The sequence below is a fragment of the Hyperolius riggenbachi genome, chromosome 6 (genome assembly GCF_040937935.1).
Source record: "Hyperolius riggenbachi isolate aHypRig1 chromosome 6, aHypRig1.pri, whole genome shotgun sequence".
NCBI lineage: Eukaryota > Metazoa > Chordata > Amphibia > Anura > Hyperoliidae > Hyperolius > Hyperolius riggenbachi.
In genome coordinates this window covers 56,719,543-56,937,946 of record NC_090651.1, presented here as the reverse complement: position 1 = coordinate 56,937,946, position 218,404 = coordinate 56,719,543, and the positions used below count along the sequence as shown (strand labels likewise).

The 218,404-nt window shown below is 45.4% G+C and overlaps 2 protein-coding genes and 2 long non-coding RNA genes across 10 annotated transcripts; 3 read left to right on the top strand and 1 right to left on the bottom strand.

The window, feature by feature from the left end:
• The first annotated feature begins 36,693 nt into the window (after positions 1 to 36,693).
• On the top strand, positions 36,694 to 98,932 carry LOC137520856 (uncharacterized). Its single transcript, XR_011021953.1, has 4 exons — positions 36,694 to 36,759; positions 47,045 to 47,121; positions 91,080 to 91,155; positions 98,826 to 98,932. It is a non-coding gene; the product is annotated as an uncharacterized lncRNA (long non-coding RNA).
• ITGB3BP (integrin subunit beta 3 binding protein) lies at positions 56,748 to 114,749 on the bottom strand. Of its 3 annotated transcripts, none has more exons than XM_068239329.1 (7): positions 114,462 to 114,749; positions 106,766 to 106,808; positions 96,700 to 96,823; positions 78,928 to 79,000; positions 66,601 to 66,679; positions 60,809 to 60,902; positions 56,748 to 57,752 (listed from the first exon to the last, which is right to left on the bottom strand). In XM_068239329.1, exons 1-7 carry the CDS (start codon positions 114,464 to 114,466, stop codon positions 57,709 to 57,711), a joined length of 462 nt encoding a protein of 153 aa, XP_068095430.1. In that variant the 5' UTR covers positions 114,467 to 114,749; the 3' UTR covers positions 56,748 to 57,708. The 3 variants fall into 3 exon arrangements, with proteins under 3 accessions (XP_068095430.1, XP_068095432.1, XP_068095429.1); XM_068239331.1 differs by lacking the exon at positions 114,462 to 114,749 and adding an exon at positions 113,575 to 113,682; XM_068239328.1 differs by lacking the exon at positions 114,462 to 114,749 and adding an exon at positions 113,394 to 113,511.
• Positions 113,755 to 192,993, top strand: EFCAB7 (EF-hand calcium binding domain 7). 5 transcript variants are annotated; one of them, XM_068239325.1, is made up of 15 exons: positions 113,781 to 113,880; positions 113,954 to 114,243; positions 129,575 to 129,762; positions 140,253 to 140,464; positions 144,628 to 144,714; positions 148,196 to 148,367; positions 150,708 to 150,829; positions 163,998 to 164,136; positions 166,733 to 166,842; positions 175,379 to 175,536; positions 178,443 to 178,576; positions 181,646 to 181,794; positions 186,489 to 186,698; positions 189,079 to 189,186; positions 191,920 to 192,993. In XM_068239325.1, the coding sequence occupies exons 3-15, from the start codon at positions 129,576 to 129,578 to the stop codon at positions 191,992 to 191,994; spliced, it is 1,863 nt and encodes a 620-aa protein (XP_068095426.1). In that variant the 5' UTR covers positions 113,781 to 113,880; positions 113,954 to 114,243; position 129,575; the 3' UTR covers positions 191,995 to 192,993. The 5 variants fall into 5 exon arrangements, with proteins under 5 accessions (XP_068095423.1, XP_068095422.1, XP_068095426.1 ...); XM_068239322.1 differs by lacking the exon at positions 113,954 to 114,243 and having other exon boundaries at positions 113,755 to 113,880; positions 150,711 to 150,829; XM_068239321.1 differs by lacking the exon at positions 113,954 to 114,243 and having other exon boundaries at positions 113,755 to 113,880.
• Positions 192,994 to 193,095: 102 nt separating this feature from the next.
• Positions 193,096 to 195,770, top strand: LOC137522434 (uncharacterized). The gene is made up of 2 exons (XR_011022296.1): positions 193,096 to 193,946; positions 194,103 to 195,770. It is a non-coding gene; the product is annotated as an uncharacterized lncRNA (long non-coding RNA).
• Positions 195,771 to 218,404: the final 22,634 nt, after the last annotated feature.

Genomic DNA, 218,404 nt, shown 5'->3' with positions numbered 1-218,404 from the left:
AAATAAACTTATAAGATAATGAATTGTATGTGCCGTACAGCTCATGCCTGGTACACAACATGCAATTTTCTGGCAGATCGACGGGTCGAATTGATTACATCCAACAGGTCCGATCTCATTTCTGATTAATTTTTTTTTTAATCAATTCTATACAAAATTTATCAGAAAAACGATTGGAAATCAGATCAGACCTGTCAAAAATAATCAGTTCGACCCCATCTATCTGACAGAGAATTGCATAGTATGTAAGAGGCATAAGAAAAAGAAATTGGTATCAAAGAAAAGAGTCTCATTGTTTTCCTGTACAGGAAGAGTTCAAAAACGTCAGTTATCTATGCAAGAGAGCTTCCACTGGGTGGAATACAGTCCTGTTTTCTGAAGCACTTAAACAGTGAAGAAACAGTGAGAGGCAGCTTGTGGTAAGGTTTTACTCCAGGAAAGTTCAAGGGCCATTATTTATGCTTTGTTTTTATAGCTTAAGATAGCGTGTGGTTTTAAAGATGCAATTGTGACAGTATGATACAATGTTCTATAAAACAAAAAGCTGTATGTAATGGATTGCGGAGACACCGCCGCGCGGTCTGGCAGCGGGGCGGCTGTCTCCGCATTCAGACCGGCGGTTTCCGCACAGCAGCATGCGTCTGGTTTGTCTGAGCCTAGTAGTGCACACAGATGGAGAGCTACGCGCGCGCACGCTAGGAGGCAGGGCCTTTATGCCAATAGGAGAGGGATCAGCTGATCAGGACGATCAGCTGATCCCAGCGCAGTGGGTGATTGGCTGAGTGGGACTGGGCGGCGCTGAGGAGCGCTGCACTAAATATACTTCTTGCCTGTCAGTTGCTGGTTGTCTGCCGTTGCGAATACTAACGTGTGAGCACTCAGACCAGTCAGATCTCACAGTGTGTTAGAACCAGGAGGACCTGGGAATTCACACTTAGCCAGATTACGTTTGTGTTATATGTTAGACCAGTTCCAGGGTGTTGTGACCACGGACCTCACACCCAAGCTTAGGGATACTGTGTCATTGATGTGTTATACTTTAGGCCAGTTCCAGGGTGTTGTGACCACGGACCTCACACCCAAGCTTAGGGATACTGTGTCATTTGATGTGTTATACTTTAGACCAGTTCCAGGGTGATGTGACCAAGGACCACACACTCAAGCTTAGGGATACTGTGTCATTACTGTGTTATACTCTAGACTAGTTCCAGGGTGTCGAGACCAAGGAACTCACACCCCAGTCTAGGCCTTTGTATTCTTATATGTTATGACCATATGCTCTGTCGAACTTTCTCTTGCTTTCTGATTCGGTACCTCTGCATAATTGCCTACCTGTTGCCAGACCCTGCCTGTACCCGGTTACCGAATCAGTCTCTCCATCTCTGTACCTACTCTGCTTGTGTGTTGCCGACCTGGCCTGCCTGACCACCCTAGCTGTCACTCTCCCTGAGTGCTCAGTCTAACTGTACTAGCAGTAACACCATTCTACCAGGTGTTGGCTGCAGTATAGTCTGATTCCCAGTATTGAAGGGAATCATTTGGCTCCCAGGTTATCTCTATCCCCTCTCCTAGGAGATATTACCCACACAGCCATAGGCCACCTGCTTCTCAGGTGGTCCATGCTCATAGTTTCTGCGTCTTCCGCCCCACGGGAGACAGCCTACTGTTGCACCATAACACTTACTCATTACTAGGTGACCAGAGGTTAGTCATACTTGTATTATCGGTGATTCTGCAGATCATCAATAATCAGATTCTCTCTGTGTGCTGACACAGATCGTTACACTGTATAACTGAAAATACCAATATGAGACAATAAAGAGACTCAAACCCCCCCCCCCGTGCAGGCTTCAGGTGTGCTTTGAAGAGAACCCAAAGCATCTTATTAGGACACAGAGGCATGTCCTGTGCACAATGACATGCCCCTGTTCCCCGACCCCCCCCCCCGGAGGTCTGATGTGTTCCATGCAGGCGAGGTCGGCATCTGTAACGGAGGTGATCCCGGGACACTGGAGCTGCGGCGAGGAACATATCGGCTGCCAGGGCCTGGAGGAAGCCCCGATAAGTAGATTTCATTTTTGGGAGGAGCTCGGATGTATCCTTTAATGACCCCCATGGCTGAGCGTTACCGATCGCAATGCTATTTTCACCCCCTGGAGACTGATTGAAGCCGCTCTTTTGTCCACCAATTGTCTGTGTCCCCGCCCCCTTCCATAGCAGCAGAACACATTGCTAGCCTCAAGGCTAGGGATACGTCTGTACAGCATCGTTCCCCTAATTGTCCCTCGAGTGATCATTTCCTGAACTCTGATGGGCGACAATTGTCGCATGTGTGTACAGAGCTTAACATCTGTGTAAAAGTTTTAGCAACAGTGAGCAACAAATCGGGTAATGTCTTTAAAAACAACCTCTTGCATGGACCTGAGTTCCTGCATGCAGACATAAGACAGAGCTATAAAACCATCTTCAGCATTCATCATCTGCCTCAGAGTTCAGCTGAGGGGGACCTCCGCTGGTGTTGGGTTTATTGACACTTGAAGAGTGTTGAGATAAGACTGTATTTGCCATGTAATTATAGATAGTGCAGCTGTGCCCACATGGGGACGATCAGTGTTCTGTATGTCGGACACATTCTAGGCCTGAGCCCCAAATGCCATAGCGAAAGGCTAGAAGGAGGATGCCCTGCAGTCACGCATAGCCGCAGAAAGCTCTCTCCTACTGAATGGCTCATTTACTCTCCCTGCCGCCTATAGACATACACAGCATGTTACCCACGGCAACTACTGGTGGTTTATCTGCCACATGCTACATGGCAAGTTACCCATGGCAACTAACAGTGTTTTATCTGCCACCTATTGACATACACGGCATGTTACCTATGGCAACTAATAGTGTTTTATCTCCCACCTATAGACGTACATGGTATGTTACCCATGGCAACTGATGGGTAGAGTTGGGCTGAACGGTTCGCCTGCGAACGGTTCCATGCGAACTTCTGTGGTTCGCGTTCGCGTCCCGCAGGCGAACTTTTGCGGAAGTTCGGTTTGCCCCATAATGCACCATGAGGGTCAACTTTGACCCTCTACATCACAGTCAGCAGGCCCAGTGTAGCCAATTAGGCTACACTAGCCCCTGGAGCCACTCCCCCCCCCTACTAAAAGGCAGGCAGCGGCGACCATTACGGTCACTCGTGTGCCTGCATTAGTGAGAGTAGGGCGAGCTGCTGCACACTCTCTCTCATAGGGAAAGATTAGTTAGGCTTAGCTTGTCCCTGGCTGCATACCTGTTCTGTGAACCCACCACTGCATACCTGTACTGTGAACCCACCACTGCATACCTGTTCTGTGAACCCACCACTGCATACCTGTTCTGTGAACCCACCACTGCATACCTGTTCTGTGAACCCACCACTGCATACCTGTTCTGTGAACCCACCACTGCATACCTGTTCTGTGAACCCACCACTGCATACCTGTACTGTGAACCCACCACTGCATACCTGTTCTGTGAACCCACCACTGCATACCTGTTCTGTGAACCCACCACTGCATACCTGTTCTGTGAACCCGCCACTGCATACCTGTTCAGTGAACCTGCCACTGCATACCTGTACTGTTCAGTGAACCCGCCACTGCATACCTGTTCTGTTCAGTGAACCCGCCACTGTATACCTGTTCTGTTCAGTGAACCCGCCACTGCATACCTGTTCTGTTCAGTGAACCCGCCACTGTATACCTGTTCTGTTCAGTGAACCCGCCACTGCATACCTGTTCTGTTCAGTGAACCCGCCACTGTATACCTGTTCTATTCAGTGAACAGTTTGGTGTGTCAGTGTGAAGCAGTACCTTAATTACACTACCTGATTGATGTATACACATGCAAGATGTTTTAAAGCACTTTAGGCCTGTCATTTAGCATTCAATATGATTTCTGCCCTTAAAACGCTGCTTTGCGTCAAATCCAGATTTTTCCCGGGGACTTTTGGCGTGTATCCCACTCCGCCATGCCCCCCTCCAGGTGTTAGACCCCTTGAAACATCTTTTCCATCACTTTTTTGTGGCCAGCATAATTTTTTTTTTTTCAAAGTTCGCATCCCCATTGAAGTCTATTGCGGTTCGCGAACTTTACCGCGAACCGAACCTTTCGCGAAAGTTCGCGAACCCGGTTCGCGAACCTAAAATCGGAGGTTCGGCCCAACTCTACTGATGGGGTTGCAGCAGAGAATATCAGCTAAACATTACATAAATAAGTGAACAATATACTGTTTGTATCAGTTTTAATATTGCATAACGGAAACATTTATAGCTAGAAAATTCTTATAACTTGCATAGTCGCACTTCAGTCAATTTGAATAATTTGTCAATGTTCACAAACTGCTCTTTTATATGTATTTTTCAATTCACGTGACAACTTTATTGAAAAGAAATGTTAACGTAAGTGTAACCATGATGATCAGGCTGTAAAGCCCTATGGGGTATCTGATGGCTAAGCACAGCGTAAGCTACCTGACAGGAGGCAGCTCTTAATTTCAATGGACAAAATGCCGAACCATATATTTATTGGCCAATCAAAACTGGCGCGCAAAGTCCCATAGGGCTTAATGGGAGCTTCGCGCGAAGTGCCGGGTGATGCGCGCGCGCAAAACTTTGCGTGCGGAAAATTCGCGCGAGTTTCTTCTTATCATGCCTAAACTGAGTTTAGGCGTGATAAAGGGGTTTTCACTCGCTTGCAAACACTTTGCACCGCTTTGTGAATCAAGCCCTAAGGGCGCTTTCGCGGTTTTTTAAGAGCGGGCGATTTTCACAATCACCCTAAAAGCGCTTGTGCAATGATTCCCTACGAGAGTGTTCATATCAGTGCGTTTCGACTGCTTTCCACTCACCAAAGTGCTGCCTGTACCATTTTCTGAGCGTTTTGGCTCAATGGAAGGTATAGGGAAATCACTAAGCACTTGAAAAAGCGCTTTGTATAGCTATCTTCCGAGCTCTTTTAAGAAATACATTGTATTTATTATTTTCCGAGTCAAAGAGTTCACTTCCTGACTGATGTCAGGAAGTGTTAAAACTAATCGCTCATAAAAAGCGCTTATAAAAGCACCAGCCTAACATCGCTAACGCACAGGTAAGCATTAAAAAAATGTGTGCACAAAATGCGAGCGCTGGCGATTTATGATGTAAATAAGGTCTAAGGGTTGGGACCCACTAGAGTGTTTTTGGCAGTGTTTTGGGATCGCTTTCAATCGCTAGCGATTTCCCAAAATGCTTTGCCAATGTAAGTGGATGGATAAGATCCCACTGGAGCGATTGTGATTAGGGAAATCCCAATCGCAGGACATGCAGCATTTTTGGACCGTTTCCATTCTAATGTATTGTATTGAAGCAGGGAAATCGCTTCCAAAATTGCTTACAAAGCGCTATCCACAAATGGCTAGTGATTGCTACCAAGCCTCCAGCGACATCCTGTAGCTCCTGGTGGCTTTCTGGCGTCGTCCGTGTACGGCGCCATGTGTGTCACCTGACCCACGTCAAGTCACATGACATGCTGGGAGCCATGCAACAATGCAGAGAAGACGCTAGGAGCTACAGGGTGTTGATGATTTTTTTTTTTTTAAAGCTTACCTGCGTGATAGCGATTTTACGTTGGTGCTTCTTTAACCCCCCTAGCGGTATAATTGCCGCAACTGCGCAGCCGCGGGAGGGTTTTTTTCACCTTTTTTTTTTTTTTTTTTTTTTTTTTTTTTTTTAGCATGTAGCTAGCCTAGCGCTAGCTACATGCTTCCCCCCCCCCCCCCCCCCCCCTCCCTGCGGCGTCCGCCCGTCCCCTCTGATCGGCGCCGCTTGCCCATAAGGAAATCCCGTTCTGAACGGGATTTCCTTGAGGGCTTCCCCCGTCGCCATGGCGACGAACGGAGTGACGTCATCGACGTCCTGACGTCACAGGGAGTCCCGATCCACCCCATAGCGTAGCCTGGCGGCGATTGGCCAGGCTGCGCAAGGGGTATGCGGGGGGGCTGTATCCGCGGCAGGTAGCGGCGCATCGGCGGCGGGCGGCGGCGATCAGACCAAACACGCAGCTAGCACTTTGCTAGCTGCGTGTTTGAAGAAAAAAAATTATGTACATCGGCCCAGCAGGGCCTGAGCGGCACCCTCCGGCGGCTTACCCCGTGTGACACACTGGGTTACCGCCAAGGAGGTTAAGCGCTTTTGATGAGCGATTCGTTTTTTCACTTCTTGACATTAGTCAGGAAGTGAACTCTTTGACAAGTATTTTAAAATATTGGTGAGTATTTTATGGCCAGCAAAGCCCCCACAATGCATTCCTTGTTATCTCCTCAGGCATGCCGGTTAGTTGAGATTTTTAGTTGCCTGAGTTCTGGATAACAGGGACTTTGTTCTGTACATCTGTACAGGGAATGCTAAAAGCATTCCCTGTGTGATAGCAGAGTGGCGCAGTGGAAGTGTGCTGGGCCCATAACCCAGAGGTTGGTGGATTGAAACCATCCTCTGCTAGTTATGATTTCATTTTTGCACCTCGCTTTATTTTCCTACAATGAAGCATTCCCTGTGTGGCAGCATAGTGGTGCAGTGGAAGCGTGCTAGGCCCATTACCCAGAGGTTGATTTATCGAAACCATCCTCTGTTAGGCATGGTTTCATTTTTGCACTTCGCTTTATCACATGGGCAAAATGGTTTCCATAGCCCTGTAAGAGAAAGTATAATAAGGGCCCTGCCGTAACATATATATTACGGTAGCTAAGACTACTCCTGGGCCTTTCTTGTAGTTGAAGAGATGAGTGAACTGTGACACCACACTTAAAAAAAAACAAAAAACAGCAAACAGAGAAGCTTCCCCATATTGGAGCATTGGATTTGGTAAAGTCTTACGCCAATGTGTTGTAAGACACAAGTAAGCTTTAGGTTAGCAGGAATGGTTGCAAGGCCACCTAGCTTTTTATCCTTCCCACCCTTACCCTGGAATCTTTCAGACTTCAAATTGCTGTCCTTTGCTGTGTGTGTTACACCAGCATCATCTATGGGGGCACATGATCTTTCTGAAGTCATTTTTCTGTTGGGTATATCACAATAGTACATGCTAGGCCGGCTTCATGCTAGACAGGCTTTGGTAATATAATGGTGAGCACAGCTGCCTTCCGAGCAGGTTACCTGGGTTCGATTCCTGGCCAATGTATGTGAGCTGGTTCTTAACATCCTAGGAGAAGGAGCTTCTAAAACGGTTAAATGGTCTGTAAAAGACTATTACCGGTTTGCAATCCGAATCCGGTCGAATATCCGACTTAGATTCGGATTGAAAAATGTTTGATCCAGATATCTGACCCGGATCAGATAGAGGGGTATCTGGATCCGAATTAGTTCCAGATAGTGAAAAGTGGTATCTGAGCACCGCTGCTGCATGCTTGTTCAGGGGCTATGGCTAATAGTATTAGAGGCAGAGAATCAGCAGGGCTGCCAGGCAACTGGTATTACTTAAAAGGAAATAAACATGACAGCCTCCATATACCTCTCTCTTCAGTTCCCCTTTAATTGCTGTTGTTTATCCCCTGCTTATTGCCTGAAGAAGTGGGCTGTGCCCGCGAAACGCGTTGCATCTTTGGGGTATTTTCAATAAATGTGTATATCTATACATTTACAGTCCTTGGTGTCTGCTTTAACGGAGGCGAGTCCACCACTTCCTCCCAGCAATTTTTTTAAAAATGTTATGTACTTTTATCCTTCTGGCGCCTCTGTTCACCTACCAATATATTTGAGTCCACCCCAGGTAAAGGGGTGATCTACCCCCTTTCTTCCTATCTACAGAGAGCGACTTCTTAATCCTGAGTGAGGACAGGTCTAATCTCCTCACCTGCCTAATGAGTGGTTACCTAGGTGGTAACCCGTGTTTGTGGGTATTACCATCTCACTGTTTCATTTATCCAATCAATTTTGACATACTACACCATATTGGGCTCTCGATTTCTCTTCAACTTTATGTCATTAGTTATGTAGCCCTCCATCATGCTGCAATCCCTACCTCAAATGACCACCCTGGTTCCACCACTCTCCTGTCAGGATATTGCCAGCTCTGTTGGGACTTTCCCAGTAAAACCAACCATTTCACTTCTCCGGCAGCCCCTGTGTACAGACTCCTACGGGCCACAAACAGCGACAGCATTGTGACTCGGAGCAGCAGAAAGACAATTGTTTAATCTGCACCCATAAACAGGCCTTTGTGGTGGAATGTACATAAACAGCAGGCCGGTGGGCTGTGTGATCTCAGAGTCATGTATTGCTGAGACACAGGACAGTACAGAAACAGTAGAAGACAAACACCCTCTGCTACGCTGGCTCAACACTCTGGGCAAGGGTCTCCCACTGCCAGCCTTTCATCTACAATGGCCGCCATTGTGGCCCGGGGACGAGGGGGCGGATTGTGTACCATTCTGCAGATACTGAAGCTGGGCATGATTCACTGGCGCTGGCGGATTTGTAAAATAATAAACTGCATTTACTGTAAATGATACAGAGTTACAAAGGAGGGAGTGAGTCCCCAAAAACTTGCTGCCATGTACCGTTCTTCAACTGAAAAGAGGGTGCAGAACCTTTTGATTTCAGAATCCAGGCAAGCCTTAAAAGAAAGAATATGTAGAGACAAAACGGAAGATTTGGGAGCCCCAATAGTGTAAAATCGATGGTATACAGGTTAATTGCTAATGGTATTCTCACAAACACAGGTTGCTGCTGAGCTAGGTAACCACTGAAGGCACCAATGGGGAATATTTCTGTCCCCACTCGGGCTAAGATGTGTGTGTGTGTGTGTGTGTGTGTGTGTGTGTGTGTGTGTGTGTAATGGTAGACTCCCCTCCCTACAAAAAAGACACAGTAATGTGTAATATACAAATTGCATTTAATTCTTACTCCAAAAGATCTGCAACGCGTTTCGCGGGTCTCACAAGGATCTTTCCTCAGGCAAATGTACAAGAAGGAGCAACTCTAAGAGTGTCTATACTGTATGTGGTATAGCGCCTCTGTGAGAAGTTAGAACTTAGAACAGGCATGGGCAAATTCGGCCCTCCAGCTGTTACGGAACTACAAGTCCCACAATGCATTGGCCTTTATGAGTCATGACTGTGGCTGTCAGACTCCTGAAATGCATTGTGGGACTTCCGTATCAGCTGGAGGGCCGAGTTTGCCCATGCCTGACTTAGAAGAAAGAAGACCAGTTATCCTGCTGTATATGCAGACCATGCACCATGGTCTGGTGACTAGTAGGGATGATCAATAATATGCAAATATGGATACGCAGAGACGTATCAGACCATAGCTATGGCTGGCAGATGTGCAATCACATGGTCATGTGTGGATGTGGACATCAACATTTTTTTCTGCAGTTGGGTTATCCCCAGTTTTGGCTCACGGCCAGATTTTTGTGTGAATTACATTGTGGATATTCAACCAATAATTTTGGCATCTATGCAAATTTTCTGCATGCTGCATGCAGCAATTTGCATAAAATTGACCATGGCTGCTAAATGTCCTATCTTAATAGGTCAGCACTCCAGGAGGTGGAGCACAGACTAAACTCTTTGAGAGCACTGCAGTCCTGCAGGATATGGCTGGGTAAGGGACTCTTTACCACAGGCACTTTAAAGCCTCTTGCAGATGGGGAGCTGTCAGGTAGTCACGTGTCAGCGCTTGACTTGCGTGGTGTTTACAACCGCTGCCATTCGGCTGCATTCAAATTGCACCCAAATGGGGCTTGTAACTGGCAGACAGGACACTGAACTGCTTGGCAACCGCACGGTTCATCCTCCCATCTGAAAGAGGCCTAATAGTAATACAAGTGAGAGGTATATGTAGGCTGCCATATTTATTTTCTTTTAATCCCAGTTGCCTGGCTGTCCTGCTGATCCTCTGCCTTTAATACTGTTAGCCATAGCCCCTGAAGGCATACAGCAGATCAGGTATTTCTGACATTATTGTCAGATCTGACAAGATTAGCTGCATGCTTGTTTCAGGTGTTATTCAAACACTACTGCAGCCAAATAGACCAGCAGGGCTGCCAGGCAACTGGTAATCCTTAAAGAAACACTGAAGCGAAAAAAAATATATGATGAATTGGTTGTGTAGTACAGCTAAGAAATAAAGCATTAGAAGCAGAGACATGAGTCTAATATTTGTTTCCAGTACAGGAAGAGTTAAGAAACTCCAGTTGTTATCTATGCAAATAGCCATTGAGCTCTGCGACTTTGAAAGTTGGGGAGAGTTCTGACTTCTTTAGAATGCTGAATAATGTGTAAACTGCAAGTATTAAGGTAGCCATACACTGGTCGATTTGCCATCAGATCGACCAACAGATAGATCCCTCTCTGATCGAATCTGATCAGAGAGGGATCATATGGCTGCCTTTACTGCAAACAGATTGTAAATCGATTTCAGCATGAAATCTATTCACCATCTGTGAAGCTGCCGCCCCCCTGCCAGCTATACATTACCTGCTCCGCCGGCGCGAGTACCCCGGTCTCCGCTGTCTTCTTCTCCGCTCTGGGCTCAGAGTCCGGCTGGCTTCACTGAACTTCCTGTCCGGGGAACAGTAGAGGGAAGTTCAGTAAAGCCAGCCGGACTCGGAGCCCAGCGCGGAGAAGAAGACAGCGGAGAGAGCAGGGACACGTGGCGGTGGAGCAGGTAATGTATTGTAGCTAGCGTCGGTCATCGGGCATTCGAATGCCGCTATCGATGCACTCCCGACCCGCCGGCGATTGAGTGAAATCTTCCGCACAGACGGATCGACGGGAACGATTGATTTTGGACGGAAATCGATCGTTATGTCAGCGTTTGCGCAACAATTTCACAGCAGATTCGATCACAGTGATCGAATCTGCTGTATATCGGCGGGAAAATCGTTAGGTGTATGGGCCCCTTTAGAGAATGATGCAATGTTATAAAAAAAAAAAAAAAAGCTGTAAAACTGAAAGTAAAAATATGAGAATTTTTTTTTGCTACCAATGTACTAGTAATTACCCCTACTACACAACCAATTCATAATATCATATTTTTTTTCCGCTTCAGTGTCTCTTTAGGGCTAGGTTCACAGAGGGATGTTATGGCCCACGTTATAAAGTAATATAAGGTTTTTCTACTGCACTGCTATGATAAGTCTATGCGACATTCACTGTGCGACATTAGCGCTGCGTAGTAATTGTTGCATTATGGTAACACACTGCTGCAGTGCGTTACTTCTAAATGCAGGCATTAACAGATACAGGGAAGCATACTTTTCATTGCCTGTGTGCTTCACTGTATCTACTGTGTGCAACGTTAATTCTGCATTGATGGGTGTTACTAGTTTTTTGTTGTGTTGTATATTAGCGTTGTGACATTGTCTCATATCAAAAAGATAAGAAAAACGAGTGAAGAGAATCAAGCGTAGAATCGAGTGGAAAAAAACGATCGGGTGGGAAAATCGAGCAGAAAATTGTAATGTGTGTACCCAGCATTAGATCGATTTCCAATAGATTTCAGAATCTGTTCCTAGTGTGTGGCACACATCAGATAGATTACACTTCACAGGCATCTGACAGAAATCTATCTGATGGTCGAATCTGCTGCAAATCTATAAGTGTATGGCCATATTTAGCCTAAAAGGAAATAAATATGGCAGATTTCATATACCTCTTAAGGGGCCCATACACTCAGCCGATTTTCTGGCCGACCGATTGATCCCCATCGATCGATCGATTGCAAATCGGTTGGCCATTTTCGATCGATTTCGATGGATTTCCATCGAACTGGCAGGATGGAAAATTTAGGTCGATCTGATGAGATTGCTTATCAGTTTGCATTGGCCTTAATGGAAATCTGATGGCAAAAAAATGCCATCAGATCGAATTTCAATAGATTTCAAACTGAAATCTTTTGGAATTCTATCCTGGTAAAACATGTTCTAAAAACGCATCAGATAGATCATCAGATGCATTTCTTATCTATCTGCTGCCAATCTGACGAGTGTATGGGCACCTTTACTTCAGTTGTCCTTTAAAGGCATCAGCTTATCAAGGAGGTACACACCTAAAAATAAAAAATAAAAAATCTGCTGCTAACTTGGGCTTTACTTGTGGACTTGAGGTGAGCATTTGAAAGACACTTTAATTTGAAGATGAAATTTCAGTCAAAAGTATGGCTGAGAAAAAGAAGCACATTTTCCATGACAGACAGCAAAGTTCTTAGTGCTCAGACCATTATGTGGAACATTATCCTGTCACAACGTACAGTGTAGTTTTATTAGCACCAGATACGCTATATGCAGCCTACAACCTTTCAGTATTACTTGTGACCTGCAAGGTCAGGCGTGAGGATTCAGCCACTGACAACTGACACTCCAGTTAGTGTAGCCGGGGCCTCACTCAGCAAGCAACTTACTGAGCTACTGTATAGTGTATCACACAGCCATGTTTGCAAAAACTAATTAACGGAGTATGCAAACATTTGCTTTCTCTCTGTAAACCTGTTACAGTGTGCAGAGGACAGCAGCAGGCTTTAACATAAGCCCCTATCTCCAGGATGGTGCACACCAGAGCAGTTCTGGAGCGTTTTTAAAGCCAATGGTTACCAATTTAAAAATAAAAAAGTCAGATACTCACCTAAGGAGAGGGAAGGCTCGGTCCTAATGAGCCTTCCCTCTCCTCTCCCGGTGCCCTCGGTGCTGCGCTGGTTCCCCCGTACGCGTCCGCCGCCGCAGGAACTTCGGAGGTCTTCGGGAGCACTCGGGCTTCCGAAGACGGGCCGCTCCATACTACGCATGCGCGATTGCGTCAGAGGACGCTCGCGCATGCGGACTATGGAGCGGCCCGTCCTCGGGAGGCATTTGAAAACCTCCCTTAGGTGGCGGAAGTGGCAGTATTTGACTGAACTGGTCGAATACTGCTACTGGGGATCCTGCGCGGGACCGGGCACCGGGAGAGGAGAGGGAAGGCTCATTAGGACCGAGCCTTCCCTCTCCTTAGGTGAGTATCTGACTTTTTTATTTTTAAATTGGTAAACATTCACTTTAAAAACGCTAGCTGTTTGAAAAAGGCTTGGGTAATGTATTTCAATGGGCTGGTGCACACCAGAGCGGTTTGTTTTTTCCCCAAACGCAAACTCGGGGGCTGCAGCTTTTCTTAGATTTCTGAGGCGTTTCTGCCTCAATGTTAAAGTATAGGAAAGTGGAAAACCGCTCTGGAAAACTGTTTTCCAGGCGTTTTTGTTACAGAAGCTGTTCAGTAACAGCTTTACTATAACAATATATTAGATCTGCTACACAAAAACACTCCAAAAAACGCTAGGCATGTTTACAAAACCTCTCTGAGACCCAGTGCACACCGAGCGGTTTTGGATGCGATCCGCCGGCCGCATCCGCCTATAAAACCGCTTGGCTAATGTATTTCAATGGGATGGTGCACAGCAACGGTTTGAGGTTTGTAGCGAACCGCAAACGTGCCTCATGCTGCACGTTTGCGGTTTGCAGAAGCGTTTCTGCCTCAATGTAAAGAATAGGGAAAACGCAAACCGCTCTGAAAAACGCTAGATCAGAGCGGTTTGCCGGGCGTTTTTGTTACAGAAGCTGTTCAGTAACAGCTTTTACTGTAACAGTATAAGTAATCTGCTGCACAAAAACGCACCCAAAACCCGCTAGGTATGTTTAGAAAACCTCTCTAAACATGCCTAGAATCGCTTTGAAATCCGCTCCAAAAACCGCTAGCGTTTTGTGGATCTGCTAGCGGTTTTGGTGTGCACTGGGCCTAAGGGCCCAGTCACACTTGCAAAACGCTAGCGCTTTTGCTAGCGTTTTGCTCAGGCGATTTTTGGTGTTTAATGCTAAAAAATTGCCATTCACACTTGGTGGTTTTTTTTCGACGATCGCGTTTAGCGCTTCTATACCACTGAAACGCGATCGCCGGGAAATCGCCTGAAAATGGTGCAGGCTACAAATTTGCGTTTGATGATTTGTGTTAATCGACGGCGATTAACGCAAATCACCTAAGTGAGAACGGGCCCGCTAGCGCTTGAGCGCTGTGCCGAAATTGCTGGCAAAGGGCTCAAGTGTGAATGGGTCCTAAATATGCCTAGAATCGCTCTGAAAATCTGCTTCAAAAACCTCTAGCGTTTTGCAGATCTGTTAGAGGTTTTCGGTGTGCACTGGGCCTCGCTATCAGCAAGGGCACACATGTAAGGGCTCGTTTCCACTAGTGCGGCGTGCGTCTCGTAGACGCACGCCGGCACTGAGCGGGTGGGCGGGATCGCAGGCAAATCCCATGAGCCGTGCCATGCACGGCTATGGGAATCGCAGCCTCCGCCGCAAATTCTGTAGGGGGTTCCGGCCGAATCGCTACTGCAAGTTTTTCACCTTTTGGGCTAGGAGGTTCACAGTGGAAATGCGCGTTGCTACACAACACAGTTAAAACGCAACGCAAAGTAGCAAGTAATGTGGTTGCGGTGGCATGCGATGTAACGGAGGCATAAGAATGACAATTGCATCATAGGTGTGAGACATTTGTGACGCACATTTAAGAGTATTAAGCTCCGCCTACTTTTAAAACAGATTTGCGCATGTGCAGTGCCTATAACGTAGTGCGAAGCGATGCAAATATCCAAACATGCCAGCGTTACCACAGACTAACATTGAGCGCATCAACGCATATATTTGCTTAAACGCAGAGCAGGAGCTGTGTTATTTTGACGTGCCCTGTTGACGCACATCGCACTGTGAACGTTGCATTTACTTTTCATTGCTGTGCGATTTTCTCCGTTAAAAAAACTCTGCTGTGACGCAACGTAACTGAGCACTGTGAATGCGGCCTTAGGCTAAGGTTACATTTGTCCATGCATCAAACCACCAGTTTTCAGCTATGGGAATTATTTTCCTGCGTTTGCATTTTGCCGTGTGCAGTTTTCTTTTGTTTGTTTTTCAAGCGTTCCTGTTTAGTTGATACTCATCAAAAACGCATGCTTTTTTTTTACTACAGGAAAGTATTGCATGCAGAGCGCATGCGTTCTGCTTAAGGCACACGTCTGACTGAAGCCGGGCAGATCGCTCAGAAACAGCCTTATCAGTCCGCCGACATACTGTACACACGCTGTACTGTCTGCTGAAAACCCGCCCAGCGGGAGGTGCCGACGGACCCGTCGTTGGCTTCAATCAGATGTGTGTACGAGCCTTTACAGTATGCAGAAAGGATGAACTTGTTGAGCATTTTAAAACCCCTTTTTAAAAACGCATACCAATGTGTTTTTTGAGCGGCCCATAGACTATCATTATGTGCGTTTTCTAAATGCATGCAATTCAAATAAATGTGAACTGGCCTTACCCAAAGCCTTAAAGGACACCTGTAGTGAGAGGGATTATCTTCATAGGCCCCCCTCCCCAGCTCTGGAAGCCAACGCCCCCCCCCCCTCCCAATTACAGTTTGGATTTTAGATTTTTAGATGCATCCAAGTATTATTTTACAGCACATCTAAAGTGAGTTTTTCCACAAACGGAAATTGTGTTTTGACCTGTAGGTTGACTATAAATGTACAGTTATGTCTCTTGAACTGTTGATGGAAGTATAGTAAAGTGACTAAGTACTAGTTAAGTGTTTCTGCTAAGAATCAGTGACCTCATATATACAGGGCCGGTTTAAGCAACAATGGGGCCCAAAGGCAAAATAAACCTGGGGGGCCCCCCAACAGATACCCCGGAACAAAAATCAGCATTAAGGGACCTTTTTTGCAGCTGGTATAGTCAGGGTGACCCCAATCGGTTGGAGCTCCACATTCTGGCTATCACAGCCTGCATGGGGGACAAGGGGAAAAAAAATTCCCACACTCTAAACATAAATAAAAAAATTGGGAAATCAGGAAAAAATGCCAGGGGATCTTCATACAGCCATATTGCGCTGTATAGCGATCCCTGGCCAAAGCGCTGCGGCTGCGTATGGACCCCCTGAAAACCCTGTCAGGAAATTTGCTCTTTCTTCTGATACATGTAAAATTACACTACCGTTAGGTTTGCTACTAAAAGTGACATTTACCGCATTTAAAAGTATACTTTTTTCCTTAGAAACTTTAAAATCGATTTTCTCAAAAACGATAAGGTCTTTTTAAAAAATTGTTTTTTTTCTCTTATTCCCAATGATCTCCTTAATATATCCTGCAAATTTAGAGTTTCTAGCATTTAAGGTGGATTTGCTATTAATCGTTAAAGTCGTCGGGTTTTTAAATGTGTATTTTTTTTCCTTTGAAACTTTAAAATCGATTTTCTCAAAAATTATAAGGTCGTTTTGAAAACAAAATTTCCTCTTGTAGCCACTGGGGGCCCCTACAGGCTCTGGGGCCCTGGGGCAATTGCCTCCTTTGCATCTATGGTAGCGCCGGCCCTGCATATATACAGTATATTGATGCATGGAGCAGAATGTCCCTTTAATTCCAGATGTTATGTAAGATGAGGGTAGAGGATCCAGAGCTGCCAATCCCTGAAATGTGTTATTTACATTGAGATTATCTGCTTGAGGAGGGTGTAAAGTTTAAATTAGATTCAAGAAACCGAATCTCGGGCTGCACCTGCCCCCTGGCCTCTGTTACTGGTATTCCACGGGCAGATTGATTTACAACTATTCCAACTTCTCTTTAAAGATGATCGAGGCAGATGCGGTTTTATGTCCCAGCGATCACCCTCGGATTTTTTTTTTACCTTCTTGGATCTGTTTGATATAAAATATGGGAGAGAGAAAATTGTCATTACAAGCCAGGATAACATATGGGTCTGATAAAGAATCCCTGGAGATCTCCAAGCCTCTCCAGTGGAGATATCATTAAAATGGACCTGAACTCTTGCAGAGGACAGAAGGAAAAAGTAAAAAACATAATGAATAAAAATGCTTATTTTTTTTACTGAAACTGTCAGGACCATGGCCATGACATCACACTGTGGGAGGAATTTTTACCTCAAAATCAGCCATACAGACCACCATGATGATCTATTCGAGAAAAGCTAAAGATTTCTCATGGGAAAGGCGATATCAGCTACTGATTGCCACGAAGTTCAATGCTTGGTCAAAGTTCCTTTTTAAACATAGGGCCATATGCAATTTATTTTTTCTCCTAAGTTTTCTCCTAGGTGATATTTTCATACCTTAGCAATAAAATGCCTTGTAACCATCTCCCGACCGCTTAACACCGATCGGCAGTGGTAGAGTGGCATTCACAGGACCGCCTAACGCCCCAAATCCTGGAGACGGGGCTAGCAGGGAATGTGTGCACGCTCGTGCGTTCCCTACAAGTAAACAAAGCAGGGCTCCGTCATCAGCCTGCCAGCCACGATCGGAGCTGGCAGGCTGAAATGAAGAAAAGGCAATAAACATTTGTACAGCCTTGTCCCTTAACTTTCCCTCCCAACGGCTCACAATGTAATCCCATACATAGGGTGATGCCTATGTATGGGTAGTGTAGTGTATGTATTTCTCTCAAGGGCTAATTTAGGAGGGGGAGAGGGGAATAAAATAAATAGGGATTTTAAAAAAAATCTTTTATTAATAACAAAAAAAAATTAAGATCGCAGCAGCAACCAGAGACCACCAAAAGAAAGCTCTATTAGAGGGAAGAAAAGGAGGTAAAATTTGGGTGGAAAGTTGTATGACAGCAATAAACTGTTAAAGCTGAGCAGTGCTGAATTGTAAAAAAAAGGCCTAGTCACTAGGGGGTATAAACCTGTGGTCCTCAAGAGGTTAACCTCGAGGACCACAGGCTTACACCCCCCTAGTGACCAGGCCATTTTTTACAATTCAGCACTCTGCAGCTTTAAGGCTATGTTCACATTATAAATCACAAGTGCTGAGCATTTTCGCGCATATTTTTTTCAAGCGATTTCTCAGCTTTTTCTTAGTGTTGGGCGATTTTGTGTAAGCGTTTTTAATGAGCGATTTGATTTTCACTTCCTGGCGTCAGTCAGGAAGTGAACTCTTTGACTCGGAAAAGAATAAATACAATGTATTTATTCTTAAAAGCAATCGGGAAATCGATATACAAAGTGCTTTTTCAAACGCTTAGCGGTTTTCCTATACCTTCCATATACCGCCATGCTTGCTGGAAGCTGTACACACACTAGATTGTATGCAGAGGCAGTCTGACCAGCCACCTTGGCTGAAAACCATTTAGTGTACAAGGCCTTCGTTTGGATAGTTTTGGAATTGATGGAACATTACTGATCAGTTTTGTGTAATCTGATGTATTTGAGTCCAGCTACTAGCGTGTGGCCAGTTTTCTATCTCCATTCATGACAGAAAGACAGCACACTGGTACTCTTTAATAAAAACAATGGGGATTTGGGGTCATGCCTATATTTGGTCAGCGTGGCCCAGGCAGACCAGTGCACAAAAAGCTGCTTTGTGCCCCAGATATAGCCTCCTGCTTTACTACCCACGTGTGTCTTGCATGATATTTTTAGTGGTGCTCTTGTGTACGCTGTTTGTTGTGCTGTCCCGGCAAGGCAGAGTAATAATATCACCGTTTACAATCATCCCAGGTTAGGGAAATAGTTGTTTTTCCAGGAGACACTTTTTCAGGCTTGTAGTTTATTCAGTGAAAAGTTTGTGTTGTTGAACCTGCTCTGTGACAGCTGATAGTGACCTCCGTGCAAGAACAAAGAACACAGGGACATCAGGGACATGGGGCTTAATGAGTAAAGGACTTGACAGAAAGAAGGAGAAACCCTGGGATGAAAAGGGGAGAGAGCGCAACCAAGACAGAGGTAGCCAACAGCGACTATATTTTGTGCAATGTTTAGATTTCTGACTCAATAAAAATTTAAATTCAAACAAAAATCTATTAAAAACCAGGTAAGACCTTTCTTAATTTTTGAAGTTTTCACCAAAATAGGCTGGTTTTTTTGGAAACCTTAAAGGGACTCCGAGCAGTGCAGAAACTATGGAAAGATGCACATCATTTTAAAGCTCTCTTTCTTCTCTTTCCAATGATATATAAACCACCACCCTACGCCTTTTAGTTTTCGCTATTTTCGCGATTGAATTTGCCCCGGCCGCGATTTCGATAGCGAAAATAGAGAAAACTAAAAGGCGTAGGGCAACGATTTAGGTGTCGTCAGAAAGAGGAGAAAGAGAGCTTTAAAATGATATCCATCTTTCCATAGTTATATTGTATTACACAGGGCGACTTTTTGTCAAAGTCAGCAGCTGCATTCAGCAGAATGGAGCTGCTGACACTGGGGAAAGTGTCGTCCTCTGTAATACAATATAACTATGGCTTGATGGATATCATTTTAAAGCTCTCTTTCTCCTCTTTCTGACGACACCTAAATCGTTGCCCTACACCTTTTAGTTTTCTCTATTTTCGCGATCGAAATCGCGTCCGCGGCAATTTCAATTGCGAAAATAGCGAAAACTAAAGGACGTAGGGTGGTGGTTTATATATCATTGGAAAGAGGAGAAAGAGAGCTTTAAAATGATATGCATCTTTCCATAGTTTCTGCACTGCTCGGAGTCCCTTTAAGTTTGGGCACTGCCATAAGCACCCATGCTAATTTCGGCTACAGGGGGAAATTTGCGCCCAATAAAATACGGTAGCACGCACAAGGAGTGCCTCCTGTGCAAATGATGGAGGAGAGCCCATCCAAACTAGGGGACTGGTATTACAGTTACACATGGGCAGCACCATGGCGTAGTGGTTAGCGCTCGTGCCTTGCAATGCTGGGTCCCCGGTTTGTATCCCAGCCTGTGTCTGTGTGGGTTTCCTCTGGGCACTCTGGTTTCCTCCCACATCCCAAAATCATACAGTTAAGTTAATTGGCTTCCCCCTAAAACTGGCCCTAAACTATGATACATACACTACATGATACATACATAGACATAGGACTATGGTAGGGACTAGATTGTGAGCTCCTCTATAGGACAGTTAAGTGACAAGACAATATATAAGATGTCGGCAGTGTATAAATACTAAATAATAACAATAATGTTACCATTACCATGCATATTTTAATAATTAACAAGTCAGTTCAGGTGTTCTTTAGCCTCTATCTTCTGGCTGGTCACCATGTAAAGGAGAACTCTAGACTCCTGGTGTGTGTAAGTTATGGGGAACTTTGTCGGTTGTACATGTCAGACATGCCAGTAATCGCTGTTGTACACCGATGATCTAGCAGTCGATGGAAGGTGTGTAATACCACCAGTGGTGTACCTAGGGAATTTGATACCCTGTGCTGATTATTTAAAGACACCCCCCCCCCCCCCCCCATTTTATTGATGGGAGGGTTGGCGGGTTGGGGCGCCGAGCATGTCGCTGCAAATTTTTGCGGATTTGAAGATGTCATTGCTGTATAAATACACAATAATAATATTGTAGGACATTATACTATGACTATGGTAAGACATACCTCCCAACATTTTGAAATGAGAAGGCGGGACACTTAGGCCACACACCCCTGACACACCGCTAGTCAAGCATACATTTCATATGATTTTTTTTTTTTTTTATTAAAACCACAATGGGCCTTTAAATGTAAAAAAAATAGACAATATACCCCGCCCGTGGGTGGGGAGGAGGGTGATGGTGCCCGTGCGTGGGCGAGGAGGGTGGTGCTCCTGGAGAGGAGGGGAAAAAAATGATCGAGGCGCCAGCCGTGCGGATGCAGTGTGTGGGATGCGAGTCCAGCATCATATTCTCCCTCCCTCCGAATGTGCTCCCGTGTCCCTCTGTTCGCAGAGTAAAGTGCACAGCGGAGCGGGCTGTCATCTTACCGTCCATCCTCGCGTACCGGCATCTGGCTCTTCTCTTCTTCCTGCTTTCTGTGATGTCATAGGAAGTAGAGTGAAGCCAGATCCCGGTATTCGAAGATGAATGGTAAGATTAAATGACAGCCCGCTCCGCTGCCCACTTCACTCTGCAAACAGGGGGACACAGGGGGCCACATTCGGAGCCAGCCGGGACACTGGGGGGTCATAACGGGATAGCGGGAGAGCGCCCCCAAATCGGGACAGTCCCGCAGGATTCGGGACAGTTGGGGGGGTATGGCAAGATTACATTGTAAGCTCATCTGAGGACAGTCAGAAAAGGGGGACATACGAAAGAAGGGGGATGCATAAGTAGAGGAGGGTGATGAAGAGGTAGAGGCACAAGTCAGAGAGCCTGGTGGGAGAGGAGAAATGGCAGGGAGACCACTCACCAGGACTGTAGACATTACCAGTGCTGTTTGGCAGGGGCATGCTGTTAAAAGAAGCCACAAAAATCTGAAAAGAGGAAAGGGTGATGGGGGAAAACAACAGTATGGGAGGGCGAGCTGGAAGAGGTAACATTACTTGCAATCAAGCTAATCTAAATTGCCTGGAGCTTGCTTCTCTGCTCACTACAGAAGTCAGCTGTCAACACCTGTATCACTGGCTTCTGCAACAGCAGACTGCCCTGCATTATTGATTTATTACTCTGATCAGGATAACAAATCAATAGTCTAGGGCACTCTGGTATTACAGCAGCCAGTGAACATGGCTACTAATGACGGGCAACTTCTGAAGCACTAAACACATCCTGCCACCTCTCCCTGCTAATGTCCCAGCTGCAGCACAGCAATCATCTTCTCTACCCACCCTGCTGCTCTGCACATTCACTCACTGCAGGCTGTGTGTAGAGAGCGAGGAGTCACATTGCCCACGGGACAGGAAGGGGGATGGGTGCTACATCTAGTGCAGGAAGTAGTACTGTCCCCTGCACTACCTGCTGCTATTTTCTCGAATGTTGCCCAAACTATGAAAAAAGGTCCCAGGTGGAAGAACACGGTGGCACCCCTAGCCATGGCTACACCCGATGCTATGAGCACCTGCAGCCCTATGGTAGGTACGTCACTGAATACCACCGCTAATTTTCTATGACAATGTAAAATTTCAATAGGAACTGACTGGATGATAACGGTGAATAGGGGATTATTACAGAATGAGGTTATGGCCTTCTGACATAGGTGGTGCAGGATGGGGAGAATCATGCTGTCTAATTATGTTATTTGGTAACTTGCTGCCTAATGTTGTTTACAGAACATGACACACAATTTTATTTGTGGGACAGAATGCCCAATTGCTATCTGGGAAACATGCTACTGTAGTTATTTGGTGTACATTCCTGCCTGATTTTGATAATTGGGGCAGTGGCATAGCAATAGGGGGTGCAGAGGTAGCGACTGCATTTGGACCCTTGGACCAGAGGGGGCTACTAGGGACCCTCCATCATCCATCTTATTAGCTTTTTATTGGTGCTTTGCTGATCATGAACTCCTCTATATGTGCATTGAATAATGGTAATCCATAACAGGTTTTGGGGCTCCACATTAATAGAATGTTTGGGGCACCATGTAAAACTCGCACCAGGGCCCTAAGCTCTTTAGTGATGCCACTGTTTGGGGGGCATGTTGCTGTATTATGTTATTTGGGGGGCATGTTGCTGTATTATGTTATTTGGGAGGCATGCTGCTTAATTATTGTATTAAGGTGACAAGCCTGTTTAATTATGCTGTTTTAGAGACACTGCCTAATTATGCTCTTATTATGCTCTAAGATTTCTAGAAGTGGTTGCTGTGAACAACAGTACATTTGATGCTGCCTACTCTTGTCTAATGTATTACATTTCGTATGGCTGTACCTCTCATACACATCCACAACCATGTAATAAATTAAACAAGTGTAGGGCCTGATTATTACTGTACTGTGAAGGGGGAGGGGGCAAAGCAGGTAAAAAGGGCACCGGAAGCGCCCTTCTAAAAATTGTTGCACCAAACATGGCAATGTCAAAAAAAACAAGATTAGTGGCAATACATGGTAATTTGGGCACCGGGAGGCGCCCTATATGCAAGCTATAGCTATAGTGGCCGTGAGGCTATTTTATCAGGCAAGCAAATTACCGATATTCTACTAGTGGCTATATCAGGCGCCTTTTTGACATTTACGTGGGGATTCAAAGTTTTGCTCCTCTGATTTCTATCTATGCCACTGCATATCAAGTTGACACGCTGAGGACGCATTCATCTGATTAAAGCAGGAAGGAAAAACCGCTCTACCTCTGATACCTGTGCAGGGTGCTGGAAGCCAAATGGCAAATCAGGAACACAGTGAAGATGAAATCCGCACACCCGCAGGTAAAGTCCAAGGGTTTTAATTTGAATCCAACTCACAAATACAGAAAAACAGCTGACATGTTTCGGATCATATCCTTACTCATAGCCTAAACAAACTGACATCTTGGTGGGACATATATACTGCTAGGACCGCCCATAAAGGGCGTATGCTCCTAACTCAATGAAGACAAAGCCTCAATTTGGATTTAAAGGTGCAGAACTAAAGCCTGCAGAAATATGTCCACCATCAAAAACATATTACATTTGTAAATTATGTACATAGAAATTGCAAAATTACAGAAGCTAAAATTACAAAAGTACAAAATTACAATACAAAACAATTAAAACGATATCAATGTATAAAATTAATATCCCACCTAGCATTCAGCCCATTTGGTTCCCTGGTACCCATCTGCAAAATCCAAAATGCTTCTCTTATTCGCAATTTTTTGTATGCATCACCTCGTCTAAATGAAACAGTTACCTTCTCAATCCCTTGAAATGTAAATCCCCTCATGTTGCCATCATGCTTCTCCCTTAAATGTCTCGCCACATTACTAATATTATCTGTCTTCCACGAGGCCCCATTGTAATGTTCTGAAATTCTTTGTCTTAAACAGCGTGTAGTGCAGCCCACATATTGTAGGCTGCAAATTGTGCATGTGACCACATAAATGACAGATTTCGTATTACAATTAATAAATTGTCGTAAAGTAAACGTTCTCTGATTAGTAACGGAAAAGACATCACGCGAGGGATGGTGGCAAACACAATAATTGCAAGAGGAGAAACCACACCTGTACGACCCAACAGTAGATAACCATGTGGACCGCACAGGTGCAGTAGAGGATTAGAAAAGACTAGGGGAAAGGGTGGATGCCAAGGATGGGGCCTTTTTTTTTTTTTTTTTTTTATATGCAAACCTGCAACCTGGCTCAAGTACTTGTTGTAATTTATCATCAGCATATAGAACTGGGATATATCTCTTAATAACCCCTATAACTTTATCATATTGTTGGCTATACGTTGTTATAAAGTTAACAGAACTCGCATTGGGCTCCTGCGCCGATATAATATCGGGGTTAGTTTTCAGAAGTTTATCCCTATCTCTAGAAGCAGCAATTTTCTGAGCCCTATCTAGATCAAAATCAGGGTAGCCTCTTAGTTTAAACCGTGATCTGAGGGTGGAAAACTCCTGCGATGTGAACTCATCTGTAGAGCAGTTCCTTCTTGCTCTAATATATTCGCCCACGGGGACACCCCTAAGGGTATGTTTTGGATGGCAACTGGTAGCTTGCAACAAAGAGTTCCCACCACAGGACTTTCTAAAAGTCCTAGTTTCCATCCTGCCAGTTTCACCAAATCTAAAAAGAGTGATGTCAAGAAAATCTATCTGTGTGTCGCTAAATGTGTGGGTGAAAGATAAATTAAAGTTATTTGTATTGAGATATGACACAAAGTGTCCCAGAGTCTCATATGTCCCCTGCCAAATCATCAGAAGGTCATCAATAAAGCGACCATACCAGACAATAGAATCCAAAAAGGGGTTCATCTCTCCAAAAATGCGGAGCTCCTCCCACCACCCCATATAGAGGTTCGCGAGAGAGGGCGAAAATAGAATAGAAGCTCCGCACTTCAGGAGATAGAACCCCCCATCAAAGGAAAAATAATTGTGGGTAAGGAGAAACTCCGTCACCACCATAATATAGGCCTGTAATGAAGCCGAAAATGAACTATACAGTATCTGGAAAGATGAAACTCCTGGGCCACACCGGCCAGATCATGGGGGATAGAAGAATAAAGCGCTCTTACATCAAGAGTCACCCACTTATAATGTGGTTTCCACTGTACATCATCAAGGCTAGCTAGAACATGTTTGGTATCCTTGATGAGTCCAGGTAGTCTCAGGACCAATGGTTGCAGGTGGGAGTCCAGCCATTCCCCCAATCTCTCCCCAAGGGAGCCAATGCCAGACACAATGGGCCTGCCCTCTGGTGGAGAGGCAGGCTTGTGCACCTTGGGGAGATGATGAAAGATGGGAATGACCGGACTCCGAACCCTAGGAAAATTCGCCATATTCTTTTTAAGTAACCCCATAGATTCCCCTATAGAGATAAGCTGATCAAATTCAAGCTTAAAATCAAAAGTAGGGTCCATAGGGAGGTGCATGTAGGTGTTTGGATCCTGGAGTTGGCGCAATGCCTCTGCCCTGTAGTCACTCGCATTGAGTACAACTACAGCCCCCCCTTTATCCGCATTTCTAACAACAATATCTAATCTGGATTTTAAATGATCCAGTGCCTGTCGTTCCAAGGGGGTTAAGTTGTACCTAATTCTACCGGTTTCTGCTAGGGATTTCAGATCTTTTTCTACCAAATCCTGAAAAATTTCTACTGGTGAAGATCTACAATAAACTGGGTAATATTCACGATTAAGTGGGGTAGGTAAAACTACATCATCTATGTTAATTAGGCCTGTACTCTCTGATGCTAGTTGTTGTGCAGTGACAAAAGTGCAAGTGTCCTGAAACAAGGAAATCCGTGGTAACGGAGTGGGGGTACGGGAAGGTAATGTATTAGATGTGGTTTGTGATAGAAAGTGTTCAATAAAAGTGATCTAATGAATCTATTAACATCCATGAGTGTATCAAAAAGATTAAATTTACAAGCAGGGACAAAGTTCAAGCCCCTGGATAGAAGTGAAATCTCCTCCTGTGAGAGAGTAGCATCAGAGATGTTAATGACATTAGTAACCGTTGTGGACTGGGTCAGTATCTTCTTCCTGTGCTTCCTCCCCCCTCTCCGCGTCTTCCTCCTACCGCTCCCACAGGAGTTTGCTGAGGCCTGTGCCATCTCCGTTTGGATTTTTTGGGGAGCTTTGAACGAGTCGTCTGGTCCAAAGGGAGGGAATTTAAATTTGGGTGTAATTTCATCTGATTAAAGCGCCGGAAAATTTGGGCACAGGGCAAAGCTGAAAAAACGCTCACCCTGCTCCTTTAAATGTCCCGGCGGGCGGCGGCATTCATTACTATTCCCCCACCAGGACGCTGTGGACTCCGGCCAGCTATTTTGACGCCAAAAATTACTGTCTGAGCGCCACTATAGCCGGAAAGTCAGATTACGGCCTTTGGCGGTGTATAGTGCGCCCAAATTTCCCTGCACGGTTTTGTGCTGATTCGCTGAGAACTTTCACATTTATACTATCTCAGAATTCCACCAGCGTTACATAATAAAAGGATATTATGAAAGTTTGTTATTGTATTTGTTTCTTGTGAGTGTGACTAATGTATTTCTCTAAAGTAAAATTTCCCTGAATTATCCCATTTTAGCCACGGCAGTGCAGCTGTAGATCATGAGACTTGCTCTGTAAAATGGTAACAAATTGACATTTCTAATAACACAACTCCCATTCAGGGGACTGTTTACCAGTACAGTCCAGTACAGGAAATTAGCAGACTCCATCTCATCTTGTTAAAAGGCACATGCTGGTTAATTGTGAGCCACAAGCTGCACACAGACACTAGACTTCCATTCCCACAGACCAGGGGTAGGGAACCTATGGCTCGGGAGCCAGACGTGGCTCTTTTGATAGCTGCCTCTGGCTCACAGTTAGGGGTTGATTCACTAAGTTACACTGCTCAAGAAGCGCAGCTTAGTGTGGCAGCGCAAGTACAATTTTCAAAGTAGGTACGCTACTCCTGTAGCATGCACTACTAACTTATTCATGCTCCCCCCAAAAATGAACAGCTGCTCCAATTGTCCCACTCTGGACCCTGTCAGGTCCAGTAACTTTGTAGGACGAGTTACTCGCACTTTGATTGGCACAATATATTGCCTGTCAATTGACAGGCAGCCTATTGGGCCAAAGTGCAGGGATCTCATCCTACAAAGTGAATCAACCCTCAAGTCAGCTAGCTAATTGTACAAGCTGTTAGTCGGTATTTCTCCTGTCTGGCTCTTGGGGAAATTGCTGATGTTGATGAAATCCGACAGAAACTGAAGATGTGTTTGACACTTCCGCTGCCCGGTGAAGCAACTGTACACACATCACCATGGCAACAGGGACGTGAGCCCTCTGCTGTGCTTACGCACTGTCCCAGTTTGAAACATGGCTCTCACAGAATTACTTTTTAAAATATGTGGCGTTTATGGCTCTCTCAGCCAAAAAGGTTCCTGACCCCGGCCACAGACAATCACGAGTAATCATCTTGAGAGAGAATCCAGTGCAAGTTGAAGAGTTTCACAGTGTTGTTGATGTGTTGTAGTGATGCACTGTTGTAGATTACTCTTGTCTGGCCGCTGCTGTCTTTCTTTCATCCCACCCTTCTGCTCCCCATAGAACCGATCAGGATGATCAGCAACAAGCCAAGGGGTGTCTGTATAACCATCATTCCTAAACTCCCCCTGCGATCGCAGGTGCAGCTCCCCTCTAAGTTATGTCCCTGGCTTCTACCTACACCCTCTCCTGTTTCTGAATTATTTAAAGAGGATCTCCAGTGAAAATAATGTAATAAATTACAATAATTATGTATAAATGATTTAGTGTGTTTGCTCATTGTAAAATCTTTCCTCTCCCTGATTTACATTCTGACATTTATCACATGGTGACATTTTTACTGCTGGCAGGTGATGTCTGTGGAAGGAGATTCTGCTTGCTTTTTTGGCAGTTGGAAACAGCTGTTATTTCCCACAATGCTACAAGGCTCCCACAGTGTGATTTCAGTACCTCAGTGCTGTGGGGCGCTGACAACACACTGTGGGAGGGGTTTTCCCACAATATCCGCCATACAGAGCCCCCTGATGATCCGTTTGTGAAAAGGAAAAGATTTCTCATGGGAAAGGGGTATCAGCTACTGACTGGGATGAAGTTCAATTCTTGGTTACGGTTTCTCATCCCTTAATGGGTTTTCTGCCTCTACCAGGGAGAAGGAATTACTATTTTCTTTTTAGGAAGATGTCGATAATTTTTTTTTTTGGTGGAATACCATCTGAGAACCTTCTCACAATTAGCAGTGGGGGAGAAAAACGTTATTTGCTTATCAAAGTTGAAACAATTTTAGTTTTTTTTTTTTGGAGGGCGCAAACCACGGCTATTACTAGCTGCAAAACTGGCACCGGCTAAATATCTCAGACTACAAAAGGAAACCCTACCTATTCCACTGACAATCGCAAAATGTTTTCTAGAGTGCCAGAGATTATGTGTAAAAAAAAAAAAAAAAAAGTTTAAAAAAACCCCAAAATTTTAACATATACAGTCAAATACGTTCTGCCACTGTACATTACATTCTGCCAATGATCTTTAGCAATTGCTAACAACAGTATTCAGCAGCCCAAAACGACTTTAAATTGAATGATGTTGATCTCAAAGTTGCTTACAATAGATCCTCCCAGAGCCAGATAATCCACAAGGCAACCTAAGCAAATACCTAGGGCCTGGACGGTATTTAGGGGCCTGGTCCAACCTTTGCTGATGCCACTACTGTTGTAAATACAAGCAATATAAATAGAACAGTGCTGTCTACAGGCCAGATGTAGGAACATCACATATTTGAAACACAACTAACCAGACAGTCAGAAGACCACCTGTGTGGACAAAACAATGATGTAACTTAGTTAACTTGCAAGGTATTGCTTTGGGTTATAATTTGATATTAGCACACTTGACATTTGTTAAAGAAGCTTTTGTAACAAGAAGGGAATATGTGGAGTTCATACATCTGACCTTTAAGGGAATACAGTATGTGGAGTTCATACATCTGGCCTGTAGATGGCACTGTTCTACTTGTATTGCTGTATACGATTATCTAGACTGTAGTGGGTTGTTGGTTCCTGTTTTGCCCTAGCTAGGAACACTGTAAAGACACCGTTTATATAGATTGCTTGTGAATCCTGTAAATAAACCTAGGTTCAGTAATTCTGCGTCCTTGACTACTGAACACCTACCCCATTCATCTTGTTATTGGAAAAAATTAGTTTGACTGTTTGACTGAATGATCCTCAAATCAAACTGTCCGGGGCGTAACTAGAAATCACTGGGCCCCTCTGCGAAACTTGGGATGGGGCCCCCTCGCTTTCTGCACAGGCAAACTGAGAACCAATGTTATTCAATTGGCCAGTGCACACTTCAATGTGTTTTCCTTACGCAGGTAAAATCAGACAGCAGTGAAGCACTGCATGTGTTTTCTCTATCGATTTAATTAACTCCTGTGATAAAACCTGCATGTTTTCACACATACAGAGACACATAGGGCCAGATGCAATTCATTTTTTCTCCTGACTTTTCACCTAGGAGATATTTTTTTATCTTCAATTTCAATTAACTTTTTAGCACTTTGCAATGGAAAAAGTAGACAAGACAAGACAAATAACATTTATATTGCGCTTTTCTCCTTGCGGACTCAAAGCGCCAGAGCAGAGCAGCAGCCACTAGGGCGCGCTCTATTGGCAGTAGCAGTGTAAGGGAGACTTGCCAATGGTCTCCTACTGAATTAGTGCTGGCTCACTGAACAGGCAGAGCCGAGATTCGAACCCTGGTCTCCTGTGGGCAGAGCCCTTAACCATTACACCATCAGCCAACTGCCAAAAAGTACCATAAAGTAGGTGAAAAAGTACTGCCCAAATTATTTTGAGTATTTTTTTGCTTGCTGGTTGTGTGAAAGGCATTTTATTTACAAGTTGTTAAAATATAACCTAGGAGAAAACTCACTTGAAAGAAGTGAATTGCATACAACCCATGGTGTACAAAAAAAACAACAGATGAGTGTGCTCCCAGCCTCAGCTTATTACACTCACTCTGTCCATCTCTGGTGGAGCAGAACTGGCTCTGCAGACTCTTCTAGCATCACTACAATACAGAGCACTTGGGGAGGGGTAGAGAGGTTGGGGGCTGGGCACTGTACACAAGAGTCTGCTGCACACTGAATGGGGACTGTCTATAAATCTTTGTCTACAAAACTTTGTATGATTCCTTATCAGTGGCTGAGCAGATGCAGTCATTAGATTAATTGTGCAGAGAGATGAAAGTTTTTTCTCTCTGTGCCCTCAGTTGTCAGTCTCTCAGGACAAGAAAAATAGACTTCTATCCCCACGGGGCCCCCTGCGGCTTCTGGGCCCCCCTGCAGCTGCATCCCTTGCAGGGTTTATTGTTACGCCCCTATGAACGGATGTAGAACTGAGCAATACTACAAGTCATTTTATCTGCATTTTCAGCAAAGGGCTTATAAGCCGCCACAATTAAACTAAGCTAATATTTGCCTTCTTGGAATGGCAGCGGTATTGGCACCGTAATGCCTCCATACCGCCGGTAAACACCCGTCCCCAGTATTTTTCACGTTCTCCTTTTTTTGTTACATTTGCAGATCTACAAAAGAGAAAAAGAGAGAGAGAGAGAGAAAAAAACTGGGCCGTAAAAAGTCTGGAGCCGTATAAATCCAATCTGACTCTTAACTGCCTGCGAATAATTTTTCTCCACTTCAGCCTCTGTTAAAAATCTTCCAGTCTATTCATTACTGCCTTTTATAGTATTTTTATTTAATAAAACCTATTAGGTCTCCCATACAAATCTCTTTGCTTATGCCTTTATCTCTTAACTGATCAATTTTTACTCTGCTGACATCTCATCTTAGAGATTTGCCCATTTAAAAATTCATCGTACAACGAGATGGGTCTCCGTGGGGCCTGTCTGTAAAATTTGTGGCCGCTGCCGCACGCCGCGCCGCTCCGCCACGGCGTATGACTAAATGCTTCAAAGAAAATAAAATTTGTTTCTGTAGTAAGCAGAACTGTTTACATGTTATTTATTTTTATGCTTGGAAGGAAATATATTGTGAAGTGGCGCATTGATTTAATACGCATCAATGTCTGTGTACACGCTGCGGGGGGAAAATTTATGAAACCTTTGCTCAACTTCTTTAATTGAATTTTCCAAATCTCTCACCACACACAAATAATCAATATCTTCTGCAGTGGAAACCGGTCAGAATTATTACCTCTTCTCTTTCCAATTCTGTTGTCATCAGCACATTGCCGCTACCTGGACGTTTGTAATAACCAGAGGAGCATAAATGGATCTGTCTCGCGGAGAACGAGAAGGTGCTTGTCGCCGTGATGCCGCGACGGGTTGATCTTGATGGATTTCCGCTACTCCCGAGTTTGTGCGTCTGTGAAAGTCACAGCAAACACGTTTAATTATTTGTCTCGGGACGCAATGGCGGCAACTTTGAGGGGCTGTAGGCCGGTTTCGATTACGGTTATTAAAGCAGACCTGTCACAGACAAGACAAGAGTGACTTCCGCAATAGACAAATTCCTGCAAATAACTTACTTCTAACTCGTCTGCAGTGGTCACATGACTGCCCGGCCTCTCCTTGCAATGCATACCTTCCAAGTTTAGAAAGAAGGACATTATTACTAAGATGCGATCGCATTTCTTTCTGTTTCCACCAACCGCAAATTTGCGTGTGTACAGTGTGATTGAAGTGTGTTTGCCCTTGTGATTTATGACGGGAGGGGAAAAAAAACTTGCTGGGAAAATTATTTTGAATTGTCAAATCGCAGGGAAAATCGCACAGTGGCACAATTGCTATGTGATTTTTCTGAGCGCCTATACTTTATATAGAAGTGCAAATGGACCACAAATGCAGCAGACCGATAATTGCAATTCAGGGAATAAAACAGATCGCACCAGTGGAAAAGCAGCGCCACGATTTAGGGTTGGTGCACACCAAGAGCGGTTCTGAGCGTTTCTAAAAACGCTTACGGGTTGAAAAGCGCTTGGCTAATGTACAGTATTGCAATGGGATGGTGCACACGAGAGCGGTTCGTTTTTTCCCCAAACGCAAACGCGGGTCCTGCAGCATTTTTGCAGATTTCTGAAGCGTTTCTGCCTCGATGTAAAGTATAGGAAAGTGGAAAATTGCTCTGAAAAACGCTACATCAGAGCAATTTTCCAAGCGTTTTTGTTTCAGTACCTGTTCAGTTACAGCTACTGTAACAAAATATAAAATCTGCTACACAAAAACACTCCAAAAAACGCTAGGCATATTTAGAAAATTGCTCCAAACATGCCTAGAATCGCTCTGAAAAACCCGCTTCAAAAACCGCTAGCGTTTGCGGATACGCTAGCGGGTTTTGGTGTGCCCTGGCTCTTACATGTTTGTCATGGTGCTGTGCTAATCCACAAAACGCGTGCAATTCGATTTTTGGGTAAAATCGCAGCTGGTGGAAAAGAGCCCTTCCTCACTGCAAGCTTTTTTTGGACCAGATGTGTCCCAACATTCCTTTACCCAACACCCCCACCTTGTTACTAGTCAGACTTCCTGTGAACAATATGAGATATTTTAACTTTACAGTGATCCTTTCTATTAACACTACTGATTTATCTTTCATTTGGCCTCAATTCTGGTAGCTATGTGAGGTAAATATTCTTTTGTAGGTAGGTATTTTCCTTTTTTTTAGCGATTTCTGCAAGATTTTTCTCCAACATGAGGTAAATGTATAAAGTGTGGTAAAACATGCTGTATTTCAGCGGTACACATGCAGTAAGTAAAAAATAGTAGTCTTTAATTGTCTTCCATAAGTTAGGATAGTCTTTGGAAGATGTTTTTTTTTCTTTTGAGGGGTGAATGTGTATTAGATTATGTAGCAACCTATAAAAACTATATTTATAGACATCCCGTATATAAAAAAAAAAATCTACTATTCTTTTTCTATTACACAGCCTGAATAGGAACACAGCAATAGGAACTCCACTAAAATCTGCAAAATGCATACAAATTGACTTTACCTCCAGGTACAGGCAGGTCTTAAACGGATGGGTAAATTACGTGCTGCTAACATGCCCCCTAATTTCCATGAGAATAGCTATTTTCTGTAAATTACCTCATAATTTACCTCATGAGGTAAAAACATGACTAATGCTGGGAATACACCTTACGTTTTTTTACGGAGAATCGTTCCGATAGATGCCTTCGATGATAAATTTCCGACAGGTCCAATTCTCCGCTCGATTCTGTTCCGCTCGATTTCTCATAGAAATGAATGGAAAAAAGATAAGAAAAACAAGCGGAAGATAAGAGAATCGCGCAGAGAATCGATTGGCTAATAGATCGCGCGGAGAATCGAACGTGAAAAACGTAACGTGTATTCCCAGCATAAAACCTACCACAATTGCTAAATGTCATTACCTCATGAGGTAAATTACCTCACATGAGGTAATTTGTTTGTTAACCCTACAAGAATTGAAGCCATCTCTCTTATCTCCTGATTTATCTCTCCGTAGAGTTGAGGTGAAAAATAAGCAAAAGAGAAAAACTTTGTGAATATCTGAGAACACTAATATTTTCCTGATTGATGCTTGTTGCTGCAATTTGTAGAGCAAAGCATGAAACAGTCAGAACAGCCGCATTAGAGAACTTATTTAGCACGTGAATAGCGTATCTGTGAAGCTCCGCAGTGAATATCTTTCTGCCCATACTGAGAGATCGCACCAATGCCTTCCCTGGAGTCACACCCTTAAAGTGTAACTAATCCCAGCAAAAATGTTTTTAGTGCACATTCATACAAGGTCCATTGTAGTGTCCAGTCCACAGAGTTGGACAACAGCACCACTTGGCTGGAGTGTGTGTAAGCTGGTCATTGTGCTCTGCTCACACTTCAGCAGAACTCCCAGAGCCACGGGCATCAATAAAATACAAGAATTAATAGGGTATTATAGGCTAAATGAGAACACTCATTCAGTAGTAGAAGCTGGAGTAGTAGAGATGAATTGAAGTCACTCTGGATCTCAGCTTAGGCCTCAATCACATTAAACAACGCAGATGGCAATGTGATCGGGCGCATTGCGTTTCGAAATGCACGGCCATGTGCGGTTTTCTTGGACCGCGCATGCTCAGGACACTCCCAGGGACGTGATCGAGGACACACCCGGCCAGGGCCTATTTACCAGGAACGAAACTGAGTCGCTGCGGGGGACCGGAGGATCGTTTTGTCCCGGCGCGGGCCCAGGGCAGCTGCAGGGGGCTGGTAGAAGCCCCAGGTAAGTTAGACTGGCATTTTTTTTTAATTAGTTTAGGTTTCCTTTAAAAGTAGACAAATATGGAAACCTCCATACCTAAACTGAGAAGGATAAGGATTTTCCCTTTTAAAATAATGCCAGTTGCCTGACTCTACTGCTGATCCTGTGTTTCTAATACTTTTAGCCACAGCCCCTCAACAAGCATGCAGGTCAAGTGCTCTGACTGAAGACTGGATTAGCTGCATGCTTGTTTCAGGTGTGTGATTGAGCCACTACTGCAGCCAAAGAGATCAGCAGGACTGCCAAGCGACTGGTATTGTTTTAGGGCGCTCTTTCAGACTTAGACGTTGCGTTGCAGGGGACGTTAAGGTCACATAACGTCCCCTAACGCAACGCTTGCTGGTGGCAAAGGTGGACGCTATATAAAGCCGCGTTATGCGGCTCTCGGTGCGCCGTTAAAATCATTGTGGAGACCACGTGATCGGAACACTCCGCATCACGTGGTCCCGCCAGCCAATAAGCGGCCGCTCCAGGAAGTAAACACTGCAGTAGTGATGTGAAGTCCGGCCCTTTTCAATGAATCGATTCATTGAAAAGAGCCTTCCCATCACTACACTGCGGTGAATATCAATTAGCCATGTGGCTGGCCACAATAGCGGACTCTCCCCTCCGCCTCTCCTGCACGAGTAAATTAAAAAAAAACACATTACTGAGCATGTGCAAACAGTCTAACGCGGCTAAAACTGCTATAACGCACAGCACGCTGCACTTTCATTCAACGTGTAGCGTTACACTGTAACGCAACGTGGGCACTGTGAACAGCCCATTGATTTTTCATTACTGTGAGCTGGGCTGCGTTACAGGCTGCTCTAACGTGCGCCTGTAACGTCCCACTCTGAAAGCAGCCTAAAAGGAAACATCCATATCCCTCTCAGTTAAGGTTCCCTTTAAATCTAAAACTGTGTATGACTGTCATAGTTTTTATTTTTTATGGACACATCAATGCCAAAAAATAATTAAAGTCATGGAAATTAGGTTCAAAGTTGGCACGGTAATCTGTACGTAGACACCATGTGATACGGCACAATGCTGATTTGTGCCTCAACTGGTTTGTTACTTGTTAGCCGACACACTGTAAAAAAAAATACAAAATTGGCCGATTCGTGTGGCTGCCCCCATTCTGTGTAGAGAACAGGTTCTCTTAAGGAAAAAATGAATGAAACGAATGGAGCGTGATGTCCTGCCGGGTCCCAGAAGGCAAACGGTGAGTCCAGAATGAGACGTGGAAATCTGTGGAGATAAAACTTGTGTACGGCAATCAATAATTAATTTCTGAAAATAGAAATGGATATTTTCTGTGGTGTGTGGAGGGTGCGGGCTCGTGTAAATCTTCCAAATGGAATAAAACAGATGAAGTAACAAGTCTCACTCGGAAGCTCCACAGGGCAGAGAGGAGATCTGTTAATACAAAAGATGATGGCAAAAAAAGTCACGCATAATAACTTTTAGGCCCCTTGCACACTGCATTGCACCGTGTTCAGAGGCATAGCTATGGGGGGGGGGGGGGGGGCAAGGCGGGGGACATTTCCCCGGGCACAGTGATATGAGGGTGCTCAGCACAGCCGCTGCACCCGCACTGCGCGAGAGGTGGGTCGCTGGCTGCCCAAAGTGCCCCTGCTGCTTTCCCTCCCTCCCTCCATCTGCAGAGGAGTGCAGATGCATTAACAGCAGAAGAAAAAATGGGGCACATCTGGCTATCTAAAGGGGGGCACATCTGGCTACCTAAATGGGGGAAGGGGGGCTCATCTGGCTATCTAAAGGGGGCACAACTGGCTATCTGAACAGGGGAAGGGGGCACATTTGGCTACCTATAGGGGTTAAGGGAGGCACATCTGGCTATCTAAAAGGGGGAAGGGGGCTCATCTTAAGGGGGGCACGTTTGACCATTTAAAGGGGAGCACAACTGGCTATCTAAATGGGGGAAATTTGGATACCTATAGGGGGGAAGGGGGCACATTTGGCTATCTAAACAGCATTTGTACATTTGACTCCACCCATGACCACATTCTGATGCATGGCCACGCCCAGTTTATCCAGCGCGGGTGCACAAACTGTCTTGGTCCACGGGCACTGAAAACCCTAGCTATGCCTCTGACCGCGTTACTCTTCCCCGCCGCATCCCCGTCTCAAGGACCATGCAAGACTATGGAGACTTCCAACGTGATTAGACGCGGCACGCCGGGAGTATTCAAATCACCACGATGCCCAAGCAACGGCTGCAGCGCGTTGCCACATGATCCATGTGCAGTAATGCAAGTCAATGGGCAACGCAGTAAGTGTGCACAATAAGAGCACGGTGGTGCAATGCGACCAATGGGAATCCTAGCGACGTACTTCCTGCCCAGCAGCAGGAAGTATGTCACTAGACGTGGGGCTAGCCCTATCCAAAAACACTTCACTAGCTCAAACTTGACCATAACACAAACCGACTTGCACCGGATGAAAACAGCCAGTTTGGATCAGACAGTTCAACATCTCTTTCTTGTCCAGTCTGCGTCCGGAGCAGATGGATTTCAACCACAGGTTTCTATAGAACATGCATCTTCTATCCAGAAAAGTGCTACAGGTCAGTAATTTGCATTTACTGCAACGTATAGAAAAGATCCACTAAAGATCACAAGTGGAAGCGAAGCGGACTTTATTTTTTAACATTAGATTTATTTGCATGTCCATCGCTGAGCTGCAGAAAATGTACAGAGCAGGTAAGCTTTCTTATGCCTTACGCCTTAGTCAGGTGTCACAAGTGAGGGTATCACACAGGGTTCCCGCATGCAGGAAACCTGCAGCATAACATTGCACACTATGTGCAATTCATATACCTGTATTGTTGTATCTACTGTCTATTACCTGTATTGTGCTGTCGGTCACCCTGTTATTATTGTCTGTAATCCTATGTATTGTACAGGGCTGTGTAATATGTTGGCGCTATATAAATCCATTAAATAAAAAATAATAATATAGATGACAGTCTGCTGCTGCCAGCTGTCTGTGGATTTTTCAATTACAATTGAAAATTTGCAGATGTAAGTGTGAACCCTCCCTCAAACTACGCTAACTTAAAGGACACCTGAGGCGAGTAAAAAAAAAATAAAGTTTTATACATACCTGGGGCTATCTCCAGCCCCCTTCAGGCGGATCGGTCCCTCACCATGTTCCCACGCCGCCTGGATCCTCCGCTAGGTGGCCCGGTATTTCCTCAAGTCGGCGCCAGTGGGCGGGGCAGAACTCTCAAGGCAACAGGAGTACGATGGGATGTGCATGCGCAGTACACCCCGATTTGCAGAATTTACCCGTCTCAGGTACACATTAAACCACATCTTCTCAGATCCTCCTAAATTTTTAAAGTACCAGTAATTACTAACTGGTATCCTGATAAACTCATTGGACTAGTGGGGTGTCCAATTCACCAGGAGGCAAGTTTTTCTACATTGGACAGTTAACTCAAAAACAAGGGTGGACATGCCTGAAATGAATACAATTCTTAAAAACAGTCTAAATGTTGGTCTTACCTCTCCTGAAGAACTAGGCCAGTCTAACTGGAAACAGTTTTATTGAAGCACAATGAGCAAGCCCCCGCAAAACGTGTTGTCTTGTTTTTGTGCTTCCATAAAACGGTTTCCAGTTAGACTGACCTAGTTCTCCAGGAGAGGTAAGACCAACATTGCCTCTCCTTTTTTAGATTGTTTTTAAGAATTTTACTCATAACCACCTTAGTTTTTGTGTTAAACTGTGGAAGTAGTCATTTTTTTCAGTTTATCCTAAAATAATGGGACAACAGTAGTTGAATTGTATAATAGTTCTGGGAATTGCTCTACCTGCTATTCAATTTCCATGAGAAATCCATGAAACGCCTCTGATCATCGAGCCTGGCCATAGATTTTATCTTCTGGGAGCTGAAAGGAAGTTTTGCTTAGATTCTGTTTGAAAATATTTTGTTTACAGTGAATCCTGGTCATGGGCAGACAATGAGCCTGTTTTCTCTGCTTGTACAAGATAATGATATACATGGCCAGCACATAATGCTGCCCATTCATGCGGCCATCTTCTGCTAATAGGTTGTTTTAAGAAGAGCTTGTTCGGGTAAAGTAAATAAATTTCATGGCTCGCCATGTGACGATAATGTGACATGCCGGCTCATGCTGGCCGCAGAATGGTCATGAGTTTAACGTTTGCGAGTGGAACTAATTAAAAGTAATCACAAAGAAACCACATCCAAAAGCATTTGTACGCCAGAAGGGCTCTCGCTAGACTTTCCCATCACCTTATTCATCCTCTTTTATCATATTATACAACATTATCAGCAATTCTTATTCCTTTTTGCCTGTATGTTACATTAAAGCTAACCTGAACTGACAATTAAAAGTCAAAATAAGCAAACACACGTCATACTTACGGTACCTCCTGCAGGGTCTACTCATTAATCTCTTTCTCCTCTCCTGCGTCCTGTTTGTCAGCACACGGTTAAATTGTAATATCGCCCACTTGAGCCATAGGGAAACATGGACACTACCTTGCACATCAGTTGACCTTTCAGTTATAACTGACAGCAACTGATAGTTGGTGAAAAAGGACCATAAGAGCCTGAACCCACTGACGCAGTTGTGTCCACTTTTCAGTTACACATCAATGTTACAGATGCTGAAAAGTGGACAGAAGCGGACACAACTGCATTAGTGGGCTCTGACTCCCTAGACTCCAGGAGGGCTGCTTTCTGACTTGTGTGAGACTGACAGGGACTATTACAGGCAAGTAGCCTCTGTGTGATGTGAGACTGCAATACAGATAAGCTCTCTGCTCTATCTCCTCCTTCTCTGGGCTAGTGCACGCCAAAATCACAATAGCAATCGCTAGCAATTTGCGAGTGCGATTTTGTGAAGCAATTTTCAGAGCGTTTTTTGAATGAATCGCTCAAAAAAATGCTACATGCAGTGTGCTTGTGATTTTGAAAAGATCATAACGCTGCTGTGAGAACGCCGTCATAGGGTAACATTAGCCAAGCGCTTTTCAAATCACTGTCGATTTGAAAAACGCTCAGAAGCCCTCTTGGCGTGCACCAGCGCTCCTTCATTCACCTTTGTTTCCCTCTTCCCCTAGTGTTAGATGTTTGTGTCTTCTTGTTATACAGGAAAGCTAAATAAAAGTGCAATCCTGGTGAGGCAAATTATTATTATTTAGTAATTATATAGCGCCGCCATCTTCCGCAGTGCTGTTCAGAGCATATTGTCGTCACTTAACTATCTTCTTCCGTCAATTTCAGCATTTCTGTCCTCACGGTTTCTCCCCTTCTCTGCATAATGGCTCAGACACACTATAAGCGCTTTTCTGAGCAATTTTACCGCAATCACGATTTTACCATGTTTTTAATGTAAGTCAATGGAAGCCCTTTTTAAAAAGCTCTCAGAAAGTTCTAAAGGCTAAAAAGTGCTCATAAAAGCGCTTATAGTGCATCTGAGCCCTTAGTATTTGTACGCTGCGGGTAAGTTGGGAGCTGGGAGCGCCGAATGACGGCTCTTCCTGCTGCCACTAAACTCCCTGGCAGTGTTAAATACTATTCGCCCCTCTGAGTCGTTGCAACTCGGACGGAGGTGTAATTTGGGGTACGGCGATCACCTGCACCCTGAATTACCCTTACGGGCCCCACGCAGCTTATTATTGCTGCTATGGGGCTCCTGGTTTGGGTAACAGTGCTGAGCCAAAACCACCTGCTTTGCCTTCTCTCTCCTCTCTCTAATCTTGTTATTAGAAACCATAATCTAAAGCTGGTCATACATGCATCAATTGTTACTGACAAATTCTTTCACTATGATCGAATCATAATGGCTTTTCCACCTGTCAGTACTGAGTATGGATGTGGCCTACAGTGTTTCATACAATAGTGAAGTGGGTCGTGATGCACTGCCACTGACCACCAATAAAAAGCAGGTAAGCAAGGCATGTTGGAAGGGGGGGGGGGGGGGGAGTGAAAGTGATTAAAGGAGGGGTACCGAAAACTTTGGAAATTAGTATTAGTGAGGCAGGGATCATGGTGCCAGGAGGGAGGTCAGTAAAGATGTGTTACCTGACTGAGGGAGATGGTGATCTGGTAGTAGGGGGCATATTTGAGGGATTAGTAGAGATGGAGGTGAAGAGGAGGACATGGGTGTTTGTGTGTGGAGAAGGGGGGAGGGGGGTATGAGCCTTGGAGAATTAAAGTGGCCATACATCTGTTGACTTGACAGCCAATCAACCAACTGTTTTGATATTATCTAATTGGATACAAATTTTGGGTTGAAATTGGTTGAATGTATCGATCTGAGATGTTGGGAAATCTTGGGCCTATGTGGTTGTCAGGTGCGATAATCACGGCGTGCGATAACCACGAATGATAGACATGACGGAAACCCCGGCCAGTCCCTCAAAATGTATTATGTGCCATCCGGTGCCTGTACTTTACCAGTCACACTGTTCCTCGAATGTCCTTGCTGTATTTCCGCATTGGCGCTCCACGTGACTACTGGCATATACGACGTGGGGTGCGTGTGTGACGTCATTTGGGCTGGGGCTGCCATGATAACGGGCCTCTAGTTTGTGTTTCCCCCCAGGCCAAAAGGTCCCAGTCCTCCCCTGGCTCTGGGTCCAATGCTTTCAGTTTTGACAAGACAACATTCAGTTATATAAAGGCATTACAACTGGTTACATTCCATTTAAAAATGGCATGACCTCCTCTAGAATCACCTCCTTGTATTCCTGTATCCAAGATTTCACACGTGCTTTGCCCCTCTCTTGAATACCTTTCCACAACGCATCCTTCACTCTCCAACCTTTGATATCTTTAATTCTCCCTCAAAAAAATGTTTTTTTCCCAACAAGCATATGCTTTACCTTAGCCATTTCCTCTTTGACCTCTGGCCAAGTTGCACTCCTACTAGGTATTGTATACTATAATAATAATAATCCTAACAATTGTATAGCGCTTTTCTCCTGTTGGACTCAAGTGCTTAACCGCTGGGGGAGGGGAGGATATGGTGTAAATAAAATAAAAGGAAGATGGCAATGTAAAAAAATGACAGTGCAGCAGCAAGCAGATGCCACCAACAGACATTGGCCTCAATTCACTAAGATTATCTCCTGTCTTTAACCATGGTGATGAGACATGTAGTATTCAGGAACACATTTTACCTCAGGCAAACCTAAAGTTAACTCTTCTGTCTTTAAGTTAACTCTTCAATCCTTAAAATAACTCCAGAACTCTAAAGTTAAAGACAGGTTGTTAATTAACTGTGTGTGAAAATAACTACAGAGGAGGTAACTTGAAGAATGGAGAGATAAGATAACTCTCTCACTGTGTGGTGGCAAGTTATCTCTTGCCTTATTATCTCCAGCATGATCTTAGTGAATTGAGGCCATAGTGTGTTCATTTGAATGGCCAAGTAATAAACTGTTAGGCTACTTGCACACCAAGATGTTGCGTTAGGTGCTACGTTAAGGTTGCATAACGTGCACCTAACGCAAGGCCTGGTGCTCTTCGATGTGGACGTCAGAGTGAGCCGCGTTGTGCAGCTCACTCTGGCGTCCGTGATGCCGTGATGCGTACTCTTGGACGCATGCGGCATCACGTGGTCCCGCCGGCCAATCACCGAACAGAGCGGCCGCACCAGGTCACAACGTGCAGTGAATATTAATTAGCCATGTGCTTGGCCACTCTCCGCTCCTCCCCAACATGACTGAGCATGTGCAAACAGTCCAACGCGGCTTAAGCCGCTGTAACGCCATAGCATGCTGCACTTTCGGGAGAAAGTGCAGCGTTACATGTAACGCAACGTGGGCAGTGTGAACAGCCCACTTGTGTTACATTGCTGTGCGTTTGGGGAGCGTTACAGGATGCACTAACGTGCGCCTGTAACGTCTTAGTGTGTAACCAGCCTAAAAGTAGACCCAAATAAAAAATACAAGATTTCAGATATAAAATCTATTTTCTAAATTATAATAAGAAATAGCAGCCTTTTTTCAGCTGTATGATGACAAATATAAAATATTTTACATTTATTGGAGGAACCCCTCCCTTCCTTTCATATTGCCGGGAGAGAATTCCGGCAGACTGGTGGAGGAGATAAAAAACAAAAACAAAACACAGGCTGCTACTGATGATGTCACAGGGGAGGTGATCTCCGCTTGTGTGAGATTTCACATAGACGACTCCCCTGTGAGGGAGGGTAGCTGATGACAAACACACCCATGATCTAAAACCTTCTAAGCTCAGAAGTAATAGCTGCCACCTGTATAACCCTAGTTATAAAAAGAGAAGGGTTATTTATCTTTGTATGTGTCAGACTTGTGCAACTAAATATTGTGAATTAAAAAAATGTTTGGTTTGGGTCCACTTTAATGCTGCAGAGCACTGAATTGTAAAAAAAAAAACACCTGGTCACCAGGGGGGTGTAAGCCTGTGGTCCTCAAGCGGTGGTAAAAAGTTTTGAAATGATTGTGGTCTCATTTATTACATAACAAAAAACTGGCATTTTAACAGGGGTGGTTATAAAGAAGCTTGAATAAAAGTGGAGTAACTCTTTGAACCAATGCTATTACTATAGCTAATGAATAATATTTATATTAAAATGATTGTGTGTCATTTCTCGTATCTTGCTATAGTCTAAACTCGGCAATATCCAGTAGTTTGCGTGAAAATACATTGAAATAGGGTACCAAATAAATGTTGCTACTATTCACACTATTCACTCACGATAGGCTGTGTATTAGCTGCAACGTTTTTAAAAATCCTCTAAAGTAGGGGTCAGGAACCTTTTTGGCTGAGAGAGCCATAAACACCACATATTTTAAAATGTAATTCCGTGAGAGCCATACAATCTGTTTCAAACTGGGACAGTAGGGCTCACGTCCCTGTTGCCATGGTGATGTGTATACAGTTGATCCGCCGGGTATTGGAAGTGTCAGACACACCTTGAGCCTCTATTGGGTTTCAGCAACATCAGCAATTTCCCAGAGAGCCAGACAGGAGAAATACCAACGAACAGTTTGTACAATTAGCCAGCTGACTTGGGGATTTATTACTTTGTAGGACGAGATCCCCGCACTTTGGCCCATTAAGCTGCCTGTGAAGTGCCTATTGGGCCTATCAAAGTGTGGGGATCTCGTCCTACAAAGTCACTGGACCTGACAGGGTCCAGAGTGGGACAATTGGAGCAGCCATTTTTTGTTTGTGGGAGCGTGAGTAAGCAGCAGTACTACTTTGAAAATTTTACTTGCGCTGCCACACTAAGCTGTGCTGCTTGAGCAGTGTAGCTTAGTGAGTTAATCTCTACTGTCTGTGAGCCAGATGTAGCCATCAAAAGAGCCACACCTGGCTCTTTTGAAATTGATGGATCTGACTCTTTGGGCAATTGATCCCCAGCAGATGAATCAAATCTGCAAAGAATCGAATAAGAAAATTGATCAGTGTATGGCCACCTTGAGGGCTCGTTCACACTAGGGGCGGTTTTTAAAAAAATTTTTAAGCACTGGCGATTTTCAAAATTGCCCTGAAAGGGCTTGTGCAATGATTCTCTATGAGAAAGTTCACATCTGAGCGGTTTGTTTCCGATCCATGAAGAAAAGCGGTGTATGGGCCATTTTTGAGGCGATTCCGCCTCAATGGAAGGTATAGGAAAACACAAAACGCTCACAAAATCGCTTTGCGCAGCAATTGTGTGAGCATTTTTAAGCATAAATATATTGTATTTATTCTTTTCCGGATCAAAAAGTTCACGTCCTGAGTGACGTCAGGAACTGAAAAAATGCAATCGCTCTGCAAAAGCGCTTAGAAAAGCGCTTAACAAAAACGTCCAACGCACAGAAATTGAAAAAAAAAAAAGTGTCAAAAAACCGCCAACGCGAACGGCCTCGCAATGGTAACAAGGCCTTAGTGAGCGTTTAAAACAAATTGCAAGGAAGGGGTGTACAGTGGGATGCAAAAGTTTGGGTAACCTTGTTAATTGTCATGATTTTCCTGTATAAATAGTTGGTAGTTACGATAAAAAATGTCAGTTAAATATATCATATAGGAGACACACACAGTGATATTTGAGAAGTGAAATGAAGTCTATTGCATTTACAGAAAGTGTGCAATAATTGTTTAAATAAAATTAGGCAGGTGCATAAATTTGGGCATTTTATTGATTCCAAAACCTTTAGAACTAATTATTGGAACTTAAATTGGCTTGGTAAGCTCAGTGACCCCTGACCTACATACACAGGTGAACCCAATTATGAGAGAGTATTTAAGGGAGTCAAATGTAAGTTTCCCTCCTCTTTTAATTTTCTCTGAAGAGTAGCAACATGGGGGTCTCAAAACAACTCTCAAATGACCTGAAGACAACTATTGTTCAACATCATGGTTTAGCGGAAGGATACAGAAAGCTGTCTCCGAGATTTCAGCTGTCTGTTTCCATAATTAGGAACATATTGAGGAAATGGAAGACCACATGCTCAGTTCAAGCTAAGGCTCAAAGTGGCAGACCAAGAAAAAATCTTGGATAAACAGAAGTAACGAATAGTGATAGCAGTCAGAGTCAACCCACAGACCAGCATCAAAGACCTACAACATCATCTTGCTGCAGATGGAGTCATTGTGCATCGTTCAACTATCCGGGCGGCACACTTTACACAAGGAGATGCTGTATGCAAGAGCGATGCAGAGGAAGCCTTTTCTCTGCCCACAGCACAAACAGAGGTATGTTAAAGCACATTTAGACAAGCCAGCTTCATTTTGGAATAAGGCGCTGTGGACTGATGAAACTAAAATTGAGTTATTTGGGCATAACAAAGCAGTGATGAGCAAATCCGATCCGGATGCTACTCGGATAGTAGCTATCCGGATTTCTCCCAGTAATGCATTGCGGCCTGGGCGGGGGGTTTAATCCTTACCCATCATGACGTCTTTTTCGTCCGTCCTTCGGCGCCTCCCACGATGCGTTCCACTCCGGTGTCACGTGACTACACACTTCCTCCTTCAACCCGGAAGGAGGAAGTGTTTTTTAGTCACGTGACGCCGGAGTGGAGCGCATCGTGGGAGGCGCCGAGGGACGGACGAAGAAGACGTCATGATAGGTAAGGATTAAATCCCCCGCCCAGGCCGCAGTGCATTACTGAGAGAAATCCGGATAGCTACTATCCGAGTAGCATCCGGATCGGATTTGCTCATCGCTGTAACAAAGGGAGTTATGCATGGAGGAAAAAGAACACAGCATGCCAACACACCTGCTACCTACAGTAAAACATGGTGGTGGTTCCATCATGCTGTGGGACTGTAAGGCCAGTGCAGGGACTAGGAATCTTGTCAAAGTTGAGGGACGCATGGATTCCACTCAGTATCACCAGATTCTGGAGACCAATGTCCAGGAATCTGTGACAAAGCTATGGCTGCGCCAGAACTGGATCTTTCAACAAGACAACAACCCTAAACAGTGCTCAAAATCCACTAAGGCATTCATGCAGAGGAACAAGTACAACCTTCTGGAATGTCTATTTCTATCCCCAGACCTGAATATAATTGAAAATCTGTGGTGTGAGTTAGAGAGCTGTCCATGCTTGGAAGCCATCAAACCTGAATGAACAAGGAGATGTTTTGTAAAGAGGAATGGCCCAAAATACCTTCAAACAGAATCCAGACTCTCATTGGAACCTACAAGAAGTGTTTAGAGGCTGTAATTTCTGCAGAAGGAGGATCTACTAAATATTGATTTCAGTTCTTTTTTGTGGTGCCCAAATTTATGCACCTGCCCAGTTTTGTTTAAACAATTATTGCACACTTTCTGTAAATACAATAAACTTCATTTCACTTTTTAAATATCACTGTGTGTGTCTCCTATATGATATATTTAACTGACATTTTTTATCAAAACAACCAACGATTTATACAGGAAAATCATGACGATTAACAAGGTTGCCCAAACTTTCGCATCCCACTGTACATTAACAACTAATAACATAACTTGGTGGCTCTTTTGCACTGTAAATTGTGATCATGTTCGCAAACACGCTGTGATCTCATTGTAATTTACCAAACATGATTTTGCTTGCACTGTGAATTGTTGTGCGATCATCAAAGTTCAACATATGATATTCTCCAACAAGGGAGGGAGGAAATCACAAGAAAAATCACATAGTACCGCATTTGCTATACAATCTGCTTATGCTCCCATAGACTTAAAGGACAACTGAAGTGAGAAGAATACGGAGGCTGCCATATTTATTTCCTTTTAAGCAATACCAGTTTCCTGACTGTCCTGCTGATCCTCTGCCTCGAATACTTCTTGCCATGGACCCTGAACAAGCATGTAGCAGAAGAGATGTTTGACATCATTGTCAGATCTGATGAGAATAGCTGCATGCTTGTTTTTGGTGTGATTCAGACACTACTCCAGCCAAACAGATCAGCAGGGCTGCCAGGCAGCTAGTATTGTTTAAAAATAAATAAATACGGCAGCCTCCATAAACCTCTCACTTAAAGGGACCCTGAACAGGGTTAATAAAAAAGCAAATCTGGATTTACCTGGGGCTTCCTCCACTCCTCCGTAGCCCACAAGATCCCTCGGTGTCCTCTGGGTCTCCTCTGTGATCCTGCTGGCGGCTCTTCAAATCTGGTGACTTCGGCGCGGTTCAGTCTTTCGAGAACTGCGCATGCGCAGGACCCTTACCGCGACAGGCACGATGACACTCCCGATGTCTGGACAGGCCGCACATGCGGGACTAAATAGAACATTCGTAGCAAAGAAAGAGTCTCATATTTTTTATTTTCATTTAGTTTTTGTTTTTTTTATAACATTGCATCATACTGTAACAACTGCAATTTTTAAAACCAAACTCACCCTTACTAGGAAACCATGTGGGGCGTGCGTGAATGCAGAGGAGGAATCCCAGAAGCCAATGGGGGACAAGTGGAGACCGCGGACAGGTAATGTATATTTTAACACTGGGCACTGGGGGGGGGGGGAACACATCTTTCATTAGGAGAAAGCGGCAGACGCAACGCACAAGGCTGATTCCGGATCGGTTTCAGCATGAAATTGATCGGGAATCAGCCTGTGGTGTGTGGGCAGCCAACAGATCTCTCTCTAATCACATTCGATCAGAGAGAGATTTGTCTCTTGGTCGAATCTGCCCATCATCGTATGTATGTATGGCTACATTTAGTTAAAACAAAAGATGAAAGATCTCCTAGGAGTAAACTTTGGAGATAAAGTAAATTGCATAAGGGCCTCTGTCTTTTAAAGGAAAGGTCCAAGCAAAAAAAAAAAATGAGTTTCACTTACCTGGGGCTTCTACCAGCCCCATGCAGCCATCCTGTGCCCTCGTAGTCACTCACTGCTCCTCCAGTCCCCCGCTGGCAGCTTTCTGACCTCGGAGGTCAGGGCCGAATTGCGTACATTTTTACACATTCCCGCTAGTGCAGGAACATTAACACATACATTTTTACGCGTTAGTGGTGCAACACGTACATTTTTGTTCCTGCACTAGCTGGAATGCGTAAAAATGTACGCAATTCGGCACTGACCTCCGAGGTCAGAAAGCTGCCAGCGGGGGACTGGAGCAGCAGTGAGTGACTACGAGGGCACAGGATGGCTACATGGGGCTGGTAGAAGCCCCAGGTAAGTAAAACTCATTTTTTTTTTTTGCTTGGACCTTCCCTTTAAAGAGAACCTGTAACACACAAAAGTTCCCCTGGGGGGTACTCACCTCGGTAGGGGGGGGGGGGGGGATAGACAATCTCCGTCTGGTCCGCTCTACTACGCAGGTGCAGGAGACTTGTGCCTGCGCAGTAGAGTGGGCCAACAGCGATCAGCTATTTCCACCTATCTCCGAGCAGAGAGCCGATACTGCGCCTGTGCTGGAGCCGGGAAGGTAAATATTTACATCTCCGCTGTTCGGAGGGCCAGAGCAATATCGCTGTGGGACACAGGAGGACGGGGGAAGCCTCGATAGGATCCGGAGGCTTCCCCCTACCAAGGTGAGTACCCCCCATGGGAACTTTTTGCCATTACTGGTTTTCTTTAAGCTATAAAACAAAACAGAAATAATGAACGTTTGAAGTTTCCTGCAGTATAATCTTATCTCAACCTGTCTCTCACTGTTTCTTGGCTGTTTAATTGCTTCAGAAAACAGCACTGTATTCGATCCAGTGGGTCGTATAGCCCAGAGAAGCTCTTTTGCATAGATGACAGCTGATGTTTTTCAACTCTTCCTGTACTAGAAACAATATGAGACCCATATATTTGCTACTAATGTTCTATTTCTTAGCTCTACTACACATACACATCATTATATCATAAGTTTATTTTCACTTCAGGTTTGCTTTAAATAAAACAGGTTAAAACTCTTTATAATGCAAATTCATACTTTTGAAGTAGAAAGTGTACTCTGCCAATGACTAACCTCTCGGCTGGCAGCGCGGAAGTCCTGCGCGATGTTTGCAAAGTGTTAAGCAGCAAGTTGGAAAGCTGGCTGTGTCTCATCTCTCATCGCCGGAGCGGGCCGTAAATTCTGGGCCAGTTCCTGAACACAGAGCGAGCAGAAATAAATATTGAATTTTCTGTTAAAGTGCTGGAATCAACAAAACTTCCAGATCATTCCAGATTCTTTTTTTTCCATAAGTTTTCAGCGACAAGGCTGCGGCTGACAAGAGGCCGGGGCTGCTCAGGCTGTATCTCTCTTGCTTTTCCCAGGCAAGGTTAAGGTGCTCTGGGGTCATGATGAATGGCTGCGACTTGTCAATGGGCCTGGTTATAACTCCATCCTAACAACTGCTAAATCACACAATGGCCCGCTCCAGCAATGTGAACAGGCAAGCAGAAAGTGTGTTGGCAGAGGCCCGCTCTGCACGGGAGGCAAATTCAACCGGTGGCCTCTGGCATGCAGCTCATTGCAGGTTCATGAAATTAAAGGACAACTGAAGTGGAAATAAACTAATGAAATAAACGATTGTATCTATCTTCCTTCACCTAAAAATGACTTTTTAGGATATTCCACAGTTATATTTTATGTTTAAATCTACTTTTAAAGTTTTAACTGTTTTATTGTTTTTGGCTCAATGACAAATTCATTGAATTATGCCAGAGCTAAAATCTATGAACAATTGTCCCTTTTTATCTCTTTCCTACTCTCAGAAGCCATTTTCTGCTAGGAAAGTGTTTTATAGTTGGAATGTCTTATCAGTGAGGGTCACACTGTAGTCACTTCCTGTCTAAGTCAGGACTGAGTCAGCCACTTACATACCTGATATTGAACTCTTTCAGGCAGAGAAAGAAAAAAGGAACCTAGCCTAGTTATTAGTGTGCTAAGCACTGTACATACACATGTCTATCTCATCATGTCACATGTCACTTCGGGTAGCCTTTAAGGGTGAACTTTACAGCTTGGTACACACTTTCAATTTCGATTGGCCAATCTTATCATCTCCATGTAGAATAAGGGTCAACAGATTTCGATACTATGAACAAATTGTGTAGGAACTCTCACGCTACAGTACATAGAGCTGTTAAAAATTGTACAGTGCTTGGCCAATCAAAATTTGATGTGTATACCAGGCTTTAGGGTGCTAACACACATCCAATTTGATCAGCCAATTTTACCACCTTCATGTAGTATAAGGGTCACTATATACGAAATACTATGAACAGATTGTGTAGGTAAGCTCTCATACTACATGGAGGTAGTAAAATTGGTCAATCAAAATTGGATGTGTGAATGCACCCTCAAGCCTGGTACTTACTTTCAACTATGACTGACCAATTTTACCAACTGTAGTATGAGGGTTTGCCTACACATCTGCTCATAGTATTCAATATCTGTTGACCCTCATGCTACATGGAGGTGGTAATTGGTCAGTGATTGGCCAATTATAATTGAAAGTGTGTACCAGGCTTTACATGTAGTATGAGTATTTGAGTATTATGGACAGATTGTGCAGGTAAGCACTCATACTACATTCAGTGGCCAATCACAGTGATATGTGTGTGTACGCGATTTTCTGAGCGTTTAGGGAGTAATTTAAATCGCTAGCGATTTCCCTAAACGCTCAGCTAATGTTAATGGATGGGCCAAATTCCACTGGAGCGATTGCAATTACCAAGTCGCAAAACACAGGACATGCAGCATTTTTTGCGTTCAGCTTTAGCGGTTAGCGTTTCTGCAATGTAAAGTATATAAACGCTGGCGTAATTGCTCATCAAAACCTGCACAGAGCGATTTTGCTAGCATTTTGAAATTACTGCACACGCTGTAAACAAATTAAAATTAATTGAAAAGACCAATCAGAGTTAAAAACGCTAATCGCTACACAATCACTGGCAAAATGCTTACACCTTTTAAAATCGCTACCCAAAATCGCCAGAAAACGCTCATGAAATCACTTACAAAACACTCATACAAATCGCTAGCGATTGCGATTAGCGACAGCGATTTGTAGTGGGTTCTAGGCCTCAATTATGATTGGCTAATCACTGACCAATTTATCACCTCTATGTAGTATGAAGGTCTACAACTATTGAATACTATGAACAGATTGTGTAGTTAAACCTTCTTACTACATGGAGGTGATTAAATTGGTCATCGATTGGCCAATTATAATTGAAAGTGTGTATCAGGCTTAAAGCCCAAGACACACTTTCAATGATTGGCCAATCACTGGCCAATTTTACCAGCTCCCTGTAGTATGAGTATTGATTACTATGAGCAGATTGTGTACGGAAACCCTCATACTACATAGAGGTGGTAAAATTGGTTAGTGATTGGCCAATCAAAATTGAAAGTATGTACCAGGCCTTACATGCCTCCAATTTTAATTTTCCAATTTTACCACCTCAATGTAGTATGAGGGTAAACAGATTTTGAAAACTATGAACAGATAGGCCTCAATTCACTAGCTTTATCAAACGTTTGATAATTTATCTCATGGGTAAAATCTAATTTTAAATTCACTTAAGTGTTAAATTGTATTTATCGAATGTTTTACCGATAAAACGTTCAATAAATCTATAACACCCTAGTGAATTCAAAATTAGATTTTACCCATGAGGCAAATTATCAAACGTTCGATAAAGTGTTTGATAAAGCTTAGTGAATTGAGGCCTATTTGTGTAGGTAAACCCTCATATTACATATGCAGGTGGTAAAATTAGTCAGTGATTGGCCAATCAAAATTGAAGGCGTGTTTAGAAACAACCTGCACTATGATGGAGACGTATCATAATGCAGGCCATTTTATAAATGAACGATTTCTCAATAGTGTAAAGGTAGCCGTACATCTAGCGATTCTGATTCAATCGACAAAGCGATCGACTTTATTGAGAAATCAACTTCAGTCTGGTTGATCTTAAAGTCAGTCGACTAGTGGCCCACACACTACAGGTGACATCCTATGCGATTCACCTTCACTAATCGATCTGACCGATATTGTGCTTCCATGCTCTGAACGCAAAAACCGATTCAGAGTCGATCGAATGATATGTGAACAGTAGCCGATTCCTGTGCAATTGACCGATTTCTTCCATCCTGCTCGATCAAGCTGGTCGATTCAACATGATATCTGCCACTTTTCATTAATGGGCAAACTGGAACACACTTGTGTCTCTTACGATTCGTTAAAGTGATAGAATCTAATGGTCGATCGTACAGAAAAAAAATCACTAGATATATGGCCATCTTAACTACCTTAGCGGTATAGATGAGCTCAGCTCGTCCATGACCGCCGCGGTGGATTGCTCAGGCCCTGGTGGCTATCTGCGTGTTTTAATCGATCGCCGCCGATCCGCCACTACCCGCCGTGAAAGAAGGCCCCCGCAGACCCCTTGCGCAGCCTGGCCAATCACTGCCATGCTGCGCTATGGGGTGGATCGGGACTCCGCCTGACGTCGATGACGTCATTACGATCGTCGCCATGGCGACAAGGGAAGCCCATACAGAAAATCCCGTTTAGAGCAGGATTTCCAGTTAGGTATGATCGCCGGCGGCGATCAGAGGGGTGGGAGGGATTTGGCAGGGAGGGAGGAATCATGTAGCTAGCGCTAGGCTAGCTACATGATATAAAAGAAATTTTTTTTTTTGAAAAACCCACCTGCGGCCGTGCGCTGCAAATAAACGCAACGCCAGGGTGGTTAAGTGCTCGTTCACACTAGAGGAGTTTTTGGCCAATTTTAAGCGCGGGCTTTCTTTCAAAAATGCCATGAAAGCGGCGACACCATGCTTCTCTAATGGTGTAGTTCAGATTGGAGCGTTCCGTCTGCATTCAGGTCAGAAAAGCAGTGCCTGAGCCATTTTTGAAGCGATTTTGCCTCAATGGAAGGTATAAGAAAAACGCAAAAGCTCACAAAATCGCTTTGTGCAGGTAATCGCCGGGAATCAGAAACAAAAATGCTTTCAAAATTGGCCAACGCGGACGGAACGCAATGGGAACAAGGCCTTAAGCCTTTAATTTATTGTAAAAAGGCTAGTAGCAGCAAAGATTGACACCTGATATAATATTGATTATATAATATTGATTGTGCATGATAATATCTAAATAAACGACTTATATTAATCAGATGAAATCTGATGATATTTGGCAGTCACCGGTGATATGAAATGTTTGAAATGGGCAGCACGGTGGCCTAGTGGTTAGCTCTCTCGCCTTGCAGCGCTGGGTCCCTGGTTCGAATCCCAGCCAGGGCACTATCTGCAAAGAGTTTGTATGTTCTCTCCGTGTCTGCGTGGGTTTCCTCCGGGCACTCCGGTTTCCTCCCACATTCCAAAAACATACAGATAAGTTAATTGGCTCCCCCTAAAATTGGCCCTAGACTACAGTACTTACACTACATAATATAGACATATGGCAATGGTAGGGATTAGATTGTGAGCTCCTTTGAGGGACAGTTAGTGACAAGATATATATATATATATATATATATATATATATATACACACACACTGTACAGCGCTGCGTAATATGTCGGCGCTATATAAATACTAAATAATAATAATAATAATAACTCTATAAAACGCTGCATAAGAATGTCAGCCTGATATAAATACATAATAATAATGATGTTAATTTATACATCAGCCCATCAGATGTGACCCATGTACAGATCGGAGGGGAGGGGGGACATCTGTGGCCTGTGAGAAGGAGCTCAGGTGCTGGTCAAGTTTGGGAAACTTGTGTACAGGAACTGGCAGCCAGCCGCATCACAATCCAGCAGTGGGGGGTCCGGCCGGCCCCTTTCACACCCCCAGGCTCAGAGGCTCATGCATATGGGGCTCAGAGCAGGAAGGGCACAGCAGGTGAAGTTGACTGAGCTGTTTTTGAAACACAAAACAAAAACTAACACTGCTATCATCTGGCCAGTCTGTTTAAATGCATTTGTGTAGGCAGAAGCACAATATAAGGGCTGGTGTTAGGTAATTAAGATGACACATTTTAAAGAGCACCTGACATTCCTACATAAACTAATAGGGCAGAAGTGTCGGGAAGGGAAAGTGGACAGAAACTTGCCTTTATCAGACTGGGATGTGAGCTTTACACATACACCAAAACCTTTATAATGAACAAATTACAATGAGAGTGCTGATTTCTCCTTGGATGAGGCCTTAAGCCAGCCAAACACAGGGCAATAATGACTCGATATGGCAAGTGATTCATCAGACAGTGGTGACTGATTCTCTATCACTTTACCCACCTGATCTGAATTAGGGAGGGTTCACACTTGTGTCTGCGGGAACAGCAGACAATTCCCTGCACTATGGGCCCCATCCAATTCCCTCGTTTTCTACTAGGTGATATTTCAAATCTTATCCATAAAATGCCTTTCAACCACTGAAAGAGTTAAATATCAGGTATGTAAGTGGCTGACTCAGTCCTGACTCAGACAGGAAGTGACTACAGTGTGACCCTCAATAAGAAATTCCAACTATAAAACACATTTTACTAGCAGAAAATGGCTTCTAAGAGCACGAAAGAGATAAAAGGTCAATAGTTCATAGATTTTAGCTCCAGCATACTTCAATGAATGTGTCATTGAGCAAAAACTATAAAACAGTTAAAACTTAAAAAGTAGATTTAAACATAAAACTGTGGAATATCGTAAAAAGTCATTTTTAGGAGAAGGAAGATAGATACAATTGTTTATTTCATTCGTTTATTTTCACTTCGGGTGTCCTTTAAAGTTTTGAAAGCTTTCACACACACACAACTGGCTTCAGCCAATACAAAAAATTTGAATTTGCCGCCCGATATGATGTACTGCGTGCGCCCGAGACCAGGGGACACACACAACATAATCAGAGTATCCGCTGATCCGCTCAGCCTTTCGGATCAGGTAGCCTACTTTTTCTGAGCCCACCTCGGGCTCTCTTTAACGCTAGGGAGGTTAAGCTACCAGCAAGCAGGAAAATAGTTAAAATGTTGCAGAGTAATGGAAAGGTATTTTAAACAGAAGATGAAAATTATCTCCTATCTTAAGGGAACCTAAACTGAGAGGGCAATAGATTATTAGATCCCTGCCAGATTCAAAGAGATTGAACTGGCCAATAATAGTCAAGACGTGGTTGTCCAGGCATTTACGGAACAATCTAAGTAAATGAACATCTTTTTTTATACTGCAAATCACAATACAGTAGTTTGCAATTTTTGGTACTTATCCGTTAGCCGGGCGCATCCGGCAGGTGGCGCTAATTACTATTCCCCCTCCAGGCCGACATGGATAGTAGGGAAAGATGTAACTCTGGTGGAGTTTTGTCGCCACCTAGAGGATGCGCCCGGCTAACGGATAAGTACCCAATTTTTTTCTATTTATGCCAAAGCAAGACAATTGCATGGTTTCATGTGTGTTATGAGATTTTCTTGCACTGAAACAACGCTGTACTCATGCTAGCTTCTCAGCAGAAACAGCCCTGTGTGTATGAAGCTTTATGCCTCCCCTTCAGCTGCTGCATCAACTCTTCATTAGTGTTGTGCTGGTAATAATCACCTCTATTTGTGCTCTGAATGGCAGTAATCATTAGGCAATTGGTCCCTCCTCCCCGCTCAGACCAATGTCAAGCTGCGGCTGTTTTAGGAATCAGCTTTTTGCACTTTGTATCATATCATATAAAGAGTGCGTGAGTGTAAAAATTAATAATAATAGTATATTCTACTTACAGAAACACACTGCTGGGAATGGTAAGAAGTACAGGATAGAGCCACTCTAGTTAGCACTAGCCTGGTATTTTCCCGTTAGATAAGGTTTGCGTTTACAGCACAGCTGTATACAGGGAGTCCCTGACTTACAAACCACCCCTCAGTACAAATGGCCCGAAAACTCGAAATTTGATTATGTGGGAACAAGTCAAATTTTTTTTTTTTTCAAAAAGACCTTGTAGTTTTGGAGAATTAAATTTTCCTGCACTGCACTTTAATATACAATATACAGAGTTTTGCATACATATTTTATTCATTTTAGGCTGCTTTCACAGTGGGACGTTACAGGCGCACATTAGAGCAGCCTGTAACGCAGCCCAACTCACAGTAATGAAAAATCAATGGGCTGTTCACAGTGCCCACGTTGCGTTACAGTGTAACGCTGGACGTTCTATGAAAGTGCAGCATGCTGTGCGTTATAGGTGGTTTTAGCTGCGTTAGACTGTTTGCACATGCTCAGTAAGGGGAGAGTCGCTATTGTTCCTAGCCACATGGCTAATTAATATTCACTGCACTGTAGTGTTGTCCAGATCATGAACGATTTGGATCTTTGATCCGGATCTTTTTTGTGAGCCGAATCATCCGGATCATCACAATGAACGATTCGGTTCACAGTGGATGTCTGGAAGAAACAGGAACTGCAGCTTCTGTGCACAAGCACAATCTTCCTGCTGCATCTCTCAATTCCCCATTAGCACCCTCAATGTGCCTTCATTCTCCTGCACCTCTCACTCTGCTGCACCCCTGCTTCCTGCTTCCCTAGTAAAATGATTCAAAGATTCGGTTCAAAGATCCGGATCTTTTCAATGATCCGATTTGAATCATCCGAATAATTGAAAAGATCCGGACTTCCCAGTATAGAACTAAATGGTGCACCAATAACTGCATAACACAGCTCAATCTGATGTCCAACTTCAACACCACCATGCGCTGCGTTAGGGGCACGTTATTGGACCTTAAAGTCCCCTAAAAAACAACGTCTTGGTGTGAAAGAGGCCTTAAAGCAAACCTGTGACTTTGGGTGAGACAGTGGGGGGAGGGGAAGAGGGCAGGGGTGGCACAGAGGAGGACACTGGAGATATAGAGCAGCACAGAGGAGGTACAGGAGACAGAGATGGCACAGTGTTTCACCTTATGGAGATTCATGGTAAGAGCAAACCTACAGTCCCTATCTCGTTCGTTAACCGGGGACTGTCTGTATATAAGTGATCAAATCCATTATTTGATCATTCACTGTCAATCCTGATATCTTCATGTGTGTGGCCACCACTCAGGTTGCTCTCATCTCCAATAGTCCTGTACTGTATTATCTAGCTGGTGTGGAGGATAAGAAAGAAAAAGTATAAGAACTCACTAAAACAAAGGACAAGAAGAACATTTTATATAAACTTTATTGTTACATTGCTTAACAATATTCAGAGGTTACAAAATCTTATAAAAGAAGAAAAGATAAGATTACTGGTAGTTTGATTAGTATTTAGTGGCAAAGGATAGGGAATGAAACCCCAACAGCCCTAATCTTATCTGAATAGGAATAACAACAGATTCAAGTGTTTATTGGTTTTCATCTGGTTGTTTTTTTTTTTTTTTTTTTTTTAGGAATTCAACAAAGTTTTAGTAATCTTTCAGTAAAAGTGGTATTTTGGCGCCTGCCACGTAGTGTGGAAGCTTGGCGTGGCTATGGCAGTAATGCTATAGTCCGCGCCCCATGCATGGATAATTCGGGGATGTGGCAATTGCCGGACCCCAAATGACTTCTCCCTCCAAATTGCGACGACTCGGAGGGGGAATAGTATTTAACATCCCCACCAAATGTGTGCGGCAGCAGGGTCAAAAAGCCCTGTGCGCCAAAGTGCCTTGTATGCTTTACCCCCCCCCTCCCCCTCCCCTTCCGAATCCCTTGGTTTATGACAAAATATCTTGGCGGAGCTCTCCTTTAAAAACAGTTGTGGCTTTCTATATGAAAATTTAGCATAAAAAAAGTTCACAACATTTTACTTATATTTTCCATGTTGCCTGGCTGAAACTATAAGAACTGCTGGACAGGAAGTCAGCTGTGCTAAGGAAAATATATTCCCTGCAATCATGCTTTAGTGAGAAAAGCATAGGGCCTGCCATCATTACTCTCTTCTGGCAGTTGTCTGTCTGGCTAAAACACAAGAGATCAGCAGAGTAGAGTCACACATGGAAGAAGCATGCAGCCAGTGGAGACTGATCAGAGACAGACCACCTGATCTTCACATTACTGCTCCTCAGGCCCAGCATAGCATTATAACCATTCTTGCACAACATAAGTGTCTCTCTGGATGAGAAAGTTGTGCAGCCAGATCATCGCTAGCTGGATATCAGCTGTCTCTTCCGTCTTCTGGCTTCACATACTGAAAGAGAACAGTGGCCATTACATCACAACCATAAGAAATCCTCATTATTAGCATTGTTGAAAAGATTACCTAGAAATAAGGTAAGGGTGGATAGCAGGAGCTAGTATGGTTGAGGTAAAACAGTGTGTTAAAGTGGACCCAAATAAGATTTCAGAAATAAAATCTATTTTCTAAATTATAATGATAAACAGCAGCCTTTTTTCAGCTGCATGATGACAAATATAAAATATTTTACATTTATTGGAGGAACCACTCCTTTCCTTTCAAATTGCCGGGACAGAATCCGGCAGACTGGTGGAGTAGGAGGTGTCCAGCAAAGGAGGAATTGCTAATGGCTGCCACCTGTATAACCCTAGTTATGAAAAGTGAAGGGTGAAAAGCATGCACTGAAATGCTCATAGGCTGGAAGGAGTGTTTATTTATCTTTGTATGTGTCAGAGTGGTGCTACTAAATATTTTGAATTAAAAAAAATGTTTGGTTTGGGTCCGCTTTAAGTCCATAGGAAACAGTTCTCCAATCGCAGCGATGTCTACAGCTTGAAGCAATCTAATTGGCTGAATAGTGTGAGCGTATTAGACTGGTTCATGCCATTGTTTTCCCCATAACCATGTATGGCTGCGAAAGTCCTGCTGAAAACATTATGAGACTCATATCTGTGCTGCTAATGTTCTATTTCTTAGCTGTACTACATATACAATTCTTATCTCATAAGTCAATTTTCACTTCAGATTCCCTGAAAGTAAAGGTATGTAGTTAATCAACATTGAAAAACACTTTATTTAAAAAAGAAAAAAAAATGTTCAGGTACATTTTAAAGTACTGAGGCACACAATCTAAGGTCCCTAGCCTACTCTAGCGCTTTTTCCCCTCTTTATTTATATATTTATTTTTGTACAGGGTTTTTATGCAGGTAGTATAATTGCTAAGATTCCAACCTAGGACTGCAAGTGATAGTGACTCTGCAGCCAAAGCAGCATGTGTGAAAATGCCTTCTTACCCTCCTGGCGGTATGAAAAATTCCGCCAAGAGGCAGCGCGGCAGTTTTTTTTTTAATCATGTAGCGAGCCCAGGGCTCGCTACATGATAGCCGCTGCTCAGCGGCATTCCCCCGCCCGCTTCGATCGCCTTCGGCGATCTCCGATCAGGAAATCCCGTTCAAAGAACGGGATTTCCTGGAGGGCTTCCCCCGTCGCCATGGCGCTGGGGCGGGATGACGTCACCGACGTCAGCAACATCGTGACGTCATTGGGAGTCCCAATCCACCCCTCGGCGCTGCCTGGCACTGATTGGCCAGGCAGCGCACAGGGTCTGGGGAGGGGGGGCCCGCGCGCCGCAACGGATAGCAGCGATCGGGCACAGGCGATCAGTGTGCTGGCGCAGCTAGCAAAGTGCTAGCTGCGTCCAGCAAAAAAAAAAAAATTAAGAAAAGCGGCCGAGCAGGGCCGGAGAAAACCTCCTGCGCGGCTTACCCCGAACTACGTTCGGGGTTACCACCAGAAGGGTTAATGAAACCTGAGAGTTTATACAGAGCTTCCCCGGGGTCCTCTGCCTAACAATGCACAGGAGCTGGCACACCACTGCCAGGCTTAGCTTCATTGGAAGAGCTGAGCACACAGCTGAATCATGTGTGAAGGGGCTGCTTTACCAGCCAATACATTTGTAAAGCAACACAGACAATTGTGATCCCTCCACTCCCTGCTGTGCTATTTAGCTGCTGTTAATGTCCACAGTCTAGAGTTCTGCACACTGTCATAATGGTCATAACTAAAGTAATACCCTTCCTGAGCTCTCCGCCTCCTAGGAATCCAGTTATACTGTATGTGTACTAAACTTTACTACCATAAGCAAACTTGCCTGGCATTGGCACATCAAGCCTGATTTCATCTTTCAGCTGTGGGGTCAGGGCCAGGCCGAGACAGAGGCGAGAGAGGCTCCAGCCTTCGGGCGCAGTGTAGGAGGGGGTGCACAACTCACTCAACTATCATTTCCCTATTGTGTTTGAAGCACACAGAAATAAGAAAAAGGAATACATGGCAGTGACTGCAAGCCAGATAACTGGAGATTAAGGTGTTGGGGGCCCTGGGGTGCCTCTTAGTCTAATAGCAATCAGTGTGTGATGGCTGGGGTGGGAGGGATGGAGGGGCGCACTTTGGTGTCTCAGCCTTGGATGCTGGAGGACCTTGTCCCAGCTCTGTGTGGGGTAGCAGCCCAGCACTAAAGTAGTCCTTCTAATGTTTACTGTTTTTGTCACAATATTTGTGCTGCTTGGAACTCTGTTGTACATTTTGTATCTATGTTCCCCTTGTCATCTTATTGTGCTTTGTAAAGCGCTGCGGAATATGTTGGCGCTATATAAATAAAAAATAATAATAATAATAATCTGCAATGATGAATGTTAACATACAGCAAAATTGATTATGCATGTTTACGTTATGCTTTTGTCAGCAAAAATTGTTGATACAGTATAAAAAACAAACAAACAAAAAAATTGCATGTTCAATTTAGAGTAGGCTTGAAGGAAGGGGATAGAAGAGTCAATGTGTACATTATAAAATGAATACTTACCTGCTTACGGATCCATTCACACTGCATCTGTTGCGTTCTGTCGCAAAGGACAATAAATCATAGCACCCCAGCATGATGCAATGATATTCCTATGGTACATTCACAGTACTACATGCAAGTTTAGAGTGTCAGTGAAGCATGCTTTCAGTATACTCTATGCTTCACACCGCACATTCAATGCGAAATGCGACTTCACCACCATTGCGATGGTATTGCAACAAAATGTGCACAGTGTGAAAGGACCCTTAACCACTTGTTGGTTTTGCGACCGCATATCTACGCCCCCGGGGACTTCATCTCAGCTCCATGGGCATAGATATACGTACCTCGCCGCTCCCATGCTCGTTCACGATGCTCATTAGTAGACTGATCAGTGAATGGGAACGCATGTTCCCATTCACTGATCAAAGTGCCTGTGATCAATATCACCAGCATCAATGAGATGGCGAGATGGAAACTTTATGAATCACAGTTTATTTTCACTTACTCAGTACTTTTGCTTTCTGCATCTCTTTTCTCAAGTCCAGGGTTATGGGCCCAGCATCTGATACAATCTGCAGCTCACTGCTGCTCTCTACAGCCTAGAAGACAAAAACAATGTTAGTAAATCCTATATGCTCCTCTAGATTAGAGAACTTGAAACCAAGCTAAATATATCACTAAATATATAATAGTTTTCAGCTTGACTAGATCTCTAGTTGCTTTCCAAACTCCTCAATGTATCCCATCATCACCCACATGAGAAGTCAGGGAAGAGTCAGGAGAGGGCACCAGTCTCTCCCTGTGTGCTTGATGATCAGACCCCACCCACCTCCACACTCTGCAGGTAAGATATCAGCACTTTATGGACAGCACTGCAGCTCAGTAGAGTCACAGTTCAGTGAGAAAAACAGTATTTAATACTTGCCACACCCTCTCCCAATGTCTTTAGAAAGTTAAATAAAAGAGCAGTAATAAATGGTTTCTCACTGCAGGCAGAGCAATGAGAGGTACACATGGCTTCATAAACATACTGGGAAAAATTAAACACTTTATTATACAGAAAACAGGAGGGAAACAGGCTGGAAGATAATGAAGCTTCTGTGCTGCAGTTCTGGCCACTGTGAGTTAATCTCTCAGTAGCAAATGGAGGAGGTTGGCAGGGTCAGGTAAAGGCTCTGTGCTAGAGCTGATCAATGAAATGCAATTGCGTCAAGCCCAGGGCTGTGGCGTTGGAGCAAGTTTTGGATACCTGGGGCCATATGCAATTCAGATTTTCTCCTGAGTTTTTTCCTAGGAGAGAAATTTTCATCTTCGATTTAAAATAACTTTCCAGCACTGTTCAACTGAAAAAGTACCAAAAAGTAGTGAAAAGTACTATCAAAATTATTTTGAGTATTTTCTTGCTTTCTGGTGGCTTAAAGGGCATTTTATTGACAAGTTTAAAAATATCACCTAGGTGAAAACTCAAGAGAAAAAGTTAATTGCACATGGGCCCTGGAGTCAGTCGGAGGTTTCATAAACTGAGCAGTCAGATGATTCTTGTACCTACTCCACAGCCCTGGTCACGCCGCTGCCTCATGCTTCACCTCCTGGGGACACACAGCTGCATCATGCTCCACCCCTACTAGGGACACACCGCTGCATCATGCTCAACCTCCTGGGAACACACCGCTGCATCATGCTCCACCTCCTGGGGACACACCATTGCATCATGCTCCACCTCCTGGGGACACACCACTGCATCATGCTCCACCTCCTGGGAACACACCACTGCATCATGCTCCACCTCCTGGGGACACCACTGCATCATGCTCCACTTCCTGGGAACACACCGCTGCATAATGCCCCACCTCCTGGGGACACACCATTGCATCATGCTCCACCTCCTGGGGACACACCACTGCATCATGCTCCACCTCCTGGGAACACACCACTGCATCATGCTCCACCTCCTGGGGACACACCACTGCATCATGCTCCACCTCCTGGGAACACACCACTGCATCATGCTCCACCTCCTGGGAACACACCACTGCATCATGCTCCACCTCCTGGGGACACACCACTGCATCATGCTCCACCTCCTGGGAACACACCACTGCATCATGCTCCACCTCCTGGGAACACACCACTGCATCATGCTCCACCTCCTGGGGACACACCACTGCCTCATGCTCCACCTCCTGGGAACACACCACTGCCTCATGCTCCACCTCCTGGGAACACACCACTGCCTCATGCTCCACCTCCTGGGAACACACCACTGCCTCATGCTCCACCTCCTGGGGACACACCACTGCATCATGCTCCACCTCCTGGGGACACACCACTGCATCATGCTCCACATCCTGGGGACACAACAATGCCTCATGCTCCACCTCCTGGGAACACACCACTGAATCATGCTCCACCTCCTGGGAACACACCACTGCCTCATGCTCCACCTCCTGGGAACACACCACTGCCTCATGCTCCACCTCCTGGGAACACACTACTGCATCATGCTCCACCTCCTGGGGACACACCACTGCATCATGCTCCATCTCCTGGGGACACACCACTGCATCATGCTCCACCTCCTGGGGACACACCACTGCATCATGCTCCATCTCCTGGGGACACACCACTGCATCATGCTCCACCTCCTGGGAACACCCTACTGCATCATGCTCCACCTCCTGGGAACACAGCACTGCATCATGCTCCACCTCCTGGGAACACAGCACTGCATCATGCTCCACCTCCTGGGAACCTAGCACTGCATCATGCTCCACCTCCTGGGAACAGACCACTGCATCATGCTCCACCTCCTGGGGACGCACCACTGCATCATGGTCCATCTCCTGGGGACACACCGCTGCATCTAGCTCCACCTCCTGGGGACAAACCACTGCATCGTACTTCACCTCCCGAGGGCACGCCACTTCCTCATGCTCCACCTCCTGGGGACACACCACTGCATCATGCTCCACCTCCTGGGGACGCACAGCGCTGCATCAAGCTCCACCTCCTGGGGACACACCATTGCATCATGCTCCACCTCCTGGGGACACAGCGCTGCATCAAGCTCCACCTCCTGAGGACACACCACTGCATCATGGTCCATCTCCTGGGGACACACCACTGCATCATGGTCCATCTCCTGGGGTCACACCACTGCATCATGGTCCATCTCCTGGGGACACACCACTGCATCATGCTCCACCTCCTAGGGACTCCGCTGCATCAAGCTCCACCTCCTGAGGACACACCATTGCATCATGGTCCATCTCCAGGGGACACACCACTGCATCAAGCTTCATCTCCTGAGGACAACCCACTGCATCATACTTTACCTCCCGAGGGCACGCCATTTCATCATGCTCCACATCCTAGGGACACATCACTGCATAATGCTCCACCTCCTGGGGGCACGCTTCTTCATCATGCTCCACCACCTGGGGATGCACCACTGCATAATGCTACACCTCCTGGGGACAAATCACTGCATAACGCTCCACCTCCTGGGGGCACAACACTGCATAATGCTCCACCTCCTGGGGGCACAACACTGCATAATGCTCCACCTCCTGGGGGCACAACACTGCATAATGCTCCACCTCCTGGGGGCACGCCTCTCATCATGCTCCACCTCCTGGGGGCACGCCTCTCATCATGCTCCCTGTCCCAAATTTCTAGGAGAAAATGGAGTGGCCCAGACTGAGGCTCTCACAGAGTCCATGATCATGATTGGTGGTTCAGGTAAAAAAAGAGCAGAACACAGCCGCGGTCACATGACTGTGGGCTTGGTATTAAATATATATGTTTAAAATGTATAATACATACTATTATTGATGTCCATGAAGAAGACGGGCAACAAAAAAAACTGAAGCTGTACATTAAGTACAGGAATTACTATTCCTTCATGTGGAACTTCATATATATATATATATATATATATATATATATATATATATATATATATATATATACACCCAAACACATAATATATACGCACGCGCGCACAGTATCGATTAGCTTCCAGGTCATTATTAGTTGGGAATATGAATTTGGACATTTGATGAGAAATCCATTTTTATGGAACTTGGTACCAAACGGTGGTAAATCCATAAATATTTCAATTTCTGTCAAGCGTCAGGTTAAGTAATAAGGGATGGATAGCTGAGTAATTATTTATTTGACACTGTTCACAATGACAGGGACATGACCGTTCTCTGGTAGAGGATCTATACAATGGCTGTCCTTTGACCCTGTGAGTGGGGGTGGGAACAGGGCATAGCAATGATACAAGGCCTTCTACACACAGCAATGTCAGGGGACTCTGGCAGCATCACCAGACAATAGAAAAGAATAATAGAGCTAAGATGAATTCTGGAACAAGCAATTAAAACCGGGCTCAGGGCTCTACTAATAGAAGTGCACAACCCCAACGGCAACTCAATGCAGGCACCAATTTCATCATGTGGTGCCTGGTCTTGTGCTCTTTCATGCTAAGGCTGCTAAAGAGGAACTGCAGTGAAGAAAAAATAAATGAAAAAAAGTGCCCAATTTTTACCATAATTATTTATAAAATATTTAGTCAGTGTTCTGTCGCTCGCCGCAGCTCTGGTAACCCGGGATCCCCTACGTTTCAGATGGCGACCTCACCAGGTCGGCATCTACTGCGCCTGTGCGAGTGCCACTGTCATTCAACTCTCATGCGGTCTGGAGTGTTCTGTGCAAGTGCAGAATTGCTGCGCATGCGCAGAACACTCCAGCCCACATGAGCGTGATTGACAGTGGCGCTCGCGGAGGCGCAGTAGATGCCGACCTGGTGAAGTCGGCATCTGAAACTGAGGGGTCCCGGGACTCCGGAGCTGCGGCGAGGGACATAGCGGCTGCCAGGGGCTGGAGGAAGCCCCAGGTAAGTAGGTCTAATTTTTTTTGTAGCCTGGATACTCCCTTTAAGTAAAAAAAATAAAATAAGCTGAACTTACCTGGGGCTTCTTACAGCCCCCTGGAGTCCTCCTCTGCCCACAACGCCATTCCAAGTCCCTCCGGCCAACAGCGGCAACCTCCACAAAGATGGCCTGCCTGCCGGCAGCTACTGCGCATGTGCGGCCCCAAGCTGAGCGCACCCTGATCGCGCTCCTGAGGCTGGAAGCGCTCTGCACATGCACAATAGCGAGTTTCACATAATGCGTGGCGGAAGTGCGTGGCCAGCAAGTTTAGCAGGGGTTGCCGCTGCTGGCCGGAGGGACTTGGACCGGTGTCGTGGGCACTGGAGGACTCCAGGGGGCTGCAAGAAGCCCCAGGTAAGTTAAAAAAAAAAAAAAAAGTTTAAGTTAACTTGAAGGGGAACTTCAGCCTAAACAAAAACATACTGTCATTAAGTTACATTAGTTATGTTAATTAAAATATTTGTGATTTCATGGGGGGCAGCCATCTTTTTGGTTGAAAGGAGGTGACGGAGGATGAGAAACAGTTCCAACTGTCCTGTGTGCTGATCACCCCTCCCAGCTGCGCGCTAGGCTTCAAATCTCAAATTCAACATTTGAAAAAATAAATTTCTGCCAAAACAGTAGAAGGAGAACAGCAACAGCAGAAATCCCATCATGCTTTGCACAGCATCAGGTGAAAAATGCCCGGGCAGTTTTCTTCTGTGCACCTAAAAATGAGGCTTGGGTAAGAAAAAAAAAATGTATGATGCTGTGAAACTGTTAAAGAAACAACAAGCCTTTTCAGTGCTGCTGAGTAGATTTTTAGCCTGGAGGTTCACTTTAAGATTTCCTTTACTATGTAAACCAAGCCTAACTGTAATATGGAAGTAGCTTTGAGCTCCCAGTGATAATTATTTATTGGTGAGCTGGAAGGACTGACTCACATGTATGCGAGGCTGATTTAGGACACACTACACCATTCTACAAGCCCATCCCCGGGACGTCTCAAGTTTTACCAACTGTGTAACAAGCGATAATCTTTGGGAAAACAATACAGCCTTCATGCCACATAAATATTTGCGTTGAGGCCTCCGACTTAAACTATATAAACCACCCAGCTTGCGGTGCAAGTGTCACCCATGAAATTCATCCGTGTACATACTGGTGGCGGCTGTGAAATGTCACAGCATGTGTTGTTAACTGTTAAGGCACATTAAAGCAGCTTCCTCCTAAATGAGGGAAACAGAGGCACACATGTCCGGGGCCACAGATTGCTGGCTCAGGACGTACAGCTGAAGGGATGGTGGCTACAGGTCATGTACATAGGCACGGCCGGTCCCACCCACAAGGCACAGTCTCCACGGCTGTCCCCACTGACCTGCACATTCTTCAGATCTCCTCTCAGCTTCACAAATACATCCAGTGACTTGTCCACAAGAGAGAACAGCTCCAGAATGCTGGTCACATGGAATATGGTAAAAGGAGATTAGAAACCGAACACAACAGGGAAGACAGACACTTATCAAACAATTATACAAACCTATTTTTTTCAGTATTCTTTAAAAGGGATCCCAAGGTGAGAGGGATATGAAGGCTGCCATATTTATTTAAGCAATACCAGTTGCCCGGCTGTCCTGCTGATCCTCTGCCTCTAATACTTTCAGCCATAGACCCTGAACAAGCATGCAGCAGATTAACCCATTCAGGTTCCGTCGTTTTCACGTGAGAAATGTTCACCTCCCATTCATTAGCCTCTAACTTTATTACTACTTATCACAATGAACTGATCTATATCTTGTTTTTTCCGCCACCTATTAGGCTTTCTTTGGGGGGTACATTTTGCTAAGAGCCACTTTACTGTAAATGCATTTTAACAGGAAGAATAAGAAAAAAATGGAAAAATTCATTATTTCTCAGTTTTCAGCCATTATAGTTTTAAAATAATACATGCCTCCATAATTAAAACTCACGTATTGTATTTGCCCATATGTCCCGGTTATTACACCGTTAAAATTATGTCCCTATTACAATGTATGAAAACAAAGTACCTCAGCGCAACAACAGACAATCCTGCTGATTAGCAGGGGTTCAGAGACAGTGGAAAACAGTACCTGTCTTGATGGTTTCCCACCTCAGGATCCACGTAGAGTGCCCCACATTACTTGCTGTAATCCCGATATCCCAGGGCCAGCGGTATCACCGTTAGCCCGTACGAGCTCCGCTCTCTGATTACGGCCGGGCAGTTTCCCCGATCACGTGACTGCCCAAGATTTCCGGCTTCCGCTATCCTGCGTGTCACGCTGGTTGTCGGTGGCTGCTGACTGGAAGTCAGAGTAATGCTGCACGTATGCTGTAAGACAATAGACGGCAATAGTGCACACTGCTGAATAAAGCCAGCCACACACGGGGGAACTACTTACTGGATACTTTCTTGTTTATTTAGCATTATTGCAGCGTAGCCTCCACAGCCCGACTCGAGTTTCGGCTCTCGCCTTCGTCAGGGGGCCCCGGGGAAACTGCCCGGCCATAATCAGAGAGCGGAGCTCGTACGGGCTAACAGTGATACCGCTGGCCCTGGGATATCGGGATTACAGCAAGTAATGTGGGGCACTCTACGTGGATCCTGAGGTGGGAAACCATCAAGACAGGTACTGTTTTCCACTGTCTCTGAACCCCTGCTAATCAGCAGGATTGTCTGTTGTTGCGCTGAGGTACTTTGTTTTCATTGACTGTCACTTTGGGCATTGGAGCCAGCCCACCTCATAGCTGCACTACCTTCATTCTGCGCTCCTTTTATTGTCTATCACAATGTATGGCGACAATATTTTATTTGGAAATAAAAGGTGCATTTTTTCCATTTTGCATTGATCACTATTAACAAGTTTAAAATAAAAAAAATATAGAAATATTTCATCTTTACATTGATATTTAAAAAGTTTAGACCCTTAGGTAAATATTTACATTTTTTTTTTATTGTAATTTTTTTTTTTTTATAGTAAACATTTTATTTGGGTAGTTTTGGGAGGGTGGGAGGTAAACAATACATTTATAATGTAAATGTGTGTTAATTTAAAAAATTTTTTTACATTCAGTTGTAGTATTACTTTTTGGCCACAAGATGGCGGCCATGAGTTTGTTTACATGACGTCACTCTAAGCGTAACACACGCTTAGAGTGACGCATCGGGGAGGGAACAGCCAGAAAAAGCACAGCTTCCGAGAGAAGCTGTCGCTTTTTCAGCGGGGGAGAGGAATCAGTGATCGGGCACCATAGCCCGATACATTGATTCCGTGGCTACCGAATCCGCGGCCCGGAGTGCACGTGCGCGATCGGCCGCGGTAGCGCGCATGGTTCCTGGACGTAGTTTCTACGTCCAGGAACCAAAATAGGTTAAAGGGGCACAATGGCGAAAAATTGTAAAATTTAAATTATGTGCAAACATAGACAAATAAGAAGTACTTTTTTCCAGAGTAAAATGAGCCATACATTACTTTTCTCCTATGTTGCTGTCAGTCACAGTAGGTAGTAGAAATCTAACAGAAGCGATAGGTTTTGGATTAGTCCATCTCTTCATGGGGGGATTCTCAGAGCTTTATTTATTTTAAAAGCACTTAGTGAATGGCAGTTTCTCTGTCCAACTGCCAAAAAACTGTGTAGCGAGCAGGGAAGTTGGCCAGCATCATTGTTTAAATCCTTTTTAGGGCATATGTTTATAAAGAATAAAAGCCATGCTGAGAATGCCCCCATGAAGAGATGGGCTAGTCCAAAACCTGCCGTTTCTGTCAGATTTCTACTACTTACTGTAAGTGACAGCAACATAGGAGAAAAGTAATTTATGGCTCATTTTACTCTGGAATAAACATACTTCTTATTTGTCTGTTTGCACATATTTAATATTTTACAATAACATATTTAAAATGTTTCTATTTTTTGCCATGGTGCCTCTTTAAGTACTCTGACTCAGCTGACTTAGGTTTTACTGGATTAGCCATATGCTTGGTCCAGGGTTTTGACTCACACTACTTATGCCAGAAAATAAACAGGAAATAAATATGGCAGCCTCCATATGGAGGGTGCCATATTTATTTCCTTTTAGACAATTGCCTGCCTACCCCGCTGATCCTCTGCCTCTAATACATTTAGCCATGGACCCTAAACAAGCAGGCAGCAGATCAGCTGATTTTGACATTATTGTCAGATCTGATAAGATTTGCTGTATTCTTGTTTCTGGTGTGTGATTTAGACACTACTGCAGCCAAATAGATCAGCAGGACTGCCAGGCAACTGGTATTGTTTAAAAGGAAATAAATACGGCAGCCTCCATATTCTTCTCACTTCAGTTTCCCTTAGACCATTTTTAGGCCCATATCAGCATCCCAGCTCTGCGACATTTCTATAGCCAAAACTCCTATTTTCTAGATATCGGTAATGTGACCGGATGTTCCTCAATTGCAGGAGTTAAAGGACATCTGAAATGAGAGGGATATGGAGGCTGCCATATTTATCGATCGCGAATTTTCACACGAAACGATAACGTTTTCGCACACAAACTAGAAATTTCATGCAAAAACGATATCGTTTCTGTGCGAAAATTCACGATCGCGCGCAATGTGAAAATTCGCACGAAAACGGCCGTGCTAACAGTTAGCACTCTTTTGTGAATCAAGCCCCATGCGTTTTTTGGCAGATAGATGGTTCGATAGATGATTTCCGACATATCCGATCGTTTTACCGCTTGATTTCTCATAGAAGTGGATGGAAATTGATAAGAGAATCGAGCAGGAAATCGAGCGGAAAAACGAATCGAAAATCGATTGCACGGTAAATCAACCGAAAAATGCACCATGTATCCCCAGCATAATATTTTTAGCCATAGACTCTGCATGCAGATGAAGTTTATGACTGAAGTGTGAGTGGATTTGTCACAGGCCTGTTTCAGGTGTGTGATTCAGCCACTGATGCATGAAAGATCAGCAAGACTGCCAGGCAACTGGTATTGTATAAAAGTAAATAAATATGGCAGCTTCCATATCCCTCTCACTTCAGTTGTCCTTTAACTACAGGCTCCGATAAGACAGCTGCTGCTGCTTGGCCTAAAATCATCAAGCTGTTCTGACTGCCAATATGCCCAGTATACAGGCAGAGCTCTCCGTGTCGCAGGAGTGGCCGGTATCTGGGCTTCTGGTCAAGTTGAAGGAGCACTTTGACAAAAAAACTGTAAAATGTCATTTACAGACATATAAGACATATTCTTTATTAGACTTCAGCAATTCAAGACGCTACCATGCAGAGTTAAATAAGCCCTTACGCTGTAGACACAAAATGTTCCCATTGACGTGCATTAAAATCATGGTAAAATCGCAGCGACCACGATTTAAAAAAAAAATCCCGATCACATCGATTTTACCACGATTTTAAGTCAATGGGAGCGTTTTTCAAAATCGATTAGTAAGGGCTGCAAAGTAGTGTGAAAATGTTTCTGGCGGAAGTTGGGTGAGCCCAGTCACGCTAGAAGCACTTTTCTGAGCGTTTTGCGATTGATTAGTGTTTTTTTAAATCGCTCCCATTCACTTTCATTAAAATCGCTGGAAAAAATCGCAGCGATTTTTGCATACGCAACTGCGAAATTGTGGCGATTTCTCTGCGATTTTTACAGCGATTTTAATGAACGTGAATGGGAGCAATTAACCTGCTGAGCGGTCTGGACGAGCTCAGCTCGTCCAGTACCGCAGGAGCCTGCCGCTCAGGCCCTGCTGGGCTGATTTGGCTCAAATAAAAAGCAGCACACGCAGCCGGCACTTTGCCAGCGATCCGCCGCGTGCAGCGGCGAAAGAGGGTCCCCCCAGCCGCCTGAGCCCAACGTAGCCGGAACAAAAAGTTCCGGCCAGCGCTAAGGGCTGGATCGGAGGCGGCTGACGTCAGGACGTTGGCTGACGTCCATGACGTCACTCCGCTCGTCGCCATGGCGACGAGGTAAGCAAAACACGAAAGGCCGCTCATTGCGGCCTTCCGTGTTACTTCTGGCCGCCGGAGGCGATCAGAAGAACGCATCCGGAGCGCCCTCTAGTGGGCTTTCATGCAGCCAACTTTCAGTTGGCTGCATGAAATAGTTTTTTTTTTATTTAAAAAAAAAACCTCCCGCAGCCTCCCTGGCGATCTTAATAGAACGCCAGGGAGGTTAAAAAAATGCTAATCAATCGCAAAATGCTCAGATAAGCGCTTCTAGTGTGAATGGGCCCAAGGGAACCTGAACTGAGAGGGATAAGGGCCCATTTCCACTTGAGCCGCACGCATCTGCGGGACTTCCGGGTCTGCGGATATGCAGACGAATCCCATCAGCCATGCCATGCACTGCTATGGTATTCGCACCAATTTGGATGGAAATGTTGGCCAAATCGCTAACGCAAGCGATTCGGCCGGCGGTACCATTGTTCCCTATGGCAGAGTTTCCCCGAGCGATTTGCCTGCGGGGAATCTCCTCGAATTGCGCGAGAACGGGCCCTAAGGGTTAGCCATCAGCAGAGGAAGGGCTTGTGTGAAATTAGGGTTAAGTTAAGCGATAGTAAAACATGGGTACATTTTACAACTGGAATTACCATTGCCCAATAGTGGAATAACCGATATTATACTATAGGTTATCTCTGGCTCCCAAATGACCATGGCACCCTTTTTACATGTATGCAATCCCCTCCACCCCTCCCTCCCCCCCCCCACAACACATCCACCACTCTCCACCTTTTGATATCTTTTAACGCTCTGTCAAAACTTACTTTTTCCTGACAAGCATACGTAAGGCCATTCCCCCTGTGACCTCCGGCCAAGTTGTACTTCTACTATATATACTAAAACACACTGCCTCTAGGTATGAATTTTGTATACTATTACTCCTATTGTTCCCCCCTATTCCTTTAGATTGTAAGCTTGCAAGGGCAGGGCTCTATCACCCTTTTGCGTCTTGGAAATCGTTACACATTTTATTCATCATGTTACTTTTGTCACTGTAATTACCAATTCTGTATTTTGTACAAGTCCGATGAAGGTTTATTAGCAGAAAGCTTACTGTTTATTAATCTCTAAGTTAGCCAATAAATGGTATCATCCTAATTCAAAATGCCTTTTACTGATGGCTAACACAGTACAACGCTCTACTGCATTTTGTACCAATTCTGTATTTTGCATATTGGTGTATGCCATTGTCTGTATTATTATGTAACCCATTATTATTATTTATTGGATTTATATAGCGCCAACATACTACGCAGCGCTGTACAATACATAGAATTACAGACAATGATAACAGGGTGACCGACAGCACAATACAGATAATAAGCAATAAGATACACAACACAATACAGGTACTAATACAATGCCAGATCATACACTGGAGTGGTAGAGCTGATAATACACGTTCATATATTCTGAGTAGGGTACACAATCAAGTATGATACACAAGGGGAGAGGGCCCTGCCACAGGCTTACAATCTAGAGGGAGAGGTGGTGACACGAAAGGAGGGGGGTGCATCAAGAAGTTGTCGGCAGAGTTAGGGCAGTGGTGAGGTAGGCCTCCTTGAAGAAGTGAATTTTGAGTGCTTTTTTGAAGGTGTTGAAAGTGGGGGCAAGCCTAATGGGCAGTGGGAGAGAGTTCCACAGGATGGGGGCAGCTGTAGTGAAGACCTGTGGTCGTGCATGGGAGTGCGAGATGCGTGGGGGTGGTTAGGAGGAGGTTGTTGGAGAAGTGATTGTGGCCGGCCAGGTGCATTTCTATTCCACCTGCAACGAAACAGTCCTTTCCTGTCGTTGTTGGAGACAGGACTTAGGAATAAAAGGTACTATTGGTTTCCGTATTCTGCGCAGAGCTCTTTGCCCTGTTACATAAAGGCCCAGATCAGCATAATGAATGGATGTAATAAGTTTCTGAGTTTGTCACTGTACCATGTGTGAGGTCATAGGTTACAGTATCCCTCTCGAAAGTGATTCCTGAAGTGGCCCGGAGCCTTTAAATAACCCGCTGTATGATATACTGCAGGCGCTCGCCGCTCTCGCTACAAGAATAACAGTATTAAGTTGTAAATGGATACGGAGGCCTGGAAACCGGAGCCAGGCAAGCGGTGGTTTCTCCCATTTTGATCCCACAGAAGGGCCGATTACAAGTGCCATTTACCAGGCACTTGGGTCTGCTGTTTACTGCATTCCCATGGCTGCGACAGATGGCTGCCAGGAGAGGAAATGTCAGCGCGAGGGCATTATACACCACGGGAATTGCTTTCGGCCTGGAAAGTTCACACGGAATGGCTGAATTTGTGTTATCTTATGCTCCAGAATGCTATACGTTTAAAATGTATCTTATTCCGAGGCACACCTAAAGAGCTGTTCCATTCCCGACATGCGGCGGGGATCAGGTGCAGCAAGGATTGTGCTGATGTGGCTGCGATGGGCGGGGCTCTCATTAAGCTGCGTCAGGCTGAACCAATCAGAAAAAAAAAAAAATCAGGTGCTTCACTGGGCATCCCTTTCAATGAGAAGATGATGCAGAATGGGAGCGCTTACTTTAATATAGAGGCTCTTTTCATTAGCTTTTTTTTTTTTTTTTTTTAAACTTTATTGATGCCAGTAGCCAGCAAACTTTTTCATACATTGCAGATTTGAAATATCACTAAAGATACACAAAATAACTTCACAAATATTCTGCAAGTAGAACATCTGAAGAACAAAACATAATCTTCTTAATTTTTCTTAAAGGGAACACGAGGTGAGAGACATATGGAGGCTGACATATTTATTTCCTTTTAAAGTAAACCTGTAAAGGTAGCCATACATCTAGCGATGTATGGGCGGATTCCACAAAGAGACAAATCTCTCTCCAATCGAATCTGATAAGAGAGAGATCTGTCAGCTGCCCCACAAGCCGATTCCCGATCGATTTCATGCTTAAAATCGATCCGGAATCGGCCTTGTGCGCCGCACCTGCTGCTGTCCCCTAATGAAAAATGTCCCCCCTGTGCCCAGTGTAAAGTATACATTACCTGTCTGCGCTCTCTGCTGGTCCCTCCGCTGCTTCCGAGGATTCGTCCATTACATCACACGCGCGCCCTTACTGGAAAACCCCATGGGGCGCGCGTGTATGTAGATCAGAGGAATCCTAGAAGCCAGCGGGGGACAAGCGAAGGCAGGTAATGTATACTTTACACTGGGCAAGGGGGACATTTTTCATTAGCCCTTTCCACTCGTATGTTCCGCATAGCGGGACATCGCTAATTTCCAGTTGCACTCGTATGTCCCGCATCAGGACATAAATATAGTGGCGATTTGCAGGCACATCGGTCCCCCAACAATGCCCGATCTCTCTCACCTAGTGTGCCCCAGCATGTAGACTACATGCCCACACCGTTAGTACCCCCCTGGCTGAAACCGGAAGTGCGCGATCAGCGCTACCAGGAAGTGACCAATGCATTGAATTTTCCTTGCATTTTTCTTGCTGATTCCTTGCAGATTCCTTACTGATTCCTTACTGCTGATTCCTTGCAGATTCCATTGCAGATTGCTTGCAAAGTTGCATAGAGGATCAATGGCATCCTATGCAATGGACGTGGAGGAGCTTCTAAATAGTAGCCAGCATTTCATTGCTCTAATTCCCAATCGAAATACCAAAGATTGTATCGTGTGTAGTCACATGAAGACACCGGGTGTCAGGTATAAAACCACCTATTATTGCGAAACTTGCTCACGCAAGCCAGGATTACACCCAGGAAATTGCTGTAAAATGTACCATACCTTGGATTTCTTCTCTGCTACCAGCCAATAGAAGATGCCAAACTGTCCAAATAAGGTATTAAATTAAATGGTATAATGTGTTCTTTAAAATAAGATATACCATGTTACTGTGTTATGTTCCATGTTAAAATGGGAGAGAGAGTAAGAGGGAGAGCGCATTTCTGTAAAAAAAAAAAAAACTCTGAGCAGAAACGACTACCTTAATGAAAAGGGATGGGAGGCACAGTGCCGGTTTCGTTGTGCTCGTCGATCATTGCGAAATTGCACGCCGTTCCCAACACGCACTCGATTGAGCAAGTTGGCCCAAAATCTTGCAGCATACGGGATCGTCAATGCGACCAATTTTTGGCCGAAAATTGGCCGCATTGTCGGTTGGACATGCACTTGGTGGCACAGATTTTCATCCAATTTGATTATAATACTCAAATCGGGTGGTCGATCTGCCGCCAAGTCGTCTGATGTATGGCCACCTTAAAGAGACTCCGTAACAAAAATTGCATCCTGTTTTTTATCATCCTACAAGTTCCAAAAGCTATTCTAATGTGTTCTGGCTTACTGCAGCACGTTCTACTATCACAGTCTCTAATAAATCAACTTATCTCTCTCTTGTCAGACTTGTCAGCCTGTGTCTGGAAGGCTGCCAAGTTCTTCAGTGTTGTGGTTCTGTGATGCATCTCCTCCCTTCAGGCCCCTCTCTGCACACTGCCTGTGTATTATTTAGATTAGGACAGCTTCTCTCTTCTCTATTATCTTTTACAAGCTGGATAAATCCTCCTCTGAGCTGGCTGGGCTTTCACATACTGAGGAATTACATACAGGCAGAGCTGTCTGCATTCTGCAGGAAGAAACAGCCTGACACTTCAGTGGAAGATAGCTGCAGGGGGAAAGAAACACACAAATGATCTCTTGAGATTCAAAAGGAAGGGTGTATACAGCCTGCTTGTGTATGAATGTATTTTCTGTGCGTGGACATACTGTACATCAACCTACTTCCTGTTTTGGTGGCCATTTTGTTTGTTTATAAACAAACTTTTTAAAACTGTTTTTAACCACTTTTAATGCGGCGAGGAGCAGCGAAATTGTGACAGAGGGTAATAGGAGATGTCCCCTAACGCACTGGTATGTTTACTTTTGTGCGATTTTAACAATACAGATTCTCTTTAACCCTCCTGGCGGTTAATTTTTTTTGCCATATAGGCAAAAATCCTTTAAAAAAAATAAATAAATAATGTCTGTTTCATGTGAAGCTACCAGAGTGGTAGCTACATGAAACACCACTAGAGGGCGCATGTGTCCCTCTAGTGCGATCGTCGCCGGCATCAATAGCAAACAGGGGAACGCGTATATAACGCGCTCTCCTGTTTGGCTTCTCCTGTCGCCATGGCGACGATCGGAATGACGTCATGGACGTCAGACGCCTTCGATCCAGCCCATAGCGCTGCCCGGAACTCATTGGTCCGGGCAGCGCAGGGCTCTGGCGCCTCTTGTGCCGCTGCGTGCGAGCGATCGTCGCAGAGCGGCGGCGATCAAGCTGTACGCGCGGCTAGCAAAGTGCTAGCTGCGCGTACAGCATTTTAAATGGAGCAAATCGCCCCACCAGGGGCTGAGATATCTTCCTGCGCGGCATAGCCCAAGCTCAGCTCGGGCTTACCGCCAGGAAGGTTAAGGATAAAAACCTCCCCTAGAGGGTACCTAGCTTCTGGATCCTAAAGAGGCTTCTCTTGCCATCCCTCACAGACCCCTTCAATCGTAGGGACCCCTGGGAAAACAAAAAAACATTTAAACTAACAGTCACCACTGCGCACATACGCAGTAGTGGCTTTTCCCTCGGGCTCTGGCAGAAATAGACTAGCCTGATCAGGTCCGCTCAACTGCGCAGCTGTGTGGTGTCTGCGCAGCTGTGTGGTGTCTGCGCAGCTGTGTGGTGTCTGCGCAGCTGTGTGGTGTCTGCGCAGCTGTGTGGTGTCTGCGCAGCTGTGTGGTGTCTGCGCAGCTGAGTGGTGTCTGCGCAGCTGAGTGGTGTCTGCGCAGCTGAGTGGTGTCTGCGCAGCTGAGTGGTTTGGATCAGGCTCGGCTATTTCCAACAGAGCCCATTGGAAAGCCACTGCTGCGCATGTGCGCATGGCTGAGAAGCCTTTGTCGGTGAAATCTTTGGGGGTCCCAGCACTAGATCCCCTCTAATGAGGAAGACGGGGGAAGCCTCTTTAGGTACTCTTCAGGTACACTTTAAATGACACACAATTCCTGGCTGTTTTGGCGAGCCTCTGCCTTTAATATTTTTACCCATAGACCCTTAACAAGCATGCAGCAGATCAGGTGTTTCTGACAAAAATCTGACAAGATTAAGGCCATACATCAGGCGACTTGACGGCCGATCAACCATCCAATTCGATTATTATAATCGAACTGGATGAAAATCGTTGCCGCCAAGTGCATGCCTGACCGACAAAGTGACCAATTTCGGGACAGAAATTGGTCGCTTTGTCTATCGCGCATGCTGCAAGATGTCGGGCCGAAGTTGCTTGGTCAGGTGTGCGGCGGTATGGCAGCGATTTCCGAGCGAGCGGCATGATGATGAAAGCCCCACCGCAATGTATAAATGTGCCCCCCCGTGTGCATTTATACGTTACCTGTCCTGTTGCACCCTCCGCGCGGTGTCCCATAACTTTCAGGCGGCTATCCGTATGCGCTACTGGCGCATAGTGTCTGACGTCACTATGCGCCGATGACAGATGCTATGCGCCAGTAGCGAATACGGAAAACTGCCCGGAGGTTTCCCGGGACACAGCGTGGAGGCTGCAACAGGACAGGTAACGTATAAATCAGGGGTCTCAACTTCGCGGCCCGCGGGCCATTTGCGGCCCTCAATGCAATATTTTGTGGCCCTCGCCGGCAAAAGCTTCCTTATAGTTCGCTTCAGTGCTCCCAAGTAATCCGCCACTAAACAAGGGCTGCAGAGGCCCCAAATCGCCCAAGGGGCAATCCGCCGGCATTTCCTGGAAGGGGCAGAGCGGGCTCAGGAAATTCCATGAAGATTTCATGCTGAAACCGGACGGGAATCGGCCTGCAGTGTATGGGCAGAATTGACAAATGTACCTCTAATAAGATTCAATTAGAGATAAATTTGTCTCTTTGTCGAATCTGCCCATAATCTTTAGGTCTATGGGCACCTTTACAGGTGTGTGATTCAGACACTGCTGAGCAGAGAGATAAGCAGGACTGCCAGGCATCTAGTATTGTTTAAAAGGAAATAGATACGGCAACCTCAATATGTCTCTCACCTCGGGTTCTTTCCCCTACTGGCCATTGGTGGTGGAAAGCGACTATGCGTGCAGAGACTGGAGTCAGTTCACCTGACCTACATCCATCTTCTGGGTCAGTGACTCAGAATGCATTAGAGGCAGAAGATTAGCAGTCAGGAAGTAGCATATTTGAAAAGGAAATGAAAATGGCAGCCTCCCCATCCCTCTAACATGTTTCCTTTTAAAGTGGACCTGAACTCTTGCACAGGACAGAAGGAAAACATAGATAAATGCACCCTGTGTGTTTTTAGAGAGTTTAGCCTGTCTAATTTGCCCTCATTTGTGACTAATCACCTCTGTATTTCGATCTCTCAGCTGTGTCAGATGGCTGCCACTGCAGAGCAGCTAACATGTAAACCCAGGGTGTTAAACCTAAGTCTGCTTTCTTGAAAGCAGGAAGTACACACACTTCAGATTTATTGCAGGATTTGTATCAGCTGTTAAAAATAAATATTTTCTTTAAAAGTTATTATGCTGTTGCTCATCTTTTAGAGCAGAGGGGAAGTTCTGAGTTCAGGTCCGCTTTAATTAAAATCAACATTAGGATTTCAATTCATTTTAACAGTAACTAGGAAATGTAGGGTAAGGATCCCAGAACTTCATTGAAAACAATAATCACTTTAACAACATACTCATTATCTTCTTCAGTAGAACACTGCCCTCTGGTGGTGCTTTCTGGCTCTGCGGATTTCATAGCCTTTGCATCTGCACAAAAACAGAAAGCAAGAACATTGTGCATCAATCCATTTTGGGACAGTCTAAATAAAACGTCCAAGTGGGATTTTTTTTTGGGGGGGGGGGGGGGGGGGGGGTTGTCCTTTGCACTGCAAATCTGCATGTATAAATTACTTTTGTTCCATTATCTGTAAACTCATAGGGGCAGTGCTCACTCCCCTGTTGCTTCTTGCAACAGATGGTTATGCTAGACAACGACCTGTTTTTGTAAAGTGCAAGAAAGGACAATGACAATAAACTGGATAATTAAGCATTGATAACAACTGCAGTTTTGTAGGATTGTGTATATTAATACCCTGTCTCCTCCATAAATAAAGTCTCTGTTTGTAAAGCCTTCATTCTTGTACCCCCCTCCCCCCCTTTCCAATTATAGTAAACACTATCGGTGTTCCCGTTAGAGTGCTCAAATTATGATGTTCACCATTATCACCACCACATAAACTCAATCTGCTGTGGGTAAACCCTCCTTCTAGGTGGTAAAATTGATCAGTGATTGGCCATTCATATTTTAACGTGTGTACCAGGCTCAACTGTGTGGCACATGGTCAGACTAAAGCCTGGTACCCAATTTCAATGCTACATGTTACAGGCAGATTGTGAAGGTAAGCCCTCATACTACATGGAGGTGGTAATATTGGCCAGTGATTGGCCAATCCTAATTAAAAGTGTGTACTAGACTTAAGGGTGCCCACAAACCTCGGATTTTGATTGGCCAATCCCTGGTCATTTTTACCACTTCCCTGTAGTATGAGAGCAAACAGATTTTGAATACTGTGATTATGCAAGTAAGCTTTCATACTACATGGAAATGGACAAGCCCCTGATGACGCTTATGCGAAACCTGGTCGGGCAGATGAATGGGAGAGCAGCACCCCACCTATTTGATATATGCGCTGTACTGCTGTGGTTCCCTGTCAAAAGGGCCCAGGAGTGAGTATTTTGTATATGATCTTTTACTAAATAAATGGTAATCCTTTTAGACGGAGTACACTTAGATCTTTTTATTCACTTATTGTGCATATGTTGGGAGTGTCTACATACTGAGGAGAGGACGCTTTGCACAGGTGCATGGAAGAGTGAATTTGGAACCAGTGATCGTGGTGGCTAATACTAATGCGCTTCAGACCTTATAATTTGGGTCTTATAAACAGCCGGTAAGCCTGCACTTTGAAGGGTGTTGGTGGAGGAATGCAGTTTTGAAGTACCTTTAGCGACGAAGTTTGTGATTTGGATGTATATGGAGTCTCTCTGAGGACTTTGAACTTGGCATGCTTTATGGGACTTTGTATTGAATGCAGTGGCGTACCTAGGGCATTTGGCACCCGGTGCTGGGTATTAAAAGACACCCCCCCTTAAAAAATGGGCGTGGCCACAACCTGCGGCGTGCTGCGTGACAAAAATGGGCGTGGTCAAGACCGGATGAGGGTGGAGCTAACTGTAATTTAAAGTATTAGCTAGTATAGTTGCCCCAGTATAGCTAGTAGTTTCCCCTCAGTATAGCTGCCCCCAGTGAAGCTAGTTGCCCCCAATGAAGTTAGTATAGTTGCCCCCAGTATAGCTGGTATAGTTGCCCCAGTATAGCTAGTTTAGTTGCCCCAGTATAGCTAGTTTAGTTGCCCCCAGTATAGCTAGTATAGCTGCCCCCAGTATAGTTAGTTTAGTTGCCCCCAGCGTAGGTAGTTTAGTTGCCCCCAGCGTAGGTAGTTTAGTTGCCCCCAGTATAGCTAGTATAGTTGCCCCCAGTATAGTTGCCCCAGTATAGCTAGTATAGTTGCCCCCAGTATAGCTAGTACAGTTGCCCCCAGTATAGCTAGTTTAGTTGCCCCCAGTATAGCTAGTACAGTTGCCCCCAGTATAGCTAGTATAGCTGCCCACAGTATAGCTGATATAGTTGCCCCCAGTATAGCTAGTATAGCTGCCCACAGTATAGCTGATATAGTTGCCCCCAGTATAGCTAGTATAGCTGCCCCAGTATAGCTAGTTTAGTTGCCCCCAGTATAGTTAGTTTAGTTGCCCCCAGCGTAGGTAGTTTAGTTGCCCCCAGCGTAGGTAGTTTAGTTGCCCCCAGTATAGCTAGTATAGTTGCCCCCAGTATAGTTGCCCCAGTATAGCTAGTATAGTTGCCCCCAGTATAGCTAGTACAGTTGCCCCCAGTATAGCTAGTTTAGTTGCCCCCAGTATAGCTAGTACAGTTGCCCCCAGTATAGCTAGTATAGCTGCCCACAGTATAGCTGATATAGTTGCCCCCAGTATAGCTAGTTTAGTTGCCCCCAGTATAGCTAGTTTAGTTGCCCCCAGTATAGCTAGTTTAGTTGCCCCCAGTATAGCTAATACAGTTGCCCCCAGTATAGATGTCCCAGGAGGGGGGAAGCAACGCTAGAAGGAGAGGCAATGGGGGCAGCGGTGGGGAGGGGGGAATATCCCCCCCCCGTCCCTCACCTGGGACCCCTCCTTCTGCCTCTCTCCCCCTCCATTTAGCGGTGGCAAGTGCGGGCTCGGCGGCGGGGAGACTTGCGCAGAATTACTCACCACTTCCACGTTCCAAGCGCTGGCAGCGTATGTCGTCACAGATCTCCGCCTTCAATGCCGCCCACTGTGCTTTCGCTTATCAGGAAGCACAGTGGGCGGCTTTGAAGGCGGAGATCTGTGACGACAGCCAGCGCTTGGAACGCGGAAGTGGTGAGTAATTCTCCGCTTGTCTCCCCGCCGCCGAGCCCGCACTTGCAACCGCTGAATGGAGGGGGAGAGAGGCAGAAGGAGGGGTCCCAGGTGAGGGAGGGGGGGGGGGGATATTTCCCCCCTCCCCACCGCTGCCCCACTGCTCCTCCTTCTAGCGCTGCTTCCCCCTCCTGCTCTGCTGCTGTGGGGGGTCGTGGCGACACCCCCCTGGCTGTCTGTCACCCGGTGCGCCACGCCCCCCTGCGCACTACAGTAGGAACGCCACTGATTGAATGTAGTTAATTTGACATTACTTTTGCGCGGATATAGAGTCAATTCATTGGTACTGAAGCTTTCATACTACTTGGAAGTGGTAAAATTGGCCAATCAAATTTGGATGTGTGCGTGCACACCTATGTGGGATGGAGTGAGTATATGGACCAGGACACACCTGGACTAGGCTTAACCACTTCTCTACCACAAGGTTTTTCACCTAAAAACCACAGCAATTTTCACATTTAAGGGAGGCAAGGGCTAATGGGCTTAATGGGGGGGTATAATTTATTTTAAAAAAACCTCACTGATGCTGATCAGTCACTAATGCTGTGCTAGTTATCTGAGATCCTCTCACGAGTGATCTCAGTAACTGTAACAGCATAGTGACTGATGCAATGTTTACACACATTCTGCATGAATGAGCACCGTCATTGGCTTTGTGAACACATGTTCACATCAGCCAATCACGGACCAGCGGGTGCCCCACGCGTATGCACATCCGCGTGCCCGCAGACGCGAACGCGCACGCGATCGCGCACAGCAGCAAAATAAACAGGAGTTGCCTATCTACACCCCTGTGACTCAGGTGAAGTTTAAAGGGGCGTAGATAAGCGTGGCAGAGGTTGTTAAGTGGTTAATCTGAACTGGCAGTATAGGACAGGTGAGCCAATGGTCCTGCAATGTGTCCCAGCCAGCTACCTGGAATAATCTACAGTACACAAGAAAGATGGGGTTCACAAGAGGACACTGAATATGGGGCTACACAAGAGGACACTGAATATGGGGCTACGCAAGAGGACACTGAATATGGGGCTACGCAAGAGGACACTGAATATGGGGCTACGCAAGAGGACACTGAATATGGGGCTACGCAAGAGGACACTGAATATGGGGCTACACAAGAGGACACTGAATATGGGGCTACACAAGAGGACACTGAATATGGGGCTACACAAAAGGACACTGAATATGGGGCTACACAAGAGGACACTGAATATGGGGTTAAACTGGGATGATGGGAGTACACAAGAGGGTACTGGGGAGATGGGGTAACACAAGAGGGTACCGGGGCATCTGTCCCAGGCTCAAACTGAACCACAAACATACCATTCTCTGTCCAGGGCTGTTTTTAGGCATAGGCAAACCAGGCAGATATCTGGAGTGACAAAAATAGGAAGGGGCACCACAGAGCTAGTCTTAGCACACTGGACTTAATGGAATTCTTATAGCCAACTGCTAGTTCCATTAGGGAAGAGCTGAACAGTCATTTTAACACCTAAATGGGCACTGCTGTGTTGGTTGTTACAACTCTAATTGGATTTCCAGGACAATATTCTAATCTGTAAAGACCTGGCTGTATATAAACAGAATGTTGTTTATAAAGTGCATACATACATACACTTCAATACAGTGAGATCGGACTTTGGACTAGTGAGATGTATATGTGATAATGTCTTTTTTTAAGCCAAACTATGTAACCATGTACTGTATCCTTTACAAACTTATTTTGAGAAACAACAGTATTTCAATGCAAACTATCAATTTCTTACTGGTGCCCACAAAACTAACTGATGGAGGTTATGATATTGCTGTTCACTAGATTGGGGTAGGGCGACAAAAGGTTCCTTGCCAGGTGTGCCACAATGGCCAGAAACATCCCCGTCCGCTCCCGCTGGCCATAGGAGTCTGGCTCTAGTGGGAATCCAGCCTAAACAGAAGTGTGGAGACTGATATAACAACAAACAGGGACCAACTCCATAATAAGGACTATTGGTCTGCAGGTGCATATTTGACAGGATCATATTGTCCTGCGACTCCCATCTAGCCAGAGGTCCACCAGGATCTCAAGACATAGAAACCCTCTTTCCCCTCTGCGGTCAACCTCATGAACTCTCTCCGTGCCCTTCCACCCTGCATTTTCCCCCCTTAAAGGGACCCTGAGCAGACTCTTCAAATGAAAATCTGCACTCTCCGGGGCTTCTTCCAGCCCCTTCCTTCCCCCCCCCGTAGTCCAAAAGGTCCATCGGTATCCTCTAGGACCCCTCCGTGGTCCTGCTGGGGGCTCGATTACCCTGACGACTTCGGGAGAAGTGGTGCGCAACTGCGCATGCACAGCCCATCCGTGCACCTGGCTCGATCCCGCCCGTATCACTATAAGCCTCCTGCGCATGCACAGCCCATCCGTGCACCTGGCTCTATCCCGTCCGTATCACTATAAGCCTCCTGCGCATGCACAGTTCAAGGACAACTGTAGCGAGAGGGATATGGAGGCAGCAATATTAATTTCCTTTTTAAACAATACCAGTTGGCTGGCAGCCCTGCTGATCTGTTTGGATGCAAAAGTGTCTGAACAACACCCGGAACAAGCATGCAGCTAATCTTGTCAGATCTGGTGTAAATACATAGTTCAGCCGCGCGGATGCAGCGATTCATCTTTGCTCATACTGCTGAAGAGGACTACATAGTAAAAGGAGGTAATTTTATTCACTACAGACTCTCTTTAAAAGGAAATAAATATGGTAGCCTCCATAACCCTCTCACTTTAGTTTTCCTGTAAGTCTTTTCAGGACCACGGATGTGCAGGAGGCTTACAGTGACGAGCGTGTGACTGAGACGAGTGCGTGGCCAGGCAGTTGTGCATTTCTTATACTGAAGTCGCCAGGCTAATGGGGCCACCAGTGGGACCATGGAGGGGACCCAGAGGATGCAAAAGGACGGGTACGACCCAGTCGTGCAAATGATTTCTTATTCTCATATGGCTGTGGTGGTGGGGGGTGCGCATAATTTGAGCCATGTAGTGTGTGTGACAGACAGATTGGCAGGATGGGAGTGGCCACACCATATGCCCTGAAGCAACAAGTTAGCAGCCCGCCCAGCCAGGATTCCCAAAACAGCCTGACAAAAGCCCAAATAAAAGGGACTATAGAAAGCTGCAAGGAACAATACCTGGAGGAATGGAGAAGTGACATGAAACACTCACAGAAAGTCACAGTCTACCAATCACTACAGAGGGAGTACACAATGGCTCCATATCTGGAGGGGCTACATTACCCCAAAGACAGACCCTGAGCCTGTACCGTCTAAGTGCCCACCGCCTGGAGATAGAGACAGGGAGGCATAGAGAGACAAGGAAGCCCCAAGAGGAAAGACTGTGCAGGGAGTGTGACCAGGGGTCCCTCGAGGATGTGGCCCACTTCCTGCTACACTGCAGCAAATACGCACCCGTGAGGACTGCCTACTTCCAGAGACTCTCCGCCCACATCCCGGATTTAACCTCCATAGTTGAGGAAAGGAAACACTACATCCTCCCGGGGGAAGAGGAAATGATGATGCAAATAGCGGCCCGATAGGTCACTGTCTGCCACCAACTGAGAGGAACACAATACCCCATGGACTGTTTACTCCTTATACCATTACCCACCCCTATGAAATATATAACCCTTATAATGCTGCCTATACCCTCCCCATGCCTATTATCCCACAACCACCCCCTCCAATGCTAATGTTAATGTTTTGCTTTGGCAATGTTAAATATATTTGCTCCTGCAAATAAAGTTTTTTTGGATTGGATGGGAGAAACAGACAGACAGATAGACAGACAGATACCCTATAGAGTAGATGAAGGAGACAAAGGACAGAGGCATATATAAGAATAAAAAGATTGGGACGCAACGCTACCCCTGTACAACGTCCACACTCTGCAGCTCTAACGAGCGTCTGCAGGGAGGAAATGAGAGGAGCACACTTAGGGAAAGTAATGAGACTCCTGTCAGGCGTGGATTACACACTGACACACTCAGATGGAGGAGAACAGTTAAACACGCAGCTTGAACAAAGTTTATTAAAACCAATATCATTTACACTTTACATTACCGGCTCCTCTGCCTCCACACACTCTGCCAGCATACAGATCACTCACACTAAATCTCACGCATCACATTACTTTTTCTATTTATTTATTTAAAGAGCACCTGTCACACAAAACCAGGCTCAGTTAAAGGGCAATTTAGATTTATGCAATAAACAGGTGAGCTGAAGCTTCCTCCAATGACAGAGTTATTAACCACTTCCCTACCTCTGCCACCGTTATCTACGTCATTGTAAACTTAATCTCCGGCACAGGGGCGTAGATGAGCGTCTATTGCGGCGAATGGCCACCTCCCACGTGTGGTCTCATCGCTGCCCATTAGTGGGGAGATCAGTGAATGGGAACACAGTTCCCATTCATTGATCTAAGTCCGGTATCAGTGATCACCGGCATCAATGTGCTGCCTGTGGTCATGGTAACAAATACAGTAACACAGCCACGCGTTACTTCTTGTTTGCGTACTAACAGTACACAGGAAGAAAATGCGTGAGGACATCTTGTGGCCAAATAGTAAAATTACATCTTTTTTTTTTTAATAAAGACACAAATACCATTAGAATTAACTCCTTACCTCCCCCACTCTCCCATAGTAACCAAAGTTTAATATTTGCATATATATATGCAAATATATACATAGCAATGACAAAAATACAGTTACCTTTGGGATTGAACTTTTTTTTAATATGTATGTCATGGGGGCATATTACTGTTTGTAATTAGTGATGGGCGCAAAACAGAAAAAAAACGCAATTATTTTAAAATAAAACATTGTCGCCATACATTGTACTAGGGACCCAACTGAAATGTTGAAATAACTGGGAGAAATGGGCTAATAAAATGTGTGGGTTTAGAACATTTTTTTTTAAAACTATAATGGCAGAAAATTGAGAAAAAAATGATTTTTTTCAATTTTTTTTATTCTTCCTGTTAAAATGCATTTAGAATAAAATAATCCTTAGCAAAATGTGCTGCGGTGGCTGCCATGTTCATTAGGTTATAAACAATGCCAGTTGCCTGGCTGTCATGTTGAGCTGTTGGCTTTAGTAGTTTTTGCGTCACATGCCTGCAACAAGCCTGCAGCCAGTGGAGTCAGAGCAGAGTCACAGCATCTGATCTGCATGCTCATTCCGGGGCCAGGGACTTCTAGTATTAGCGGCAGAGCATCAGCACAGGAGTCAGCGAACTGGTATTGTTTATTGGAGAATGAATGGCAGCCTCTCTATTCTTTTCACTGCAGGTTGTTTTAAAGAGAGTCTGAAGCGAAAAATAATTGCTAAATTTACCTTAGCATTCGCTTCAGAACTCTCATCAGACGCAAACCGCCGCATTCCCGGCGAAAAACGAGGGCTGCAGACCCCTCCAAATCCCCGGGGAGGTCTAAAGACGGCACTTCCTGGAAGGGGGAGAGCTCTCTTTTGTAGCTCTGCCTTTCCTGCTGTCAATTGCCGCACATCGCCGCCTCTCCCCGCCCCTCTCACTCTTCCTTCACAGAGAGGGGTGGGGGAGAGGCGGCGATCGACAGCAGGAAAGGCGGAGCTACAGCGAATAGCTCAGCCTCTCAGGGCAGCACAATCCACGACCAAGTTGGTCGTGGATGTTCGCCCGGGGATTTGGGGAGTCTGCAGCCGTCGTTTTTTGGCAGGGATGCGGCGGTTTAGCACTGGTGAGACTTCTGAAGCGAATGCTAAGGTAAACATAGCAAAACAAATTCACTTTAGAGTCTCTTTAAAGGCTAGTTAAACATATATTGCCTTGCAATCATCATGTGAAAAGTCACATAGGGCGAAACGTTGTGTGCATTTTGTGCTATGATAATTTGAATAAAGCAATCTACAATTGCAAAAATTCAGGTGGAGACTCAGTCATCTTGTTATTTAGTATTAATATAGTGCTAACATCTTCCAGAGCGCTGTACAGAGTATATATAGGCTTCAATTCATCAAGGGCTGTTCGATAACAATAACCAAGTCCTTAAAATACCGCATTCGGTGTGCTAATTCATCAATATTGTCACACATGTGGAATTTCTCTTTGTCTGATAGTCGACTCCTCCTCTATGCGGGGTGGCACTTAAGGTCGCAACTGCCTGCGTCACAGCAGAGACTCGTCTCGGAGAGCCGCCCGAGGAAGAAGCGGTCATGTGACTGATCACATGACCGCTCGGTCCTCCACGGACCAGGAAGCAGCCGCAGCGGCAGAGCGGCTCTGATTTGAGGGGGCAACAAGTCTATGAGGGGGCTCTGCCCCCTCTTGCCCCCCCCTAAAGCCGGCCCTGGCTCCCACTAGCATCTCTGCATATGCAAACAGGCACTCAAGGAGTTACACTAACGAAGGGTGCCTGGAAAATATCTTTTATTCTTTTCTCTCTGCTTGCTGCCTGGATGGTCTGTTCCACCTGAGAAGCCTGGCCAACCTATCAGCGGCACTTGCAAGGGACGTTTTTATTGGCTGCCTGCTGCTGTCAATCACGGGGACATCCACACTGAAGGCATTCCAAGCTTGTTATCGACATGGAAGAGCTGGAGATAATCACCGCACATGTTATCGAATGCTGTAACCTTGATGAATTGACATTTGCTGACATTTTACTGACAGGTGTTGAGGTAATCACTCACTGAACAAGTCGGTAATTTATCTCACTGCTCCATAATTGCAGCTTTTCATGCGGTAACTGCTTTGATGAATTAACATTTTACTAAGTGCTCCGGAAAGTCAGCTGTTTTCAGCATTACCGAATGCGGTAATGCTTGATGAACTGAAGCCAGTCACTAACTGTTTTTTTTGTTTTTTTTTTTACTTAAAAGCCAGTTAACTCATCTGTATGTGTTGGGCTTATGGGAGGAAACTGGAGTTCCCGGAGGAAACCCACACAGACACGGGGAAAACATACAAACTCCTTAAAGATGTTGACCTGGCTGGGATTCAAACCAGGAACCCAGTGCTGCAAGGCGAGAGTGCTAACCACTACTCCACCTTGCTTCCTTGCATCTGGGCGTGGACTGGTCGACCCCCCCGGGAATTAATTTCAAGCAGTGTGAGCAGTGGGAGTATCTGTTGTGTTTGAACATAGTGTGAGCCTAACTATACTCAAGCTCTCAAAAAGAAAAAAATAATAATAAAGTATAATCACCAGCATCCAAATTTGTCTCCATGTCAAGATGAGCCTGCGTCCAGCAGTTTATGTAGTGAGACCCAGGCCTGAGTTGTAAAGTGTGCATGATTAGTGGACAGCATCTGGTGACAATGGCAGGCAAAGTTTGCAGTTCAGACCGAAGTGTCACTACATAAACAGTTGGACACACTTTAAAAGGAGGCAAAAGCCTAAATCTAGCTTTACTTAGCTGGGGCTTCTTCCAGCTCCTAGAAGTCATTTGGGTCTCTCGCCGCAGCTCTGATGCTCCCCGGTGTCCCACTGGCCACCTGCAAGGATCAGCAGCTGTGGGCGAGGCTTCTGTGCATGCAAGCGCCCGCGTGCTTACGCGTCCATGTCACTGGGCAGTAGTGTGTGCAGGCACAGTAGTGCCCATTGACATAGACGTGGTCGCGTGCGGGCGCATGCGCAGAAGGGACGGCGATCCTTACAGACAGGACACTGGGGAGGACCAGAGCTACGGTGAGGGACCCAAATGACTACCAGGTGCTGGAAAAAGCCCAGGTAAGTAAAGGTAGATTTAGGTTTTAGCCTCATGAGCCCTTTAGGGCTCTTTCGCACCAAACACCAAGTTAAATGCGACGTTAAGGTCGCATAATGTGCCCCTAAGGCAACGCATGTTAGCTTTGAAGTTGGACGTTATATAGAGCCGCGTTAGGAGTCTCTTCATGCTTACGTAACGCGTACTATTGAACGAAACCGGTGCATGCGTCAAATGTAAAAAAAAAACAAAAAAAAACAAACAGTACTGAGCATGTGCAAACATTTGAACGCAGCCACATAAGAGTATAACGCACAGCACGCTGCACTTTCATTTACCGTGCTGCGTTATACTCCAATGCAACGTGGGCACTGTGAACAGTCCATTCATTTATCATTGCTGTCAGTTGGGCTGCGTTACAGGCTGCTGTAACGTGGGACTTTAACGCCCCACTGTGAAAGCAGCCTTAAAGAGAACCCGAGGTGTGTTTAAAGAATGTTATCTGCATACAGAGGCTGGATCTGCCTATACAGCCCAGCCTATGTTGCTATCCCAAACCGCACTAAGGTCCCCCTGCACTCTGCAATCCCTCATAAATCACAGCCGTGCTGTGAGGCTGTGTTTACATCTGTAGTGTCAGTCTCAGCTGCTCCCCCGCCTCCTGCATCGCTCCGGTCCCTGCCCCCGTCCCTTCCCTCCAATCAGCAGGGAGGGAAGGGATGCAGGCGGGGACTGGAGTTCTGCAGGAGGCGGGGAGAGCAGCAGACTGACACTATAGAGATAAACACAGCAAGCTCTGACAAGCTGTTTGTCAGCAGCGTGGCTGTGATTTATGAGGGATTGCAGAGTGCAGGGGGACCTTAGGGGGGTTTGGGATAGCAACAGAGGCTGGGCTGTATAGGCAGATCCAGCCTCTGTATGCAGATAATATTCTTCAAACCCACCTCGGGTTCTCTTTAAAGCACTTTGTTATCAGCAAGGTGCACTTAGAGGATACCAGAGCCCAAAAAAATATGAGAAAAAGGGGGAGCAGGCATGTATGGTAAGCTGTCCTGATGCTCACCGCAATACCAGGCAACTGGTATTGCTTAAAAGGAAATACATATGGCAGCCTCCATATATCTCTCATTACAGTTGTTATGAGAGTCTGTACAAGCTATTGGCATGCTATAAACCAATAGTTCTGGGTGTGGCCTACTGAGATACACCTGTGACATATATGGATTGTATGTATGCATTACTGTTCACATCCCTTCTGATCTATAAAGTTACACTTGAGCACCTGGAGTTACCCTCGAGCCTCTAGAGGTAACTTTAGGTCAGTATAACATGTTTGTTACATTGCAGTTCCACCTTTATCTTGTTCTAACTGGTTTTATCTGGTTTTTGAAGGCCGAAAACCATACTGTCCATTGCCTGTGCACAAGGTGTCCATGCTTGGCTGTGTTGTATTGCGCAGAAGCGGATATCATAGGTTTGCACTGTGATCACGGACCTATGACAGCGACCGTGTATGCGCTTGCCTGTGTTATGATTTAGGGGGTATAAATGGGTTGGGAAAACACCTACACTTTTGTGTAGAAGCAACCAGTAAATGTACTGAGTGCCGTTCCAGGTATCTTCCCCATCGAGGTGGTTGAAGTTTCCGGATTCTCCCTGGGTGATGTCGCTATGATAGCTACGATATCTTGGTAATGTATATCGATGATTACTCATAATTACTAACCCTTAAAACTATGATTCTGCAAATACCTTTACATTTATAACAAAATTATAGAACAATAAATACAATTATTGATTTGTATTTAGTTTTGTCAGCAATTTTTTTTCTTGCCTAGTATAACTAGAGCGCGAAGTTAGAGGGTTTAAAAACCCTACTTGCTGAGGCAAAACAACTACGGTACCAGAGTAAAAAAAAAAAAATGGATTTGCATGTCTCTGTCCACTGTCCTGAAATTTAGTAGTATGGCTGTTGCTTCTTGCAAATATGGAATCAATTTCTGTAAATTCCTTCTTTAAGAAATCAAAGCTTGAAAACAACAAATGACACATTTATCTGAATTCGCTGGCTAATGTCCCTCTGAACTGGTTATCAACATAATTTCTGTACGGGGTCCGGGGACCTGCTTTACTGTTTTTAAAAAGTCCAACTAAACTGGCATCTGATTGGAGATTCCCCTTCTGATCAGTGCTGGCAATGGAGCAAAAGTGGAGCAGCTACACAGAATAACGAATCAAGTCTCAGTTGTTAAACAACCAATCACGTCTCAGTTGTTAAAGGAACACTATCATGAAAAATTGTAAAATACAGTAGACAATACAAATCTGACAGGTTTAGGACTGGTCCATCTCCTCGTGGGGGGTTCTCAGTATCCCCTTCACAAAACAATCCCTAGAAAGGATCTATACACCACAGTGGCTCCCCTCTGTGAATCCCTCCAACTGGCTTCCTATAACAGTCCAGAATCAGATTCAACTAGATACTGGCCCATATGTAATTCACTTTTTCTCCTGAGTTTTCTCCTAGGAGATCATTTTTCAGCTTTGATTTAAAATAATTTTTTAGCACTTTGCAATTGAAAAAGTACCAAAAAGTAGGTGAAACAATACTGCAAAAATTATTTTGAGTATTGGTTTGCTTGCTGGCAGTTTAAAAGGCATTTTATTTACAAATTGTGAGAATATCACCGAGGAGAAAACAGAGGTGGAAAAGGGACTTGCATATGGGCCACTGTGTCTGGCCTACAAATCTGTCCACAAAACCTGCCCAACCTCCATTTCCAATCGTGTGCACACCTAGAGCGCTTCTAATCGCTTTTTAAAATGCTAGTACTTTGAAAAGCGCTTGGCTAATGTATTTGAATGGGATGGATCACGCCAGAGCAATGTGATTTTTCCCAAAACGCAAACGCTAGTCCTGCAGCATTTCTGAGGCGATTCAGCCTCAATGTTAAAGAGACTCTGTACTGAAAAAAAAGTCCCCTGGGGGGTACTTGCCTCGGGAGGGGGAAGAGTCATGGTCCCAATGAGGCTTCCCCCTCCCCTGTAGTTGCAGGCAATACAGCGCTGGCTCCCCCAGAGCGCCCCGCAATCATCCCTGACAAGGCTTGCTATATTTACCTTCCCTGGCTCCAGCGGTGGCGCTGTTGCAGCTCTCAGCACGGAAATAGCTGATCTCTGTCGGGTCCACTATACTACGCAGGCGCAGGAGACTTGCGCCTGCACAGTAGAGCGGCCCGACAGCGATTGGCTATTTCCGCCTATCTCCGAGGCGGAGAGCCGATACTGCGCTGGAGCCGGGAAGGTAAATATATACATCCCCGCTGTTCGGAGGGGCACAGCGAGACCGCCGTGGGACACAGGAGGGTGGGGGAAGCCTCTATAGGATCCGGAGGCTTTCCCCTACCAAGGTGAGTACCCCCCAGGGGAACTTTTTCTTGTTACAGGTTTTCTTTAAAGAGAATCTGTACTGTTAAAATCGCACAAAAGTAAACATACCAGTGCGTTAGGGGACATCTCCTATTACCCTCTGTCACAATTTCGCTGCTCCCCGCCGCATTAAAAGTGGTCAAAAACAGTTTTAAAAAGCTTGTTTATAAACAAACAAAATGGCCACCAAAACAGGAAGTAGGTTGATGTACAGTATGTCCACACATAGAAAATACATCCATACACAAGCAGGCTGTAAACAGCCTTCCTTTTTAAAGGAGAACTGTAGTGAGAGGTATATGGAGACTGCCATGTTTATTTTCTTTTAAGCAATACCAGTTGCCTGGCAGCTCTGCTGGTGTATTTGGCTGAAGAAGTGTTTGAATCACACCTGAAACAAGCATGCAGCTAATCTTGTCATATCTGTCTAATTTGTCAGAAACACCTGATCTGCTGCATGCTTGTTCAGGGCCTATGGCTGAAAGTATTAGAGGCAGAGGATTAGCTGAATAGCCAGGCAACTGGTATTGCTTAAAAGGAAATAAATATGGCAGCCTCCATATTCCTCTCACTACAGTTCTCCTTTAATCTCAAGAGATCATTTGTGTGTTTCTTTCCCCCTGCAGCTATCTTCCACTGAAGTGTCAGGCTGTTTCTTCCTGCAGAGTGCAGACAGCTGTGCCTGTATGTACTGTATTTTTCGCCGTATAAGACGCACTTTTTCTCCCCCAAAAATGGGGAGAAAAAGTCCCTGCGTCTTATACGGCAAAGGCAGGGAATCCCCAACTTAATAACGCCCGCCGTTCCGAACCGCCGACCCGCCGCCATGTTGGGGATTCCCTGCCTGCTTTCCCTATGCCTGCCCGAGTCTCCTGGCCCCCCCGGATGAAAATGTCAATAGCAGCGGCAACTTACCTTTGGCAGGCTCCTGCGCTGATCCTATATCATTGCGCTGCCCCCCGCTAGCCTCCTCTGCCTCCCCCCTCTGTATCTGGCCCCCCCGGGTGAAGGAATAAGTATCGGCAGCTTACCTCCGCAGTGCGCCCGCGATGACTGCAGACGTCCGTCTTCAGGGCACTTCTTGCTCTAGTGGCCGGCTTTGAACTGCGCGTCATCAGTTCAAGCCGGTCACTAGAGCGAGAAGTGCTCTGAAGACGGACGTCTGCAGTCATCGCGGGCGCACTGCGGAGGTAAGCTGCCAAAGGTAAGTTGCCGCTGCTATTGACATTTTCATCCGGGGGGGCCAGGAGACGCAGGTGGGAGGGAGGAAGGCTGGGGGGCACTGGAGGACATATGGGGGGCACTGGAGGACATATGGGGGCACTGGAGGACATATGGGGGGCACATGAGGACACATGGGGGGCACATGAGGATACACAGGAGGACACATGGGAGGCACAGAAGGACACATGGGGGCACATGAGGACACATGGGGGGCACATTAGGATACACAGGAGGACACATGGGAGGCACAGAAGGACACATGGGGGCACATGAGGACACAGGACACATGGGGGCACATGAGGACACATGGGGGGCACATTAGGTCCCACAGGAGGACACATGGGGGCACAGAAGGACACATGGGGGCACAGGAGGACACACAGAAGGACACATGAGGATATGGGGGGCACAGGAGCACACATGAGGACACACAAGGTTATGTACAAGACGCTCCTGGAATATGGACGCACCAGGTTTAGTATTTTTTTTTCCCTTGTTTTTGCCCTCTAAACCTGGGTGCGTCTTATATTCCGGAGCGTCTTATACGGCGCGAAATACGGTAATTCCTCAGTATGTGAAAGCCCAGCCAGCTCAGAGGAGGATTTATCCAGCTTGTAAACGATAATAGAGCAGAGAGAAGCTGCACTAATCTAAATAATACACAGGCAGTGTGCAGAGAGGGGCCTGGAGGGGGGAGATGCATCACAGAACCACAACACTGAAGAACTTGGCAGCCTTCCAGACACAGGCTGACAAGTCTGACAGGAGAGAGATAAGTTGATTTATTACAGAGATGGTGATAGTAGAACGTGCTGCAGTAAGCCAGAGCACATTAGAATAGGTATAGGAACGTGTAGGATGGTAGAAAACCGGATGACATTTTTGTTACGGAGTCTCTTTAAGTATAGAAAAATGGACTATACACACTTGCAGCTCTACCTAAAAATAAATAAATAAATAAATAAATAATAAAAAAAATTAAAAAAAAAAATAAATAAAAATAAAAATCGCTAGATATAAATAGAAAATCGCTAGGCACATGCCTGTAATCGCTTAGAAAAATCACTTCTAAAAGCGCTGAGCGTTTGCAATTACGCTACCGCAGTGGCGTAGCTAAGGAGCCGTGGGCCATGGTGCAAGTTTTAAATTGGGCCCCCCAGCACTCTATAGATAACAATTCATACGGCGCACGAAAACCTGCCAATAGCAACTACAGTGTCAGAGGTGCAAGAAGGGGATGGAGAACAGTTTGTTAATAATTACTACTATTCAAAGCATCTATAGAATTAATTATTACCAGCACAGGACCAATAGAGAGCTAATACTGCAGTTCAGGGAGGGCCCTACTGGTCCCCTCTGGACCAAGGGCCCTGATACAGTCATAACCTCTGCAACCCCTATTGCCACGCCACTCTACTAGCGCTTTTAGGTATGCATTGGCCCTTACTTACACTAACACTAAACACCTAGCCGCTTACTCCGCTCCTCCAATGAACTTCGCCTGACCGCCCCCTGCATCACCCAGTCCCATGCACACCTCCAGGACTTCTGAAGAGCTGCTCCAACACTATGGAACTCCCGACCTCCCCCCATTAGGGTTGCCCTCTCCTTCAACATCTTCAAGAAGGCCCTCAAAACTCACCTTTTCACTCTGGTCTACCTTCCCCCCTCCCCGACTGGAGCTCTAAACCCACAGCTGAACTCTGGTCCCCTACCTTTCGTGTCCCTACCTCTCCCTCTAGATTGTTAGCCTTCACCAGAGTCCTCCTTGTGTCTCCTACCTGTTCACGCACCTCCGTACACCCATCCTATGGATCTGAGTGACCTCTTGTGTGAACTCGACTTGCCTAATCTCCATGCTCCCATCCAGTGACTATGCATTGCCTTGTACTCATAACGTGCTGCGTGACCTGGTTTGCATGTATTCCTGTATAGTATTATTGCTGTATGTCACTCTAAATATTGTCTGTAACCTTAACTAATGTACAGCGCTGCGTAATATGTTGGCGCTTTATAAATACAATAAATAAATATATTATAAAATAATATTAATATAAGTTGTTGGACAGCCTGTCATTTGCACACAATTCTGGCAGTTGACTGAGCAACTGCCATTCAGTAAGTGCTTTTGAAAAAAAAAAAAAAAGAAAATCCTGAGAATCCCCATGATGAGATGCACTAGTCCAAAACATGTCAGATCTGTCAGAATTTCATTGCCTATTTTAAGCGACAGGAACATGGGAAAAGGTAATTTATAGTGCATTTTACTCTGGGAGTAATGTACGGTACTCCTTATAACTATATGCACACAAGTACTTGAAATTTTAAAATTTTTCGCAATAGTGGTCCTTGAAATGAAAAATGACTATGATTGGTTGCTCTGGATAGCTGACATTGTTTTCTTTACACCCGTCTTCATAAGGTAACCCCACTGTGTGCTGGCTTCCACTGGGCACTTAGGCTAACCATGTTTGTCATCATTTTGTATTGATCAGAGATTTTCACAGCCACCTTCTCTAGAGAAGAAGAGTTGTTTTTGTGGTTCTGCCATATGTGACTGTCAAAGAAATCGATTCACTGACCTCTTCCTTCTCTCCTGAGAGTGGATGCGGTCTTCTTTTTTGAGGCCGGGCTCATCCGCCGAGTGCCGGTGACAGGAGAATAGGCACTGGGGTCCTGTGTGGTCATCATGTTACCCTTTTCAACCTATAAATCAAGGCATAAAAACAGATTACAAAAGCTCACAGTAACAAGAATACCGTCTCACCAGTAGAGACCAGTGACATCACTGAGAATGCAGCCTAACCACTCATTTCCATTCATTAGAGACCAGTGACATCACTGAATGCAGGCTATCCATTCATTAGAGACAGGTGACAGCACTGAGAATGCAGGCTATCCATTCATTAGAGACAGGTGACAGCACTGAGAATGCAGGCTATCCATTCATTAGAGACCAGTGACACCACTGAGAATGCAGCCTATCCGTTCACTAGAGACCGGTGACACCACTGAGAATGCAGCTTATTCATTCACTAGAGACCAGTGACATCACTGAGAATGCAGCCTATCCATTCACTAGAGACCGGTGACACCACTGAGAATGCAGCCTATCCTTTAACTAGAGACCAGTGACATCACTGAGGATGCAGCCTATCCATTCACTAGAGACCAGTGACATCAATGAGAATGCAGCTTGTCCATTCACTAGAGACCAGTGACACCAATGAGAATGCAGGCTAAGACGCTAGCATGTTTCAGACCACATGTCCTTAATCATAGTCCACGATTAAGGGCATGTGGCATCCAAAACATGCCAAAATGGATAGGCTACATTGTAATGATGCCACTGGTCTCTAGTGAATGGATAGGCTGCATTGTAGTGATGTCACTGGTCTTTTTTAAATAGACTGTCTACATTTTCATTTATTTTACAGTTCTCTAATAAAATTAATAACCCGGATTGTCATTGATCTAACTAGTCTGTAATAAATGGATAGCCTGCGCCCTCAGTGATGTCCCTGGTCTCTAGTGGGTGCATAGGCTGCATTTTCAGTGATGACACTGAGGATGCAGGCTATCCATTCACTAGAGACCAGTGACATCACTGAGAATGCAGCCTATCCACTAACTAGACACCACTGAGAAAGCAGCCTATCCATTCACTAGAGAATAGGGATGGCCCAGCCTTGGAGAACTCACGGAGAAGCACATGATCAGTTTGATCAGCTGATAGATTTGTAAGGCTCTGATTTGCTGGTCATGATCGTGTGTTAAACAGGAAGTCATCACAGCAAATCAGCTGATCAAACGGATCATGTGCTTCTCCATGAGTTCTCCAAGGCTGGGCCAGCTCTACTAGAGACCAGTGACATCACTGAGAATGCAGCCTATCCAATCACTAGAGACCAGTGACATTACTGAGGATGCAGCCTATCCATTCACTAGAGGTGGGGTGGGGGGTGTCCTTTGGGTCCCCTTCTCATTTGTCACTAATGTATCATAGGTTCTTTTGCACATTTTTACTATGCATTATTGAACTAGGGGTGTTATTTTATTTTATGGGTTGAGTCCAGGTCATCTATTGATAGCATTGGGCATGCGTATTTTTGTCTGTGTCTGTTCCGTATTTTTATACGCGTACTATACGTCTGTTTTTCCGCATCGCGGTGGCAATAGGACGCCAGTAGAGGCATCATTGCGTACGTCCTTCCGCATTGGTTGTCATGTGACGGTGGTTGCCATGGTGACGGCGGGCAGCGCTCGGTGTTTGTTCGTTTACAGTTTTACACTGTATATGACACATCCAAACCCATGCCCTCTGCATCAGGATGCCCTGGATTCCTCCCAGGATCTTTTTAGATGTTCAACAGGTGCTATAGATCAGAGTTAGAAATGTTTCTATTTATATGTTTATGTTCCTGCTGTGACATCACACATTTCAAAATGTTTGACCAATGGAGTGGGAGGGCGGTACCCTTTGTGGACAAGCCCTGTAGTTCCCCATCAGGTCCAGTCAATTGCATAGGTTCCTCTGATTGGTTGCCCTGTTGGAGCTTTGACTATATAAAGAGCATGTCTGCAGTTGTTCATTTGGCTGTGTGGCGTGAACAAGGACTGTGATGGTCCGAAATGGTGGACCGTAGCCACTATGCAGCTTTAATGTTTGTATTTTTATGATCCAATAAAATAATCTTCTGATTAAAAGAGCTGTGCTGGATCGTCTTGGAGAAATATCTATTCACTAGAGACCAGTGACATCACTGAGGATGAAGCCTATCCATGTACTAGAGACCAGTGACATCAGTGAGGATGCAGGCCATTTATGAATGTTCACTGAAATGTCACGTGGATTAACTGCAAACTTGCCAGCAACCATTTTGGGCGGAGCTTACATTTACTACATCAGAATAAAAATTATGCAAAAATGTCACAAAATCTCTCATCATAGCTGCGCCGTACTGACCACTCTCTCAACTGACGCTCACTGCAGTCTCCTTACTATTAATACCCACGTTCCACCCAACGCTGGCATGAGAGAGCCATCATCTACTATACCATAATACATTTGGCACCGCGGCCGATCCATTTGGCACCGGCGGAACGCTGCGACGGGATCTACAAACATAACAGTAATAGTTCAGTTTTATTTTATACCGTACTAACGGCGGCATAATTTATCGAAGCCGTGCTATTTTTATGGCTTAATTACGGGAGATTAGCCGAGGTAAACAATTATGTTCTCGGCATAAAAATGCCTGTCTGGGTTCCATCTCCCGTCCGCGCACTCTAATCTGCTCAATGTAACATTATCATAATTCCATATTGTTTCGAGTGGTGGTCGATGACAAGACGGCTGCCGGGGTAATTACACAGCTCAGAGCTGACAAATGACTCCCCTTCAACTTCTAACACATTCTATTTGGGAAATGACTACGGGCTCGGAGAAATACACTTGTCTTTTCGGTGATTACGGGTCCGGCTTGTCGACAGCCCTTAAATCCTGCATGCCGCAGCCCCCCCTGGAGCCAGGCAGGGCAGGCTTGTTATGTCAAGCTACTAATGCCATCCAGATTGATTAAAAAAAGCGCGGCAGATGTAAAAGTTCCGGGATCCTCTTGCGGAGGATTTGCAGTAGAGCTTTGGGGATCTGTTGTTAAACAAACACTCCGTCTCCTGCCCCCTCCCCAATTAGACTGAGAAAAGGGAAAACCAGTGTTTGTATTGAAGTTAGAGAAACTGATTGTAGAAATGCTTAGCCCGCGATTACTACTACTACAACAACAACAACATTTGTAAAGCAGTGGAGGTAGAATAGGAGGTGCCCAGGAGTATCAAAAACAGTTGTGGAAGGTAGTAGCAAGCACCAAAATAGAATCGTATGAGAGTAAGATGAAAACCTTTATTGAGTACTTAATTTATACAACGCGTTTCACGGCACAGGCCGCTTCCTCAGGTACAACACTATTTGAATGCACTGCTCAGAGTGGCAGCGTTACAGGCGCCCAAGACTAGCTGTACACCACCGGAGGTACAAACACTCGACCTGAGGAAGCGGCTTACACCGTGAAACGCGTTGTCCATATGAAAGAGGAACTTCAGCCTAAACAAACATACTGTCATTAAGTTAGAATAGTTATGTTAATTAAAATAGAATATAATCTCTCACCCACCATGTTTTAAAAGAACAGGCAAATGTTTGTGATTTCATGGGGGCAGCCAACTTTTTGGTTAAACGGAGGTGACAAAGAGCATGAGACACAGTTCCAACTGTCCTGTGTCCTGATCACCCCTCCCAGCTGCACGTGCTAGGAAACGAGCACAACAACATCAGAAAACCCATCATGCTTTGCACAGCATCAGGGGAAAAATGCCTGGGTAGTTTTCTTTGATGGGGCAGAGCTTAGCTTCTGTGCAGCTAAAAACGAGGATTGGGTAAGAAAAACAAAGTTCTGATGCTGTGAAACAGTTTAAGAAACCCCAAGCCTTTTCAGTGCTGCTGAGTAGAATTTTAGTCTGGAGGTTCACTTTAAGTGCCCAATAAAGGTTTTTATTTTTACAAACTCTCTCTCACTAGAAGACTACTTATTCAAGGTAGGAACAGCATACTATTTTATATTATACTAGTGACCTAAGCCCATTTAAAAACGGGCTCTAGGTCTGTCACCGCCTCGCACACACGCGCACCCGCCCAGCCAGTCTTATGGCCCATCCTGTCCCAACGGCTGTGTCAGCGCAGGACATGCGCAGTAGCACAAAAGCACTGACACAGGGACATGGGACGCAGAGACACTTGTGTATTATTACGTAGGATTATCTTATTGCTGTATGTCATCCCTAAATATTGTCTGTATGTCCAGAGCAGTGTACTATGTTGGTGCTTTATAAATATAATAAAGAAATCAATTTGGGTGTTTGCTACTACCTTCCATACCGGTTTTTGATACTCCTGGGCACCTCCTATTCTACCTCCATTACCTAACCATCCCTGACCAGGGATTCCACTATCCACAATGGACTTTTCCTGAGGAGCAGCGACCACCATCTCACCACCTCAAGGAAGAGTGGAGACGGTACTTACTCACATGTTCTTTTGAGTGGTTGCCTCTTTTGCAACCTAGCTTTGTGAGTATAACTACCTTTGTTTTGCATATGACGTCTGGTATCTACGATAATACACCAGATCAGGCTCCTGGTGTCCCTGTGTTTTTTTTTCCTCCTCTACAAGTCCTTATATTTGTAAAGCACTTTTCTCCCATGGGACTCAAAGCACATAAGCATGGCTTAGACCAGTAATTGGTAAATTGTGTGAGGCCCAGTGCACACCAAAAAGTGACAGCATAATCGCAAACGCTCAGGGCTTTTTGAAGCGATTTTTCTAGGCTATTCTATGCAATGTGCCTAGCGATTTTCTAATCATGCCTAGAGATTTTTGGAGCGTTTTGGTGTAGCATTTTTTTTTTATTTTTGTTACAGTAGAGCTGTAACTGAACAGCTTCTGTAACAAAAACGCTTGGAAAAGTCGTTATGATCTAGCTTTTTTCCAGAGCGATTTTTCACTTTCCTATGCTTAACATTGAGGCTGAATTGCCTCAGAAATCAGCAAAAATGCTGCAGGACCCGCGTTTGCGCTTGGGGAAAAAAACGCTGAGCGGATCAGTCAAAATCAGTCTGCCGACAGCGCGTACTCACGTGCAACTGTTGGCAGAACGACTGCAACGCGGGAGGGTCTGACGGGCACGTCGTTTGAAAAAGTAAAGCGCGTGTATGCGCCTTTTAGCTGCGTACACACGCACTACCGCCGGCAACGACGGGTCCGCCGGACCCTCCCGCTGGGCGGACGTTCAGCCAACAGTAGCACGTGTGTATGCGCTGTCGGTTGACTGATAAGGCTGTTTCTGAAACGATCCGCTCAGTGGATCGTTCAGAAACAGCCTTATCAGTCTGCCCGACAGACTGTACACACGCACTACTGTCGCTGGAACGCCCGCCCAGCGGGGGGGTCCGGCGGCCCTGTCGTTGTGTATGCACTTTTAGAATCAATAAAGATTGCACACATAAGTGCTCTGCTGTGTTTGCTTAACCTTATCTCCTTCAATTAGTGATCAGAAAACAATCTGGGAACTCTCTGCAGCATCAGAATAATAACAGTGACTGACAGATGCTAAGGCTTGCATGTAAATTTAATGCAGCTTGGAATAAGGCAAAACAAGTGCATTCTCTTTTTTTTCTTCTGATATTGATAGGTCTATTTCCAAGCTGTAGAGTATTAGCTATTTTTTGTCACAATACGCTGGCCACACAAAAGGATGAATTACAAAATAATCGCAAAAGAATAAACTGACCATTCTATAGCTGTAAAATGAGTTGCCCGGCTGAGCTTTAGGCCTCGTTTCCAGTATCGCGAATCCGCATGCGTCTTGCGTATGCGGATTCGCATAGACAATATACCGGTAAGTGAATGGGCCTGTTTCCACTTATGCGTCTACGGGAGCGTTTTATTGTGCGGAGAAAATCTGCATGGAACACCCTGCAGAATTTGCCTGCGTGTGGAATGCAGGCGAATCGCACACAATGTATTTAATAGGGAAATCGCATGCGTTTTCCCCATGCGTTTTTTGCCGTGAATTCGCATAGGTACCAATGTAAATTCACACAGGCAGTGACATGGTTAAAATCGCATATACCCTCACCTTTGCGAATTCGCATGCGAATTCGCGGCAAAAGACGCATGGGGAATCGCATCCGCATGCGATTTCATTAGCGGTGGAATCCAGGCGATTCCGCACCGCAATAGTGGAAACGAGCCCTTAGAATTAAGTTGCTTTTGAGTCACACATCTGCAGCCTGTGGAGTCACACCAGAGTCAAAACACCTGATCTGAACACTCAGACCTTTAGTATTATTATTACTACTTTATATTTATATAGCACTGACATCTGTTACAGAGTGTGTCATCATGTCACTAACTGTCCCTCAGAGGAGCTCATAATCTAATCCCTACCATAGTCATATGGCCTTTGCAGTCAAGGGCCAATTTAGGTGAAGCCAATTAACGTATCCGTATGTTTTTTGGATGTGGAAGGAAACCATAGTGCCCGGAGAAAAATCATGCATCCTATGTGGATAGGATAGGTGAATGTATTTTGCAACTTCCGTGCGGAATTTTGAGGAAAACAATGAGCCAATGACTAGGGATGGTCAATGAGACGTACATTTTACGCAGCTTACAACTGGACTGATCATATTTAGTAGCAGGCCTAGTTCCAAACTGCATAGATTTGCACAAAATTTGCATAAAATCTGCACCAACATGGAATTATTAGTACCGGTAACTCAATGAGCATCCCTGCAAATGACATAAGCAGAGAGCTGACAATGTGTGAAGTTTAAGGCAAGCAGGCGTGCTCTGGCATTCCTGTCATTTTAGAAAACAACAGCAAGCTCCACTCCTAAAGTGGCTTCCAACCCGCATTGATCATTGTACTAAAATCATACTTCAGTCCCAACTGAAGCATGTGCTATTTTTCCAGCTTACCACAAGGTGGCACTGGTTGCTCACGTTTCAATGTTTGTTTATCTTTCTCAGGTCAGGTTTGTAAACCACTGTAAACATTATATTTCTTCAGCTACGCCAAAATAAAAAGGTGCGCCCCGCATAGCTAAAATTGGATTTCTTAAAGGTAAAATAAATTTTTACATGTGATTATTACTGATTTTTGTCATTAAAGGAAACCTAAAGGGAAAAGTGCCCAGATACTTACCTTAGTAGAGGGAGGCCTCTGGATAATCTCAGAGATTCCTCCGTACCCCTAGCCTCCACTGATCCAGCACTGGGCTGCCCTGAAACCCCGAAAAGGGCTTGCGGGAGAGTGACCGTGTACTAGTGGCCACAATGCGCAGCTATTGCATGCCTCACGTTTCACCAGTAGCATGGAGCTGTTCCGTGCCAGGATGCAGGCATGGGGCGCTCGGCGCCAGGGCCGGAGCTACCATAGGGAAAAATGGGCAATTGCCCTAGGGCCCCAGAGCCTGTAGGGGCCCCCAAGGTGTCCCTCCCCCATCTTAACTGTTGCTCCCCAGGGACTCTGCAGAGTCTGTTAAGTTGGGAGGTGATTGGGGGAGGGTCAGCAGCCAGCTCTTGGGCCCAGGAGGAAAATTTGGCTGCAACAAAGGGCCTCTAATGATGCTTTTTGGTTGGGGGATGTCTGTTGGGGGGCCCCCAGGCTAATTTTGCCCTAGGGCCCAATTGTTACTTGAACCGGCACTGCTCGGCGCAGAATGGCCCCCTCATTCACGGATGCAACCGCAAGCTTCCAGGGGGTCCTGGAGTTCAGCAGTGGTCTGGAATAGGACCTGAGAAGCCTTTGCAGGCTTCCCTCTACTGAGGTATTTGATTTGCTCTCCTTTTAAAACGTACAGGTTAGCTTTAAAGTGGACCTGAACTCTTGCACAGGACAGAGGAAAATATGGAGACATGCACCCCGCATGTATTTAGAGAGTTTAGCCTGTCTAATTCCCTTTCAGCTGTGACTAATCACAACTGTATGTTGATCTCCCAGCCGTGTCAGCTGGCTGCCTTGGCAGAGCAGCTTATTTGTAAATACAGGATGTTATCCCGATGTCTGCTTCCAAGGTAGCAGAAAGTAGACACACTGCAGATTTATTGCAGTATTTGCATCAGCTGTAACAAAGAAATATTTTTCTTTAAAGGTTAATATGCTGTTGCTTATCTTTTAGAGCAGAGAGGAAGTTCTGAGTTCAGATTCGCTTTAAGGGCTAATTCACACTACAAGAGTTTTGATAAATGCTTTGCGACTTTAAAAGCTCTTGCTAATGTTATCCCATGTGTGTGTTCACACTGGAGCGACGTGATTTTGTAAAAATCCCCCATAGCATTGCATTAGCAAGAGCTTTTAATATCTCTAAAAAGCTCTTGTAGTGAGAATCAGCCCTAACTGCGTTCTCACAGAAAATGAAGTTAATAGACTTCAGTTTCACATTAAAAAGTGTTTTTAAAAATAATTTTACGTTACAAAATGGCTGATGTACGGTACGTTATCTCACTGGTTTAACAAAGAGATGATTTGCATATTCAGCAGTGATGCATTGTGGGACACCTTAAATTGTACCTGAGATGTGGCCCCTTAAAAAAATGTACACACACCTGGGGCTCCCTCCAGCCTGATCGCTCCCTAGTCGTCCTTCGCCTGCAACTGACCACGACAAATCCTCCAGTCGGGGCCAGACGGCGCATGTGCTGTCCGGCCAGGCGCACTACCATCCCCAGGAGAGTTCTGCACCTGCGCTGTACTCCAGAGGAGGTGAACGTGGCGGGAGCGCTTAATTGGTCAAGCCACACATGCGCAGTTAGCCCTAGCCTGGAGGATATTCTGGTGCCAACTGCGGAAGAACGGGGAGTCAGAAGAGGACGGCATTGTAACGATCACACCGAAGGGGGCTGGAGGAAGCCCCAGGTATGTATGTTTTTATCTGTGATCCCATCTCAGGGTCACTTTTAACCACTTCAGCCCGAGAGCAATTTTCACATATAGGCGCTGCTCCCATTCATTTGCCAATAACTGTATTACTCCTTATCACAACTAAATGATCTATATATTGTTTTTTTCAGGACAAATTCGGCTTTTAGTGTGCGTTCATTTTGTTTAGTAATCACCTTATTTTCTATGCATTTTAAAGGGAAAATAAGGGAAAAAGATGAAAAAAAATCTATTCCTCCATTTACATCCATTATAGCTTTAAATTAAACAGTGCTGACTATAAGTTAAACCCACTAATTTTATTTGCTCATCCATCCTGGTTTTTGCAACATTTAGATTATGTTCCTAGCACAATGTATGGAGAGAATATTGTATTTGGAAATAAAGGTGTCTTTTTTCTGTTTTGTGTTTTTTGCTTTTTCATTGTACACTGTCAATTATTACAAGGCCTTATTTTGAAAACTAATAGTAATATACCCTTATGGCATACATATTTAAAAAGCCAGGTTCCTAAGGTAACAATATATGTTGTTTCTTTCATATTCTGTCACTTTGTTTTCATTTTACAAGTCTTTTATTTTGGTACAGAATATGCAAAAATGTAATTTCTTTTGATTCAGTTTGTGACTAAAAAAAATACAGGAGATATGCGCCTCAACCCTAAAACTCTTTAAACTCTATTCTACTACTTATCACGGTTAAAATGATACCACATATGTCTCTTGTAGTGTTGCTAAAACTTTCCCAAGTTTGATCATAATTCTGAAAATGACTTTTTATATTTGATTGAGTTTGTCCCTACCTATTTTTCATGTGACGTGGTTCACAGGTTTTAGACACACCAAAATGGATTCCACAACTCGTCACGGTTAAAATGATACCACATGTGCCTCATTTAGTAGCAAACTGGTGGTGCACTCTCCACAACAACACTGGACAAATATATTTGTCCAGTTGGGCTTAAGTGGTTAAGCTCATTTCAACCTGAAAAATTGCAAATACCTTCTGTTTTTAAAGGGAAAATGCTGTTTTAGCACATGTACAGTACAATTTTCCTTTAACTCGTTAGAAAATATGATAAACATCATCCACCGAAGAGGTAGAAGGGTACTTCATGGCCACTTGTTAGAAGACATAGGGTACATACCTCTCCACTTTTCGCAGCTGGCAGATGTAATGCTCGCCGGGCCCTGGAGACAAGAGAGACAGGGAGAATTTAGACTGTAAGGATTGTTGTGATACAACAGCATCCAGCCCAGAAAGAAGCGACATTAAATACTTTTAAATACCAGTTGCCTGGCAGTCCTGCTGATCTATTTGGCTGCAGTAGTGTCTGAATCACACCAGAAACAAGCATGTCGCTAATCTTGTCAGATCTGACAATAATGTCAGAAACGCCTGATCTGCTGCATGCTTGTTCAGGGTCTGTGGCTGAAAGAATTAGAAGAAGCAGGATAGCCATGCAACTGGTACTGCTTAAAGAGAAACTCAGACCAAGAATTGAACCTTATCCCAATCAGTAGCTGATGCCCCCTCTACCATGAGAAATCTATTCCTTTTCACAAACAGACCATCAGGGGGTGCTGTATAACTGATATTGTGGTGAAACCCCTCCCACAAGGAGCTCTGAGTACCGAGGTACTTCTGGCAGTTTCCTGTCTGTGAACCTTGTTGCATTGTGGGAAATAGCTGTTTACAGCTGTTTCCAACTGCCAAAACAGCAAGCAGCAGCTACATCACCTGCCAACAGTAAATATGTCACCATGTAATAAATGTCAGAATATAAATCAGGGATTTAAAAGCTTTTACAATGGGCAAACACTGACTAAATCATTTATACATAATTATTGTAAAAATGGAGCACTTTTTTTTTATTACATTATTTTCACTGGAGTTACTCTTTAAAAGGAAATAAATATGGCAGCCGCCATATCCCTCTCGCTTCAGTTGTCCTTTAAAGTGTACAGGAGACGGGGAGGGGAGAAAATGTATACATATTCTGGGGCTTCCTTCAGCCCCATCCAGGCTTGTCTCTTCCTCGCCTCCTGAATCTTCTGAAACTGGCCCCCGAAAAGTCCTCCAATTGGCGCAGGCGCAGTCCGGCTGCGCTCGCTCCCGAGGCCAGGAGCATTCTGCAGTAGTGCTGCACAGGCACAGAATGCTCTGGCTACAGGAGCGCAGCGGGGCATTCACAGTGCACCACTAACCAGAGTACGGTGGTGAGGGAGCGATCTGCGTGGAAGAGGATGGAGGAAGCTCCAGGTAGGTATAAAACTTTCAGTTCATCTCAGGTTCTCTTTAAATCCTCTACATGGCGATATATGCCCTGCATGGCGTACATATGTAATCGGCGCCGGGAGACTTGGGCACAGGATACAGCCGGTATATGGCTGATCCTGCTTCTGCACAAGTCCCGGCCGTGTTAATTACTATTCCCCCTCCAGGCCGCCATGGATAGTGGGGAATGATATCATTTGGTTTCCAGCTATTGCTGGCGGACGAATTACAGTGTTTTAAAATGTAACTTCTGCTCCGTCTTCTGACGGCGCCAAAGTTACTCGCTGTGCGCCTAAATCTCCTGCACTGCGATTACAGCGCTCTCCTGCATGTGCATCCTGACCCTGCCTATATAATGAACATGTAATAAATGGGACAACGGGGCTGCTGTTTACAAAAAACTATTTCTTGGCAAAAAGTATTGCTAGCATATCTTGAGCAAAACCAAAAATCCATCAGAGCCTGTACCGGTAATTCTCAAATTGAAATCACTTTAATTTAAAAAAATTGTATCGTGTGTGGCCACCTTAGGGCTGGGAGCACACCTGTCTGTGCGGAAAACCATGAGTATTTCTGTGTTTTTCTCTGCGTTTTGTTTTGTGTTTGGCATCTTTGTATAAGTTTGTGATTGTCTTTTTCGTGTGTTTGTTTCTGAATAATCTTCTTTTTTGATGGGCAAAAATACAGCACACATGGGAAGCATTGTTTGCACAGAGGCGCTATATCTGGATCCTGAACCGACTTTGCTCCCTCCAAAAATGGTTTGCCTGAAGAAGCGGGACAGTTACCCGTGAAACGCGTTGCACTTTTGGAGCTCATAATAAATGTTACTTTAAACTTGAAGTAACCTGCCCGTTGTCTGGCCATTTTTTCAGAAGGGAGGTGAGTCCATCCACTTCCCCCTTTTTAACAATTTTACTCTACTTGGCGCCTCTGTTGTTATATTACATAATTGTATGTAAATCACATCGGATTTACATACAGTATGCAGTAAGATCCACTACGTTGTACGATTTTTAAAAACGGTACATTGCAGAGAGCTGCAATTTGTAATATGGCCCATAGAATTTCATTAGGTGAGATTTTGTGTTTGTTTTTACGCTATACAGCAAAAAGGCATGCGATTCAAATTAGTGTGCTCCCAGCCTAAGGCCGGTTTCAGACTACCGGCTTGCGTTAGCAGTCCATGGACTGCACCGTCAAAAAAACATGCCTTTGGGGATTACTGCGTTAGTACGCGGTAATCCCCTTCTGGCTCACTGCCAAACAGGAAGTGACCCTCGCTTGCACTCACTTCCTGTTTGGAAAATACGTAAGTGCATGGAAGCATATTGTAAAAATATGCTTCTGCGCCGCAACGTGAATTTTTAAAATTCCCTGTGACGCCATAGACTTACACCGCATGTCGCCACAGAACTGTACGGTAACGTAGATCTATCCTTGCATCGGGGATGCAGCGAAAACGTCACTTCCGTTGTATCGCACCACACTACGTCGGTATGAACGGGCGCACAGACTTTCATTGGGCTGTGATTAACAAAAACAGCCCAGTGTGAAATCACCCTAAAGGTGGCCACTAACGATACAATCTCTTTCATCCAATTTTACCAAATCTATGTAGTATAAGGGTAAACTGAGTGAATATATTGAATGGATCATTTAGGCAGTTACCTTATATTACATAGAAATGGTGAGATTGGATGAAACAGATTGTACAGTTAGTGGCCAGCTTTAGGCTACACCACTGTGTTTCACCACACAAAGCCAAAGAAGAACCCATAAATTAGCCGTTGTACTTATTTCAGACTGGTTCACACCAAGAGCGCTTTTAAAGGGAAGGATATGGATTTTTCCTTTTAAAATAACACATGTTGCCTGACTCTCCTGCTGATCCTGTGTCTCTAATACTTTTAGCCACGGCCCCTGAACAAGCATGCAGGTCAGGTGCTCTGACTGAAGTCAGACTGTATTAGCTGCATGCTTGTTTCAGGTGTGTGATTAAGCCAATACTGCAGCCAAAGAGATCAGCAGGACTGCCAGGCAACCGGTATTGTCTAAAAAGGAAACATTCATATCCCTCTCAGTTAAGGTTCCCTTTAAGAGTGCCAGCCTTTCAAAAGCCGTGTGCCTAATGTATTTGTATGGGTTAGGTTACAACGTGATTTTTTTTCTCCCAAATGCTGGTCCTGCAAAATTTTGGTGGCGATTACACCTCAATATAAAGTATAAGAAAACTGTAAAATCGCTTAAAAAAAAAAAAAAAGGAAGGAAAAAGAAATTGCTGAACAGAGCAATTTTCTAAGGGCCTATTCACACCTGAGCGGGATTCCCACTCATGGCAAACCGCTAGCGGTTTTGCAAAAACCGCTACACATTGTAGCAAGTGGAAGTGTGCTCACTGCCGCGTTTGCGGTTAGTGATAACTGCAAACGCGCTGCATGAAGCGGTTTGCGTTTCGCAATTAGCGTGCAAACCACGCTAATCGCGATCGCTCCAAAACCGCCACAATGTCCATTGATTTTTCCACGTTATTCACGTGAAAATCACTCCCGCGCGATTATAGGTGTGAACAGGTCCTACATTTCATTTTTGTGTGCCAAAAACTGCTCACACCCAGGTCAAAGGGTCCTTTCTGTTTTGCCACAAGAATTACAAAATCACTAAAAGCAACCACTTCAAAATTGCTAGGCATAAATAGAAAAATGGCGGGAATAGCTACTGCAAATCGTTAGGAACCTAAATTGTTTGCGATTAAGCTCAGCAATTTTTGGGGTGAACTAACCCTGCCATCACAAAAAACTGAGGACATATTAAGCCAAACTCTCAAAGTAAGTTAGTGATGCCCTCTCTAATGGCTTGTGGCAGAGGCATGTGCTGGACATGGAAGCAGATGCAGGATCCCGCATAGTAAAAGTCACTGACCCTTAAGAAACTCTGCACTGCCGTGCGCCGTTTGAGACATGCCAAGCGCTCGGCCGCTCTTGCCAAAATCTGTTCCTGAGCTGGATGCCCAGCTGTTAATAGCAAAGTTGGAACCGGAGCGGGAGGAATATTTATAATGCTTTCAATCTCACAGCTGTCACCTAAAGAGCAGACATTAGCATTTTATTACATGACGACTAAATACCTACAGCAAGAATGATCTCCAGCGCCACAAAACATGCCAGCCCTGCCAGGAAATTACACAGATCCAGCCCGATATATATATACCCGGACCAGCCACAAATTGCACAGATCCTGTCTGATATATATACCCGGACCAGCCGTAAATTACACAGGAGCAGCCCGACATATATACCCGGGACCAGCCGCAGTATTCCTAAAAGACCAAATCTGTCTAAAATCCCAATTTTTATCTCAGTTTGGATAGGATTGGGAGGGGATAAAAAAATACGTTATTGCTACTTGTGTTCACTTTAAAGTGGACCTGAACTCAGAACTTAAAGAGGCTCCAAGTTCCAAAAGCTATTCTAATGTGTTTTGGCTTACTGCAGCACTTTGTACTATCACAGTCTCTGTAATAAATCAACTTTTCTCTCTCTTGTCAGACTTGTCAGCCTGTGTCTGGAAGGCTGCCAAGTTCTTCAGTGTTGTGGTTCTGCTCCCCTTCCAGGCCCCTCTATGCACACTGCCTGTGTGTTATTTAGATTAGAGCAGCTTCTCTCTTCTCTCTTATATTTTACAAGCTGGATAAATCGTCCTCTGAGCTGGCTGGGCTTTCACATAGTGAGGAATTACAGACAAGGGCAAAGCTGTTTGCAGGAAGAAAAGAGCAGCCTGAAACTTCAGTGCATGAGAGATGCAGGGGGAAAGAAACACACAAATGATCTCTTGAGATTCAAAAGGAAGGCTGTATACAGCCTGCTTGTGTATGGATGTATTTTCTATGTGTGGACATGCTGTACATCAACCTACTTCCTGTTTTGGTGGCCATTTTGTTTGTTTATAAACAAACTTTTTAAAACTGTTTTTAACCACTTTTAATGCGGCGGGGAGCGGCGAAATTGTGACAGAGGGGAATAGGAGATGTCCCCTAACGCACTGGTATGTTTACTTTTGTGTGATTTTAACAATACAGATTCTCTTTAAGGTGCCCATACACTACTCAACTTGGCGGCCATACAACCATCCGATTCAATAATCATAATCAAATCGGATCAAAATCAGTGCCGCAAAGAGCATGCCCGATTGACAATGTGACCAATTTCAGGTTGAAATTGGTTGCATGTATCGATCGGTCATGCTGCAAGATGTCGGGCTGTAGTGGTCGATCGGATGTGGCGCGGTAACGGCAAGTGAGATCAGGACGATCAAGGAACGTGACGAAAACCCCCGGGCGCTGGTCCCCCTAGTGTATAAATGTTAATTCTTGTGGCCATACTCCTGTCCATGTACACGTGCTGATGTACTGTGCATGAGGAAGTACAGTCTGCACCTGTGCAGTAACATCAAGCTGCTCCTGCACAAGTAGCTTTGTGGTACTGTGGAGGCATGTGCCATAATCTACTCACGCATGCACATAATGGGCTCTATTCACAAAAATTCTCAGAAATGACTTATCACCTAATTGATAAAAATAACCTTTCAACACATTTACTAGCAAAATAATCACTTGAAGTAAGTAATTCCTGATTAACTTCATTTCAATATTACTTTTCTTGCCTTAAAGTGGACCCAAATTAAAAATACAAGATTTCAGAAATAAAATCTATTTTCTAAATTATAATAATAAATAGCAGCCTTTTTTCAGCTGCATGATGACAAATATAAAATATTTTACATTTATTGGAGGAACCCCTTCCTTTCCTTTCATATTGCCGGGACAGAATCTGGCAAACTGGTGGAGTAGGTGGTGTCCGGCAAAGGAGGAATTGCTGATGAGAGGGGCGGGGGAGAGGCGGAGATCCGCCGCTGATAGACACGTGTGAGGCAGGCCTGCAGCTCATAGCCCTGCCTCACACGGAAGCGCTCCCCGGAGGTAGCAGGGGAGATTTGGGGGGTAAAGACCCCTCGTTATGCCACGGGATAGCGGAGTTTTAGCAGGGGCACACATGCCGGAGCAGTGCTTTTCAGCGCTGCTTCAGTCTATAGCGGCGCTCAGTGAGTAAAGTCGGAGCCGAAGTTGCTTAAAAAACACAATAATTCGGCCTCCAGCAATCGCTGGAAGTCGAATTATTTCATTCCCCCACTATCCATGGCGGCCTGGAGGGGGAATAGTAATTAAAACGGCCTGGACTTGTGCAGAAGCAGGATCAGCCATATACCGCTGTATCCTGCGCCCAAGTCTACCGGCGCCGATTTCAAATGTACTCACACATGCCCCTGCTGAATATAAGCTAAAAAGTCATTTTTAATATGGCTTCAGACTCTCTTTAACTAAAGTTGGCTTAGGTGGCCGATAACGACCAATCAAGCATGTGTATTGAAGCTCTTGACCAACGACACGCAATCGATCCACCGTACTCAACCCCAGCGACCCTGTAGTCCAAACTGCTCACCGCCCGCTGCGTGATGTCATGTACATGGCTCCTTCACCCCGCTGCCCCAGCGCATAGCAACAGAACGTGTCGTCAGCTGACTCGCGTCTGTGCAGGCCAGCCCAGCGATGTCGACACCCATCAAAGGTGTGTACGCACTTTAAAGCGGACATGAAGCGCCCTAAAAAAAAAAACACTTAACTGGGGCTTCTGCCAGCCCCCTGCAGCCGTCCTGTGCCCGAGTCGTCCTGGAACAATCCTCCGGTTCCCCGCCGTGGCTCACTTTCTCTTTCATCGACTCAGAAGTCACCATCCACTGCGCCTGCACAGCCCTGGCAACGCGCGTCCACGGGAGCATCCTGCGCAGTATGAGAAAATGTCTACTGTGCCTGCGCAGGATGCTCTCGGCGACAGGAGTGCAAATGAAGACAGGGCCATAAAGAAGCAGTGGACAGTGACCAGTGAAAGAGAAAATGAGCCCCAGTGGGGAACCGGAGGATCATCCCAGGTATGCGCAGACACAGGACAGTTGCAGGGGGGCTGGCAGAAGCCCCAAGTAAGTAAAACTTTTTTTTTTTTAGGAATCTTCAGGTCCGCTCTAAAGCTGCCTACTCACCGCCCGACAGGTCCTGCGACATCCCCTTGATGATGGTCATCAGCAACGCCTCTTCCTGGTGGCGGGAGTGAACGAGACTTCAACCGATCGCATTACATTGCGTGGGAGTCATCTTGTATGTTAGCGATCTGATCCACTGTGACAGTCGTTATTGCGATGCGAAGTAATGTTCATGTGCCTCTACAAATGTCGCGATATCGTGGAAACGACTGATCGGCGCTGAAACAAATCGGCGGTCGGCGGGAGAATCGCGAGGTGGGTACTTAGCTCAAGACAACAAAGAATGTTTCCACTTTCTAGAAGATCTGACAAGCTAACATAGCCTTACAACTACAGTCATTTAACTGCTATGAAGTTAAATTCTTGGAATAAATGGAATTGGGAACGGTAAATGCTAAGTCCCTGGCCATAACAAACAAAGGCTGACACAAGCCAGCAGAGGGGGCTACAAAGCCTAGGCAGTAGGCACTCACGGCATCCTGCAGACTGTCAGCTTCCCCGCTCCACACTGGTGCTGAGCCTGTCAGTGGTCCTACCGCCCTATTCTTTCCCGAGCAACATGAACAGTGACACCAGTTCCGGCTCTTTACTTCGCCATGCTGATCCACAACGAGCCAGCTCATCCCTCCAACAAGGACATCACTAGAACCCCTATTACAGACTCAGTACCCACATGGGAAACTGAGGTTTAGATCTCCAATTGCTGTTCATGCAGTAAAGCATATTTATTTGTCATGTGGAAGCTTGTGCCGCCATCTTTGTTTTGGGAAAGCGCGTCACTTCCCAGCCAGCGTTCCCCTAGTAACGGTGCAGCACAGAGGCGAGCTGTCGGGTACACACACTGAGGTGAGGGCTACATTACTGGGGATTTTTTTTCCTATACGTTCACATGTGGGGGAGGATGGAAGCCAGACGGGTGTCTAGGAACAACTTTAGGAATTGTTGTTGTTTTTTTCTGTACATCGTAGGATAGGATTACTGTGACTTTGTTGTTTACTGGTCTGATATTAACAAAACAGCTCCAGGATAAAATGTTTTAGCTTAAATAGTTAAAGTGAACCTGAAGGGAGGAAAGTCCCTTCAAGAGGAACTCCACTGAAAATAATGTACTAAAAAGTGCTTCATTATTTTTTACAATAATTATGTATTAATGATTTAGTCAGTGTTTTGCCCATTGTAAAATCTTTCCTCTCCCTGATTTAAATTCTGACATTCATCACATGGTGACATTTTTACTGCTGGCAGGGGATGTCACTGGAAGGAGATGCTGCTAGCTTTTTTTGGCAGTTGGAAACAGTTGTTATTTACCACAATGCAAAAAGGCTCCCACAGTGTGATGTCAGAACCATGGTAATGACATCACACTGTGGGAAGGGTTTCATCACAAAATCAGCCATACAGAACCCCCTGACGACCCGTTTGTGAAAAGAAAAAGATTTCTCATGGGAAAGGGGGTATCAGCTACTGATTGGAATGAAGTTCAATTCTTAGGCCAATGCACACCGGCCGGATCCGCCGGCCGAATCCGCCTGAAAATCCGCATGGCTAATGTATCTCTATGGGCTGGTGCATACCGGCGGTTTGAGGTTTTTAGCAAGCCGCAATCGGGCTTCTTGCTGTACGTTTGCGGTTTGCTAAAAACCTCAAACCGCCGGTGTGCACCAGCCCATAGAGATTAGTGATGGGTCGAACCGTTCGCCTGGCGAACCTCTCTGGGCCTCTTACTACTTCCGGGTCGCAATGACCCGGAGTAGTACGCCTGCGCTGCCCGGCGGAGCGCGTCCTAGATCGCGCTCCTGTTGCCGGGCACTCTCTGCGCATGAGCGTGACGTCACTCATGACGTCACGCACATGCGCAGAGAGTGCCCGGCAACGGGAGCGCGATCTAGGACGCGCTCCGCCGGGCAGCGCAGGCGTACTACTCCAGGTCATTGCGACCCGGAAGTAGTAAGAGGCCCATGGATTTAGAGATGTTCGCCGGCGAACGGTTCGGGAACCGTTCGCCACATCTCTAATAGAGATACATTAGCAATGCGGATGTTGATGCGGATGCGGCCGGTGAACACCCGGCGGATCGCATCAAGATCCGCCCGGTGTGCACTGGGACTGATTTCTGTCATCCACACCCAAAACCGCTAGCGTTTTGTGGATCTGCTAGCGGTTTTGGTGTGCACTAGGCCTTAGTTATGTTTCTAGCTCTACTAATCAACTCATTTTATTGCAGTGCTTTGGGCACCGCTATAGAATTATACGAATTATGAGAATTTGGGCTATAGCATCACTCAGTGACTAATTTGGTGCCGGGGATAGTCGGAGCTCAAGTTAAAAATAAAGAAGTAATTCAGCCGCTGGCAATAGCCGGTGCCCAAATTACGTATTCCCCCTTAGTTGCAACTACTCGGAGGGGGTAATAGCATTTATTTTTATTTATTTATTGTATTTATAAAGCGTCAACATATTACGCAGCGCTGAAAGCGCAGCATTGACGTCACCCAGGAGTTTGCCTGCAGCAGGGTGAGCTGTTTTTTGGCTTCACCCTGCACTGAAATTTGGAAGCAACCATTTCTAATGTACATCTCACCTCGCCTGTGGATCCCAGGCCTAATGCCTCATACACAACATGTAATTGCCCATCAGATAGACGGGTAGAATCAATGATTTCTGACAGGTCCAATTTGATTTCCGATCATTTTTCTGATCAATTTTGTATAGAAGTGATCGGGGAAAAATTATCAAAAAACGATTGGAAATCAGATCGGGCCTATAGGAAATAATTGATTCGACCCCTCTCTCTGATGGGAAATTGCATGATGTTTAGCAATTTACACTAGGCAGTTTACTGTGCGTTTTGGTTGGATTTTAGTGCTTGCCTTTATTTTGCATAGCACAGGGTTTGGTATGTAATGTTTTTCCGCTTTCATTAACGTTAACCCAAGTGCAGGAAAAATGTAGCAGGAACTATGTTTTCTTTTGGTTAAAAGAAATTGAATTGCACCAGTGAAAATGGGGCACTGCTATTACAATGATAATAATGGTGCCCCTGCATTCCGGGCACAGCACGGGCGAATCACAAGTGATCCAATGCTTGGTTTACAATGCGGTCAATGGAAAAAGGCCCTTTGTGACATGACTATGTACTCTTTAAAGAGAACCCGAGGTGTGTTTAAAGATTGTTATCTGCATACAGAGGCTGGATCTGCCTATACAGCCCAGCCTCTGTTGCTATCCTAAACCCCACTAAGGTCCCCCTGTACGCTGCAATCCCTCATAAATCACAGCCATGCTGTGAGGCTGTGTTTACATCTGTAGTGTCAGTCTCAGCTGCTCCCCTGCCTCCTGCATAGCTCCGGTCCCTGCCCCCGTCCCTTCCCTCCAATCAGCAGGGAGGCAAGGGATGCAGGCGGGGACTGGAGTTCTGCAGGAGGCGGGGAGAGCAGCAGACTGACACTATAGAGATAAACACTGCCAGCTCAGACAAGCTGTTTGTCAGCAGCACGGCTGTGATTTATGAGGGATTGCAGAGTGCAGGGGGACCTTAGCGGGGTTTGGGATAGCAACAGAGGCTGGGCTGTATAGGCAGATAGCAGTTTATGGCAGATAGGTAAAAGCTAGCTTTCAGTCTGTTTGTGCATATACAGATTGAGCTAAAATGCCTACCTGATGTTAGGAGTTCAAAGGCTTTCTAGGGGGAGTGTTATTCTTGATGACGCTTTTGGCCATTTTCATACAGCGAGTCTTATGCTAGAGTTTGAGTGATGTTGCTTATTACAGCTGAAATGTTATCAGCCCAGGACAGGTCATCCCAGATTGTGACTCCCAGAAACTTAAAGCAAACCTGTATCCCTATATGTATGTACAGCAGAGTCCCTGGTATCCAACAGCGGCAGAGATCCCATAATGTCGGATACATGTGCTTGCTGGTTGCTCAAGCAAAAAAGCACAAAGTTCCCTCAGAAATACTCATTGATCCTCCAGTGATGTCTTGTAGTAAAACTTTGTTTGGCTACAGGGCTGAATTTTTCCTACTGCTAAGGAATAGAGATGTCGCGAACATAGGATTTTCTGGTTGCGATCGCTAAATTCCGCAAAATGTTCGCGAACAGGCGAATCTGGAGAACCGCCATAGACTTCTATGGGCAGGCGGATTTTAAAACTTACAAATACTGTTTCTAGCCCCAAAGTGATGAAAAAGTTGTTTCAAGGGGTCTGAGGCCTCGTTCACATCATTTAGCGCAGATGGCTGTGCGATTGGAACGCAACGCGTCCGATCGCACGCCATCTGCGTTCCTATGCGCTGCGCTGCAGATCCCATTCATTACAATGAATGGGATCTGCGCTGCGATTCCCAAAAATGCGTGCAGCACGCGATAGCGCAATCGTACTGCTGTGCAGCGCATATGATGGGAACGGTAGAAGGGCTGTCTATGCCCTTCTACCGTTCTTGCGTGTCGCACACTATACGCGCTGCCAAAATGCGGACGGCAGCGCGTATACTCTGAACGAGGCCTAACACCTGGACTGTGGCATGCCAGAGGGGGACCCATGCCAAATGTCTCGCCAAAAATTACGAAGTTGACGCAAAGTCGGGTTTTAAACCCTAATGGGCAGAAATCACATTATGCACAGCTCTGGGTGTCGGTGGGCTGTGGAGCGTCACAAACAGAGAAATGCAATAGTACTATCAGAATGCAGTGAAATACCGTATATACTCGCATACAAGCCGACTTTTTGACCCCCAAAAAGGGGGCCAAAAGTTGGGGGGTCGGCTTGTATGCGAGTCTTGGGTGGTCTTGATCCGCGGCGCCCCCCGCCCGCCCGCCCGCTCGCTCCCTCCCTCCCTCCGCGGCCGCCGCTGCTATTACTTGTTCAGCCGGCGGCCGCTTCCTCTACTCCGGGTGCCTCTCGCTCTGCTCTCCATGTCTCCATCACGCGTATTCTTCGTGTATCACAGCAGCGCGCCCGGCGCTGCTGCTGTGACGAGGCAGGAGAGAGCAGTTCCCCTGGTAACGGCGATGACGCCGTTACCAGGGGAACCGCTCTCTCCTGCCTCGTCACAGCAGCAGCGCCGGGCGCGCTGCTGTGATACACGAAGAATACGCGTGATGGAGACATGGAGAGCAGAGCGAGAGGGGCACCCGGAGTAGAGGAAGCGGCCGCCGGCTGAACAGGTAATAGCAGCGGCGGCCGCGGAGGGGGCGGGGGGGAGGGGGGATCGCTATACTGAGCACTATACTAGCTATACTGAGCACTATACTAGCTAAACTGGGGCACTTTACTAGCTAAACTGGGGCACTATACTAGCTATACTGAGCATTATACTAGCTATACTGAGCACTATACTAGCAATACTGGGCACTATACTAGCGATACTGGGCACTATACTAGCGATACTGAGGAACTATACTGGCTATACTGAGCACTATACTAGCTAAACTGGGGCACTATACTAGCTAAACTGGGGCACTATACTAGCTAAACTGGGGCACTATACTAGCTAAACTGGGGCACTATACTAGCTAAACTGGGGCACTATACTAGCTATACTGAGCACTATACTAGCTATACTGAGCACTATACTAGCAATACTGAGCACTATACTAGCGATACTGGGCACTATACTGGCTATACTGAGCACTATACTAGCTATACTGGGCACTATAGTAGCTATACTGGGGCACTACCTACCCATACTGGGCACACTCGGGGAATAAGGCGGCCAGCATTTCCTACCCCCGGCTTATATGGGGGTCAATCATTTTTCCCTGTTTTTTCAGGGAAAAGTTGGGGGGTCGGCTTATATGCGGGTCGGCTTATATGCGAGTATATACGGTAATAATGCACAGGAGTGGTTCTGTGCATGTAACTTAATGAGGCAACAGCAGTAGTGTGCACACAGCTCTGGGTGTCCGTGGGCTGTGGAGTGTCACACACACAAAAAACCCACAGGAGACCGATGTGCTAGCCCTCAATAGGGCTGTTTGGGATGCTTTCACATCAAGTGAGGAACAAAAACACAGGCCTAGCTAATTCTTTCCCTACCTATCTGCAGCAAGTCTGACCCTTCCTCTCACTAACAGGCAGCAGCCTACAGAGAATAAATCCAATATGACCACCGCAACTGCTTTTTGATAGAGGGGTGGGGGGTCCAGGAAGGGGTGCTAGCTGATTGGCTACCATGCATCTGCTGACTGTGAGGTAAGAGGTCAAAGTTTAGCTCAATGATAATGTATAGGGGGCGAATCAAACACGCCAAATGTCCGCTGCGAATGTGAACAGCCGATGTTCGCAGAATACTGATCGCCGGTGAACTGTTTGGGCCATCTCTACTAAGGAAGTGTGCCTTCCCTAGCCTGGCAGGATATGCAGAGTGAGCGGCAGGGAGCTTTTATAGTTACATGATCAGACGGCTGGATCGGCTTCTCTCCTCCACCGTGGCAGCGATGTAATCCTGACATGTCTTCTTGGTTCCGATCACATGATATGGCATGTGATCAGGATCCAGGGTTCCCTGTCAGCATTACAGCACCGACTCAGGAGACCTGTCAGAAGTTGCCGGTGGAGGAAGAGAAGAAGCCGTCCAGAACAGGTAACTCTAGCTGCTCATTGCCACCCACTCTTTTGGCTGCACTGGGCAGTCAAATGAGATTTGCTAGCAGAGGTTTAGAATGCACCAGCAGCTTTCAAATGAAAAATTTTGTTTGAAGGTGCTAATGGGTTAGAGAGAACCCGAGTTGAAGTTCACGTCAAAAAATGCACACTTAATGAAGAAGAACGAAGCCTCGCTGTCCGCCTCGCTGCTGCTCTCTGTGACCCTCCGGAAGATGCGGTGCCACACTCCTCTTCTTGCGGAGGTGCGGCTGCACTAGAAAGGCACAGGACTGGCCATTCCTGAAGAGGAGGACAGACATGACCTTGAATGTTATAGGCCTGAACGATTTTAGGGAAAACATTTAATTGAGCGATTTCTGCCCAAAATCACGGTTTCGTTTTTAGTTACGATTTCCTTCAAATCAAGCTTTGTTCCCCCTCTGTGCCTGTTTGTTCCCCCTTTGTGCCCCTGTCTCTCTTTGTTCCCCCTTTGTCTCCCTCTGTGGCCCCCTGGGTCTCTCTGTGTGCCCCTTTTGTCTCTCTGTGCCCCCTCTGTCCCCCAAGCTGCGGCAGTGTTAGACATACCTTCCAGCATGAGTCCAGCAATGCCCATCTATCCACCCCCCCCCTTTGTCTCTCTTTGTGCACCCTCTGTGTCTCTTTCTGTGCCCCCTCTGTGTCTCTCTCTGTGCCCCTTTTGTCTCTCTGTGCCCCCTCTGTCCCCCAAGCAGCGGCAGTTCTGGACATACCTTCCAGCACGAGTCCAGCAATGCCCATCTATCCACTTCGCCTCCTGCAGGCTCTAATGCATGACATACTTCCTGCATGTCAAGTGACATACAGGAACCAGGAAGTATGCGGTGCACAAGAGCAGACGGTGATAGAGGACAGACAGTGTGGGACTTGTGCGGAAGGTATGTCCAACACTGCCGATGCTGCAGGCCGCACATGCCGGGACTTGGGGCAAGTTTGAAGCCACTTCTTCAAACTTCACACATATGGAAATAACCTCATCACGTAAATCGGTGCTTTGACAATTCAAAAATCGTAATATTGGTGATCATGACTTCGGTTTAAATCCAATTCATCGTTCAGGCCTACTGGGTTAGATTTTTTTTTTTTGGGGGGGGGGAGGTGCCCACTCTTGGCAATGGGGGCACCGGAAGATGGCATGAGAAGCCTCTAAAGGATCCAGAGACTTCCTTTTCTTTCACTTATGAGCAAGAACATTTCAGAAAAGAATTCAAAAATAATTTCTGCAGCACTTTTTCGCCTACTTTTTGGTACTTTTTCAATTGCAGAGCTCTGAAAAGTTATTTTAAACAGAAGATAAAAAATGATCTCCTAGGAGAAAACTTAGGAGAAAAAGCGAATTGAATAAGGGCCTATGTCCCTCCTATGTGCACCCCCCCCCCCCCCCCCCCCTCTGCAGTTTATATTCCTGCCTTCAGTTTCGGGTAATTGTGGCGGTACGTCTGTAAATATGTTTTTTCAGTTGTTTCTCAGTGCGTACCTTTTCCTTCTATTTTATTGACTGTTTACAAATAGTAAAAAGAAGGCAGCGTGGCTCGGATGGTTATAAAGCACTCCGCCCGCGCGTTGCGCCCGTCTCCGGCTTGTAATGACACCAGTTAGCGGCAGGCTGACTGTGACATCTCTTCCCCATGGGGTCTGTTATCGCTGCAGTATAGGGAAAGTGCCAGACATGCAGCAAGCTTAATACAAATGGAATACTCCATCCATGAGAGATGGTTATTATCCTTTTCCCTCAAGTGTAAAAAAACTTCATCGCTCAGAGGAGGCGCCTGTGATGGAAACCTCCGGAATGCAATGAGTCCTGAAGGGGACGGGCGGGGCGTCGACGCCGAGCGTGGTACACTTGTCATTATGCAGAGAGATATTTCAGCACTTATCCTGATAAAATAATGTTAGGAGCGGTAAGAGCAACATCACAGGGAAAATGGCTGTGTCGCCATCTGGGGCTGCTGGAATACACAGCGATTTCTCTGTCTCCTCAGAGGTGACAGTTTACAGCCATAGCTTCTGTACTGTGTCAGGAAACATGCCTCAGGCTAGCCCCTCTTAGGGCCACGTGTGTGTGTGTGTGTGTGTGTGTGTGTGTGTGTGTGTGTGTGTATGTATCTATATATATATATATATATATATATATAAAATATATATATATATTACCAGGGTCTGGAAACATATATGTCAGCTCATATCTGAGCAACAAGAGTGCACAAATCCTATTTTTTGTGTCTTTTGAAGCAAACAATTTGCCATTTACACTAGATGCATTCAGAAATAGAATATCTCTGACATGGCAATACACAGAGGCAGCAGAGACTAGGTGTCTGAGATCACTGCAGGTAGTGGCTGGTACAGTGGGTTACTGATCAGGTATGTTAAGTGACTTAGGGTGGAGTTGAACAGTGTTTGTTGAATGTTAAAATAATTGTATAAATTTTAATTATGTCACCATACTGCCCACTTAAGGATATACAAGCTCTGTCACTCAGTGAATGTACAGAACTTCAACACATGTGTGACAGTAATATGCGGCTGCCATATTTATTTCCTTTTAAACAATGCTAGTTGCCTGGCAGTTCAGCTGATCCTGCCTCTTTAGTACTTTTAACCATAGATCCTAAACAAGCATATGCAGATTGGGTACTCTGACTCAGCTGACTCAGGTTTTACTGGATTAGCCATATGCTTGTTCCAGGGTTTTGACTCAGACACTACATATGCCAGAAGATCAACATGACTGCCAGGCAACTGGCATTGTTTACAAGGAAATAAATATGGCAGCCTCCATATCACTCTCGCATCGGGTTCCCTTTAAAGTGGATCTGAGATAAACTTATTCATTGCATAGTTGTGTTCCTTTCATATGGTTTATAGGGCATTCCTCAAACCAAATACATTTATTGTTTTGTTTTAATACTCTAAATCCTTATAAACTAAACAAGCCTCGCCCACAGCTTTTCACAGTGCCTTGGCATTTTCAGACAGTAGCAAGGGCTTATGGGAGCTTAGTCTGGGCAGGTGTTACTAGCCAGAGATTTCAGAGGCAGAGGGGAGGAGGGAGGAGAAGAGGGGACTGAATTTACACGCAGGCAAGCGGATAGCATCTCCAGCCCTCAGCCTGTGACAAACAGAACATGGCTGCCCTCATTATATCATAGGAATAAATAATCATAAACAGTTGAAGCTGTTTGCAGATAGATAGCCTGTGTAAACTATCTAAACTTTAGATAAGATATATAGACAAGTTACTTGTTATAGTTAGTTTTTCATCTCGGATCCGCTTTAAGGATAAAATGTATTTGCAAGATTTGTAAATAGCAGGAATGGTCCAGAAGAGCTATTGATAAAAGGGATCGGCCTCTGAGGGCTCTGCTGCTAAGAGATCAGCTCCTGAGGGGTCTGCCACTGGGGTCCGGCGATCGACAGGAAAATTGAACACGCCTACTGCCACGCTCCCGACTAAGCTCTTTCGAGCGAGATCGTACCAGCATTCTGGATCAATTGTTTCAATCGATTTCAGCCAGGTCACGCTGCAGAATCAATGCAGAATCAATCTCTGCCAGGCTCGATCATTATTGGCATCAATTTTCAACATCGGTATCCTGCAGATTTGATCATTATGATTTAATCTGCGGGTTAACAATGCCACAGATTGAGTAATACATGGGCACCTTGGGCACCTTTAGACAAGACACAGCACTTGTATATCGCGCCTTTCTCCTGGCGGACTCAAAGCACCAGAGCTGCAGCCACTAGAGCACGCTCAGCAGGCAGTAGCAGTGTTAGGGCCCTTTTCCACTAGCTGCGTTTTAGCCAAAAATGCAAAACACATGCGTTTGCTGGTTCTTAAGTGCAGCCTGTTTATAATAAGAATCTTGGGTGGTCTTTTCCATTGCTGCGTTAATATTTTTTAAAAAACGCAAACGCATGTCTGTGCGATTATGATGCGTTTTGCGTTTCAATGTAAAGTATAGGAACGCAAGAAAAATGCATAGAAATGCGTTTGCGTTTTGTTTTGATTTAACCACTAGTATCTATTTTCAAAAATCAAGAGGACACAATCAGAAAAACAGAAACGTGAACGCATTAAAAAAAGCACATCAAAATAGGTCAACCGTTTTGCAGTGGAAAAGGGCCCTTAGGGCCCATTCACACTTGAGCATTTTGCGGGCGATTTCGGCAAAACGCTCAAACGCTAGCGCTTTTAAAAAGCGCTAGTGTAATGAAACCCTATGGGCCCGTTCTTACTTCGGCGATTTGAGCTAATCGCCGCAAATCGCCCAAAAACGCTAAACGCAAACGTTTAGACTATGAATGCAATTTGCAGGAACGGATCTTTTGCAGGAACAGATCTTTTGCAGATACTGATCTGTTGCATGTGTGCAGCATCTGTGTGTGCAGCATCTTGCAAAGATTTCTGTTTGATGGGGAGTTCAACTCCATAGAAAAGACTGTGTAGAGTATGGCTCTCATACTACATGAAGGATGGTAAGATTGGTCTGTGATCTTTCATTTTCCAAAGACTATGGTCTGGTGTGTGTATGTGGCCTAAGTCTATGATATCTGCAGATCTCATACACACCTTGTTTAACAGACAGTCATCTGCAGATCTGAAAATCCATCCTGGTGGATCTGATCTGCAGATGAATGAGGATCTGCAGATATCATAGACTATGAATGCATTTTGCAGGAACAGATCTTTTGCAGATACTGATCTTTTAAATGTGTACAGCATCTTTGTGTGCAGCCAGGGGTGTAGCAATAAGGGGTGCAGAGGTAGCCACCGCATCGGGGCCCTTGGGCCAGAGGGGCCCTAAAGGGTCCACCCTCTATCCCAGTATTAGCTCTCTATTGGTCCTGTGCTGGTAATAATCACTTCTATAGATACTTTGAATAGTAATGATCACTAACACACTGTTCCCAATCCCCTTCTTGCACCTCTGACACTAGTTGCCATTGGCAGGTTTTGGTAAGTATAGAGTGCTTGGGGGGCCCCATTGTAAAACTTGCATCGGGTCCCACAGCTCCTTAGCTACGCCACTGTGTGCAGCATCTTGCAAAGATTTTTATCTGATGGGTAGTTCAGCTCAATAGAATAGACTGTGTAGAGTATGGCTCTCATACTACATGTAAGGGGGTAAAATTGGTCTGATAGCTTTCATTTATCTTTCAAGTGTGTATGTAGCATCCAGTTTTGCATAATCATTTCTGATCTTTGGCCAGGGAGAAAGTTCCTGGAAAAACCATTGAAACAATTTGATTCATGTGTGAGCTATTGGTGGATTTGTAACGGCCTTTCCAAGATATCTGAGCCAGTGACTTAAAGTGATATTAAAATACAATCAAAGGGGACACTTGGTGGCTTGATGAAGCTGAGGGGATCACAGGGCAATTCCCTAGATAAACAGACAACAAACACTGTGAAGGAACAAACACAGGGAAGGGGGATCAGACAGTACATATGGTACATCAAAGCGTCAGCTTGGGAAAATGTTATCTCTGCAACATCACAGGACTTTGTGGACCACAACAGATGCAGGCCTGTCTAAGCTAGCTGACCATCCCACTGGCTCATCTAACATGCTTTGTACTCGTGGTCAGCAATGCCATTTCTTTTACATCTACCAGTGTGGGCAGCTTAGTAAATATGAACTGTAAATAGTTTATGCAGCTAGTATTCAAACGAAAACCCCACACATCAGCCGGCACAAATGTGCTCAAATGCTTTTCTGCTACCGAGCAGAAAAGCATGTGCCATCATTTCACATTGGTTTGTCATTTGCAGTTTAAGGCCCCTAGGGCAGAGCTGGGCAAACTTCAAGCAGAATGGGCAACATTCCTCTCCTCTTTTTCCTCCCTCCCTTCCTGCACAGTTGCAAGTGCTGCAGTAATGACTGAGTTAACTCAACTAATTCTAGCTACAGTTAGGTGAGTTAACCATGGCATGAAAGCGGACTTGAACTCAGAACTTTCCCTCTGCTGTAAAAGATAAGCAACAGCATGATAACCTTTAAAAAAACACACATTTATTTGCTACAGCTAATACAAGTCCTGCAATAAATCTGCAGTGTGTCTACTTCCTGCTTACATGGAAGCAGACATCTTGTTAACATCCTGTGTTTACAAATTAACTGCTCTGCGGAGGCAGCCAGCTGAGAGATCAGAGATCAAATTACACTGGTGATTAGTTAAAGATGAGGTGGAATTAGACAGGCTAAACTCCTTAAATACATACAGGGTGCATTTCTCTATGTTTTCCTTCTTTCCTGTGCAAGAGTTCAGGTCCACTTTAAGCACCATTTGCAACTCTGCAGGGAGAGATGGCGCTTACGGGTTGGATATGGCCCACGGTCCGCAGTTTGCCCATCGCTGCTCTATGGGGATATGGAACCACTAATGCTTAAAGCTACATGCAACATTTCAGAAAACTCAGTCGACTTCTCTTTTGCCGATTTGCAAGTTGACATTCAATGCGCCTGCTCTGGCCATGCGCGTCCTTTCTTACGTTCCCATCACCGGGAGCATCCTGCGCAGACGCAGTATGGAAAATGTCTACAGCGCCTGCAGTGGGTGGCGACCGGTGAAAGAGAAAGTGAGCCACGGCGGGGACTGGAGGATTGTCCCCCGATATGCACAGGGGAGCTGCAGGGAGCTGGGAGAAGCCCCAATTAAGTTAAAAAAAAAAATTTTTTTAAGTATTTTTATTTATTTTATTTATTTATTTGTTGTATTTATAAAGCGCCAACATATTACGCAGCGCTGGACATTAATTTAGGTTACAGACAATATTTAGGGGTGACAAACAGCAATATGACAATACAGGAATACAAGAAAACCAGATCACACAGCACAGTATGAGTACAAGGTAATGCTTAGTCAGTCACTGGATGGGAGCATGGAGTTAGGCAAGTTAGGTTCACTCAAATGCATAGCATGGGTGCACAGTAATAGAGGTGCATGATCAGGTAGGACACAAAAGGAGTGAGGACCCTGCCCAAAGGCTTACAATCTAGAGGGAGAGGTAGGGACACAAGAGGTAGGGGACCAGAGTTCGGCTGTGGGTTTAGAGCAATTGTGAGGGGTGGTAGGCAAGAGTGAAAAGGTGAGTTTTGAGGTTCCCTTTAAACTTCCATCTGACATGGCGAATCCCAGCAGAAAGGGCTGGTGCACACTGAGCGGATTCTGTGGCATTTATGCAGCCGCTTGTGGCTGCGGATACGCTTGGTCAATGTATCTCAATGGGGTAGTTCACACCAGAGCGGGAGGCGTTTTGCTGAAACGCATACTCCCGGGGTGAGGCATTTTTTGGATTGTGGAGGCGTTTTTGCCTCCAATGTAAAGTATAGGAAAAACGCAAACCGCTCTGAAAAACGGCAGTTCAGAGTGGTTTTGCAGGCGTTTTTGTTACAGAAGCTGTTCAGTAACAGCTTTACTGTAACAATATATGAAATCTACTACACCAAAAACGCTTCACAAAACCGCAAAATGCTAGCTGAAACGCTACAGAAAAAGCGTTTCAGAAATCTGCTAGCATTTTGCGGATCTGATAGCGGGTATTGGTGTGCACCGGGCCTAAATGATGAGGATGGACACCGGCAGATTTCCCTCTGAACCACAGAAAGTGCACATCTTTTCTGTATACCAATATACAGACAAATACAGTTCAGCCTCCAAGCTGCCGCTCACGAGAGCCATTTGGGTGCAATTAAAATGCAGCTAAATTGGCAGCATTTGTAACTCCACACGGTGGCATTACCTAGCGGCAGATAACTGCGACATGTTGCGTCAAGCTGTGGTCAGATGTGACTCCATGGTTGGTGCAGGAGAGCAGCTGACAGGCTGTGAATTCACTGCCTTTATCTGCCCATATGAAAAAAAGCCCTTAGATTTTCATTGGCCAAAACAACCAAGGTCCCCAAACTTTGTGACTGGCAACTTAGCACTAATATTCTCTATGGAGTCATCTTTTCTAGAGCCTTTCAGCCGAGGTGGGATTTACCATAAGGCACTGTAAGCACATGCCTACAGGCGCCTGATGGTGGAGAGGCGGCTCACTCCCCTCCCACCCACCTTACCTATGCAGAATCCCGAGAGGTTGCCCATCCGGGTCTCAGCATTCCACTGACCACATCTCGATTCAGTCAGGGGCACCTCTAGACTTAATATTGAGGGTACTTCTGGCTACCTAATACTAAAGGGCACTTGTAGCTTCCTATGATTGTCAAGGGAAGTAAGGGAGAAGTGACAGCTGGACCAGCCAGCACACTTGCGGTGCGGTTCGCCAGGGGGTTTGTAGGTTCATGGAGGGTGAAGTCTAGGGTGCCTGGACATGTGTGCCTGTAGGCTCCTGCGAGGTAAATCTGGCCGTCTGTCAGTAAGGGCTCGTTTCCACTATAGCGAATCCGCATGCAGGCACTGCATGCGGATTTGCATAGGCAATACAAGTGGATGGGATTGTTTCCACTTGTGCGTCGTGCGGGTGCGTTTTGGTGTGCGGGGAAAATCTGCACGGCAGAGCCCGCAATGCTTTTAATAGGGAAATCGCATGCGGCTTTGTCATGCGGTTTTCCCCGCGATTTCGCGTACGATTTCGCATGTAAGGCTATGGAACTTTACACAGGCAGTGACATGGTTAAATTCCCCTGCATCCTAGCCATGCGAAATCGCGGGGGAAAACTGCATGCGGAAACGCATCCGCATGCGATTTTGTCCGCGGTGGAATCCAGGCGATTCCGCACCGCAACAGTGGAAACGAGCCCTTAAGCTTTGTACACATGCTGGATCTGTGTTTTGATTCCTGAAAGAGGGACAAATGAGAAAGAAAGAGGGACAGAGGAATTTAGTTCCCAAAGAGGGACTGTCCCTCCAGGGACAGTTGGGAGCCATGATTTGTGCATGAGCTAAGCTAATCATGTGACACTGACAGAATACATGAACAGAAGCTGACTGATTTGCTTTTTGTTTGTAGGATGGAGAGTCTGTATGGAAGTTCTGCGTCGCTGACCAGTAAGAGGTACTCATCCAGTGAGCCTGCTGAGAGCCAGAAAGCCCAGCAAAATGAGGAAGAGGGCTTCTATACAGCTTGCCGAGCTGCCTACCTTACCGTCTTCAAGAGCAGCCTGGAGCCAATCACAGACAAGCAGCAACTGTGCACAGGTACTGCTGAAATCTAATAAACCACTCCTCCTCCCAGTTTCAAATGGATTTTGGCAAACCTTATTTTTGCATGCTTACTTTTAAGACAACTTTTACCGTATATTGTGCTTTTCTCCTGGTGGACTCAAAGCACCACAGCTGCAGCCACTTGGGCGCGCTCTATAGGCAGTAGCAATGTTAGGGAGTCTACCCCAAGGACTCCTTACTGAATAGGTGCTGGCTTACTGAACAGGAAGAGCCATGATACATTGATCTTTAACTGCAGCCAAAAGTAGAACTTCAAAATAGGGATGCTCAAATCCGTATCCAGATGAAAGCCGGATAGTTGTTATCTGGATTTCACCCTGTTAATTGCAATCACCTGGGCGGGGGGTCAAGCTTACCTATCTGACGTCTTCTTAGGTCCGTCCCTCTGCGCCTCCCACGATGCGTTCCACGTGCGTCACGTGAGTACAAACACTTTCTTCTTCCGGGTTGAAGGAGGAAGTGTTTGTACTCGCGTGACGCGCGTGGAACGCATCGTGGGAGGCGCCGAGGGACGGACCTAAGAAGACGTCAGATAGGTAAGATTGACACCCCCCGCCGCCCAGCCCGCCCAGGTGATTGCAATTAACAGAGTGAAATCCGGATAACAACTATCCAGCTTTCATCCGGATACGGATTTGAGCATCCCTGCTTCAAAATTTGCTAAAAAATCCTGCGACATGGGTGTGTCTACTGCAATCACTTGCTGAGTGAGAGTGCTTTCCCTGTGTGGTTATTAACTCATTCAGATGGAAATCTGCAGTCTTTATTCCAAGCAGAGTAATGTGACCATGGTTGCAAAGAAGTGCATTGTAAGTTTCTTGTTTACTCTACAAATTCATGGCTAGCTGTAAACTGAAATAGATATGTTTTTATGTCATTAAAGTGTACCTGAAGAGGAATCAAAATGTAATAGTTATTTACAGGGCTTTGGAGTCTCGGAGTCGGAGCAATTTTTGGGTGCCTGGAGTCGGGGAAAAAATGCACAGACTCTGACTCCTAATGAATTTTAACTGTAATTAAAATAGAATATGATAAAATGTTCTATTTCTCAGATAATAGTCATCATACATTATATATACAGTAATAGCTGTGCTTAGTCCACAAAAATGAAATAAACCAATCAAAATTAGTTACTTGTGCTGCTTCAATAAAGCAGTCCGCGTATTTTTAAAGTCAGATATACACATCTGATTGTGACTGTATATATGATGTGTACACAGGAATCTCTTATATATACTAAATAACATCTATGCTGTAAGAATAAAGCCTGATGTGTAGCCGTGTCACTAATAGAGATGGTCAATGAGATGGAAATAATTCTGCATTGATGCTGATTTATGCAAATGTATGCACTCCCTTTGCTCATGAAATCAAATAATTTGATATGTTGTTAAAATTTGGCTTGGTGACTATGAATTAAATGGTACCTGAGAAGGATGAAAAGAAAAGTTTTTTTTATACATACCTGGGGCTTCTACAGCCCCCTTTAGGCTAATCAGTCCCTTGCAGTCCTCCTCAGCCACCTGGATCTTCTGTTATGAGTCTCGGTAATTCAGCCAGTCAGCGCAGTCCAGCCACGTGCCGCTTTCACATCCAGGAGCATTCTGCACCTGCGCAATAGTGCTGCGCAGGTGTAGTACGCTCCCGGCGGCGGAGCGTGTGCATGCGCACTACGCCAGACTGGCTCAAGTACCTGGACCCATAGCAGAAGATCCAGGTGGCGGAGGAGGACAGTGAGGGACTGATTAGCCTGAAGGGGGCTGGAGGAAGCCCCAGGTATGTATAAAACTTTAATTTCATCTGTCTCAGGTTTTCTTTGTTACACAGTAGTACTATACTCTACATATGCACTCCCCACAGAGCTGCAGGGAATCCACTGAGAATGTTGTGCACATTGAACACAAAGGTGTTGTCTATCACCCATAAATCTGGTTCAGATTGTGTAACAATGTGTAATAGAGGAAGAATCGGATTATTCCCCTGCAGAGCATCTGCACATCACTTACATGTACCCACAGTCACATTGCCTAGGGCCTGATAGATGTTCCTTGTTCTGGTCTGTACCTTCTACAAGTACTCTTACCAAGGACTAGTTTTAGTCTATGACTAAAAGTATTAGAGGCAGAAGATTTGCCAGATAAAATATGGCCACCTCCATATACCTCTCACTTCAGTTGTCTTTTAAAATTCCTAAGCATTGGCAGTTAGGAGATGCATTTCATGTTGCATACTTTCAATCAACAACATTGTAATATGCAAATTAGAGGAGTCGGAGGAATCCTAACCTGAGGAGTCGGAGCCGGTGGATTTTTGTACTGACTCCACAGCCCTGGATATATACTCACCTTAGTAGAGGGAAGCCTCTGGGTAATCCAGAGGACTCCCCCACCCCCCTTGGCCTCGCTGTTCCAATGCTGGGATCCTCTGAACCTATTTGACAAGAGCTTGCACATGCATGGTTCATGCTATTGAGAACCGCGCATGTACAGAACGCTTCTGGCGTCAGGAGCGCGATCAGTGAGGTGCACAGAAGGGACCGTGCATGCGCAGTAGCCTACTATAGCTGTAGTCACGGATCTTTCTGAGCTGATAACAACACAACAGAGGGGACCCAGAGAATACCGAGGGACCTGACAGACTACAGGGGGCTGGAAGAAGCCCCACGTAAGTAAGTAAAAATCCCTTTTTTCCAGTTCAAGTGTGTTTTAAAGTCTAATCCCAGGGTTTCCCCCTGCTTGGGGAGGGGTTGTTATTTTGTCCATGGCAGAGATCGGCCTCACTTCATCTTCATGGGACCTCCTTGGAGCTCTGATGCTTGAATGTGAATGCAGGTAGTCCTCGGGAAAGGAAATAAGGCGGGGGAGCAACAAAACCAAGCGTGGATTCTGACTTTTCCCTATGCTACCAAGCATTTTTCTTTTTAGCTGTCTATTTGAAAATTCTCAAATACGGTGAGCAATACAAATCCAAATGACGTGTGCCCAAGACTAACATACAGATTTTTTTTCTGGAGCTGTGCTTTAAATTGCAGAAAGACTTGTGTAGCACTGATCTATTTTTATAGCATTTTTACTGTAAATGAAATAAATGGAATTTCACTAAAAGCAGGACAGAATTCACTGGATGCAATACTGAATGACAATTAAAGTAGCAATTCACTCATAACGTTTGTTTTGTAGAGAGTGAGAAGGACTTGAGCTCGTTTAGTGTTGAAAAAAATAAGCAAAATGTTTTAATTCAGTCTAGATTCGCTAAGCAAAAGGCAGTTAAAGGTAGTCCCTGGTCGGCGAACAACCAAGTTACAAAACACTTGCTGTGCTGTCACAAACCTTGTGCCGGCCTAATGACGTCACTTCTGCGGGAGGGGGACTGAGATCGCAAAGAGTTTCCTGGTGTGGCGTGGGGCATTGTCAGAGTTGAGAGGGGTCACTGGTGGCACAGTGAAGTGGGGTCAGTGACAGGGGCAGGGCACAGAAGCACAGGGCGATTCACAGAAGGGGCATGGGGTGACAGGATGGGGGACAGGAAGACAGGATGAGGCACAGAAGGGGACAAGAGGAGGCACAGAGGGGGAAACGAAGTACATAAGGGAGCACAGAGGGATAAGAAGGGGCACAAAGGAGACACAGGGGGACAGGAGGAGGCAAAGAAAGGATAGCAGGGGGGACAGGTGTACAGTGGTAAACAGAATTACAGGAGGAGGCACAGAGGGGATACTGGGGGCTAGGAGGAGGCACAGAGGGAGCCTGGGGCAGGATGTGTGACAGGAGGAGAGACCAGTGGGGGGGGGGGGGGGGGCACAGGAGAGGCATAGAGGGAAGAAGCACAAAGGGGGGCACTGTGGGCACAGATGGGACTGCCTGTATAACAATGTATACAAAACAAGAAGAACTTATAAAAAGCTCTAACCTGCAAAATATGAGTTCAAAACCTTACTCAATATCCATCATAATGTACATATAAAAAAGTCATCCTCCTGTGCACAATGTGCCATCTATTACTTAATAGTTTACAAGTGATAACCAAATCTGCCAAGAATAAACATTACAATAGTATCACATAGAAAAGAGAACAGGGATGGATAGTGCTGCCTCTATATTAGGTTATCATTGTGCATAAAATGCTAAAGTGCAGATATATAGTAAACCGTTATACAGAGCTCAGAAGGCTAATGGATACCAAGTCAAACCTAAACACAGAAAAGAATGAGTGACGTATAGTGACAATACAACTGCATCATTATAATGCCAAACTAGAAACTTTATTAAATTAAAATGATTGCTGTCACCACCCTATACAGAGAAGAGCAGAAATCAAGTGCTAAAAAAGGAGATGATGTGATCCAGAAATATCATGATGTCATCAGAGATCCAGCAGGTGGCACCAGTAAGCTCAGTGCTGTGATGGTATGCCTGTATGAGACACGGCTGCCTTGCAATACAGAGGCAGATAAGCTAATGGTCATGTACCATCATAGGCATGATTGAGGGTGAGGGGCCCACAACACCAAGTGGATGATGCATCCGCCAGGAAAAATGTATTCCCAGGAAGTGACACAGCCAGGCATTTCCAGAGCTCATATTTGGATCTGCAGTGTTGTTTGAATTGTGCACTGATGCCTGATTATGTTACCTGCTGGCATGACATGTTTTTCTGCAGAATCTCCATCTGCCTGGCATGTTGGGCTGCGTCTCTACTATACTCTGTCATACATATACCTGCCACAGCTTCTAATGCAGGGAACACACTTGACAGTTTTCATACGCGTTTTCTGCACAGAAAAACTGAGAACTCATGTTAATCAATGTGCTAGTTCACACTTACGGTGTTGTTCGCACGCAGAAAAAAAAACTGACATTCTGCATGATGACTCTGCACATTTTGGCAATTTTCTCTATCAATTACATCAGCTGCTGTGGAAAAACGCGCGGGTTTTCCTGCATAGAAACACACTTGGTGTGCAGAAAAAGTATGCAGAAAAACGCGCGCGGAAACCTGAAAGTCAAGTGTGTTCCCTGCCTAATTTTTGCGACAGTGGTCCTTTAAGGTTAGGCATGGGGGAGTGGTTTAAGGTTACGTGTCAGGAAGGAGGGTTTCAAGGTTAGGCGTGAGGAGGGGGCAATCGAGGTTATGCATGGGTGGTTTAAGTCAGGCATCGGATGGGGGTGGTTTAAGTCAGGCATCGGATGGGGGAAGGTTCAGTGTGAGAGTTGAGTTAGGTTTATCTGTAGTAAAATATCTGTAACATTTACCGATATTTTCCTATGATAATTACCGTTGTAAATTGTAGAATATTGATATATCCTACCGGTATTCTACTGTCAGCTATTCTACGGTTCCCATAATTCCTTGTGCCTCTTTTTCACGTATGTGGAGAGGTCCTCCTCCATCATCATCTGGCTCTTCATGACATACATTGAATGCCACATGGTGATTGGCTGCATGGCATGATGATGAGCTACACTGAAGAGGAGTGAGGAGGTCCTATTCAGCCACCGAGAGCAATGTATGACTCCCTGCTGCCTCTGCTGCTCTGCCTATTGGGGGATGAGGGAACAACGACACCTGACTCTGTGACTTTTTTGGGGGAGGGAATTGGAAGCTACTGTCACTTGAGGGGTAATTGGTAGATTGGAATGGGCAATTTGGGTAATTTGAGGCTGTCCCACAACTGGACTGCTTAGGTTTTTGGAGGGAGACTTTTCATACCACCAGAGCAGATTTTTTATATACATAAAAAAAAAATGTTTTTAATCTTCTGTAGAAGTACCTGATTAGCTGACATAAATAGCTTGTTAAGTGCATGGACAGGAGCCCTGTAACTGACCATTCCTTGCACTCTGGCCTTCCAGAGTGACAGGCAGCAATCAGACAGCTAAGTTTGTGGTCCGCCCCCTTGCACTCTGAACATCATAATGATATGACATCAAGAAACATCAGCAGCACCACCCACATGGCCTGTCATTGACTTCTTCAGATGGACTGCTTCTTGCCATGAGACAAAAACTTTACTTTCTGAACATAATTAATGTTTTATCTAGTCAGGCTTTAACAGGTCATTTTGAGGGATTATACTCGCAAAACAGAAATTTCAGTTACCACTGTTAGTTACATAAAAGAACATTTAAAAGCATTCCCAAGTTTGTAAAATAATTTATTTTCACTGCAGAGAACCGTGCAGGCTTGCTTATCTTTGGCTTATCAGCAAATGCAATCATTACCAGCAAGAAGATACTCTCTACGGCCTAGTGCACACCAGTGCGGTTCGGCTGCGTTTTGTGATCCGCTTGCGGCTGCGGCCACGCTTGGGTAATGTATTTCAATGGGCTGGTGCACACCAGAGCGGGAGGCGTTTTGCAGAAATGCATACTCCTGGGATGAGGCATTTTTTGGATTGCGGATGCGTTTCTGCCTCAATGTAAAGTATAGGAAAAACGCAAACCGCTCTGAAAAACGCCTGTTCAGAGCGGTTTTGCTGGCGTTTTTGTTACAGAAGCTGTTCAGTAACAGCTTTACTGTACCAATATATGAAATCTACTACACCAGAACCGCTACACAAAACCGCAAAACGCTAGCTGAAACGCTACAGAAAAAGAAGAAAAAGCGTTTCAAAATCTGCTAGCATTTTGCGGATCTGCTAGCGGTTTTTGGTGTGCACCAGGCCTATCTGTGTCTTTATTCCACTCCCTCCCTGTGCTGAACAACATAGCCCTGGCAATAGCTGAGTCACTTCACTGGAAAAGGAGGAGGGCAGAGTGAAGACACAGGCAGAGAGATTCTTGTCAGCAATTATTACATTTGCCAATTAGCCAAAAATAAGCATTCTTCTACTGCTCTCTGCAGTGAAAGTAATCTATTTTATACACTGAATACTAGGGAATGCTTTCAAATGTTCTTTAATGTAACTCAGAATGGTTACTGAAATTTTAGTTTTGAGAGTATAATTCCACTTTAACCACTTTGTACCCAGAACTTGTTTTCCCCCTATGGACTAGAGCAGTTGTGAAGTTTTAGCTATGTCCCTGTTTAGTCAGCAATCACTTTATCCCTACTTAAGACACCTAAGTGAAATATATATCTTTTTTTTTTCCAAGACAAATTAGGCTTTCATTGTAAGGCATTATTCCCCTAGAACAATTTTTTTTCTATGCATTTTAATAGGAAAAAGAGGAAAAAATTAGGATAAAAAACAAATTTCTCAATTTTACCAATTCCTGTATAAACATTAAAAGCGCCATTGTAGATAAAAATTGGCTATTTCTGCCGTTTATTACAAATCTTAGATTATGTTCCTGACACAATTGTTGCTTAGGATATTTGATTCTGAAAAATGTTAGTGTGTATTCTTCACTGAGAAAATATAAGTATTTTTAAAGAGAACCTGAAGTGAAAATAAAAAGTCAAAATAACCATACACAGGTCATAATTACCTCCTGTGTAGTCTACTTCTCAATCTCTTTCTCCTCTCCTGCGTCCCATTTGTCCACTGTGATTGATAGAATTCTCCGTCCTCAATTTAAAAAATTACCATTACCCCATAACTGCTTCCTGGTCAGCTGGTCAGCACACTGTTAAACTGTAATATCACTGCTTGAGCCATAGGGAAACATGGACATTACCTTGCACATTCAGTTGTAACTGACAGCTGCTGATATATAACTGACAGCAACTGGTATATTTCAGTTCTGACAAAATATTGTCAGAACTGGAAGTGATCACTGTAAGAAGAAAATGGTGAGATTCTGAGAGGAACTGATAGTGAGGTAAGTATGTAATATTCATTTGCAGGTACGTCATGTGTTTATTTTAAATAATTTTACTTGCTTCAGGTTCCCTTTAAGGGTAAAAATCAATTGTATTAGCTCAGGGAACATGCATTCCCTTTCACCAATTGGTGCTATAGCAGATAGCGCTGGAGGTGTGCACAGGAGCAATGCCCAATCGTGCACAGCTGTGCTTCAGCTACAAGACGTATATCTACTTCCTCGTGGCTTAGATGAAGTCACAGAGGATGTAGATATACTCTAGTGGGGGATAAAGTGGTTAAATATTGTTAAGTCTGTGACTTTGCTATATCACCAACTGCTTAATTTACTCCACTTTAGCTGTGCTTTTAAAAGGCGCAGATGGTCGTTCCCCATTAACCAGGGATCCGGAGCTGTGACAATACACCTGCAGCATGTCGGAGTCCGCCCCGGCACAGCGGGAGTTAAACTCCACCGTTCTGCTATGTTGACGGAGGGATAAATCCTGATGACATGTTGGATTTTTTCAGTCGTGATATCCTAATTACGCCACGGCCAGTTTAACAGGCGGTCACATTCAGCAGATGTGCTTGAGCTAATGAAGGCTTTCAGCATTACAGCCGAAGATTTTTTTTCTCCCTTCACCCCCCCCCCCCCCCCCACCCCAGCAGCTAATGGCAGGTTCCTCATAATCCTGCTTCAAAAATAGTCACTGCAAGAACAAATGTTATCTCCTTTCGGCTTGTTATGTCTTTCATCTCTCTCCACCACCCACTTAAGCAATTGACCAATTATTATTCTGCAAGCGGCGGTGTCAAGGTCGACGGGAACAGGCCGTTAGAATACCAAATATTTCCCATGGTTAAATGATGATTAAATCTCTATCATCTGCGGGGAAAGCGTGTCTCAGGACCACGGGCCAAGGCGGACGGGGCGATCGGGGCCGTGGCGTTCTCGTGAGACCGCGTGCTGGAATGATAATAATGTCCCCTCTATATAATTTACACCGTATAACATGACAAGATGGAGATCGTGTTACTAAATACATTCCGCAAATCTGATTGTGGTGATTAACTCTTTCATGTCAGCCTAATAGTAAACTGATAGCCAGCGTTTTTGTTGACCGTTGAAGAGAGCACAGCCAGACTTGTGATATCTGTTCTTTCTGATCTGGTAGTTTCAGTCCAGATGAACATTTTGAGACCCAACTTGCGACTTTCCTCACAAATAATCCCACATGCAACTGTATAAAATAAAAGAATATGTCATATTGATATACCTGCTCATTATTAAAGGGTACCTAGAGTGACATTTGACATGAGATAAACATCTACATATAGTACCAATCCTACCTAAGCGTCGGTTCACATTTGTTTTAAAAAAGTATCTGTAGCTCAGTTTTTTGTCCCGAACCAAAACTGGAGCCATGGATACCAATGTTAAAAATTGTGTCCGTCTTCAAAAAGTGGATCCGTGGGCGATCCGGGATTTGTCGGGATTTCACAGATCCCCGTGGATCCCGGATACACGGAGGGGTAGTGAAAGGCAATGCAAAAACGGATCTCCCTCTAAACAGAGAACTTAGCACACAGAAACGAAGGGAGATCCAGATTGCCTACTGCCTGCTCCTCCCCTCAACGTCACCCCTGTAGGTGTTCCCAGGTAGCCTGTATAGCTGATATTGTAGTGAAACCCCTCCCACGGTGTGATGTAAGGACCTAGGTCTTGACGGTTTCCTGTCTGTGAGCCTTGTTGCATTGTGGGAAATGACAGTGGTTTCCAACTGGCAAGCAACCAGTATCTCCCTCTGTGCATATGTATATCTATAAAAAAAAACTTTTAACCACTTGAGGACCATGGGTCTCCGCCCCCCGCCCCCCCCCCCCCCCCCCCCCTCCCCCTCAGGGTCCAGGCTGTTTTTTACAATTTAGGCCACTGCAGCTTTAAGGCCTTGCTGCAGGACCATACAACTCAGCACACAAGTGATTCCACCCCCCCCCCTTTTCTGCCCACCAACAGACCTTTCTGTTGGTGGGCTCTGATCGCTCCGGCATGGTATATATATATATATATATATATATATATATATATATATATATATATATATATATATATATATATATATATATTTAATTTAAATATGTAGATCTATATGCCATAGATTGCAGCGCTGTACAGTGTAAATAGATGGCAGTTTTGCCGTCTAACAGTCTCCTAGCAGCGATCGCCGCTGGGAGACTGATGACGGAGTGGCGGAGATGCGCGCATTGGCTTGCACGATCTTATGCAAAACCCTGCTCCAGGACTTCACGCCAATTGGCTTTTAGCGGTCCTGGTGCTGCCGTGGCGTCCACGCCAATTGGCGTGGAGCAGTCTTAAAGCAGTTTACCTACCGCATTATTGGGGGGTGTGGGTATAGATAATGGCAGTTGGTGCTGTCTAGTTTTTTTCATGTCTGCCAGTAGTAAGGGGTGATTACGTGTAGGCTCATTGTGGATCAGACAATATGAACAAATTACATGGTGAATATCAATCATTTCTTGATCCCTATTTTACTATTTTGTAACTTCTTACTTTGCAGTGTATTGATTTATTTTTTCTCCTTATTGCAAAAGTTCCTGAACTTAACTGAAAGATAGTAGTTGTGTGTGTTTTCCTGCTGGTGTCTTATGCGTCACACATCTGTGTATTCACGTCTTCCCCTCTGTGTGTGTTCAGTTCTGCAGCGGGCTGGACTCAATCCATCCAACAGGACTCTTGGCAAATACTGGACTGCAAAAACCAAGGAGTTAAACTTCGATGACTTCTACACCATCATGAAGCGAGAGAAGCCAGCCGCGAAGACCGAACTCCTGAAAGCCTTCCGAAAAATGGACCCCGCTAACAAGGGCTACATTTTACACGATGACCTCTATAAAATCCTCACCACAGTATGTAATGATCACATTACTAAAGTAGTGATGTATGTAGTGATCACACTACTACTATGTAGCGATCACTACGAAAATAACTGAAGCTGAATTGTGGGACAAAGGTCCTTTATTCACCTACTGTCATTACACAGCATACAAATATAATTTCACTTTTAAAATTAAATTAAACCTAAAAAAAATGCCCCTTAATGTAGATGATCTTTGTTAACACATGACCTGACAGATTTCCGGAAAGGCCAGAAAGGCCTAAGCTTGGGTGGCTGCTGCCCAAGGGGTGGCTGGATATGGAAGAAAAGGCTTAATCAGCCTCCTGTATCTCCCCGCTAGTTCTTCTGTTACCCATAGTCATGGACACTCTGACATAACATGCTAGCGGGTTACAGGAACAGAGGCACTGCTGTGGGAAGCCATGGAGATGGGAAAATGCCTTGAGGAAGGAAGTAGAAGGCGTGTTCAGGCTGGAGAAGTCCATTCTGCATTAACTTCTAGGTTTCAACCATCTGATGGTGACCTGGGCGCCCCTATAAGCTTTGGGTCCTGGGTAATTGCTTAGTTCGTCCATATGGAGGCACCTGCCCTGCCTATTGCATAGCAGGATGGTGGGAAGAGAAAACAACTTGTAAAGCTGAAATTTCACACCTTAAAGTCCCCCTCACCTTTTCATAGTCCCTAACCATCATGGCAGGATTTAGGGCAAGGCCATCTAGGCCATGGCCTAGGGCACCACAGAAGTAAGGGCACCAAAGCCGCAGGCTAAACTGGTGCAAGCTTGCAAATTCTCCAATGCAGGGAGATCAGTACTATGCTACCAGCGGCCTGTGCAGTGGCCGCCCTGCTCTCTGTGCACGTTTGCATTGTGGCAGGAGGCTAGAGGAAGCTTTTGTACTGAAGATGAGCAGAGAAATTAGTGACACAGATGGCTGCTGCTGTGTGAAGGAAAGCTGGCTATCTATACTGAAAGGGGGTGGAGAAGGAGGGATTAAGGGAGTCATCTGGCTACCTATACTGGAGGGAAGGGGTCATCTGGCTACCTATACTAGATGGAAAGGGGGAGGGGTCATCTGGCTACATATACTGGAGGGAAAGGGGGCAGGGGTCATCTGGCTACCTATACTGGAGGGGGGTCATCAGGCTACCTATACTAGAGGGAAGGGGTCATCCGACTACCTATACTAGAGGGAGGGGGGAGGGGTCATCCGGCTATCTATACTAGAGGGAAGGGGGGAGGGGTCATCTGGCTACCTGTACTGGAGGGGGGGTCATCAGGCTACCTATACTAGAGGGAGGGGGGGGGGTCATCAGGCTACCTATACTAGAGGGAAGGGGGGGAGGGGTCATCCCGCTACCTATACTAGAGGGAAGGGTGGGAGGGGTCATCTGGCTATCTATACTAGAGGGAAGGGGGGAGGGATCATCTGGCTACCTATACTGGAGGGAAGAGGTCATCTCGCTACCTATAGCGAAGGGGGGCGGCTGGTGACAAGGCCTTGGGCGGTAAAGATTACAAATCCGGCCCTGCTAACCATATAATTGTATAGTCAGGAGTTTTCTAATCACACAAGCAGAAAAATTAGATGTTAAATTTCTCTATACAAATCGGTGCTATGGTTGCAAGAAGATGTTTAATAATCCGCCATGACTGTGAAATCAGAACTGGCTGCAGACAAGTATAGTTAAGGCTCGTATAACATTAATGTGTTTTGTCAATTTTTTAATAAACATTTAGGGCCCGTTCACACCTGGGCGGTGCGTCAAATTGCTGCACTGCTACCGCAGCCTAATGCAACCCTATGGGGAAGTTCATACTTAGTACGCTGCGCCGGAAGTCCATAATCTAACGCTAGCGCATAACTACGTTACCATGCGGGATCCGCGGCGATCTGCATTGGCCTGGAGGTCATGTTAGTCTATGGTGACGTGGCTTTTTTTGTTGACGTCGTGGTGTCTATTTGCTTCCATGCACTTCCACATATCCTGAAACAGGAAGTGATCGCAAGCACGCGTCACTTCCTGCTTGGCTGGTGGCCAGACAGGGAACACCGCGTACTAACTCGGTGTTCCATGAAGGCCTATTTCTGGCGTACGCGACGCACCCCATCACGGATGCCGGTTTACAGTGTGAAACCGGCCTCAAGGTAGCCATCAATCACTCAATGTATGGTCAGATCGGCCATTAGATAGATCCCTCTATGATTGAATCTGGTTAGAGAGGGATCTATTGCCTGCCCACACACTGCACAGCAATATCATCACACTGCTGTCTCGAAGTGTATATGTCGTCGTCGTCCGCAGCCCCCGCCACATTGTGCAGTGTTGAAGGCTCAGCGGTGTGAATCCTCGCCTCCCCCAGTGTCCGGTCTCACATATAGTGACATTGTCACATGCACCGATGGCACGTGGCACAGGCGCTCGTGGTAACGCTGGACACTGGAAGAGGCCAAGACTTGCACTGGGGGACAGGTGAGCCTTCAGCACTGCACACAGGCAAAAGGACACAGAAACACACACATTTAGGGGACACCGGCTGGGGATCCATGATATCAAATGCCGTTACTGATCGAGCTCTTACAACCAAGATTTTCCAGCATTCCTGATCAATCCTTTCAGCCAAAATGTTATTGAAAGATTGATTGAGCGGCATGTTGTGATACAGTTTCTCTTTCGATCCAATAAAATTACTGCATCAAACGGTCAATCGGCCTACAAAATCGAATCATGTGTGGGCACTAGTTCTGGTCAATGGGATACAAATAATTTCGAGTTGATGCAGGATCATGCAAATTTTATCTGCAACTTTATGCAGCTTGAAAATGGACCAATCAAATTTTACCCCAGCAGGATTTGATTGGTTCATTTTCAAGCTGAATAAATTAGCATAAAAACCATCCCTAATGGGCATCCTTTAGTTTGTATTGGTGGGTGACAGGTTCACTTTAAAGGGAACCTGAAGTGAAAGTGATATGGAGGCTGCCATATTTATTTCCTTTCAAGCAGCACCAGTTGCCTGGCTGCCCAGCTGGTCTATTTGGCTGCAGCAGTGGCTGAATAACACCAGAAACAAGCATGCAGATAATCTTGTCAGATCTGACAATAATGTCAGAAACACCGGATCTGCTGCATGCTTGTTCAGGGTCTATGGCTAAAAATATTAGAGGCAGAGGATCAGCAGGGTCTCAGGCAACTGGTATCACTTAAAAGGAAATAAATATGGCAGCCTCCATATCCCCCTCGCTTCAGGTGTCCTTTAACCACTTAAGGACCAGGGGTGTTTTGGTTGATCTGTGCTGCGTGGGCTCTTCATCCCCCAGCACAGATCAGCAGGCAGGCGGGGCAATCAGACTTCCCCCCCCCCTTTTTTTTCCCCACTAGGGGGATGTCCTGCTGGGGGGGTCTGATTGCCGCCGCTCACGTGTGCCTAGCGGGGGGGGCTCCTCAAAGCCCCCCTCCACAGCGCTATTCCCCCTCCCTCTCCTTCCCTCCCTCTCCTATTCTCTGTGGGCGGCACAGGACGGCGATCCGTCCTGTACCGCCTCTGATAGGCTTCAGCCTATCAGATGCTGGCGATCCCCGGCCAATCAGAGGCCGGGGATCGCCGATCTCCTTTACGGTGCTGCTGCAACAACAGCGCCACGCGACGTAAACACTGGGGATTTCTTCCCTGGGTGTTTACATTTCGCCTGCGAGCCGCTATCGGAGGCTCGCAGGCTGTTCACGGAGACTCCCTCCGTGAACTGACATGGAAACACCACTGCGACCAGCCGACGCCTGTCGGCGTTAGGCGCTCGTTAAGTGGTTAAGTACAGATCTGGGTAGCATGAATGTGTTAATAAAACACAATAGATGCACAAGATGGTGCGAGATTGTCCAAAAGCAGTTACCGCTTATCTATTCCGTTCCATGCATAATAGATGCCCTCTTTTAGAATTATTAAGCAGCTTGTTGATTTGTGTACGTCTTTAATAACACGAGCTCGGCCGTTCATCACTCACACGTCACGCTGTGTATGTATATATCTTTACATCAGCGTGCAACTATTGTCACTTCAATTTCCCGGCATTAAATATTCATTCGAGATTGCGACTCTGCGGAGATGAACAAATTTGTTACACTTTAAAATTTTAATAAACTGAATAGTAAAGCTGAGCCATTGTTGTTTGCAGAAAGGGGAGAAGATGTCTGCGGAGGAGGTGAGCGCGGTGCTGCGCTTAGCAGACGTGAACAGCGCTGGTAAACTCGACTACAATAAGGTAAGTGACATACTTATGGGGAAGGGGCTGATGGACTGTGATAAGGATAAGTGCACGTATAAAATAAATATGTGAAATCAGTCAAAACTGTCTGCTGATCAAGTCTGACAGTGATGTCACAAACAGGAAGTGATCAGCTTAGGCCTGATGTGCCGATAACACAGATATGTAAGTAGCGCTGTTACACACACGAATAGCTAACATACTCAGCATCTGCAGAATTCTCCCCATGCAACTGAGTTAAACAGCCCAGACAAACACCATATCCCCAGCGTATTTATTTGAGAGTAAAGCTGAGAAGTCTACTGATAAATAATCATTCAGCTCACAGTATCCCCACCACCTCCTTCCAAACCTGGAGAAGGAGAAAACCGTCTCAGTGGTCATGTAGCTGCAGGTAATGTTTAAACCACAAAGGGTGACTAAAGCTGGTCACACATCACTCAATGTATGGCCAGGTCGACCATTAGGTAGATCCCTGTCCAATCAGCAGGGGAGCCTCTAGGCATAGGCAGTACAGGCCATTGCCTGGCGTGCCATTGGTCCTGGGGGGCGCCATGTTGCTGGTTTAAGCCCCACCTCCTCAAATTAAGCCCCACCCCATGACTAAGCCCCGCCCTGTGGGTGTTCTATTACTTGCTTCTAGTACATCTACTTAGCGTAAGTTGGAGGCAGCTGCCACCTCTGTGCCTTGTGCATCCTTCTTTCCCCCTTTGTGCCTCCTTCTGTGCCCCTTTGTGCCTCCTTCTGTTCCCCTGTGCCTTCTTATGTCCCTTTGCCTTTATTTGTTCCCTTGTGCTACCTCTGCCCCCTGTTCCTCCTTCAGCCCACTCTACCTTCTGTCCTCCTGTGCCTCTCCCTTTGTGGCCCTTCTGTCTCCATGTGCCTCTTCAGTCCCCAACGGCCACCTCTGTCCCCTGCGCCTTCCTCTGTCCCCCTGTGCCTTCTTCTGTCTCCCTGTGGCTCTTTCTGTCCCCCTCTGCCTCCTTCGGTCTCCCTGTGCCTCCTTACATCCCCCTTTGCCATCTTCTGTCCCCCTTTGTGCCCCCTACTGTCTCCCTGTGCTTTCTTCTGCCCCCCTTTGTGCTTTTTTTTTTTGTCCCCCATCGTGCCTCCTTCTGTCCCGTGTGCCTCCTTCAGTCCCCCTGTGCCTTCTTTCTTTACCCCTGTACCTCCCCCTGTCCCCCTCAATCTGTTCCCATTGTGCTGCTCCTGCTCAACTCCTGCCTCTGCCTTCTGCCACTCTCCTCTTGTGCCTCCTTCTGCCCCACTTTCTGCCTCCTTCTGTCCCCCTGTGTGCCTCCTTCAGTCCCTCCTTTTGTCCTCTTTTGTGCCTCCTTCTGGCCCTCATGCCTTCTCTTTTGTGCCTCCTTCTGGCCCTCATGCCTTCTCCTGTCCCCCTGTACCTCCTTCTGCCCTCCTGTGCCTTCTTCTGTCCTCCTTTGGGTCTCATTATGCCCCCCATTGTGCCTCTTTTTGCCCCTATTGTGCCTCATTATGTCCCCCTGTGTACCTCTTTCTGTCCCCTTGTGCCTCCTTCTGTCCTCCTTTGACTTCTTCTGAACCTCGTGCCTCCTTCTGTCCCCTGTGCTTCCCTTTGTCGCCCTGTGTGCCTTCTTTCTTACATGTATTTTCTGGTGAAACGCTGCTCTAATAAGTGTAATTTCTGGTGAAACGCTGTCGTATTACAATAATTTTCTGGTGAAACTTTGCTGCAGTACAGTTATTTCCTGGTGAAATTCTGCCGCATTACGATTATTATCATGGGGAGGGGGGGGGGGTAGGGGGGAGCAAGGTTTTCTCGCCTGGAGTGACAAAATGGCTAGAGGCGCCCCTGCCAATCAGAGAGGGATCTATTACCTGGCTGGCCACTCCCCAAGTTTAAAAGTTGTGTTTGGGGCGTAACAATAGCCCCTGCAAGATATGGGCCCTTAGGGGGAGAAGCCTGAGGGAGGCCCCTCATTCTGGGGCCTTCCAGGGCTAATTTTAGGGGCAGGTGAGGGGGCAGCACAGGAAGGGGGAGCGGAAGGCACAAATACCAGTGGGAAGGGGGTCCAACTCCCCCCGTCCCTCACTTCAGGCTACCATCAGCAATAACTTCTGGGGGGACCCCATCCAAAGTTTTGCAGGGGGCACAGTGATTTCTAGTAACGTCCCTCGTTTATCTCACTCCCGTCGCCTGTTATCAGTGATATAAAGCCTCACCTCTCCGTGGCTCGACTCCTGACCTCCTCCGGTGTGCGGCATCACTTAGAGCCGGTACCACGGGACTCGCCGTTTGTAGTGATGTCACACGTGCCAGTGTCACGTGGAACAAGCACTCACAGTGATAAGGGCCACTGGTGGCCAAGAGACGTGCCGGTGGAGAGGCGAGACATTACACTGCACATGGACAGGGGGGCGGGACATTAACACACTTGCGGGAACACTGTCCAGGGGTCCATCAGTCATCATGATATGAAATGCCGTTACCACCACACACCTAGTCGAGTCCTTGCGATCCAGCATTCCCTTCGATCCATTTGACCTATTACGGACAGATATTGATTGGGTGGCCATGTTGTGGCTGTGATTCTCTTCCAATTCGATACACCTATTGAATCTGAGGGTTGATCGTGCCGCAGTATGGAGTAATGTATGGGCACCCTCATAAAAGACAAGAGACTGATTGCACAGATGCCAAGCTTAGCATTTTTGTTCGCGGCTGAGTGCTTTACAGACACAATGCTAGCCTAGAGGCTACTGACTTGTCTGTTGCTGTAGAGTGTGGAGGAGGGTTGGGGGAACAAGGCGTAGTATAGAGCAGAGCAGCTTCCAGCGAGCGGGGTGAGGAGGAGAATGACACGACTGGGAGTTGGTCATCGTTGTTAATAAAGCATTTCGAATTTTAATGCATTGTGGGGGGCTTCTGTACACACACTAGATTCTCGCCCCAAATGGTCCTCAACAGCCGCCTCAGCCAAGTTTAATCCAGTTTGTGTACCCAGTTTTACAAATTCTTCAGATAACGTGGCTAAAGCCTGGTACTCAAATTCAATTTTGATTGGCTCATTTTACCACTTCCATGTAGCATAAGAGCTTACATACACAACCTGCTCATAGTATTTAAAGTCTGTTGATTGGCCCCTCTACTATGTGGAGGTGGTAAAATTGGTCAATGATTGGCCAATCAAAATTGGATGAATGTATGCACCTTACGTCTCTGTGCAGAGAGGTGCAGACAATGCTCAGGCTTTGATTAAGCTGCCATGCCTAGTACTGAAAGATGGCAGTCCACGAGTAGGCAAAAAACTAGGCTGCAGTGAACCGCTATGAGCAGCAAGTCATAATGAGATCTCTGTGGGAAATGTCTGTTGAAGCGAGACAGCGAGTGTCACATTTTTAAAGGTGTGCATAAACGACAGGTGCTCTTTAATGGAAGAGTGAAGGCAGTTTTGGGAATGTTGTAAATTGTAACATTTAAGGTCTTGCTTTTGTGCAGTTCTGCAACACGTTCTTCACAACCTGCGATCAGTGTTCCAAAATGGCAGCCGAGAAACTCAACGCCAACAACCGTGCCAAACGCCAGCAGTTTGGGAGCCAAATTGAAACTTCTCCGGAACGTTCTGCCTCTCCACGGATACCACGTGACGGAGACACAACGCCACGGAAAGGTGAGATGGCAGGCCATAGGTGGTGCTACATTTGTAAAGAGTGAAAAGCATTCAGTGGAAGAGCCGTGTAAAAAAGCCCCTTAGGGCCTGAGCCCGCTAATGCAGTTGTGTCCACTTTTCAGCAACACATTACAGATGATGAAAAGCGGACAGAAGCGGATACAAATGCGTTAGTGGGCTCAGGCCCTACTGATTATATCTGTGACTGGTATCTACCTCGTGGGATAGTTAGGACTCGTTTCCATATGCAGTGCAAGAGCTGTTTGTCAGTGCGGCTCTGCATTCCCATGGGAACTATGTTCCCATTCACTGATCTGACTGCTTGTGGGCCACGACGAGAACGCGAGCGGAATCGTGCAAATCGACGTGGCAAGGTAACTATACCTACTCCTCAGGAGCCATTAATAGCTACCAGCTAGATATACTGCCTCCGCTGCAGAAAGTGATTAACCTCTTGCCAACTGCGTCACGCCGATGGGCATGGACGCGGTGGCAGCCCCAGGACCGTCTAACGCCGATCGGCGTAAGGTCCTTGGGATGGGGATTGCAGGAGATCGGACGCTCTGATGCGCGGATCTCCGCATGAATGACCGCCATCAGCCTCCCAGCGGCTATCGCCGTCTAATAGACCTGTACAGCGCTGCGATCTAAGGCAGCGCTGTACTGGGGACTGAAGCCCATGACAGCCGATCACAGTGATTGGCTGGCGAGGGGAGGGAGGGGAAAAAATATATAGAAACACAAAATTTATTACAAAATAAATCAAAAATATATTTACAACAAAAATAAATAAATAAATAAATAAACAACCTGGGAGCGATCTGTTGGTGGGGAGAAAAAAGGGGGGGGGGGGGGGGAGGAATCACTCGTGCGTGGTGTTGTGCGGCCCTGCAGCGAAGCCTTAGGCCTCGTTCACATCATACGCGCTTCCGTGCGCATATGGAAGCGCGTATGATGTGCTGAAATGCAGGAATGGCAGAAGGGCATAGACAGCCCTTCTACCGTTCACATCTACTGCGCTGCGCAGCAGTACGATGCACTGGGAAGCGCTTGCGTACTGCTGCATGCATTTGACCCGGAAGCGCAGAGCTGATCCCATCACTGTCAATTGTCAATGGATGGGATCAGCAGCGCAGCGAGTGTAGCGGCGCAGATGGCGTGCGATCGGATGCGCTGCGTTCAGATCGCACGGCCATCTGCGTCAGGTAGATATGAACAAGGCCTAAAAGCTGCAGTGGCCCTTTTTGTGAAAAATGGCCTGGTCTTTAAGGGGTTTAACACTGCGGTCCTCAAGTGGTTAAATAAAAAGGAGCGGTAAGGTGGAAATGATACAGTATCTGGTGTGGACACAGACACTTAGAAACTGCATTATTAGACTTGTTTATAAAAGTGTGAAAAATATTCAGAATGATTTTCCACAGAGAAGACATGCACTGTGTATTTTTCTTTGCTTTGGATTTATAAAGGATCCTATACTAATGGAATTAGCGTTCCCACTTGTCATTCATGGTCACCCAGAACCCCTAGGGAAGTATAAGGGGCTAAAAGAGACCGAAAAGCCCTCTTACTAAAATACAATGCTAAATATAATGCTGTCTATAATGTGAAATCTATAACAAAAAAAGAGCCCCTGAGGGGTACTTACCTTGGGAGGGAAAAGCCTCTTGATCCCAATGAGGCATTCCTGTCCTCTTCACCCTCCGGGATCCATCCAGCGCAGGCAGGCCCCGAAAAATCAGCCGACAAGCTTGATGGTGCAGGTGTAAAATCGGCTTTCCGGTGGGCTATGGTGGAAATGGCCAAGCCTGATCGGCTCCGCTCTACTGCTCAGGCATGAGTTGAGTTGACTGCACAGTAGAGCTGACCCAATCGGGCTCAGCTATTTCCACCAGAGGTCATTGGAAAGCCGATACTGCGTCTGCGCAGGAGTGCGGATGGTAGATATTTACATGGCCGCTGTTCGGAGGCTGCCAGCGCTGGATCCCAGAGGGCGAAGAGGACGGTGGGAGCCTCATTAGGATCCAGAGGCTTTTCCCTCCTGAGGTAAGTACCCCCCAGGGGCAGTTTTTTATTACGGATTCTCTAAACTCCTGGCTTCAGTTGTATACACATGAACTGCTAATTTTCCAATCTCTCGGCAACTGACTGTATTTTGATATGACCCAGGTGTGGATCGTACTCTTTTGCTATCTGAAAGAATACAGGTTTAAAAATGCAGTCCAGGTTTGCTGGATGACATGTCTTCTCCACTGTTCTTCTGCATCAGTCAATCAGGTGCAATGTTATGTAAAGCGTCCCGGTTCTGCATGCTCACTAACACAAACCACAATGTTATTTTAGCAGACAGCAAGTCTTCACGGCCGTCATCGGCTCGGAACTACAAAGCTACTATGAGCACCGTCATCAACATGGGGCCATCCAGTGCCAGAAACCCTAAAGTATTGCAGCCAAGTAACCTGCAGGTACATTTCCTGTTGTGAGTTCAGGAGGAAGCGGCTGGGAGGAGTTTACTGCATTTGGTCTTTGTGCAGCAGAACGATCACTGATGCGGATTTACTAAAACCAGTGCCAGAAAAATGGTAGCAAAACAGGTGAGAATGTGGAACATCTGCCCAGAGGAAGGATTCTGATTGGTCACTCTGAGGCTGAGCCACTCCTCCACATTTGCTCCTGTTCTGCACCATTTTTCCTTGCACCGCTTTTGTTAAATTTGCCCCAGTGTGACTTTGCAGGTTAGCTTCATGATAATAACTACAGAATTTACGCTAAGCTGGTGACAGTATTTGGAGCACCCAAGGGAAGGATAGGACAATTAAACAATACCTGACTGGTGCTGCAGTGTGTAGCAGAAGTGTGGGAGAGGCATGGGACCAGCCTGTATATTTCTCTATACGTAGCTAAGGAGCTGTGGTCCCCGATGCAAGTTTTACATGGGGCCCCCCCAAGCACTCTATACGTAACAATGGATACGGCGCACCAAAACCTGCCAATGGCAACCACAGTGTCAGAGGTGCAAGAAAAGGATGGGGAACAGTGTGTTATTGATTACCACTATTCAATGTATCTATAGAAATGATTATTATGAGCACAGGACCAATAGAAAGCTAATACTGCAGTTGAGGGAGGGCCCTTCGGGGCCCCTCTGGCCCAAGGGCCCCGATGCGGTCGCTACCGCTGCAACCTCTATTGCTACGCCCCTGTCTATACAGTGTGCATATTTTATTTTTATGTAATTTTGTGTAGATGCAGATAGAAGTTTTTTACTGTTAGCATAAATAAGGCCTGCTGTGCAGAGTAAGGTGGCCACTAACGATACAATTTACTGAATGATCATTTATGAACGATTCTTCATATGAACGATCGGAAATGATCATTTGGGGCCACTAACGGATGAAAATCTTCTAACCAATCAGAGCAGATTGAAGAGATTGATCTGAAAATCAGATTGATTACATTAATCTGATCGGTTCAATACATTTTTGTTCATTAGTGGTCACAAACGATCATTTCCGATCATTCCTATGAAGAATCATTCGTAAACTATCGTTCAGCGAATTGTATCGTTAGTGGACACCTTTAGGCTGTGTTTCCACTACGGTGGAAAACAGATATTTATTTGTTCATTTTAGCGCATCATAAAACTGTGAACTGGTCCTATTTTATATATAGGCTTGTCAGTCTGCAGCGGATCCATTGCAGTAAGTGGATCGCACGCACTTCTGTGCAGTCCACGATTGCCCAGGAGAGCGGATGCATTTACCATATAGCCTATGGTTGATATGCATCTGCCCTGGACACTAACCAGACCATTGGAGCAGACACTACCCTGTCCGATCCTGCTGGCCGTTCAAGGTATGGCTCAAGTGGGAACCTAGCCTTATACACACATCCATAGACTGTCGCCCGCAGAGATCAGGGCTCTGGCGACAGTTCGAGGCTGAGTTCTGTACAGATTTGTTGCTAGCCTACAGGCTTGCAACACATTCTGCTGCTATGAAGGGAGGAGGATGGCACAATAGGGCAGGTGAGTAGAAGAAGAATAGTGTTGGCATCTGCTCTGATTAAATGATCTGCCAGTCGTATCTGTCTCCAACATATTGGGGAGATAGGGGGCCACCAAACACGCTTGATTCTCAGCGGAGGTGGCTCCAACTGGCTGTCTCAGGTGAGAGACATCTAGCATGTGTGCAAAGCTTAATAATTAAGGCAAAAGTTGTGTACACATGCAAGAAGAATGTCACCTCTAGGGACTGGGACTCGAACCCCCTGGTGACATTTTGAGCGGAGTGCTCTACAGACTTGCCCTGGAGAGAGGAGGAGGGATGATGATGTGGAGCACAAAGGAGCCGCTTCCAGTGGGAGGGGTAAAACACAAAACGGTGCTCTTGGCTAAGTTGATCCGGCACCCCAGATCTCTTGGGGAGGCTGTTCACACACTAGATTCTCAGCATAGATGGCCGTGACCAGCCACCTTGGCCAAAAACCCTCTAGTGTGTATATGAGACTATGGATACCAGCACGGTCTCCACACGAATACAGTTGACAAGGGCTTGTTGAGGGCTCGCACATGCGCAGCAACACGGACCCACTCGGGCTGCGGTGGAATAAGTAGAGCCCGATTGGCTACTGTGCATGTGCAAGGGACCTGATCGGGCTCTTCTTTTTCTGGCCGAAGCATTAGCGGGACCATGCTAATGTGACCGGACACAGTGGGCAGTGGGACCGCACACCCATTATCTTCTTGGGTCTCAGCGCTGGAGTGGCCTGATGGAGGAGATGGAGGAGAATGGGGGAGGTCTCTGGAAGACCAAGAGTCTTTTCATATCTAAGGGCTGGTGCACACCTAGAGTGCTTCTGAGCGCTTTTTAAAAACACTAGCGCTTTGAAAAGCTTGGCTAATGTATTTGAATAGGATGGATCACACTAGAGTGATGTGTTTTTTACCCAAGTGCAAACGCGAGTCCTGTAGCATTTCTGAGGCAATTTAGCCTCAATGTTACGTATAGGAAAGTGGAAAATTGCTCTAAATAACTTTAGAACAGAGCGATTTTCCAAGCGTTTTTTTTTTTTTCACAAAGGCTGTACACTTCCAGCTCTACTGTACAAAAAAATATCTCTACACCACAACGGTCCAGAAATCGCTAGGCATACCTAGAAAATCGCTAGACACATGCCTGAAATTGTTTTGAAAAATAGCTGAAAGTGAATGGGAACCGCATTTTTAAAAAAATGAGACAGATACTTACCCAAGGAGAGGGAAGGGTCCTATAGAGCCTTCCCGCCCCTCTCCTGGTCCCCTCGCTCCAGTGCTGGCTCGCCCGGTAGCAGTATTTGACTAATTTAGTCAAATACTGCTTTACCCGGCCGAAGGAGGCTTCAGAAGTCTTCAGGGAGCCGGAGTGCTCCTGAAGAAGGGCGGCCCTGTACTGCGCCTGCGAAAGCACGCTCTCTTGCACGCTCACGCCTGTGCAGTATGGAGCCGCACGTCTTCGGGAGGACACGGCTCCCGAAGACTTCCAAATACCCTTTCGGCAGGGGATTGAAACGGGGGGGGGGGGGGGAGCCAGCACAGGATAGAGAGCACCGATAGAGGAGACAGAAGGCTCTATACAATCCAGAGCCTTCCCTCTTCTTAGGTAAGTATTTGCTTCATTTTTTTTAAAATGTGGTTCTCATTCACTTAAAAAAAAAAGCTTAGTATTTGCGATTACGCTAGCGCTTTTAGGTGTGCACTAGCCCCAAATTTGGGCGTTACAATGCTCACCTGTTTGCTTTAAAGCTAAATTTTTTAACTTGATTGCAGTCTTTTTGTGACAGCTCTCTTTGAGGTCAATACAATGGGCTTGATTCACAAAGCGGTGCAAAGTGTTTGCACGCCTGTGAAAAGCCCTTTATCACGCCTAAACTCAGTTTAGGCGTGATAAGAAGAAACTCGCGCGATCTCCCGCGCGCAAAGTTTTGCACGCGTAGCGCACCGCGCTGCACGCGCAGTGTACCGTGCTTCGCGCGCAGCGTCCATTGAGCCCTATGGGACTTCGCGCGCAAAACTTTGCGCGCGGAAGCTTCGCGCGAAGAGCAGCACAAATCGGTGATAACTCAGCTTTGCACGGCTTATCACGCCTAAAGTCTTTTAGGCGTGATAACTGAGTTATCACCGCTTTGTGAATCAGGGCCAATAACTGCTTGTAGTACAGAGTGCATTGGAGGGAGGGGCAATGTCTGCTTCTTCACACAAACATCTCCTAGAACAGACTTACATTCATTCTCCTGTCCTGAATAAGCTATACACTGCAGCACATCTTCTAATTATTATATGTCAATGTCAGCAACCAATAGTGAAAACACATGTAGATTTATTACCTTTCATAAATATATTCTATCCCCAATTTTTGTCTTTTCCGTTTCATGCTTATAGGTTAGTTTTAAAGGACAGGTCCTCTTTAAGGCCTTGACACTGTGTGGTGGCCAGCTGTTCCCGTTATTGATTTTCATTTAGTGCTCCAGTTTTAGTCCTGTTGATAAATCACCTGCACAGCGTCTCCTACAGGGGGAGACCTCGCCGCGTGAATTCCAGGGTCAATATTTGTAGAGTGTTACTATTGATCACTACTCATTGCACTCCGTTACATCACCCAGACTTTAATAGGGTTTCTCTTTTATGCCATTTTTGCGCACCGTGGAAAATAATAGCCGGAGATATGAAAGCTATAAAGTGCAAACTGCTTGGGACCCCGCGAATGTGGCCCGGGGGGCCTGTCTGCAGCACATCATATAGCTGTAGAAACAGCGGCAGTCACGGCTCTCCTGGGGTGCCTCTTCATTTCCACCAGCAGCTACGGCTTTGTTTTCTGCTGCGGCCGCCTGTAAATCATTAATAACTACTCCGCTCCATTCTTACAGTATCGTATTTATGGAAACTGTTTTTGTTTTGTTTTTTGTTGTTTTTTTTTTTAAAGCTTAGGTAGGTAGCAAAGGTCTAATAGATGCCAGGTTTACGAATGTAAGGCAAAAATAAGCACATAGTTCGGTAACATTTCTCTTTCTTTTTTTTTTTTTTTGTAACACTAGTTTTTTATTAAAGGTATTAAAGATACAAAAATGGTAATACAAATAGGCAGATTGTACATAGGAGTGTGATACAATATTCTCAAGGAGGTGAGATACATGTAAGGATATAAGGAGTGCGTAGTTTACAATATCTTCAGTCCAGGTCGGTGGACTCTAATATTTAAATCCTAAGAGGATTATCACATTTGGAGAGGAATGGTAGAGAGGGGAGGGACAATTATCTCTTGGGGTTGAGGGTAGGTGAGAACAATGTTCAGGGGGGTGTAGTAGTCTCTGCGGATGTGATCAAAAGAAAGTGTCCAGATGAGAACTGCCTATTATAATTACTGTAGAACAACATACTAATATATCATATTTAAAGAGAACAAAGAGAAAACAGATAACATTGATCGATGACAGATTAATGTTTAACTAGAGGCACAGGTTGAAAGGGTGGGGGGGAGTGGGAGAGGGTCAGGCGCAGCGCTCGTGGGCTTAAGAGTCGGATGTACGAGGGGATGTGATAGGGCTTGAATCGGATGATTATTGCTTTGAGGAGGTGGAGGGGTATGTAGGAACTATGGGTTGGTGTATGAGGAGGGTCCATTATGGGGGCATGAGATCTGGGTTAGAGAGAGACCATGGGTCCCAGATCTTGTGGAACTTAGATTCTGTGTCTCTTAAGGAAGCAGTCATCTGTTCCATGCTCTTGGTCCAATTTATTTTAGTTTTGATGTCGGTTATGGTGGGGGGAGCCATAGTTTTCCAAGCTGATGCTATGGACAGTCTACAGGCCGTCAGAATGTGAGTTATTAAGCGTGAGGTGTATTTGTCCGTTTCAGGGACTGGTTTGCCTAGCAGCATGGTTACTGGGTCAAATGGTATTGTGACTCCGGTAGTGGTTTGGATAAGGCGGTGTAGATCCTTCCATAGGGGGACTATGATTGGACAGAACCAGAATATGTGTTCCAGTGAACCTGTGTGAGAGCAGCCTCTCCAGCATAGGTCAGAGGTGCCTGGATAAATTTTGGATAAAGTTTCTGGGGTTAGGTACCATCGAAATATGATTTTATAAATGTTTTCTTTAATCTGTGTGCACATGGAGGTGTGTTTAGCGTTTTCCCAGATATCTACCCAATCCTCGAGGTCAATAGAGGTGAGGAGAGACTCTTCCCATTTTTTCATGTAAGAATGAGAGGGTATTAAGGCTCCTGAGTTAGTTTGAAGGAGGGAGTATATCTGGGAAATAAGTCCCTTTTGGTGGCCTCCATGGGAACACAGTCTTTCAAAAGGAGAGCAAAGGGGTAAGGGGGAGTTTTTGTGAGTGTATGAATGAAGGAAGTGGGTAATTTGGTTGTATTCCATTACAGTTTTGGATGTAAGAGTTATTTTTTCCTCTAGCTTAGGTCTGGTTAAGATTTTGCCCGTGGCAAAGTCAGTCCAGTCATGCAAGTTGCAGTAGCCCATATGATACCATCTAGCCATAAAAGTGGGTGAGATTCCAGGTTGGAAAGCAGGGTTCCCTAGTATGGGTAGTAAGGGGGAAGGGTTTGATTTGAGTTTTGTTGTGGGTTTGATAGATCTCCAGAGGCGGAGGGTGAAGGTGATGGTGGGCAGGAGGGTCAGATGGGATATTTTTGGGAGAGGGTCTACCCAAATTAGTGAGGCCAGAGATAGGGGTTGTATGTCAGTTGCTTCGATTAGAGCCCATTTGGTGAAAACTTTTAGGCTCGACCATTCAGTCAGTTGTCGTAGATGAACTGCCTGGTAGTAGTGTTTAAGACAAGGGAGGCCGAGGCCTCCCTGTTCTCTTGACGCCATAAGGACCGGCCTGGCGACTCTGGGGCGTTTGTGGTTCCAGACAAAATCTGAGAAGGCTTTTTGCAGCTTGGACAGTTGACTGGAGGGTACGTGCACTGGGAGGGTCTCAAAGAGGTATAGTATCCGAGGGAGGATATTCATTTTAAGTGTGTATATCCTGCCAATCCAGGAAATTTTGTAGGATGTCCATTTGTGTAGATCCTGCAGGATTTTCTGGATAAGTGAGGGGAAGTTGCTCTTATATATGTCAGCGTATGTAGTCGCTAGGTGTATCCCTAGGTATTTAAGGGAACGGGTTTTCCAATTGTATGGGAAGTGTGATTTAAGAGAAAGTAGTATCTGTGGTGGAATTTTAATTGGGAGAGCTTCTGTTTTGTCCTTATTTATTTTAAAGCCGGATAATGACTCGTAGGATGTAATGGTGGAGTGTAGGGCGGGTAGGGATGTTATAGGGGAGGAGAGAGTGAGCAGAATGTCGTCTGCGAAGAGGGATATCTTATGTTCAACCCCTTTCTGACGAATACCTTGTATATCTTGGTTAAGTCGAATTGCGCAGGCTAGAGGTTCTATACTAATTGCAAAAAGCAAGGGAGAGAGGGGGCAGCCCTGTCTAGTACCGTTTTTAATGTGGAAGGGAGTGGGGGAGGAAAATGGGAGTTTCAGAGTGGAGGTAGGATTGGAGTATAGAAATTTCAAAATTGTTATGAATGGTCCCTCAAACCCTTGGTGTTGTAGAACTTGGAATAGGTAAGGCCAAGATAGGCGATCGAAGGCCTTCTCTGCGTCCAAACTTAGAAGCAGAGAAGGCCCTCCACTCCTGTTCATGAGGGAGATTAAGTCTATGGCTTTTCTGGTGTTGTCTCCTGCCTGTCTGCCTAGGATGAAGCCCACCTGGTCGTTATTAATTAGGGAAGTAAGAATAGGGTTCAGGCGAGTGGCAAGGGCTTTGGTGATAATTTTGAGGTCAGAGTTCAAAAGTGAGATTGGCCTGTAGCTTTGTGGTAGCTGGGGATCTTTCCCTTCTTTGGGGATTACTGTCAAGAGGGAAGCTAGCATTGTGGAGGGGGGAGTGTTGCCTTGCATTATTTTGGTGGCTAAGGTGGATAGATGGGGTAGCAGGATTGCTTGGAATTTTTTGTAATAAGAATAGGGGAGACCGTCGGGGCCAGGTGATTTAGAGGAGGGAAATGATTTGAGAACTTCAGTTAGTTCCTGGGGGGTTATGGGGGAATTAAGTTGTTTACGTTGTGATTCTGTGAGTTTGGTGAGGCCTAGAGGGGCTAAAAAGGTGTCCACTCTGGAAGGGAAGGAGGTATCCTCGCTTTGGTCTGGTAGGTTATACAGTTGTTCGTAGTATTTTGTGAAAATTTGAGCTATCTTATGGGGGTCATAGTGAGTGGTACCTTCCGAGTCTTTCATGGAGTAGATCGAGTGTTGTGACATTTTAGGGTTTAGTTTGCGTGCCAGGATGGTGTGGGGTTTATTACCCCTTTCGAAGAAGAGTTGTTTAGTCCGTCTTAGACTTTTCTCTAGCTGGTTAGATTGATGGGATCGGATATGTTGTTTGAGTTGTTGAACATAGGAATAGTTATCTTGTGTAGGCTTGGTTTTGTAGGTGGTTTGGGCTTTGGATAAGGCAGATTGAAGGGATACTAATTTTTGGGAAGAGGACTTCTTGCGTCTGGAGCTCTCGGCTATAAAGAGGCCTCTGATGAAGGCTTTGTGCGATTCCCAAAGTATGCCTTGGGATGAGACCGTGTCAGTGTTGATTTGGAAGAATGTTTGTAATTCTTCAGAAAATTTAGAGACAAGAGTTTTGTCTTGTAGTAGTGTTTCATTGAGTCTCCAGTGGAGGGGTTTGAAAGGATTGTGGAGCCAGTCTATTTGCATAGAGACGCTATGGTGGTCAGACCAGGCTGTTGGGTGGATGTCTGATTCTAGGAGTGAAGGTAGGAGGGAAGCATTAGAGAAAAAGTAGTCTAGACGGGAGTGGGATGCATGTGGGGGGGAGTAGAAGGTGTATTCTATTGAGGTTGGGTTGACAGTTCTCCAGAGGTCAATGAGGTTGTATTTCCTCATTAAGGCTCTAAATTTGCGGGAATTGCGGTCATGGGCAGCTTTCGAGGCAGGCGAGGTGGAGGAACTTCTATCCAGACAGGAAGAAAATGTTAGGTTAAAATCCCCTCCAAGGATTAAGGTACCTGATCTCGTTTTATGTAGTTTAAGGAGAAACGAGGAGAGAAAAGATATCTGTTGAGTGTTTGGAACATAGACATTTGCTAGGGTGATGGGTTTCCCTGCTAAATTGCCAAGGAGAATCAGATAGTGACCCTTGGAGTCTCGTATGGTTTTAGTAATTTGCAGGGGGAGGGAAGCTTTACATAGGATAGCTACCCCTGCCCGTTTAGCCAGACCTGAAGCTAAGTGTACTGTAGGGTATTGTCTGTTTGTGAGCCTGATTGAGTCTGATGAGCGGAAATGTGTCTCTTGGAGCATTGCTATGTCTATCTCCATTCTTTTAAGATCTTTAAGGAGGGACACTCTTTTTTGGGGGATGTTTAAGCCCTTCACATTCAATGTGAGGAAGTTAACCATGGTCTAGGAGAGGAGGTTGGGTGGTAGAGTATGAAAGAGTTGAGCGCTGCGCCCGGGGAGGAGGGAGTAGGAGGAAAACCGATTGTGTGCCTCGTATTATGTAGGTTAAATTTAAAACAGATAAGAAAAATAATAAAAGCATAACATAACTATAATTGCCTCTGCAAGTATGGAGGCTGCATGGAGTAGCATCCAGTCTGGGATGCCGAGGATAGGTCATCCAAAAAGTGTCCGGGCCGAATAGCGGCAAAGGAGACACAAGGATAGACCTCCAGAGGCTCATGCTGGAGCGCCAAAATGGGAGGAGAGGGACTCCGGACCCTGCATCAGTGAAGTGGAAGACCGGGGGAAGGCATAACTATTTAGCCTTATATTTTGCAGTATGGTAGGTAACTAGAGATTCAGGGTTTATGTTAAGAAACAAGAAAATGAGCATATGCATGAGGTAAGCTTAAACTCTATGTATCCAGCTTGAGAGTGTAGATATGATGGAGATGGAAGCTAAGTTCAGGTAGGTAGGGCTTCCATGACTTCAGGTTCTGTTCCCGAGGGGTAGGTGAGGCTCCGTATCGGGGCTTTTGTCCATTCTGAGATATGACGGACTTTCCGAGGAGGAGAACTAAAGTTCGGGGAGCGAGGTTGGTAGATGGAGCCTTGGGAGGGCATTTTTAAGCCCATTTGCTTAAGAAACATGGGGGCATTGTCAATATCCGAGACTGAGAAGGTCATGCCGTTTCTGGTGACTATAAGGCGGAAGGGGAAGCCCCATTTGTATGAGATTTGAGCATCTCTGAGAAGTTGAGTTATTGGTTTGAATGCCCTGCGTTTGGCTAAGGTGATCAGAGATAAGTCATTAAAGATATGTAGCTCGTCTCCTTTAAATGTGATTTCTCTTTCTTTTTTTATTGAGTTTATTGTTTAGTAAAGTACTGTACATAGAGAGAAAATTCTGTACATTTAAAGTTAGCAGCACTATTTAAAACTGCTTTATGTTGTTTTAGTGGTAGAACAGTGCCACCCAGTGTTCTTGTGATAGAATGCATGTGTGGTTTCAAATACAGGCCAAGTCAAATAACATTTATATTGCGCTTTTCTCCTGGTGGACTCAAAGCACCAGAGATGCAGCCACAAGGGTATGCTCGGCAGGCAGTCACAGTGTTAGGGAGTCTAGCTCAAGGACTCCTTGCTGAATAGGTGCAAAGCTTAGATTTGAACCCAGGTCTTCTGTGGCAAAGGCAGAGCCCTCAACCATTACACTATCCAGCCACCACTAAGAGGAGGGCTTCCTCTATAGACTTGTCACATAGCAAGACTTCAGAAAGAAAGAAAATCCACTATTGCAAATGAATGTTACAGAACTATGACAGTATAGATCCTATTTCTTGGTAAATAACGAAACAAGTGTAAGGGCCCTTTTACACTGGCGCGGCATGGTGCGGCAAATTGCCACACTGCTACCGCAGCGTAATGAATCCCTATGGGAAGTTTATACTTCCCACGTTGCGGTACGCTGCGCCGGAAGTGCCCGATAACGATGGCACATAACTACATTACTGTGGCGATCTGCATTGGCCCAGAAGTCGTTAGTCTTTGGCGACGCAAAGTTTTTTAAAAAGTCGGCATCACGGCACGCTTCCGCGGAAGCGTTGTTTTACAATACGCTTCTGTGCACTTCCTCATACCTGAAGCAGGAAGTGACCTCAAAGAGGGTAAACATTTACTGGTACAGAGGATAAGAGGTGCCCAATGTGTGTAAACTGATATTAAAGTCAATAGTAAAGGCAAAAAGGTAAGGTTAGCTTACCCAAACATGGAGGACTAAGCCTGTATAAGCAAGGGAAGTTTATTGCACAACCCGTTTCGTGGGCTAAAATCCCACTTCCTCGGGTCAATAACGTGCCTTAAAAGATTAAGGATGATGCTAAGAGCTCAAACAGCCTCTCATCTTCCGTACCAGTAATTGTATAGATGGCTGGTCAGCTGTTGCTGAAAACGGCTAGACTCTGCATTTTAATGAGCGTTAAAAAAAGAGCTATGTTTTATTAAAAGAGCTTTATGAATGATGGAGCTAACCCACAACACATCTACAACGCAGAGACCTCGCAGCAATCAAATGGGGTAAGGGTGACACGCCTATAGTCTGGTAAAGTTTTGGACTTTTCATCTGACAACTGTGAGTACTGCCAAACACAGGACATAAATGCACACTTCAAGATAGCACTTGCCTTTGAAATGGGTCCGCAGACAGCCTGTCAGATAATAAAAAGATGCAAATACATGCACCTGTGTCTGCAGTACCAAATCCAGCAAGAGCTGAAACGGGCGGCCATAGACAGGAGAGAGACCTCAGTCACACACAGTCATAGATTGTGTGACCAGCAGGGGGCACTGCGTGCAGGTATCCCTCTCTGGATAAATAACAAAATACACTGAGGCACATGAAAAACAGGGACCCCAGGCTCTTGAAGCACTGCTGAGGGTAAGGATCCATAGTATTCATCCTTACCACCGGTTATGTTTGCAGCAGTGCATGACTACAGGACAGCATTAAATGACATCATGGCTTGTGTAGCAGTCATATAACATGAGTTATAGCCTTCTTGTTTCTTTAAGTTTAAAGTGTACCAGAGATGCTATAAAATAAAAGTTTTATACATACCTGGGGCTTCTTCCAGCCCCATGTGCACGGATCGCTTCCACGCCGCCGTCCTCAGCCTTCTGTATTGCCAGTACCGGGTCCCGTAACTTCGGTTGCTGCTGGACAGATATGTAGAGATCGCACTTCTCTTGCCCAGACTGGCCGCGACATTACGGGACCCGGTACCGGCGATACGGAAGGCTGAGGACGGCGGCGTGGGAGCAATCTGTGCGCATGGGGCTGGTATGTATAAAACTTTTATAGTGTCTCTGGTTTCCATTAAAGCAATACTGAAGTGGTGCAAAAAAAAAAAAAAAAAAAAAGTGCCGTGCAGTTGGTCCAGTGTCAGCCCCATTGAAGTTCTTAAACCAGCTTGGTCATTTATGTCTTCGGGCCCCAGAGTACAGGTCAGTGTTCTCCCCAGGCTCTTTTATCCGGGTGCTCCACCCGGCTAATTTTGGTGACCACCCGGCTATCATCAGCTCACCTTCTCCTATGCTGTAAGCAGAGTTGCACAGAGAAATGCCGGTCCTGCATTCTACCATCGTGCCCCACCCAGCAACGTTTTCATGCCATAGAGATATAGAGAGTTAAAAGTTCTGCATAAACATTTTACACATTTTAAAGAAAACCTGGGATCCAGCCCTGGATAAATGCGGACAGGGATCAGAGGAGGTACTGAGGGACACAGTGGAGACACTGAGAGAGCAGAGACAGAGGTGACACAGTGTGGGGACAGAGGGGGATATTGAAGGCAGGTGGGGGGGGGGGGACAGAGGTGAACGCTGGAGGCACAGGGGGACACAGAGGAGGTACAGGGGACAGAGATGGCACAGTGTTTCAGGCTCAGAGACAAAGAATACTTAAGCTCTGATACTTACCTGGGGCTTCCTCCCGCCCCATAAACAAGTCTTTGTCCCACTCTGTTCTGCCGTTCAGCCACGGTGAGCCCCGGTAACAGGCTCAGTGACGTCAGTCCGGGTCTACTGCGCATGCACAGGAGGTCTGCGCATGCGCAGTAGACCCTGACTGGCATCGACTGAGCCTGGTAACGGAGCTTACCGCGGCTGAACGGCAGGAAGCCCCGGGTAAGTATCAGAGCTTTAGTATTCTTTGTCTCTGAGTCTCTTTAAGTGCAGATTCAAGTTAAGAATTAACCTATAGTTCCTATCTTGTTCGTTAACCTGGGGACTACCTGTACTTCCAAAGACAACAGGATCCATACAGTGCATGCACGCAAGAACTTCCAAAGATCACCGTGGAGTCCCGATGAAGCAGAACTTCACCGCGGACATCGCAGGAATGATGGCATGGGATACAGAGCCTTCCCTCTCCTTAGGAGAGTATCTCACTGATTTTATTTGTGCTGCTTCAGTATTGCTTTAGGAAACTGGGGTGGAGGGAAAGTATTATAACCATATCAAGTATAATTTTACCTTTATGAAGAAGTAACACCCACAATGCATCATTTCAGGAAAGTGAGTAAATAAATGTGAAATAATAATTATTACATGTGAATCTGGTTTCAGGATTGGCAAAATGCTGTGTCTAAGGGCTGCTTCTTCTTGGAAGACACCAATATTGTCAGTCATCACTATAAGCTGCAAGTGTCTCTGAAGTCTACCGTGTATCTCACAGTCAAACCCCTGAATCTCAGCAAGGCTGAAGGTAAGTATACCTGAAACACTATAAGGGTAAAAAGTTTCAGGAATGTGGGGGATCACTTACATGAGCAGAAAGGTGGTCTCCTGCCAAAGTCACATCAAGGTGCTCAGACGGCAGCGCAATGTTAATTTTTGGGAAAATATTTAGGTACTTTTTTATGATGTACCTAAACTATTTGATAAAGGTGATAATGAAGTCCAGTTCTCTTCAAAGACTGCTAAGCTTGAAGATTATAAAACCTGTAATGTAAAACTCTCTGTTAGCGCTGGGTGCTAGGGTCAGTAACTCACCCGCTCGCCCATAAATCATTATACTTCTGAAGTTCCGCCGCCTGAACCCCCGCCCCCCCCCCCCTCAATTAAACACCCAAAACTCTTTTGCCACCTCCACCTGTGTTGCCACAGCCCGCCCACAGCTCAGCAGCTGTGGCCTAATAGGTGGTTGCCAAGCTGTTAGTGGACCTTGGCAACGCGGAAGGGGGTGGTAACAGAGCTTTGGAAACACTTCGGCCAGCCAAGGGGGAGGCGGGTAGAGACGTATAATGGCTTACGGGCAAGTGGGCGAGTATCTAACCCCTAGAGCACCCAGCGCTAACACAGAGCTTTACATTAGGGCCTGTTTCCACTACACACAGATTGGATGCAGAATGGATGCAGAAAAACTGACTCCAATGAATGTTTATGGACCTGTTTCCACTAAACGCAATTTTTCTGATGCAGATTTTCCCATAGGCATTCATTGGAGTCTGTGTTTCTGCATCCAATCTGCGTTTAGTAGAAACGGGCCCTTTGGGTTCTTTCACCCACATCATTTTTCAACCACCTTTTTCCTTTGAAGCTTTTATAAACCTTGAAACAAAAAAAGGGGTGTGCAGTTTCCTCCCATCTCAGGCCCTCAGAAGTAACTTCAGAGTAAAGACCACATCATGAATTGCAGCAGTCCTAGCTCCCATTGCCTAATAATATATACACGCATACACACGTGCTGCCTTACTCAGAAGGAGCTAGGATCACCACTACTAGGGAGCAGCAATGTGGACCTGGCACCAGAGTTTCTGTCCATGTCCTTGGACGGTATGACTGAGCAGTGAGCTCTAAAAGTGACTATTAACGGTACAATCTCCTGAACGATCGAGCGTATGATCGATTGGATAGGGTACCATTTTTGGTGCTGATTGAGGATGAATGATTGTTATATCGTTTTTTGCATTGATCTAGATTTTGTATTGATTCCATTAATCTGATCGGATTGCTTATTATTTTCCCCTCGCTTGGTGGACAGGAAATTGGATTGTTAATGGGCACCTTAAAGGTGCACTTCCCTCATAAGAGTCTCAGAATCTTCCGGACTAGGATATTATCCACAGTCTAGTCACAGTCTTCATTCTTTACCATATCGCTAGATTACAGAGATACAGTTGTCAGAAATCCCTCTCAAAGGGGCCAGTTCACACTTGACAAAAAGCCAAACCCGTTCAGGATTTTTTTTAACTTCCACTTACCGCAGAAGTGGATTCTAATGCTAAAAATAGGATCAGTTTCCACTTGTAAAAAAAAAACGGATCAGTTTGCTGCATTGTGGTAAGCGAAGCGCAGAGTCCGAACTTGGCACATTTTACCCGAATGGCTAGGAAAATGTATGCAATGAAAGCCTATGAGAATGGACAGTGTCCGTTCTCACTAAGTGACGCATCCGCTTCGCCTGCCGCTGTGAGGTAATACTCAGGTGTCCCGCTGCCCTCGGTTCCTGTATACAGCCCTGTGGCCAGCAGAAACATGGGGATTTCCATTGGGCTGCAAAAGACCAATGGGAAGCCTCAGCAACAGGGAGAATTCTCATTGGTTCATGGTGGACCAATGAAAATTCTCCCTATTGCTGGGGAGAATTGGTCTGTTGTTTGCTATGGAGAGCCCCATGTTCCTGCCGTCCTCCGGGCTGATTACAGAGGGTCTGAGTGGCAGCGATCGGCGGCGGGACGGGAGAGGATTTGATAAGGGGAAGGAAGTTTTGTTCCTTTTTACTACCAGTGTAAGTCATCAGAAACACCCTCCTGCCTATTTAAAGAGGAACTCTAGTGAAAATAATGTAATAAAAATAGTGCTTCATTTTTACAATAATTATGTATAAATGATTTAGTCAGTGTTTGCCCATTGTAAAATCTTTCCTTTCCCTGATTTACATTTTGACATTTATCACATGGTGACATTTTTACTGCTGGCAGGTGATGTCAGCGAAAGGAGATGCTGCTTGCTTTTTTGGCAGTTGGAAACAGCTGTAAACCACTATTTCCCACAATGCAACAAAGCTCCCACAGCCAAGAAACTGTCAGGATCATGGTCCTGACATCACACTGTGGGAGGGATTTCACCACAATATTAGCCATACAGACACTCCTGATGATCCGTTTGAGAAAAGGGAAAGATTTCTCATGGGAAAGGGAGTATCAGTTACTGATTGGGATGAAGTTCAATTCTTGGTTATGGTTTCTCTTTAAAGTGTTTAGAAAAAACGGTAAACTTTGATAATGTTCCTTTAAGAAAAAAAATTATTTGCTTTGAGTTCTGCTTTTAAATAATAGATATATGAACTATTATACCAGGAAAATCTTCCCCATGGATGTCTGTGGACACAGCACTGTGTATACTGAAGGACAGTGATGGCAAGGGGGACCCTCAGCTCATATCCTTCACCGATGTCCGGAATAAAGAGGTGAGAGCTTGCATTACATCACGTTCCCCCACAGCACATATATTGTGGTGATGCGGTATGCGCAACTCTACTAACCGAACAGATTTGTATCCATAGGTACCCTTTAAACACCCATAGTGGGACTTTGCTCAGAAGCAGATAGTTGTTAATACTGTTAAACACGCAGCACACCTTACAAAGTAATTTTACTATCCAAACAATCTAACCACACCCATGCAGTATGAAGCACAAAATAGTCTGTTTACTTTAAATTCAACACAGTCAAACGTAATGCTTTAGGTAACATTCAGACCTTCCAGTGCAGCCAAGCTATTCTCATTAGTGGTGCAGAGTGGACAAGAAGGACCCCAGGAATCTTCTTTGTGTTCTGCCTGTTAAGATGAATTGGACCCAGTGGAGAATTTGGCCATCCATATCACAGTGCTACCGTTACCTCCTTGTCAACAACTCATGGATAGCAATTCCAAAAGCATTAGGCCTCTACTCAGAAAGTCCTCACAGGAGCCAGACACCATGAGCGTGTCCTACATCCACTTTCCGGGAAATTTATTGAAAAGCGTATCTCCAACTTGGAGCCAGGCTTATAGGAAACAGCACCCTTGTCTTTTTCCATACTGGCTTTAGGAAGCATCACGGCATTGAAATAGCCCTAATCCAGATCTGCAATGATCTGCTCATGGCAAGAGACAAGCAAGTGCTCCATTCTGCTAGATCTGTCAGTGGCTTTTCTCACAGCTGACCATGGAGTCTTAACGATCAGGTTATAGGAGTATTGTGGTATTAATGGCTTCATCCTCTTGTGGTTCTCATCCTTCTTGTCTGCAAGAGGAGGGAGAGGAGCAGGAGGCCTCCCACTGCAGTGGAATGCAGCAACAATCTGCTTGGGAAAAAAAAACTAACTTGGTTGTCTACAGAGAAAAGGTGTTTATACGGAAATAATGTGGCCTTCAGATTTAGTTATAAACAGTCATTTCAGTAAGGCTGGAATTATACTGGAGCCCAAATCAGTCCATTTCATGGAACAGACCTCAGTGGAGGAAAAGACACTATGACGGATGCTATGTTAAACATTGGTCCGTTCAGGCATATACCAATTTGTCTGTTGTGTTCTGTTTGTTGCAGTGACCTGCTTGATTTTTATGGACTATATTCATAGAAAGGACTATAAAGTATACATGAAGCACAAAGTCTTGCAATTCTTCTGGTACAAAAATATCCAAAAATCTTTGACACAAATACAAAATTTCTTTTGGTTAAAAAGGAGAAAAAGATCTCTATAGGATGCTCCTCATTGGCATATATAATCACAGGAATTTGAATAATAATTAGTAATAAAGGCTTAAAGCATTCAGCAGAGTATCAATGGGCAACAACACGCTCGTTTCGGGCAATAAATGCCCTTCATCAGGCCACTGTATAAGCACTTTCTATAAATCCTGTTGGCAGCACATGGTAGGAGCAAGGAACACAAATTATGTCTGACCAAGCAGACACATATCACACTATTCTGGCGGCAGGTATAAGGATAACCAGGCAGCTAGAAACAGGAGAAACACTCCTGTTTCTAGCTGCCTGGTTATCCTTATACCTGCCGTCAGGATAGTGTGATATGTGTCTGCTTAGTCAGACATAATTTGTGTTCCTTGCTCCTACCATCTCACTGACCATCCCTACTGAACACTAAATGACACGCTAGTTGTGAAGATGAAAGTTGCACAGAAAGTTACCTGAACTCGGGAGTGAGCGCTAAATCCTCGTTATCATCTCGGTAGACCAGCCGGGCCTCTTTGGCGACGGTTTTCTTCTTCTTCGTCAGTCTGCAGCCTGTAGTGAATGGTATGAGGGTATACGTTCCAGGCAGCTAGAAACACTGCCCGTTTCTACAGGCGTGCGGATAGTGCCACCGCACGGGGCGCAGTGCAGCACTGAGGAGAAGGGGGGCGCTGGCAGAAGGACAGGAATGACAGAGAGAGGGTGACGCACGCTGAAGAGGAAAGAAAAGCAGCGCTGCGATCACCTCTCTCTCTTGGCTGACTCCTCCTGGGCTTCCTGTTGCCTTGGCTGCAGACTCAAGTAACCACCACGTGATCACCACGTGGTTACACTGACATCCTGCAGCGGCACTGTAGCAGCCATCAGGAGTTGGCTGCTGTGTTCCTGCACGTGGTGGAGACTGGGGCACAGGGGCAGGAGGAACTGACAGGCAGCGGAGGCTGATTTGACTGTGCTGCTGGGGTCACAGTCAATCAGGACTACAAGCAGCTGCCCCATCTGAGACACTTGGGAGAGGTTTCCCGGCCAGGGTTGCCAAGCGTCCGTCAAAAGACGGACTGTCCGTACAAAAGCTCTTAAAATAGAGCTGTCCGTACTGCCCGTATTTCCTGGGCAGTCGTCCGTCCAAAAGTGCATAAATTATTAAAATATTCTGCGCATGCGCCTGGTGCTATGCGCGCTCTTTTCCCCCCTCCCTCAGTCTCCCCTCAGCCGCCCTCTCCTCCCCGGGTGTCCCCTCCAATCAGCTAACCTCTTTTTGGAGCCGGTGACTCGCTGCCTAGTAAGAGATGCAGGGAGCCGGCCCAGCCCACTGAGGAATGTCACGTGGAGGAGGACAGCGAGGAGAGTGTCACACGGGCGGCAGCCAGGTCGGAGCTGAGGTCGCAGCATAGAGACAGCACTCAGGCACACAGACACAGCCGCCGAGCCACGCAGCAGAGCCGAGCAGGAGCAGATCAGCAGCAGCCGACCGAGCACATGCCATCCCTGCTAACAAGTAAGGAAAAGACAGTCCCAGGCTCGCTGAACTCCATGGCGGCAGCAGGCTGTGTAATAGCTTTCCCTCATCTCATGTTTTATTAGGGCTCGCCTCGCTCCGGTCTGATAGCTGGCTGATTGTGGCCACCAGGTCACACAGTTCATTCATGCATCATGCCTGTATTCTTACAGCAGGCGATGCAGAGGGAAGGGACAGCTTCAGCTTTCTACTGCACTGTGAGGTGAGGAGGGCAACGTAGTTCTTACATTCCTAAAAGTGTTTGTGTGACCTGAACAGGACAGAAGGGAAGTGTGGAGAAGTACACCCATATGTATTTAGAGAATTTAGCCTTATTAATTCCTCCTCATTTGTATATATATTTATTATTATTTAGTATTGCTATAGCGTGACATCTTCTGCAGCACTGTAAAGAGTACATAGTCATGCCACTGAATGTCCTCAGAGGAGCTCACACTCTAATCCCAACTGTAGTTATGTGTCCTCCATCGTGTATGTCAATACAATAGGCCAATTTTAGGGGAAGCCAATTTTTAGTTATCTGTATGTTTTTGGGGTGTTGGAGAAAACCAGAGTGTCTGGAGGAAACCCACGCAGTCACACTGAGATAATACAACTCTTTGCCATGGCTGGGAATGGAACCAGGGACCCAGCGCTGCAACCACTATGCCACTATGCTGTCCACAATTTGTAATTTGGTCTCTCCCTGTGTCACCTGACTGCCATGGCAGATAAGCTAATTTTAAACCACAGTATGTTAACAATATGTTTGCTTCCAATAAAGCAGGAAGTAGATACACTCCAGATTTATTGCAGGATTTGTATCAGCTGTAACAAAGAAATGTTTTTTTCTTTAAAGGTTATTATGCTGTTGCTTATCTTTCAGAGCATAGAGGAAGTTCTGAGTTAAGGTCTGCTTGAAAGGGAACCTAAAAAAAGCAACAGTAACTTATCTGGGGCTTTTACTGGCCCCCTCCCTCCAGCCGCTCTGTGTCCGACTCAGTCCATGCGGTCACAAACATATCCTCTGGTCTCCTGCAGCGGCCCACTTTTGGTTCCAGCGACTCAGCGGGTAAATGGGCCACTGGGCCTGTGCAGCCAGACAGGGTCGCACAGGTGCAGTCAGTGACTATTAACTTGCTGAGTGCCGGAACCAAAAGTTAGGCGCTGCAGGGGACCAGAGGATCTGGCATCTTCTGCAGCACATTACAGAGTACATAGTCATATCACTGACTGTCCTCAGAGGAGCTCACACTCTAATCCTACCATAGTCATAGTCTAATGTCCTACCATATTATTATTATGTATTTATATAGCACTGACATCTCCTGCAGCAATTACAGAGTACATAGTCATGTCACTGACTGTCCTCAGGGGAGCTCACAATCTAATCCTACCATAGTCATAGTCTAATGTCCTACCATATTATTATTATGTATTTATATAGCACTGACATCTCCTGCAGCACATTACAGAGCACATAGTCATGTCACTGACTGTCCTCAGAGGAGCTCACACTCTAATCCTACCATAGTCATAGTCTAATGTCCTACCATATTATTATTATGCATTTATATAGCACTGACATCTTCTGCAGCACATTACAGAGTACATAGTCATGTCACTGACTGTCCTCAGAGGAGCCCACAATCTAATCCTGTCATAGTCTAATGTCCTACCATATTATTATTATGTATTTATATAGTATGGACATCATGTTTCTTTTATCGGGAAACAAGCCTTTTCAGTTCAGGTGGGCTGTTTCACATGAGCCGTATGCAGTAATCACCTGCTCCAGCTACAGTATGTTTCTTTCCTCCCGAAATTCACAAGAAGTTCCCTAAAAAGCCCGCTACTGACTCCGCTCTGACTCCGCCCCCTGTCCGTCCAAAATTTGGGCTGTCCAGATTTTTTTACCATTTTGTCCAGGAAAAATGAGAAATTGGGTTGGCAACCCTGTTCCCGGCCGCCATAAGCCCCGCCCCCAATCGTGGAAGCCCCGCCCCCGCATGGGACTCGGATGGTAGGATGGCTGGCTAAGGTGAGCCCTGCCATCCACATGCAGGAAAGGCCATCTGCAGCCCATGGAAGTTCATTTAGGTCGGAGCATGTGTCTGGAAGGTGGAAGTGTGCCTAGAGGAAGCCCCTTCTCCTGTTTAGAGGAAGCCCAGCCCCCCTGCACAGGGGAGAGGTCACCCCCAGTTTCCTGTGCACTAAGGAGTGCTTGTCCAGCAGGAGGAAGATTTGCCTGGAGGAAGCCTTGCCCCCTTAGAACTGCGGAGAGTGGAAGAATGGACACCTGCAACCAGAATTTAGTAAGTATGAATCTACCTGCCCCATTGTCTTCAGTGACCTTTCCCCTCTCCCCGCTAGCTCCAGTGACCTTCTTCCTCCCCCCCCCCAGTAGCCCCAGTGACCCTTGTCCTGCCCCTGCTAGCCCCAGTGACCTCTTCGCTCCCCCCACTAGCTCCAGTGACCTCCTCCCTCTTCCAGTGGAATACTGCCCCCTCCACTCCAGTAGCCCCAGTGACCTCCTCCCACCCCCACTAGCTCCAGTGGCCTTTTGCCTACCCCAGTTGACCCAGTGAGCTCCTACCCCCCTCCCCGAGCTCCAGTGACCTCCTCTCTCCTTCACCACTAGCCCCAGTGACCCTCTGCCTTCCCCCACTAGCTCCAGTGACCTTCTCCCTCCCTCCCCTCACTAGCCCAAGTGACCTCCCTCCCCCACTAGCTCTAGTGACTTTCTCCCTCTCCCACTAGCTTCATTGACCTCTGTCGCTTTTTTTCTCCTGTTGTGGCCACTCTCAGTGGGAAGAGGGGGGGATACGTCTCTCCGCCCTGGTCTGAGTAGTACTCTAATACCTGGTACACACCATGCAATTTCTCGTTAGATTGGCAGTTGAATCAGTAATTTCCAGCAACAGCAATCTGATTTCTGATCATTTTTCTGATCGATTTTCCAATCACTTCTATACAAAATCGATCAGAAATCAGATTGGACCTGTTGGAAATTATTGATTCAACAGTCAATCTGATGGGAAATTGCATGGTGTGTACCAGGCATTATCTGCTATATAATCTTGTGTGTGTGGTGATAACAACCACAAAGGATCGGATCTTTAAGATCCCCTGCGACTCTCACGCAAAGTACCGTGAATGTTGGGGGGGGGGGGGGCGTATTTTTTGACACTCGCCCTGGGAGAAATTTATCCTAGAAACTGCACTGGCCCGAAACGAGCGTGTTGTTGCCCATTGATACTCTGCTGAATGCTTTAAGCCTTTATTACTAATTATTATTCAAATTCCCGTGATTATATATGCCAATGAGGAGCATCCTTTAGAGATCTTTTTCTCCTTTTTAACCAAAAATTTTGTATTTGTGTCAATAAAGATTTTTGGATATTTTTGTACCAGAAGAATTGCAAGACTTTGTGCTTCATGTATACTTTATAGTCCTTTCTATGAATATAGTGAGTTGTTTGAAGTGAAGTGGATCACATCAAAAAGGACTCGATGGTTTTTTAGTCTTTTTCCTTCATTGATAAAAAAGATATTCCCAATTCTTATATTACTGATTTTTATGGACACGGGACAGATGTCGTGTCCAATGAATTGCACAGATCTGCACAGTGTGTTTTATTAGGACAGTTCCAAGGAAACAGGAGTTTGTGCCATGGATGGTGAAAGCTTATGCACTGCCAACATGCATGGCACAAACCTGTCATAGTGTGGATCCAGCCTTACTCACTTACAGCTGCAGTTGCCCCTTGTGGAAATGCTGTGGATGCGGATCACTGCGTGCCTACCGACTTTTTATTTTGGGGAGATGCTACATAAAGGATAAGCGCGGAGAGCAATTAAATCTCTCTTTACTTACCTGGGGCTTCTTCCAGCCCGTAGAAGTTATTTGAGTCTCGCCTCAGCTCCGGTCTTCTCCAGTGTCCTGCTGGAAGCCTCTAAGGATCGCGACCCCTGATTGGTCTGCATCTTTTGCGAGGGCGTGCGCCTGCCTCATGCGACACCATGCCCACGTCACCGGGAACCTACTGCGCCTGTGCAGTATGCTCCCAAAGACGTGGGCGCATTTTCTACACTAAACCCATCTGAGGTCAGTGATACTTCAGAGGCTGCCCACGGGACAATGAAGAAGCCTGGAGCTGGGGTGAGGGACCCAAATGACTTCTAGGGGTTGGAAGATGCCCCAGGTAAGTAAAGAGAGATTTAATTGTTCTCCTCGCCTATCCTTTAAGCATGCCATATATGCATCAACTTTCCTGTTTGATTCCTGGCAGATTCAATTACTCTGATCAAATCTGCCAGGAATATGTTGCATAACATGTCTGATCAGTGGTCATTTTTACCATTTTTTTACCAAACATCGGTCTAAATTATCGATCAGCCTGAAGGGACAATCTTTGTCAATTGGGGGTGGGGCAGTAGTAGTGGTATATCGACAGCCCATAGTGCTGCACTGCATCGAGTAGTGCAATGCTGCGGTATAGATTTCATGCTGAAATCTATTGAATATCGATGTGCTGATTGTGGTAGAAATCGATCCACCTCTGATCAGATTCAGATCAGAGACTGAGCGATCGTTTAGCCACATTGGCTGGCAATCTAAGCCTGCATGGCCATCTTTACATGTTAGTCCAGGCTTCCAGTGCACCGCTTATCAGCTCATTTATGAAAACCAGGCAACTAACATTTTCATGAGGGAGTCAAAATTTGTTCCTTCCAATCCTTTAATTTAAAGGACAATTGTAGTGAGAGGGATATAGAGGCTGCCATATTTATTTAATTTTTAAACATTATCAGTTATCTGGCAGCACTGCTGATCTATTTGGCTGTAGTAGTGTCTGAATAGCACCAGAAACAAGCATGTCAGATCTGACAATAATGTCAGAAACACCTGATCTGCTGCATGCTTGTTCAGGGTCTATGGCTAAAAGCACAGGATCAGCAGGCTAGCCAGGCAACTGGTATTATTATTATTATTTTATTTTTATTATTATTATTTTTTTTTAAGCGTTAACATTTTGCTTAAGGAAATTAATATGGCAGCCTCCATATCCCTCTCGCTTCAGTTATCCTTTAATTTTGTAGAACGTCATCAACTTACCCATCTCTTGCAGTATACCTAACAAATAATCTACATGTATTTGGCATCTCTTGAAGTTATTGTTATAATTCACAATAGATAAACATTTTAGTTGAACATCACAGAAAATCTAGTTTTTATTGCATTTGCTACAGCTGCAATATCACTAAAAGGGTACCAAGAAAAACCCTTCTTGGAAAAAAAAAAAGAATACTACATTTGTTGGATAGGTTAAAGAAAATAAGATCTTTAAAGCCCCAAAAATGCATCACAGGACTGTAACACCTGCTCGGGTAAACAAGGCAGTTAAGCAGGGATATAACAAAGAGGAGCAGAACCTGCAATCACAGGGAGGCCCAGAGCTGTGGGGGCCCCCAACTACTAACCTTCCCTTCCTCCCATACAGTGGACTATACTTCACATCAGGTGTTTTTGTGGCTACCCTTGTTATGGGTGTGAAGATCATGTTGGCCACACTCAGTTTATGACCCTTGTGAGACGGGCCCCCAGGCTGGGGAGGGCACCAAGGGGAGGCAAGGGAAGGGGTGTGAACATGGGGGGGCATTAGTTTTGCAGGGGGGCCATGAATTGTAGTTACGCCACTGTGGTTTAGTACTGTATGTCAAGACTGAAATAATCAAACCCCACACGCTGTTCTGGTCCTGTAGGCCTATGTGTGGAAGGGTGAGCTCGGAGTGGGAACATACACCCTCATACCATTCACTACAGGCTGCAGACTGACGAAGAAGAAGAAAACCGTCGCCAAAGAGGCCCGGCTGATCTACCGAGATGATAACGAGGATTTAGCTCTCACTCCCGAGTTCAGGTAACTTTCTGTACAACTTTCATCTTCACATCTAGCGTGTCATTTAGTGTTCAGTAGGGATGGGCAGTGAGGTCAGTGAGATGGTAGTAATTAGCTGGTCCATTTCCAAGCTGCATAAAATGGCATAAAATCTGCATCACCTCAGAATTGGCATCTTATTGACTATCCCTTGCGTTCAGCATTGTGGGATTGATGCATCAAACGCCAGTAATAATGTGGTACACACCTAGCGGTGCAACAACATTACCTTCACTACCGCCTGCAGCACCACGAGTTACGCCTTTAGGGCTTGTTCACACAATAAGTGTTTTTTCATTTTGTTTTTTTTTGTGTTGGTGATTTAAAAAACCGCCTTAAAAGGGAACCAGAGTTAACCTAAAGAAAAGATTCTATACATACCTGGGGCTTCCTCCAGCCCCATACGTACGGATCTCTCCCACACCGCCATCCAGCGCTGCCTGCATCTACGAGAACCGGCTCCCGTCAGTGACGTCATCGGAGCCGGGCTACGCTGGAGAAGTGCGCCCTTTACGTATCTCTCCATAAGGTGCTGCAGAGATACGCAAAGAGCGCACCTCTGCTACGCTAGACTGGCTCCGACTGCGGACAGCGGTGGATGGCGGCGTGGGAGCGATCCGTGCGTATGAGGCTGGAGGAAGCCCCAGGTATGTATAGAATCTTTTCTTTAGGTTAGCTCTGGTTCTCTTTAAAAGTGCTGGTGCAATGTTGCTCTGTGTAACTGTTCTCATATGAGCGATGAGTTTTCTTTCCAATCGCAAACGCGGCTCCTGCTCCATTTTCTGATCGTTTGCTCTTCAATACAAACGATTTCCAGAGTGCTTTTATGAATAAATACATTGTATTTTTTCATTTCCAGTTCAAATAGTTCACTTCTTGACTGATGTCAGGAAATGAAAAAAATAATCGCTGAGCAAAAGCACTTAGCAATGTGCAGGGAAAAGCGCTTTGAAAGGGGCTCACCAAATCGCCAGCGCTTACAATAACGCTGGCGATTTGTAATGTGAACAAGGCCTTAGTGTGACCTGCAGTACTAGAGTAGTGCGAGCATTGTTATGGTAGCACGCATTTTAACAAACCTTACTGTTAGTAACGTGTGTTACTTTAGCAATGGTAGTGCTGCTTTAGTAGCTCGCGGTGCTGCAGGCAGAAGTGAAGGAAATAGTGCCATGTGCTACGTGTTCACTGCAGTGTTACCGGCATTGAGGCATCACTCCCTATATGTGGAGAAACTTAAAGGGTTACTTAAGTGAAAAAAAAAACACTTTAACTTACCTGGGGCTTTTTGCAGCTCTCCGCAGTCATCATGTGCCTGCCCCGTCCTTCTAAGACCCTCCAGCCAACAGTGGCGACCCCCTCAAAGCTGTCCGGCCGTGGCCAGTCGGAGGCTACTGCGCACCCTGATCGCACTCCCGATGCCGGAGCGTGCTGCACATGCACAGTAGCAGTTTTCCCGTACTGCACGTGTGCAGAGCGCTGCAGTGCACGGGGAGGCGATGAGAAGGCGCATGGCTGGCAAGCCAGCTTTGAGGGTTCCCTCTAAGTGACATCGCAGTCACACATCTTGAACAAAGGGGCACCCAATGGAGTCAGTGGCCCATATACAATTAACTTTTTCTAGTGAGTTATCTCCTAGGAGATATTTTTATATTCTTTTTAAAATAATTTTTAAGCATTTTACAATTGAAAAAGTACCTACGGTAAAAGTTGGTTAAAAAAAAAACTATCAAATTTATTTCTAGTATTTTCTTACTTGCTGGTACTTTAACCTCCCTGGCGTTCTGGGTAATGCGTACATAACCCTTTTTGTTAAATATTTTTTTCCCCGCTTGCTGTAGCTAGCGTATTGCTAGCTACAGCAGAACGCCACGCCGTCCGTGCCTGCATCCACCCTCCCAATTCCCGCCGGCCATACTTACGCGTCCGAGATCCCGCGAGAAGCGTTACTTTCTACCGTTGCTTCTCCCGTCACCATGGTGATGATCGGACATGAGATCAGCGACGCCATGATATCATGGGGAGCTCCGATCCTTCCCATTGCGCAGCCTAGCGGTGATTCACCAAGCTGCGCTAGGCGTTTCAGGCGGGGGCAGCCCCTTTAGCGGCGCATCGCGGCGGATAGCGGCGGCGATCGGACAGAACATGTAGCTAGCAAAGTACTAGCTACATGTTCTGAAAAAAAAAAGTAAGTAAAAAGACCCTCCAGGGGCTGAGTAATCCTCCTTGGCGTACATGGACGAGCTGAGCTCGTCCATACCACCAAGGAGGTTAAAGGACAACTTTAGGGAAAGGTATAAGGAGGCTGCCAGATTTATTCCTCCTTAAGCAATACCAGTTTCCTGGCAGCCCTGCTAATGTCTTTGGATGCAATAGTGCCTGAGTAAAACCAGAAACAAGCATGCAGCTAATCTTGTCAGTTCCTACATTACTGTCGGAAACACCTGATATGCTGCATGCCTGTTCAGGGTCTATGGCTAAAAGTATTAGAGACAGAGGATCAGCAGGAAAGACAGGCAACTGGTATTGCACAAAAGGAAAAAAAAACATGGCAGCCTCCCTGCAGTTGTCCTTTCAAAGGCATTTTATGACAAGATGTGAAAAAAATATCACTTTGGAGAAAACTCAGGAGAAAAAGTGAATTGCAAATGGGCCAGATTCATGATAGCCATGCAGGTAGCATTTTTTTAAAAAGGTAATAAAATTGGCCTGCCCCATATCCTGCATACTATAGGTTTTCAGTAATAGCAATCTTTGGTGTCTTGTGTTTATACCGATATAATTCACAGGAAGTGATACAGATGACTTTGGGGTGCGCATGGCAACGTCATAGTGCTATGAATTCAGACACATGCTGTCATTCATCATGTTGCTCCTCCTCCTCCTTCCAGGTCTGCCCTGTCGGACATCTTTGACATCATCGATTTAGACGGCAACGGGTCCCTCAGCTTAGAGGAGTACAACTTCTTCGAGCTGCGCACCAGCGGGGAGAAGTGCGACGAGGACGCCTGGGACGTCTGTAGGGGTGTGTCTTGTTGCGTCAGCTGTTTGTGTTTTACTCACCTTGCCAAGAGTAGTCTCTCTCTCATCTTAATGGAGTCACTTAATACAGTTGTTTAAGGGAAAAAAAGTGTGTTATTGAGAGATAATTTGGAACAGATTTAAATCTGTGGCACTATCTTTCCCGATAATACATGGTATATTACAGGCCGTAAAACGTCCACTAATTCTGAGGCAAACATTTGCATTTTTATGGTTTTCTATTAAGAATGCATTAGAATTGAATTACTTTTCTTTTAACCTTTCAGCAAGATGTTGGAGGAAAAAAGCTTTTGGCGTAAAGGCCAGGCGCGTCCGACATTTATTACAATGTGACCTTAATATCACCCGCTATCAGCGCATCTCCTTCCTGCGCCGGCACAGGGAAAAACTTAACATCATTTAACTTGAGTTTCCGCACGGCTTTTCATCACGGGCGCGCAAATAATGAGATCAAAGTCACAACAGACTTTTCTTATTAGGATCGCGGAGAGGACACCTTCCATAAGCAGCGCTGACTTCATATTACTCATGCTGTAAGACTTAGGTGCAGATGGGGGAAAAAAATGGGCCTAGATCTGCCCGTATTCTTCATCGTTCCCTGGAATGGATCAGGATGGCGAGTGGCAATTGTGCACAGGCATTGAAGTGCTCCTGAGACAAATGAAACAAAAGGATTTATACTTACCTGAGGCTTCCTCCACCCTTTGTAGTCAGAGGTATCCCACAGTGTCCATCTGGTCCCGTCTGTTGCGCCGCTGGCAGCCCTAGTACTGCACATGCGCAGCCCTGGCCGTGCGTGTACTTGCTTGCGCTCCCATGGCCTGGAGAATTCTACCCGTGCGCAGTTTCAGGTCTTAAAACACAACTGTAGTGAGAATATGAAGGCTGTCATATTTATTTATTTCTAATCAATATCAGTTGCCTAGTAGCCCTGCTGGTTTATTTGGCTGCAGTAGTGTCTGAATCACACCAGAAACAAGCATGCCGCTAATATTGGTAGATCTCACAATAATGTCAGAAACACCTGATCTGCTGCATGCTTGTTCAGGGTCTATGGATAAAAGTATTAGAGGCAGAGGATCAGCGGGATAGCCAGGCAACTGGTATTGCTTAAAAGGAAATATGGCTTCCTCCATACCCATCTCGCTTCAGTCGATCTTTAACTAACTGCACAGGTGAAGAATGCTCCCGGCCACAGAAGTGCAACCAAGGACATGCACCACCAGGGCCGTGCAAGCGCAGTAGTCCCCAACTACAAGGGCTGGCAGCAGAAGAATGCACGGGACCGGACAGACACTGAGGGAGCCCACAGACTACAGAGGGCTGGATGAAGCCCCAGGTAAATCCTTTTTTTATTCGTCTCCGGTTTCATTTGAAGTGACATGATGAGATAGACATATACACATATAGTACTAGCCTTACTAAGAAATTATCTAAAGTCACTTTCTGTTTTCCAGTACTGCAAGAGATAAAAAACTTGACTTGTTTTCTATGCAAAAGAGCTTGCTGACAGCTTGTCAAATTCTGTCAAGTTTCCTGAAAAGTAAACAGAAGCCAAAAGGCTGATATCTGTCTGGGAGAAGTTCAGAGTCATTACGTCTGTATATTTTTCAACTTAAAAGACAGAGTTTGGATTCTAAACAGTAGCTGTGAGAGTCTGGTGCAATTTATAATGGTGCTCCTCAGGACAGACAGCTCAGCCTGTTGATCTCAATGAAAAACTGCTGGATTATTGGTAAAGGCTAACAAGTGTTCCAGTGCCCCAGACCACAAATGATCAAACATCCTCTCCAGTTTCAACTCGTGGCACACCATCTGTTGTTTTACTTATACTTGCTGTAATTGTGCCTAGTACAAGTTAACCTAAAGGTACCCATACACTTATCAATTTTCTCTTTTCACTTCACAGCAGATTTGATCACTGTGATCCATTTTGCCAAAGATTGATGACCAAACATGCCAGTCCGATCGTAATTTTCAGCTGAAATTATCGATTGCACTGGAAATAAAATCTAGTTCCGATGGGAGCGGAGCTGAAGCAGCGGTAGATTGACAGTCCATAGCGTTGCATTGCATCGAGTAGTGTGCGGTTCGATAGATATTCAACAGATTTCACTCTGAAATTTAATGAATATTTATTTTAAATGGTGTGGAAAGATTTGATCACCCTCTGATCAGATTGCATAGAGTGCGTGGATTTGGCTGATACAATGCAGATTTTTTGGTGACTGTACTGTACAGATCTTGCCTTCAGATTCCTACTTGCGACACCGCTACATAGAACTCGGTGGGCCCCCCAGCAAAACAGATCTGGCCAAGGCTTCTGCAAAACCCTGGCCCACTGACATGACCGCTCACCAAGATCAAAACTCTGCCCAGGCCCCCCTGCAATAGCTCATATACCCCCACCCCCTTTGCCTGATGGTGCAGAGTGGTCTGTACATGTAGTTAGGCACACAGTATAACAAGTTAGAACTCTTCACTGAAGAAAACATGCAGGGATTAAATTATACATAACCTTCAGCAAATGCAGCTTACTTAGAACAGAGAGGAACACTCAGAGAATACAGGAAATAACAATCCCATGAAGATCAGTATTACTTTCTACACACAGTGACATCTTGTGGTTGTTTTACTATACTACAGTTTAGGTAATAATCTTGTTGATACTTCCAACACCGCCTTTCTAACAGAGCACAGCAGTGGAGCGTCATACGTTATCTGTCCTCAGCGAAGCTACAAGTCCTTCTCCCGCCTCTCTTCAGCCGCCCCATACAGTCTAGCTCAGGCATGGGCAAACTCGGCGCTCCAGCTGTTACGGAACTACAAGTCCCACAATGCATTTGCCTTTATGAGTTATGACTGTGGCTGTCAGACTCCTGCAATGCATTGTGGGACTTGTAGTTCCTTAACAGCTGGAGGGCCAAGTTTGCCCATGCCTGGTCTAGCTCCTCCTCATAGCAGATAGTACAATATCACTTAAATTGCTCACTATAGAGGATAATACAATATCAGTTATCATGCATTGTGCTTCTACTATATTTCCAAACAGAGAATTTTGAGACCAAGAAGAATGAGTTGACAAAGAAAGGATTCATGGATCTGAACCTCATGGAAGCGAATGACCGAGAAGGGGACCCAAGTGACCTCTGGGTGACGCTGCAGTCTATGGGCTTCAACAAGGCACTAGAACTGACTGAGGTAATTTGTGCATCAAAGGAAATTAGCAGTGGCCCCATCGCTCATCCCAACTTCCCCCCACCCCAACCGACACTGCTGCCCTCCTCCATCTTCTATTACTGAAGACTGAAACTCCAACAAAAGCATCATCAATGCTCCCACCGGCAATCTCTCCATCTCAATCTCCTTTAGGTGGACAAATGAGAATCCTCCTCGGAATACTTTTATCCTCCTGTGTTCGGTTACGTTAGACCTGCACTTACAAACTTACAAACTTACTTGTCTTCGCTCATCACAACAGAATAAACTACCATACACTATACAATGGCCTCAGTTCACAGAGCAGTTTAGATTAATCTGCTGAATGTTTGGTAAAATACTGCATTTGGTAGTTTACAAGTTGAATTTACGTAACTGAATTTACAGACGTGAAAGTTGGCACATTCAGTCGGTATTTCCCAACAGAGAGTAGACCAGCTGGTCCCTGTTGGGAAGTTATATCTGTCAGGGAAAATAAGCCCTATTGTAATAGAATTTATTTCATATTAAATGAATATGAAATGCAACACAAATAGTAAACTTTGTAACCTTAAAACTTTTTTCCCCCCGAAAAATCCACTTACAAGTGAAATAAAAGTTTAGGATGAAGTGTCTCTGCTATCATCCAGAGAATTACTATACAAGTTCATCCGAGAGAAAGCTGCATGAATCGGTGTTCACCGAATATTTAAGACTACCTTACCGAATGGTTACTGACAGGGCAGCCATCAGGGGGGGACAACTGACACTGCAGTGAGGGGCCCAGGGTTTCTGGGAGCCCTGGGCCCCCTCCCCAATGCGCTGGAAGGGTCGCATGTGCTGGCTGCGGGCCTGTGGCTTACTAACCAGCACACCGCGTTCCAGCACTGAGAGAAGAGTGACATCAGCGCTTGAATGTGGGGAGCAGATGAGTGACCCCGCTACAGCGGACTTTCTATACTGGGGCACCACCTATATCTGGATACAGGCTACCTATACTGGGCCACCACCTATACTTGGCTATCTTTACTGCGGCACCACCTGTACCTGGCTACCTATACTGGGGCACCAGCTATACTTGGCTACTTGTACTGGGGTGCCTATAGCTTGCTACCTATACTGGGGCACCTGTACCTGGCTAACCTATACTGGTGCACCACCCATACCAGGCTACCTATACTGGGGGCAACTATACCAGGCTACATATACCACAGCACCACCTATAGTTGAATACCTATACTGGGGCACCTGTATCTTGCTGGCCTATACTGAGGCACCAGCTATACCAGGCTACATATACTGGGGGAATCTTCACCTATACTGGGGCACCACCTATAGATTGCTACTTATACTGGGGAAACCTATACCTGGCTACCTATCCTGGGGACACCTATGCCTGGATACCTATACTGGGGGCACCTGTACCTGGCTAGGGCAGGGGGACAAGCTGAGACAGAAGGGGACAAGAGGTAACACGGGGGGGGGGGGGGGGGGTAAAAGAGGCACAGGGGAACAGAGGCAGACAAAAAAGGCACAGGGAGAAAAGAGATGAGACGGGAACATGAGGTCACACACAGGGACACAAAAGAGGCACCAACTTAGGTGAGGCACAGGAAGAAAAGAGGGGGACAAAAGAGAATGGATAAAGGATAAGAACAGACCTACATGACCCTATCTCATTTGTTAACCGGGGACTACCTGTATTTTGCTAGTATTTGGCTCCACCCACAGCATGCCATGGTCACGCCCACTTTTTGCTGCATCACGCTGTGCATGCCGCTTTCTTCAGTATCGGAGCCATGCAAATTTTTCGCCGCAGTGCACTTCGCGTACGGACACAGGGGTGGGGTGGCTAGTGGGCGGGCTCAGCAACCAGTGGGTGGGCCCAGGGAGGTGGGGGGGCAGGCCTGATGATGTGTGAGGGGCCTCAAAATTTGTGATGGCGGCCCTGGTTACTGAACAATTTTAGAACTAGTTTACTGAATGTCACCTGCATTTGTAAAATCTTTGGTGAATTTAAAAATAAGAACAGAAATACTGAATGAGGTATTTTACCAAACAGTTTTGATTTACCGAATTAGTGAATTGAGGTCATTTTGGCTATCATTCATAAAAGTATGTTTGGTAAAAAAATCCGGGCGGGAAAATACCGCATTCAGTATTTTAGACTTCTGTGTGCTAATTCAGAAAAATGTTTACAGTTGCGATAGATTTCCCGAACTAGGCTGGCGGTAACATGAGAAGCTGCCTGAGTTGATACATTTTCTCCTGCAGAGACAGTGTTACAATAAAAGAGGCGTCCCCAACTTTCCTTTAGATGTGCATTTTTTTTTAAACTGCCTCTGTTTGACCTGAATCTGTGTATTAGTCTTTCTATTTAATTGCCACAGCTTAGAAGAACTTCAAGAAATGTTACACATGCAGGCTTTCTGATGTAAAAAACATATGAAAACAGGTACCCAAGAGGTTAAAAAAAACACACTGGGGTATTCTGAAAAGCCTGTTCTGTTCTCCCTGCTGCCTGGGAGATCTGTCTCTATTAACTTTGCTGTTATCCGCACCCTTATCACCTCTTCAAAGCGGTATTCTCCGTCCCAATACCGCCTGCTCTAATCTGTATGAATTGACATTTAGTGACGTGTTGAGATAATCACCGCATAAGGCAGTAATTTCCCGCACTGCTCAGGAATTTCAGCTTTTCATGCGGTAAAAGCTTTTATGAATTGACATTTTGCTAAGTGGTCGATAAAGTCAGCTGTTTTCAGCATTACCATATGTGGGAATGCTTTTGAATGATAGCCAATGTGTAGTAGATTAGGTAACCTATCAATATCTGCCATGATGCTGGGAAAAGCTTTTAAAAAGGCCTAATCGTGTATTGCCACAGAGACTGCCATCGCATGGGAGCTACCAGTAAATGTATCTCCCCGGGAGAGATGAGAGGTGTAGAGTTGTCTTTCAGCACCCCGGCACTGCTCCCTGGGAGATGGGGGGGGGGGGGGTGTAGAGTTGTCTTTCAACACCACGGTACTGCTCCCGGGGCAATGGGGGGTGTAGAGCTATCTTTCAGCACCACGGCACTGCTCCCCAGGCAGATGGGGGTGTAGAGCTGTCTTTCAGCACCACAGCACTGCTCCCCGGAGAGATGGGGGGTGTAGAGCTGTCTTTCAGCACCACAGCACTGCTCCCCGGAGAGATGGGGGGTGTAGAGCTGTCTTTCAGCACCACGGCACTGCTCACCGGGGAGATGGGGGGTATAGAGCTGCCTTTCAGCACCACGGCACTGCTCACCGGGGAGATGGGGGTGTAGAGATGTCTTTCAGCACCACGGCACCGCTCCCCGGGAGATGGAGGGTGTAGAGCTGACTTTCAGCACCACAGCATTGCTCCCCAGGGGATGGAGGGTGTAGAGCTGTCTTTCAGCCCCACAGCACTGCTCCCCGAGAGATGGGGTGTAGAGTTGTCTTTCAGCCCCACAGCACTGCTCCCTGGGGAGATGGGGGGTGTAGAGCTGTCTTTCAGCACCATGGCACTGCTCCCCCGGGAGTTGGGGTTTGTAGAGCTGTCTTTCAGCACCACAGCACTGCTCCCTGGGAGTTGGGGTTTGTAGAGCTGTCTTTCAGTATCACAGCACTGCTCCCCTGGGAGATAGGGGGTCTAGAGCTGTCTTTCAGCACCACGGCACTGCTCCCCAAGGGATGGAGGTTGTAGAGCTACATTTTAGCACCACAGCACTGCTCCTCTGGGTGATGGGCAGTGCAGAGCTGTCTTTCAGCACCACGGCACTGCTACCCGGGGGATGGAGGGTGTAGAGTTGTCTTTCAGCACCACTGCACTGCTCCCCCGGGAGATGGGGGGGAGGGTGTAGAGTTGTCTTTCAGCACCACAGTACTGCTCCCGGGAGATGGGGGTGTAGTGTTGTCTTTCAGCACCACAGCACTGCTCTCCATTAGATGGGGGGTGTAGAGCGGTCTTTCAGCAACACGGCACTTTTCCCCAAGGGATGGAGGGATGTTGAGCTGTCTTTCAGCACCACGGCACTGCTCCCCGGGGAATGGAGGGTGTACAGCTGTCTTTCAGCGCCACGGCACTGCTCCTTTAGGTGATGGGGCAAAGTCAGACAGCAATAAAAACTCCTTTTGAACACCTTTTTTCCACTATCCATTTGTTTACCTTTAACCACTTCACTACCCTGGTAATTTTCACAGTTCAGCTCAGCTGTGATTACTTTGAAAAAAATACACAATTTATCCACTTTCATACATTATAGCTTTAATGTACACAGTTCTATTGTACATTAAACCCATGCATTGTATTTGTCTATCCCTCCTGTTTATTTAAACAGTTCATTTATTTTGAAAAAAGTAACAATTAAGTAATGTATACAATCTGCTACTGTCTAATCTTGGAATGTGTATTTTACACTTGTTTACTAATTAACTCTGCCATTGAATTCCCTGGGTGGAGGAGAGGAATTTGCTGTCATTATTTTACAACTGTGATGTTATCAGGTCAGAGATAAATAAACAGTGTTATCTAAGATTTTGTAGGAAGGAGAGTGCAGAGACTTACTTTCACTTCACAGGGACAGCATGTGGTTAAGTGCACAGCAAATTAAGCAATCATTTTCCAGTATGGCATTTTTGGCAGTGAGGTTGTGTTTTTCTGATATAATTGTGCTTTACTTTGTTTTGCAGGCATGTCCTTTCTTAATTGAGGTCTATGCGGAGAAGTGTAAGCCCAGACTAAACATCGCAAACCTGGAGTCCAGCAGCCGACAGCTACAGAAGCTTATCTGCAAGTCTGTGATTGCCAAGGGTGAGGCCACACCTATGGAAGGCTATGACAGTGTCATCATCTTTACATACAAGAATGACACCAGGATCACGTCTGTTATTGAGAATAAGGTTTGTACTCAGCTGTAGTCCCGGAATATGTTGGAATGGTGGAATGTTTATAAACACCACAGTAGAAGTTTGGTGCAGGCTGTGCCAGTAGTTTGTCTACTGGTAGTGATGGTTCTTTGTTGATTGACTGTATTCTCGATGGTACCCTTCTGTAACCTCCCCCTACATTATCCCCTAACACTAACAGTAACCCTTCCACTGATCCACCTAACACTAACTTGTTCCTACCATACCCGATGCCACTTCAGTCACTTGCCGCCACTTACCGAACACTGGTGCTGCTGGCAGAACAGTCTTCCCACTTGCCAAACACTTACCAATGCCTACACCAAACTCAATCAACCCGATATTGCTTACCAATCAATTGCCACAGCTTACAGCCACCCTAATTGCCAAACGCTTACCAAAGGCCATGCCAAACACCCCAGTGCCACTTGCCGAACTGTTGCGCCGCTTACCGCCTCACCAAGCACTCTTGCTGGTCCTTGAACCAAACATAAACCCCCTAGTGCCCTATAGCCAGAATGTAATATTGCTGTCTATGGTACTGCTGTAATGCACCACTAGCTGTCACACTAAAATGAACTGCTTCATGGAGGAACTGTACTTGTAAGGCTGGTGATACACATTACAGTCTACCTCTGTGGCCTTTGTCTCGTCTGATAGTGTATGGTAAATGTGAGAGTCATCCAGACTGAAAATTATAACATGAATTAAAAACAATAAAATAAATAACATTTGAGGTGGCTTATCTCAATGAAGACAAATTCATATAAAAATGAACTTCAATAGCGCTAGCAACGCGTTTCGTAGGCCCCTGCCCACTTCCTCAGGTCAAACCAAGTGCCTAAAATTGCCTTTTTCGTTCGAGGGTGACTGTTCACCCTCCATTTTGTTTAGATTAGGAAAGACCCTAGATATAATTGAATTGTTCAATGTCCCCAGTAAAACATTACAGTGCCATTTGCTGCGCTTTTGTACATGTTAAATAAATATATCAATATGTAGAGATGGTGACCCAGCAAGAGAAAATCTCTCAGTCCAGAACTCTGCTCCTTTCCCAACAGAGACACAGAGAGTTTACATGCTGTATAACTATGAAAAAGTAAAAGGTTTGGCTACTGTTACACTTTGAAGCCCAACTCAAGGAGAACTCCGTTATTGCAGAAGTTGTTGAGAATCTCTTTTGGGCTTTTGTTTTTTATTGTTGTTGGGGCAGCTGGACAGCGTACTGGTTAACGGTGTTGCCTCTGATGTAGGGTTCGAGCCTTTGACCTAATGTATGGACACCTTTACTCTTTAAAGGAATCACCAAGCAATATTATCTACCCCCCAATCCACTTATCTGGGGCTTCCTCCAGCCACTTGCAGCTGACATGTCCCACGCCGCAGCTCCGCTCTCAGACGCCGGTCCGGGGTCCCCGCACAGTGCAGAGGGCAATCTTGAGGCCGTCGTCTACCTCGCCTGCGTGAGCGCCGCTGTCAGTCAAGTCCATGTTGTCTGCAGTGTACTGCGCAGGCGCAGTAGTGCTGCGCCTGCACAGTACAGTCCGGACAATGTGGACTTGATTGACAGCAGCGCTCGCACAGCTGTAGTAGAAGACGCCTGGCGATATACTGTGCGGGGATCCTGGGCCGGCGGCTATGAGCTGCGGCGTGGGACATGTCAGCTGCAAGTGGCAGGAGGAAGCCCCAGGTAAGTAGATCGGTGGGTAGGTAATATTGCTTGATGACTCCTTTAAGCATTTGCTGAGTTGCCGCACAGACCCGCTCATCCATCACTGCAGGCTCTTTGCTCTGCCGTCGCTATGATAGCAGAGCTCTGCATGCCGGTCAGGAGTCAATTTCATTGGCTCCTGATGCTGTGATCAATGTGAGCCAATGTGATTGGCTCACAGTGATCACGGGGTCAGGAGCCAATGAAATCGTCTCCTGACCAGCTCACAGAGCTCTGCCTTCATAGAGATGGCAGCGAGAAGGGCCTGCGGCAATAAGTGAGCGGTGCAATCGGCGAGTCCGTGCAAGCACGGTATTTGAACTCTACGCCGTGGCAGGATTAGGCAGTCACAAACAGGGCGTAGATTTCAATTAGCACCCTCCGAAAGCAGTTAAATAGGAGAATAAGTATTACAAGGTTTTACTAATAAAGTCTGACCTTGTTAACGTACTCAGGACTTTGGCAGGGACAATTAGCAATGTGAATTGCTCAATATACTCTGTAAAGTGCTGCATAAAATGTCATCGCTATATATGTGCTTGCTATTCATAGTTTTTCCTATGATCATCTCTCTGATGGATGAGAGGACTTGTAGCTGCACTGTTGTAAAGTCTATCGTCTGTTATGTACTCACCTCCACCTGTCTCCTTCTCCTGGTGACAGACAGAAAAGAAGATCATGATGCAAGTGAACAATGAGCAGAGTAAGAACTGTATCAGCAGCCGCGGACTGAGTGTATTCGCCGTGGAGGTGCCACCAAAGTCATGTGCGGTAAATGTCATCCAGATATAATTTACCTTTGTACCTGAACAAACTTTACCACTTCACAACTGAGGGGTTTTACCCCCTGAGCACCAGAGCAATTTTCACCTTTCAGCGCTCCTTCCATTCATTCGTCTACAACTTTATCATTACTTATCGCAATGAAATAAACTATATCTTGTTTTTTCCGCCACCAATTAGGCTTTCTTTAGGTGGGACATTATGCCAAGAATTATTTTTTTCTAAATGTGTTTTAATGGGAAAATAGGAAAAATGTGGGGGAAAAAATAATTTTTCAGTTTTCGGCCATTATAGTTTTTAAATAATGCATGCTACTGTAATTAAAACCCATGAAATTTATTTGCCCTTTTGTCCCGGTTATAAAACCATTTAAATTATGTCCCTATCACAATGTTTGGCGCCAATATTTTATTTGGAAATAAAGGTGCATTTTTTTCAGTTTTGCGTCCATCTCTAATTACAAGCCCATAGTTTATAAAGTAACAGTGTTATACCCTCTTGACATAAATATTTAAAAAGTTCAGTCCCTAAGGTAACTATTTATGTATTTTTTTTAATTGTAAATTTTTTAATTTTTTTTTAATTACAAAAAAAAAAAATGGGGAGTGTGGGAGGTAATGAGTTAATTTTTTGTGTAAAAATCATTTATTTGTATGTGAAAAATGTGTAGGGTGTAGTTTACTATTTGGCCACAAGATGGCCACAGTAACTTTTTGTTTTAATGCGACCTCCAAGCTTCCTTCCGGAAGCTTGGAGGAAGTATAAGGAGGCTGGACACGTGAGTTTTTTCTCACAATAATCGCGCTGCCCATAGGAGAGCAGCGGATCATTGTGGGGCTTAGATCAACGAACGGGAATGGATTTTCCCGTTCATTGATCTCCGGGCGAGCGGGCGGCGGCGTGTTTGCTAGCGGCGGGCGGCGTGTTTACGAGCAGGAGCGCGGACAGCGTCGGGAACGCGGAAAGTACGGATTTCTCCGTCCCTGGGGGTTAAAGGATGGAAAAAGGGACGGAGAAATTCGTACGGGCGGGGGTAAAGTGGTTAAAGAGAGTCTGAAGCCTTCTAAAAATCCTCTTTTTATTAGACATTTATCTTTAGTAATATCAGCAGTGCTAAAACGCCGCATTCATGTGGCAGAAAGATGTCATTAAACCCCCCAAATACCGGGGCAAAATTCCACCACTTTCCAAGTCGTGGATTTTGCTGCCCGGGGAAGCAGAGCTTAGCACTGTAGCTCTGCCTCCATTAACGTCAATCCCCGCTGATCGCCGCCCATCTCCCCGCCCCTCTCAGTGAAAGAAGACAGAGGGGCGGGGAGAGGCGGCGATCAGTTGGGATTGATGTGAGTACAAGCAGAGCTACAGCACAAAGCTCTGCCTCTTACAGGAAGCGCTCCCCGCTGATCGCCGCCCGTCTCCCCGCCCCTCTCAGTGAAAGAAGACTGAGAGGGGCGGGGAGAGGCGGCGATCAGTGAGGATTGACGCAGAGCTACAGCACAAAGCTCTGCCACATTTTGCCTCGGGGATCTGGGGGGTTGAATGACATCTTTCTGCTGTGGGAATGCGGCGTTTTAGCACTGCTGATATTGCTAAAGATAAATGTCTAATACAAAGAGGATTTTTAGAAGGCTTCAGATTCTCTTTAAAGTGGGATAAAACTGACATACTATTCAATAAAAATGTGTTTTCCTACTCTTTATTACCCATACAGTTATCATATTTGTTTTTGTGCATAAGTAATATTGTCTGTTTACAAATTCCCAAAGTACAGTTTATCTGCTCTGAAAGCTGCCATTGCATTTTATTGCATAGCTGCTGTATTTATATATTCAACTCTATCTAGTGGTCACTTCTCAGTTCTTTCTGCTTCTCAGCTCAGTACAGCTCAGTTTAGGCACTTTGCTAATGTTTACTAAATGTATCTGACAAAGGGATGTAAACAAAAGATAATGCTATCACCTCTTCAGATGTGGCCAGAAGCTGCCCACTGAAGCAAGGAGTTTTCCACTGAAGAACAAAGTGCTGTGTTTAGCTGTTTGAATGCTGTTCTTCTACACATTTTGTTGTGGTAGTAGATTTTATGCTGTAAATAATCTTTACAGAACAAAGAGGAAATTAGTTTCATACCACTTCACTGAAAGATAGTAGTAGGGGTTAAAAATAAATCAATACATAGCAAAGTGAGATCCACAGAGATATGAATTCTTCCCCAGCCACTAATTACATATTTTTAATGCGTACAACTGAATTACCAGTTTGGTGAATAACCCTTACTTAGAATATTGGTTTTGAGAGGGTAGCCTGACTTAAAGTGCAACAGTAGGGAAAATAACTTACATTATTTATTTAGTGTTTGCCCATTGTAAAATCTCTCCTCTCCCTGATTTACTTACTGATATTTATCACAGGTGGCGCTATATTTAGTACTGGCAGGTGATTGCTGTGGAGTTCTAAAGCCAGTAGAAAATAGCTGGTCTGCCAGAATGCTCTGTGGGGGAGGGGAGAATATCGCATAGTAAACAGCCTAGGCTAAGCCTCAGTGGTAGGGCAGGGCTACATACCCATATACACCAATCTATAGCTATATGAAGTATTTCTGATGCTGCTGAAACCAGGATCTTTAACGTAAAAGCGGGTATACTGAATAATTAACGTTTTGCTATATGACGTTACAGTTCCTCTGTAAGTACAATGGACTAATGTCAGCATTTCTGCTTGCAGGTGTCTCAGCACATCATGGCTGTGAATGAGAGGCAGGAGTGGCTGTATAACTGCATACAGAGCGTCCTGGGGTGACCCCGCAGAGCCGTCACTGCAATATCAACCATTGGCGAACACGCCTAACATATCATTTCAGTATCATTGTGCCGATTGCCAGAGATTTAATGAAACAATTAAGGGGCCACTATAGTGAAGTATATGATTTGGGAGATATGTATGATCAAACTTAATGGGCTCTATTCATAAAAGGTTACCGCAAATTTTCCGCTCAAAACAGCGGATTTTCCTGTCCATTTAGCAAAGTGGGCATTCATAAAAGCTGTTCCTGCATGAAAATCTACAATCCCCCAGCAGAGCGAGAAATGTCCGCCTTCTCCAGTGTTTTTCTAGATTTATCTAGAAAAAAGTAACAAAATGGCCATTCATAAAGTTTAGAGGAAGCAGTATGTGGACGGGAAATACCGCTTCCTCTGATTTTGCGGATTACATACAAGTGAATGGGACAGACCTCCCAGAGAGAGCAGTGCACGGAGGGACTCTGCCGGCTGAGGTGTTTCCGCATGCCTTCCGACAGCTTACCGCCAGCTTTCAGCGGGAGATCTCCGCTCTTGCATCGCAGCTGGCAAGATTTTTTTGAATGACCACCCAGAAGTGTAAAATACTGCTGCGGTATTTTACCTCTACGAGTATTTACGCCACAAGTTTTTTATGAATAGAGCCCAATGTGCCATTTTTGTTGTTGTAATTATGTTTCTGCCATAAGCCACATTCATGTTACATGATGCCTACAGCTGGAGAAGAAGGGCAATAGGGGGAAAAAGCTCCTATTGCCAGTATAGGAATGCACAGACTAGACAATGAATAGTTTATCAGAATGTCTACCCCTGGATTTGGTGGTTTCTGACAACAACTGTTGAATGTACCAGGGCTGTGAAGTTGGTAGAAAAATCATCCGACTCCTCAGTTTATGAAACCACTGACTCCGACTCCAGGTACCCAAAATTGCTCTGACTCCTTGACTCCGACTCCAGGTACCCAAAATTGCGCCAACTCCGAAGCCCTGGAATGTACAATCAGATTAAAATTATATATATATATATATATATATATATATATATATATATATATATATATATATATATATATATATATATATATATATATATATATACACTGTGTGTATATTTGAGCCAAAGTAAAATGTACTATAATTTTTTTCCCCTATGCTACGGTCACGTACAGTACGCAGTAAAAATCAGATGGATGGTGCATACATGAAAAAAAGGCACCTGCAGGGGAGTTCCTCTAGAAGAATATCACTTTAATTAGTTCTTTTCTACGGCTGGATTCCGATAGTAAAATATCGGTGATCATGTGATTGGCTCACAGTGGTCACCTGGTAAGGAGCCAATGAAACTGGCTCCTCACTCAGGAGGAAGCTTGGCTGTCACATGGCAGCTGAGTCTGCAGCAGCGGCGAGCAGAGATCAGCTTGGGACCGCGGAAAGCCGTGGCGTAGAATCTACATCGTATAAGACTGAAATAATTATTGTACTGAACCTCATTTACTAACATATATCCAGAGATCGCCAAATATCCCAAGTGTTGTTAGCATACACTTATTCTCTTATCCGTTCTAATCACTAGAGATGGTCAATGAGATGCAAATCATTTTGAGTTGATGCAGCATTACGCAAATTTTGTATGCACATTTATGCAGCTTTAAAATCAACCAATCAAATAATGCTGAGGTAAAATTCGATTGGTCCATTTTCAAGTTACATAAGTTTGCATACACGATTTGCATAATCCTGCACAACTCAAAATTATTTGCATCTCATTTACCATCCCTACGTATCACCTCCCCCCACACCTGCATTTAGAACTTCTCACAAGCTTCTTCTCTCCACTGGCATTTTTATACATTCCATTTTGCACTTACCATCATTCAAGATCTTCAAACACAACCTTAAAACTCATCTCTTCACGTAAGCATACAATATGACCTAGGACCTGTCCTTCTGCTATGTACCCTCTACAGCAGGGGTAGGGAACCTTGGCTCTCCAGCTGTTAGGGAACTACAAGTCCCACAATGCATTGCAGGAGTCTGACAGCCAAAGTCATGATTAATAAAGGCAAATGCATGCTGGGATTTGTAGTTTTATCACAGCTGGAGAGCCAAGGTTCCCTACCCCTGCTCTACAGCATACATGTCAAACCCTTGCCCGGAGGACAAACCTGGCCCTCAGAGCCATTAAATTTGTCCCTTAAGTCAGGGGTCCCCAACCACCGGGCCGCGGCCCACTGCCGGTCCGTTGGCAGTTTTCTAGCGGGCTGCGGCGGGTCTGTCATCTCGCCCTTCTCCCACCGCGGCTGCCGCTCCTGTTACCTTATGACCGGGCGGCCGCTTGTTCCCTCTACTAGGGCACTATACTAGCTATACTGGGCACTATACTAGCTATACTGGGCACTATACTAGCTATACTGGGCACTTTACTAGCTATACTGGGACTATACAAGCTATACTGTGCACTATACTAGCTATACTGGGCACTTTACTAGCTATACTGGGGCACTACCTACCCATACTGGAACTATACTAGCTATACTGGGCACTATACTGGCTATACTGGGCACTATACTAGCTATACTGGGCACTTTACTAGCTATATTGGCGCACTACCTACCCATACTGGGACTATACTAGCTATACTGGTCACTATACTAGCTATACTGGGACACTATACTAGCTATACTGGGACACTACTAGTTATACTGGGGCACTATGCTAGCTATACTGGGGTAACTATACTAGCCATACTGGGGCAACTAAACTCCCTATACTGGTGCAACTATGCTAGCTATGCCGCCGCACCCCAGCCCCTCCCCCCGTAACCCGATGTGCACGACATTGTCCACTAGGTTGCGCACCATCCCCCCAGTCCCCGGAGAAAAATTTGGTCAGAAAGTGGTCCCCGGACTGGAAAATGTTGGGGACCCCTGCCTTAAGTGGTTTCTCCACTTTGCATTATGTTTGGCCTTCTCTAGACCACCAGGGAAAATATATTGGAGGGGAAGCCAAATGGGGGGTAGGGTGAAAGAACTAAACACTAGGGAACTGTATAGGGGAGCGTGTGGGCCTCGACACCAGGGAACTGTATAGGGGGTGGGAAGGGGGACTACTAGACACCAGGGAACTGTATAGGGGAAGGGGCCATTAGACACCTGGGAACGTTGTAAGCAAGGAAGGTGACCAGTAGACATTGTGGTTGGCCCGCGACTAGATCCCGGTGTATAATTTCTTCCCACTTTATATTACAGTTTGACAACCCTGCTCTACAGTATGCATTGTATATTATTTGTATAACCCATGTTTGCATCATGTTGTTGTCCCTATACTCTGTCTGCACCACTATAATTCTAAGGCACTACGGAATATGCTGGTGGTGTGTACATACATTTTAAATATTATCACAAATGATCCAGCAATGCATATTAGTTGGTAAATGATTATGACTGGTGGACCATTGTTAATTAGCCTAGTCCTGGATTGCTGGGATACCCCCACTGGGGATGTTTGGAGATCTGTAGAGTCACAGTAAATCAGGCCTATTGGGTATTTTAGTAGTGCACTGCATTTAGAATCATGTATTTCGCTGTAGTGACCCTTTACCAAGTGCCATGTTCCTTGTATGAAAGTGTTTTTTTTTTCATGTACAGTTTTTTTTAATCCAAAATCTTGATTCCTACTGATATACCCGGAGTGCCTCTCTCTTTCCTAATGTACACTCAGCTCTGGCACTGGAGAGCTGTTGTTGCAAAATGAATAAACAGCAGACAGTGTGATCTCAGCTGTGTGTGTGCTCAAAGTCCATGAAGCTGCTCTGGTTCTGGGTAAAGCTTTAGTTTAAAGCAAACCTGCAGTGAAAATAAAGTTATCAGCTACTTTTATCTGTAGAAGTAACACTAAAGAGAACTTTTCTAGTGTACCATATAGTAAAACCTTGGATTGCAAGTAACTCGTTTGCAGGCCTATAATGTGCACTTCTGAACTATGGGCAGAACCAAGCTTTTCATTATTTTTTGCTCTGGTAGACTGGGCTTGCATCCAGAACTACTGGTCTACACAACACCTATTACTTGGGCTGGATTCACCAAAAGGCACTGTAGGCACGTGCCTACAGGCGGCTGATGATGGAAAGGCGGATCACTCCCCTCCCTGAGTGCCTCCCCTCTATTCTTTCCCTGTGCAGAGGCCCAAGTCGAGTTTAAATGAGGATACTCGCCTGTCTCTCAGCATTCCACTAATGATATCTACCTTCAACTGGGGGAACCTCTAGCTACCTAATACTGAAAGAACCTATGGCTACCTAATGCTAAATGGCACCTGTAGCTACATACACCAGTAGAGAGAAGTAAGGGAGAGATGACAGCTGGACCAGCCAATATACTTGCGGTGCAGTTTGGTGGGAGTTTGTAGGTTCATTGAGGGCAAAGTCTAGGGGGCCAGGAGATCTGTGCCTATAGGCTCCTGTGATGTAAATCCGAGCCTGCCTATTACCATACATTGTATGGAGTCCTTTATCCTACTTACATGCAGCTGTTTTGGGGTGGTTGTACTTCATCACTTCAAGATATGGATTTGTACAACTGTGGGTGTATAAGTCGTAATATGCAGTAATCCACTGTGAGGTCAGAAAACCGTTCGCAATATTTATGGAAAATAAGTGCTCAAAAGTGAGCCTGCGTATGAGTGCAAATCACATGTTCACAGTCGCAGGTCAGCGAAAGTGAAGGATCTCCGTTAATCTTCTTTGTGCAGGGCTTCTGGGAGTGGCAATCAAAGGTAACCATTCAAAAAATGGACATCCAAAACGCATCATTTTTCAACGCGACTTTTAACGTCGCACAGTGAACGGCCCACAGGATTAGCATTGCAGTGCGGTAAGCTGCGTTATAAGACTTTATAACACAGCTCCGCAACATCCCACTGTGAGTGCCATCTGTTGTCTCCACCCAACCTTTGTGTGGCTTTAACATGGAACTTATCCATTATGACGGTTACTTTTGAGAATTTCATGGAAATGTGACTTTGTATAGTCTCTACACTAATGGAGCCCATATATGGTCCAATCTTACCATTTCTATGTAATATAAGGGGACTGCCTAAATGATCCTTTCAGTATATTCACTTAATTTACCCTTATACTACATTAGATTATGGTAAGATTGGATGAAAAAATTGTACCATGTATGGGCACCATCAGATTAAGTACAATCCTGCTGCGCCAAAGGGAGAAGAACTATTGGCTCAGTTGTGATGCGTATATATATATATATATATATTTGCTTGTATATAAATACATTGCTTGTATATCAAGTCAAAATTTCACCAAACTTTTTGCTTGTATTGCAAAGCGCTCTTAACCACTTTGTCCTCCTTGACATAGTTATACGTCAAGGAGGACATGTGCGCTCCCGTGACCGTTCGCGCGTGTGCACGCGTGCTCCTGGCCACGGATTCGTTAGCCCAGGAATCAATGAATTGGGCTATGGTGCACGATCACTGATTCCTCTCCCCCGCAGAAAAAGTGACAGCTTCTCTCAGAAGCTTCGCTTTTTCTGACACCTATGTCCCTCTAAGCGTACATTATACACTTAAGCTGGCCATACACTGGCCCGATTTGCCGCCGTTTTGACAGCAGATTCGATCACTGGGATCGAATCTGCTGCCAATCGTTCGCGCTACACACCAAATTTCGATCCATTTCGTCCGATCCCGTCGATCGCTCCGCGGGTAGGGAACGCGTCGCTAGCGGCGTTCGATTGCCTGTCGACCGACGCAATAGAGCGGCAATACATTACCTGCTCCGCCGGCGCGACTACCCCCGGTCACCGCTGCTCCGTGTCCGCGCTGCTCTCCGGCATGCTCCAGTTCCTCCTGCCTGGCAGGAAGTTTAAACAGTAGAGGGCGCTCTACTGTTTAAACTTCCTGCCGGGCAGGAAGAAGCAAAGCATGCCGGACCTGGAGACCAGAGCGCAGACAGAGCAGCGGTGACCGGGAGGACTCGCGCCGGCGGAGCAGGTAATGTAAGGGGGGGGGGGGGTGAGTGGCGGCGGCAGCACCACCACCACAACAGATTGTGAACGGTTTCAGGCTGAAATCGGTTCACAATCTGTTTGCAGTAAAGGTAGCCATACGATCCCTCTCTGATCAGATTCGATCAGAGAGGGATCTATCTGTTGGTCGAATCTGATGGCAAATCGACCAGTGTATGGCTACCTTTAGAGTGACGTCATGTAAACAAACTCAAGGTTGCCATCTTGTGGTCAAAAAGTAAAACTACATCTAAAAGTAAAAAATAAATAAAATGCACATATATTTCCCCAAATAACACTATTTACATCCCACTCTCCCAAAAATACTAACATAAAATGTTTAATAAAAAAAAACAAATATTTACCTAAGGGTCTAAACTTTTTAAATATCTATGTAAATATGAAATATTTCTATATATATAATTTTTTTTAATAAGCTTATAAATAGTGATGGATGCAAAATGGAAAAAATGCTCTTTTATTTCCAAATAAAATATTGTCGCCATACATTGTGATAGGGACATAATTTAAACGGTGAGCTAACCGGGACAAATGGGCAAATACAATACGTGGGTTTTAATTATGGAGGCATGTATTATTTTAAAACCATAATGGCCAAAAACTGAGAAATAATGCATTTTTTCAGTTTTTTTCTTATTCTTACTGTTAAAATGCATTTACAGTAAGGTAGCTCTTAGTAAATTTACCACCCAAAGAAAGCCTAATTTGTGGAGGAAAAAACAAGATATAGATTAGTTCATTGTGATAATTAGTGATAAAGTTATAGGCTAATGAATGGGAGGTAAACATTGCTCGGATGCATAAAGTGAAAACGACTGAGGGCTTAAGTGGTTAAACCAAGTTACTCCAAGGCTTTACTGCAATGATATAAGTGTAGTTGTGACTTTCAGGTATGGTAGGCCTGTTGCTCACTCAAATGAAATCTGACACGTTTCATGGTTAGGAGCCTCTTCCTTGGAGCCACATGGAATTCATGATAAAGAAAAGCTTAAAGAGGAACTCCAGTGAAAATAATGTAATAAAAAAGTGCTTTTATTTTACAATAATTATTTATAGATGATTTAGTCAGTGCTCTCCCATTGTAAAAGCTTTCTTCTCCCTGATTTTACACTCACATTTATCACGTGGTGACATTTTACTACTGACAGGTGATGTCAGTGGAAGGAGATGCTGCTTGCTTTTTTGGCAGTTGGAAACAGCTGTTATTTCCCACAATGCAACAAGGCTCAGACAGTGTGATGTGAGCACCATGGTCCTGACATCACACCGTGGGAGTGATTTCATGCACAATATCAGCCATACAGAGCCCCCTGATGATCCGTTTGTGAAAAGGAAAAAATTTCTCATGGGAAAGGGCGTATCAGCTACTGATTGGAATGGATTCTTGGTTATGGTTTCTCTTTAACCGAAACAAGGGGGAGTTGTGAGCAAAGATTGCTGAAGATGAAAAGCTGTAAATTCATGTAGCAGGTAATTTCCTGTTCTACTATGCAAAAACTGCAGTGTTTTTGTAAGAAAATGTATCTGTAATTTGAATCAAACAAAGTTTTGTTATATGCATATATCAGTAATACTAAACTGTGCCTGGACTTGGACCTTAAGGCCTTGTCCACATTATAAATCACCAGCGCTATATTATTCCAAGCGCTGAGCAATGTATTGAGCGATTTTGCTATTTTTTTTTTTTTTAGAGCAATTTGCACTTAGAAAAGCGTTTTTCTAAGCACTTATGTGTAGCGATGTTTTTTTCACTTTAACTCTTTGCCCTGGAAATGAATAAATACAATGTATTTATTCATTAAAAGCACGCAGGAAATCTCTTTTTAAAGTGCTTTTCAAGCTATATATATATCTATAGAATCTCAAATGCTCTGAAAAGTGCAGAAGTCGCGTTTGCTATTAGATAGAAAGCTCGTCCCTCGTGAGAACACTCACATAGAGCAACATTGCAGAAGAACTTTAAGGCAATTTTTTTTAAATCGCCAGTGCTTTAAAAAAACCGAAAATGCTGTTAGCGTGAACATGCCCTTACAGTCTTAAAGCAGTAGGATTAGCCATACTATGCCAGGGAAAAAACACATATATAAGTAGATAAATACTTGATCTACTTACATAACACATGTATTGTACTGCCCATGTTTTGATTTCAGTGAATGTGATATAGTAAATGAAGAGAATTCTGTTAGAGGTGGGGGGGCCATGTCTTTTGCCCACAGTTTAGGCTAAATTCTGATGTCATTTCTGCTCCTTACTTTTTTTTTCTTTTCTCTTTCAATCGCTGAGTCACCTCAGCCTTGCTTGTAAACACAAATGAGCAGATCGTGTTTCAGATTGACAGCTAGGTAGGGAAATAAAAGGAAGAGGAGGAATATATTATAGATAAAAAGAACCCCCAGCATGCAACTGTTTGGCACTGACTACTAAAGGGCCAGTGCTCCTTAACTATGCGATAACTCCAAATCATAACAGCAGAAAAAGTTTTGAATGCAGGATTAGCATCTTTTTCACTTAACCTCCTTAGCTGTAACCCCGTGCTGGACACGGGGTAAGCCGCCGGAGGGTGCCGCTCAGGCCCTGCTGGGCGGATTTGCATAATTTTTTTTTTTTAAACACACAGCTAGCACTTTGCTAGCTGCGTGTTTGTTGCGATCCCCATGCCCCCCCCTCCCCCGCATACCGCTTGCGCAGCCTTGCCAATCGGCGCCAGGCTGCGCTATGGGGTGGATCGGGATTCCCTGTGACGTCACGACGTCGATGATGTCACTCCATTCGTCGCCATGGCGACGGGGGAAGCCCTCAAGGAAATCCCGTTCAGAACGGGATTTCCTTATGGGCAAGCGGCGCCGGCGGCGATCGGAGGGGACGGGCGGATGCCGCGGGGAGGGGGGAAGCGCTAGGCTAGCTACATGCTAAAAAAAAAAAAAAAAAAGTGAGAAAAACCCTCCCATGGCCGCGCAGCCGCACCATTCATACCGCCAGGGAGGTTAATACACTCAGACCAGTTACTGTTGAAATTTGATTTTTATGGTGACAATCCCTCTTTAACAAGGAACATGCTGAAAGAGAACCAATGCTACCAACTGCAAGGACAGCACCAAATGACAGTACCAGAAGTCCTAGTGGGGCAGCTTACTTCCTGGTGGACACAGTGCCTGCCCATCTAATTAATCTTTGCTGTATTCACTGAAAACATGAAGGCCTATTAATTACCCCATTATATACATTCTTGGCCATAAGACTCGGTTCACATTAGGCTGTTTTCAGCCTACGTTCCGCTCCGATGAGCGGAACGTAGCAGCCGCAGCAATACATTCCCGATGGGAAAGTTCACATTGCTACACTCCGTTCCGTTCCCTGCATTCCGCTCATCGAAGCGGACGTTCCCGACATGTCAGGACCTTGCGTTCCTTCTCCGCTCATGCAGCGGAACGCAAGCGTACGGGCGGATGCGTCCTAATGTGAACCCGGCCTAAAAGATTGTCTCCCTTGCATTTATGTCAGGAAACACGCCACTTCTCCTAGGAGCAGCATATGCTTGAAAGACAATTATGTAATACAATAAGCTGCCAATAATGTTGTCCATGCCAATTTTGACTTCGTTGTAGAATCTCTCTGACTTTTTTTTTTTAATGCTTTTTCTGTTCTTCCAATGCCAACAAAATAAATAACCATAACAATACCAAAGCATTTGTAATTGCAACAATTTTCTGAGAGAAGTGGTATGTCTTCTGAGGTAAATGTACGGGTCCCAATATTGCACATTACTGTATACCGGTATTTTTTACCTTACTACGGCGGTGCAAAAAAAATGTAACTGGAATTTGTTCAGAAACGTTTAGAGCATAGCTATTCATAATGACATTTTGGCTACAGCCAGAGTTTTATTCTTAAAGTACACCTGAACTGAGAAGGATATAGAGGCTGTCATATTTATTTCCATTTCAACAACACCAGTTACCTGGCTGCCCTGCTCAACACTGTGACTGTAGTACTATCTGAATCACACACCTGAAACAAAGCATGTGAACAATCTAGTCAGACTTCAAGGAAACCTTAACTGATAGGGATATGGATGTTTCCTTTTAAACAATACCAGTTGCTTGGCAGTCCTGCTGATCTCTTTGGGTGCAGTAGTGGCTGAATCACACACATGAAACAAGCATGCAGCTAATCCAGTCTGACTTCTGTCAGAACACCTGATCTGCATGCCTGTTGAGGGGCTGTGGCTAAAAGTATTAGAGACACAGAATCAGCAGGAAAGTCAGGCAACTGGTATTATTTTAAAAGGAAAAATCCATATCCTTCTCAGTTTAGGTTCCCTTTAAGTCAAACACCTTGTTAGCATGCTTGTTCAGGGTGTATGGCCAAAATTATTGGAGGCAGAGGTTCACCAGGACAGCCAGGGCATTTGCCTTGTTTAAAATGAAATAAATATGGCAACCACTATATCCCTCTGAGTTCAGGTTTACTTTAACCAGTTCACCCCCAAGTGTTTTTTACAGTAACGGACCAAAGCAATTTTCACCTGTCAGTGCTCCCCCCTTTTATTCCCTAATAACTTTATTACTACTTATCACAACAAAATTATCTATACCTCTTTTTGTTCGCCACCAATTAGGCTTTCTGTGGGTAGTACATTTTGCAAATTTTTTTTTTTTTATTCTAAATGCGTTTTAATGGGAAAAATAAGAAAATAATGGGAAAAAAATCATTATTTCTCAGTTTTCGGCCATTATAGTTTTAAAATTAAACGTTTTCCTGTGGATAAAACCGACACATTTTATTTGCCCAGTTGTATGAAAAGTTTAAATTATGTCCCTATCACAATGTATGGTGACAATTTATTATTTTGAAATATAGGTGTTATTTTTCTGTTTTTTGTTTTTTTTTGTCCGGTCCAGAATTACAAGCCCCTATGTAGTAAAGTAAAAGTACTTTTCCCTCATAAAATATAGATTAACCGGTTCAGCGCCGCAGTGCCGAAAATCTCATGCATTCGAGCAACGTTCACCTCCCATTCATTCGCCTATAACTTTATTGCTACTTATTACAATGAATTGATCTATATCTTGCTTTTTCCGCCACCAATTAGGCTTTCTTTGGGGGGTACATTTTGCTAAGAGCCACTTTACTGTAAATGCATTTTAACAGGAAGAATAAGAAAGAATAAGAAAAAAACGGAAAAAATTCATTATTTCTCAGTTTTTGGCCATTATAGTTTGAAATTAATATATGCTACCGTAATTAAAACGCATGCATTTTATTTGCCCATATGTCCCGGTTCTTACACTGTTTAAACGATGTCCCTATCACAATTTATGGTGCCGATATTTCATTTACAAATAAAGGTGCATTTTTTCAATTTGCGTCCATCCCTATTTATAAGCTTATAATTTTAAATAATATAATAACATATTCTCTTGACATGCATAATTAAAAAGTTCAGACCCTTGGGTAACTATTTATGTTGTTTTTGTTTTTCTTTAATTGTATTTTTTTTTTTTTTTTTAATAAAAAGTGTATGTGGGTAATTTTTGGTGTGGGAGGGAAACTGCTAATTTTAAATGTAAAATTATATTTTTTTTTAATCAAAAATGTATGTGGGTGCAGTTTACTTTTTGGCCACAAGATGGCCACAGTGAAAAAAGTCCTGGATGCGAACGATCTTGCATCCAGGAACTAAAATGCTGGGGAAAAGTTTCCTGGGGGCAGAAATACCGCGGGGAAGTTAGATTGGTGAATGGGAATTATATTCCCATTCACTGATCGGGGGGCTAGCGGCGGGCGGTGGGTGCGCGCGCAGGCGCACGCCCGATCGCGCGCACCACGCAGGGAAAACAGCAGTGCCTATCTGGAAGAGGAAACTCGTCCAGATAGGCCGAACTGGTTAAAAAAGCTGAGTCCCTAAGGCAACTATTTATGTATTTTTTTAAACTGATTTTTTTTTTGGGGGGGGGGGGGGGGGCGCTTTAGAAGTGTAAGTTACTCATTTTATTAAGAAAAACAAAAGTTTGCTTTCCTAAAACAGGAAGAATTTGCGATAATTCAGGTTGAAGTGAGCTTGAGATGTCTCCTAGAGCAACACTGCTGAATATATGCAAATTAACCATTGTACCCTTAGAAGCTAAACACACCTCCAGAACCGCTGGAATGCAATGATGTGTTAGCTTGTTAATTTGTACAGAGCTATAATAATCCAACATGCATACAGACTGTTTCGGATTGTTTGATCCTCATCAGTGCATGGCATTAATTTGGCTCTATGGAGTAGAATATTGTGTATGTATGTATGTGCCTGTATGTGTAATTTTACTTTTGGGCCACAAGATGGCGCTAATTATTATTATTATTATTATTATTATTTAGTATTTATATAGCGCCGACATATTATGCAGCGCTGTACAGTGTGTATATATATATATATATATATATATATATATATATCTTGTCACTAACTGTCCCTCAAAGGAGCTCACAATCTAATCCCTACCATTGCCATATGTATATATTATGTAGTGTAAGTACTGTAGTCTAGGGCCAATTTTTAGAGGGAACCAATTAACTTATCTGTATGTTTTTGGAATGTGGGAGGAAACCGGAGTGCCCGGCGGAAACCCACGCAGACACGGAGAGAACATACAAACTCTTTGCAGATAGTGCCCTGGCTGGGATTCGAACCAGGGACCCAGCGCTGCAAGGCGAAAGAGCTAACCACTACGCCATCGTGCTGCCCACGGTGGCGTAGTGGTTATTATTTATTGTATTTATAAAGCGCCAACATATTACGCAGCTAATGAGCACTCTCCAGTTATAGGAAGTGTTCACTTTTTTTTTTTAACTTAACTACACTGTAACTGTTTCATGAATGGATGTGGCCGCTGATCGCGGTCACGTCCATTCATTCTAGGCATTGCGATTGGGTAGAGGACCGCCAATCCCAGATCGCGGTGACCCAACAGTAAAAGGCGGCGGCGGAAGCGAGCGACCTATTAAAACGTCCTGTTGCCGTTAACAGGCTCAAACAGTACGTTTTAATAAGTCAGTTTGCCATTAACTGGTTAAAGAGGGCCTAGGTTCAGGTTGTATAAGGATGAAAGAGCCCTTAAAGAGAACCCGAGGCGAGGTTCTCACAACGAAATCCCCATACAGAGGCTGGCTCTGCCTATAGAGCCCAGCCTCTGTTGCTAATCAGATCCCCCCTAAATTCCCCCTGCGCTCAGCCAGACCCCATAAATTACAGCCGCGCTCTGCGGCTGTGTTTACCTGTCTTACGTCAGTCTCGGCGCTCCCCCCGCCTCCTGCTGAGCTCCGTCCCCGCCCGCGTCCCTTCCCTCCAATCAGCGGGGAGGGAAGGGACGCGTGCGGGACCTAAATCGATACAGGAGGCAGGGGGAGCGCCGAGACTGACGTAAGAAAGGTAAGCACAGCCGCTGCTGACACGCTGCGTGTCGGCAGCGCGGCTGTAATTTATGGGGTATTGCGGAGTGCAGGGGGGATTTAGGGGGGATCTGAGTAGCAACAGAGGCTGGGCTCTATAGGCAGAGCCAGCCTCTGTATGTGGATTACGTTGTGAGAACCCCACCTCGGGTTCTCTTAAGGCTTCTTGCACACCAAGACGTTGTGTTAGGTGCCACGTTAAGGTCGCAGAACGTGCACCTAACACAACGTATGGTGCTGCAAAAGCCGACGGTAGAGTGAGCCGCGTTCAGCGGCTCGATTCCTATAATGTCTCCCAGAGTGGCGCTGATTGGCCAGCGGGACCACGTGATGCGGAGCGAGACACTCCGCATCACGTGGTCCCGCCGGCCAATCAGCTGCCGCCAGTGCAGTGAATATTAAGTAGCCATGTGCGCGGCTACTGTAGCTGGCTCTCCCCGCCTCCTCTCCGCCCCCCACTGCGCATGTGCAAACAGTCTAACGCGGCTATAGCCGCTCCAACGCCGTAGCATGCTGCACTTTGCACCGAACGTGCAGCATTACATGTAACGCAACGTGGGCTGTGTGAACAGCCCACTTGTGTTACATTGCTGTGCGTTGGGGGAGCGTTACAGGCGCACTAACGTGCGCCTGTAACGTCTTGGTGTGTAAGCAGCCTTAATGTAAAGCACTATTTTAGCTCTGCAAAGATTGGTGAGTGACAGTGGCAGTAACTTACCTGCTCACCGGCAAATTATTCCTATTTTAAAACTCAAACTCTGAAAGGTCAGCAGGGCAGCCAGGCAACTGGTATTGTTTAAAAGGAAATACATATGGCAGCCTCCATATTCCTCTCACCTCATGTTCTTTTTAAAAGACAACTGAAGCGAGCGGAATATGGAGGCTGCCATATTTTTTTTTTACCTTTTAATTAATACCAGCTGCCTGGCATCATGCTGGTCCTCTGCCTTTAATACCTCTAGCCCTATACCCTGAACAAACATGCAGCAGATCAGGTGTTTCTGACATTGTTAGATCTGACAAGATTAGCTGCATGCTTGTTTTTAGTGTTATTCAGACACTACTGAAGCCAAATAGATCAGCAGGTCAGCCAGGCAACTGGTATTGTTTAAAAGAAAATAAATATGGCAGCCTCCATATCCTCCTTACCTCAGTTGTCCCTAAAACATTTCCAGGGGTTTTTTTTTGGGGGGGGGGAGGGGGGGTTACCGCTGTTGCTTCTCTCCTGCTGGCTACTCACTCTCAGCATGCCTGGAATGGAGGAGATGGGAGAGCATGACTTTCTGGGCTCGCTCATCTCCGTTGACTGCAGCTGCTCATGACCTGGAAGTGCTGTCTCTTGAGAACTTCCTGGTTCATGATAGTGTACTGGTGGAGATCAGGATGGGTCTGACCTTTCTGCCTGTAATGTACTGTACATTTTCCTGATGCATGCGAAAATGTTAAAACTGGCTGTTATTTCCTTTTAAACAATACCAGTTGTTTGGCAGCCCTGATTATTTTTGTCAGAAACACCTGTCGATCTGGATGCTTGTTCAGGGTCTATGGTTAAAAGTATAAGGCCCGTTTCCACTATCGCAAATTCGCATGCATTTCCCGCATGCAAATTCGCATAGGCAATACAAGTGGATGGGGTTGTTTCCACTTGTCAGGATTTCTTTGCGGTTTTGTGTGCAGGAAAAATCTGCACGGCAGAGCCACCAGAATTCGCTCGCCGCACACCGCTAGGCGATTCGCATACAATGTATTTAATAGGATATTTGCATGCGGTTTCGGTATGCGAATCTTACCGCGAATTTGCATACGATTTTGCATAAAACCAATGTAAAAGCACACAGGCACTGACATGGTTAAATTCACATACATACAAACATATGCGAATGCGAATTTGCGATAAAATTTGCATACAAACGCTAACGAATTTGCATCTGCATGCCTATTCGTTACCGCGGTTTCTGCAACGATTCCGCTCCGCACAAGTGGAAACGGGCCCTTAGAGGCAGAGGATCAGCAGGATAGCCAGGCAACTGGTATTGCTTAAAAGGAAATAAATATGGCAGCCTCCATATCATTCTATCACACCTCAGGTTCACTTTAAAGGAAGATGTCAGCAGTGACAGCCTCCACGAGACTCCCATGATGAAGTATATGAAGACTGTAATTTGTTTTTGATCAGTCCTGTGTGACAAGACAGACATAGGGATCCACAGCTTGAGGCGTGTCGGGTTTACACTTCTATTATTTGTTTAACCTTCTATAAGGGCACAACTAGCCGCTCTGCGCTATTTTTGTCGTGTAGTGATCTCTGCTCACTGTAACATAAGCTGCCTGTAAATCTCATCCATCTCACAGGACTTCTCTGCGCATCAGATTTTTTTTTTCTGTCCCTGAATAAGAAATAGATATAATGTAATGCAATCCATAAAACAAGAAAGAGAAAAGGCAAAATTAAAGACTGCAAAGGTTATTTTTTATATTACTTCTCCTATTAACAAGACTTTCACGATCAGCCCATCCATGGCTGGTGGTTCCGCAGTGGATGACAGAGAGATAATCTATCTTTCTGGGCTTGATTCGCAGGCCTGCATGTGTGTAACCTCCTCCACAGCGGGCTCGTCCTGTCCCAGGTGGGTTACCGGTGTTAGGCCACATACACACATCAGACCATAGTCTTTGGAAAATGAAAGATCACAGACCAATCTTACCACCCTTCATGTAGTATGAGAGCCATACTCTACACAGTCTATTCTATGGAGCTGAACTCCACATCAGAAAAAAATCTTTGCAAGATGCTGCACACAAAGATGCTGTACAGACACAAAAGATCAGTATCTGCAAAAGATCTGTTCCTGCCAAAAATCCATTCCTGCAAATTGCAATGATAGTCTATGAGATCTGCAGATCATCATACACACATGATTTAACTGACATTCATCTGCAGATCAGATCCATCAGGATGGATTTTCAGATCTGCAGATGATTGCTTGATCTGCAGATGAATGTCAGTTAAATCATGTGTGTATGATGATCTGTAGATCTCATAGACTATCATTGCAATTTGCAGGAATGGATTTTTGGCAGGAACAGATCTTTTGCAGATACTGATCTTTTGTGTCTGTACAGCATCTTTGTGTGCAGCATCTTGCAAAGATTTTTTTCTGATGTGGAGTTCAGCTCCATAGAAAAGACTGTGTAGGTATGGCTCTCATACTACATGAAGGGTGGTAAGATTGGTCTGTGATCTTTCATTTTCCAAAGACTATAGTCTGATGTGTGTATGGGGCCTTAGAGTACAACAGAAAAGAAAATCCTCTAATTGTGCTGGTTTTACACCTGCAGAGCAGAGCGATGCTTCGCTCCCATCACATTGCAATGCCAAAAACTACATTCATATGGGCCTGCGGCAGAGTGCGCCGGCAGGGTCATATGCATAGTGCCCTCCCCCGCCGCCCTTCACTCATTGACAAACTCCCTACTGATAGTACGTCACTGGGATTTCAAGATTTTCTGTTGTATTTGCATCATTCCGCGCAAGTGCTACCAGCAAATTAAAAATGTCTGCATCGCCCATTTACTTCCATGCACTCCGTCGCCCTGGAAGGATGACAGTAACACGCTATTGACTTTGCGGTGGGTCGGCAGCCCTTCGAGAAGCTCTGGCGTAAGTGTGCCAGGCCCCATAGACTTTTAGTGATGTTGCGTTACCCTGCAGACAAAAAAGGGTAACGCAAGGCAATAAATTCGGCATAGTGTAAAAGAGTCCTCAATGAACACTTACTTGCTTTGCGGAAAAACACATGGATGGAACTAGGGCAGGGGTCTGCAACCTTTAAGACATAAAGAGCCACTTGGACCCGTTTCCGAAAAGAGAAAAAAACTGGGAGCCGCAAAACCATTATAAAACAAATCTAACACTGCATATATTGTTTGTTACCTTAATGCTATATACAGGATCAGATATGACCCCAATATGCACAACCCCCCATGAGAAGATAGGTTTCTCATACTGCTCCTGCGCAAGAAGCTCCCGCAGACGCGAGCGGGAATGAAGACGCACGCAGGCGCAGTTGCATACGTCTAGTTAGATGAATAATTAGACTGTGACCGGTGGTGGGGAAACGGAGGATCATAGAGGACGGCGCGGGCAAAGACAGCTGCAGGGGGTATGTAGAAGCCCCATGTAAGTGTCAGTTTTTGTTTTTAAAATAGCCCACAGAACCCTTTAAAGGACTCCTGAAGTGAGAGGGCATATGGAGGCTGCCATGTGTATTTCTTTTTAAACAATACCAGTTGCCTGGCAGTCCTGCTGATCTCTTTTCCTGCAGCAGTGTCTGAATCACACACATGAAACAAGCATGTAGCTAATCTTGTCAGATTTTTGTCAGAAACACCTGATCTGCATGCTTGTTCAGGATCTATGGTTTAAAATAGAGGAAGAGGATCAGCAGGATAGCTAGGCAATGTGCATTGCTTAATAGAAAATAATAAGGGCAGCCCCCCACTCAGTTCAGGTGTCCTTTAAAGAACAACTGGAGTGAGAAGAAAATGGAGGCTGCCATATTGATTTCCTTTTAAACAGTACAAGGGCCTGGCAGCCCTACTGCTGATTTGACTGCAGTAGTGTCTGAATAACACCAGAACCAAGCATTTGGGAAGTCTTGTCAAGTCTAACAATGATGTCAGAAACACCTTATCTGCTGCATGCTTGTTCAGGGTCTGTGGCTAAAAGCATGCATGTGCAATACGGAGCGAACCATCTTCGGTAGCACTCAGGTTCCCAAAGACTCCTGCAGCGGCAGAGAGCAGTCTCTTACCCAACAGTCGGAGACTTAATGGGGTAGCCGAGCCAGCACTGGAAGGAGTGGACCCAGAGCCTTCCATCACCTTAGGTAAGTATCTGTTTTGGGTTTTTTTTAATTCACTTCAGACTCACTTTAAAAGGAAATAAATATGACAGCCTCCATGGCCCTCTGGCTTCAGAATTTTCTCAACCTGGTTTCCGAATAGCCACTCCAGTCTTATGAATAGTGTTGATGTGTATACACCCTATAATAAGGAACATACCTAATCATTGCCAGCCTAGCACCAATGAAGAGTTAAAACAGTGGCTAAAGAAGTCTGATGCAATCGCAACCTCTGCATCCCTTATTGCTACGCCACTGGCACTGAATCTGTTCAGTAAAGATCTACAAATAAAAGACCTTCTATAGCAGATTACTGAGAATTCTGGCGCCATTCAGTTGGGCACAGGGAGAGGGAATGACGGCTCTCACCGCTGCCACTAAACTCCGAGGCGGCATTAAAGGGACTCCGAGCTCACCCAAAAAAAGAAAGTTGTACTCACCAGGGGCTTTCTCCAGCCCAGTGCTGGTCGGGAGGTCCCACGCCGGCGTCCTGGCTCCTCTCCTTCTCCCCGCTCCGGAATGGCTGACAGGCCGCAGCCCGGGCGACACTCGGTAGAGTGTCGGGCTGCAGCTTCCGCGTATGACGCGGCTGACGTCACATGCCGGCCGCCTCGCTTCATCACGGCGGCCGGCGTGAAAACACTGCGCATGCGCGTTTAAAGCGCGCATGTGCAGTACTTTCACGCCGGCCTCCGTGATGACGCAAGGCGGCCGGCGTGTGACGTAATCCGCGTCATACGCGGAAGCTGCAGCCCGACACTCTACCGAGTGTCGCCCGGGCTGCGGCCTGTCAGCCATTCCGGAGCGGTGAGAAGGAGAGGAGCCAGGACGCCGGCGTGGGACCTCCCGACCAGCACTGGGCTGGAGAAAGCCCCTGGTGAGTACAACTTTCTTTTTTTGGGTGAGCTCGGAGTCACTTTAAATACTATTCCCCCTCCAAGTTGTCGCAACTCGGAGGGAGATGTAATTCGGAGTCTGGCAGCCGCAAGAGCCCCGAATTACCGATATGCACGGCGCGCAGCATAGGATTGCTGCTATAAGGGCGCCCAGCGCCATGTGCAGTGGCGTAGCTAAGGAGCTATGGGCCCCGATGCCAGTTACATTGGGCCCCCCAAGCACTCTATACATAACAATTGATGCGGAGCACCAAAACCTGCCAATGGCAACCACAGTGTCAGAGGTGCAAGAAGGGGGTGGGGACCAGCTTGTTAATGATTACCACTATTTGAAGTATCTATAGAAGTAATTATTATGAGCGCAGGACCAATAGAGAGCTAATACTGCAGTTGAGGGAGGTCCCCTTGGGGCCCCTCTGGCTCAAGGGCCCCGATGCGGTTGCAACCTCTGCACCCCCTATTGCTACGCCCCTGGCCGTGCGTCGGAATAGCCTGCTTCGACAAGGTGGAGTTTCCTGCATCATTTTGTGTAAATCTCCCAGCATGCATTTTGTGGTAGGCATAATCACATGATCAAGTGCCTAGTTAGATTTTTTTTTTCAAATTCCCTACCCTAAAACTAATGATGCTGCCTGCTGATAGAGATGTGTGGTGGTATCCTAACACCCTGTAGAAAAGGCACAGGAAACTAAAACGGGAGCCCAGTAGTGCAATATGTCAGTTATAGGTGTTGTGGAACAATTAAAAGTAAAAACTACTCACAAAGGAGGGTTGCATGGGGCAACCGACCACAGGAAGCAGGTGGACTGGAGATCAACATACCCGACTCCACTCGGGGTGGTCCGCGGTGGACCTCGATTTGGTCGCTCTCTTGATGAAAAAGGGGACAGTTGTCTACCCTGAAAGGCACCACGGGTGTTCTGTCACCACCCCTCGTACAAGGATTGTATGGGGGTATATACTATGCACATAAGGGGGAAGAGGCGCCCAGGTTGGATAAAAGCTTCTAAAAACAGTTTGAAAGTGAAAAGGTAATGAGGTATCTTACCTCAATGACTAAATCCTTGTAAATTTACAAAAGATTTTCTTTTAGAACAGGCAACGCGTTTCGCGGGTCTGAGCCCACTTCCTCAGGCCAATAAGAGTGCCAAATGACAAGTACCAATCGGCGTAGGGAGCCTCTCTCCCCACACCGATCGGTACTTGTCATTTGGCACTTCTATTGGCCTGAGGAAGCGGGCTCAGACCCGTGAAACGCGTTGCCTGTGCTAAATGAGCACAGACAGGATTTCGTCATTGAGGTAAGATACCTCATTACCTTTTCGCTTTTAAATTGTTTTTAGAAGCTTTTACCCAACTTGGGCGCCCATTTCTTGACTATAGGTCCACTTTAATGTGTGTCATTGTAAGTTTCTGCAGTGTTGTGGTTATAAGATGTTGGTCCGTAGCAGTCAAGCAGGGTGTGATTTCCTTATTCAGCTATGATGGGACCAGTAATGACATTAGACTCCTCTGACCACATCTCTTCAGATTTACAGAGCATCATATACTCCAATAAATAATAATGAGTATAAAATAGCTTGTCCACAGCATCAGACAAAAAAGCCAAACAAAACAGCAATAAATGTGCTTATTAACTGTTTATCTTTGTCAGCTTCATTAATGAATAAGCTGTCTGGATGAAATTACTGTACTGACAGAATTTATAAATGTCAAAAGGTTTTTCAATTGTGGGTGGCCCCTTGTCAGCTGAACTGCTATTTACTAGATTATCGGATCTTTTCCCAGTCTCACTCCTCTGGCTTCACTCTTCTTCGAAGCCTTCCGAGGGTCCTCAAAGGCATATTCGACCAGATGTCCGAAAACACACATTGGGGGTGACAGCGCTAAAGTGAGGGGACTGAAAGTGGACAGGGAAAGCTAAATAGGATACAGAGCTTTCCCTCTCCATAGCTAGATATCAGACTTTACTTTTTTCTTGCTTCAGTTTTAGGCCACATACACACATCAGACCATAGTCTTTTGAAAATGAAAGATTACAGACCAATTTTACCCCCTTCCATGTAGTATGAGAGCCATATCTACACAGTCTTTTCTATGAAGCTGAACTCCCCATCAGACAGAAATCTTTGCAAGATGCTGCACACACAGATGCTGTACAGACACAAAAGATCAGTATCTGCAAAAGATCTGTTCCTGCCAAAGAGCCGTTCCTGCAAAATGCATTCATGTCTATGAGATCTGCAGATCATCATACACACCTTGTTTAACTGACATTCATCTGCAGCTCAGACAATCATCTGCAGATCTGAAAATCCATCCTGGTGGATCTGATCTGCAGATGAATGTCTGTTAAACAAGGTCTGTATGATGATCTGCAGATCTCATAGACTATCATTGCAATTTGCAGGAATGGATTTTTGGCAGGAACAGATCTTTTGCAGATACTTATCTTTTGTGTCTGTACAGCATCTGTGTGTGCAGCATCTAGCAAAGGTTTCTGTCTGATGGGGAGTTCAGCTCCATAGAATAGACTGTGTAGAGTATGGCTCTCATACTACATGGAAGGGTGGTAAGATTGGTCTGTGATCTTTCATTTCCCAAAGACTATGGTCTGATGTGTGTATGAACCTTTACTTTAAAACAACTCTGTAGCAGTCTCAGGGCCATATGTTTTCTCCAAGAGAAAAAAATTCATATTTGATTTAAAATAACTTTTTGGCACTTTGCAATGGAAAAAGTAAGTAAAAAGTACTATCAAAATTATTTTGAGTATTTGTTTGCTTGTTGGTGGTTTAAAATGCATTTTATTGACAAGTTATTAAATATCACCCAGGTGAAAACTCAGGTGAAAAAGTGAATTGCATATTGGCCTCAGAGTTCAGTTCAGGTCCAAGAATTGCTTTTTGATTTTAGATCTGGAAACATTTCATCAGAAGAAGGAGAGTATTGCTGACTGTACGAAAGAAGGGTTTTAGCCAACTGCTGTATTGGAGCAATGCAAGGGACTGGGTGTGAAATGACCCTGGTAGTATAAAGCCACCATGCTACAAGGGGAAAGTTGGAAGCTATGCTCCAATATATCAACCATGCAGGTTTATTGTACACAGGACGACCTCTGCAATACAGACAATCGTTTTGAGATCTAAAGATATCCATACATCTAGGTACTCACACACATAGCCGATCAACCAGGAGACAGATCTCTCTCTGATTGAACCTGATTGGAAAGAGACTAATTAGCCACCATAAACCTTAGGCCTAGATCATTTAGAAGAAAACGAATACTATCAGGCATTGCAGTGGACTGAAATGTATTCACTGTTCAAAGCATCAAGTGAAGCATATAAGTGAATTGATTGTAGTTATCGTAGGTACATAGATCACAGGCAGTGATTCCATGCTGAAGTGACATTCATTACAGAATTGTATGAGCTAGATGTCCTATCATGTCCTAGGTGGGTGGCGTCACAGGCAGTGATTCCGTGCTGAAGTGACATTCATTACAGAATTGTATGAGATAGATGTCCTATCATGTCCTAGGTGGGTGGCGGTGGGTGAAGGGCAAAAAAAAACGGCTAGCCTAGCAGCCGTTTCGCACGGCGGTGCTTCTTCCGAGGCTGATCCAGTTTTTTGCCCTGCACCCACCGCCACCCACCTAGGACATGGTAGGACTTCTATCTCATACAATTCTGTAATGAATGTCACTTTAGCACGGAATCACTGTCTGTGATCTATGTACCTACGATAACTACAATCAATTCACTTATATGCTTCACTTGATGCTTTGAACAGTGAATAAATTTCAATCCACTGCTGTGCCTGATAGTATTTGTTTCTTCTAAATGATCTGTGTCAAGCTTTATCTGCTACTTCATGAGCACGCAGTTGTTGGAAACTAGGTGGTGTTTTTGAATCGCCCTTTAAGTTTCTCAATAGCAACCTGCCATTGACAGTTTACCTCATAGTGCCGGCCACTGTGTACTCTCTCTGAATTGATAAACCTTAGGCCAATTCCTGATCGCCCCCAGCCACTGTCCCCCTGGTGTAAATGTGCCCCCCACTGCCCTGTACAGTTATACTTTACTTGCCGCCGTCTGCGCTGCCACTGTCCTCCTACTTCTGCATTTGTGCCCTTACATGGTTGCCGCCGGCATTACAGCACATTGGGCAGTCAGGTGGGGCCGGAATATGGACATACAGCGGACACAGCGTTGGACACTAGCGGATGGTGTGACATAAAACATTAGCTGGAGACAGTGGCCGGGGATTTCTGACACGTTCGTCGTTCGAATTTATCGCACGCTGTTGCCACCACGCACCCAATTGAGCATGTCGACCTGAGATTTTCCAGCATGTCTAATCAATACATGCGACCAAAACAATGCTCTTGGTGGCACCGATTTTCATCCACTATGATTATAATTATCGAAGTTGATGGTCAAGTAATCTATGTGCACCTTATGTGAACCATTTCTTCACTGTAGATACACTTAAAGGGGTTATGTGGGCTTTTTAAAAAACTAAAAGTGTCACTTACCTGTGGTAAAAAACGCATGTGCTTCTATGCGCTAAGAAAGAGTGATGTGCGCTTTACAGCTCAACGCACAGAAATGCATGCAACGCTACGTTTTGTAACGCTTCTCAGCGCATAGATGTGAATGAGGCACATTTAATTACATGGGAAAATCAATACCTTGCACAGGGCAATGCGCTCTGAAAAGCACACAGAAAAGTCCCTGAAAGAGGCCTAAAACACTGTAAATTGTCAATGTTATGTCCTATATAATAAAACCTAACTGTCCCTGCGTCATCCTTCTGTCCCTGTGTCCGTGGGTTTTGGCTACTGCGCATGTGTAGCCGTTTGGACAGGAGGAGGGCGGCCGTCGGTGCGCACGGCGGGGAGCGCGGCTGTTGGTGCGCATGCCGCATGGCGGGGAGTATGGCCGTGCGCCCTGACGTCACAGCCCTAGCGCCTGTTATTTAACGGACGGGCTAAATATCTAGTAATTGCATATAATTGGCTCATTCTGTAAAAAAGTGACAGCAGCTGCAGAAATATTCCCCAGATACCAGCAGATTCAGTAACTAACGGCAGAATACTGTCAGTTATCTTATATTTCATCCATTATAACTACAGCTCTTCTCTCAGTGTTGTCAGTGTTGAGTTACGTCACGCATAGTGGGCGTTACTACAATGACAGCTCACAGCAGTCCGTAGTGAGGACGTGCAGCTACTACGTGTAGTCACTGAGCGAGGGGCTTAGCAGCTTATTGGTCAATGAGAGGGGCTTGGCTGACTGTCAGCCTGGCCCCTCCCCGTGCCTCCCAGTCCAGTGACAGCTCCAGAACGTGCTGCAACAGGGAAGTTATCTGAATTGGTCCAGCACTGCAGCTCCTCCCACTCCTTCCTCTGACCCCTCCCATTCTTCCACTAGCCCTTTCCAATAAAGTGACAGCACCAGTAAAAAGCAAAACCACCAAAATTGATTGTACATGGGATGCTATGTGTGTCCCATTAACAGAACAATTTATAGTGAACTATCATATTTTTACTCAGATCGTATTTTATGCAAACAGCAGCTGGTGGGCTCCATCGGTCCTGAATGATTGCAATGTCAATTTTTTCCAAGTAGTTGATCAACGTGTTTGTTTGTTTTATATAGTTCCGATTCCAAGTGTTTTTGATATCTGGGACAGATTGAATTCTTTAATGCTGTGAGTCAATCAAATATGATATCTTCTTCGATTAATTTTCGCTCGATATCCTGAACATTTAATGCACACAATGGGCTCTATTCATAAAAGGTTACCGCAAGTTTTCCGCTCAAAACAGCGGATTTTCCCGTCCATTTAGCAAAGTGGGCATTCATAAAAGCTGTTCCCGCATGAAAATCTACAATCCCCCAGCAGAGCGAGAAATGTCCGCCTTCTCCAGTGTTTTTCTAGATTTATCTAGAAAAAAGTAACAAAATGGCCATTCATAAAGTTTAGAGGAAGCGGTATGTGGACGGGAAATACCGCTTCCTCTGATTTTGCGGATTACATACAAGTGAATGGGACAGACCTCCCAAAGAGAGCAGTGCACGGAGGGACTCTGCCGGCTGAGGTGTTTCCGCATGCCTTCCGACAGCTTACCGCCAGCCTTCAGCGGGAGATCTCCGCACTTGCATCGCAGCTGGCAAGATTTTTATGAATGACCACCCAGAAGTGTAAAATACTGCTGCGGTATTTTCCCTCCAGGAGTTTTTTCGCCACAAATGTTTTATGAATAGAGCCCAATGAGATTTTCTGCCAGATTTACTGTCAGATCGATTATTTCCAACATGTCTGATCTTATTTCATCTATAGCTGATAGATATATCAAATCTGAATATCGATCTTATCACTCTTATCAATCATAATATCTGAAGTGGAAATTACATGGTGTGTACCAGGCATGATTTTAACTTACCTGGGGCTCTTTGCAGCGTCCTGGAGTCCTCCTGTGCCCATGACGTCCTCCTGAATCCCTCTAGCCAGCAGCAGCGAACCCCGCAAAACTGGGCCGTCGCCGCCACTGGCTGACTACCCCACATGCGCGGCCCCGAGCTGTGCGCACCCTAAACGCGTTCCTGTAGACCAGAGTGTTCTGCACATGCTCACTAGCGATTTCCATGTACTGCGCATGTGCAGAATGCACCCAGCCAGGGGAGCTTGATCAGAATGCACATGGCTTGGTGCCGCGCATGCGCGGTAGCTGCTGACAGGCCAGCTTTGCGGGGGTCACCGCTGCTGGCGGGAGGGGATCAGGAAAATGTGGTAGGCACAAGAGGACCACTCCAGAGGGTGCAAGAAGCCCCAGGTAAGTTAAAATCTTTTTATTTCACTTAAAGGGTTTCTGTGGCATGTTTAAAAAAACAAAAACTGACACTTACCTGGGGCTTTTATCGGCCCCCTGCAGCTGTCATGCCCTGCGCCGTCCTCCTCCGATCCTCGCTCTAATCATGCCTGTAACTAGAATGCAGCTGCGGGGCCGTGCGCGTGCTCACTCCCGCGTCTGTCATCGGGAGCTTACTGTGCAGACGCAGTACAAGAAAACTTCGTACCGCGCCTGCGCAGTAAGCTCCCGATGACGTGCGCGGGAGC

What these genes read in the sequence shown, in the direction of transcription:
- EFCAB7 (XM_068239321.1), top strand. Translation starts at nt 113,846, where the DNA reads ATGAGCCCCAGTGGGGAACCGGAGGATCATCCCAG. An exon ending in AGACACAACGCCACGGAAAG is followed by an intron (nt 148,368 to 150,707) that starts GTGAGATGGCAG and finishes ATGTTATTTTAG; the next exon opens with CAGACAGCAAGTCTTCACGG. An exon ending in AGGCACTAGAACTGACTGAG is followed by an intron (nt 181,795 to 186,488) that starts GTAATTTGTGCA and finishes TTTGTTTTGCAG; the next exon opens with GCATGTCCTTTCTTAATTGA.
- ITGB3BP (XM_068239328.1), bottom strand. Translation starts at nt 113,419, where the DNA reads ATGTACATGACATCACGCAGCGGGCG. An exon ending in TCTACTGAAGAAGATAATGA is followed by an intron (nt 66,680 to 78,927) that starts GTATGTTGTTAA and finishes CCATGTGACCAG; the next exon opens with CATTCTGGAGCTGTTCTCTC. An exon ending in GCAGAAAGCAAAAGTACTGA is followed by an intron (nt 57,753 to 60,808) that starts GTAAGTGAAAAT and finishes GTTCTCTTTCAG; the next exon opens with TATGTGAAGCCAGAAGACGG.